Source organism: Pleurodeles waltl, chromosome 7 (assembly GCF_031143425.1).
Source record: "Pleurodeles waltl isolate 20211129_DDA chromosome 7, aPleWal1.hap1.20221129, whole genome shotgun sequence".
Lineage (NCBI taxonomy): Eukaryota > Metazoa > Chordata > Amphibia > Caudata > Salamandridae > Pleurodeles > Pleurodeles waltl.
Window position 1 is genome coordinate 1,435,835,512 of NC_090446.1, and position 288,358 is coordinate 1,436,123,869.

The 288,358-nt window shown below is 44.8% G+C and overlaps 1 protein-coding gene across 2 annotated transcripts; it reads left to right on the forward strand.

The window, feature by feature from the left end:
• The first annotated feature begins 6,370 nt into the window (after window positions 1–6,370).
• Window positions 6,371–238,835, forward strand: LOC138246451 (putative methyltransferase DDB_G0268948). Of its 2 annotated transcripts, none has more exons than XM_069201066.1 (8): window positions 6,371–6,437; window positions 31,332–31,471; window positions 75,650–75,760; window positions 103,699–103,859; window positions 141,313–141,526; window positions 148,791–148,894; window positions 211,703–211,840; window positions 237,064–238,835. In XM_069201066.1, the coding sequence occupies exons 2-8, from the start codon at window positions 31,445–31,447 to the stop codon at window positions 237,152–237,154; spliced, it is 846 nt and encodes a 281-aa protein (XP_069057167.1). In that variant the 5' UTR covers window positions 6,371–6,437; window positions 31,332–31,444; the 3' UTR covers window positions 237,155–238,835. The 2 variants fall into 2 exon arrangements, with proteins under 2 accessions (XP_069057167.1, XP_069057168.1); XM_069201067.1 differs by lacking the exon at window positions 6,371–6,437 and adding an exon at window positions 68,656–68,732 and having other exon boundaries at window positions 31,338–31,471.
• Window positions 238,836–288,358: the final 49,523 nt, after the last annotated feature.

Below are 288,358 nucleotides of genomic sequence, written 5' to 3' on the forward strand. Positions count from 1 at the left end.
GCAGGCCCACTAGTAGCATTTGATTTACAGGCCCTGGCCCCTCTAGTGCACCTTACTAGGGACTTACTAGAAAATCAAATATGCCAATCATGGATAAACCACTTACATACAATTTAAACAGGAGAGCATATGCACTTTAGCACTGGTTAGCAGTGGTAAAGTGCTCAGAGTTGAAAAGCCAACAGCAACAGGTCAGAAAAATATAGGAGGCAGGAGGCAAAAAAGTCTGGGGATGACCCTGCATAAGCAAAAGTCCAACACGACCCCCTACCAGCCTAAAGCCAGGGGAGAACAATCAATACCTTGATGTACTTCCCTGATTGGGGCGATAGAACAGGGACCCAGGCCCACAACAGCAGGGGCATGTTCCAGTTCTACGCCTTCCTGACTCCAGTTGGATCCCTCTGTCCATACTCTCAGGGCCCACTAAGCTAACCCATGGGGAACCCTTCTCCACATCTACAGACACCATCTGTGCAACACCTAACTTTACTTTGCTCACAGATGTATTGCAATGGGCAGATAGTACCACCAGGGCCAACACAGTGGTGTTGCCCACTCCACCCCCGGGGTGTGACTCTCGTCCTCCCCCCCCCAGGGGCAACTCTGTCCACCAGGACAGCAAGCCACAGTGGCCCCAGACAACTGTCAGGGATGAGAGCCCGACCTCAGGCCTCTCTAACCACTGTGACTGTGGAGAGTGGGGGGTGGTAGCCCCAGGTGCCTGGCACCCTTTGACCACTCTCTCTTCCACCAGGTCAGGGATGACAACCTGACCCTGGTCCTCCCCTCTGGGGCTCTGTACCCTCCCTGCAGAAGCGGCACCCCCAGAGTCAAAAACTGTCAGGGTGCTTGTAGAAGCAGTCCTGCACAATTCTTCCATCAGTGCAGGGATGTTAACCTGCAACTGATCCTCCAACCTGGGGTCTGTACCTTCAGGTTGGACCAGGGCCAGGGGTGAGGCTTCCCTCCCCCTGCCCTCTCTTCTGGGGTCCTGAACCACCCAACTAGGAGCGGCCCCCCCAGAAGACAACATGGTAGGGGCACTGTTAGCAGTAGCCCCTTCCTCCAGGTCAGGGGGGACACCCTTAACCTGGCCTCCCAATCCAGGGCCTGTACCCACAGACTGGATCACTGCCTGGCAAACCAGGACTTCTTGGGGGGCATACCTACCCCCTACCAGGTCAGAGTTTACCCTCTGAACCTGGTCATCCAACCTAGGGTCACCACCCTGCGGTTGAACCACTGCCTGGCACACCAGGACTTCCTTGGGAGCACACTTACCCCCCATCAGGTCAGAGTTTACCCCCTGAACCTGATTATTCAACCCAGAGTCACCACCCTGCGGTTGAACCATTGCCTGGCACGCCAGGACTTCCTTGGGAGCACACTTACCCCCCATCAGGTCAGAGTTTACCCCCTGAACCTGATCATTCAACCCAGAGTCACCACCCTGCGGTTGAACCATTGCCTGGCACACCAGGACTTCCAGGGGGGCACACTTACCCCCCTCAAGGGACACACTGTCCCGAAGGGCCACACAAGAGTCTGGCTGGCGCAGGTCTCCTGACCTCTGCCCATCTGACAGAGTCTGGATTCCCCCCAGCCCAGAAATGGTCTCACCAAGGTCATTCATGGGGGGCTCTGCTCTCAGAGCTGACCCCTGACCCTCCAGGTTCTCCACTGGGGTCCGCAACCCCCTCTCAACCCTCTGTCTGGACTTCTGCACCCCCTCACTAGGAGTGGTACTGCCAGACACCAGAACTGGTGGGACGCTGGCTACAGCCGCCCCCCCAAGTTCTCCTGACACTGTGGGGTCTCCCTCAACAGATGGCCCCATGGTACAGGCTAGGCTCCCCTCCTGGTGTTCCCGCAGGGAACCCTCCAGGACCTGGGACCGGATCTCGGGCACCTTGGGCCTCAACCCATCCCCATTCCCTCTCCTCTGAGACTGGACATGGGGTCCCTCACCCATCCCACTACACTGGGACCTACCTGGGACACTACAATCCTTCCCTACCTCACCTGGTTGGGAACTACCTAGACCACTCCTCTCAGGAGCACCCCCAAATGCCTCTTCAGACTCTCTGGTACTCACCCAGAAGTCTGCCTCCATTGTAAGCTCCCTGGGGTCAGAGAACTCACACTCCACCTGGTGTTGGCATAGCTCTGGAAAATAAGGACTAGACATATGCTCTCCAGCAATTACATCACTCAGCCCCTCACATGAATTAACCAAAGTACCCTTCACCCAACCATCCAGTGACTCTGCTTTGAAAAAGCACCCCACATCACCCTCCTGAGACTGGTGAGACAGTACCTGACTGTCCCTGACACTCAACCCACACTCTTCTGGGATGTTTTCACACTCCATAACCAGGACTTCTACCTGGGGGGAACCCCTCTCCCTGTCACTCTCACCTAGAGTCAGTAGAGTGTCCCTCCCACCAGTAGGAATATGACTCCCCATGCCAGTTCCCCAATCCACCTCAGGGACCCTGTGCATCACTGGAGCTACCTCATACCCCTGAACCTCCTGGCGTGTGTTAACTCCCTCCTTCAAGTAGGGCACCACATCTCTGGGCATGTGCACTTCTTCAGCAGTAATGGATACAAGATTTTTGCTGCCACCATCTGAACTGGACTCAGCCCTTCCGGCCTCCAGTTTCAGCTCTTTACCGCTCAGCTCTTGAGCTGCAATCTTTTCTTCTTCCAGGGCTAAAAGTCTTTTTGCCTCAGCCCTCTCAAGCTCTGCATCTAGCTCTTCCAGACTCCGGATTCGAGCTAGGAGCCAATCATCTCTTTCTGTTCCCTCCTCAGGGCCACTGCCCTCCTCTTCGGAGTAGTCCTCCTCCTCAGAGTAGTTATCCTCCTCAGACTCATTTGGTGGTGTTGCCTGACAACGTTTCAATTCATACTGAAACAGGGCTGACTCAAGATCCTCCCTTCTGGATTTCTTGTTCACAGCCAGTCCCCTTTCCATGCAAAATGCTTTAAGCTGCCACTTTTTATACATAAATAGGTGCCAGAACTGGACTTCCATTCTGCAAAAGGCTTCACAACCAAAAAACAAAGTCCAAAAATATTAGCAATACTTCCAGGAGGACATCAGAGAACAAAAAGCAGAATCACAAGACAAGTAGTATGTGGTCACGTAGTGGTCTGAACTCAAAACAGTAGTGTACACTTAATTACTGTATGTCAAGTACAAATACAAGTCCAATCCCGACCGCTGGTCACCAATGTTAGAAATGGGGTCTTTGGTTGACAGTCAGGTTACCCCCTGTTCAAGCAAGGACCCTCACTCTAGTTAGGATAAAAGAGAATCACCCTCAGCTAACCCCTGCTTACCCCCTTGGTAGCTTGGCAGAGCAGTAGGCTTAACCCCAGAGTGCTGGGCGTAAAGTATTTGTACCAACACACACAGTAACTTAATGAAAACACTACAAAATGACACAACACCAGTTTAGAAAAATAGGAAATATTTATCTAGACAAAACAAGACCAAAACGACAAAAATCCAACATACACAAGTCAAGTTATGATTTTTTAAAGGTTTAAAATAAAAAGAGTCTTTAGGTAGTTGTAACACCACACTAGCGCTCCTAGCGTGAAAATGTACCTGGTTTGCGGCAAAAATAACCCCGCACGGGCGGTGTGCGTCGAAAATAACCCTGCACGGGTATATGCGTCGAAAACAGCTCGGCACGGCGAGGCGCGTCGAAAAAGCCAGCCACGCGACGGTCCGAAAGTCCCGCGGCGCTGGTTGCGATCTCTCAGCCTTCGTCAGCGATGCTGCGCGTCGTTTCTCCTGCTCCGGGCGTCGATTCTCCGGTCGCGTTTCCTGCAGCGTCGTTTCTCAGCTGCGGAGCCGGCGTCGCGTCGTTTTCTCAGCCGCGATCGGATTCGCGTCGATCTTTTCTCCGCACGGCGCTCGGTGCGTGTATTTTTGACCTTAGGCTGCCAGCCTCTCCTTTCAGGGTCCCAGGAACTGGAAGGGCACCACAGAGCAGAGTAGGGGTCTCTCCAGAGACTCCAGGTGCTGGCAGGAAGAAGTCTTTGCTATCCCTGAGACTTCAACAACAGGAGGCAAGCTCTACATCAAGCCCTTGGAGATTTCTTCTTCAAGATGGAAGGCACACAAAGTCCAGTCTTTGCCCTCTTACTCAGGCAGAAGCAGCACTGCAGGAAAGCTCCACAAAGCACAGTCACAGGCAGGGCAGCACTTGTTTCTCAGCGATCAGCTCTTCTCCAGGCAGAGGTTCCTCTTGGTTCCAGAAGTGTTTCTAAAGTTTGTAAGTTTGGGTGCCCTTCTTATACCCATTTTAGTCTTTGAAGTCACCTTTCTTCAAAGGGGACTCACACCTTCTTGTGAAATCCTGCCTTGCCCAGGCAAGGCCTCAGACACACACCAGGGGGCTGGAGACAGCATTGTCAGAGGCAGGCACAGTCCTTTCAGATGAGAGTGACCACTCCACCCCTCCCTCCTAGCAGAGATGGCTAATCAGGAAATGCAGATCACACCCCAGCTCCCTTTGTGTCACTGTCTGGTGTGAGGTGAAAAACAACCCAACTGTCAAACTGACCCAGACAGGGAATCCACAAACAAGGCAGAGTCACAGAATGGTTTAAGCAGAAAATGCTCACTTTCTAAAAGTGGCATTTCCAAACGCACAATCTTAAAATCAACTTTACTAAAAGATGTATTTTTAAATTGTGAGTTCAGGGGTCCCAAACTCCACATGTCCATCTACTCTCTAGGGGAATCTACACTTTAATCATATTTAAAGGTAGCCCCCATATTATCCTATGAGAGAGAGACAGACCTTGCAACAGTGAAAACGAAATTGGCAGTATTTCACTGTCAGGACATATAAACCACACTACTATATGTCCTACCTTATCCATACACTGCACCCTGCCCTTGGGGCTACCTAGGGCCTACCTTAGGGGTGCCTTACATGTAAGTAAAGGGAAGGTTTAGGCCTGGCAAGTGGGTACACTTGCCAAGTCGAATTTACAGTGTAAAAATACACATACAGACACTGCAGTGGCAGGTCTGAGACATGATTACAGAGCTACTTATGTGGGTGGCACAACCAGTGCTGCAGGCCCACTAGTAGCATTTGATTTACAGGCCCTGGCACCTCTAGTGCACCTTACTAGGGACTTACTAGAAAATCAAATATGCCAATCATGGATAAACCACTTACATACAATTTAAACAGGAGAGCATATGCACTTTAGCACTGGTTAGCAGTGGTAAAGTGCTCAGAGTTGAAAAGCCAACAGCAACAGGTCAGAAAAATATAGGAGGCAGGAGGCAAAAAAGTCTGGGGATGACCCTGCATAAGCAAAAGTCCAACACATATGTTTGAAAATTGACTGTCCGACATTTCTGTCTGCCCTCTGCCCCGACAGTTGTTGTCAGTCATTTAGCAGAAGTGATGCCAATCGGTTTCGTGCACTGAGCGATACAGGAGACTCGTGTCCAGTAGGCAAAGGATCCCGTTCTATTTGTCTTTCAAGCCTGAGACCACCCGAAGGCGATGATGGCTGTCTCACTTCGTGTCATCAGGGCACTGCTTTCAGTCCCGGGCTTTTAACCTACAATTCATTGTAATGTAACCTACAAAGGGCTTCTACTACGTGTCAGTATGATTAGTTAATTGTTTGCAAACCAGGACATCACCCAGATACATTAGGATGTCAAATAAAAGCGCTGGACTAGTGCTCGGGCTGACATGGAGTGAGGTTTTCACATTATTGAAAGGGGTCTTCAAGATTAAGAAGTTCGGAAGTTGGGCATTTGCCAGCGACACCGCCTAAGAATGGAATGCCACCCCTCTCATCCTCAAAGTAGCGCAGATCATTTGTCCTTCCAAAAATTAAATATGAACATCTCGCTCTTCCAGTCCTAACCCCATCTGATTTACTACTATGACCTGACCTGATGTGTGAGCTGGTAAGTTCGGTTTCGTAATGCCGAGAGGGCTGACACAGTTCTGTGTTAGTTTCTAACATCCTGTTGGATAACTCACTAAACAAGCACTAGCCTGAGTAACAGTATTTCAGCGCCTGTCAGTCATGTATATAAAATACTGCTATCCTCCGGATCCTCACCTCAAAGGACAAGGGCGTGTGTAAAAGGCAAGATGCCATCTTCAGCGTCTACAATGGGGTGTAACAACTAAACAGAGGTTCATGTTCTCATCCATCACTGACACAATTATGAAAAGGATGCCTTTATGGTTGTTATGGAAACTAATGATCTAAACATCTATTGTTCTTATAGAAGATCCTGTCTGTGCCTTGACAGACTCACTGCTTCGTACGCATGGCAGCTCTCTGGGCATTAAGGCGCCTCCTTTCGTCGACTCACTTTCCACCCATCATTTCAGCGTCTGCTGGTCAAGCAGGACACCCCAACTGCAAAAGTAAATTGTACTCTTCTCATTTGTTCCCTGCTACAGAATTACGAATCGCGCAGCTGTATTTTGACTGTGTGGTTTATAGGTTTTTTGTCGATACTGTATTTTATGCGCCCGATAATACAGTTGTGGAATCTGTACTTATCTGTATTTCTTCTTGTGATGTTATGTATTGCTGCATTATTGTTTAACCAGCTTGTAGATCGTTGAAATGCATAAACTAACCTGATTGTTTCATAGCAGAGGATACGATGTCAGGAGGTGCTTTTCGGTCAATGAATAATTGTAGGAAAGTACCATCTTGCCTGGCATGTTACCCCCATATTTCACTGTATATATGTTGTTTTAGTTGTATGTGTCACTGGGACCCTGCCAGCCAGGGCCCCAGTGCTCATAAGTGTGCCCTGTATGTGTTACCTGTGTTATGACTAACTGTCTCACTGAGGCTCTGCTAATCAGAACCTCAGTGGTTATGCTCTCTCATTCCTTTCCAAATTGTCACTAACAGGCTAGTGACCAATTTTACCAATTTACATTGGCATACTGGAACACCCTTATAATTCCCTAGTATATGGTACTGAGGTACCCAGGGTATTGGGGTTCCAGGAGATCCCTATGGGCTGCAGCATTTCTTTTGCCACCCATAGGGAGCTCTGACAATTCTTACACAGGCCTGCCACTGCAGCCTGACTGAAATAACGTCCACGTTATTTCACAGCCATTTTACACTGCACTTAAGTAACTTAAAAGTTGCCTATATGTCTAACCTTTACCTGGTAAAGGTTGGGTGCTAAGTTACTTAGTGTGTGGGCACCCTGGCACTAGCCAAGGTGCCCCCACATTGTTCAGTGCCAATTCCCCGGACTTTGTGAGTGCGGGGACACCATTACACGCGTGCACTACATATAGGTCACTACCTATGTGTAGCTTCACAATGGTATCTCCGAATATGGCCATGTAACATGTCTAAGATCATGGAATTGCCCCACCAATGCCATCCTGGTATTGGGGAGACAATCCCATGATTCCCCGGGTCTCTAGCACAGACCCGGGTTCTGCCAAACTGCCTTTTCAGGGGTTTCACTGCAGCTGCTGCCAACCCCTCAGACAGGCTTCTGCCCTCCTGGGGTCCAGCCAGGCTTGGTTCAGGTTCAGGGACCCCTCAGCCCTGCTCTGGCACGAAACTGGACAAAGGAAAGGGGAGTAACCACTCCCCTGACCTGCACCTTCCCTGGGAGGTGCCCAGAACTCCTCCAGTGTGCTCCAGACCTCTGCCATCTTGGAAACAGAGGTGCTGCTGGCACACTGGACTGCTCTGAGTGGCCAGGGCCAGCAGGTGACGTCAGAGACTTCTTCTGATAGGCTCCTTCAGGTGTTGCTAGCCTATCCTCTCTCCTAAGTAGCCAAACCCTCTTTTCTGGCTATTTAGGGTCTCTGCATTGGGGAATTCCTTAGATAACGAATGCAAGAGCTCATCAGAGTTCCTCTGCATCTCTCACTTCACCTTCTGCCAAGGAATCGACTGCTGACCGCGCTGGAAGCCTGCAAAACTGCAACAAAGTAGCAAAGACGACTACTGCAACCTTGTAACGCTGATCCTGCCGCCTTCTCAACTGTTTTCCTGGTGGTGCATGCTGTGGGGGTAGTCTGCCTCCTCTCTGCACTAGAAGCTCCGAAGAAATCTCCAGTGGGTCGAGGGAATCTTCCCCCTGCAACTGCAGGCACCAAAGAACTGCATCACTGGTCCTCTGGGTCTCCTCTCAGCACGACGAGCGAGGTCCCTTGAACTCAGCAACTCTGTCCAAGTGACTCCCACAGTCCAGTGACTCTTCAGTCCAAGATTGGTGGAGGTAAGTCCTTGCCTCCCCACGCCAGACTGCATTGCTGAGAACCGCGTCTTTTGCAGCTACTCCGGCTCCTGTGCACTCACCGAGGATTTCCTTTGTGCACAGCCAAGCCTGGGTCCCCGGCACTCTAACCTGCATTGCACGACCTCCTGAGTTGTCCTCCGGCGGCGTGGGACTCTCTTGTGCAACTTCGGGTGAGCACCAATTCACTCCACTTTGTAGTGCCTGTTCTGGCACTTCTGCGGGTGCTGCTTGCTTCTGAGTGGGCTCCTTCTCTTGCTGGATGCCTCCTCTGTCTCCTCACGCAGTTGGCGACATCCTGGTCCCTCCTGGGACACAGCAGCATCCAAAAACCCTAACAGCAACCCTTGCAGCTAGCAAGGCTTGTTTGCGGTCTTTCTGCGGGAAAACACTTCTGCACGACTCTTAACGACGTGGGACATCCATCATCCAAAGGGGAAGTTTCTAGCCCTTGTCGTTCGTGCAGAATCCTCAGCTTCTACCATCCATTGGCAGCTTCCTTGCATCCACAGCTGGCATTTTCTGGGCATCTGCCCACTTCCGACTTGATCGTGACTTTTGGACTTGGTCCCCTTGTTCCATAGGTACTCTCGTCTGGAAATCCATCGTTGTTGCATTGCTGGTGTTGGTCTTTCCTGCAGAATTTCCCTATCACGACTTCTGTGCTCTTTGGGGAACTTAGGTGCACTTGGCACCCACTTTTCAGGGTCTTGGGGTGGGCTATTTTTCTAACCCTCACTGTTTTCTTACAGTCCCAGCGACCCTCTACGAGCTCACATAGGTTTGGGGTCCATTCGTGGTTCGCATTCCACTTCTGGAGTATATGGTTTGTGTTGCCCCTATCCCTATGTGCTCCCATTGCATTCTATTGTGACTATACATTGTTTGCACTGTTTTCTATTGCTATTACTGCATATTTTGGTATTGTGTACATATATCTTGTGTATATTTACTATCCTTATACTGAGAGTACTCACTGAGATACTTTTGGCATATTGTCATAAAAATAAAGTACCTTTATTTTTAGTATATCTGTGTATTGTGTTTCCTTATGATATTGTGCATATGACACTAGTGGTACTGTAGGAGCTTCACTCGTCTCCTAGTTCAGCCTAAGTTGCTCTGCTAAGCTACCTTTTCTATCAGCCCATACTGCTAGACACCCCTCTACACTAATAAGGGACACCTGGGCCTGGTGCAAGGTGTAAGTACCCCTTGGTACTCATTACAAGCCAGTCCAGACTCCTACATTGGTTGTGCAGCGGTGGGATAAGTACTTTGCAACTACTTACCACTTTTGTCATTGTACTTTTCATAAGAGAAAAATATACAAAACAAGTTCAGTGTATGTGCACCTAACCAAAAAGTTTTGCTTTTCTTCTCTCACTTCTTTTCTAAGTGCTGAAAAGTACCTCTAAAACTTTCAAAAAGTTCTTAAAAAGTTTAAAAAGTTTTTTTCTGTTCTTTAAAAAGTTCTAAAAACGTTTTCTTTCTTTTTCTATCCCTTAAACACTTTCTATAATGTCTGGCACAGGTCAAACTGTTGATCTGTCCAAGACTGCTTATGGTCACCTTAGCTGGAAGGCAGCAAGGAGTCTCTGTGTAGAAAGAGGTTTAGGGGTAGGGAAGAATCCCTCTAGAGAACTATTAATTAACATGCTAGTTGAACAAGACAAGACTTTTGTTGGTACTTCTGGTGAGAAATTAGCTGATGGTTCCCACCCAGATTCTGGGGCACCCCTAGCAAAAGAGTTGGGAGGGAATCTTTCCAACCTGCCCCTTAGCAAGCCACCTAGCATAGCTGGTACTGATATGAATTCACATCACAGTAAGAGTGTTGTCTCACATCACAGTAACAGTGTTGTTTCTCACCACAGTAGAAGTATCACTTCTGTAGGCCAGAATGTTAGTGTGACATCTGTTAGGGCCAGGTCTCCTTCTGTTCATTCTCACCATTCTTCTGTTTCAAGACATGCCCTACCCACCCACCCTGATGACAGAGTGTTAGAAAGGGAGCTCAATAGATTGAGAGTGGAACAATCCAGGCTGAAGCTCAAGAAGCAACAGCTGGATTTAGATAGGCAGTCCTTAGAGATAGAAAGAGAAAGACAGAAATTGGGTTTAGAAACCCATGGTGGCAGCAGCAGTATTCCAAATAGTCATCCTGCAAAAGAGCATGATTCTAGGAATCTGCATAAGATAGTTCCCCCTTACAAGGAGGGGGATGACATTAACAAGTGGTTTGCTGCTCTTGAGAGGGCCTGTGTTGTACAGGATGTCCCTCAAAGGCAGTGGGCTGCTATCCTATGGCTATCTTTCAGTGGAAAGGGTAGGGATAGGCTCCTTACTGTAAAAGAAAGTGAGGCCAATGATTTCAAAGTTCTTAAGAATGCACTCCTAGATGGTTATGGCTTAACCACTGAACAGTACAGGATGAAGTTCAGAGAAACCAAAAAGGAGTCTTCACAAGACTGGGTAGACTTTGTTGACCATTCAGTGAAGGCCTTGGAGGGGTGGTTACATGGCAGTAAAGTTTCTGATTATGAAAGCCTGTATAACTTAATCCTGAGAGAGCATATACTTAATAATTGTGTGTCTGATTTGTTACACCAGTACCTGATAGACTCTGATCTGACCTCTCCCCAAGAATTGGGAAAGAAGGCAGACAAATGGGTCAGAACAAGGGTGAACAGAAAGGTCATACAGGGGGTGACAAAGATGGCAAGAAGAAGGATGGTAAGTCTTCTGACAAGGGTGGGGACAAATCTAAACATGAGTCTTCATCAGGCCCACAAAAACACTCTGGTGGGGTGGTGGGCCCAAATCCTCTTCAAATCAAAACAAAGAAAATAAACCATGGTGCTATTTATGTAAAATAAAAGGCCATTGGACAACAGATCCCAGTTGTCCAAAGAAAAGCACCAAGCCTCCTACCACTACAACCCCTGCTGCTACACCTAGTGCCCCTAGTAATAGCAGTGGTGGTGGGAGCAAACCTACTAATAGCCAATCCAAGGGAGTAGCTGGGCTCACTTTTGGTAACTTAGTTGGGGTTGGTCTAATTAGGGAGACCACAGAGGCTGTGTTAGTCTTTGAGGGGGCTATTGATTTAGCCACCTTGGTTGCTTGTCCCCTTAACATGGATAAGTACAAGCAACTACCCCTAATAAATGGTGTTGAGGTTCAGGCCTACAGGGACACAGGTGCCAGTGTTACAATGGTAATAGAGAAACTGGTCCACCCTGAACAACACCTACTTGGTCACCAGTAACAAGTAACCGATGCTCATAACAACACTCTTAGCCACCCCATGGCTGTTGTGAATCTCAACTGGGGGGGGGGTTACTGGTCCAAAGAAAGTTGTGGTTGCCTCAGATTTACCTGTAGACTGTCTATTAGGGAATGATTTAGAGACATCAGCTTGGGCAGAAGTGGAGTTGGAGGCTCATGCAGCAATGCTGGGCATTCCAGGGCATATTTTTGCTTTAACCAGGGCTCAGGCCAAAAAGCAAAAAGGACAGGGTGACTTGGATCCTGGAACAATGGACCAAGTGCTCCCTAAAACTAGGGCTAGTAGAAGTAAATCACTACCTACTATCCCTCCCTCTACAGTGGATTCTACTTCTGAGGAAGAAGAATTTCCACCCTGTGCAGAACCTACACCAGAGGAGCTGGAAGCAGACACTGCTGAGCTTTTGGGTGAAGGGGGGCCTGCCAGGGAGGAGCTGAGTATGGCACAGCATACCTGTCCCACACTAGAGGGTCTAAGGCAGCAAGCTGTCAAACAAGCAAATGGGGATGTCAGTGACTCTCACAGAGTTTACTGGGAGGACAACCTCTTGTACACTGAAGCAAGGGATCCAAAACCTGGAGCTGCCAGGAGATTGGTGATTCCTCAGGAGTACAGAAAGTTCCTCCTAACTCTAGCCCACGACATTCCCCTAGCTGGACATTTGGGGCAAATGAAAACTTGGGACAGGCTTGTCCCCTTGTTTCATTGGCCTAGAATGTCAGAGGACACAAAATTATTTTGTAAGTCCTGTGAAACCTGTCAAGCCAGTGGCAAGACAGGTGGCACTCCAAAAGCACCCCTTATTCCACTGCCTGTGGTTGGGGTTCCCTTTGAAAGGGTAGGGGTTGACATAGTTCGCCCCCTTGACCCTCCTACTGCTTCAGGCAATAGGTTTATCTTGATGGTAGTGGGCCATGCCACCAGCTATCCTGAAGCAATTCCTCTAAGGACCACTACAGCTCCTGCAGTGGCAAAGGCCCTCCTGGGAATATTTTCCAGGGTGGGCTTCCCAAAAGAGGTGGTATCAGACAGGGGAAGCAATTTCATGTCTGCTTACTTAAAGGCCATGTGGAAAGAGTGTGGTGTTACATACAAGTTCACCACACCCTATCATCCACAAACAAATGGACTGGTGGAGAGATTTAACCAAACTCTCAAAGGCATGATTATGGGACTCCCTGAAAAACTCCGCAGGAGATGGGATATCCTGTTACCTTGCCTCCTTTTTGCTTACAGGGAGGTACCCCAAAAAGGAGTGGGCTTCAGCCCCTTTGAACTCCTATTTGGACACCCTGTGAGAGGTCCTCTAACACTTGTCAAGGAGGGTTGGGAACAACCTTTAAAAGCTCCAAAGCAAGACATAGTGGACTATATACTTGGCCTCAGATCTAGGATGGCTGAGTACATGAAAAAGGCCAGTAAAAACCTTCAGGCCAGCCAAGAGCTCCAAAAGCAATGGCATGAGCAGAAGGCTGTTTTGGTTCAGTACCAACCAGGGCAGAAAGTGTGGGTCTTGGAGGCTGTGGCCCCAAGAGCACTCCAAGACAAATGGAGTGGACCCCACATAATTGTTGAAAAGAAGGGAGAAGTCACCTACTTAGTTGACTTAGGCACTGCCAGGAGTCCCCTTAGGGTGCTCCATGTCAATCGCCTGAAACCCTACTATGACAGGGCTGATCTCACCCTGCTCATGGCAACAGATGAGGGACAGGAAGAAGAGAGTGACCCTCTCCCTGATCTCTTCTCTTCCACAGAACAAGATGCTCTAGTGGAAGGTGTAGTATTGGCAGATTGTCTTACTGCTGAGCAGAAAGACCACTGCATAAATCTCCTGGGTCAGTTTTCTGAACTCTTATCTACTGTGCCAGGCACCACTTCGTGGTGTCAGCACACTATAGATACTGGAGACAGCTTGCCTGTCAAAAGTAAGATCTATAGGCAGCCTGACCATGTCAGAGACTGCATAAAGCAAGAAGTACAGAAAATGCTTGAACTGGGAGTGGTTGAGCACTCTGAAAGTCCATGGGCCTCTCCTGTGGTACTTGTACCAAAACCTCATTTCAAGGATGGAAAGAAGGAAATGCGGTTTTGTGTAGACTACAGAGGTCTCAACCAGGTAACCAAAACTGATGCTCACTGTAGGAAAGTCCTTTTTTTTGCCTGATCACCTCCACTCTTTCTGGATAGGTACTGGTGGTTACTGACTCTTGGCTGTGCCCTGGGTACTGCTTACCAGTCCCAGGGCCAGTGCTCTGTGTAAAATGGATATGCAAATTTGGCTAATTATAATTGGCTAAGTTAACCTACCTATAAGTCCCTAGTATATGGTAGGGCATGTAGGTTTAGGGACCACAGCATAGGTGGTGCACACCTAGGTGCATTGCTGAGGTGCCCAGTGTCATTTTAAAAGCAAGCCTGCCTTGCTGGCTGCTTTTAAATTAAAGTTATATGCAAATTCGACTTTGGAATTAAAGGTACTTCCAAAGTCTTAAACTACCTTATTTTTACATATAAGTCACCCCTAAGGTGTGCCCTATGTGCCCCTAGGGCTGGGTGCCATGTAACTATAAGCAGGGACTTTATAAAAATAGATTTATAAGCCCTGGTGAGGTAAAAACAGCCAAATTCATTTTTCCCTCATTGAAGTAAATGGCCTTCATAGGCTAGAATGGGCAGACTTTATTTTAAATTTTAAAGTCTCCTTAAATGTTACATACCAAGAATTTGGTATCAAATTGATTGTTATAATAAATCCCACAACTTCCAGTTGTTGGATTTAATATAACTAGTCCAGGTAAAAAGTTTAGACTTTACCTAAAAAGTTGCCAATTTCAGCTCTGCATTGTTTTTGCTGCTGTGCTCTGATTGGCCAGCCTGCAGAAGCTTCTGCCAGGCTACTTTAATGAGGTGTGAAGTGGCCTGGCTTCACACAAAGGAATGTGCTTGGGGGAGAGAATCTCCCCTCAGCAGATGGTGAGGCAGGAAGGGGGAGGGCTGCCAAACTGGTCTTCAAAGACAGAGAAGGACATCTGGAGCACCCAGCAACACCCCCACATCCTGCAACCCCAGACAGCTAGGTGCCCCCTTGATTAGATTAGGAGAGGGCAGGAGAGGGGTGTGTTTATGATTTTTAGCCACACCAGTGGGTGGGCTCAGCCAGATCTCTCCTCCAAAAATCAGATTCATCCATTTTGGATTTTTAGAGACTGTTGCCTTCTGGGATGGATTTTTGCCACACTTCCCAGGAAGTGGTCATCACAGGGGGACGACCCTGTCCCTGATTGGAGAACCAGGGCCCCCCTGCTTTTCACCCAGGAGCAAGGATAAAACTGGCAGACCTGCACCCACGCCTCAGATCCCCACCAAATTTCAAGAAGAAAGAACTTAAGGAGAAGAAGGACTGCCCTGCTGGACCCCTGGCCTGCACCTGGAACCTGCACTCAGAAGGACTGCACCAGCTGCACACTTGGGCTTCACCACAAGAAGGACTTTGCCTGGCTTCAACTGGTTCAAGGAGGGACTCCCTGTTTGCTACAGGTGAAAAATTGCTATCCAGAGTCCCCTGCACCAACTCCTGAAAAAGTGACCAGCTGACCTCTGTCCAGTGGCCAAAAAGGAGTTTGCGCCAGGTGTATTCTGGGAGTTGAAGTCCGCACTTCCCAAGGACCATCACAGAACTTCTGGACCCTTGGGGTGAGCTGTGGACCCCAAAAGAACCTTAAAAGAACATCTGGGTGAAGCCCCAGAAGTTTGGAAAAGATTGGAGAATTTTTGAAAAAAAAGCTCCATAAAGTGACCGACCCGACGCGGAAATTCTAGCCGGCTTGCCTCAACCCGGCCTGACTTCGAGGTTCGTCCCGGTAAAGAAAAACATCCAAAAAAGAGACTAAGTCCGAACGTAAAAAGTTGACCGGGACCTTCCAGCCATCGTATCCGAGAAGGGCTCCACGGACGTCGGATCAAGATCCAGGTTTACCCCGGTCAAAGGATTTTCATCTCGAAAAAACGACTAAGTCCGAAGGTAAAAATCACCACCGAGGAAACCGACTTCGCGTATCCGGACAAGGGCTCCAGGAGGTCGGATCCAACTGGCAGGTTCGTCCCGGGGAAGAAAAACATCAAAAAAGAGACTAAGTCAGAAGGTAACTTTTTAACCGAGGCCTCCCGCGACTTGTAGCCGAGCAGGGCTCCATCGCGGTCGGCCTGAAAGTTTGACTTTGCCCCGGTCCTGGTGCAACCAGATGACCCGATTGGCGCTTTCTGTTTCTAAGCGCTAGAAAATAATAATACTTTAAAAATTCATATCTCCGGTTCCCCTGAACCGATTTTAATCGTTTTTGTGTCATTTTAAAGATAAAAATATAAGCTATTTTTATAAATTGGTTTTGGATTTTTAAACTGTTTCCTGTGTTTTATTTAATTACTGTTTTGTGATATTTGAATGCTTTACACTTTGTCTCCTAAGTTAAGCCTTGACGCTCGATGCCAAGCTACCAAGGGTAGAGCTGGGATTAATTTACTGAGACCTAACTGTACTTATGTGGAGGTTTGTGGCTTGTTGCTAGGTGTAGGTACCTACCTGCCCTACCAATAACCCATTTTCCAACATAATTGGAAGCAGCGACGGGATCCTGTACTTGTGTTCAATATCACGTTACAGTTTTAGATAAAACAAATTAAAAATCCTTTAAATTGTCCTAGTGCAAAAATTGTTTTTAATTTTTAATTTTAATTTTCTTTTTTTAATTAATTTGGATTAATTTCAATTATTGAATTTTTGTAATTTTTCTAAATTCTTGTTTCCAATTTTTGCAAAAAGTTTTTGTTGACACAAAACTAGGGAACCATGGAGCTTGATCTGGCTAGCCTACCTACACTGACAGTAGTCCAGCTTAGGGGGTTGTGTATTGAGAGAGGGTTGCCTGCAACCCCTGATATCAGGAAGCAAATCCTGATTAAATCCCTGACAGCATGGGCTGAGGCCCAAGAGGTAGAGACAGAGGAAGCTCCAGAGGGGGAAGAAAAAGGGGAAGATGCTAACTCTAACCACTCAGGGGAGGGAAGGCATCCGAGCCTAAGTGAGGAAGAGGAAGAACGGTCCTCAGTGGATACAGTCACTAGGGGCAGACCCAAAGCTAGTGGTAGGAAGGGGGTCCTTTCAGGAGGAGAGAACCCATCCATCAGGGAAAGAGAGCTGGAAGCCCAGCTAGCCTACATAGCTTTGGAAGCAGATAAGCTTGAGGGGCTGTACAATTTGATTATGAGGGAGCACCTTCTAACTAATTGTGTCCAAGAGAGGCTCCGCCAGTATCTAGTAGACTCTAGGTTGACCAACCCCAGAGAGCTGGGGGAGGCAGCAGATGACTGGTTAAAAACTAGGGTTAACCAGAGACCCCCAGGGGGTGATCAGTAAAAGGGAGGACATGGTTCTTCTCAGGGGAAGAACCAGGGGAAAGATGACAAAAAACCCAAAGAGTCCTCACAAGAGTCCCCTAAAACTTCTCAGGGAGGGGGAGCCCCGAGCCAATTCACTTTTAAAGGGAAAGGGTATCAGGGAAAGAATTTTGATCCTGCTAAAGCAGGAAAGTTTCAGGAGCTTGCTAAGGCCGGCAAGTGTTTTGACTGTCATCAGCCAGGACATAAAAAAGGAGATGCTATCTGCACCAAAAAGCCCCCACTGGTGGGCAATCCCAGGGGATTGCTAGTGTAGGGTTGGGGGTGGAAGTTGGCCCAGGGGTGGAATCAGGGTACACTGAAGTCACCTTAGTATCCGTGGGTGGGGTGGACATTGCAACTATGGCCATCTTACCTCCCATCATGCAGAGGTATAGGCAGAGGCCTAAAGTCAATGGGACTGAAGTGGAAGCTCTGAGAGATACAGGAGCCAGTGTGACAATGGTTGCAGAAAAGCTGGTTTCTCCAGAGCAGGTCTTACCTGGTGTCTTCCACCAGGTGACTTATGCAGATACCAGAACCAAACTCCATCCCATGGCTATGGTGAGTCTGGAATGGGGAGGTGTGACTGGCCCTAAAAAAGTAGCTGTAGCTCCTGCCCTCCCAGTAGAGTGTCTGCTGGGAAATGATCTTGAAGCATCTGAATGGTCAGAAGTGGAGAGAAGGGTCCATGCACAGATGCTGGACCTCCCTGAATGGGTGTGTGCTGTGACCCGGTCACAGGCGGCACAACAGGGAAATGCTGGACACTTGGACCCTGGAACAATGGGCCAAGCCTCCAAGAAGAAGAGAAAGGGCACTGGGTCTGGCTTACCAGCCCCAACAAGTACAGAGGGTCAGGAAGAATCCAACCCTGAGGGGGAGGATCTGAACTCTGAGGGAGGGACACCTTCCCTGCAAACTCTGCCTGACTTGGCAGAACTGCAAGGGGCAGGTGGGCCCACCAGAGAAGATTTGTGCCAGGGACAAAGAGAGTGTCCCACTCTTGAGGGCCTGAGGCAGACTGCTGCCAGGCAAGAACAAGGGGATACCAGTGGTACCCACAAGGTTTACTGGGAGGATGGAGTTCTCTACACTGAGGCTAGGACCCTTAAAGAAGGGGCTACTAGGAGAGTAGTGGTCCCCCAAAAGTATAGAGAATTCCTCCTTACCTTAAGCCATGATATCCCCTTAGCTGGTCATTTGGGACAGACCAAGACCTGGAGCAGGCTGGTCAACCATTTTTTTTGGCCCGAAATGTCAGAAAAAGTCAGGGAGTTTTGCAGCTCCTGTGTCACCTGTCAAGCCAGTGGCAAGACAGGGGGCAAGCCAAAGGCTCCCTTAATTCCACTGCCAGTGGTTGGGACTCCCTTTGAGAGGGTGGGGATTGACATTGTTGGTCCCCTAGACCCACCAACTGCTTCAGGTAACAGGTACATTGTGGTGGTAGTGGACCATGCCACCAGGTACCCTGAGGCAATACCCCTCCGGACAGTCACTGCTCCCACAGTGGCTAGGGCCCTACTTGGTGTGTTCACCAGAGTGGGATTCCCAAAGGAGGTGGTCTCAGATAGGGGCACAAACTTTATGTCAGCCTATCTGAAAGCCATGTGGGAGGAGTGTGGTGTTACTTATAAGTTCAGCACACCCTACCATCCACAGACCAATGGTCTGGTGGAAAGATTCAATAAGACCCTGAAGGGCATGATCATGGGTTTGTCTGACAAACTCAGGAGGAGATGGGATGTCCTCCTCCCATGCCTGCTGTTTGCCTACAGGGAGGTGCCACAGAAGGGGGTTGGATTCAGCCCCTTTGAGTTACTGTTTGGGCACCCTGTAAGAGGCCCATTGTGCTTGGTGAGAGAGTCTTGGGAAAAGCCTCTCAAGGAATCCAAGGAGAATGTGCTGGATTATGTACTAGGCCTGCGGTCTCGCATGGCTGAGTATATGAAGAAGGCAAGCAGAAACCTGGAGGCCAGTCAGGAGCTCATGAAGCTCTGGCATGATCAAAAGGCTACCATGCCTGAGTATCACCCAGGACAGCTGCTGTAGGTTTTGGAGCCCATGGCTCCTAGGGCACTACAGGCCAAATGGACTGGGCCCTATCCAATCCTAGAGAAAAAAGGTGAGGTCACCTACTTGGTGGACCTTGGCACCCCCAGGAATCCTCACAGGATTCTACATGTAAACAGGATGAAACCCCACCAGGACAGGGCAGACATGACCATGCTGATGGTCACTGATGAAGGGAAGGAGGAGGAGGGTGAACCTCTGCCAGACCTCCTGTCCTCAAAGGAAAAAGATGGGTCAGTGGAGGGAGTGGTACTCTCTCCCAAATTGACAGATCAGCAACAACAAGACTGTAAGCAAGTCTTGGGACAGTTTGCTAGTCTGTTCTCCCTGACCCCTGGACTCACCAATTGGTGTGTCCATGATGTTGACACTGGTGACAGCTTGCCTGTCAAGAACAAGCTGTACAGGCTGTCTGACCAGGTCAAGGCCAACATCAAAGCTGAAGTGGCTAAGATGTTGGACCTGAAGGTAATTGAGCCCTCTGATAGTCCTTGGTCCAGTCCAGTGGTACTGGTGCCCAAAGCTAATCCCCAAGGTGGGAAGAAAGAATTAAGATTCTGTGTGGACTACAGAGGTCTAAATGCAGTCACTAGGACTGATGCTCACCCCATACCTAGAGCTGATAAGCTCATTGACAGGTTGGGGGCTGCCAAATTCCTGAGCACATTTGATCTGACCTCAGGATATTGGCAGATTGCCTTAAGTCCAAGAGCTAAGGAGAGGTCAGCATTTTCCACACCAGAGGGCCACTTTCAGTTCAAGGTGATGCCCTTCGGGATGAAAAATGCTCCTGCCACCTTCCAACGGTTGGTGAATAGAGTCCTGTCTGGGTTGGAATCTTTTAGTGCAGCTTATCTGGATGATATAGCTGTATTTAGTTCCACCTGGAGGTACCACCTGGTCCACCTGAAGGAAGTGCTTCAGGCCCTGCTTCAAGCAGGCCTGACTATCAAGGCAAGCAAGTGCCAGATAGGGCAAAGTTCTGTTGTGTACCTGGGCCACCTTGTTGGTGGAGGCCATGTACAACCTCTCCAGCCCAAGATCCAGACTATCCTGGATTGGGAGGCTCCAAAAACCCAGACTCAGGTCAGAGCCTTTCTTGGCCTGACTGGGTATTACAGGAGGTTTGTTCAAAATTTTGGGACCATAGTGGCCCCTCTAACTGAGCTTACCTCCAAGAAACAGCCCAAGAAGGTCATTTGGATCCCAGAGTGTCAGAAAGCTTTTGACACCCTAAAACAGGCTATGTGTTCAGCACCAGTGTTACTGGCCCCTGACTATAGCAAGGAATTTGTAGTGCAAACAGATGCTTCAGAGGAAGGGATTGGGGCAGTGTTAGCACAAGTTAATGAAGAGGGCCATGATCACCCAGTTGCCTTCATCAGCAGGCGACTACTCCCCAGAGAGAAAAAATGGAGTGCCATTGAGAGGGAGGCCTTTGCTGTGGTTTGGTCCCTGAAGAAGTTGAGGCCTTACTTGTTTGGCACTCACTTCCGTGTACAAACTGACCACAGACCTCTCAGATGGTTGATGCAGATGAGGGGGGAGAACCCAAAACTGTTAAGGTGGTCCATTTCCCTACAGGGGATGGACTTCACAGTGGAGCACAGACCTGGGACTGCTCATGCCAATGCAGATGGCCTTTCCAGGTTTTTCCACTTAGCTGATGAGGACTACCAGGGTGTAGGTTAGTGCCCATCACCTTTCATCTGGGGGGGGGGGCAGTGTAGGAAAGTCCTTTTTTTTGCCTGATCACCCCCACTCTTTCTGGATAGGTACTGGTGGTTACTGACTCTTGGCTGTGCCCTGGGTACTGCTTACCAGTCCCAGGGCCAGTGCTCTGTGTAAAATGGATATGCAAATTAGGCTAATTATAATTGGCTAAGTTAACCTACCTATAAGTCCCTAGCATATGGTAGGGCATGTAGGTTTAGGGACCACAGCATAGGTGGTGCACACCTAGGTGCATTGCTGAGGTGCCCAGTGTCATTTTAAAAGCAAGCCTGCCTTGCTGGCTGCTTTTAAATTAAAGTTATATGCAAATTCGACTTTGGAATTAAAGGTACTTCCAAAGTCTTAAACTACCTTATTTTTACATATAAGTCACCCCTAAGGTGTGCCCTATGCGCCCCTAGGGCTGGGTGCCATGTAACTATAAGCAGGGACTTTATAAAAATAGATTTATAAGCCCTGGTGAGGTAAAAACAGCCAAATTCGTTTTTCCCTCATTGAAGTAAATGGCCTTCATAGGCTAGAATGGGCAGACTTTATTTTAAATTTTAAAGTCTCCTTAAATGTTACATACCAAGAATTTGGTATCAAATTGATTGTTATAATAAATCCCACAACTTCCAGTTGTTGGATTTAATATAACTAGTCCAGGTAAAAAGTTTAGACTTTACCTAAAAAGTTGCCAATTTCAGCTCTGCATTGTTTTTGCTGCTGTGCTCTGATTGGCCAGCCTGCAGCAGCTTCTGCCAGGCTACTTTAATGATGTGTGAAGTGGCCTGGCTTCACACAAAGGAATGTGCTTGGGGGAGAGAATCTCCCCTCAGCAGATGGTGAGGCAGGAAGGGGGAGGGCTGACAAACTGGTCTTCAAAGACAGAGAAGGACATCTGGAGCACCCAGCAACACCCCCACATCCTGCAACCCCAGACAGCTAGGTGCCCCCTTGGTTAGATTAGGAGAGGGCAGGAGAGGGGTGTGTTTATGATTTTTAGCCACACCAGTGGGTGGGCTCAGCCAGATCTCTCCTCCAAAAATCAGATTCATCCATTTTGGATTTTTAGAGACTGTTGCCTTCTGGGATGGATTTTTGCCACACTTCCCAGGAAGTGGTCATCACAGGGGGACGACCCTGTCCCTGATTGGAGAACCAGGGCCCCCCTGTTTTTCACCCAGGAGCAAGGATAAAACTGGCAGACCTGCACCCACGCCTCAGATCCCCACCAAATTTCAAGAAGAAAGAACTTAAGGAGAAGAAGGACTGCCCTGCTGGACCCCTGGCCTGCACCTGGAACCTGCACTCAGAAGGACTGCACCAGCTGCACACTTGGGCTTCACCACAAGAAGGACTTTGCCTGGCTTCAACTGGTTCAATGAGGGACTCCCTGTTTGCTACAGGTGAAAAATTGCTATCCAGAGTCCCCTGCACCAACTCCTGAAGAAGTGACCAGCTGACCACTGTCCAGTGGCCAAAAAGGAGTTTGCGCCAGGTGTATTCTGGGAGTTGAAGTCCGCACTTCCCAAGGACCATCACAGAACTTCTGGACCCTTGGGGTGAGCTGTGGACCCCAAAAGAACCTTAAAAGAACATCTGGGTGAAGCCCCAGAAGTTTGGAAAAGATTGGAGAATTTTTGAAAAAAAAGCTCCATAAAGTGACCGACCCGACGCGGAAATTCTAGCCGGCTTGCCTCAACCGCGACCCGGCCTGACTTCGAGGTTCGTCCTGGTAAAGAAAAACATCCAAAAAAGAGACTAAGTCCGAACGTAAAAAGTTGACCGGGACCTTCCAGCCATCGTATCCGAGAAGGGCTCCACGGACGTCGGATCAAGATCCAGGTTTACCCCGGTCAAAGGATTTTCATGTCGAAAAAACGACTAAGTCCGAAGGTAAAAATCACCACCGAGGAAACCGACTTCGCGTATCCGGACAAGGGCTCCAGGAGGTCGGATCCAACTGGCAGGTTCGTCCCGGGGAAGAAAAACATCAAAAAAGAGACTAAGTCAGAAGGTAACTTTTTAACCGAGGCCTCCCGCGACTTGTAGCCGAGCAGGGCTCCATCGCGGTCGGCCTGAAAGTTTGACTTTGCCCCGGTCCTGGTGCAACCAGATGACCCGATTGGCGCTTTTTGTTTCTAAGCGCTAGAAAATAATAATACTTTAAAAATTCATATCTCCGGTTCCCCTGAACCGATTTTAATCGTTTTTGTGTCATTTTAAAGATAAAAATATAAGCTATTTTTATAAATTGGTTTTGGATTTTTAAACTGTTTCCTGTGTTTTATTTAATTACTGTTTTGTGATATTTGAATGCTTTACACTTTGTCTCCTAAGTTAAGTCTTGACGCTCGATGCCAAGCTACCAAGGGTAGAGCTGGGATTAATTTACTGAGACCTAACTGTACTTATGTGGAGGTTTGTGGCTTGTTGCTAGGTGTAGGTACCTACCTGCCCTACCAATAACCCATTTTCCAACACTCACCCTATACCCAGGGCAGATGAGCTAATAGATACACTGGCATCTGCCAAGTATCTAAGCACCTTTGATTTGACTGCAGGGTATTGGCAGATCAAGTTATCAGAGGATGCAAAAGCAAAAACTGCATTTTCAACCATTGGAGGCCATTACCAATTCACAGTAATGCCTTCTGGATTGAAAAATGCACCTGCCACTTTTCAGAGGTTGGTGAATACAGTCCTGTAAGGGCTGGAAGCTTTTAGTGCAGCATATCTAGATGATATAGCTGTCTTTAGCTCCAGCTGGGATGATCACCTGGTCCACCTATGGAAAGTTTTGGAGGCCCTGCAAAAGGCAGGCCTCACTATCAAGGCTTCAAAGTGCCAGATAGGGCAGGGGAAAGTGGTTTATCTGGGACACCTGGTAGGTGGAGAACAGATTGCACCACTTCAGGGGAAAATCCTAACTATTATAGATTGGGTTCCCCATACAACTCAGACCCAGGTGAGAGCCTTCTTAGGCCTCACTGGGTATTACAGGAGGTTCATAAAGAACTATGGCTCCATTGCAGCCCCTCTTAATGACCTCACATCTAAGAAAATGCCTAAAAATGTATTGTGGACAGCTAGCTGTCAAAAAGCTTTTGAGGAGCTGAAGCAGGCCATGTGCTCTGCACCTGTCCTGAAAAGCCCCTGTTACTCCAAAAACTTCATTGTCCAAACTGATGCATCTGAATTAGGGGTAGGGGCAGTCTTATCACAACTTAATTCTGAGGGCCAGGATCAACCTGTTGCTTTTATCAGCAGGAGGTTGACCCCAAGAGAAAAGCGTTGGTCTGCCATAGAGAGGGAGGCCTTTGCTGTGGTCTGGGCACTGAAGAAGTTGAGGCCATACCTGTTTGGCACTCACTTCATTGTTCAGACAGACCAAAAACCTCTACTTTGGCTAAAACAAATGAAAGGTGAAAACCCTAAATTGTTGAGGTGGTCCATATCCCTATAGGGAATGGATTATACAGTGGAATATAGACCTGGGAGTACCCACTCCAATGCAGATGGACTCTCCAGATATTTCCACTTAGACAATGAAGACTCATCAGGTCACGGCTAGTCTTATTGTCCTTTGTTTGGGGGGGGGGAGGGTTGTGTAGGAAAGTACCATCTTGCCTGGCATGTTACCCCCATATTTCACTGTATATATGTTGTTTTAGTTGTATGTGTCACTGGGACCCTGCCAGCCAGGGCCCCAGTGCTCATAAGTGTGCCCTGTATGTGTTACCTGTGTTATGACTAACTGTCTCACTGAGGCTCTGCTAATCAGAACCTCAGTGGTTATCATTCCTTTCCAAATTGTCACTAACAGGCTAGTGACCAATTTTACCAATTTACATTGGCATACTGGAACACCCTTATAATTCCCTTGTATATGGTACTGAGGTACCCAGGGAATTGGGGTTCCAAGAGATCCCTATGGGCTGCACCATTTCTTTTGCCACTCATAGGGAGCTCTGACAATTCTTACACAGGCCTGCCACTGCAGCCTGAGTGAAATAACGTCCACGTTATTTCACAGCCATTTTACACTGCACTTAAGTAACTTATAAGTCACCTATATGTCTAACCTTTACCTGGTAAAGGTTGGGTGCTAAGTTACTTAGTGTGTGGGCACCCTGGCACTAGCCAAGGTGCCCCCACATTGTTCAGGGCCAATTCCCCAGACTTTGTGAGTGCGGGACACCATTACACGCGTGCACTACATATAGGTCACTACCTATGTGTAGCTTCACAATGGTAACTCCGAATATGGCCATGTAACATGTCTAAGATCATGGAATTGCCCCACCAATGCCATCTGGTATTGGGGAGACAATCCCATGATTCCCCGGGTCTCTAGCACAGACCCGGGTACTGCCAAACTGCCTTTTCAGGGGTTTCACTGCAGCTGCTGCTGCTGCCAACCCCTCAGACAGGCTTCTGCCCTCCTGGGGTCCAGCCAGGCTTGGCCCAGGAAGGCAGAACAAAGGACTTCCTCAGAGAGAGGGTGTTACACCCTCTCCCTTTGGAAAAAGGTGTTAAGGCAGGGGAGGAGTAGCCTCCCCCAGCCTCTGGAAATGCTTTCATGGGCACACATGGTGCCCATTTCTGCATAAGCCAGTCTACACCGGTTCAGGGACCCCTCAGCCCTGCTCTGGCACGAAACTGGACAAAGGAAAATGGAGTGACCACTCCCCTGACTGCACCTCCCCTGGGAGGTACCCAGAGCTCCTCCAGTGTGCTCCAGACCTCTGCCATCTTGGAAACAGAGGTGCTGCTGGCACACTGGACTGCTCTGAGTGGCCAGGGCCAGCAGGTGACGTCAGAGACTTCTTCTGATAGGCTCCTTCATGTGTTGCTAGCCTATCCTCTCTCCTAAGTAGCCAAACCCTCTTTTCTGGCTATTTAGGGTCTCTGCTTTCTGGAATTCCTTAGATAACGAATGCAAGAGCTCATCAGAGTTCCTCTGCATCTTTCTCTTCACCTTCTGCCAAGGAATCGACTGCTGACCGCGCTGGAAGCCTGCAAAACTGCAACAAAGTAGCAAAGACGACTACTGCGACCTTGTAACGCTGATCCTGCCGCCTTCTCGACTGTTTTCCTGGTGGTGCATGCTGTGGGGGTAGTCTTCCTCCTCTCTGCACTAGAAGCTCCGAAGAAATCTCCCGTGGGTCGACGGAATCTTCCCCCTGCAACCGCAGGCACTAAAGAACTGCATCACCGGTCCTCTGGGTCTCCTCTCAGCACGATGAGCAAGGTCCCTTGAACTCAGCAACTCTGTCCAAGTGACTCCCACAGTCCAGTGACTCTTCAGTCCAAGTTTGGTGGAGGTAAGTCCTTGCCTCCCCGCGCCAGACTGCATTGCTGAGAACTGCGTCTTTTGCAGCTACTCCGGCTCCTGTGCACTCACCGAGGATTTCCTTTGGGCACAGCCAAGCCTGGGTCCCCGGCACTCTAACCTGCATTGCACGACCTCCTGAGTTGTCCTCCGGCGGCGTGGGACTCTCTTGTGCAACTTCGGGTGAGCACTGATTCACTCCACTTCGTAGTGCCTGTTCCGGCACTTCTGCGGGTGCTGCTTGCTTCGGAGTGGGCTCCTTCTCTTGATGGGTGCCCCCTCTGTCTCCTCACGCAGTTGGCGACATCCTGTTCCCTCCTGGGCCACAGTAGCATCCAAAAACCCTTACCGCAACCCTTGCAGCTAGCAAGGCTTGTTTGGGGTCTTTCTGCAGGAAATCACTTCTGCACAACTCTTCATGACGTGGGACATCCATCCTCCAAAGGGGAATTTTCTAGCCCTTGTCGTTCATGCAGAATCCTCAGCTTCTACCATCCAGTGGCAGCTTCTTTGCATCCACAGCTGGCATTTCCTGGGCATCTGCCCACCTCCGACTTGATCGTGACTTTTGGACTTGGTCCCCTTGTTCCACAGGTACTCTCGTCTGGAAATCCATCATTGTTGCATTGCTGGTGTTGGTCTTTCCTGCAGAATTCCCCTATCACGCCTTCTGTGCTCTTTGGGGAACTTAGGTGCACTTGGCACCCACTTTTCAGGGTCTTGGGGTAGGCTATTTTTCTAACCCTCACTGTTTTCTTACAGTCCCAGCGACCCTCTACGAGCTCACATAGGTTTGGGGTCCATTCGTGGTTCGCATTCCACTTCTGGAGTATATGGTTTGTGTTGCCCCTATCCCTATGTGCTCCCATTGCATTCTATTGTGACTATACATTGTTTGCACTGTTTTCTATTGCTGTTACTGCATATTTTGGTATTGTGTACATATATCTTGTGTATATTTGCTATCCTCATACTGAGGGTACTCACTGAGATACTTTTGCCATATTGTCATAAAAATAAAGAACCTTTATTTTTATTATATCTGTGTATTGTGTTTCCTTATGATATTGTGCATATGACACTAGTGGTACTGTAGGAGCTTCACTCGTCTCCTAGTTCAGCCTATGCTGCTCTGCTAAGCTACCTTTTCTATCAGCCTAAGCTGCTAGACACCCCTCTACACTAATAAGGGATACCTGGGCCTGGTGCAAGGTGTAAGTACCCCTTGGTACTCACTACAAGCCAGTCCAGCCTCCTACAATAATGTTTTAATGATAAAATTTGTGTTCACAATTGAAAAGCAATGAACATCTAACGGAAATCACTTGCTGTAGGTGGGACATGACAGATTGCAGTAGGCCGCACATTTGGCCTCACCTCTGGTGACTTGATAGTGATGCATGTTATATTTATTTTGTTATTATTAGTTTTATCGAGCTCGCAAGTACCTGAAGTCTCTTGTTGGTAGCAAAGTTATACACTCTACACAGCAACTCGCAAACTCAACGGTGCCGGGCAAAGCCCAGGTAAACAAATGGGTTCTAAGAGCCCTGCGGAATTTTAAGATATTTGGCGCCAAGCGTAACTCTGGGAGCAGTATTCTCCATGCCATTGCTGTAATCACTGAAAAAACCCGTCCTCTTAATCTTTCTCTCCGATATTTAGGTACTGTGATCAAGCAAGTGCAAATAGAGCAAAGCAGTCTGGGAGGAATGAATTATTTACACACATCATACATATGAAGACCATGCTAATGGATAAAGGGCCCTATGAACCATATAAAGTGTCTTGAACCAGCATCTCATGTGAAAAGGGACCCAGTGTAACTGGCAAAATAAAAACAAGACCCCTTCAAACTTACTCCTCCCAAAACACAATCTAGCTCTCACATTCTGTATACGTTTTAACCTCTTTATAAAGTAACCTGGAACTCCAACATAGAGAGCATTACAATAGTCAAGTCTGCTTAAAATCAGGGCTTGCACCAACTGTTGAGGATGTCTAGGAATAAAAGGGGGATCTTCTTCAGTTGTTTCATTAGCAGGAAGCACATAGACATTAACTTATTAATCTGATACTCTGATACTCAAATCCGAGTTTTCTAGTAAATAGCACACCCAGATTGCAGACAGTGAAAGTTTGCTCCAGACACTCTCCCTACAATTGAGGCCACCACACAGCGGACCAGATTGAGGGATTACCAAATATCAAAATGTCAGTTTCATCTGAATTTAGCTGGAGAGAATTAACATTCATCCAGCTAGCTACATGGGTCAAACAGCCTTTGAACTCTCTCCTGGAGTTGAGAAATGTTGCATTCCATGCAGCTGATTATTTGGACATCATCTGCAGAGCCACAGAATCGACAGACAAAAAAAAGCAATCAAATCTGCCTGGGGTGGAACATATATATTAAAAAGAGTAGGACTGAGACAACATCCCTGATGAACACCACATGCAATATCTTTAAAATCAGCGAGAAGTAGCCATTTGGACTGCCTGAGTCCTGTTTTCTAGAAAGGATTGAACCATCTGAGTGCCTTGTCTTTCAGGCCAATAGCAAATAACCTTTTTTTGTAATATAGAATGACAACCCGTATTGAAGGTGGCTGACAAATCATGGAGGATGAGTTCCACCCAACTTCCTCCATCTAAGATCATACGGATGTCATTGGTAGCCAACATAATTACGGTTTCAGTGCTAAGGCAGGATTCTAAACCAAATTAGTGCTTATTAAATACACCTTTTCCTCACATTAAGAAGCTAGTTGTGTATTTCTCCAGCTCTCCAGGATTTCTGCAAACAAACGGAAGAAGAGAAATAGGCTAATAATTAGAGGAAATGCTAGGATCTAGAGTCTCCTTTTTAAGAGGGTAGCAACTAATACTGATTTACAAAAAGCAGGCACCACGCTCCTCTCACCTCTGTTAACCATGGTCGAATAACGTGTGTACCCTTCATTAGTATCTTGAGGTAGGTTGCTCTTGAGGTCTGGCTGTAGACCAAACTACCATTTACGTGGATAGTGCATTGATGGTGATGCTTGCATTACATTGAACAAGATGTGAGGTCTAAAAGGTTAGGCTTTCAGATTCAAGAATGGTGAGTTGATTCTCCTGCCTGCTTTATATGCCTGAAAGCTGTGCATACTCTTGAGTCTTCTCTTGTGATGGATAGAGAAAGAGGGCTTGCCGTAGACCAGATAGGGCAGCCCAAGAATAATGCTTTCATGATGATTTACACTGAGCATTTTGGAAAGCCTTGCATACCTCTGAGTAGAGTGGGTGCTCCTGCAATGTTTTTACAAGCTGAGGTGTAAAGTTTAATAATAGTCGATTAACTGACTTAGCATTGCCAAATCATGTTTACCCCTGATTTGTCCCCTACAATGGGTTAGGCAAAAGGCTCATCTCACACATTTTTATTTGATGGCCCTGATGACAATTTACGGCAACAGGCACATTCATGGTTCTGTTTTTTTTTAGAACGAATAGTGAAGACTTAAACATAGTGGTTTCATAATAATTGCTTGGTACAAGTGTTGAACCTTGTTTAACCTAGGTGGGGTTTTCCACAACCAGTGAGGTAATTCTGGCTGGAAAACTCACAAGAGTAATGGACTGCAGAATCAGCCATGCCTTATTCCATATTTATTTTCTGTGTATTTTCTAGAAAGTCTTGCAATCTCAAATGATTGCTAATCACCTTGCAGACTTCATTTAAATCTCTTTATTCAATGCAATGAGTGATTCAGAACAAGTGTCGATTGTTCATTTACCAAAGAAATAAGCCCTACTTGCCTTTCAGACATGTTTAACATCCAATTTGAGTGGCCACCTCACGTCATACCATCAGGGACACTGTTCCCAGTCCTAGGCGTTTAAATTATAAATGATTGTTAGGAGTTATTGACAAAGTCACACATCAGTGACTTGTATGTTAGTTAGATTAGTTCAATGGAAGCACACCAGTGACCATAATACATAAGTCCCGTGGGGGTGCAAAAGGTGTAGTGCCAGCACTATCTGGAGATGGCATTCCCTCATTTGAATGGAATCTCTTTGCCTTTGCGCCTGTGCCGTATTATGGATGTGAGTGCAAAGAATCTTGTGAAAAGCTCACTGACAGTGGGACTTGAAAATTTGTTGTACTGTCGAGGTGCACCGTGGAGGCAGCCCCCTTGAGGGGCCAAAAGGATCCCATTGACCCCCAGACAACCTTCAGAAAGTTGGTGCAGTTTCTCACTGCACCCGCCAGCAAAGGGATCTCTGTCCCTTCTCTAAAGTGCAGGTGGGTGCCACCTGCACGGTGAAACATGGAGCGACTGATTATAGCAGCTGCTCAATATTTCACTGGCTGCGCGGCCCCAAGGGCAGTCCTGAGCTCATTCATTGTAATCCAACATACTTGTGATGTTTGAGCATGGTGCACTGGTTTAAAGGTGCGCTGTGGTGCAAAAATATTCTGTGCTCCAATACGGCCTCATGATTACAACACCTAGAATGTATTAGGCTGTTGAATAAAATGCAACGACTTAAACTAGTGTCCATGTTAGGTAGGGTGGAATGGTCAATCTACTGAGAGCAAGATTTAAAAGTCCACATTAATAACCTGTGCATTTCCTAGCTACACCACCCAACGTAGGAATGTCTCAAAGCAGTAGAACAACATTTCCCAAAAATGTGAAAATCTCGCTCTTTCAAGATAAAACAACTTCTGGTGTACCACTTTGACCTGAAGAATTTATTCTGTAAGTTTGGTTTCTTGATGGAAAGAGGGCCTCAACCTGCGCTTTGCAGAGAAAGAAAATAACATCAACTCGTAACCTGTTGAAAAACTCACAAAACAAATACTAGCTTGAGGAACACCTACAATTCATCATCTACTCACAGCAATGAAATACCATTTAAGTCACATAGAAATACAATTATATTCTTTTGCAAGGAATGAAGATTTGTCCCTTCAGATTAATACATAAGTCAAAAGCATTTGTATTTAAATTGCCTCAGAAATAAGACACCATGACCATCATTCATCAGCTTGGATGCCAACGCCAAGCATTTGCGCAAGTTCCTGTCTTATGCCCTTATTATTGCGTCTCTGGCTTTAGGGTTGTTCTGCAAATTAATCGTGCAAACATTTCATAATACAAATCCGGTCTCTATCTGTACCCTTCCAGGCACACTGCCTTCCCTCAGTTAGGCTCCAGCGAGCTGCACGCAGGAGATCTCTCTGAGCACTAAGGAGCTGCCTTCATCGACTTTCCACCCACCAGCGCAGCGGCCGCTCATCATGCAGGAAGACGCACCCACTGCAACAGTAAGCTGTACTTTTTATGTGTTTCCTTCTCTAGAACTACGACTGATGCAGCTGTGTTTAAACTGTGGGGCAGTAGACGTGTTTCAGCAGGAAGATTGTCCTCTGTGCACATCAGCAGAGAATATCAATTGGGAACCCTCATGCTTGGATATCAACATTTATAGCACACAGTTTTGCTCCATATCCGAATATAAAATGAACACAATTACTGTATTTCTTAAAATGAATTACACTGGAATATACGATATTTGATGCTGTGGGCTCTCAAAATATAGAGGAAACTATCAAGTTGTATAATAATGCCCAGGGATCCATTTCACCTCCGTCTGCTGTGGGTCATTCTACAGGTGTAGTAAATGAAACACATTAAACGCTGTACTCCATACAATTTCATTATCACTTTGCAAAGCGAAGATTGCACCATTACCCTGCCTTATAGTTGAGATTATCATGTCATAGTCCATTGCACTTCATTCCTTCAAAAGCACTTGCATGTGAATCGGGTCATGTTAGGCCAATGGTCTGCCTCAGAATTAGGGGTTTCAATGCACTATTCCTATGTGTGTCCTTATGTTGCCAAATGCACACTCTGCCCTAAATGAGAGCATTTCAATATTTTAATACAGTGAGGGTAAAATGATCCTAAGGGCATGTGGCTCCAACCCCGTATCTCTATGCGAGGAAAGTTATTTCCAATATTACAACAGTGATAGGCGGTGAGCTCAAATATTCATAACAGTTTACTCCTTTATGAATTTCACTCGGAAATATAAAGTGTTATTAAGGTTGGCGGTGCAGGGGTTACAATATTGTGTTTGAAGTATCAAGCTGCAACATTTTCTGAATCCACAATAATAACTTTCATGCCATTTATTTACAGCGTTATAGTGCTAGTAAAGATTGTGAATGATGTATTGTTGCTGCCTAGAAAGCCATCCTTTTGACCCACATAACCCCCATTTAACTGATACTGGTGGTTACTGACTCTGACTGTGCCCTGGGCTCTGTTACCCTGGCCCAAGGCAAGTTCTATGTTAAAAAGGTATAAGTAACTAGGCAGAATTACAATTGGTTCTGACAACTTGCCTGTAAATCCATAGTATATGGTAATGCATATAGGTTTAGGCACCCCAGAAGGGTTAAGGCACTTGTGGGTGCACTGCTGAGGTGTCCTGTTGTAGTGAATACTATTTGGTTTTATTGGGAATCAGGAGATAGCTTAGCCTTCTGGCTTGCAGGCCTGTGCCCCTGTCACCTAGTGACTATTAACCTACTTAGCCTGTTATATTTAAGAACATTTATTTAATTATTTCTTCCAAAATGGCTGCTATGTTTTTAGTTAGGAAGACGTTATCAGTGCCACTCTGTGAAAGCGTCACTGTCAGGGTAAACAAAAAAAACGAGACAAATAGATATCCACATCATGTACTTTCCCACTTATGTGTGACAGTAAAATAATGTTCCTTTTCAGGGGATTGTTTATATAAGTTTTGCCCTAAGCATGCCTTCTTATCTTTTGTTTGGGAACACACCTGCTTCTGGGGGTCCTACAAGATCTGTATAAATACATCTCACAAAGAAAAGGCTATCAGGGCGATTTCTATCAGATGCCATCAACACTATCTATGCTACGTCGCCTTGATGCAGACCCAGCCTTCGTGTCTTCACAGAGTTTGATCTAGAGACCTCATTCTAAAGTAACTAGGATGGGGGGACTCTTCACCTACTAATGGTACTGGCACATTAGGGTTATCACACCTAGCTCTCTTTAGGTTAAAGAATAGGCTCATCGGGTTAGGGAATTAGGGCCTATTTCACATCTATTTCAAATCTGATGTTATGGCAAGATTTGTATTCATGACTTTCATTTTTACAATTCTGTTTCTTGCATTGTTCATTATCCTAATCATTGAGCCCATGCATTTTACAGTAGATTGTTATCAAAACCTATTGAATACTTTACTGCATCTCCTCCATTGCCTGTGTGTGACTGAGACTTGTGGCTCATTTGACAAAAAGGGTAATCTCCGTTTAACCATGACTCTCCTAAGATGTTGCATTCTTGAGTCCATGCGTAAAGGCTGACACAAATCACCTTGTACTATTTGGGTTTTTGGTGAGTGCTAGAAATGGGGTCTTTGGTTGACAGTCAGGTTACCCCCTGTTCAAGCAAGGACCCTCACTCTAGTCAGGGTAAAAGAGAATCACCCTCAGCTAACCACTGATTACCCCCTTGGTAGCTTGGCAGAGCAGTGGGCTTAACTTCAGAGTGCTAGGTGTAAAGTATTTGTACCAACACACACAGTAACTTAATGAAATACTACAAAATGACACAACAACAGTTTAGACAAATAGGAAGTATTTATCTAAACAAAACAATACCAAAACGACAAAAATCCGACATACACAAGTCAAGTTATGAATTTTTAAAGATTAAACAAAAAAATAGCACTTAGAAACACAAAATGCTTCGATGAGGTGTTAACACAGCATCGTGACGGAGTCGTTCCCAACAAGCTGACACCCGCGGCGCCGGACACAGAGTCGCGTAGACTCCCAAGTACAGTACCTTTGGTGAAGAGTGAAAACAGGTCGATGCGCGAAGGCGGTGATCACGGCTTCTGTGCGAAACGTTGAATACGGGCACTTCAAGCGGCGTCGGTCACAACGTGGTGCGGCGACTTCCACAGAGTGACAGACTACAGCGGGGCTGCAGCTGTGTTGGGCCTGCGAAGGTCGTCGCGTTCCAGCGAAGATCACGGAGTCGGTTGCAGGCGGCATCACCGGATTCAGCAGCGGCGTCGGTCCGAAGTCGTCCGAAGTCGATTTCCTTGGATTTCCACCAGCTTTCAAGGGCACCACTTGTCAGAGCAGGAGTCTCTCCAGAGACTCCAGGTGCTGGCAGAGAGAAGTCTTTGCTGTCCCTGAGACTTCAAACAACAGGAGGCAAGCTCTAAATCAAGCATTTGGAGATTTCTTAACAAGATGGTAGGCATACAAAAGTCCAGTCTTTGCCCTCTTACTCTGGCAGAAGCAGCAACTGCAGGATAGCTCCACAAAGCACAGTCACAGGCAGGGCAGCACTTCTCCTCAGCTCTTCAGCTCTTCCCCAGGAGGAGATTCCTCTTGGTTTCCAGAAGTGTTCTAAAGTGTGTGATTTTGGGTGCCCTTCTTATACCCAATTCCTCCTTTGAAGTAGGCCTACTTCAAAGTAAAGTCTCTTTTGAATGTGAAATCCTGCTTTGCCCAGGCCAGGCCCCAGACACTCACCAGGGGATCGGAGACTGCATTTACAGTTAAAACTTGCACACACAGACACTGCAATGGCAGGTCTGAGTCATGATTACAGAGCTACTTATGTGGGTGGCACAACCAGTGCTTCAGGCCCACTAGTCGCATTTGACTTACAGGCCCTGGCACCTCTAGTGCACTTTACTAGGGACTTACTAGTAAACCAAATATGCCAATCATTGATAAGCCAATTACATACACATTTTATAACGGAGCAGTTGCACTTTAGCACTGGTTAGCAGCGGTAAAGTGCCCAGAGTAACAAAAACAGCAAAATCAGAGTCCATCACACATCAACATCCTGGGGAACAGAGGCAAAAAGTTAAGGGAGACCACGCCAAGGATGAAAAGTCTAACAGTGAGGTACTGCTTGTGAGCCAGTGGGTTGGACCGACAGTTGCGACTTGTTGTAGGATTGAGCTAGTCGTCTATAAACAAAAGTGCTGCCATCCCTAAACCAGCGGTCTTGCCTAGAGCAAGTGTCCAACTACTACATGGTGCCGCCAATGACAGTGTTATGGCACTAATTTACGGATGCCCTGAGTATCACTGTCTCACACACAATAGGTACCCTGAGTACCATTATACAGAGACATCCATAGTCTGTGGGAAGATCCTCCTCAGCTGAACAGGGAGCACCTAACTAGGATGTAGGTTGTTCGAGCTCGAACTCTTAAAAGGACTTTAACTCCATTTGGTGTTCCATCTCTTTATCCATTTCATAATATGTCTAATGCCATAGGCATTCCTGAGAATTTCAGACATGCATTAACACTCCATCTGATAGCTCATGGCTTGCCAGATGAGGGATGGGATTACATTCATTTTAGAAGCTAATAAAGCTTACCAAACAGAAACATTCTATTCCTGGGTTCCCTTTCCTGAGGAGGATAACACTACATTCACATTCCACACGTACAGAGTTGCAAACGTACCACTACGGTACCAAGCATACCAGTATCTTGAAATACGGATTACTTATGAAGAATATCAGAAACGTAAGAATAGATCCTTTAGGTAATGACGGACCACTGTGGCCTTTGTTTACCACATATACACCACACCCCAGTGTACAAAACATGCAGGCAGCTGATCTGCGCAATTTATACCTTGAACTAGTAAAAATATATGGATGACTCATTCAGTTCATAATGTGAACTCTGAAGACCACACCAGGGCGTCCAGCACCGCTGGATATCAATTGGTTACTACTGGGATTAACCCCCAAACAGTACATTCTATTATGAGAAAGTGCCCACGGAACAAGTTGTTCTGGATAGCTCAGAAAACTAATCAGCAGGAAGCTGTGTTTCCCCATATTTGAACACAGGAAAAGCATAAAATTCACACGATGTGTGCATTCAGAATAGTTCCTTCAGTGGATGATTGTGCCACATTGGGTAGATACTACCACACATGGTACCCAGACACTTGCCAATTTAACGGAAATGTTAAAACATTCAGAATGAGCACAGGAGTGTTAGCTGCTCCAGCCCCAGATTTGGGGATGAAATTAATGAGTAACTTCGATGCAGTCTCCTCAAGATAATTAGTAATATTAAAGTGAAAGAAGTAGTGTTGGCTATACGCCAGCGGCTCCGAGAGATTCCACACTTGAACAGGAGAAACAGCTACCAAAAATAATTTCCGATACTTAAACCAGTATAGGATGGGATGGTTTGGGAGCGAACCCGTAAAAGCCTGAAATGCAGAGTACCACCCCCAAGCAAAGTACCAAACAAGCACAGGAGGGTTCTAAAAAGTGCTGGGATAAACAAAAGCAAATTTGAAACAGGAGAAGTCAGAGAGCAGACTCTCCACACCCGGATAATTCCAAAAGGAGATATAGGCCCTCATTTTGACTTCGGCAGACAGAAAGCCTGTCTGCCAAAGGCCCCTATTACTAGTTTATCGCTGGGTCACGGGCGGAAACAGATTTCCTCCCAGTGGCCCAGTGGGAAACACCCCACATTATTGATGCCGGCTCATAATTGAGTTGGCGGCAAGATAGCTGTGCGTCGGGTGCACCAGCCCTGTCACGCTTTTCACTGTCTGCAAAGCAGACAATGTAAAGTGTGACAGGTCTGGTCATGGGGGCCCCTGCACTGCCCATGTCCTTGGGACCCCCTACAGCCTGTCTCTGCCAGCAATTACATGGCAGTGCAACCGCCATGCAAACGCCGACAGAGAGAGGGATTGTAATCCCCAGGGCACTGCTGCTCTGGCAGTTTGAGACTGCCGGCACCTTCAGGCCACCGGCCGGCGGAAACGTGGCGGTGCCAGTGGTCCGACAGTGGTGCGTGCGCCACGGTCTTAATGTGGAGAGTGCCGCCACCCTCATAATTAGGGCTATAATCTCAGGATAAATATACAAGCACTTGACATATACTGATTCACATCCGTCTTGTTCCTTTCAGGAAGCACCGGATAGACGTAGCGAGAGAGTGTGATGGTCAGGGCAACGTCCTGACTACGTGAAACAGAAGAAAGATTCACCACCGTCTTCAGACGAAAAAGAAGACAAGTCCCCACAACAAAAGCCACAGTTTAAAAAGAGAAAAGGTGGTAGCACTATCAATGAAAAATGCCAGTACTCTTGAAAACGTTGCTGAAGAACAAGACACGGGCAGTGACACTGTCAGACAGCGCGGCAGAAGTCACAGTATGTTGCCAGAGTCTGAAACATCATCTTGATGCGACTGCAACTAGCAACTTTATTGCAGTTGAGAATGCAAACATGCGTGTTCTTCCACTGACAGGGGTTTATGATCCAAATATCCAGATTTAGGGAGACATAGAGCGCACCATTAGTGTAATATTCTGGGATGAACATAGTTGTGAATCCTACTGGTCGTAAGGGACTGGCCACCTGAGCAAGTCCGTAAGCTCTCACATGGTGAAGATGTCATTATGCCTTCTTTCTCTGATTTTGTTCCAGAAGCAGTAAAACAAGTCTACGCTGTCAACTAGGCTTTAGCACATGCACCTGCATTATACCTTAACCATGTAGGTTTGGATAAGGATTCTTCTTCCCATATAATACCGATCAGGTCTACACCCCAGCCTCAGCCTCAATATCCTGTTAAACACAAAGCCAAAGCTCAAATGAGGGAGATCCTCACTCAGCTTGAGTACCAGGGTGTTATTGAGCCCTGTGTCTCTGCAATGAATAACCCATTATTCCCCATTGCAAAACCAAACCATTCATATAGAATAGTCTTAGATTATAGACATTTAAACAGTCATATACGCACATACACATTACAAATTTACACAGCACCGCACTAATAAACAACACAATGCGTAAAAAATACGAAACAACCTTGGATATCTCCAATGGTTTCTTCTGCCAGAACTCAGCACATGAAAGTCGGGACCTGAGGGCATTCTCATTAGACTCAAAAAAGTGCTTCTGTTGTTTGCCCCAAGGCTATAAGAACAACCCAGGGCTGTTCTCAGCCCATGTAAGATCAATGTTGCATGATATTGACCCTGAGACGTTGTCCTATGTGGATGATATCTATCTCACAGATGATGACCTCAACATTCATCTTGCCAGGGTCTATCTGATTGTTCTAGAATTCGCAGGCCTTGGCTACAAATTCGTTTTTAGGAATACTAAAATAGCCTTTCTCAGTGGATTGTTTCTGGGATATGAGCTATCAAATGATGGCAAGAGCTTGAACTGCACTCCAATCACCAAACACTATTAGGAAACTACTGTCTTTACTAGGCTTCTTCAACTTTGGCAGAACTCACATTGTTGATTGTGCACAACGCAGGTTTGCTGAGGATTCTGGGTAAGAAAACACTGGGGAAGCCACACAACTCACACATCCCTGGAAACCCTCAGGTGTCTAGTTTTCAGAAATGTCTGGGTTTGGTAGGTGTCCGCAGATAGCTGCTAAGCCCAGGACCAAAATTGCAGGTGCCGCCCTTGATAAAACAGAAAGTTTTGTAATAGATAATTTTGATGTGTCCATGTTGTGTTTTGGACCCTTCCCTGTTGCGGGCAGTATGTCTACCCACACAACTGAGGTACCATTTTTATCAGGAGTTGTGGGGGAATGCTGGGTGGAATGGAGTTTGTGGCTGTCCTCATATTCCAGAACTTTGCAGCATCGAAATATGAGGAAAAAGTGTTGTTGGCCACATTTTGAAGTTTGCTAAGCATTCTGGGTAAGAGAAACCAGTGAGAACCCCACAAGTCACCCCATCCTCGATTCCCCTATGCGTCTAGTTTTAAAAAAATTGACAGGTTTGCTAGGTTTCCCTAGGTGCCGGATGAGCTAGAAGCTAAAATCCACAGCTAGGCACATTGCAAAAAACAGGTCAGTTTTCATTAGAACAATTTGATGTGTCCATGTTGTGTTTAGGGGCATTTCCTGTTGCGGGCACTAGGCCTACCAACACAAGTGGGGTACCATTTTTATCGGGAGACTTGGGGGATGCTGGGTGGAAGGATATTTCTTGCTCCTCTCAGATTCCAGAATTTTCCATCACTGAAATGTGAGGAAAAAGTGTTTTTTTGCCAAATTTTGAGTTTTGCAAATGATTCTGGGTAATAGAACCTGGTGAGATCGCCACAAGTTACCCCATCCTGTGTTCCCCATCGGTGTTTAGTTAAAAAAAATGCACAGGTTTGGTAGGTATTCTTAGGTGCCGGCTGAGATAGAGGACAAAATCCACAGCTAGGCACTTACCAAAAAAACATCAGTTTTCAATGTAAAAATGTTATGTGTCCATGTTGCGTTTTGGGGTGTTTCCTATCACGGGCACTAGGCCTACCAACACAAGTGAGGTACAATGTTTATCAGGAGACGTGGGGGAATGCTGGGTTGAAGGAAGTTTGTGCTCCTCTCAGATTCCAGAATCTTTCCAGAAAAATTCCAGGGCCATTTCCACGGACTTTGTCAGTGCGGGGACACCATTACACGTGTGCACTACATATAGGTCAATACCTATATGTAGCTTCACAATGGTAACTCCGAATATGGCCATGTAACATGTCTAAGATCATGGAATTGTATTCCCATTCCAAATATGTTACTGGGGTGCCAATTCCATGCATCCCTGGGGCTCCGCTATGGACCCCGGGTACTGCCAAACCAGATCTCTGGGGTTTTCTCTGCAGCTACCACTGCTGCCACCCCATAGACAGGGTTCTGCCCTCCTGGGGTCTGGGCAGCCCAGTCCCAGGAAGGCAGAACAAAGAATTTCCTCTGAGAGAGGGTGTTACCCCTCTCCCTTTGGAAATAGGTGTTAAAGGCTGGGGAGGGGTAGCCTCTACCAGCCTCTGGAAATGCTTTGAAGGGCACAGATGCATAAACCAGTCTACACTGGTTCAGGTAACCCCCAGTACCTGCTCTGGTACAAAACTGGACAAAGGAAAGGGGAGTGACCACTTCTCTGTCCATCACCACCCCAGGGGTGGTGCCCAGAGCTCCTCCAGTGTGTCCCAGACCTCTGCCATCCTGGATCCAGAGGTGTGAGGGCACGCTGGAGGCCTCTGAGTGGCTAGTGCCAGCAGGTGATGTCAGAGACCCCCCCTGATAGGTGCTTACTTGACTAGGTGGCCAATCCTACTCTGAGGGCTATTTAGGGTCTCTCCCGTGGGCTTTCCCTCTGATAACGACTTGCAAGAATTCACCAGAGTTCCTCTGCACCTCTCTCTTTGACTTCTGCCAAGGATCAAACTGCAACAAAGTAGCAAGAAGACTACCAGCAACATTGTATCGCCTAATCCTTCCGGCTTTCTCAACTGTTTCCTGGTGATGCATGCTTTGGGGGCTGCCTGCCTTCATCCTGCACTGGAAGCCACAAAGAAATCTCCCGTTGGGTTGACGGAATCTTCCCCCTGCTTCAGCAGGCACCAAACTTCAGCATCACTGGTACTTTGGGACCCCTCTCATCCTGACGAGCATGGCCCCTGGAACACAGGTGGTGGACCCAAGTGACTCAGACTCACTTGTTGCAGGATCTTCAGCTTCTTCCATCCAAAGGCAGCCATTGCACACCTTCATCCGGGGTATAGTGGGCTCCTGCCCCCCTGAACACTTTCACGACTCTTGGACTTGGTCCCCTTCCTTTGCAGGTCCTCAGGTCCAGAAATCCATCTTCAGTGCTTTGCATTCTGTTGTGGTCTTTGCAAACTCCTCTATCACGACTTTAGTGTGTTTCTGGTGAAATAGTAGTACTTTACTCTTACTTTCCAGAGTCTTGGGGTGGGGTAACTTGGACACCCTTAGTGTTTTCTTACACTCCCAGCAACCCTCTACACACTACACTAGCCTAGGGGTCCATTCGTGGTTCGCATTCCACTTTCTTAGTATATGGTTTGTGTTGCCCCTAGGCCTATTGCATCCTATTGTATTCTACAGTGTTTGCACTACCTTCTGACTGTTTTAATTACCTGATTTTGGGTTGTGTGTATATTTTGTGTATTTTACTTACCTCCTAAGGGAGTATATCCTCTGAGATATTTTTGGCACATTGTCAATAAAATAAAGTACCTTTATTTTTAGTAACTCTGAGTATTGTCTTTCTTATGCTATAGTACCTATATGATATACATGCTCTGCTACAGCTACCTCTAGCAGCCTAAGCTGCTAGAACACTACTAATCTACTAATAAGGGATAACTGGACCTGGCAAGGTGTAAGTATCATCAGTTACCCACTATAAGCAAGGCCAGCCTCCTACACTCCCAGACAGTATGAGGGGTATGATGTGTCTCAATGGGCCATCAACTGGCAGGATGGGGGGCAGAATTGAGCATAGCGCCTCTTGCACATGCAGTGTGTCCTGTCTCCTCACAATAGACCTAACAACCCTGTATTTTCACTGCAGCCAGCTTGGAGTCACGGCTGGGGAATCAAGCAATTCAGAGAACTTCAAAGAACTTTTCCAGAAACTTCTATCACCATCCAGGAGAAGGGCACCATGTTATAAAATAGGACCTTCAGACCCATTGTTCAATTCACTAATGGACCTGTGGAAGGACTCTCAGAGGACTGCCTGCAGCTGTGATCTGCTGTGCACTTGCCAACTGCTGCTGTACCTGGAAGGACTGCTTTGCTTCCTGGAGGCTCCTTTAAACCCTCAGAGTCTGACTCTGCTGTTGAGCCCTGCAACTACACCTACACCCAGGTCTATAAGAAATGACTCCAAGGGCTAGTGTGCTGGCATCCTGTTAAGAGCCACAGGGAAATATCAGGCTCTCACCATCTTGCTCCCACAACTAGACCGGGTCTGAGTGAGTCCTGAACCTCCAAGAGATCTCCATCCACTTGTGGACCCTAGGATGTGGTGCTAACAGTGCCAAGATGGCCATTTTCCAACACTGAGGAAATTTGGTCAAAAACGCTCTGAGAACCAGGAGAGGACTGGGACCAACCTGTTCGCCTATACACCTGGAATGCAGCACCACTTGGATTCACTTTGTGGCTTCTCCCACTACATTCTTCTCCACAGCAGCAAATTGGTTAAATAGTCTTTCACCAAGGAGGTATCTGACCTTGTGGAAATGGTTTCAGCTACAGCCCACTGCTTTATCCAACAAGAGATTTTCGATTTCCATTTCGATTACTAAGTCCGAAGATTAAAATCACGATGGTTTTGCTCCACAGCCATCGAAGATGAGCATCCTTCCTCAGCCATTCCTGCAGCCTTGCCTCACTGAACTTCTGCCTTCTCAGACATTTTTCTTTCAAAATGTTTCTAGTCCTGAAGGTATGCGCTGGTCGGGCCCTAATCACTTCTTATATCCAAAAAGTGCTCCCTCGCAGTCGGTCTTAACTTTCAACGTTGACCCAGTCTTGCATGAGCAAGAAGTTGTGGCTCTTATCGTTTAGGTGCTATTTTGAACCTTAAGCTTTAAAAATTCATAACTCTGGTTCTACAAATTGGATTTTTGTTGTTTTGGTGTCAAACAATTTATTAAAATGTACTCTATTTTTCTAAATTGGTTTGGGATTTTTCTTGTGCCATATTTTCACTTAATTACTGTTTGTATGCTGCAAATATATTTCACACATTACATTTAAGTTAAGCCTGACTGCTTTTTGTGCAAAGCTGCCCAGGGTTAAGCTCAAGTTAATTTAGTGATGTTTTGTGGTTCGCCCTGCAGGGAATTGTGGCTGTTGCTTGACTTGGTATCACACCCCAGTCAACCAACAATCCAATTCCTCACACCTAGGAACTGATCTATGCCAAAGAATTCAGTGAGCTTGCTTTACTACAAATTTTGCGGAAAGGTTGTCCGCACCAAAGATGCCACACACTAGCTTCTCTATACAGTACCTGAGTTGTTTCATTGCTTTTAACTCAGGAATCTTGGCCATAGAAAGTCTCCTTCTTCTAGGGCACACTTTGAGATCTTCAGTTTATGCTGAACATTTGCCTTCTCCACTTCCCGATCTTTTTGCAGATTTGCTTGCATTTTAGTCACATCTTCCACATCTGATATCCTCTATTCAGATAGGTCCAGTTGCATCTGCTGTTACTCCAGGTCATCATAACATCAAGTTGCATTGTGTCTATTGTAGGTAGGCAGCCTTTGATTTCTAGCAGAAATGTCCTTACAGTAGCTCTGAGGAGGTGGTTCTGACCATCTAATTTGTCCAGTTTTTTTTTTCTTTTTGATTACCTGGTTTTAGACCTTTTACTGTGGTACAGACCCATAACCGGTGACTCACCCATAATAAACTCTTGGTATATGGATTGCACATGTTTACTGCCAGGGTCCACCTTTTAAGATAAGGCTGCTGTGACGCACCGAAGGATAAGAGGCACGTGGCTGGTGACATGTGAACATGTGTGCACGTGTACACGGGTGTGAAAGCTATACGTGGGAGACTCCTGTCGTGCACAGCCTGAGAACTGTTTGCAGGTAGCCTGGCACAGAAGGGACTATGCAGGGTTGAGTGTAGACCTGGGATAGATCTTATAATGTGGGCCTACACAGAGAAAGTCAGTGTGGTTTACTATCCTATCTGAGTGACACTCCATTATACACTTATGGGAAGGCTGCCATAGGGTGCAGCTCCACTCACCTTTGGACTACATACTCCAAAGTTGTAGTGATATACATTGTAACTTTTGTGAAAAGAACAATTCTGTAAAGTCCAAAGACATATCTGTACCACGTGTGGGTCATCCAGGAATGCCATATTTCTCTGGCTCAGCTCAGGATCCGAGCCCAGGCCTTTTGTGACCCTGCTTGGCTGGATTAGTTACTATTCTTTCTAGCGGAGGGAACATAGGCTCCCCCCTTCCACAAAAGGAGCAACTAAGAGTGCTTAATCCAGCTCCTGAGAAGGAAAGAGGTGGGCAGACTGCTCTATATCAATCTACCAGCTGTCATCCTGTGCCAGGAAAGAGGGCCTGCCAAACATCACTAAACAAAAATGGAGCCCATACCTCTGGCCCCAAACCAGGAGGGCCACTCTTTTGAAGATTTGCTGGATAACGCCCTGGCAGTGATGTCAGGGAGGGGTAGAGCTGAGACCCCCAGAGCACATGTAACAAGAGACTTGTGGTTGAGGGCATTTTGAGCTATCCCAGAAGATTGTGCAGGGAGGTTGGGACAGGGGCAGAGAGATGATCTGGCACATCCAGATAGGCCAGAGGTGCATTACTGCTAGACACTCCTGTACCCACTTGAAAGGTCCTGCACAATCAAGAGAGCTCACTTCTGGTTGTGTGTTTCTGCTGGAGACTGGGACTGGAGGCTGGCGCCATAGATAGTTGGAAAAAGAACCTCCTGACTGCCATCTGGGTTAGGGACTATGAATCTGATTGATCCCAGGACCAGTGGGACACTACCCAGGATCAGAGAAGCTAGTCCCCTTATGCCCCCTGAGGACCAGTTGAGGACTTCTGCGCAAGGAGGAGAGACCCAGTTGTAGTTTGGACTCTTGCTCTGGGCAAGACTGCTGGTTTAAGGAATGACAGTACTTTTGTTTGTAGGCGACTATGCCTATCCAACAACAAATTTGCAACTGTTGTCCCAACCTTACCGGCTCACTAGCAGCACCTCACCAGAAACACAAGAGTAAAAGGTGATTTGTGGCAGCCTTTATGCATGGACTCGAGAATAAGGCATCTCAGGCAGTGTCATGTTAAATGGAGATTACCCCTTTCTCACAGATATATCATGTCTCATACAAACGCAGGCAATGACAAAGATGCAGTAAAGTTTCAATTGTTTTTATTTAACACAACTTCAATTTGCGATTTGTTGCATGGGCTGCAATGATTAGGATAATGAATAGTGCAAGAAAGACAAGAGTCATTATTACAAAGACCCCCACCATCTTGCAATGCATGTAAAAGACATAAGAGGTGTAATATGCCCCAATACCCTAATATGATAGGCCTAACCTCCTACCTAAAGGAGATCTGGGTTTGTTAAACCTAATCTGCCAATTCCATGTCCATGAGAGGAGCCCCCAACCCTCATTACCTTGGAATGAGGTCTCTATCTCAAACTCCGCAGGGACACGAAGACTGGGTCAGCATAAAGACGACGTGCTGCATCGATATCAGCGATGGTGGCGATGCCCTCTAGTGGGAATCCCTATGATTATCTGCGATGTATTTATACAGATCTACCAGGAACCCTGATGTAGGTGTGTCCCCAAACAATATATAATAGACATGCTTTGGACGGCAATTATTATAAACAAATCCCCCGAAAGTATAGAGAGGGAAAATCCCTAAGTGTGAACACCTACTGTTTGTTTTTCTTTGTCGCTTGGTCTTGACGCCTTAGCGCGGCGGCACTGATAATGCAAAGCATAACAAGTGGCCTAACTATAAACAAGGCAGCCATCTTAGATGAATTAAATGATTAAGGCCCTGATTCTGATTCTGGCGGGCGGCGGAGGCCGCCCGCCAGAATTCAGCCCTCCATAATACTGCTCCGCAGTCAAAAGACCGCGGAGGGTATTATGAGTTTTTCCCTGGGCTGGCGGGCGGTCTCCAAAAGACCGCCCGCCAGCCCAGGGAAAAACTCCCTTCCCACGGGGATGCCGGCTCGTAATCGAGCCGGCGGAGTGGGAAGGTGCGACGGGTGCTGTTGCACCCGTCGCGTATTTCAGTGTCTGCTAGGCAGACACTGAAATACTTTGTGGGGCCCTCTTGGGCACAATGGCATGGGCACAGCAGGGGCCCCCAGGGGCCCCGCGGCACCCCCTACCGCCATCCTGTTCCTGGCGGGCGAAACGCCAGGAACAGGATGGCGGTAGGGGGTGTCAGAATCCCCCATGGCGGCGCAGCAAGCTGCGCCGCCATGGGGGATTCTAAGGGCAGCGGTAAACCGGCGGGAGACCGCCGGTTTACCCTTTCTGACCGCGGCCAAACTGCCGCGGTCAGAATGCCCTGCGGGGCACCGCCGGTCTGTCGGCGGTGCTCCCGCCGACCCTGGCCCCGGCGGTCTGAGACCGCCGGGGTTAGAATGAGGGCCTAAATGGGCTAAGACAGAGCAAGCTATGTAGGTTAAAGGTCACTAGGTGACGGGGGCACCAGTCTGCAAGCTAAAGGCTAAGCTAACTCCTGTAATCCCATTAACACAAACTAGGATTCACTGCAACCCAGAGGAAAACAAAATGAAAGGCTGGTGCAGGAAGTCAGTGAAACCATCACCCTGCAAAGTTTGTTATTTGTGAGGCCAGGAGGCCTGAAGAAAGTGCTTCGGGTGGCTAGGGCCAGCCACCAGGAGTGAAACAAGACCAAGATTGTCTAAATCAGCCCAACAGGGCCCGAATTATAACTGTTTAAATTTATGGTGATCTTTGACCCCTCACTGGCCAGCGTGAGTTAGCGGAGCTCCGCTGCCAGGTGATTGTTTACCCTCCAAGAGGGTAGCCAGGTCCCTGGAGGTTGCCCCCCAGAAGACAACAAGGCAGGGATGTGCTGTTGCACATTCCTCCTTGAAGTAGGAAGGAGCCCAAGACCCCATCCCTGTGCCTCATGAAGATCTTTGTTGTGAGGGAGTGTCATCATGGTTCCCATGTTTGAGGTGAGGAGAGGCTCAGGACCCTATCCCTGGGCCCGAGAAGAAAGATTGCAAGGGAGCACCGTCGCACTCCCCACGAGTATGGGAAAGGGTCTCCAGACCCCATCCTTGGGCGCCATATCCAAATGAAGAGGGGGGACTGCCTCTGCACATTCCCCAGACATGGCCAATGTTACCTGCTCCACCTCACCTGTGACTAGGGGGAGCAGGAAGGCCCACACCAGTGCGTGTATGCCCACAGGAGTAGACAACAGTCAGGAATGATGCCGCTGGCTCCCACAACAGCAGCCAGAGTGCTGGTACGTGGGGGAGCCGGCTCGGGCTACCCGGTGTGGGCTCTTGAGGCTGTCCCTCAACAGTGGTTGCGCAGGCGGTGCCCGGGTGGGACCAGGAGCCGCAAGAAGAAGACGTGTGGCACAAGGCCACTAACATCAATCCCAAGAGCGTGCTGCAAGCCTACCTTTCAAAAATAACAGGAAATTAAGACAGTGGTTCTCCCCTGGCACAGTGGGAGACTGGCTCATTACTTGTTCACTGCTATCTGAGGAGCACCTAATAATGCCTGCAGAGCTTGCAAAGGTTTATCTGTTTTTTGCCACATTTTCACTTTGTGGTGGCCCCATGAGAACGGGGTCACCACCAAAAGGATCTACAAGTGCAGGGGGAGCTTCAGGAGGAGTGCAGCCTTCCCTCAGGGCAAGTAAGTTACACACTAAAAATAACCTGTGCTTACTACCTGGTAGCTTGGCACAGAGGAGTCAAGCTTATCCCTAGAGGCAATGTGTAAAGCGTTAGTGCAGCGCACTCACACCACTGTTGCAATAAATACACCACAAAAGAGACTCCACACAGGGTGTATGAAAATGTGTTTCCTATATTATAAATACATCACAAGGCCAGAATGATATGAATAATGATTACTTTGCATACTATGCAATTCCTAATATAATAATATGCATTATTCTGACAAAGTAAAGCAAAACAACCTATGTCATACTATCAGAGCATTAAGTAGTACAACACTCATTATCCTGACAGTGTACCAGGAAAAAGAAGTCAAAAGTCCCCTTCCTAATTTGGTGGGACTCAAATAGGAAAAACCTCCAAGGATTTTGAGGGGTTTTTGAGTGCTTCTCATGCTGATGCTTTTGTTCTACAGATGGGAGCACTGCACCCTCAGGGTCAAATACTGTGGCTACAGTCCTTGTGGCCTGAACTGGTTTAATATGAGTTTTAATGTTGACAAATGCTTCTATGGGTGAAAGATGGTAATCACACACTTCTGTAACTATAAAAGTCATGACTTATAGGGATTTTGATTAAATGCCAGTATTTTTCTGGAAGGTAATTAGAAGTGCATACTGCTAGCACCCTCTAGGGGGTGAGAGAAAATGATTGCATAGTGTTGTAATTATAAATGTGATGCCTTTTAGGGTCTGTGGTTACAGTTGTTTTATTCACAGTAAAAGTAATGCTGAGTACCGAAATCATCGTAACATGTATTGATAGTGCCACTGGTGAATGCTTTAATGAAATAATAACGCTGATAACGATTCATGTTCAACAGTATCAATGCTTTTTTGACCATATCAAGAGTGTTCATTTAAAGTTATATTCAGCTACTGCATTTTATATATTTTGACATGTGATTTGTTGATCTGGACTTCCACTTGGAAGGAGTAAGAGGGATTATGCAATGTCACCAAGAAACATTTCCATCGCTTATGTATATTTGTAAATTGCTGCATACTGTTAATTATAAATGCACTATTTCTATTTTTAAAAGAAAAAACACAGACTGAACAATTATTTATTGAGTGTTATCACTACATATCTGTGAATGGGCATTGCTAGCCAATACCACCCCCCTTGAGTAGGCCTTAGACCTCTCTGTTTGTGAGAGTCAAGTACAACAGTGGGGTGTTTGGTGGCCAATGGAGGACAAATGTGGACACATTACCTGTGCAGGCCACAAAACTAATGACCCATTTTCCTGCCCTAAGTGTCCCAATGCCCAGCAGCTAATCAAGCCCTGCTCAGGAGCTGCCAGGTGAACAGGTTAATGCTATCCTTCTCCATGATTCACTCCCCTAGTACACAGGAAATCGCTTTTCAAAAGTACAAAGTTTACTGGCTCTCTGGACTTCCACTGCACATCATGTCACTAGTCTCCAATTCTGATGGAAATTATGAAAATATTTGGGTGCAGTATTGGGCTGATTAGTTCTCCAGCCACTGGAGACTGAGTAAGCCTTGGCTATCTTGTTTGGTGCCCTCTATGCCCCCAGCATCTTTTAAAATCTGCGTCCAAGTTGAATTTGGTTGCTGTTTCTGCGTCTGTCAAATTCCCTCTTTCCCTCCTTCCACTCAAGCAAGCTAGAGGTGCTCCTCTTTAAGCTTAATTCTCAGTCTTTGCTAATTTTAGATCAATTTCCATTTTGTTTCTTTAGGATATAATATTTAAGCAAGATGTTAACAGTCTAATATCCAACTTTTTAAAGTCTTCTTCTGCTCTGGAATGCACTGAGCATTTGCCTCCTTCCCGCTTGCAGTGCCAAAACTATCTACATGATGATGCATCAGGAACATTCTACAACCTTGATTCCATGATTGCTCTCTGCGCCTTTCAGAGCAGTTTATCCCAGTACTTTCTTCAACAGACTGACAGAGAAGAGTATCTTGATATTTACTAACTTCCAGTTAGCAAGAGAATTATCTTCATATCTGTTGGTCTAGACCATTAGCATTTTTCAGATTCAGGTCCTTCCTAGCAGTATTCCGGATTCTGATCCAAAATCCATGTCTGCTTTATTGCGTCTGAACATCCCTAAAGCTAACTTTTTTGAGTGGAGGGATGGTCCTTCTTCCACTGAGCCCTAGCCCTAGGGAAATCAATTCTTTGTTGTTAGACCTGGCATCCTTGGCTTGGTCCCCCCTGTCTTTTTGCCTCCGCTTCCTGTGTTTTTGACTGTGTGCTGGAATTTGTTTTTGTTGGTTTTGGTACTCTGGGCACTTTACCACTGCTGACCAATGCTAAAGTGCAAATGCTCTTTTTGTAATCTGTATGTGTTATTGGCTTTTCCGTGATTGGCATATTTGATTTACTAGTAAGTCCCTAGTAAAGTGCACTAGAGATGCCCAGAGCCTATTAAGCAAAAGCTACTAGTAGGTCAACCCACATGAGTAGCCCTGTCAACATGGCTCAGACCTGCCACTGCTGTTTCTGTGAGTGCAGTTTTATACTGCCTATTCAACCTGGCACGTGTACCCACTCGCCAGGCCCAAACCTTCCCTTTTTGTACATGTAAGGTATAACTAAGGTAGGCCCTAGGTAGCCCCATGGGCAGGGTACACTGTATGTTAATGGTAGGACATGTGCTTATGTGTTTTACAAACTGCCTTTCCGGGGTTTCCACTGCAGCTGCTGCTGCTGCCAACCCCTCAGACAGGATTCTGCCCTCCTGAGGTCCAGGCAGCCCTGTCCCAGGAAGGCAGAACAAAGGATTTCCTCTGAGAGAGGGTGTTACACCCTCTCCCTTTGGAAATAGGTGCGAAGACCCGTTGAGGAGTAACCCTCCCAGCCTCTGGAAATGCTTTGATGGGCACAGATGGTGCCCATCTCTGCATAAGCCAGTCTACACTGGTTCAGGGATCCCCCAGCCCTGCTCTGGTGGGAAAGTGGACAAAGGAAAGGGGAGTGACCCCTCCCTTGACCATTACCTCCCAGAGGAGGTGCCCAGAGCTCATCCAGTGTGTCCCAGACCTCTGCCACCTTGGAAACAGAGGTGTTGATGGCGCACTGGACTGCTCTGAGTGGCCAGTGCCAGCAGGTGACATCAGAGACTGATTACTGAATGTACTCACTGAGATACTTATGGCATATTGTCATAAAAATAAAGTAACTTTATTTTTAGTAACTCTGTGTATTGTGTTTTCTTATGATATTGTGCATATGATATAAGTGCTATAGTAGGAGCTTTGCATGTCTCCTAGTTCAGCCTAATCTGTTTTGCCATAGCTACCTTCTATCAGCCTAAACTGCTAGAAAGACCTCTATTTTGCTAATAAGGGATAACTGGACCTGGCACAGGATATAAGTACAACAGGGTACCCACTAAAGGGCCAGGCCAGCCTCCACAAATACTACCAAATTTGGTTTTCACTGTTGCAAGGCCTATCTGTCTCATAGGTTAACATGGGGGCTGCCTTTACATATATTTTAAGTACAATTTCCCTTTGGGAGCAGATAGAAGAATGGAGTTTGGAAACTCTGAACTCACAATTAAAAAAAAAAACATGTTTTGGTAAAGTTGGTTTTTGGATTGTCAATTTGAAAATGGCACTTTTAGAAAGTGCGCATTTTATTGCTTGACCATCCTGTGCCTTTGCCTGCTTGTGTATTCTATGTCTGGGTCAGATTGACAGATGCGCTGTTTGCGAATCTCCACTAGAGAGTGACACAAAGGGAGCTGGGGTGTAGCCTGCTTATCCTGATGAGTCTCCTGGGCTACAGTGAAGAAGGAGCAGCTGACACTTACACCTGAAAGGCTGTGCCTGCCTTCACACAATGCAGCCTCCATTCCCCTGGTGTGTCTCTGGATCCAGGCCTGGGAAAGGCAGGATCTTGTCAAAAACAGAGACTTTTGTTTGAAGTCTGCCAGCTTCAAAGGCAGAAACGGGTATAACTAGTGGACCCAAAAAAACATATTTTTATAACACTTCTCGATCAAGAGGAACCTCTGTCAAGAAGAAGAGCTGGAGAAGGAGTACTGCCCCTTTGCTGTGTGTGCTTTGCTGGATTGGCCTGCGGTTGCTGCTTTTGCCTTAGAAAGAAACAAGACTGCACTTTTCTGTGTTTCCTGCTGAAGGGCTTGGACTGAGCTTACCTCCTGTTAAGAAGTCTCAGGGATAGCAAAGACTTCACCTACCAGCTTCTGAGTTCACTTTCTGTGGAGTCTAACTTCCCAGGTGGTGCCTATTCCAGTTCTTGGGACCCTGAAAGTTAAAGCTGGTAAAAAAGTACAGTGATATCAAATGACTTTGGACTACATTGTACAGACGCTGCTTCCTGAACCCACGACTGAAGCCATGGTCCTTACTGTGGTGTGACAACACCACCATCATCGCAGGCCCAATGTCACAGCAGCTTCTAATGTCCCATGAGATCGGAGTGTCGTATCACTGACATTTGTGACACCCAACTTCACCATGGCGCTTGCAGCCCTGTGGCATAATCGCAACCCCTGTGAGTTCACACCACAGCGTCTTGACCCACTGGACATCGAACTCACCGGAAGTGTAAGGGACGGACATCTTGCACCCATCTCATCTCCGCCACTCCACAGCAAGGACCCAATGCTTCACACCAACGCCTCTGCTCTTCAGCTCCGCAGTATCGGAACCAATGCCATCTCAGATCCAGTGACACCTCGCTCCTCGACACCATGCACCAGCTTCTTTCCTCACTTTTCACAAGGTACTATACCTGGGGTCTGGGTGACTCCGTGACCAGCGCCATTGGTGTTACATTGTCACATTGTTAGGAATGACTCTGTCATGACGCCATGATAACACCGAATTGTAGTATTGGTGTTTCTAAGCATTACATTCAAGTTTAATCCTTGAAAATTCATAACTTTGCTCGTGTATGTTGTATTTTTGTCATTTTGGTCTTGTTTTCTTCAGATAAATATAAATATTGGCTATCTTTCAACTGGGGTTGTGTCCTTTTGTGGTGTTTTCACTGTATTACCTTGTGTGATTGTGCAAGTACTTTACACATTGCCTCTGAGATAAGCCTGACTGCTTGTGCCAAGGTACCAAGGGGGTGAGCAGGTGTTATTCTAGGTGTGCATCTCCATTACCCGGGCTAGAGTGCAGGTCCCTGCTTGGACAGAGTGCAAACTGACTGCCAACCAGAGACCCCATTTTTAACACTTGTCAGCTTCTATCTATCCTCAAATCCTTGAAAACTAAAAAAATATTGCTGCTATGGTTGCCAACATATGAAGTACCAGGAAATTGTAGGGCAGATATGATAATGAATCAATCAGTGATCAATCAGTGATGTTTGTTTTCATCTATTATTAGGAATGGTCAGCTGACTAAGTACAGTCTTATAAATAATTAGTTTTGAATGAAGACACAGTTAGAAATTGAGTTTCTGGTTGGTTAGAGTATGCACCTAAGCAAGGCAGGACTCACCAATCTAGTCAGGGCAAGTAAGTTACACATCAAATATGAAATGTGCTCACCCCCTGGTAGTTTGACACAGAACATTCAGGATTATCCTTGGAAGCAATGTGTAAATTGTTTGTGCAACACACAAGTAAATAAACCACAAAAGACTCCACAAGAGTGTATGAAAATATGTTTCTTACATTATAAATACATCACAAGACCGGAATGACATAAATCATGATTACTATGCATATTATGTAAATCCTAACATAATGCTGCTTAACCGCTAGAAGAATAAGGAGACACATTCCTCCCTAGTAGAAACATTACGGTAGTGCTGTGAGGATACTAGCATGTGGCTATCGGGTACAGAAACACCTGAGTGTCTTCCAGGAAGTGTACAGTTATTTGGTATCCAAACAGAAAAAAAGAAATCTGTCCCAAACAGTTGCTCCATGCTACTTTTGGGGCCCTCCTGGGAGGCTTCCCATACTAGGGAGCGTGGGAACATTACTAGCTCCATACTGCAGGTCCTTGTGGGAAGAAATGCACAAACACTGACGATCCCAGCGGTCCTCCGCAACGTGCTGAATCAATCGCGGCAGCTGCCTGCGCAGATACATAGCTGCTACTAGGGGTGGACAATGTACCTTCTAGCGGTTGGTGAGGTAACCCTGACCTGGCGACAGCCGTTGGTGCAAGTGTTGTTACACAGTCTGGTTTTGGTTGCTGGACAACGCATCACAGAGGTGGATGCACTGAGAGGTGCTGTGGCCATGACGAGAGCTGTGGCTCTGTTAGGTCTTGAGCATTATGACTCCAATGCCCAGTCTGGTCAGTGCAAGTCACTTGTGGAGACTGGAAGGCTCAACTTCATTCTTTCAGAAATCTTCCAGGGGCATGATGGCTCTGGCGGGAGTCACCCTTCAGCACAAGGCACACACAGGTGTAGAAGGATGAAGAGTGAACTCTCAACCTGTTCTGTACATCAGGACTACACTCCCCACACGCAGATCATGAAGGGGTGCTGAATGAAGCGCTGTCATACACAAATTCCTGGAAGCTGGAGTGGCCAAGCTCAAAGCGCCAATTCTGGGCAGTCTGTTGTCCCAGAAAAATACTTGGGGGGACACAAAGTTGGCAAGCAGGCCAGCTCATTAATGGCAATAAACAAGTGGTGGTCCCTCCTGCAGCCCAGCAGTAAACAGGCAAGAAGCCCCCACAGCTTAGCAGTTGATAGTAATGGCATAATAAAGTTTCTCTTGGCAGCTCATCAGTGTCCAGTGGGATCAAAGTCAAGGAGCAGCTGGCAGTAAATCAACACTAAAAAACAATCCATTGAGTACTTTATGCCACCCAACAAGTAGCAGGCAGCATAGCACAGCAGAAAAGCAGTCCAGATTAGTCATTTGTGCAGTGCAGCAGTCATTCTGACAAAGGTTCGGTCCCAGTGTCAAAAGTGCTCTGAAAACATGGGGTCAGGGCCCCTGTACATATACTGAAAAAGGTCTTTGATGTAAGGGGTGACTTTAAAGGAACCCTTTCAAGTGTAACACAGAACCCATTCAACCAAGCCCTGACTCTAGACATCAGTAAGGGGTAAATCAGCCCTTTGTGTGAGAGCAGGACACAATGAATTGATATGTAAGGTATGAACAACCTCTCCCTCTCCCATCCCTGGAGGACTGTCAGTGTGCACATGAATGCAGCTGTATCTCCTGTCACACAAAACCCTTCCTGTGTTGTTACTGTCTGGAAAGTATGCACTAAGTGTAACTGTCACTCTGCGCTTAACATGAATTGGAGTCAGGCTGCGAAGCACAGAGAGTTACAATCACAGAGAAATGCTCATTTCTAAAATAGTAATGTAAAATAAAACTACAACAGTAAGCAGGATTTCTCACTACCATTCTAAACATTCTAAACTTCACAATGCTACTCCCTTCCGGTCAGAAATTACTACTTAAAAATATAAGGGAATTTCCAATGCTAATGCTAACCTATGTAAGGAGCAGCCCTCACATTAGTGAAAAATAAAATAGGCTGTTTGACACTACTAGGACATATAAAACATAACAGTACATGTTTTTCCTTTTACATACACAGTATCCTACCCATAGGGTTAACTAGGGTCTACCTTATTAGAGAAGTAGGTGTAGTAAAACGGGATTGTAGGACTTGACAAGTAGTTTGTAATGCCAAGTCAATGTGTCAGTAAAAAGGCACACACAGGCCCTGAGGTTTGAAAGGCTACTTCTGTGGGTGACACAATCAGCGCTGCGGGCTCACTGGTAGCTTTTACAGGAACTGGGTATATGGTTTACCATTTTGCAAGGGACTTACAGGTATATTAAAGATGCCAAACAGTTGTAAGGCAGTCGCTCCAGGTTTTAGGGGATAGAACGTATGCACTTTAGCAAAGATTAGCAGCGGTAAAGTGCATAGAATCCTAAAGCCAACAGAAAGTGGGTCAGAAAAATAAGAGGAGAAAGGCACACATTTTGGACTAACCCTGCAAATAAAGCCATTTCTAACAGAGACTTACAGCTAACCAAAGTAGATTTGGTTTCTGTTCATTAAAGTTCAATCACTGTTGCAAAGCATATAGGCAGGTGCCTAAGTGGTGCTCACTAAGTTTTTCAAATTTAAAGGATGGCTAGACATTTTACTTTTAATTTAGTTTTTTATTCAGAAACGAATGCAGTCCATCTCTATTCAGCAAAGATTTTCTGCAAAGTACCTAATTCTCTCGCATTTATCACTGAAGAATCTTTCATGGCAGCATTATTGACCTAAGCCCAACTAGCAATTTTAACAGTTAACATTCATCATCCATGCACAGCAAAACATGTCATTTGAACCGTACACAGTACACAGTAATACAATAAATCATATCAGTTTTTAGAAGAAATTAAGATGTGTTGCTAGAGATCAATAGATAAACTGAATGCATTTTCATTTAAACTGACATCTGTCCTTTAGGCATTAATTAGGATGCCAAGGCCATGTTCATGAGCACCTGGCAGTCTTGTGCATAAACTGCTGACATCCCGAGTAGTCTTAGCTACTGAAAAAAAGGGGAGGTGCTTGCATAACAGCCAACAATGTCATCTCCACCTTTATGTAGAAATAGGACAGAACAACTAAACACCTGAAGGGGATTTGTGTTTTATTCATTATTAACACAAAAGTACACAAGCACGATTAATATATTGTTGCGCCTCTACCTTTAGGGTTGTTATGAAACCTGATGACATATACATCTATTGCCACCAATTCTGTCTGTACTGTCCCAACTCATTGCTTTCATTCAGACCATCTAAATAGTTTGCCACAGAGAGTAGCTGAGCATTAACCCATTTAGTGTGGGTGTCGGCCAGGACGCCCACACTACCTCCCTGGTGCGGGTCCCGACCAGTTGACGACACCAGGGAGGGGGTTAAAAATCCTCAGGTACGTTTCATCCGAGGATTTTTTCTTTTTTTTTTTAAACCCGGGAGACACAGAAGATCTTCATGGAAGATAGATATATCTATCTACATAGATAGATATATAGATATAGATCTCTCTCTCTCTCTCTCTATATATATATATATATATAGATCACTTTTGTCAATGAATGTGTAGTTTCCCTAGGGGCTGCAATCGGCCCCCAGGAAAACCAGAGCCACGTATAAAAGTGATCTACATATATATATATACATATATATATATATATATATATATATATTTGCCACCAGTTGTCTTGCAGTTGCACCTTGCGTCTTCAAAGCAAAGCACATACTTCAACTGACACGTTTCAACTGTAGCTTTTAGGCAGCAATAAAAATTCTTGTGATTATGTTTCTGCTACAAAAGGATTGGTCTTTTGTCTAGTGGCAGTTTTGGTGCCATAAAGAAGTGCAGAAGGTTTATACGCCTACTGCAAAGAGCAAATCAGTATTTTAGGTAAATAGCTGAGTACATTAGTAAAGTCAGCCATTACCTGTGCTACAATACAAATGAAATGTATGTGCGGGCGGCTATGGAGAGATGAAGGGCACTTTTGCTATGTGGTATTGAGGGAATCCAAGGAGTAGGACATGGGAGTTGGAGCACCAATAATGATTGTTGGACTGGGTGATAGAGGTGCTAAACACTGTGACGATTGGTGTGTGACAAGGTGTTTTTTGAGTGTCTTGAAAGAACGTGCTGATTGAGGGAAGAAGCGCAGGTAAGGTTACCTCTACTGTTGCATGTATCACACAAACACCAGCGATTTTGTGACTGTCTATGTAGGCTAGTGTTTTAGAGCAACAGTTTAGCCAGTCGCAGCAAGGATGGCATCTTGTTGGATGTCTGCTGCTCAGGCCCTCACTCGGGTTATAGAGGACGGCTCTGACATAGGAAAAGAGACTGAGACAGCAGATACTGAGACAGAATCTGAGGGATAGGACAATGGCGCAGACTCTGGTAGTGATTTTTCAGTTGGAGGAATCTCATTCGATAAATCCTTTTCCAGTAATTATGAGGGAGGTGATGAGGATAGTCCTGCTGTCCCTTCGCAAGCACAGTCTGTGCTACCTGTCAATAGTGGGTTAGCCCAACCCAGAGAGCAGGTGAATGCGGCAGCAAGCACACAGAGAGAGTACTCTCTTGGGAGCTCCTCAATTTGGTTCAGCGCCAAATTCCACCGCCCAAATCGTATTGTGGAGATATCAAAATTATATATCACAAAACAAACTGGTTTTGTAAGGCAGGCATCTGTGTTTTTGGTCCTGGGTTCGGCGGCCATATAGGGAAACATACTAAACCCAGAAACTTCTGGAAACTAGACATCCGGGGGAGTCCACAGAGGTGTGACGTGTGTGGATTCCCCAAAGTATTCCTATCCAGATACCCTGCAAAGTTGAAATGTTGAATAAAAACTCTATTTTTTCATGCATTTCTGTCACACAAACTACAGTAATATGCTGGGATCCATAAAATTCCTACCACCCAGTGATTCCTCACCTGTCCTGATAGAAACACTACTCCACTTGAGTGCCTGCATCAGGAATGGATCACCCCAGGGTCAACAGTTGCCTCATGTAAGGACCAGCATTCACTGTTGTGTGATCTATTCCTGTCTAAATTTAAAAAATGCACAGGTTTGGTAGGTTTCCGGAGGTGCCGGCTGAGCTAGAGGCCAAAATCCAACAGCTAGGCACTTTGAAAAAACAGGTCTGTTTTCTTTAGGAAAATGTGATGTGTCCACATTGTGTTTTGGGGCTTTCCTGTCACGGGCGCTAGGCCTACCCACACAAGTGAGGTACCATTTTTATAAGGAGACTTAGGGAAATGCTGGGTGGAAGGAAATTTGTGGCTCCTCTCTGATTCCAGAACTTTCTGTCACCGAAATGTGAGGAGAAAGTGTTTTTTTAGCAAAATTTTGAGGTTTGCAAAGGATTCTGGGTAACAGAACCTGGTGAGATCCTCACAAGTCACAGCATCTTGGATTTCCCTAGGTGTCTAGTTTTTAAAAATGCATAGGTTTGGTAGGTTTCCCTAGGTGCCAACTGAGCTAGCGGCCAAAATCCACAGCTAGGCATTTTGCAAAAAATATCTCTGTGTTCTTTCTGAGAATGTGATGTGTCCACGTTGTGTTTTGGGGCATTTCCTGTTGCGGGCGCAAGGCCTACCCACAAAAGTGAGGTACCATTTTTATCAGGAGACTTAGGGGAACGCTGTGTGGAAGGAAATTTGTGGCTCATCTCAGATTCCAGAACTTTCTGTCACCGAAATGTGAGAAAAAAGTGTTTTTTTGGCCAAATTTTGAGATTTGCAATGGATTCCGGGTAACTGAACTTGGTGAGAGCCCCAACTTGTATTCCCCTAGGTGTCTAGTTTTCAGAAATGCACAAGTTTGGTAGTTTTCCTGAGGTGCCGGCTGAGCTAGATGACAAAATCCACAGCTAGGCACTTTCCAAAAAACAGCTCTGTTTTCTTTGGGAAAATGTGATGTGGCCACGTTGTGTTTTTTGGCATTTTCTGTTGCAGGCGCCAGGCCTACCCACACAAGTTAGGTACCATTTTTAGCGGGAAACTTGGGGGAACGTTGGATGGAAGGACATTTGTGGCTCCTCTCAGATTCCAGAACTTTCTGTCACCGAAATATGAGGAAAAAGTGTGTGTCAAATATTTAGGTTTGCAAAGGATTCTGGTTAACAGAACCTGGTGAGATCCCCACAAGTCACTCCATCTTGGGTTACCCTTGGTGTCTAGTTTTAAAAAATGTGCAGGTTTGGTAGGTTTCCCTAGGTACCGGCTGAGCTAGATGCCAAAATCTACAGCTAGGCACTTTGCAAAAACAGGTCAGATTTCAATGTAAAAATGTGATGTGTCCATGTTGGCTTTCTTATCGCGAGCATTAAGACGACCCATGCAAGTGAGGTACCATTTTTATCAAGAGGCTTGGGGGAACACAGAATAGTAAAACAAGTGTTCCTTCCAAATGTAAAACAATGTGTATAAGAGACTTCTATTTGAGAAATGCCCCGTAATTCACATGCTAGTATGGGCACCCCGGAATTCAGAGATATGCAAATAACCACTGCTTCTCAACACCTTATCTTATGCCCATTTCGGAAATACAAAGGTTTTCTTGATAACTATTTTTCACTCTTTATATTTCAGTAAATGAATTGCTGTATACCCAGTATACCCAGTATACCCAGTATAGAATGAAAACCCATTGGAAGGTGCAACCGCTGGGTACTTAGGGATCTTGATGAACCTACAAGCCCTATATATCCTTGCAGCCAGAAGAGTCCAGCAGACGTAACAGTATATTGCTTTCAAAAATCTGACATTACAGGAAAAAGCTACAGAGAAAAACGTGGCGAAAAATGGCTGTTTTTTTCAGCTCCATTTCAATTTTTTTTTTATTTCAGCTGGTATTTTCTGTAGAAAAACCTTGTAGGATCTACACAAATGACCACTTGCTGAATTCCGATTTTTGTCTACTTTTCAGAAATGTTTAGCGTTCCGGGATCCATCCTTGGTTTCACACCCATTCCTGTCACAAACCAGAAGGAAGCTGAAACCACAAAAAATAGTTAAAATGGGGTACGTCCCAGTAAAATGTTGAAATTGTGCTGAAAAATGTGTTTTTCTGATTCAAGTCTGCCTGTTCCTAAAAGCTGGGAAGATGGTGATTTTAGCACTGTAAACCCTTTGTTGATGCCATTTTCAGGGAAAAAAATACAAGCCTTCTTCGGCAGCCCTTTTTTCCCATTTGTTTTGAAAAAACATTTTTGATCTATTTTGGCTAATTTCTTGGTCTCCTCCAGGGGAACCTACAAACTCTGGGCACCTTTCGAATCCCTAGGATGTTGGAAAAAAGGGACGCTAGCTTGGTGTGGATAGCTTATGTGGACAAAAGGTTATGAAGGCCTAAGCGCAAACTACCCCAAATAGCCAAAAAAGGGCTCAGCACGGGGTGGAGAGAAAGGCCCAGCAGCTCAGATGTTAAGGAGCTGACTTTCATTGACTCACTTTCCATACTCACATACCCATTGCAACCATAAATTATACATTTCTCCGCTGTTTCATTCTTCAGAATTACCAAGGGTGCAGCTCTGTTTAAAGGTTGAGGGCAGTGGACATGAGGTTCAGCAGAGAGGATTCCCTACTGTACACATCAGCACAGAACGTCCATTGAGAAAACTCATACTTATATTTAATGCCTCAAAGAAATATCATTTGAGAAAACATCATTTGATCTCATGCACTTTCAAAATACGAAGCAGGGTTTAATAAACCATATACATTTAATAATATGTTTTTCAGTATATAGAACTGGTACATTTACCTTGGAAGTATTGAGCAGGAGAATGTCCACATGAGACATAGAAAGGAGAGATAATGTTGTCTTGCAGAGATGAGTTAAGGTTAATATAGTGCCCCCAGACCTTCCTTTACACTTAGGCATTAATGAGACCAAGACATGTAATGTTTTTCTTTTTTTATTTTACTAGTCTCCATTTTATTCAGTACAAATATGAGGACTGTTGATTCAGATGTAAAGTTTTAAGAACATTTCTCAGTTCTCAGATTATGAATATACCCTATAATCTGCAAACTCTAAATGAGACCCTAAGATTTTTTTTTTAAATGTTTTTGATAGTTTGGGCAAAGGAGAATGAAGAGGGTCATCTACCACGGTTTCAATCATAAACCAGAACTTAAAGCAGATGTTTTTGTTTTAGTACTTCACGAACCCATGTTATGTGAGAGAATACTGTTGCATAGTTCTACATTCTTAGAGTATTGGCTATGCAAACATCTAAATGTGTTTTTAAGAAAACATGTACTTTTCATATTAACTTGTTGTGCCCACTACATCAATGTTCTTATATTTAACTTTTACAATAAGTAGTAAAATGTTTTTACAGTCAAACTTTATTTGCTTCTGAGCAGTATAAAAAGCCTAAGGCCCCACTAAACAAATAAAGACAAATAACAGCCTACACCATTTTCCCTAGCGCACTACATAATGAAATCCACTCTATTTCAATTTTAAATGACTTAGATCATGATGATGTCTACTTTATTTGCAAAATCTATTGTCAAAATTAAAGCAATTCTTTACTGAATCAAATCACTCCCTTTTAGAGTCCTGAAATGTGTTTTCTTGCAGTAAACACTTAATGAAGAGAAAATGTGTGAATTAAACAAAAGGGTGCTGATCTTCATTTAACAAATATTTTCACACAATGAGATATGCCTAGATCCCAGCAGAAACCATGCTGCAAGAGTGTCTGCATTGCTTTACTGCGAGTAGTAAATCTGGGAATGTGCCAAAATCCATAGATGGATGCCTGGAAACCTCTACAGCCCGCACATGGAATGCCTTCCCAGGGCAGAGTAGCACGAGGCAGTTCTGTGGCTCTATGTGGCATAGAAAACTCACTTAAGGCTTGAGTTGCTATTGCAGCACCCTGCGTGTCACACGGGCAACAACAATTCTTTCATAAATCTGGCCCCAAGTGAGTATTTTTGGTGGAATTCCTCTGGGCAGAGTTTCGGAATCCACTAATCCTCCAGATCAATCGTTGTTAGATCGGAGGTTGACCACATAATATCACTAAAGAAGGCTTCAGACCTTGCAAAAGATGTAGGAGACAGATCTGAGCTATTTAACCTTAGCCACCATGCCTTTGGTGCTTGATCTCTTTCGAGTTGCACGATAAGATGTGTGAGAAAACAGGGCTGATTGCAGAGGCCCCATAACTTTTTGCCCCCATTTTCCTCTTTTTGCTGGTGTTTTCCTGACTTTGATGGTGCCCTGGGTACTGCTAACCAGTCCCAGGGCCTGTGCTCTGTGTAAAATCAATATGCAAATTAGGCTAATTATAATTGGCTAAGTTAACCTACCTATAAGTCCCTAGTATATGGTAGGGCATGTAGGTTTAGGGACCACAGCATAGGTGGTGCACACCTAGGTGCACTGCTGAGGTGCCCAGTGTCATTTTAAAGGCAGGCCTGCTTTGCTGGCTGCTTTTAAATTAAAGCTATATGCAAATTCGACTTTGGAATTAAAGGTACTTCCAAAGTCTTAAACTACCTTATTTTTACATATAAGTCACCCCTAAGGTGTGCCCTATGTGCCCCTAGGGCTGGGTGCCATGTAACTATAAGCAGAGACTTTATAAAAATAGATTTATAAGCCCTGGTGAGGTAAAAACAGCCAAATTCGTTTTTCCCTCATTGAAGTAAATGGCCTTCATAGGCTAGAATGGGCAGACTTTATTTTAAATTTTAAAGTCTCCTTAAATGTTACATACCAAGAATTTGGTATCAAATTAATTGTTGTAATAAATCCCACAACTTCCAGTTGTTGGATTTAATATAACTTGTCCAGGTAAAAAGTTTAGACTTTACCTAAAAAGTTGCCAATTTCAGCTCTGCATTGTTTTTGCTGCTGTGCTCTGATTGGCCAGCCTGCAGCAGCTTCTGCCAGGCTGCCTTGATGAGGTGTGAAGTGGCCAGGCTTCACACAAAGGAATGTGCTTGGGGGAGAGAATCTCCCCTCAGCAGATGGTGAGGCAGGAAGGGGGAGGGCTGCCAAACTGGTCTTCAAAGGCAGAGAAGGACATTTGCAGCACCCAGCAACACCCCCACATCCTGCAACCCCAGACAATTAGGTGCCCCCTTGATTAGATTAGGAGAGGGCAGGAGAGGGGTGTGTTTATGATTTTTAGCCACAACAGTGGGTGGGCTCAGCCAGATGTAACCTCCAAAAATCAGATTCATCCATGTTGGATTTTTAGAGACTGTTGCCTTCTGGGATGGATTTTTGCCACACTTCCCAGGAAGTGGTCATCACAGGGGGACGACCCTGTCCCTGATTGGAGAACCAGGGCCCCCCTGCTTTTCACCCAGGAGCAAGAATAAAACTGGCAGACCTGCCCCCACACCTCAGATCCCCTCCAGAATTCAACAAGAAAGGAACTAAAGAAGAAGAAGGACTGCCCTGCTGGACCCCTGGCCTGCACCTGGACCCTGCACTCAGAAGGACTGCACCAGCTGCACACTTGGGCTTCACCACAAGAAGGACTTTGCCTGGCTTCAACTGGTTCAAGGAGGGACTCCCTGTTTGCTACAGGTGAAAAATTGCTAACCAGAGTCCCCTGCACCAACTCCTGAAAGAAGCGACCAGCTGACCACTGCCCAGTGGCCAAAAAGGAGTTTGCGCCAGGTGCATTCTGGGAGTTGAAGTCCGCACCCCCAAGGACCATCACAGAACTTCTGGACCCTTGGGGTGAGCTGTGGACCCCAAAAGAACCTTGAAAGAACATCTGGGTGAAGCCCCAGAAGTTTGGAAAAGATTGGAGAATTTTTGAAAAAAAGCTCCATAAAGTGACCGACCCGAGGCGGGAATTCTAGCCGGCTTGCCTCAACCGCGACCCGGCCTGACTTCGTGGTTCGTCCCGGTAAAGAAAAACATCCAAAAAAGAGACTAAGTCCGAACGTAAAAAGTTGACCGGGACCTCCCAGCCATCGTATCCGAGAAGGGCTCCATGGACGTCGGATCAAGATCCAGGTTTACCCCGGTCGAAGGATTTTCATCTCGAAAAAACGACTAAGTCCGAAGGTAAAAATCACCACCGAGGAAACCGACTTCGCGTATCCGGGCAAGGGCTCCAGGAGGTCGGATTCAACTGGCAGGTTCGTCCCGGGGAAGAAAAACATCAAAAAAGAGACTAAGTCAGAAGGTAACTTTTTAACCGAGGCCTCCCGCGACTTGTAGCCGAGCAGGGCTCCATCGCGGTCGGCCTGAAAGTTTGACTTTGCCCCGGTCCTGGTGCAACCAGATGACCCGATTGGCGCTTTTTGTTTCTAAGCGCTAGAAAATAATAATACTTTAAAAATTCATATCTCCGGTTCCCCTGAACCGATTTTAATCGTTTTTGTGTCATTTTAAAGATAAAAATATAAGCTATTGTTATAAATTGGTTTTGGATTTTTAAACTGTTTCCTGTGTTTCATTTAATCACTGTTTTGTGATATTTGAATGCTTTACACTTTGTCTCCTAAGTTAAGCCTTGACGCTCAATGCCAAGCTACCAAGGGTAGAGCTGGGATTAATTTACTGAGACCTAACTGTACCTATGTGGAGGTTAGTGGCTTGTTGCTAGGTGTAGGTACCTACCTGCCCTACCAATAACCCATTTTCCAACAAGATGCATGCTAGGCATTTTGAAAGAGGCAATTTAAGTTGATGCTGGCTCCTCTAAAGGGCACTCGTCGTTCGACTTCCAGGATGTGGTGCATTCTGTGCTTAGCTCCAAAGTAATGTCATTCTTCACATCCATCCTCCAAACAGAGGTGCATATTTGAAACAAATCATGAGTGGTGCATACGCTATACTCAGGGCTAGATTTACAAATATTTTGTATCAAACTGAAAAGTGACGCAAACCAGCACAAAATGTTCATTTTTTTTTATTTACTTTCCACATCAAAACTTGTTGTGCATTAGAAATACCTACAAGTAATGCAAAACAGCTTACAGTGCTGCTTTGTGTTACTTAGCGTCAAGGGTGCATTACATGGGTGGTACATGTGCACTCCTATGGAACCATCCATGCTTTTTGATGAAAAGTCCTAACTTCTAAACAGTTGAGACAAGGTCTTTGTGTCAAAAATGAACACCACTTGAAAGCAGGGGTTAAAATAAGATATGTTTTCATTTCTCCTTTCTTCTCCTTCTTTACATGTGTGCTGCACTGTTCAGCACACATACACAGTAGGACAAGTTTTAAAAGATGTCTAGGCATTCTATGTTATACTTGAAGGAACTATTACAGGACAAAACCTATGCTAGACTCAAGCATACACCCTTGCAGTGGGGTGCAAAGGTGCATGCATGGCAATTGGCAGCACAAGTCTGCACAGGTGAAAGGGAGAAAGGAGGAGAGAGCCAAATCTCTATAGAGATGATACTTCTCCTGCTCTTTCCTTCTCTCACAAACAGCATAGCATTTTGGCTTCTGTGCTGCATTGCATGAGTATTTAGTAACTCTAGCTTGAAAGATGTGAGAGTGCTGCTCAAGATAGGCCTTTGATGAAAATATGTTTTTCATACGTGGTGGCTTTGAAGGATTTGAGGAATTTGTGATGGTCTGAAAGTGATAGGGATTTGAAGGGTGACCAATGTGGGATGCAGTGCTATGGTGTGGGTATAAGAGGTGAAGAAGGCTTGGTGTTGTAGATGTTCTGTTGAACTTCTTTATATTTCACAGAAGAGACTAATGGCATTCTACCTGTCCGTGCAGTGCGAAATAAGAGGGTCAAGAAGGAGATTGATGAAGTACTTGGTTATTTGCAAGAGTGTTTTGCTTTTTTTAACAGCTTCATTCATAATGTGGGCATAGTAATTGGCTTCAGCTGATCTGATGAGTTGCCTGTACGTAACACTTAGAGACTTCAGTTGCATTAGGTCATCAAGTGTTCTGATTCTATTCCACTTTCCTCCTGTATGTGGGTGTAGCATTTGATGAGATTAGATTTTACTTGATAGGAGCTTGTGTGGTTGCCAGTGAGCAGGGGCTCTGTCCCATGGATCTTAATGGCACTAAAATGCCCAAACAGGGTACTCCATTGCCCTACCCATTTCTCATCAACCCACGGTACAGTACATTAATGGCAAACCTTTCAGCCCTATGCTCAGGGCATTGCCACACAGCAGTCATGCAGTCCAGTATTATGGTAACACGTGTGCTGACTAGTTGTAGCCAACCCTTCAGATCCCCAGCACATCCAATTCGGTCCCTATTTGGGCACCCAAAAGAAATAACAGTATATTCCATCTGAGTGGCAGGTTACAGCAGGAATCAAGAAGATACCCCAAGATACGAAGATGCAGAAATTCGAAGATCTACCACAATCTTCAAGGATCCTATGTTTGAGAATCTAGACCTACCCGGAGAGTGGTCATGTGTTTGGATTTCATCCTTGTTGATGAGGAAGCATCTGCTTGCCCTCTTATCTTCACGTGTGTTCCTCTGCTTCAGTCGTGCTCTTTACCTGTGTTCCTCACTGTCAGCCTGAGACAGAGCTCCTTTCTGCTTAAGGGTCATATTGGAACTTCTTCTGCACAATCACTTCAAAGAATACCTTATACCTTCAGCGCTGTCTTCAATGGCCTCAGATTATGGATTATGTAGGGAGAGTTCTGTTTAGTTGGTTGGATTGTGAAACATCTGTTGAATTCTTGAACTGTCCATTGCAAATCCATGCTGGAACTCTAATGCACCTTTGTCTCTGTCCACTACCTCAAGTTGTAACGAATTAACAGCTGTTTACAGGATATGGAAATAGGAATAGTTCTTACTGACTGCCTTGGCTCTAGCAAGATAAAGTTTAAAATAGCAGAACACCTGCAAGGGCCTCCATTTGTCGAGACAAACTGTGTGATTACAACCCGATGATATCTCTTGCATGTCATCTAATATATTCCCATCCCTCTCTGTTCATCTTTGTTGTTGGTATCACCCACTGTCTTGGATGTGTTCAGCACTGCCAAGAGGAAAGGAGTGTGGTAGATTTCCACATCATTGGCACATCAACACTTGGATCTGCAGGTGAGATGGGACTTGAGTCTGGAAGCCAGGGATGTCTAGGTCGTAGAACAACCTGAGCAGTTGATTGAAGTAGAAAAGAGGCTTAAAAGTGATGTGGCTTTCTATAGAGTTGGGAAATGCAAGTGATGAAGCAGAAAATGAAGGTTTTGATTTATTAACGCATAAACGTAGTGTGAAATAATCATGTGTGACATTAACCGAACTAATAAAGATTGTACGGGGACAAAATGTGCCCTCAGAGTAGTTTGCCAACATTTATACGCGTGCTTTATGTAACGTGGTGTATTAGAATTGCACTAATCCGACATAATCATAAACGTGTGCTACGATTTGCTTGTTTGAAATGCGTTAGCTTAGCATTATTTTAGAGGAGGCTTTGGCCTAGGGGCCTGGTCTCACGGTTTAGATGCTCGTATTTTTCCAATGTGCTATTAAACGTGTATTTCTGCTTGAAGCTGTACTTTTCCACAGAAACTGTTCACATGCTTATCTTAAAGTTTCGTGCCAGCCTGGCATATTTTCCCTTTACTTCAAGGTCGACTTGCAGGTGCGGACAATGGAGGCTCTGAAAGTGAGCTAATTGGTAGACAATGTTGCAACTTGCGTACCCATCTCCAAGGATAATGTATGCTTAAGTAAAAGCTTGAGAACTGTCGTTTTTGATTGGACAATTTGAAGCTAACCTATGAACCCTCCAATGGAGACCCTACTGGATTTGAACTGTTGTCTATAAAAACCAGGTGCACGAGAAGAAAGTAGCCATTACCAGCTCGATACCCGCCATTTTGCAGACTTCGTAGCTATTATGGCACACTTTGCTGCAACGCCATTTGGAGAGACTTTGATGCTTTCTCTAATCGAGAGAAAGAGACTTTGATGATTCTTGCCCTAGAGACTTTAACTTTGATCCCTTTGCATGAAGTAGTAGTTTTACCTTGCCGCCGTGAGGCAATTGCCCGTCCACCCTGCCCCTTTGTCCCGTCCCATGCTGATCGAAGAACGGTACCTGTGAGACGAAGACTTCCTTGTATGCTGATCGTAATTGGTAAATATGAAAGGAAATTGTAAAATTGCATTGTGTTTCTTTTAGGTAACCAACTGCTGATTTTGATAAGAGCCCTAGCTAGGAGTTTTTCTAAATTTATGTTGCTAAATTGTTTTTGCATGAAGTCCCACATGCCGATGCTAATTTGAAGTTAGATGAGGATTCCACATGTTGCACGATGCAATCTGAGATCTTGTTATGCTGACTAAATGTACGCAATTAGTTCATTACAGATTATCGTATTAGTGCTTTGCATTGCTATTATTGAATGCCTTGTGATTCAAATGCTACATAGATTACACTTGTTTCGACGTTATGGACAGCTATTAATGTTCATTTATGTTTATCATTTGGTGTTGAGACACATCTATATCGTGCTAGCTTTGTTAATATAGGGAAATAAATTCACTAACTTTGCAATAAACTGGTGTGGTTATTCCTGACCGAAAGGTCAGGGTTCGCCGAAATGTATTCTGGATTAATCGTTAAGTGTTATGTTGATCAAGGTATTGCTTATGTTCGTTATTGATTATTGATTTCAGGAAATTGATCGATTAAGAGTACAGAGAGTTCCCACTTAGTCAAAAGATTCATCGGCCTAAAGAGCGTCCGAACACAGGTAAATTGTTACTACGGTTCGCTCTATCACAAGTGAAACCCTTTTCTGTGGTGATGGATGCTGTTAAATGAAGCCCATATGTGTGGCTTCTACTTTTAAAGATGGTTTTTGTGAGAAACCAGTTATAACACATTTTGTAGTGATTAATGCTGTGAAACACAGTGATATCACTTTCTTTGAATGTGGCTGCTGAAGAATGAGGTCCTGATGCTTGGCTTCTTCATAGGGTGAGTTTAGGAGGAGGTGAGTGGTGTCACTTCATGCAAGGAGATGTAGTAGTGTTGTTGCCTATAAAGATATAGGTCTGATAAAAAATAGTGTTGGCTGGAAAATAGCTATACAGTGATATCGCTACCTTTGGTAATCCGTTGGCTCATCATCACCGCTATGGAAACCGTCCTCACCATGCACTCTATACACTTAGGAGCCTGATCGGTCCCCGGTCCACATTTCATCTTAATCAAAGGACTTGACACCATTTGCACAAGACTCACCCTAATAGTCAAAGGACTCACTCAATTCTGGCACTTGCTCGGACACCTGGAAAACACTACCATACTTCTCCATACTCCCCATGCTCTCCTGACACTGTACTCAGTGACTGTCCGGTTCACATGTACACAGCCCTTGCATTTCCTTAAAGAGCAGATGATATTGTTTTCCGGTCTCCTCCTTCTAGAAGGACGCTGAATAAAAACAACCTTTGCTTTTTTACTTTCTAGCCCATGCTGTGCAAGACAGCATGTTACTCAGCTGCGGTTACCCACCGCTTTCCCTTTTCCTCAAAGGGTGGTGGGATCAGTAGGCTCCATTGCCCACACCCTACCCTATGACGTGGAGGGAAAGGGCGGGTTACCAGGCATGGAACAAAGCAGCACAGACGTCATTCTGAGATGCCTGGCAGAATTTACAGTGCATGTGACGCTATGCAGCATCCATTCATCCACTGAAGCGTGTGAAAGGACCAGCCAGAGTTTTGTCACTGTAGACTCAATCGAGGCAAATGTGGTGCCTGGCATGGCCTCAGCTATCAGCAAGCCTGAAGGACAGATACCATGACCGAAGCTGGGCTGAAAAATTCACACAAATAAGGTGCAGCCCGGGCAGCTCATTTATAGAAAAAAAGTGAAAAGTCGATTCTCTTTCGGGTTCGCTCACCCTCTTGGATACTTTGTAAGTGCTGATCTCTCTTTTCTCCAGCAGCTCTGGGTTCAGTGCTAAATCTGATGTTATGATGATTAATAATGATGGTTTTATTTCTACATGCTCCACTGCACATTAACTTAATGTGATCTGCAGGTGAAATAAAACAAGCATTAACAAATCCAATTAATATAGCTTTCCTTAGTCAAACACTTTGAAACTCAGTGGGGTATATTTTCTGTATTTGTGTGTTAATGCGTCAGTGAATGATCTTGAGTGGTCTTGAGGGTTGACTGAGTGGGTGTGTAAGTGACTTGAGTAATGACATGGGGAAACAATCTGGATGGATGAATATGAGTATGTAGGTGAATGGAGGAAGTTGAGTTAAAGTGAGTGAATTGTTGAATGCAGGTGGGTGAATGTCGCTAGGTAGGTGAATGCCAGTAAGTGCTTAGGCGAGTATGAGTAGATGGGTGGGTGTATGTGGGCATGTCAAAGTGGGCTGGCAAAAGTGAGGTTAAGCAACATGAAGTGACTGAAATGCAGCACACAACCCATCAATGAAGTATCTTAATTAAGAGAAATGCAACAGTTGGGGGGGTGAATGTGCTTCAAGAGAATGTGTAGGAGGGCGGGGGAATGAGAGTGTGTAGTTGGGTGTGTGAGTAGACCTAAAAGTGATAATGTTGAATTTATAATGTGAATATGGTGAGTCAAATCCTAGTCCCTATTAGCAGGGTCTCTGAATGCTCACTGGACCAATGCATCCTCCCCAGAGATTTGTGATTCAATCAATGGTTACGGGTTTGAATCCTGGCAGCCTTAGTCATCCTTTTATGCTGCAATGGTCAATAAAATAACAACTGTTGACCTTGTTGTAAGAATTAATATATGTTACTCTGATCCAACTTTTCCAAGGATAAACTTGTTTTCCACACACACATATTTTGGGTCGAACAAACCCTCAATCTTTCTGATGCTAGCTTTCTTCTCTCATTGGGACCATGACTACAACTTCTGCTACTGGTAAATAATAAAGATGCTTGATCTTCAATTTAAAATTAATTGAAGAAGGCATTCTCATCGCAGAGCACTGTTGTGCCTCTGCAATTATAACATACATTGTCACAACACAGACATATGGAGTCACAGCCATTCACAGACAGATATACATAGGAGTAGGCAAGCAAACAAACATTTACACCTAAATAGACTTACACAAATGTGTGCACATTCACACATCAACATAGACAGGGAGGCGCACATAGAGAAAAAAAAACAGGCACAGACATATGTACATGAAAACACCCAAGAGAATTGGCAAGGCATTTGACTTATTTCATTCTCAGACGATAATTAAGTGCATGAAAAAATGCCTGACATTGTGCCTGAGTCATGACTGGGAAAGGCGTATCAGTGCTCCAAGATAGCTAAATCGCTGATCATGTAATGTTGCATATGCAGATACCACATGCCAGCAATGATCACTTCCTTCACTGATGTGTAAAGAGTGAAACTGGTTGAAGGTCAGTTTGCAGTGAGGCCTGTCTGCTTCTGAAAAGTGGACATTTAAGAGTGGAATGACTTATGATCTTGCAGGCCCTCTTGTCTGGTGCACACACCCTTAATGGTGGTCCTGTTCGCTTGGCCAACCAGGAATTCATTAAAATGATTAATGCAGTTTCCTTCAGAAATGCTTATTAAAAGTAAGTCATTTTGATTAATTTCTTAGTTTAGTACTGCAGGAAAATGCCCAATTTTACCCAAATTTTAAAAAAAGGAATCTCAGGCCAGACCCTCCCCAAACCCTTCTTAGGACTATCATTTTTGCTCGTTATACTCACTCACACAATGCAATTCCATGCATAGACTTATGCCCCACCACTTTTTTAAATCACCAGCCGCCACAGTTCAGTGTTACGAAACCCTATCCTACTAACATCCTCAAACAACTCATCAATAAATGACTGGCAGCTCACTTCAGTGACAACCACATACTGGACCTAAATGAGCCCACAGGTCCCCTAACGCCTGCCCTGACCCAGGCATTATTTAGCGCCATTGTTTATGCCCGCCTACCTCCTGTGCCCCATTTTTGTACGGGAGAATAAATCAGGCGCTAAGGCCATAGAGTCATTTTTTGCTCAGGAACGCCTACCTTGCATATCATTGACACCAGGTAGGTTTTCACAGTAAAAAAATGACTTTAACTCTATAACTTTGGCACCAGACGTGTCTAGCTCCAAGGTATAAATATGGAGTTAAGTTTGCGCTGAATTAGCGTAAAAACAATGACGCTAATTCAGCGCAGAGTATAAATATGTCCCTAAATGTCTGCAGCTCAACTCAGACAAGACAGAGGTGGGAAGTTTCCAGAAAATACGTCTTGCTGTGGATGTGTCCTGGTCGCCACAACTGGGACAGACACAAAACCAATCAGTAAGTAAATGGAGTATGACTTGAGACTGTAATTAGTTAATTAATTCATCATTCTTTTGCAGGTCAGGAAGATTTATATCCTATATAAACTCTTAAATCAGGCCATAATCTCCTGCCAGTAAATCCTGTGATAACTCCATCATGGAGATAAGGATTTCCTGACTGGCTGGCCCACACCTAAAAGTATGCAGGCAGATAAGAATTGAGGCCTTTTCAGCCGATGAAGCATGCCAGAGACCAGTGAGAGTAAAATAGCACTGATGGTTGATGCTCAGCTATTTAAAAATCCATGCCCATATTTGTGGGTTTTTCACACAGGGCAGCACAGCAAGCCATCTTGATACACTGCCCTGCATGAAAGGGAAGGAGTAGGCATGTGCAGTATCTATTGCATGCAGAGCTTTCCTGTTCTTTTCTACTGCACTAGCACCATTTTAGCAGTCTAGCACCAACACAGGCACCCTTGCACCGTGCTGCAAGGGTGTCTGCATTGTAGGCAGGATTGTTTTATGCAGGAAGGGACACCTTCCTGCACAAAAACAATCCTGGGAGGCTTGTTCCCCTTTCTATTTGTGCTGCAGAACGCAGCACAAATAGAAAGAGGAAACATCAAGGAAAAATAAAGATATTTCTTCTTGTTGAGCCTTCTTTGGGGAGGTGTACGACTTAGCTGTATCTTCAGGTTCATCCCCAGGTTGACGCAACTGTGGCACAAAGGGCTCATAAATATGCCCTTCAGTAAGCAGGAACCGGTTACTGGATGGTCTGGTCTATAACACATTTTACAGTGCACTAGAGTGCAGCGAAATATGGGGTTTATAAAGCAAGTTAGAACAAGACTAGCAATCTAATAAACATAGAAGTTGCGATATCATACAGACAACAGGACAATAAACCAGTTAGTATTAACTCCCGGGTTCCAAAGTATGTCATAGGCGAAAAAACATTAAGTAAATCAATGAGTTTGTTACTATTCTACTGGTGAAGCAAAATTAAATGTTCTAAGAAAGCATTCAACATAAAAATAAACTAAAAACATGTATTGATATAATCTGTAATCAATGCAATGAATAAGGAAGTACTCCTGTCGTAATACATTTTAGGGGTCATTCCAAGCTTGGCGGGCGGCGGGAGCCGCCCGCCAAGCGGGAACCGCCAGAAGACCGTACCGCGGTCAAAAGACCGCAGCGGTCATTCTGGGTTTCCCGCTGGGCTGGCAGGTGACCGCCCGCCAGCCCAGTGGGAAACACCCTTCCACGAGGAAGCCGGCTCCGAATGGAGCCGGCGGAGTGGAAGGGGTGTGACGGGTGCAGTAGCACCCGTTGCAAATTTCAGTGTCTGCTAAGCAGACACTGAAATTCTAAGTGGGGCCCTCTTACCGGGGCCCCTGCAATGCCCATGCCATTGGCATGGGCACTGCAGGGGCCCCCAGGGGCCCCATGACACCCCATACCGCCATCCTGTTCCTGGCGGCCGAAACCGCCAGGAACAGGATGGCGGTATGGGGGTCGGAATCCCCATGGCGGCGCAGCAAGCTGCGCCGCCATGGAGGATTCCCCTGGGCAGCGGAAAGTCGGCGGTACACCGCCGGCTTTCCGTTTCTGCCCGCGGCTGTACCGCCGCGGTCAGAATACTAAAGGAGCACCGACAGCCTGTTGGCGGTGCTCCCGCGGACCCCGGCCCTGGCGGTAAACGGAATGACCGCCTTTGTTTCCTAAGGAAGTAAACTCTAGTTCTTGGAACTATAGGATAGGTGTTTTTTTAGATGGGCAACAATCTTTGTAAGGTCAAGGCAAAGCTCACACAGTGATGATTGTGAGAAGGAGTACTAGGACTCGCAGTAATGAAGATTACCAGTAAGTAACCAGGTCATCAGGTAGTCACTACTGGAGACATAAATTGCTGCAGACAAACTCAAGGCATTTAGATGTATAAGGGTTTCATCCATCAATGTATTAAAACAGAATGAAGTCTGGTTGTTCACTTGAAACCTCTGCCACCTGGGAGTAAATGGTAGTATGTGCAATAGTTTTTATGAGCAAAGTTCAAATGCTTTAATCTTGCCATACTATGAGTGAACATATGTAAAGAACATCCTAGTTTTAAAAGACATGCAATGGCGCTTATTGGTGGATTTAGCGAAGATAATAGACTCTGGAGAGATGAATTCTAACAAGGGAAGTGTTCTCCAGAGTTAGTAAATAGTATTATAGAAGTGAAACTTTTTTTCTTCTGTATTTAATGAGGGATGTATTTATTGATAATTTATGATAGAAAGTGACTGAACTATTGTTATTGGGACCCTAGACCAAATCCATCATCTGCCACATAATCTGCAGATTTTAACAAAAACAAATGTTTCTACCTCAAACGCTTCGAAAGTTACTAAAAGTGCAGCAACACATTTTGTCTCATAGTGGAGGGCCCTTTGCAAATCAGGACCCATCACCTTTTTGTTGCTCATCGCTGCGTTTGGGTATTAAAATGGTACTAACAAGGTGCAACCAACGCCCATACAGTTTTATGAAGTTTAAGAATGTTGAGATAATTAAGTAATATTACTTCAAAATGTGCCATATTATGCTGCATAATTTGCTGTTTCCCACCACATAATTTACTAAATGCTGCCGCATAACTTGACCCTCTCAAGGTGCATAATTCCTATGGCCCTGCTAATATCTGTGACATGGCATACACCTCTTCACTTTGAACATATCCCACTTTGTCTAACAAGCTAAGACGAGCAATGTATACTTCTCAGCTTCTGAGCCAAGTTCTCTGCGGCAGACTGTGCAAAGTAAAAGTAGTGGATTCAGATATCTAACCCAGCTCCTGTGAAGACGGGAGTAGCAAGCCTTAGCCTTTATTACATACCCTCAACTCACTAAGCAGTGTCATAACAAAGGCCTCGAAGCCCCTGCAGTGCGGGTCCCCCTTCCGAGCTCTAGGGGGCCCCCTCAGCACAGAACTCTGTGCACTGGCAGCAGGTCTCTGACTGCATCCCTAGGGGAGGGGGCCCCCGCCTGCTCCTTTGCAGGGGGGCCCTCAAGTTTCGTTACGCCACTGCTACTAATAGGTGTGCATTGACAAATCCCTCCAGTTTTTTTCTGACACAGCACAGTGCTGCTAGGCAGCGCAAGTGCATGGCTAAGCTATGACCTGGAAGTCCTGAAATCAATGTAGCCCTACACCGTGGAGTAAGGGCTAAACATATCACCGATCCACACTACAGTACCATCATATAAGCAGAGAGCTCTGCCAAAACTCTTTCTTGCATGTACCCAAAAGGGCTAGAACTATTGGCTTAAATATTGCCTTTTTTCTTTGCACTGCAGATGCCTCGTCGATTCTTTGAAACAAAGGAGCACGCGTCACTCTATCAGAAATGCATGATTCGGGCGCCCAAGGAGCTAATCAGTCTCATCCTCTCCTACCTGGAGACGAAGGTAAGAAGAACATTTAGAAACCCTAATTTAGTCTAGAGGTTGACGCTCACATTGGCTGTGGCCGTAAATAGTCACGAAAAAGTGATTTTCATCTGGATTATGCTGCCTAAGAATTCTGAAATCAAAAAGCAAATGCTTGTACAAATTAAAAAACTTTGATATCTGATACTACAATAGATGCTTTAGAACTCAGGGACAGTAATGTCCCATGAATGGTGTGCAGCCATATTCCCTTTTCGGTGTGCGCATCTGATAGTATCTGGTATCCTGGTTTTTGTTTTTTAGCCCAAGCCTCATGCTACTCTAGCGTGTGTGTAAACGCCTAGACCTGTTTATTGATGTGACTGTGGCCCTGGATCCGTCCTGGACCTAGAGCACGTGTACTCGCAAAAATGTTCCTAGGGGCCACAAAGTTTGGTCTGTGATGTGACCGAGGGCCGATTGCTGGCAGCAGTGGAGTTGGGCGAGTTTTTTTGCCAGAAAGGTGGGTGCAGAGGAAATAAAGCATATACATCTTGTGGCAGAATTGAACAATGAAAAACCAGAAAACCTAGGATTAATCCGGGCTTCCTCACTTTACCAAATTGTGTGGCCTTAGGCGATTGTTTATTTTGCTTTCCCTCCTTTTTTAATAAAATTATCATATATAAAAGGACCTCAAAATACATGACTGCAGGATGGATGCTGTACGAATCTTTTCCTGTGTTTGCTTTAACAAAGTATAATGTTGTTCATGTATAAAAAGAATCCAGGCCATCCAAAGAGTGCACATCACAGCTAACATGCCTTTTATTGCACTCTTGGCATTGTTGTCTGGGTGGGGAGAAACATTTATGTTTCTAAAATCATGCTCAAAAGCTATCACTTTTAATTAGTACTTCTACATGCAATCATATGATATAATGAACTAAGGTGAAATGATTCTCCTTGCTAATGAAATACACTTTTTGAATTCTATAGACATTTTTAAACTTTACCTGCAAGATAGCTTGAGAAATGAAGGTGTTCCTTAAGTAAAGCTGTAAAGCGGTGCACAACTCTCTGGTCACTTTCTCTATTTTTACCATTAGCTAGTGTTTAACTAAAAGCATGTAGGTTTATTTAACAATCTTTTTAACATTTAGTGCTGAGTCAAATATAGAGCAGTCCTGCTCTGTTGTTGACTAAGGTGCCAGATATTAGGGTCAGGAGGCCACACGTACGTCCAGGCCGTACTTTCAGTATCAATGAGCTAGAGGGTGCACCAAGTGTGCTTTATTTAATGACAGTGGACTACCATTCTTGTTAAGGATACTAACATATAAAGTGATGGTTGCAGGATACTGTGTTTCAGTGGAGATACAGTCATAGCCAGACATGTTCCTCTGCTACAAGCTAGACCCGATCCCCTTTCACTAACATCACAGTGCATGTGCTAGTATGTATGTGGATAGTTAATGTGGTAAACGCAAAATGTGTGTCTGAATGAACCAGAGTGAAGAAGGCCTGTGAGTTCTCTTTTGCAAACCCTTGACTTGTTCATGTGCACACGATGGAGGTGATGTTACTTTCCCAGACATTGGAAGTGTATTCCAGACTGGAAAGAGGGAGCATAAACATTGAATTGGGAAAGAAGAGACAGTCTTTCTCTTGGTAATTCAATGAGATATTGATTAGTCTTTCTACATACAGCAATTCTGTGTAGAGAACAGCAGCAGCTCCAGTATAATTTCCTGAAAGTGTCAAGAGTCCTTTCCTTTTCTATTGCCTCCTGCTCACTCTCAGTGAGGATCTAAATTACCAGATAAAAAAGGCTTCCATCTCTTTTTGCTTCTGTTGTGGGTTAACCAACCTGGAAACAACACCCTATGGAAATCAGCCTGAGAAGAACATATGAAAGGATAAATGATCCAAATCAATTTTAAAAGTGAAGATGGAGGAAACACATCTGTGGTCCGTGTATATGTATAAAAGTGGAAGCTGTTGACGCACATTTTGCTCTAGCCTTCCTTAACCGAACAGATGGTATCCCAGAGTTCTACTGTTCAACTTGGGCTGGTTTTTGCCAGACAGCCAGCTTCTCAGAGGTGGGGGGACATCACCTGGAGTGTGATCTAAAGGAAGAACTGCCTTGCCTCCCTGCTGTGGAACACTTGGAGATTACATGCCTAAGGGAAGAAGAAAAGATCAACTAAGTATTCAGTATTTGCTAACTATAAGCATGTAGAAGAGTGGTTGCTGAGGGTCTGACCACTAGAATCTCGCAAGAACGTGACTGACATGCTTAAATCTCAGAACCTGTCAACCCAGTTGTAGGTGTGCAGAAGGGATCACCCTGGCAAAACATGCCTGATTCAGTTCTATGGCACTAACCCAAAGTGTGCACTATTGTACACCAATTGACATAGCCCATTCCATTTACACAAGGGTACCCTAGCAACGTATGCAGCTGAAGAATTAACTATCACCAAGGCCCTGGACCTTGTCCAGGTGTATCAGAATGGACTTAGAGTGGTTAGCCAATGGCACTTGCCTAGAGTGAGACCGAGCAAAAAATGTCAATGTATTTGAAGCTGCTACATCGAAGAATGTTTCTAATATGTGCCTGACGGATCATGCAGCTGCCTGAGATGTGGCTGTTTGAAAATTATTGCTGCAGCTGAACTGTTAAGCAGCTGAAAGAGGCCTCAAATGTTGCAACCCAGTACCTGGACCAAAAGGAAATTGCATTGCCATCTAGACCCACTGGAGGTCTTCCTAACAAACTGTTGAATTCACCAATGTCTCACCAATGACTCACCAATGTTTAGCCAACTCACAATGTGAAGAGACTTGGAGGAGGACTTCTTATCCAAAGACTGGGAGGTGTCTGACGAGTTGAGGGATACTCTAAAAGTGCAGAGGCAGACTTCAGATACCTTGGAATCAAGGTTACAGCCACCAGCAAGACATTCCAGAGACAGACCCTAAATAGGTTGCTAGAGGCACTGCGGGCCATATGGGTAGATGGCGTACTCTGACACTCAAGCTTCTGGGCAGGGCTGTCCTATATAAAATGACAGCTCTTCCAAATGTTTTATATGTACTGCAAAATATCCCACTGGAGGTGCTGGAGGCGTACATAGGCAACATAGATGAGGAGTTCCCATGATTGCTGTGGAACAGTGAAACCACTAGGATAGCCCTATAGTCACTCTATAAATTGTTGGACAATGTTATCATTGCCCTCCTAGACCTTAGATTGTACTGTAGGACAACTCAACTTTAATTTATTAATGAGTGGGGATTTGCCCCACACAGCATGCTCGCTAACTGATTAGAGAGAGCCAGGATGACACCATTTTTATGGTGTAAGAAAGTCATTTTTTTGGCCTTGATCACCCACAAATATTTTGATTGATATTGGTGGTTGCTGACTCAGGCTCTGCACTGGGCACTGCTAACCAGTCCCAGGGCGCAAAAGGTATATGCAAATCAGGCATAATTATATTTGCCTTTGACAACCTACCTATAAATTACTAATATATGGTAGGGCATGGAGTTAGGGCACTCACGTGTGCATTGCTGTGGTGTCTCAAATTAACCCCAAATACGGCTTTGGAATTAAAAATACTTCCAAAGTCTTAAACTACCTTATTTTTGCATATAATTCACCCCTAAAGGTCTACCCTAGGATCCCCTAAGGATTGGATGCAGTGTAAATATAAGCAGGGACATTTTAAAAGATGTTTTATAAGCCTTGGTGAGGGAAAAATAGCAAAATTCATTTTTCTCCATGGTAGTACATTATCTCCATAGGGTAACATTGGGAGGCTTTTCTGCTAGAAATTAGCTAAATATTTCATGTTTGGTATCAAATTACTCGCTAGATTAAATCCAATAACTTGGCAATGTTTGATCTTCTATAAATAGTAAAGGGAAGGCGTTTTAGAACTCTTTCTGAAATATACCAAAATCAGCCATGTAGTGCACTTTCCTGATTGGTCAGCCGCTGAGGTGTGAAGTGGCATGGGCTGAAATAAAGGAAGCATCTTGTGGGAGGAGAACCGCTGTAGCAGATGCCAGGGTAGGAAAGGGTATGGTGGACAAATTGATTTTCAAAGGAGGAAAAGCCCTCCGGGACAGAAACCAGACTACTCCTCTAGCCAGATGGTAGCCCCAGTAATTAGATTAGGAGAGGGGCTGAAGGCGGTGTGTTAGGAAAACTTAGCCACACCAGTGGGTGGGCTCAGCCAGATGTAACTTCCAAAAAGAGATTTTTGAAGAGTGTTGCTTCCTGGGATTGATTTATACCACACTTCGTTTGAAGCGGTTACCCTAGAGTCACCCCAGAGGGTGACACCCTCCATTGTACTCGTCAGGAGTACCCCCCTGCTTGCTAATCCAGTAGAAAGGATACATATGGAGGAGCTGCCCAACAACTCAGATCCCTGCCTGTAAGAAGAAGAAGGACTGCTGTTGGACTGCACAAGAGATGACTGCACTTATAAGGACTGCACCTGCAGCACCCCCAAGGCTTCACAACAAAAGGACTTTGCCTGTCTTAAAGGATAAGGTGTGGATTCCCTAATAAGCAACAGGTAGAAAAGTGCCAGAGGGGCAACCTGCAACATCAATAACAAGGTCAACTCCAGCTGACAAGCTTTGCTTGGATTTTACTTGCATTGACTAGATGCATTGTGGGAGTTCTAGTCCCAGACTCCAAAGGGTAAACCAGAACTTCTGAACCTTGGGGTGGGGTCGTGGACCACTTTCCTGCTTCAAGAAACACTTCTGGTGGTAAGTGTAAAAGTGTTACATTGCTGGCTGCTGGAACTCTTAACTTTGTCCCAGTCCAGCTTTAATGTTACTTTTACTCTTGAAAAAATCATATCCCTGGTTCCCTACATTGGATGTTTGTCAATTTGGTGTCATTTTAAAGATTAAAATGGTTCCTATCTTTATAAATTAGGGTTGGATTTTTATTGTGTGTTGTGTTTTACTTATTCACTGTTATGTTGATATAAGATGCTTTACACGCCTGTCTCCTAAGTTAAGCCTAACTGCTCGCGGGCCAAGCTACCCAGGGTTGAGCAGGGATCAATTTATTGAGACCTTGCCTGGACCTAATGTGAGATTGTGACCTATTACTAAGTGTAGGTACCTACCTGCCCTTACTAATAATCCACCTTCCAACATATGGGCGATCAGCCAGGAGGTTCTTCCCATTCTTCTAGGGCCACGCTGAAAGGGTGGGATGACACCACCAAAGCAATGGGATGGAGAGGGAAGATAACTCTAGTGACACCCGTATGGAAGGGTGAAGGACTCAAAGAGGTCAACAGATTGCCTGTGTTTGCCTAATGGGAACTTGGAGGTATAGAAACATTAGATGGGGTGGAAATAAGTGTTCAAAGTCCTCTAGGAAGAATCCAACCTGGCACACACCCAACAATATTAATATTTACAATTGACCCATGCACTGCAAGCTGAATCTGAAAAACAGCCCCCAGAAGCATTAGGTTCTGAGGGGCGAGATCACCTGGTCTCACAACATTATCGAACCATCATTAACAATACACCAGAGAACCTGCCGGCACTGAGGGCTAGATGGGAGAGAGTGGTAGGCACTCTGGAAAATATAAAGTGGGAGGCAGCCCTTATGCATCAAAGCGAAGTGGCAATTAAAGCAAAGTTGAGGCTGAGCATCTGAAAATACTTAATCAAATCTACCATAACAGATTTGAACTTTATAAAATGGGATGGGCTGAGAACCCCAATACCAAATGCTGCATCACAGGGAAGGGCGCATTCCTAGATACTATCTGAGGATGCCCCAAACTTGCAGGTTGTTCGAGGAGGACATAGAGATCCATGGAACACACCAACTGGTGATATTGCGAATGCTCAACAAAGCTGACTTGCTTAGGGCAACACTGAGCTTTTGCATGTTGGGCTTCATAATTGCAAAGACAGACATAATACAAATGTGGGGAAAGCTGCAGGTTCCTACATTATACAAATGGAATGTAGGATTGAATATGTTCATGGAACTATGGCATGGGTAAGGGGTCTGTCGATCCAGAGAAAGCAAAGACTCTTGAGTGACATTGGTTGGGAAGTTGGGAAGAAGACGATGTCTGGCAGAGACAAGAGGGGTAGAGTGTTCAGAAATGACAGGTCAGGAGCCGGTGAGAGATGATTGTATATAATGTATCTAAGGGAATTGTATGAACTGTTATGTGCAATTTAAAATTAAGAAAAATATGTTAAAAAAACTAAACACCAAAAAGTGTTAAGCACCAACTGCAGTTATCCATTTGTGCTTGACCAATACCTTTGTGCAAGATAAGGCTGACCGCAATGGAGTACAGGTCAGATAAAGAAACCAAGTTCAACCCAGTCAGACCTTTCAGCTTTAGACCTAGTCTATGGAATCGCAGTCTAAAATCCTCAGCAAGGCGAAGTATAAGGCTGTGACCAAAGAGGGTTCCACTCAACAGATAACAGTTGGATGAGGTCTCAGTGAAGCTGAGCTGAAATTTGACAGGGAACCTCAGGGCAGGAGACATTTTTATATTCTCCACCTGCAGGGGTTCCTATTTGCGCTTTTGCCTGGTGTATAGGTCTACCTTTGGACTTGGTCACTTTTTTGGAGCTCAGATTATTCTAGTGGTGCAAGACTGCAACTTGTAGATGAAGAGGGCTCCAAAGGAAGGTGATACCATGTCCACAAGGTGCCACAGAATCAGATTTGCTGCTGCAGTGAAGATAATCTTACAGTTACATGGACCTCTGGCCGAAAGGTAATGCATCCTCACGGTGTCAGCTAGGCAGGTTAATCCCTGTCCCCTAATGGTTATCAGAAGAAAAAGTTGGTGAAATATTTCTAAGTCCCAAGCTTCATAATTCATAAGGACATGTACACTTTCATACCAGCCAAGAGTAATTGACCTTGCGGAAAGTAGATGGGGTTCAAGACTCAATCCAGCAGAGGCCAACAGCAGGGTCAAAGGTAGGTCCAGTTGTAACTGGTCAGCTGGGCATGCAGGAAGAAGACCTCCGGAAACCTTTTTGTTTCCCTGTAACTAAATCAGGTCAGCCTTATGACCCATTGAGTCACTTCTTTTTCCTGGATTTAAAAGGTAGAGCATCTTTAGTCATCAGGGTTCTTCTCAGGTCACAGACAGCAGGCACAGTGGTCTTCTTTTCTTCCACCAATCCAGAAAGTGTTCTGAGGATGGTACCGACTATTCAACATTGATGCCCAGTGTCAGTCTGCAGGTGGGGAAACTCCTGGCCACTCTCTAACCAGTAGGATAAAGGTTCCCAAGGATGCTTCTACACAGGTTTGCAGCACTTCCTTTGGGGTTTACTGCAAACAATCCCAGTGCCACTCTCTGCCTAAAACCATTATGACAAAAGCTTATTTTCCCTATGAAAAGCTTATCTGCCCGCCAGGGAAATGAGCAATACATCCCCTATGGTCAATCTAAACTAGTTCTGAGGCAGCTCTTCACCCACTAAGCCTGGTGCCGGATTAGCTAGAGCCACAAAGAAAAGGGTTAGGCCCATGTGTTACCTACATCGGTTTGTGAGAGGGTAGGCCTCCTTGAAGTGAATTAACTTCCTCTGTACAGATGGTCGTCTTACCAAAGGATCAGGACACTTCCCCACAAACTACAAATAGCAGGCCTGCAGCCATGTTTGCATTGTCACTGCAGTGGATGATACAATGAGTGTTGCAGCCCACTGGTAACATTTACAAGCACTGGGTTTGCTTTGGGCACCATTACTAGGGATTCAACTATCGAACTATCCACATTAAATGCAGTTCGGAAATGCAATAATTTTGTCTGCAAATTCAACTATGCACATTCATTGTCTTGTTCACAGCTCAGGTACACCATTAAAGTTGTTTGCTTGAGGATGTATGTAAGCTTGAGGCCATGTGAATGGCTTGGCTTGTTTGCACCTCATAGTGAAACTGAGCATTGCATTCTTAGGCAATGGACAGGAAGTACAAAAGCTCATCTGCAGAGCTTCACATTGATGTACTGGCCTGACTTCATGACTGTGTAGTACTTACTGGCAGGTACCTGCTAATAGTAGGTCATGAGATACATGTTGAAGACACACTCTTAGTATGTGAACTTAATAGATGAGTATTTTAAAGATAGTTAATGCAGTTAGTGACAACATAAAAAAAGTCATATTTGACAACAATATGGGGAGTGTGATCATGCTTATAACAGAGTCAGTAGGTGCTCTTGATTTCTCCCTTGTTTTATTTTTATACACTCTCACTTTACCCTGTGTCTCTGCTTATCCTGTTCATAAATGCCTCTGAGGTATCAGAAGCTAAGGCAATGCAACTGTGGCCATCAGTGAATCTTCTGAATGATGTGGATCAGCCAGTTCTACTTTCTGGATGCAATTCACAAAGGAGAAGCAAAAAAACACATTACAGTATGACACTGGTCTACTGTTGTTCTACTTGTAGGAGGCTGGCCTGGTTTGTAGTGGGTACCTTGGGTACTTATATCTTACATCAAGTCCAGTTATCCCTTGTTAGTGAATGTAGTAGTGTTCTAGCTGCTTAGGCTGATAGAGGTATCTATAGCAGAGCAGCTTAGGCTGAACGAGGAGACATGCAAAGCTCATACAATACTACTTTTAGTTACACAGTACTTACGCACAAGTAAAGACAATACTCTGTGTTAACAAAAATAAAGGTATTTATTTGGGTGACAGAGTACCAAAAATATCTTAGAGACAATACTCCTTCTGGAGGTAAGTATTATACACAATATAGACACTAGACAATACAATTTAACAAGTAAATAGTCATAGAACAATGCAAAAAGTAGGAAAATAGGTCTAGGGGTAACACAAACCATATACTAAAAAAGTGGAATGTGAATCACAAATTCCACCCTAGACAACTGTAGTTTGTGCAGATTCGCTGGGAGAGTAAGAATACAGTAAAGGTAAGTAAATTACCCCACACCAGAGCCCAGAAAAGCAGGAGTAGAGTACTGCAAGTTTCCTTAGGACACACTACAACTCGTTTGTTGGATTTTGCAGCAGCCAACCAAGTCTGCAAAGAACAACTGCTGGATTATTGGACCTGAAGACCTGCAAAGGAAGGGAACCAAGTCCAGTAGTCGAAAGAAGTTCCAAGAAGGACAGGAGCCCCTGCCAACCCAGAAGAAGGTGCAAAAGAAGAGTCCCTGGTTAGTAGAATACTGTAGAAATGCACCCCAGGAAGATGCCAAAGGGTTCCTACATGATGCAAAAGATGTCCCACGGCTAGAAGATCATTGCAGATGAGACTTCGTGTTGGAGGGCGCCAACAAGCCTTGGCTACAGCAAAAATGCATTTTTCATCAAAATGGTGCTGGATGGATCCAGGAAGGACCTGCGGGTGTCAACTCTGTGCGAGGAGGAAGAGGGGGCTCTCAGCACTTTAAAGAGCCCTCAGAATGCCAGCCAGCACCCCAAGAAGCCACAGAATCTGGGTTCAAAGGAGGTGCAAAATGCAGTTGATGCACCACAACAAAAGAAGGGCCGACGCCTCCGGAGAACAACTCAGTGAGTTGAGCGTCACAGTGTGGATTGCTGGGGACCTGGGCCAGGCTGGGCATGAAGGAATTTTGCAAAGAGTGCACAGAGGCCTCAAGAGGCGAAAAAGACACAAAACACAGGAGAGCCATCGTTCTCAGGGAAGGCAAGGTCCTACTTCCTCCAAATTGCGTCAGAAGGACCTCAGGATAGTCTACGTTGATGATGTCCATCCTCTGTGTCCTTAGGAGCATGCTCGTTGCCGCAAGAGGAGTCCCAGGGTACAAGTCATCACCTTGGAAGGTGACTGCTTGGAGCAGGGGAGTGACTCCATCACTCCACAGGAGATTTCTTTGGTCCATCTGGTGCAGGATGAAGACAGGAAGTCCTCAGAGCATGCACACCATGGAAACTGTTGCAGTTGCAGACTTGGAGCTGAGGTTGCTGAAGAAAAGTGTGTCTTGTAGACACTTTGTTGCATTTACAGCGTTTCTTGGAGCAGGCTGCTGTTGATCTGAGGTCAGAGGATGCTGAAGTTGTTGCAGAGGATTCCTGAAGGAAACTTGTAAGCAGAATCTGAAGAGAACCCACAGGAGAGACCCTAAGTAGCTTTGAGAGGGGGCCCAGAGCTCTCCAGCGTGCCCCCACACCTTGCAAAGCAAGATGGCTGAAGTCTGGGACACACTAGAGGAGCTATGGGCACCACTCCTGTGGTGGTGATGGACAGGGGAATGGTCACTCCCCTTTCCTTTGTCCAGTTTCCCTCCAGAGCAGGGGAGAAGGGGTACCTGAACCGGTGTAGACTGGTTTATACCAGGAGGGCACCATCTGTGCCCTTCAAAGCATTTCCAGAGGATGGTGAGGCTACCCCTCACCAGCAGGTAATACCTATTTCCAAAGGGAGAGGGTGTAACACCCTGCTCTTAGGGGAAATGCTTTGTTCTGCCTTCCTGGGACTGGGCTGCCCAGACCGCAGGAGGGCAGGACCCTGTCTGTAAGGTGGCAGCAGCTGTAGCTGCAGTGCAAGCCTCAGAGAGCTGGTTTGGAAGTACTGGGGGTCCATGGTGGAGCCCCCAGGATGCATGGAATTGGCTCCCCAATACCATATTTGGAATGGGGGGACAATTCCATGACCTTTGACATGTAACATGGCCATATTCGGAGTTACCATTGTGAAGCTACATATAGATATTGAACTATATGTAGTGCATGCGTGTAATGGTGTCCCCGCACTCACAAAGTTTGGGGAAATGGTCCTGAACTATGTGGGGGCCCCTTTGCTAGTGCAAGGGTGCCCTCACACTTAATAACTTTGCTCCTAACCTTCAGCAAGTGAAGGTTAGACATATAGGTGACTTACAAGTTACTTAAGCAGTGAAAATGGCTGTGAAATAGTGTGTGCACTATTTCACGCAGGCTGCAGCGACAGTCCTGTGTAAGGGTTTGTTTGAGCTCCCTATGGGTGGCAAAAGAGATGCTGCAGCCCATATGGATCTCCTGGAACCCCAATACCCTGGGTACCTAGGTACCATATACTAGGGACTTATAAGGGGGGTCCAGTGTGCCAATTGAAATTGGTATATGTAGTCACTGGCCTACAGTGACAAATTTAAAAGCAGAGAGAGCATAAGCACTGAGGTTCTGATTAGCAGAGCCTCAGTGACACAGTTAGGCACTACACAGGCATACACATTAGGCCACAACTATGAGCACTGGGGTCCTGACCATCAGGATCCCAGTGAGACAGGCAAAACACACTGGCATATATGTTTTTATCTATGAGCACCGGGGTCCTGGTTAGCAGGATCCCAGTGACACAGTAAAAACACACTGACACACACTCACAAACAGGCCAAAAGTGGGGGTAACCATGCTAGAAAGAGGCTACTTTCTCACACTCCTTTCAGGGCATACTCATTCAAGTTCGACCTGTATTCTAAATAAAGGGGGCTCAGTTTCTTTAACCCTGGTTGGTCCTTCTGAACTCTGGGGATCCCTGTATCAAAACATTTGCTTTTAGTATTCACCTTTCTTTATGAATCCACATTCCACAGTAATCTGCTTCTCTCTAATTCCCATTTCTATGCAAAGCAGTATTGTTAAAATATTTAATATCTGGTGTCATCCATGTACTGTTTTGTTCACATTCAGTAAAATCTGAGCTTTAGTTAGTTTGAGCATCTAATGTGTGATATAATATGAAAAATGTTAGTTTAAAAAAAATGTTGTTTGTAGCTCAAATGAATAAACATATAACTGCCAAAGAATATGCATCATAATTTGCTTTTTTCCTACATACTTCAGATAACTTTGTGGCATAATTTGGTCCTTCATGCCACATAGTTGTGGTAGTCATGACAGTGTGAAAACTGCACATTGGTTTGGGACTATTTTTATGATGAGAAAATTCATATTTCAGAAAGATCAGTGAAATCAGTTACCCATCCAAAAATGGACTTTGTATCACTTCATTCTGTGCAGTAATATCATTGCAATGTCCATTGAACATCAGCCCCACCCCTATCAGCATCTATGAAGAAGAAGGAAAGCCCAAACCAGTTCAATACAGATAGATATTTATACAAGCGCAGGGAAATTAATCAATGGTGCAGAAGCCTTAGAGATTTTGGCCCGTGAAATGTACCTTGATCATTATTGTGAGGTCCTTTTAAGTTATGATTGACCTCAACAGTAGCAGTCCTGAAAATTAACAACAAAAACTTTGGCCTGAACACATTCTTTTCATTGTTATTTTATTGTTGATACACTAGGTGATGCAAGTTATATGCCCTAGGTACAATGGGTACCATATACTAGGGACTTATGGGCAAGTTAAATGTGTCAGTTCAAATTTGTAACCAATCTGGCAAGTTTGTAGGGGTTAGAACCCATACACTGAAGCCTGGTTAACAGGGTCCCAGAGTCCAAAGACCTACAGCATCTGTTAGAAAAATGGGGTGAATCATGCGAAAAAGAGACATTATCTTATATGTCTCCCCCAGATGAAAGGTGAGGAGCAACTAACCTTTCCCCTGGTAGTTCTCATCTTTGAACAACCTGGAAAGGCCACCTGCTTTGCATGATGAGCCCGAGGTCGATGTTTCACTTTAAAGTCTATTCCCTGTAGCAAAATGGACCAGTTTAACAGTTTTTGGGTTTCATCAGCATTAAACTTTTGAGAGACCTGTGGTTGGTTTGAACATTGAAATGAGTTCCAGAATGGTAGGATCTCAATTTCTTGAGGGACCAAAGCACAGAAAAGTTTTTTCTTTCATTGATACTCCAACATTGTTCTCTAAGGAGGAGTTGCTTACTAATACAGACAAATGGTTTATCCTGGCCCTCATCAATCAACTGTGATAACACTGCCTTCCCCAATCCTATGCCCCAAAGCATCTGTTTGGACCACAAACCTTCTGCTATATGCAGGTGATTTGATTAAAGGTGTTGTACACAGGGCCTCTTTCACCTTGTCAAACACATTCTGACACTCTTCAGTCCAAATAACTTTCTTGGGCTGTTTCTTTGTGGTGAGTTCTCTCAGGGTCAGCAATAGTTCCATGCCCTTTAACAAATGTCCTGTAGGAGATTCCCAAGCCATTATATTTTGGCTCTTTGGTTGTCCATGCTGGATATATCATACACCAACAAGGTTGCTAGGTGCACCACAGAGTCTTGCCCTATCTGGGCCTTCCTGAGCTTGGCAGTCAGGCCTGCCTGTAGCAGGGTCAAAATCACTTTCCTGAGGTGTGTCAAGTGGTCCTACAAGGTGGAACTAAAGACAGCTGTAGCATAAAGATATCCTTCACCAAAGGCCACCAATCCAGACAGCAGCCTTTGAAATGTGGCAGGGGCATAATATTAAAATGAAAGTGGCCCTCAGGTGTGGAGAATGCTGACTTCACATTTGCTCCCTTAACGGCAATTTGCAAGTGAGATTAAGTGCACTAAGATATTGGCAGCCTCTACTTCTTCTAAAAACTAATCAGGTCTGGGAACACGGTAAGCATCAGCCTTGGTGTCAGCAGTGAGTCCCCTAAACTCTAAACAGAATCTCAGTTCTGGGCTCTCTTTCAGGTTGGCCTTAGGCACCAGCTCAACAGGATAGGCTCATGGTCTACTAGAGGGCTCAATCACTCCCAGGACCAATATCTTATCAACTTCTTTCTTAATGCTGGTGTAACCTTATCTGACAACCTGCAGATCTCACTTTTCACAGGCAAACTGTCACTAGTGTCTATGTCATGAACACACCACTGTTTTTTTCCAGATGTCAGAGAGAACAGCTCAGCAAACTGTTTCAGTAATTGGCAACACTCCTTTTGTTGCTGTTCAGTCAGTGTGGGAGGACAACTCCCTACATTGACCCTTCCTTGGCATTACTGGACAAGAGGTCTGAGAAAGGTTCACTCTCATCCTCCTCCTCATCAGTCACCATGAGCAAGATCTTGTCTGCCCTGTCCTAGTGTGGTTTAATTAGTTTACATGGATCATCATCTAGGGGTGTCTGGGAATGCCCAGGACAACTAGGCAGGTGTCCACTTCCAACTTCTCCAACACTGTTCAGCTCCGAGTCCACTTGTACTGTAGTGCCTTGGGAACCACATGCTCCAGCACCCACACTTTTATGCCCTGGCTTATACCCCACCAAGGAAGCTTTTTCACATACCAGTGCTTAACAAACTTCCAATTGTCCTCTAGGGTTTTAACCACTTCGCTGCCAGGCCTTTTCCCCCTCCTGTGCCAGGCCTTTTTTTGGCTATTTGGGGCAGTTCACGCTTAGGCCCTCATAACTTTTTGTCCACATAAGATAGCAATGCCAAATTTGCGTCCTTTTTTTCCAACATCATAGGGATTCTAGAGGTACCCAGACTTTGTGGGTTCCCCTGAAGGAGGCCAAGAAATTAACCAAAATACAGTGAAAATCTTTTTTTTTTTTTTTTTTTAAATGGGAAAAAGGGGTTGCAGAATAAGGCTTGTGGTTTTTTCCCTGAAAATGGCATCAACAAAGGGTTTGCGGTGCTAAAATCACCAGCGTCCCAGCTTTCAGGAACAGGCAGACTTGAATCAGAAAACCCATTTTTTCAACACAATTTTGGCATTTTACTGGGACATACCCCATTTTTAAGTTTTTTGTGCTTTCAGCCTCCTTCCAGTCAGTGACAGAAATGGGCATGAAACCAATGCTGGATCCCAGAAACCTAAACATTTCTGAAAAGTAGACAAAAGTCTGAATTCAGTAAAGGGTAATTTGTGTAGATCCTACAAGGGTTTCCTACAGAAAATAACAACTGGAAAAAAAATTTGAAATTGAGGTGAAAAAACAGCAATTTTTCTCTACGTTTTACTCTGTAACTTTTTCTTGCAATGTCAGATTTTTGAAAGCAATATACCGTTACATCTGCTGGACTCTTCTGGTTGCTGGGATATATAGTGTTTGTTGGTTCATCCAGAACCCTAGGTACCCAGAGCCAAAGAATGAGCTGCACCCTGCAGTGGGTTTTCATTCTATACCGGGTATACAGCAATTCATTTGCTGAAATATAAAGAGTGAAAAATAGCTATCAAGAAAACCTTTGTATTTCCAAAATGGGCACAAGATAAGGTGTTGAGGGGCAGTGGTTATTTGCACATCTCTGAATTCCGGGGTGCCCATACTAGCATGTGAATTACAGGGCATTTCTCAAATTGACATCTTTTTTACACACTCTCTTATATTTGGAAGGAAAAAATGTAGAGAAAGACAAGGGACAATAACACTTGTTTTGCTATTCTATGTTTCCCCAAGTCTCCCGATAAAAATGATACCTCACTTGTGTGGGTAGGCCTAGCGCCCGTGACAGGAAAGGCCCCAAAACACAACGTGGACCCATCACATTCTCACAAAGAAAACAGAGCTGTTTTTTGCAAAATGCCTAGCTGTGGAGTTTGGCCGCTAGCTCAGTTGGCACCTAGGGAAACCTATCAAACCTGTGCATTTTTAAAAACTAGACACCAAGGGAAATCCAAGATGCAGTGACTTATGAGGCTCTCACCAGGTTCTGTTACCCAGAATCCTTTGCAAACCTCAAACTTTGGTTAAAAAAACACATTTTCCGCACATTTCAGTAACAGAAAGTTCTGGAATATGAGAGGAGCCACAAATTTCCTTCCACCCAGTGTTCCCCCAAGTCTCCCGATAAAAATGATACCTCACTTGTGTGGGTAGGCCTAGCACCCGCGACAGGAAATGCCCCAAAACACAACGTGGACACATCACTTTTTTTGACAGAAAACAAAGGTGTTTTTTGCAAAGTGCCTACCTGTAGATTTTGGCCTCTAGCTCATTCGGCACCTAGGGAAACGTACCAAACCTGTGCAATTTTGAAAACTAGAGACCTAGGGGAATTTAAGATGGGGTGACTTGTGGGGCTCTGACCAGGTTCTGTTACCCAGAATCCTTTGTAAACCTCAAACTTTGGCTAAAAAAAACACATTTTCCTCACATTTCGGTCACAGAAAGTTCTGGAATCTGATAGGAGCCACAAATTTCCTTCCAACTAGCGTTCCCACAAGTCTCCCGATAAAAATGATACCTCACTTGTGTGGGTAGGCCTAGCGCCCGCAACAGGAAATGCCCCAAAACACAACATGGACACATCCCATATTTTGACAGAAAACAGAGGTGTTTTTTGCAAAGTGCCTACCTGTAGATTTTGGCCTCTAGCTCAGCCGGCCCCAGGGGGGGCAGAATTGGCCTAAAACAAATATGCCCCCCAGCCTCCCTGGGGAGCGACCCTTGCCTACGGGGTCGCTCCCCCTGCGTGACATTGGCGCAAAAAAAAAGATCCCCGGTGCCCAGTTGTTTCTGCCCCATTGACCTAAAATCGGCCAATTTGCCCCCAAGGGGGGCATAAATGGTCTAAATACAATTTGCCCCCCAGGGGAGCGACCCTTGCCTAATGGGTTGCTCCCCATCTCTAAAAAAACGAACAAACAAAAGAAAACACACAAAAAAAATTAGCCCTGGCACCTAGAGGTTTCTGCCCCCCATGGGGGCAGATCGGCCTAATAACAATAGGCCGATCTGCCTCCACGGGGGCCGAAACGGCCTAAAATAAATTTGCCCCCCAAGCCCCTCCGGGAGCGACTCTAGCCTACGGGGTCGCTCCCCTTGTGTGACATTGGCGCAAAAAACAAATCCCCGGTGCCTAGTTGTTTCTGCCCCCTTGGGGGCAGATTGACCTAAAATCAGCCGATCTGCCCCTAAGGGGGGCAGAAATGGTCTAAATACAGTTTGCCCCCCAGGGGAGCGACCCTTGCCTAATGGGTCGCTCCCCATCTGTAAAACAAAAACAAAAAAATCCCTGGTGCCTGGTTTCTGCCTCCCTTGGGGGCAGATCGACTTAATTAAAATAGGCTGATCTGCCCCCCAGGGGGGCAGAAATGGCATAAAATAAATATGCCCCCCAGGGGAACGACCCTTGCCTAAGGGGTCGCTCCCCTTGCGTGAAATTTACGAAGAAAAAAAAACCTCCCTGGTGTCTAGTGGTTTCTGTCCCCCTTGGAGGCATATCAGCCTCATAAAAATAGGCCAATCTGCCCCCAAGGGGGGCAGAAATGGCCTAAATGTAATTTGCCCCCTAGGGGAGTGACCCTTGCCTAAGGGGTCGCTCCCCACCTCTAAAAAAATGATCCCTGGTGCCGAGAGGTTTCTGCCCCCCCCGGGGTCAGATCGGCCTAATAATAGGCCGATCTTCCCCCAGGGGGGGCAGAAAAGGCCTTAAGAAAAAATGCCCCCCCCCCGGAGCGACCCTTGCCCAAGGGGTCGCTCCCTTATGCCAATTTCCAAATAAAATAAAACTCACTGGTGTCTAGTGGTTTCTGTCCCCCTTGGGGGCAGATTGGCCTCATAAAAATAGGCCAATCTGCCCCCGGGGGGGCAGAAAAGGCCTTAAAAAAAAAAATGCCCCCCTGGGAGCGACCCTTACCCAAGGGGTGGCTCCCTTATGCCAACTTCCACAAAAAAAAAAATCCCTGGTGTCTAGTGGGCGTTTCAAAAGCCGGATTGCTTTACAATCCGGCTTTTGAAACGCTGAGAGAGACTTTAAAGGGAAGGAAATATATTTCCTTCCCTTTGAAGCCACTCCAGGCCTCCTCCACGTGATCGGAAGAGAAATGCTTTGTTTCCAGCGCGAAGGAGGAGGCCTCTGTGACAATCAGCGCGCGATGCGCGCTGTCACTCGGGTCGGGGGTGGAAGGGGAAGGGATTCCTCTTCCATCCACGACCAGGGGGTGTGGGTGGGGGGCCCATGGAGGGAGCTCTAGCACTCCTCCCGGTTCCCGGGTGCAGGATGAGGTGATCTCGTCCAAGGCACCCGGGAACCAGTGCCTTGGAGGAGATCACCTCGTCCAAGGCACCATAGAGGTTAATTAGTCTTCTTAATGCACTCTGCCATGTGGGTATGCTGGCCTAGTATGTTGGACTTGGCCCTTTCTGCAGGGTCATCCCCAAACCTTTTGCCCTGCTTGGTTTCTGAACCCATTTGGTTAGCTTTTGGGCTTCTGTGCACTTTACCACTGCTACTAGTGCTAAAATGGTTTTGCTTTCTCCTTAAAACATGGTAGAACCTATTTATACCTAATTGGCAAATGTAATGCCCTTGTAAGTCCCTAGTAAAGTGGAACTACATATGCTCAAGGTCTGTAAGTCAAATGCTACTAGTCGATTTGCAGCACTGCTAATGCCACCCACTTAAGTGGCCCGTTCAAACATGTCTCAGGCCTACCATAGCAGTCTGCATGTGCAGTTGTAAACTGACAATTTCACCTCTCCAATCCTTCCTTTTTATTACATAAACATCACCTGTAGGTAAGACCCTGGACAGCCCAGTGGGCAGGATGCAATTCCATTTTCACTAGTGCAAGGCCTGCCTCTCCCATAGAATAGCATTAGAGTTACCTTATTACATTTAATAAGCTGTAACTTCCATCTGGGACCAGGTAGACAGGTTGACAAGGGGTTTAAATAACTGTAATTAAAAGCCCTCTTTAATGGTAAAGTTGGATTTTTTATTGGGGTGAACAATATAGTCTGCGCCGCCTGTGGAGGTGGTTGAGATTTGGGCACTCCTTTTTACCACTGTAACATAGAGTACTGGCCAAATTCTGCTAATTGCTATGTGGCAGAGTTGTTTTAAATGTACAGCTCGTTTACAGTAAGTCAGTGAGTGCAAGGGAGATTTGGCATTCCCTATTTTCAGTTGCTAAGAGGGCACTCGCTGAAATTTCTCTAATGTGGGTGGTCGCAGGAGGTTGCGACTGTTCAGGGTCAGAAAGATGACAATCGAGTAGAAAAGCTACCTGAGTGGCAGTAAAATCAACTTGAGAAGTTGCACCCTCTGACGCTCTATGTTAATGCCATTCATGCTTATTTTGCAGTGTAAAGAGCTAATTGTGCTAAATCACAGTGCGAGTAGATCAACATGCCTATTTCTGCCTGTTCACAGAATTCTACGGTACTCCGCGGAAACTTGCAAACTTCTTTTGTAACTCCATGGAATTTCTTAGAGTTAAACTCCACAAGTTCCACCCAGACCTATTTCTTAATTAAAATTCTTAAAATATCACTTTGAGAAAGTTGGCATTTTCCTTTCCTAGCCATTTGGTGCCTGCAGCCTGATCCTTGGTCACATGACCAAGTGCAGCTGGTGGCTGATCTTTGTGTATTGCCATCAGACATTAAGACATAAGGAAGATAGGTGTTGGCAGGATGGGCCAATCTGAGTTAACAAGAGGGAGGAGCTATCACATACCACACTTGCAAATCACAAAAGCTATGTAGGAGCACTCTAGCAAAGCTGGTGCTAGAACAGGGAGGGAGGGGATCCCTATCATCACAGAGGGGTGGGAACGTCCAGAAGCTTCTCCACCTTCAAAGTTGGCACTGGGCATATATATTGGACCTCATACACCAACTCTGCAGTACATGTTTGAGCCTGTGGGTACTCCGCCAGGAAGAAAGACTGCTGCACTGCTAAAAGGAATGCCACTCTGCTGGATTGCTGATATGGAGGAACTGCTGCCCTGCTGCCCGCTTGCCTGGGTGAGAAAAGCACATAATCCTCAAGGACATAGAAGGCTTGCAACAACCCTACTTCTATACCTGGCTCTGTCATCTGTAAGTCTACCCTGTCAAGTGGTGCCACCCCAGATCTGGATCTTTGGAAGTGGGCCTAAGGAGCATGCCGGGCTCTGTGGATCCAGCAGAAATGATGCATCCAATCTATTGCAAGGCACAACCCTGAGCAGAACCGATGCATTGCTGATACTAAGTGGATTGAACCAATCGCAAATACCTGCATCACCTCTGGAACCTCTTCAGAACCACCGCTGCACAATGTATCCTTGGTGCAGGCCCTCGCATTCCTCATGTATGGCTGTGTCAACTCATCATCTGCTCTGGATTTTCTTTTGCAAGCTCTGCCCAACAGAAGCATCTATGATGGTGCACAACCTTGCATTGTGGCATTGCTGTACCATGAAACTGACTTATTGCCTTGGCTGCGTGTCACATCTTCGACATGGATCTTCAACTGCACCACAAACCAGCCTGATCATGTGACTTTGACCCAGTCCAGTGAGACCAGATGTCCACAGTTGGCACTTTGTGCTTTTCTGCACTATTTTCCCTGAAATTGTTAAAATTGCAGATATCCGGTTCTACTGTTTGGATTTTTGTTTTTTTGTCTTACTTTATTTATAAAAGTTCAATGGGCTGAGTCCTGCTCTCTTTTGGGGTGCCTCCCTGTAGGCAATTAAAGGTATGGGAGTAGAGCATTCCACTTCCTATGGAGTTTCTCAGATCCCATAACCAGGCCTTTTAATGTCTTGCAATACAATTTGTTTGGGGATCAAAATGGGTGGTGAACTTTTAGGTCACCCCATACTCATCCCACATAGCATTGAAATATGTAGACATGCTGTTTGTGCCTCTGTTGAATAGTTCCTCTTTGGCCCTGGCAACTGAAGATGCAGTCATTTTCATCTGAGGTTTTCCTTCATGATATCTGTGGGAAGGTAGCCTCTTTCTAGCATTATTATCCCCACTTTTGGCCTGTTTGTGAGTATATGTCAGGGTGTTTTTACTGTCTCACTGGGATCCTGCTAGCCAGGAACCCAGTGCTCATAGTGAAAACCTTGTTTTTCAGTATGTTTTATATGTCTCACTGGGACCCTGCTAGCCAGGACCCCAGTGCTAATAGTTTGTGGCCTGTATGTGTATTCCTGTGTAGTGCCTAACTGTGTCACTGAGGCTCTGCTAATCACAACCTCAGTGCTTATGCTCTCTCTGCCTTTAAAATGGTCACTGTAGTCTAGTGACAACTTTTACCAACTTCTATTGGCACACTGGAACACCCTTATAATTCCCTAGGGTATTGGGGTTCCAGGAGATCCCTATGGGCTGCAGCATTTCTTTTGCCACCCATAGGGAGCCCAGACAAATCTTTACACAGACTGCCACTGCAACCTGAGTGAAATAATGCACACGTCATGTCACAGCCATTTTACACTGCACTTAACTAACTTTAAAGTCACCTATATGTCTAACCCTCACTTAGTGAAGGTTAGGTGCAAAGTTACTAAGTGTGAGGGCACCCTGGCACTAGCCAAGGTGCCCCCACATAGTTCAGGACAATTTCCCCGGACATTGTGAGTGTGGGGACACCATTACACCCGTGCACTACTTATAGGCCAATACTTATAAGTAGCTTCACAATGTTAACTCCGAATATGGGCATGTAACATGTCTAAGATCATGGAATTGTCCCCCCATGCCAACTCTGGTATTGGGTGCCAATTCCATGCATCCCTGGGGCTCCACTATGGACCCGGGTACTGCCAAACAGCTCTCTGGGGTTTTCTCTGCAGCTACCGCTGCTGCCAACCCACAGACAGAGTTCTGCCCTCCTGGGGCCTGGGCAGCCCAGTCCCAGGGAGACCGAACAAAGAATTTCCTCTGAGAGAGGGTGTTACACCCTCTCCCTTTGGAAATAGGTGTTAAGGAATGGGGAGGAGTAGCCTCCCTCAGCCTCTGGAAATGCTTTGAAGGGCACAGATGGTGCCCTCCTTGCATAAGCCAGTCTACACTGGTTCAGGGATCCCCCAGCCCCAGCTCTGGCGCGAAACTGGACAAAGGAATGGGGAGTGACCAATCCCCTGTCCATCACCACCTCAGGGGTGGTGCCCAGAGCTCCTCCAGTGTGTCCCAGACCTCTGCCATCTTGAATCCAGAGGTCTGAGGGCACATTGGAGGACTCTGAGTGGCCAGTGCCAGCAGGTGACATCAGCAACCCCTCCTGATAGGTGCTTACCTCTCTAGGTGGCCAATCCTCCTCTGAGGGCTATTTAGGGTCTCTCCTGTGGGCTATTCCTCAGATAACGACCTGCAAGAATTCACCAGAGTTCCTCTGCATCTCCCTCTTTGACTTCTGCCAAGGATCGACCGTTGACTGCTCCAGGACACCTGCAAAACTGCAACAAAGTAGCAAGAAGACTACCAGCAACATTTTAGCACCTAATCCTGCCCGTCTTACTTGACTGTTTCCTGGTGGTGCATGCTCTGGGGGCTGCCTGCCTTCACCCTGCACTGGAAGCCCCAACGAAATCTCCTGTGGGTTGACGGAGTCTTCCCCCTGCTACCACATGCACCAAACTTCTGCTTCACCGGTCCTCTGGGTCCCCTCTCATCGTGACAAGTGTGGTCCCAGGAACACAGGTTGTGGATCCAAGTGACCCGACAGTCCAGTGGTCCATCTGTCCAAATCTGGAGGAGGTAAGTCCTTGCCTCCCCTACCCAGACAGTAGTTCTGTTTACTGCGTGAACTCCAGCTGTTGGGGCTTCTGTGCACTTTTGCAAGGAATCCTTCATGCACAGCCTAGCCCCGGTCCCCAGCACTCCACCCTGCATTGCTCAACTCACTGAGTTGACCACCGGCTTCGTGGGACCCTCTTTTGTAGTGTTGAGATGACCACCAGGCTCAGTTTTCTTGAACCCGTGTTCAAGTATTTCTGCAGGAGTTGCCTTCTTGTGCGTGGGCTCTCTGTATTGCTGAGGGCCCCCTCTGTCTCCTCTTCAAAGTGGCGACATCCTGGCCCTTCCTGGGCCCGGGCAGCACCCTTTATCTTCAACTGCGAGCTTTGCAGCTAGCAAGGTTTTTTTGCGGTCTTTCTCCAAAGAAACAATGCTGCGTCCTCCAGCACTCCGTGGGACATCTTCTGCACAAAGGAGAAGTTCCTGGCACTTTTCGTTGTTGCCGAATCTTCAGCTTCTTCCTCCCAGAGGCAGCCATTTTGCACCTTCGTCCGGGGTTTAGTGGGCTCCTGCCCCCCGGGCACTTTCGTGACTCCTGGAGTTGATCTCCTTCCTTTGCAGGTCCTCAGGTCCAGGAATCCATCTTGCAGTCTGTTGTGGTCTTTGCAGAATCTCCTATCATGAATTTAGTGTGTTTCTGGGGAAGTAGTATCTCATTACTCCTACTTTTCAGGGTCTTGGGGTGGGGTATCTTGGACACCCTTAGTGTTTTCTTACACTCCCAGCGGCCCTCTACACACTACACTAGGTCAGGGTTCCTTAAGTGGTTGGCATTCCACTTTCTTAGTATATGGGTTGTGTTGCCCCTAGGCCTATTGCATCCTATTGTATTCTACAGTGTTTGCACTACTTTTCTAACTGCTTACTTACCTGATTTTGGTTTGTGTTTATATTTTGTGTATTTTACTTACCTCCTAAGGGAGTATATCCTCTGTGATATTTTTGGCACATCGTCATTAAAATAAAGTACCTTTATTTTTAGTAAATATGAGGATTGTGATCTTATGATGTAGTGCTATATGATATAAGTGGTATGGTAGGAGCTTTGCATGTCTCCTAGTTCAGCCTAAGCTGCTCTGCTATAGCTACCTCTATCAGCCTAAGCTGCTAGAACACTACTAATCTACTAATAAGGGATAACTGGTCCTGGCACAAGGTGTAAGTACCATCAGGTACCCACTATAAGCCAGGCCAGCCTCCTACAATATCTTTTGGCATGGTCCCCCAGCACTAAAACGTACTTATTTTCTTATCCAGTTGGAAGGTCCAGGGGATCAACAATGTCAATCACCACCTTCTCCAAGGCATCACAACGACAGGCAGTGGTATTAACAGAGCCTTAGGTTGCCCTTCAGGATTGCCACTGGCTTGACAGGTGGTGAAAGAGTCACAGAACTCCATTAACATCTCAGACATCTGGAGCCTTTAAAATAGTTGACAGCCCGTCCCAGGTTGTGGCATGCCCAAATTTCCAGCCATGGGGATATAATAGGCTATATTCAGAATGGAGGGCCTATGCTTTTGGTGAAGTACCAATATCCTTGATGCTCCAGATTTTGGGTCCCTAGTATTAATGTATTTGACACTGTCCTCCCAGTATATCCTGTGGGTTCCACTAGTATGCCCCTGTGCATGTGCTTTACCTTGGCATTGAAGGCCTTTAGGAGCAGAACTTTTTTTCTTTTTCTTTGCAGAAGTTTTTCCTAGAAGCAGTACAGCAAGCTCTGTCTCGTCTCTTAGGAGGGGCCTCTTCTACCTTAGGGTCTTGATCCAGTCACTAAGGGTCAGGTTCCTTCTGGGTTGTGGGAACATTTGAGGATTTTCTCTCACATCTCTTGCCCTACTTTTGGGTATGGGAGCCAAGGCCACTGTTCCAAACTCCATGCTACCCCCATTACCCTGAGATGCTGTCTGGGCCCTTGCTGTCTAGGCCCTTGTGTTTCCAAGGTCATTTTCCGAAAGATACTCCACTGGGATGGCAGGGCTCACAGTTACTTTCTTCAGGCCAGTCAGTAACCCCTTGCTCATTCTGCAGGCTCTCTCAAAGTAGGCAAACCATTTAACTAAATCATTCACCAACACAACCCTAGGCGCAATGCCCTTAGGCAGACGAGGGTTGTGTGACTCCCCTAAAGACGTCTCTTCTTTGCTGCCACCAATGTCAGTGGGCCTCGAGCCAAATCTCTCCTTCTTCTCCTCCAATTCCAGTTTATTTTCTCCCATCGTGAGTAACTGCTCTTTAGATCTGTGACATCAGCATTTAGTGAGCGTCAGAAAGCTTGGTAAGACAGCTGATGAGTGGGTGCGCATATTTTTATCCAAAAAGTCCCTTGGTGGTGATCCTAAGAAAGTGGGTCAGGCCTCCTAACAGGGGAAAAAGAGGAAAACCTGGCTTCTGACAGGAGCCAGTGGATAGATTTTTAGTTATGATTCAGCTGAAAATACCATGATTGACACACAAAGCCCTGCAACATGTTGAACCCAGGTCCCTGGCAGAGCTCACAATTGCAGAAGACAGCTGCTCCCTCCAAGCCCCAGCATCCTTCAGTTGGAATCTCAAAGAATAAAAAAAGAAAACCTATGCCTGGACATTCACTTAATCTGCTTAAGGATATTGAACTCCCTCCTTATCAAGGTTTGGTCAAATCCATCAAGCTCCATTTTCAAGAATGAAATCAAATTCCATGAAACAGGTTCCTAACTTAAGGATCTGGTCTAGAGAACACTTCCATATGGTTTGGCACCTGTGGCCCTTTTCACTGTGAAGTAACTGTCGCTAGTGTCATACATTGGCCAGCCAGGATAATAACCAATGAAAAAAAACTATTGTTTTACACGTCTATTGTTAAATAATGTTAGACCTGACAGCCTTAGGGTGGTCATCCCCCAACTTGTATCCTGCCTCCCTCCAGTTTTCTGATCCTGTTTTTGCTGGTTTTAGGACTCTGTGCACTTTAGCACTGCCGACCAGTGCTAAAGTGCATGTGCTTACTCCCCTAAACATGGTAACACTAGCTCGTACCCAATTGGTATTTAATTTACCTGTAAGTCCCTAGTATAGTGCAATAGAGGTGACCAGGGCCTGTAAATGAAATGCTACAAGTGGGCCTGCAGCACTGATTGTGCCACCCATGTTAGTAGCCCCGTAAAAATGTCTCAGGCCTGCCATTGCAAGGGCTGTGTGTGCAGTTTCACTGTCATTTCAACTTGGCATTTAAAACTACTTGCCAAGGTTTATACTCCCTTTTTCCCATTGCTAGCCACCCCTAAGGTTTCTCTCTACTGGGAGTCCTGCTCCTTTCATAGGGCTAGCATTAAAACTGCCCATATATACTTTTAAGTGGTCGATTTTGATCTAAAAGGAATAGCCCTGTCATACTTAGTCTAGCCAGAATGGTAATAGAACATACTGCTTTTTGGTGAAGTTGACTTTAATATTAGAAATGCCACTTTTAGAAAGTGGGCATTGCTCTGCACTTACTGCCATGTGTGCCTTACAGCCTGTCTCCAATCCACGTCTGGTCTATGCTGGTTTACAGCTCCCCTTATGCATTCCACACAGACAGCCATAAACACAGGACACTCAGTCACATCTGCATTCATCTGCATACTGAATGGATGTAGGGGCTCTCGCTTACACTTCTAAGGCCAGTAGCTTGCCTTCACACAAATGACTGATAACCTCCCCACAGGGTTCCTGGCAGACAGGACTGGGTTGAAAGGGAAACATGTGCACTTCAAAACCACTCTTTGATGTTTTCTCCACTTCAAAGGCATTTTGGGGTATATATGCTGGGTCAGTGACCCTCCAAAATTATACACTTCTGGATCTACACCTGGACTCTGTCAGAGGAACTGCCTGACTGCCCAAAGGACTCATCTGGACTGATTTGCTGAAAAGGACTGCTGGTTGTCATGCTGCCTGCTGACCCCTATCTCTGCTGGAAGGGCTCTGCTTCCCCACAAGTGCTCTCTAAGGGCTTTGGAGTGACAGAGGGCCACAAAGACTTCACCAAAGAGAAGAAAATCCCTGTGCATTGGAAAATCAATGCAACACCTGCAAAAATCGACACAGTGCCTGCCTCGCAGCTGAAAAAACACCACACTGAGGAACCAAGGCTACGCTCCAGGAAAGTGATGCATCGCCTTGTAGCATGGAAAGAAATGACACATTGTCTGTGCCGTGCCGGAAAATCCAACACAGCTCCTTAGTTTTCAATTAATCTCCTCAGAACCAAGGCTGCGCTGCTGTAAACTGAAGTATCACCTTGCAGCATGGAAAGAAACAACGCATCATCTGTGCCGTACCAGAAAATCTGATGCACTGCCTTCTTTTTTGACGCATCTCCTCCTATGTGACTCCATGTATTTTTGGCACATCCTAGGTACTGTGTGTTACAAGGATACAACCACTGATTCTTAAGGATTGAGACTCATTTAAACCTTTAAAAAGTGCTATCTTGACTTGTACATAAAGGATTTTTGTCATTTTGGTCTTATTTTATTTAGATACATATTATCTATTTACCTAAACTGGTGTGGAGTAATTGTTGTGGTGTTTTCACTGTGTTACAGTATGAGTTATTGCACGCATACCTTAAACATTGCGTTTTAAGTTACGCCTGCCTGGTCTCTGCAAAGTTACCAGAGGGAGAGCACAGGATACTTTATGTTGTGTAGTGACTTACCCTGACTAGGATTGTGGTCCCTGCTTTGACATGCGTGTATTCCTTTGCCAACTAGTGACGCAATTTCTAACAAATATGTTATGGATATTTTGACTGGATATGGCTTTTCTATGTACAGCTTCTGATAGAGGTTGGGTCATTTTTGTTCTATATAAAACTCTCCAAATAAAAAAAATGCAACTTATATCAGTGGATCTTCAATTATTTAGTAATATTTTCATTTATGTACATCCATTTCAGTCCTTTACCCTTACTTTGGATCTTAAATGTATATGACTAAGATCCACTCATCCGTATATTCTGGCTCATGTCTTGAGAATGCAGAAACATTTTAAGCTCTTAAATAAACGTATTGGTTCTTGAGAAATGTGAATGTGGACTTGTGACAAAATCATTAACTTGAGGAGTACATTAGGTTTCTGCTAAACTCTAAAGATATTGTAAGGTCTATGAAACTTTCTATCGTAAATACATGTTAACACTTTACGTTTTCATATGTAAGAAGTAAAAGCTATACATAATAATCTTGTATACATGCAGTTAATTCATGTTATTAGTGCATCACAAGCAAGGCAAGCTGTCATTTTTGATCACAGCCTTCAACAGTGGCTTGCAGATGTTCCGTGCTCTCCAATACAAAAGTGAAAATACAAAGAAAATAAAATATCCCCAGAATTGGGCAACATGCCTTGAAATCATAGAGAAGCTGTCTGGAATTTGCTCGCATTTCATTGTAGGAGGTTGAGAGAGATTACATTGAAACTAAAATATGAATCTTGACATAAACCTACTGAAATGTGACCCCGCTGTATATGCATTCTGCATAGAATGAACCTGCCTCACATAATGTTCTTTAATCTATCATTGTTTAACAGAAAGGGAAGCCGTTTGAGCTGGCAGTGGATGTTGGCTGTGGCACTGGATCGAGCACTCGTGTATTGGCCTCACATTTCCAAAAGGTGGTTGGGATGGACATCAGTGAGGCTCAGATCCAAGAAGCTCAACATGTTGGCTTTCCCCCCAATGTGTCATATGTGTAAGTTGAATATAAACATAACTAGATAGTAACTTTTTTCAGATTAACAAAATGCCAAAATGAACTATTCTCACAGAAATTATATGTGAAGAAAGCTATTGTTTTTACAAACAGAACAGTTTCATTTCAGACATTAAACATAGACTTCATTAGCATTTCAAAAACAGTTTGAGGGCTTTGTTAAAATCATTTATGTACACTGGAAATAGTACTGCATGGGCATTCCTTTAACTACTCTTCCATCTCTTACATACCTTTGTTAATCAGTCCTGAAATGTCCAACTCCCTACTAGTAAAAGTGCAAGAGGCAACAGTATTTTCTGTCTGTGAAAATTGTATATGTTAAAGTCCCATTTTAGATGCTCTGGGGACACACCACAGAGGGATGTAGGAGTGTGTAGAACACTACAAGATTACGACTTTCCAAACTAAAAAATGCATTTTTGTAGGTTTAGATGAAAAGGCCATATTTAGCAACTGTAGTAATGGATTGTGACACAGAATAATTATGCATTCCTATAGTGATGTAAACTGGGATGAGTACAGGATCATGAGAGGTGCACAGGGAGCATAAAGATAACCATCTATTATTGAAAATCTTTATGGCCCTTATATCCCTCATGAAATAATATGCACTATAGGAAATCGTAAATTGAAGCTAATAATGCATCTCAATGTGTTTTCTTCAATAGAATGTATGAATAAGCATTCCGTAGAAGTACTGGCAATTTGCACACTGACCTACTGAATGCATTAATATTTTGCACACTGACCTGTACACTAATATGTCGGCTCTTAAAATATAGAATAGTAGTGGGTCGCAATTCAAACTACCTCATTAGTATTCATTGGCTTCATTTATAAGCATAGTAGCCTGCTGGGGTCAGCAGACCACTTTGTCTAGGATGGCTTTTAAATAATATATATGTTTTAAAAAATGCAGCCCATGTACTCTTAAAAAAACGTCTCACCCACCAATGTATAACGATATCCCCACCTGGCTGACCGGCAGGAACATCGTATAATGACATTCCTGCAAGTCAGCATGGCGGGAACACTGCTTAAGGGAGCCAAGGCCAATTTGGGAATAACTTACCACCCCATCCATTTGGGAATAACTTACCACCATCTTTGAGGAGGTGGTAAATTATTAACATGATTTTTGCTTCAGAAATCTACTGCATACTACAAGGAGTGTATGCCCATACTACATACCTCAAGGAATGAACACTTAACACACCCCTTTCAAATACCACTATGGTATGTATTCCCTAACCCAAATTGTGATTCAGTGACCTGTTACTGAATTGCAATTTGAGTTATGTAAATACAAGAATGCCTTTTGTGGGTGGCTGCAAAGGCTCTAATTTTATGAATCAGAACCTTTCCAACCATAAAATTGCTTTGTGCATAAGGTCCTAAATGCTTGTAAGGTGAGTGAGTTTGCATGTTATTGTTGATCCTCTGTATTAGATGCCTGCAAACAGTTTGGATACTACTGGAACTCAATATATACTTCATTGCAAGTCTTGTTTTCAATGCAGGACTCGGATGAAGGAAATTACAACCATTTGCATTTTTACAGAATTCTCAATGATGTCAGTTGTGCCAGTGACTTGAGACATAACCTTTGCAGTCAAGATGTGCTATGTATTATGTTATCTGTGATTCACATTTTATCCGGAGGAGTGGGCCAAGAACTAGATTGTAATGTTTGTCTCAGCACCACAAACCATATTCATATGTGCAATTTTATAAAGTTAAACTGCACAGTTTCACATTTTAATGCCCTAGTCTCAAGATATCACCTGCTTCCACTCACATCCTGGTTACTACAGTATGGTCTCAACTATCCCATTCACAGTAGACTGTTCCATGTTGAAGCACCTGACATTTGAGATGATACTGCTGATGTACTGATTTCTGAAAATGAAAGCACAGCATTGAAAGGAAAGGAAGGTCTGCACTACATCAAATGCCAAAGCAATGTGCGATGTCAGGAGCAATGCAGTGGCATAATTAGGGTTGCATAGCTTATCACTACTTGGAAATTCTTGTACAGAGCCATTATTTACCTTAAGACTTGATGTATGTATATGCAGAGGCAGCAATATGGTCTTTGTAGCTTTAATTAAGGTGGCAATATCATGTTTTGCTAAGTAATAGTATAATGTTCATTTTATATTTTGCACTAATTGTGCAAAGAGGGCAAAAGTATTTAGGAGCGTAGGTCGAATTCCAAAAGACACATTTTCTTAAGTAAGCAAACCAGGATGACAGAATTACATCAAACATTGCCCAAAAATAGAGACATTTAATTTAAGCTCAGGGATCATTTGGGCTAACGTTCTGCATCACTTCTCGTAGATAGGTGCAATATGGAATGAATCTATAAATAGCCAGATCTTAAGAGTCCTGTGGTGAACTCACCGTTTTATGGGACGTTTTTGTTTTAGAAAGACCTTTGATGATTTTTCTAAGCTGTACAATTTAGTTTTAGATCTGGGGCAATCACCCTATGTGGAAAGAACTTTGCTTTCAAACATCAATTTACATAAAGCACATACATTATGGGAAATTATTGTTCTCCTAAACCACTATTTTTAATTTTTCTGAATTGTTGAGCTTTTCTACCAGGAATGATCTTTGAAGCCAACTTACCAGAATCATCTTCATTGAACCTATAGTAATTCAATGAATTCACCCAAATATTTTAAGAGTTCATTGTTCACACCACATTATATACATTCACCATGATTGTCACAGGAATCCCTAGCATGACTTTGGAAGTCATTGAGGAACTAAGGGTCTCATTAAGAGTTTGGCGGTCAGACGAGCTGACTGCCAAACTCAAGGGGGTGAGGCAGCTGTCAACCTGGCTGCCTCACCCACCGATGTATAACGATATCCCCACCTGGCTGACCGACAGGAACATCGTATAATGACATTCCTGCAAGTCAGCATGGCGGGAACACTGCTTAAGGGAGCCAAGGCCAATACCGTATCACACCAGCACCCTCGGAATATGCACTGTCTGCAAAGCACTGTTCCAGAGATGCTGGGCAGGGGGGCCAGAGGGGTCAGGGGGTTTAGGGGGCCAAGGGCGTGGGCCGTGCAAGGGCCCCCCTGTGGCTTCCAGCACTGTGTTTCAGCCAGCCTTTTCATGACGGGTTCCAGCCAGGAAAAGTCTGGTGGAAACTGGACTTGTGATCAGAGCGGTGGCGCTGAACTCAGCCACACTCTGACCGCCGACCACCAACTCCGACCACTGTCAGTCCGTCAGTAACCATGTTCCTGGCGGGGATGGTGGTCACCCGGCAGTCCAACAACCAGGATGATAATGTGGTGGTCGGACTGCCAGAAGTGCAGCGGTCCCACCGCCACTGCAGCATTGGCGGTCCTAGGACTGCAAATGTTGTGATAAGGCTCTAAGGGCCAGATGTAGGTAGCTGTTTGCTTGTCGCAAACTGCGGAAAATGCAGTTTGCGCCATGCAAACAGCCTAACACGATGCACATCCCCAAATTGCGAGTCGGTACAGACTCGCAATTTGGGGATGCGACTCGCAAATAGGAAGGGGTGTTCCCTTCCTATTTGCGACCGCATCGCCATGCTGAGCTGCTTTGTGACCGCGAATGCGGTCGCAAACCAACTCGCAGTTACCACCCACTTGAAGTCGGTGGTAACTCATTCGCAAAAGGGAAGGGGTCCCCATGGGACCCCTTCCTGTCTGTGAATGCCGAAAAAAAATAAATTTCAGAGCAGGCAGTGACCACTGCCTACTCTGAAAAAACCAAAACCAAATGGTTTCGGAAGTTTTTCTTTTTGCAACTCGTTTTCCTTTAAGGAAAACGGGCTGCAAAAAGAAAAAAAAAACTGCTTTATTAAAAAAGCAGTCACAGACATGGAGGTCTGCTGTCTCCAGCAGGCCACCATCCCCGTGAGTGCATGGACTCGCTAGGGGGTCTCAAAATGCGTCCCACCTCATTAATATTCATGAGGTGGGTCTTTGCGACCCCATAGCGAGTCGCAGAAGGTGTCTGAGACACCTTTCTGCATAAAATTTAGCGAGTTACAAATTGCGAGTTGGTATGACTCGCAATTTCCAACTCGCAAAATTTTACTTTGCTACATCTGGCCCTAAATCATTAATAGACGCCAAAATAAAATAGAAAAATACACGCACGCACTAGCTAACCAAATCTCTCAAATCCGTAACAGAAGGCTTCCTGCAATCTAGCACAGAGAGGCACTCACTATTCTGAACTATATATTTTGCCATATGAATCACTCATCTTTAATTACCACAGGGACTATACAACACACATACAATGAACAGTTTTTGTTGCAGAAACCAAACTATGATCAAGTATTTGGCTCTTAGCAACTCAGTAAACAAACCCAACATTCCCTTCAAGCTGAGCAAGCCAAACTATGCAAGGCACTCAAGAATGAAAATGTCAGTTAATTTCTAGAACCAGTTATAAACAGTACATTAATTCATGTTGTTTTAACAAATGTGCGTCCAAATTATGCTTGAAACACTTCTTTGGACAGCACATTTAGTAAAAAGTGTAATTTACTAGTTTCTGTAATATTTTAGTGGCACAAGAGGGCCCAAAATTACCTTGAACAGTCCTCCCCATAAAAATATGAAGGGGCATATTTATAATGCCTTAATGCCACCTTGCGCCACATTAACGTCATTATTGTTTATGTCAATGCGCCCCAACGATGCCGAAATCCCTGTGCTGTAATGCATGCATTGCGCCACTCTGTAACCCTTTTGTGCTACATTATGCCTGCGGGAGGCATAATGTATGCAAAGGGGGCGTTCCCCCATTAGGGGAGCCAGAAAAATGGCATAAGAAGATCTCTGAGATTTCCTTGTGCCATTTTTTACGGCACTTTTAACGCATACTCAAGAGCAGCCATTAAAAGGGGGCTTCCATTTTTTAGAATGGGGCCCTATGTACTCTGCAGGAGTAGCGCCAATATTTTGACACTACTGCAGAGTACATCAATAGCGTCATTAGAAATTACACTATTGCCCCTACCCTGCGCCATGGCACATACATGGTGGCGGAAGGGAGTTGAGTCTACCCACTGTGTAACACTTTTACACTTACTTTCAAAAGAGGTTCTTGATTTAGGAACGTGGTCCACAGCACCAGTCAAGGGTTCAGAGGCTCTGGTTTGCCTCTTGGGATCTGGGACTACAGCTCCCACATTTCACTCTTCAATTTATGGAGCTTCTTACAACAGTTGCTCCAAACGCCTACATTTTCTTCAAGAGGTCTTTTTTGGGGCCTTGAAGCATCCACAAACTTAATCCAATGTACCAGAACCTCTGATTTGCTCTATGGATTTGTGACTACAGTTCCCAGCGGACACTGGTCAGCTCCTTTGTACCTGAAGCTTACAGAGACTCCACTTCTGGAGTTGCAGAAGAAAGGCAAAGTCCTTTTCTTGGTGAAGCCCAAAGTGTGCAGCTGATGCAGTCCTTGTGGTTACAGTCCTTCAGGTGCAGACCAGGGGTTCAGCAGGACAGTCCTTCTTCTTCTTTATCTTTTTCCAGCAAGGATGTTAGGGGTGACATATGTAAAAATAAGGTTGTTTAGGTCTTTGGAAGTAGTTTTAGTTCTAAAGTCGAATTGGCTGAAGTTGAGGGAGCATGAGGCATCCTTTTGTTGGAGTATCCTGGCTGGGAGCTATCAGGAGCCTTACACGTAATTGCAATGGAGGTAAAACAAAGGCACACAGCTTATGTCTTCACAGGCACTTAAGAAAGGCATGCCTTTGGCTTTGTTGAATCCATGTATTAAGACATATGCATGCGCTGTAAGAATGTCAGATGTGTTGGTCTTTACCAGTATTTACATAAATACCAATATAGCTACCACTATTTTGTTCTTTTATAGCTCTGTAGCCCTATTTATCCAATTGCAGGATATCAGAGCAGTTTACATCACATATACATATTATAGACTGACAATAAATTATATGTTTATCAGTCAATGTACAGGATGTGTTCAATAACACAGTGAGGGTTAGAAGATGTAGGAGTCACATGTCCTTCATAGCTCAATGTGCTATAATAGAAGGATTACATTTTATCATGCCAAGTAAAAAAAAAAATGATCTTTGTGTTAAAAGCAGTAACCCACTAACCCATTTACATAAAATAAAAAATATGTTATTTGTGTGTTACATAACATGCTTTGCACGATAAATGTAAACCCTGTAGAGTACTGTGGTTCAAAAAGTGGGACTAGACAAAACACAGATCTCTCAGGAAATTCCTTAACCTCCAGAATTGTCTTACCGTTTTTATTTTTACCTGAGATTTAATTGCCACACAAAGATCTCTGGAACAGGTACCTTAACCCATAAGATATTTTAAAATGCAGACTTTGCAACCAATACAGCATAACAGATTTACTGCCACATTTCTCCTTATTACCAGTTTCTTTTTGGCAGAGTTCTAAAAATTTAATGTAAAAGTTGAGGCCCAAATTGTGCATCAGGGTTGAGTAATGATTTTGTCACAACCCCAATGCAAAATCTCATTTGATACATTTTGCAATGTGCTCAAATGTACTCATGATAGGTTTGCTAAACATATGTGTGAGGTCTTAATATCTGATGTCACTTCTTGAATGTCAGTTCCTGTGAGGTCATGGTTTGTGATGGCACTTTCTGTGATTCCACGTGCAATGTCACACGCTGTGATATCATGCACCACAATGTCACTTGCATACTGTCTAACATGGATAGTCCCTAATTCTTTTTTAGGACTTGTGCCCTGCAAATAATACAAGTCTAAATAAATGTATGGTTTATTTACTGTCATAATCTGAAAATAAACTGGAAGGCCCCAGGTAAAGTTCCACATAAGGGTCCCTACTGGGAATGGATAAACATGTTGTTTTTATATTATGCTGGTTAAAATTGTAAAATTACTTTTTTTTTACCTTTTTTACCTTTTGTTCTTTAACATACATAATAGCTTTGCTGTTGGACCTCAGCTTTGGGACTTTGAGCCCGGTAAAATTCCTTGCAAAATCTTTGGTCCCAAACAAGCACTCCCCCCCATCCCGGCCGAAGACTCAGCAGCCCAGCATTCCATTAGTCCAGTAGCTTCAGGCGTGGAGCAGGCCTAGTGCTCACGTGGGGCATACAGCAGGGGGCATCGGAGGAGCAGAGCATGCATTGCAGTAAGGGTTCAGGCACTCTGGGTTTTCCACCATGAATGGGAGCAGCCAGCAGTAAGTTGGCGCAGCTTGTTTGCTCAGAGGCAGCTGCCCACCTACTAGTTTTTTCCCTCCCTACATGGCATCCCCACTGTCCATCATCCCATCCCCTGCTCAACTATTTGTCTGCTGCCCACCCCAGTACTGAGTTTATTTTGCCAGCACTCCTTTCTCTAATCTTGCAACAGACTCAGCGCTTCATTATTCAATCGTCTCGGGGGGACTCCGGGAAGAATTAACAAGTGGAACTAGCCACCTACTAAGAAAACATCTTAGCACTTAGTGAGGAGGAAAATACTCTTCGACAAGGTGTTGTGCCCCCTGCATCTATCGGATCTTACAAAAACTTAATTTGGCCCCATAATGCATACCAAGCTAGCAGCTGACTACTACAGTGAGGCGGCATTCGCAACACCACACAATACCCGAATTAACAAGCAATAGATCTTGCATTTTCTTGAGTTAGACCTCCTGGCATTCTTAATTCATAACTGGACTTTTCTATTCACATAAATTGTGACTGCCTCATCATTTTGTCTTTTTCTTTCATATAATTCCAGAGACCCATCATTTAACTAAAGCACTTCCATTTATCTTCTTCCTCTATCTTAAAACATATGCAATTATCATATAAACCTTTATCAGAAAAAAGTTTATGACATTAGAGTGTAATGCTCAAAACACCATACCAAAAATATAATTTGAGACGGATTGGAGGGTGAAAGGAAAGAGGGAGTCGGGAGTAAAGATGGAGAGGACAAGTGGTGTAGTAACAGTGTCATGGGCCCTGGAGTAAGAAAGTAAAATGGTTGACTGGAATCTTGGTTGGAAAATACAGCAGTAATTAGAGATGAATGAGGCCCATAGGTCTCCGTGTCCTACTGACACTGCACCTGTTGCTCCATTGATAACTAGAGCCCAGGAGAGAAAGTGGATGGGGCAGAAAAAGAGAAGCAAAAGGAATGCAACAGACAAAAGGAAAAAAGGGAAGAGGTTGCAAAGAAATATAAGAAGGAAGGGAAAGAAAGAACGAGAAAATTAAAACACAACTAAGTGAAGCAATAGAGTAAACGTGTGAGACAAAAGAAAAAAGGGAAGCAAACAAAAGATAAAGAGGAAGCTAATGAAAGAAGTGTAAAACAAGAGAAAAATGAACATTAGAGAAAAAAGAGAGATAATGAAAGAAATAAGCAGTGAAAGAAATAGGGCATGTATGTACTGACACATTTCCTACAGACACAGAATGGAAAAACCACTTTGACACTTCGGGTCCCAACAAGTAACTTGTGGCTTCCACATATACATGGGAAAAAGAGGGATTTATAGTCAAATATGAATTGGCCGATAAAGATAAGAAAAACACCAGAGAAAGGAAGGAAGAAGGATCTAAAAAACATGAAATGACACATATCGAGTCAATGGAAAGAACAAATCAAAAATACAAAGAAGCGAAGAGAAAAAATAGTGAAAGAATGACCACCTGATGAAGAAAAAAGAGAGGAAAGAAACACGAAAAGAAATAACTAAGTTTTTGCAAGTTTGAAAGAAGAGGTACCAAGAGGAAGTGGAAAATAAAAAAGGGGAGGAGTAAAAATAAACAGTTGAAAGAAAGAGCAAAGCTGTTAATCTGTGGAATTTAAGAGCTGGAAAGAGAAAAGTGGGGGAGAAAGAAAACATTGAGAGTAAACACAGTAAAGTAAAGAACGGAGTGAGATAGGTGAAACGGACCTTCCCAACTAAAGATGGAAGCTAAGAATAGATTTAATTGGCTCACCCACATCCTCAAACAGAAGTCAGATTGTGAAACAGCAGAGAGCACTGCAGAATAGCAGGAGGTGCATTAGCAGAGTTTTATGTGAACCCCAATACAGAAATATTGGGGCACTTCAGATCAGGATTGGGGGGTATAGACAGAGCTGTGTCCAGGACCATTGCTGGAATACCAGAATGGCAGCGGGTGAGGAATGACAAACGGAGCCCTGTGTAATTCCTGGTACTGGAATAATTGGGTGCTGCAGGTTAGGGTTGAGGTGCACAGACAGAGGTGTATGTGGGCTTCAGTAGTGGAATAGTAACAGATACACAAAGTCAGAAGTGAAGTATGTTAATGGAGCTATGTGTGGACCTAGTATTGGAGGTGCCCTGGTACAGATGCAAGAGGAGCCCAGCATGGGAGTGGCATTGCCTCTGAACCCCAGAAATGAGGAGTCCTGAAGGGCATGTGTGTGAGCCTTAGTACTGAGAAGAAATGTGCACTGAATGTTAGAAGTGATGGATTCGGGTAGAGCTGTGGTGGTTCCCATCAACAGTGGTGTTGAATGTTAGACTTGAGACACTGGCTGAGCTGTGTTTTGATCTTTTGGGTCCAGTATTGGCTTGGCAGAGGGACTGAATATTAGAATTGAGCTGCTGTAATAGAACTGTATGTGAGTGGGGTCCCGTTATAGGAAAGAAAGTGACCTTGCTGGGGTAGAACTGAGGTGCAATGATGTACCTGCGTCCAAGGTCCCAGTACTGGAATAGAAGAGTGTACTGACTGTAAGAACTGAGGTACTCTGGCAGACAACATGTGTGGGGTTCCAGCATGGGCATGGCCGAGGGCTTAGAGTGTGTGCACTGAGGTGCACTAATGGAGCTGCACCTGAGATCCCAGTACTGGAACAGCAGAGTGTACTGACTGTGAGAATTGAGGTCCTCTGGCAGATGGTGTGTATGGGGTTCTGGCACAGCTGAGGGCTTTGAGTGTGTGAACTGAGGTGCACTGATGGAGCTGTGCGTGAGGTCCCACTACTGGAACAGAAGAGTGTACTGACTGTAAGAACTGAGGTGTTCTGGCAGCAGCATGTGGGGTTCTGGCACTGGCACAGAAGAGGGCTTAGAGTATGAGAAGTGAGGTGCAAAGTGTACTGACTGTAAGAACTGAGGTGTTCTGGCAGACAGCATGTGAGGTTCTAGCACTGGCACAGCTGAGGGTTTGGAGTGTGTGAATTGAGGTGCACTTTTGGAGCTGTGCGTGAGGTCCCAGTACTGGAAAAGCAGTGTGTACTGACTGTAAGAATTGAGGTGCTCCGGCAGACAGTGTGTGGGGTTCTGGCACTGGCAGAGCTGTGGGCTTGGAGTGTGTGTATGGAGGTGGACTGCTGGAGCTGTAACTGGGACCTCAGTATGGAACAGAAGTGGGCACTATTTCTAAGGATTGGGGAGCCCTGGTAGAGCTGGGTGAGGAGTCCCGGCGCTGGAGCAGCAGTGGCCACTCAGTGCTTGGAAGAAGGTGCTGTGGCTGAGCTGCATGTGGGTATCAGAGCTGAAAGAGCAGAGAGGCCATACAAAGGTTTTCAGGAGACAGCAGGTTACATCTGTGGGTGGGGCCTCTGGATGGAGTAAAGTGCCTTTATGCTTGTTGGGTCAAAAGTGGAGGTAGCAGGTTAATTTACAATATCACTGAATTCCTTATTTAGTAAAGGTCAGGCACATCTGACTAAGAAAGCAGGACATGTCAAGCAGTTACAGTTAATTCCAAAGTTCATGAAAAAAAATTGTGGTCTGCAGATAACACTGCAAATTTTGTTGCAGACCCTCATTTAAGAAGCCCTGGGCAGCAAGGCTATAAGCAATTACAAGCAATTCTCCCTTGCTCCCAGCACCAGGGACCACAGGCAGGCAGACCGAATGTGTCCAAGATAACAGCCTGATTTATAGCATTGTTTACAGCTAATCTCAGAAGCTGAGGTGCACTAGCAGGCAGAGTGTGTGGGATCCTGACAAAAGGTGTGTGAACTAAGGTGCACTGATGGAGCTTTGCCCAAGATCCCGGTACTAGAGCAGCAGAATGTACTGACTGCAAGAACTGAGCTGCTCTGGCACACAATATTGGTGGGATTCCTGGCAATGGCACGGCTGGGGGCTTAGAGTGTGTGAACTAGGTGCACTGATGGAACTGTGCCAGAGGTCCCGGTACTGGAGCAGCAGAGTTTACTGACTGCAAGAACAGATGTGCTCTGGCAGACAGCATGTGTGGGGTTCCAGGCACTGGCATGGCTGAGGGCTTGGAGTGTGTGAATTGTGGTGCACTGATGGAGCTCTGCCTGAGGTCCCAGTACTGGAGCAGCAGAGTACACTCACTGCAAGAACTGAGGTGCTCTGGCAGATGTGTGCACTGAGGTGAACTTATGGAGCTGCGCCCGAGGTCCCATTACTGGAGCAGCAGAGTGTACTGACTGCAAGAACTGAGGTGCTCTGGCAGACTGCATGTGTGGGGTTCCTGGCACAGGCACGGCTGAGGACTTGGATTGTGTGAACTGAGGTACACTGATGGAGCTGTGCCTGAGATCCGAGTACAGGAGCATTAGAGTGAACTGAGGTGCAGTGGCAGACAACATGTGTGGGGTTCATGGCACTGGCACAGCTGAGGGTTTAGAGTGTGTGAAATGAGGTGCACTGATGGAGCTGTGCCTGAGGTCCCGGTACTGGAGCAGCAGAGTGTACTGACTGCAAGAAATGAGGTGCTCTGGCAGACAGTGTGTGTGGGGTTCCTGGTATGGCTGAAGGCTTGGAGTGTGTGAACTGAGGTGCACTGATGGAGCTGCGCCTGAGGTCCTGGTAGTGGAGTAGCAGAGGGTACTGAATGCAAGAACTGAGGTGCTCTGACAGACAGCATGTGTGGGGTTCCAGGCAAGCTGAGGGCTTGAAGTGTGTGAACTGAGGTGCACTGATGGAGCTGCACCCAAAGTCCCAGGAATGGAGCAGCAGAGTATTCTCACTTCAAGAACCGAGGTGCTCTGGCAGACAGGGTATGGCACGGCTGAGGGCTTGGAGTGTGTGCACTGAGGTGCACTGATGAAGCTGCACCCGAGGTCCCAGTACTGGAGCAGCAGAGTGTACTGACTGCAAGAACTGAGGTGCTCTGGCAAACACTATGTGTGGGGTTCTTGGCACCGGCAAGGCTGAGGGCTTGCAGTGTGTGAATTTAGGTGCACTGATGGAGCTGTGCCCGAGGTCCCAGTCCTGGCGCAGCAGAGTGTACTGACTGCAATAACTGAGGTGCCCTGGCAGACAGCGTGTGTTGGGTTCTGGCATGGCTGAGCACTTAGAGTATGTGAACTGAGGTACGCTGAGTTCCTAGTACTGGAGAAACAGAATGTATTGACTGGAAGAACTGAGGTGCTCTTGCAGAATGCATGTGTGGGGTTCCTGGCACAGGCACGGCTGAGGACTTGGATTGTGTGAACTGAGGTACACTGATGGAGCTGTGCCTGAGATCCGAGTACAGGAGCAGCAGAGTGTACTGACTGCAAGAACTGACGTGCAGTGGCAGACAACATGTGTGGGGTTCCTGGCACTGGCACAGCTGAGGGCTTCGAGTGTGTGAACTGAGGTGCACTGATGGAGCTGTGCGTGAGGTCCCACTACTGGAACAGAAGAGTGTACTGACTGTAAGAACTGAGGTGTGCTGGCAGCAGCATGTGGGGTTCTGGCACTGGCACAGAAGAGGGCTTGGAGTGTGAGAAGTGAGGTGCAAAGTGTACTGACTGTATGAACTGAGGTGTTCTGGCAGACAGCATGTGGGGTTCTAGCACTGGCACAGCTGAGGGTTTGGAGTGTGTGAATTGAGGTGCACTTTTGGAGCTGTGCGTGAGGTCCCAGTACTGGAAAAGCAGTGTGTACTGACTGTAAGAATTGAGGTGCTCCGGCAGACAGTGTGTGGGGTTCTGGCACTGGCAGAGCTGTGGGCTTGGAGTGTGTGTATGGAGGTGGACTGCTGGAGCTGTAACTGGGACCTCAGTATGGAACAGAAGTGGGCACTATTTCTAAGGATTGGGGAGCCCTGGTAGAGCTGGGTGAGGAGTCCCAGCGCTGGAGCAGCAGTGGCCACTCAGTGCTTGGAAGAAGGTGCTGTGGCTGAGCTGCATGTGGGTATCAGAGCTGAAAGAGCAGAGAGGCCATACAAAGGTTTTCAGGAGACAGCAGGTTACATCTGTGGGTGGGGCCTCTGGATGGAGTAAAGTGCCTTTATGCTTGTTGGGTCAAAAGTGGAGGTAGCAGGTTAATTTACAATATCACTGAATTCCTTATTTAGTAAAGGTCAGGCACATCTGACTAAGAAAGCAGGACATGTCAAGCAGTCACAGTTAATTCCAAAGTTCATGAAAAAAAATTGTGGTCTGCAGATAACACTGCAAACTTTGTTGCAGACCCTCATTTAAGAAGCCCTGGGCAGCAAGGCTATAAGCAATTACAAGCAATTCTCCCTTGCTCCCAGCACCAGGGACCACAGGCAGGCAGACCGAATGTGTCCAAGATAACAGCCTGATTTATAGCATTGTTTACAGCTAAGCTCAGAAGCTGAGGTGCACTAGCAGGCAGAGTGTGTAGGGTACTGACAAAAGGTGTGTGAACTAAGGTGCACTGATGGAGCTTTGCCCAAGATCCCGGTACTAGAGCAGCAGAATGTACTGACTGCAAGAACTGAGCTGCTCTGGCACACAATATTGGTGGGAGTCCTGGCAATGGCACGGCTGGGGGCTTAGAGTGTGTGAACTAGGTGCACTGATGGAACTGTGCCCGAGGTCCCGCTACTGGAGCAGCAGAGTTTACTGACTGCAAGAACAGATGTGCTCTGGCAGACAGCATGTGTGGGGTTCCAGGCACTGGCATGGCTGAGGGCTTGGAGTGTGTGAATTGTGGTGCACTGATGGAGCTCTGCCTGAGGTCCCAGTATTGGAGCAGCAGAGTACACTCACTGCAAGAACTGAGGTGCTCTGGCAGATGTGTGCACTGAGGTGAACTTATGGAGCTGCGCCCGAGGTCCCTTTACTGGAGCAGCAGAGTGTACTGACTGCAAGAACTGAGGTGCTCTGGCAGACTGCATGTTTGGGGTTCCTGGCACAGGCACGGCTGAGGACTTGGATTGTGTGAACTGAGGTACACTGATGGAGCTGTGCCTGAGATCCGAGTACAGGAACATTAGAGTGAACTGAGGTGCAGTGGCAGACAGCATGTGTGGGGTTCATGGCACTGGCACAGCTGAGGGTTTTGAGTGTGTGAAATGAGGTGCACTGATGGAGCTGTGCCTGAGGTCCCGGTACTGGAGCAGCAGAGTGTACTGACTGCAAGAAATGAGGTGCTCTGGCAGACAGTGTGTGTGGGGTTCCTGGTATGGCTGAAGGCTTGGAGTGTGTGAACTGAGGTGCACTGATGGAGCTGCACCTGAGGTCCTGGTAGTGGAGTAGCAGAGGGTACTGAATGCAAGAACTGAGGTGCTCTGACAGACAGCATGTGTGGGGTTCCAGGCAAGCTGAGGGCTTGAAGTGTGTGAACTGAGGTGCACTGATGGAGCTGCACCCAAAGTCCCAGGAATGGAGCAGCAGAGTATTCTCACTTCAAGAACCGAGGTGCTCTGGCAGACAGGGTATGGCACGGCTGAGGGCTTGGAGTGTGTGCACTGAGGTGCACTGATGAAGCTGCACCCGACGTCCCAGTACTGGAGCAGCAGAGTGTACTGACTGCAAGAACTGAGGTGCTCTGGCAAAGACTATGTGTGGGGTTCTTGGCACCGGCAAGGCTGAGGGCTTGCAGTGTGTGAATTTAGGTGCACTGATGGAGCTGTGCCCGAGGTCTCAGTCCTGTCGCAGCAGAGTGTACTGACTGCAATAACAGAGGTGCCCTGGCAGACAGCGTGTGTTGGGTTCTGGCATGGCTGAGCACTTAGAGTATGTGAACTGAGGTACGCTGAGTTCCTAGTACTGGAGAAACAGAATGTATTGACTGGAAGAACTGAGGTGCTCTTGCAGAATGCATGTGTGGGGTTCCTGGCACAGGCACGGCTGAGGACTTGGATTGTGTGAACTGAGGTACACTGATGGAGCTGTGCCTGAGATCCGAGTACAGGAGCAGCAGAGTGTACTGACTGCAAGAACTGAGGTGCAGTGGCAGACAACATGTGTGGGGTTCCTGGCACTGGCACAGCTGAGGGCTTCGAGTGTGTGAACTGAGGTGCACTGATGGAGCTGTGCGTGAGGTCCCACTACTGGAACAGAAGAGTGTACTGACTGTAAGAACTGAGGTGTGCTGGCAGCAGCATGTGGGGTTCTGGCACCGGCACAGAAGAGGGCTTGGAGTGTGAGAAGTGAGGTGCAAAGTGTATTGACTGTATGAACTGAGGTGTTCTGGCAGACAGCATGTGGGGTTCTAGCACTGGCACAGCTGAGGGTTTGGAGTGTGTGAATTGAGGTGCACTTTTGCAGCTGTGCGTGAGGTCCCAGTACTGGAAAAGCAGTGTGCACTGACTGTAAGAATTGAGGTGCTCCGGCAGACAGTGTGTGGGGTTCTGGCACTGGCACAGCTGTGTGCTTGGAGTGTGTGTCTGGAGGTGGACTGCTGGAGCTGTAACTGGGACCTCAGTATGGAACAGAAGTGGGCACTATTTCTAAGGATTGGGGAGCCCTGGTAGAGCTGGGTGAGGAGTCACGGCGCTGGAGCAGCAGTGGCCACTCAGTGCTTGGAAGAAGGTGCTGTGGCTGAGCTGCATGTGGGTATCAGAGCTGAAAGAGCAGGGACGCCATACAAAAGTTTTCAGGAGACAGCAGGTTACATCTGTGGGTGGGGCCTCTGGATGGGGTAAAGTGCCTTTATGCTTGTTGAGTCAAAAGTGGAGGTAGCAGGTTAATTTACAATATCACTGAAATCCTTATTTAGTAAAGGTCAGGCACATCTGACTAAGAAAGCAGGACATGTCAATCAGTCACAGTTAATTCCAAAGTTCATGAAAAAAGGTTGTGGTCTGCAGATAACACTGCAAATTTTGTGGTAGACCCTCATTTAAGAAGCCCTGGGCAGCAAGGCTATAAGCAATTACAAGCAATCCTCCCTTTCTCCCAGCACCAGGGACCACAGGCAGGCAGACCGAATGTGTCCAAGATAACAGGCTGATTTAAAGCATTGTTTACAGCTAAGCTCAGAAGATGAGGTGCGCTGGCAGGCAGAGTGTGTGGGGTCCTGACACAAGGTGTGTGAACTAAGGTGCACTGATGGAGCTGTGCCCAAGATCCCGGTACTAGAGCAGCAGAATGTACTGACTGCACGAACTGAGCTGCTCTGGCAGACAGTGTGGGTGGGATTCCTGGCAATGGCACGGCTGGGGGCTTAGAGTGTGTGAACTAGGTGCACTGATGAAACTGTGCGTGAGGTCCCGGTACTGGAGCAGCAGAGTTTACTGACTGCAAGAACAGATGTCCTCTGTCAGACAGCATGTGAGGGGTTCCAGGCACTGGCATGGCTGAGGGCTTGGAGTGTGTGAATTGTGGTGCACTGATGGAGCTCTGCCCGAGGCCCCAGTACTGGAGCAGCAGGGTACACTGACTGTAAGAACTGAGGTGCTCTAGCAGATGTGTGCAATGAGGTGAACTTATGGAGCTGCGCCCGAAGTCCCATTAATGGAGCAGCAGAGTGTACTGACTGCAAGAACTGAGGTGCTCCGGCAGACAGCTTGTGTGGGGTTCCTGACACTGGCACAGCTGAGGGCTTGCAGTGTGTGAATTTAGGTGCACTGATGGAGCTGCGCCCGAGGTCCCAGTCCTGGCGCAGCAGAGTGTACTGACTACAATAACTGAGGTGCCCTGGCAGACAGTGTGTGTTGGGTTCTGGCATGGCTGAGGACTTGGAGTATGTGAACTGAGGTGCGCTGAGTTCCTAGTACTGGAGAAACAGAATGTATTGACTGGAAGAACTGAGGTGCTCTTGCAGACTGAATGTGTGGGGTTCCTGGCACAGGCACGGCTGAGGACTTGGATTGTGTGAACTGAGGTACCCTGATGGAGATGTACCTGAGATCTGAGTACAGGAGCAGCAGAGTGTACTGACTGCAAGAACTGAGGTGCAGTGGCAGACAACATGTGTGGGGTTCCTGGCACAGCTGAGGGTTTGGAGTGTGTGAACTGAGGTGCACTGATGGAGCTGTGCCTGAGGTCCCAGTACTGGAGCAGCAGAGTGTACTGACTGCAAGAACTGAGGTGCTCTGGCAGACAGTGTGTGTGGGGTTCCTGGTATGGCTGAAGGCTTGGAGTGTGTGAACTGATGTGCACTGATGGAGCTGCACCAGAGGTCCTGGTACTGGAGCAGCAGAGGTTACTGAATGCAAGAACTGAGGTGCTCTGACAGACAGCATGTGTGGGGTTCCAGGTACACTGAGGGCTTGAAGTGTGTGAACTGAGGTGCACTGATGGAGCTGCACCTGAGGTCCCAGTACTGGAGCAGCAGAGTGTACTGACTGCAAGAACTGAGGTGCTCTGGCAAACGCTATGTGTGGGGTTCTTGGCACCGGCAAGGCTGAGGGCTTGCAGTGTGTGAATTTAGGTGCACTGATGGAGCTGTGCCCGAGGTCCCAGTCCTGGCGCAGCAGAGTGTACTGACTGCAATAACTGAGGTGCCCTGGCAGACAGCGTGTGGTGGGTTCTGGCATGGCTGAGCACTTAGAGTATGTGAACTGAGGTACGCTGAGTTCCTAGTACTGGAGAAACAGAATGTATTGACTGGAAGAACTGAGGTGCTCTTGCAGAATGCATGTGTGGGGTTCCTGGCACAGGCACAGCTGAGGACTTGGATTGTGTGAACTGAGGTACACTGATGGAGCTGTGCCTGAGATCCGAGTACAGGATGAGCAGAGTGTACTGACTGCAAGAACTGAGGTGCAGTGGCAGACAACATGTGTGGGGTTCCTGGCACTGGCACAGCTGAGGGCTTTGAGTGTGTGAACTGAGGTGCACTGATGGAGCTGTGCGTGAGGTCCCACTACTGGAACAGAAGAGTGTACTGACTGTAAGAACTGAGGTGTGCTGGCAGCAGCATGTGGGGTTCTGGCACTGGCACAGAAGAGGGCTTGGAGTGTGAGAAGTGAGGTGCAAAGTGTACTGACTGTATGAACTGAGGTGTTCTGGCAGACAGCATGTGGGGTTCTAGCACTGGCACAGCTGAGGGTTTGGAGTGTGTGAATTGAGGTGCACTTTTGAAGCTGTGCGTGAGGTCCCAGTACTGGAAAAAGCAGTGTGTACTGACTGTAAGAATTGAGGTGCTCCGGCAGACAGTGTGTGGGGTTCTGGCACTGGCACAGCTGTGTGCTTGGAGTGTGTGTCTGGAGGTGGACTCCTGGAGCTGTAACTGGGACCTCAGTATGGAACAGAAGTGGGCACTATTTCTAAGGATTGGGGAGCCCTGGTAGAGCTGGGTGAGGAGTCCCGGCGCTGGAGCAGCAGTGGCCACTCAGTGCTTGGAAGAAGGTGCTGTGGCTGAGCTGCATGTGGGTATCAGAGCTGAAAGAGCAGGGACGCCATACAAAAGTTTTCAGGAGACAGCAGGTTACATCTGTGGGTCGGGCCTCTGGATGGGGTAAAGTGCCTTTATACTTGTTGGGTCAAAAGTGGAGGTAGCAGGTTAATTTACAATATCACTGAAATCCTTATTTAGTAAAGGTCAGGCACATCTGACTAAGAAAGCAGGACATGTCAATCAGTCACAGTTAATTCCAAAGTTCATGAAAAAAGGTTGTGGTCTGCAGATAACACTGCAAATTTTGTGGCAGACCCTCATTTAAGAAGCCCTGGGCAGCAAGGCTATAAGCAATTACAAGCAATCCTCCCTTACTCCCAGCACCAGGGACCACAGGCAGGCAGACCGAATGTGTCCAAGTTAACAGCCTGATTTAAAGCATTGTTTACAGCTAAGCTCAGAAGCTGAGGTGCGCTGGCAGGCAGAGTGTGTGGGGTCCTGACACAAGGTGTGTGAACTAAGGTGCACTGATGGAGCTGTGCCCAAGATCCCGGTACTAGAGCAGCAGAATGTACTGACTGCAAGAACTGAGCTGCTCTGGCAGACAGTGTGGGTGGGAATCCTGGCAATGGCACGGCTGGGGGCTTAGAGTGTGTGAACTAGGTGCACTGATGAAACTGTGCGTGAGGTCCCGGTACTGGAGCAGCAGAGTTTACTGACTGCAAGAACAGATGTCCTCTGTCAGACAGCATGTGAGGGGTTCCAGGCACTGGCATGGCTGAGGGCTTGGAGTGTGTGAATTGTGGTGCACTGATGGAGCTCTGCCCGAGGTCCCAGTACTGGAGCAGCAAGGTACACTGACTGTAAGAACTGAGGTGCTCTAGCAGATGTGTGCACTGAGGTGAACTTATGGAGCTGCGTCCGAGGTCCCATTAATGGAGCAGCAGAGCGTACTGACTGCAAGAACTGAGGTGCTCCGGCAGACAGCTTGTGTGGGGTTCCTGACACTGGCACAGCTGAGGGCTTGCAGTGTGTGAATTTAGGGGCACTGATGGAGCTGCGCCCGAGGTCCCAGTCCTGGCGCAGCAGAGTGTACTGACTACAATAACTGAGGTGCCCTGGCAGACAGTGTGTGTTGGGTTCTGGCATGGCTGAGGACTTGGAGTATGTGAACTGAGGTGCGCTGAGTTCCTAGTACTGGAGAAACAGAATGTATTGACTGGAAGAACTGAGGTGCTATTGCAGACTGAATGTGTGGGGTTCCTGGCACAGGCATGGCTGAGGACTTGGATTGTGTGAACTGAGGTACCCTGATGGAGATGTACCTGAGATCCGAGTACAGGAGCAGCAGAGTGTACTGACTGCAAGAACTGAGGTGCAGTGGCAGACAACATGTGTGGGGTTCCTGGCACTGGCACGGCTGAGGGTTTGGAGTGTGTGAACTGAGGTGCACTGATGGAGCTGTGTCTGAGGTCCCAGTACTGGAGCAGCAGAGTTTACTGACTGCAAGAACTGAGGTGCTCTGGCAGACAGTGTGTGTGGGGTTCCTGGTATGGCTGAAAGGCTTGGAGTGTGTGAACTGAGGTGCACTGATGGAGCTGCACCCGAGGTCCTGGTACTGGAGAAGCAGAGGTTACTGAATGCAAGAACTGAGGTGCTCTGACAGACAGAATGTGTGGGGTTCCAGGTACACTGAGGGCTTGAAGTGTGTGAACTGAGGTGCACTGATGGAGCTGCACCCAATGTCCCGGGAATAGAGCAGCAGAGTATTCTCACTTCAAGAACTGAGGTGCTCTGGCAGACAGGGTATGGCACGGCTGAGGGCTTGGAGTGTGTGCACTGAGTTGCACTGATGAAGCTACACCCGAGGTCCCAGTACTCAAGCAGCAGAGTGTACTGACTGCAAGAACTGAGGTGCTCTGGCAAACAGCATGTGTGGGATTCTTGGCACCAGCACGGCTGAGGACTGGCAGTGTGTGAATTGATGTGCACTGATGGAGCTGCGCCCGAGGTCCCAGTACTGGAGCAGCAGAGTGTACTGACTGCAAGAACTTAGGTGCTCTGGCAGGCAGTGTGTGTGGGGTTCCTCGCACTGGCATGGCTATGGGCTTGGAGTGTTTGAACTAAGGTGTACTGATGGAACTGCACTAGAGGTTCCAGCTCAGGATCAGCAGTGTGCACTGACTGCAAGAACTGAGGTGCCCTGCTGACAGGATGCTCTGCAAAGGAAAAGGGAAGCTTCCCTGGACAGGAGCAGGAAACAAAGTGAAATAGTCCCCTACTGACCAGATAAACAGGACAACACGTAATTATACAGTAGTTGGTCCCTGCTCCCACATAGAAGAAAGAGGGACAAAGAGGCATGACTGACCACTAACAAGCAAGGATTTTTAATGACACTGAAACTAACAAATGAAATATCTGGAAGCCCACAGAAGAAGTATACAAGAGGTTGTGCGCTTATGCTCCACCTAAAAACAAACAAAAAAAAAAAACAGTTGACACCCTGCACTACTCTCCCACTCCAGGTTGTGGTGCCAATGACTACTTGATATACATAAGGAGAAGTGACTGTTTCAAAGGTTTTTTTTGGCGTGCTCTGGAGCCCTTTTTCAAAACTGGAAGTCTGCATAGACAACCTTTATCATTTGTTGCAAGCAATCTGGGCTGACCGAGAGATTTCGAACTCCCAAAACCATTTCAGCCGTATTGGTCAAATAATCTCAGCTAAAACCATTATTGAAAATTAGTCACAAAAGCTACTGGAAAACGAAATTGCTTGAGGAAGCAACAAAAATACAGAAGCCAAAAGTATATCCACCTCGATTGAACAATATTTTTTGAAATACACATGGATCCTCAGCGAAACCAGGGCGAGACCACCTAAAAACAAAAAAAAGGAAAAACAGTTGACAACCTGCACTACCCTCCCACTCCAGGTTGTGGTGCCAATTACTACTTTTTATACATGAGGAGAAGTGACTGTTCCAAAGTTTTTTTTTTGGTGTGCTCTGGAGCCCTTTTTCAAAACTGGAAGTCTGCATTGACAACCTTTAACATTTGTTGCAAGCAATCTGGGCTGACCGAGAGATTTCGAACTCCCAAAACCATTTCAGCCGTATTGGTCAAATAATCTCAGCTAAAACCATTATTGAAAATTAGTCACAAAAGCTACTGGAAAACGAAATTGCTTGAGGAAGCAACAAAAATACAGAAGCCAAAAGTATATCCACCTCGATTGAACAATATTTTTTGAAATACACATGGATCCTCAGCGAAACCAGGGCGAGACCACCTAAAAACAAAAAAAAGGAAAAACAGTTGACAACCTGCAATACCCTCCCACTCCAGGTTGTGGTGCCAATGACTACTTTTTATACATGAGGAGAAGTGACTGTTCCAAAGTTTTTTTTTTGGTGTGCTCTGGAGCCCTTTTTCAAAACTGGAAGTCTGCATTGACAACCTTTAACATTTGTTGCAAACAATCTGGGCTGACCGAGAGATTTCAAACTCCCAAAACCATTTCAATTGGTCAAATAATCTCAGCTAAAACCATTATTGAAAATTAGTCACAAAAGCTACTGGAAAACCAAATTGCTTGAGGAAGCAACAAAAATACAGAAGCCAAAAGTATATCCACCTCAATTGAACAATATTTTTTGAAATACAAATGGATCCTCAGCGAAACCAGGGCGAGACGAGGTGCCTTGTGTGCCTTTGGAACTTCTCACAGTTAATATCCCACAAGAAGTATTGATAGGGTATCTTCAGGTCTTGCGATAATAACCTGTATGACTCAGAGGGGGTGCAAGCCAGGGGTGCAGCTTGGTCAGTAAGAATGGAGGGGATTTAATGATAAAATATGTTATACTATAAGGAGGGTGCTCGAGAGGGGCTTAAGAGACAGTGGAAAGGGATAGGAATGCACAATGGTATGGGAATTAACTAGGAGAAAACACAATCTTCGACAAAGCCTTTCCTAATTTTTGTAATCCTCAAAAAAGGGAGGAAGACTCATTCCTACACACCTCAAGAAATTAATGTGCAAGCCTGAGAGAAATAGCCACTTAGACCGTACCAAATTAGTGGCACCCCAATCACTTTAGAACATCTATGAAACAGATGCCTGAAACAATCGAACCAAGCGCTGAGCAAGATGCACAAAGCGCAATCAAAAGAGAGAAACGGGAGCCTGGTAAATTGTTTTCTGCCACAATGCCAACAGTTATCACTATCAACATCCAGGTGCAGAACAGCTCTCAGAAAGAACATAAACATCAGCCCCCTCAATACATTAGCAAATCATCAGGAAAGCCAGCTCTATAACCAGGTCATGGCCAAAAGGTCACCAACAGAAAGAACCAGGGACATTTGTTCAAGCACTCCCTAAGAAAAATTAAGAGGACAGAAAAGAACAGTAATCCAAGTTTACATTTTATGCAGGCCAGCTGAAGAGAAAAGAGGAAGACTGGAGCTAGTTAAAAGCCACGTTGGTGGGTACATCCAAGATATACCGTTAGCACTGCTGAAAAAACAAAGACCCATGCACTATAACAATTATGAAAGATGGGGCAGCAGACATGACATGCTGCAAGGAGACATGTAATTGCAGAGACAAACCCTCAGTGCCAAATGTTAAGGAGTTGAGAAGGATGAGATTAATCTCTACCATCACTACACAGGTTAATGAGAGGACACAGCCCCTCATAGAAGACCTTGCACTAGTATCATGGAATGTTGTAGGCAGTACTTAATTTGTGCTTGTTGTTTCCGATGCTGAGCACCGGCACTTATTTTTGAGGGCCGGGGCTTATTCTTCTGGCTCAAGCATTTGCTGCGAGCAAGAGACACAAATGAGAAAGACAGAGGAAGGGCAAAACAAAAAAGCGTCCCAAAGAAGAAAGTAGTAAACTGCTGGAGTGAGATGAAAGGGCAGGGAGTGGCTTTAAATGGATTGAAGGGTCCGGAGATGGCTTCAGGATTATGCCGCCTGAGAATTCCGTGTTCACACAGCTGCGTGTTTAAGAGGAGGGCATTGGGCACCAGCAACTTTTTATTTACAAATTAAGCACTGGTTGTAGGCCTCTGGCATACATCGACTCTACCCGACACACATGAGCAGGAGGAGGCGGGTACTTATCTGCTGGCAGACTGGAACCGGAGCACCCCTCTTCTTCATAGGCGCCTATGTGTTTTGGGCTCCTTTTTGACCTCTGCACCTGACCAGCCCTGTGCTGCTGATGTGGTAACTTTGGGGTTGCCTTGAACCCTTAACGGAGGGCTGTCTATGCCCAGGAACTTAGACTTGTAAGTGCCTAACTTACCTGACAAACTAACCATTACTTACCTCCCCCAGGAACTGTTGATTTTTGGGGTGTCCACTTTTTCAATAGCTTTTTGCCATCTTATCTAAAACTGTGCATGTTACTGCTCTAATCCAAAGTTCCTTACTTACCTGTGTAGAGTACCTTGCATTTTATGTATTTACTTCAAATCTTGAACTTGTGGTTCTAAAAATAAATTAAGAAAATATATTTTTCTATATAAAACCTATTGGCCTGGAGTTAAGTCTTTGAGTGTGTGTTCCTCATTATTGCCTGTGTGTGTACAACAAATGCTTAAAACTACCCTGTGATAAGCCTACTGCTCGTCTACACTACCACAAAATAGAGCATTAGAATTATATAATTTTGCCACTATCTTACCTCTAAGGGGAACCCTTGAACTCTGTGCACACTATCTCTCACTTTGAGATAGTATATACAGAGCCAACATCCTACACGTACCTTTGAAATAGTGAAAATCAGCAGAGTATTAAGATATGCCATGAGAGGCTACAACAAAAATAGATATAACAAAGCACTGCAGCAATGTTGTCAGACATTAGGAAAACTACATTGCAAGCTGCTATGGTCCACCAAACCTAAATATCTTGAAACCAAAAGGGTTTATATTCCCTCCCTTCTAGGTCAAAGCAATCAGGCAAAATTCTGGCAGTTCATAATGAAAATAGACAACAAGGCCTGCAAAAGGGGGAATAGCTATCATGGAGAAATTAATCAACTATGTTGAAGCCTTATAAAATAATCAAGTAGAAGTGAGTAAGTTGGTGGAAAACCAAAAAATTAAAGGAAAACAATCAACACCCCTATATGTTGCATCATATTACGCGCCTAGTGAACACCTCAGGGTGCTCTTAAATGATTCAGTAAATACTGGTAACCTAGATGTTACACAAACTATTGCCTTAACCACAGTGAGACCATGTTCTGCGGTGCGGCTATTGGCAAGGCACTAATCATCATCAGAGAGAATGGAGCACCCGGTGCCTGAATCTGTATTTAAGGTAGATATGGAGCTCTGGGAAACTATAGAAAGCCTGCTTTATTGTCACTGCTTTCAATCACGCCAAATACCACACTCTTGGTGAGGTTCCATACTACATCCAATTCATTAAAATCTTCCCAGTCAGACCCATGAAACTACTGACTGATTGCAATGATAGACGTGGAGGCAAAAGCATACACCAAAATGCTATTCTAGGAATTCAAGCCATGGTCTACTGAACAAAATGTAATTCCTTACTATCAAACCAGGTTTGAACCAAAATCATCAACAAAAGACAACACACTGGTATTTGGCTCATTGTACCACGCTGCCTCTCAGCCCCTCCTTCACTTACTTCATAGTCTATTCAGCCACAATTGTCCATGTGGACAGCAATATATTGGCTCACTGAAATATTCCCTTTACTTTTTGAATGCAATTATCTCCTTGTACTCTAACACATGTATAAGCATAAAGATTGGTAGCAGGAACATGGCTGCACCAGAAATTCTGACAAATCATGGCCTGAAACACGGCTGTGGCTCACACCAAGTTATATCTAAAGCCAAAACTATACCTCCATGAATCCCCACCCACAGCCTCCCAGTACTCCAATGTGCGGATGACTAGATTATCCTGTACCATACAATAATTGGAATGCAGCAAGCACTTGATCAGCTGAGCCGGTATAATGCCAGTAATAAGCCTACAGGAAACTTTGCACTTGTATAGCGCACTACTCACCTGTTAGGGTCTCAAGGCGCTGTACACATACCACTGTGGAACCCCTCCTGGCTTTTCCCTGTGAGGCCCCCACTCCTCAGAACTCCCAGGGTGAAGCCAGGCATCCAAGCACCATGAGGGCCATTGTGGAGATTAAGCAAGCTATTGCCCAGAGTTGGACCCATTAATTAGATTAGGCACTGAGGCAAGAATTATCTGGTCCAAGGGAATTGAGCCAAAGACCTGCTGCGGCGGGAATTGAACCCTGGTCCAAAGCCAGATCTCTGAAGCAGGGTCTGCCACTCTAACCATTGTGCCACATTTATCCACATGCCCAGGGGACCCTTGTCCCCTGTGCTGACCACTGGGGTGGTGGGCATGACTCCTGCCTTTCAAAAGACAGGAACCATGTGGTATGGATAGTTTTGCGTCAAGAAATGATGCTAGGCTGGTTAGAGTCATATTTGTTTTCCTCTAACCAGCCTAACGTAAAGGAAAAAGGTTATGATATTTGGTAAATACAAACATAAACCCAAACAGACCTGGAGACAAGGTAAACTGAAGATTGATAACACCTCAAAATATAACTACCTAGGTGTCTTGTTCACAGTGAACCTTACCGTCAACACACATCTGCAGTACCATATAAAAAATTGTCCACAGTCATATTCGGGCTGTGCAATTTAAACACACATTTACACTGTGCATTGGCCAAAGGAATCAGAAAAGTAGTCAGAGTAAAACTATTACCTATTTTTTCTTATGGGCACTTTTTTTATGTTAATTCAGCACAAACTTAACTCCATGTCTATATGTTGACGCTAGACCAGTCTAACGTCAAAATATTGGAGTTAGAGTCATTTTTGGGATGCGTGAACCCACCTTGCGTGAGTGAGATGCAGAGTGGGAGTTCCCATCCAAATAATGACTCTAAGGCCCTTGCGCATTATTTATCCTCCCGTCCAAAAATGGTGCACGGGAGGGAGAGGGGCCTAAATAATGGCGCTAAATCTGCTTAGTGCCATTATTTAACACCTGAGTCAGGGCATGGCGTTAGGGGACCTGTGGACCCATTTCGATGGTCAAGCACCATGGTAAGAGCCCACAGGTGCCCTCCCCAAGCCCCAGGAACACCCCACCCACACCAGAGGGTCACCACAGGATGGGGGACCACATCCCAGGTAAGTATAGGTAAGTATTTTTATATTTTTTTCAAAGTGCCATTGGGGGGCCCTGAAACTGGCACTGGGTGCAATGACCATGCCCAGGGGACCCTTGTCCCCTGTGCTGACCACTGGGGTGATGGGCATGACTCCTGTCTTTCAAAAGACAGGAGTCATGTGGTATGGATAGTTTTGCGTCAAGAAATGATGCTAGGCTGGTTAGAGTCATATTTGTTTTACTCTAACCAGCCTAACGTAAAGGAAAAAGGTTATGATATTTGGTAAATACAAACATAAACCCAAACAGACCTGGAGACAAGGTAAACTGAAGATTGATAACATCTCAAAATATAACTACCTAGGTGTCTTGTTCACAGTGAACCTTACTGTCAACACACATCTGCAGTACCATATAAAAAATTGTCCACAGTCATATTTGGGTTGTGCAATTTAAACACACATTTACACTGTGCATTGGCCAAAGGAATCAGAAAAGTAGTCAGAGTAAAACTATTACCTATTTTTTCTTATGGGCACTTTTTTTATGTTAATTCAGCACAAACTTAACTCCATGTCCATATGTTGACGCTAGACCAGTCTAACGTCAAAATATTGGAGTTAGAGTCATTTTTGGGATGCGTGAACCCACCTTGCGTCAGTGAGATGCAGAGTGGGAGTTCCCATCCAAATAATGACTCTAAGGCCCTTGCGCATTATTTATCCTCCCGTCCAAAAATGGTGCACGGGAGGGAGAGGGGCCTAAATAATGGCACTAAATCTGCTTAGTGCCATTATTTAACACCTGAGTCAGGGCATGGCGTTAGGGGACCTGTGGACCCATTTCGATGGTCATGCACATGGTAAGAGCCCACAGGTGCCCTCCCCAAGCCCCAGGAACACCCCACCCATACCAGAGGGTCACCACAGGATGGGGGACCCCATCCCAGGTAAGTATAGGTAAGTATTTTTATATTTTTTTCAAAGTACCATTGGGGGGCCCTGAAACTGGCACTGGGTGCAATGACCATGCCCAGGGGACCCTTGTCCCCTGTGCTGACCACTGTGGTGATGGGCATGACTCCTGTCTTTCAAAAGACAGGAGTCATGTGGTATGGATAGTTTTGCGTCAAGAAATGATGCTAGGCTGGTTAGAGTCATATTTGTTTTACTCTAACCAGCCTAACGTAAAGGAAAAAGGTTATGATATTTGGTAAATACAAACATAAACCCAAACAGACCTGGAGACAAGGTAAACTGAAGATTGATAACACCTCAAAATATAACTACCTAGGTGTCTTGTTCACAGTGAACCTTACCGTCAACACACATCTGCAGTACCATATAAAAAATTGTCCACAGTCATATTCGGGCTGTGCAATTTAAACACACATTTACACTGTGCATTGGCCAAAGGAATCAGAAAAGTAGTCAGAGTAAAACTATTACCTATTTTTTCTTATGGGCACTTTTTTTATGTTAATTCAGCACAAACTTAACTCCATGTCCATATGTTGACGCTAGACCAGTCTAACGTCAAAATATTGGAGTTAGAGTCATTTTTGGGATGCGTGAACCCACCTTGCGTGAGTGAGATGCAGAGTGGGAGTTCCCATCCAAATAATGACTCTAAAGCCCTTGCGCATTATTTATCCTCCCGTCCAAAAATGGTGCACGGGAGGGAGAGGGGCCTAAATAATGGTGCTAAATCTGCTTAGTGCCATTATTTAACACCTGAGTCAGGGCATGGCGTTAGGGGACCTGTGGACCCTTTTCGATGGTCAAGCACCATGGTAAGAGCCCACAGGTGCCCTCCCCAAGCCCCAGGGTCACCACTGGATGGGGGACCCCATCCCAGGTAAGTAAAGGTAAGTATTTTTATATTTTTTTCAAAGTACCACTGGGGGGCCCTGAAACTGGCACTGGGTGCAATGACCACCATGCCCAGGGGACCCTTGTCCCCTGTGCTGACCACTGGGGTGGTGGGCATGATCCTGTCTTTCATAAGACAGGAGTTATGTGGTATGGATGGTTTGGCATCAAGAAATGATGCTAGGCTGGTTAGAGTCATATTTGTTTCACTCTAACCAGCCTAACGTGATTTTTTGGTGCAAAGCCATCTTCTCCCATACCGCCACCCCCTCCCGGCTAGCATCGTTTTCTTTGACGCTATCCCACCCTTTGCACCGGCTTGCGGGATTCCATAAATATGGAGCCCGGCTGAGGCCCTGGAATCATGCAAGCCGGCGCTATACTTTTTGATGAAAAACTGCATTTGCACAGTTTTGCGTCAAAAAGTATAAATCTGGGCCTAAGTTTACCCAGGGAAGCTGTCAACTTCATTACACAAGGAATAGTGCAGTGTCTATAGGTGAATCTTCAACTTACCAAATTAAACAAAGCAGTCACTCTTATGCCTGGGGTTTGCACTGACTAGGCAAGGCCTTCAAAATGGAATACAAGACGTCACATATCAAAAATCATTCACTAGTCATCGCTGACTCAGTTTCCTTAAAACAGGTATAATTGGAGATCTTTAATGCCCCAAATAACTACTGGGGAGCATATTGATCCGACGCAACCAATGACCTAACGTTCATCCAAGAGTCCATGACACCTTCAGCATTAAAGTCCATTTTGAAAAAACAGGTGTAGACCATTTCTGTAAAAACACGCATGGAGACCATTCAGGACACACCGAATCCACACTCTCATGGAACCTCTTTTGAAACAATCAAGATGTAGCCTCATCTAAAAGAGGCCCTAAGCAGTACATCAGACATTGTGTATTATGTGCCAGATTAATGACCTTGCTGATATAGGAAACCAGGCTCGATTGGGCAAACCTGGAATGCAGGACGAGTTGCAGGTTTTGTGACTTTAGGTGAGAATCCTTGCTTCATTTATTATGCTGTTGTCCAATATTTTTAACCATGTGTCACACTCTAATGAGATCAGCATTTTTAGCACAGGGTACCTCTACATGTAAAGAAGCTTAGACCTACTGTCTAAGGACTGATAGTCTGAGAAATCTTGCATGGATTCTCGCCAGTTCAAATACATCTTGTGTACCGCCATAAAAAATAAATATATTTAAAAAAAAAGTTTATCCTAGTGCAACAGTGGCCCACACAGATACTTTGTTTTATTAGATTAAAAATATTACTGTTTAATTTGTACTCCTTTATCAGTACGAGTTTTTAAAAGTGTTTGTATATCATTAATGTGTGTAATTTCATATGGTATTACTGTAGATTGTATATTGTGCTACAATAAGTAATTGTTAAAATTTCTCATGCATGAAAAACATTTTTTATTTTGAAAGTACACAAATATATGTGGACATTTCGATATGTATAACCTATATGAAGTTATGTGCATATTTTTGCTAAAATACGCATGAAAATAATCAATTGACATCAATCATATGAGGTATTACAAGGACTGTAAGCAAAATATGAAACGCTGATATTCAACTGAACATATATGTGTGGAACACTGACCAATTTAATCCTAGCAAGTATTGTTCAATCAAGTGCAAGCACCTTAAAAAAAATCCAGGCTCACATATTGAACACCATGCCAGAACTCTTGTCCTCATGTATAGTGCCAATAGTACTTCTGCACTATCTAAGATAGGTTGCAACAGCTTTAAATTTTCTGAACAAGCATGATCAGTGATCAGGGAGATGTAGATCTGCTACATTTTGGCGGATAGGTTAGTCACAGCAGTGACTGATATTCGGTCCTCTGAAATCTAAATCAAGTCAAGTCAAGTCAAAGAAGTCTTTATTCGATATTTCATCATAAAAGACATGCTACACTTCATAATACTTATAAAACTTATAAAATTGTCAGTGCTAATGATTATAACAATAAATACAATATTTCATAAAAGCTACTAAGAACGTATTAAATCTATATAATGCGTCATTTGTTAAATATTTTAACATAATAATAAAAAGGAGTACATTACTTTAAAAAAGGCTCAGTTCTAAGATTCAGGATAATTTACTTATCTAAAACATGTAGCTGTTTTAGTGATTCAAAACGAATTATCCATGCCCACCCCAGGAATTTGGCCACCCCTATTGCTATAGTAGGTGAAGGATCAGTTTTAAGGATCCTACAAGCAGTCTCGGCCGATTGTGTGCCCAGACTTTTGCATAGGGGTACCAACCACTTCTTCCTTGGGGCAGCATATAATGGACAAACAAAAAACAAATGGCTCACATTTCCCCGCATTTCAGTACACAATGGGCATTTATCTGGGCCACCAGTACCCCAGGTGGAGGTTAAACACCTTAATGGTAATGAGCCCACTCTAACTTGGTGATATAATTTACGGTCCATGGGTTTTGTTATAACATCCCAGTACTTTTCAATTGCAGAGGCATCTTTCACGTGTAAAAATGTTGTTGTAAGGGAACTACCTATAAGGGATGAGTGTCTTGTGCCTACCACCCATTCCCAATATAGCTGTTTCAGCACTTTTTTTGAGGGAAAGGTAGCTGAGTCAGGGTTGTGCCAAAGGGCACCTAGACCCATGGCACAAAGAGTGGTTCTAACACCCTTAAACCAGCCAATCTTATCAGATCCTAGGGTGTCCCTTACCTCGAGACATGCTTTCGAATATAATAACAGCTCTGGGGTAGACCACAACCTCCGCCAGAAGGCCAAGGGCCGAAATCTGGCTTGGTCTTCCACCGGTTGGAGCCCAAGGTCATAAAGGAGCGGAATACGTGGGGATGACCTCGGAAGACCAACCGCTCCTCTTATAAATCTGTTTTGGGCCAGCATCAGTCGGTCCAGATTGCTATAACCCCAAAGCTCTGCCCCATACAAGACTGAGGGAAGAATTTTTGACCCATAGATTTCCATAAGTGGGGACATCGGGCGGGTAAATGATCTTTTATATTCCTTAAGAAGGGCTCCGCCTAGTTGAGCATGTTTAAGTGCTTGGATATCAATCTGGGGTTTCCAACTAAAATTGTCACTAAAATGCACACCCAGATATGTAAATTCATTAGTTTGCTCAAGAATAGCACCAAACATTTTGACCCTTGCCACAGTTTGTGTTCGACCTCCTAGTACCATAAATTTTGTTTTAGAAACATTTACTTCTAGCTTGTTCACGTCACAAAATAACTCAAATCTGAGTAGGGCCTGTTGGAGCCCTTGCCTAGTCTTTGATAATAACAAGGTATCATCCGCGAACATGAGCAATGGTACTTTCATTCCCGCTATCTGGGGAGCATCCGTGGGATGTGTTGCAAAATATTTGGTAACCCCGTTGATAAACAGGGAAAACAAAGTGGGAGCCAGGACACATCCTTGTCTAACACCTTTCAAAACATGGAACCTGTCCGTAACCTCGCCAGGCTTACCCCAGCGGACTTGGCCATAGGTGTGTGCATGAAGATTCACTAGGAGTCGCACTAGAGCCCTGGGCATTCCCTGTTCCAGTATGCAATCCCATAATTTAGGCCTAGGAACCAAGTCGAATGCAGATCTTAGATCCACAAAAGCTGCATATAACTTGCCCTTACCCAAAAAAACTGTTTTCCAATATAAGAGGGCAAAACGAAAGGCTTGATCAAGGGTGCTTACATAGGATCTGAAGCCCGCCTGCAACGGAGTCAAAATATCTGAGTCTGTTATCCATTCCTGTATCCTCCCTAGGACGAGGCGCGCTATAATATTTTGGATCGCATCAATAAGGCTGATAGGCCGGTAGTTTGAGGGTACTGAGCGATCGCCTTTCTTGTATATAGGAAGGATTTCTGCCCCATACCTTGAATCAGGAATTTTAGCGCCTGCAGCAACTGCATTCGCCAGGTGGAGTATATAAGGTACCCATAGGTCCTGGTCTTCCAAAAAAATGTCCGCTGGAATACCATCTGGGCCAGGGGCCCTCCCTTTGGGAATATTTTGCAGGCAATTGATAACTTCAGTAGCTGAGAATGTTAACAGCTCGGCGGGCTCAAGACGGTAGGGTATAGTCACTTCTACTGTATAATACTTAAACTGATCCTCAAAGAATTTTACCCACTGATGATTAGAGACAGATGCTGGGCTATAGTGGGCGTCCTGCGAGATACCCCATCTCATGAGATACCAAAACTGTTGCATGTTGCGTTTACCACAGGCTTCTGACAGCATAAGCCAGCGTTCCTCGTCCCACTTTTGTTTTGCTTTGCGTTTTGCCTCATTATAGAGTTTTCTACAAGATCTAATCTGGCTATGATTTTTGTTTTTAATAGCCTCAAAGAGAACTCTTTTTGTCAAACTACACTCTTTATCAAACCAAGTAGGGGATGAGTATTTCTTGGGCCTAGGTTGTTTAGGGATATGTTTGATGAACAACTTTTTAAGTTCCTGAAACAAGTCAGAGTGGGTGCGTATAAGTTTGCTGTTAATCTCGTCCTGTGAGCCACAATTGTTTAAAAGATCCACAGAGCTGGACACTAAGGTTCTTATCGCCCTACGGGCCCCAGCGCCAACGGCTATTTTGGGCCAACGTACCCTGCGCATGTCATTGCTCACAATGACCTCTCGTGCTGTTATATTAGGACCACTGCCCTCTGACCTCTGAAAGCTGGAATCCCTTAAGGTCAAAACCAGCGGGTCATGATCACTCTCTGGGCGTTCCGTAACTAGCATATCAACAACTGCAAACCACTGCCTCACATCGACCAAAATATAGTCGATATGACTACTGTGTCTGCCGTTGTTGAACGTATGCCTGCCCTTCCTATCTGACTTGACCCTTCCATTAACAGCTCTTAGACCCATATCCAGGCATAGCCCCTTGATATAGGTGGCTGAGCTCGACCACTTAGCAATCGAGGGTATCTCAAGTTGGGGAATACCCCAGGATAGATCCTCCTCCTCGGTGAGCGGGCCGTCCTCTATACCCAAAGGCTCAAAACAAGTGTTAAAATCCCCCATCACAATCTTGTGGCCATCGGTCTTTGAACCTGATAAAATGTCATCCAACAGGAGGAGGGTCGGAGAAACCCTTCCTCCCTGGAGGCCCCTGACATAAATATTAACCAACAGGATATTTGTACCTTGGTTGGACTTTATCTTTAAGGCAATTATGTCTGGACTATCAATTGACACTTCTTCAACTCTTACACCCGCACTTTGGCGGACCCAAATTGTAAGACCTCCAACCGGACGCCCTTTCTGGCCTCTAATTGCTGGCTTGCTAAAGTTCAGATACCCCACCCGAAATATCGGTGTGATAGCCCATGTTTCCTGGAATGCAATTATATCGCCCTGATCTATGAAGTCCCTCCAATCAGGAATACACTGGCTGGACTCCAGACCGGCTATATTCCAGGATATATACCATGATAGCATATCAACAGGCTCAGCTAAAGCAGAGGGTGAGTCCGTACTAAAATTGGGTAATGCTGACAAAGTACCAACAGGGATGATGTCAGGATTATTACTTTGATCTGTGGCAATAGCCTTCCAACTTATATCTTCAATGTGGGGGGATTTCGATAAAGTTAATTTAACTATTTCTTCTCTACCAATGAGTCAATCATTCTCATCTAGGCAGGATAACGGCCCATATCTCCCGGCAGTAATCAAGGGTTCAATACTTTCTGGTGCGAACCAACCCCTGGGAGGGTTAATAACATTTTTGTTAGACTGGGAGGGCACCTTCACCTCGGGATACACCGTAGGATAAAAATCTGGGAGTTCCCACGTAACTATTGGTCCATCAGCAAGGTGCGGGCACCAGCCTCTCAAAAATGGGACCACATTTGTACTTCTAAAATTAACTATAACCAAATCACCTGGAATATCTTTAATCATGTGGCCAAGCCAACCCACCCTTCTCACATTTAAGATTTTACCATCAATGGTAGGGGGGAGGGGTCTATTTTTAGTAAGCCAGAAGGCTACTTTATTTTTTAAGTCATTGTAACCTTCATTTTTACCTGAACTAAGTTCTGGGACTCCTGACAATATGCATACAAATGGAGCGTCCTCCGGAGGGAGATCAATCCTAACATTATAATTATTGTTGTACTCTCTTGCTTCCTTATGGACTCGAGTTGGTTGAGGCCTACCCTCTAGTGACCCTCGAATCACTTCGGGTTCCCTAGGTATAGTGGGCTCCGCCTCCAAACTTGTTTCGTTACATGGGGCTTTATGTCTTAAACTGCTATCCGCTAGTATTGCCTGCTCAACACAATTTCCAGATGGTAAATCTAGAGGTACCGTTAATACATCTGCTGGTGTCGATGTTGCTTGTACCCTCAGACTATGAACCTCTTGGGTAAGTACTTCAATTTTCGACAATAATGTGCTAAAAATTTCAGCCATTTTTGTCGCTAACTTATCCTCTACTGTTGCCAGTATATTTTCTATATACTGCCTGTTATGACAGCAACCCACTGGCTTATCAGATCCCCCGTCTAATCCCTTTGTTTTAATAGTATGGGTTTTTGCTTCGAGGGACTTCCGAGAATTGCTGACCTTCCCCACTCCTCTTTTGCCCAATGATTTTCTACAAGCCCTAACTGCTCTTGCTGGTTGGGGGGGAGTCTCTGCCATAACCACGGGGCTAGATGGGCTCTCGGCAATTATACCCATTGAGTCTAAGGGATTAGAATATATCTGTGCCTCAGTTAGTATCATGTCCATATCCTTATCAGTGTTGGCGCCCAGATCCTCAAAGGTAGACACTATATATGGGGAGGAACTAGAGTGTGTCTGAACGGGGGAACCTCCTTTCCCTAGGGAGACTCTGCGATCGCTATTAATCTTTTTAACCACCTTAACCAGGTAGTTATCAAGCGTAGTAGCCCCTAGATTTTTGGCGGAGTTATTACAGTTAGCCATCATAGGTTGGTAGCAGTAAGTACCACCAGCTATAGTTCAGCAATACAAAACACAAAACCGCATAAAACTGCGTAATCAAGATGTAATACAACTAACAGTTATGCAGAGTCCCGTGCCCAGTCCAGTCCAGTCTCTACAGGCCTCTGAGGGTCACAGAGGGGCGCCCCTTACCCCGTTGCAATTAAGGGGCCCGGGGGGCGTAACAGCACTTTCGCGCCACTTGGCGCACAGGAAACCCAGAGAATTCTGGGTGTTGTAGTCCTCCCAGCGTGTCTTCGCAGGCAGCCTACAACAGCAGTGGCGGTGGTGGTGGTGGTGGCGGTCCGAACCGGCAGCCCTGTGACCTGGGGGGGTGCACGGCTGGTTGTTTCCGATGCCCGAGGTCTGCCTCTTGTGTGGGTCCTGTCTCAGGTGCTCAGGGTCAGTCTCTGGTACCCGATCTCTCTCTCTCTGGTCCCGGGGTCAGTCGCTGTGGTCTCTGTGGTCTCTCTCTGGTACCCGAGGTCAGGTTGTAGTGCCTGGAGTTCCTGGAGTTCAGTCTCTGATCTCTGGTGGCCGGGGTCGGTCTCTCTGGGCCTCTCTCAGGTGCCCTGGTGCCCTGGTGCCCTGTGCCCGAGGTCGGTCGGTCTCTGGCCCCCCTGGGTCAGACTGTGGTGAGGGGTCAGTCGCCAGGACCTCTCTCAGGTGCCACAGTCAGTCTCCGGTGCTCGGGGCGCTGGCTCCTATGGTCCCTTTAGATGAAAGAGTATGCGATGGGGTCTGATATGGCACCCTTGGGGTCCGTGGAGATCTCGATGGAGGGCGCAGGTCACCGGCAGGTCACCGGCTGCCCCCTGCACACAGCGGGCCTGCCGGTCAGCTGGTCAGCGGTCTCTCCGGGGGCGCTCTCGGCTCTTGGCTCTCCTCCAAGGGTCTCAGTCCGCCCGGGTGTCAGAGGGGCCTACCGGGGGGTCGGGTCACCTCTCGAGAGTCCCCCCAAGCTCTCTGCGTCGTCCTCAGCCTGACACCGGATCCTGAGGGACCTCTATAATCGCAGTTGGATTGGGAAGGGGCTGTGGGTCCAAATGCAATCAGTCCCAAACCGACCCCTTCCTGCAACACAGGGTGAGCGTGTGGATTGTTCCTCTTTGCCTCACACCAGCTTCGTTTCCCACTTCCAACAGAAGTTCTTAAAAATCTAATAGCCTTCGGGTCCTCTGGATTCCAACCAACTTCAATAGGTGAAGACGAGAGGGAATAATAGATAAGCTAGTTTTATATGAATTGACGGACTACTAGAAGGTAGAGGGAGGTTCATGCTGACTGTACTTTCCTTAAAATCACACAATTGGTTGCAAAACTACCCGCCCCTGTAATTATGACCAACCCACTCCGGAACAAACCGCCCCACTGTTACTGTAACTCCGGTTACTGGAAATCTAAATCCCAAAGGACATAATGAGACTTAAGGGCAAATATATGAGACCCTAGCCTCATCTTGTGCCACATAAGCATCATTACTTTTTTACGCTAATGTGGCCCAACGAGGCCAAAATCCCCACACTATATTTGCAGAGTTGCATGCATTGCACCACTTTGTAACTCTTTGCGCTACATTATGCCTGCGCCAGGACTAATGTATGCAAGGGGGGCGTTCCCCCGTTAGGGGGCTGAAAAAATGGTGCAAGGAAATCTAGGAGATTTGCTTGTGTCCTTTTTACGGCACTTTTAAGGCCTGCTCAGATTTTTTATTTTATTTGTTATTGATAGCAGTGATAGCGAGGTCAGGCTTTGCAGATCTTCCAGGTTTGTGTCTTTGAAAGTCCAAGGATAATGTGACTGTTAAGATTATGGTCTTATATATTCATATTTCTGGTATTATTTTTAGAGTTGCCCCTGCAGAGAAGATTCCATTTGAAGATGGCTCTGTGGACCTGATAACTGCTTCTGTTGCAGCTCACTGGTTTGAAGTTGACGAGTTTTTAAGGGAAGTAAATCGTGTCCTTAAACCCAATGGATGCCTTGCATTGTATTGCCTGTGTCTCCACTATGATCTTCATTACAAAGATTGCTCTAAATCTTTGACTGATACATTTATGGAGGTAAGGGCAGGTGTGGACATCACTTTGTAATTATTTGGGATATGTTTTGCACGGACTGCAACCCAATAGGAACCATTAAAATGTTAAGCTTTGCACACAGCAAAGATGTGTTTTGTTGATGGTATCTATGTATTAGAGATAAAAGTAATCCATGCTCAATCTTCTCTAAGACTTCATGAACAGTGTATGTGAGACATGAGAAAGTCCACTTTAACATATTATGCAGAAATCTGTACATATGACAGTTAATCTTAAATGATATTTTCTTTGAGGCAGGCAGACAATGATAGAAAACCAGATGTCCTTGCTGTGTCTTTCAGGCCACACATTACATGCAATTCATGGCTGTAAGCAACTTGGAGTGCAATTATAAAATGTACAGTCATAGGTTTGGCAGGCATAGCTGCATTGATAGAAGTATCATAGTGTGTGTGGCCCCGAGATGGCATCTTTTGTTACAACTGTCATTCTGCCTCCTTGGTCTGGAAACAATATGGTATGTTTTTAGGGGACAGAGTTGAAAAGTGTGACACCACAAGCACAAGTATATTTTATATAATACGGGGCTAAAGATGCTTCCTGGAATGTTTATTGTGGATGAGGTAGAGAATGGGTTTCTGGGGAGTGGTGGCTATCCGAGGTTTGCCCTGGAAACAAAAAAGTATAAAAGAACATGTCATTGGTGTTAAACTTGAGTGAAATTGCTTGAAATAGCTTCCATTGGCTTTTGTGTGGTGTGGCCATGGGGCTAGAAAGAGACTTCAAATGCGAATGTTAGATTTGGCATAACAGTATACAAATGCAAAAGTTGTTTTACCAAGCAAGAAGGAGGCTAATTTAGAGTGATGCTATATGCTCTTTCTCCCATGTTTGTGAATTCTTATATGATCAAAAACTAGATGGAGGAAACTGACATATTACTAGTATGTCTGTTTTGGCCAAAGAGACAGTGGTTTTCATTGTTGAGAAAGATGATGGTACTGAAAGTGTGGACCCTTCCAGGACTACAATGTCCAAGTCTGACCCTTCCATGTCTAATACTATCTGTAGAAATGTCCTCTTTTTACATTGACAAATACCAATTTTTGAACTGATGCTTCTGTTTATATAACTCTGCCTACTGTGGCACTGCTGCCCAGTCCTTTGTATATATTCTTTGACCCCTGAAACAGGTGAAAATAGGTTAACTCCTAACTGGGTTTTTTAACTTCAAAGTAAGGTCACAGTAAATAGTGTTGCAAATATGTAGGTGACATGAGAAAGTTGAATGTGACATGTGGACTACAACACATGGTGTGCCATCTATTAGGCTGACAAAGGGAAAATGGCTATAGGCTTACAGTTATAGCCTGACTCCTCGAGCTTTTTAAACTGCTGGTGAAACTATCAATATATCCTTTTTTGACAAGTGGTACCTTACTTTTACATATGCAGTAAGTCATCACTAAGTAGGCCTTGTACTGTATGAGGTAGGATGCCTGGTATATAATAGTGGTGCATGCAAGAGTTTTATGTTGGTATGAACCTATAAACACTAATCGCCAAAAGCTATTTTCACTATAAAGAGCTGTAGCTATCATGTGAGAGAAACTGGAGTACAGAATCATATCATAAACCTGCTATCTCTAGTTAGTCATAAGCTACAAGTTTCATTCAAAGGTTATTTTTAATATTTACTAAAATCTGATTTTTAATACATATGTAGGAAGCCTACCAGATTGAACCTCCAGGGGGCCAATTAGCTTTAAGCTTCTGGCCGATGGCCCTGCCAGCCTCTCCTTATAATGAGGCATGAAAAATGCTCCCAGAGCAGCAACAATGATTGAAGGTGAGGTAAGTGACTGATTTGAGCTCAGGAAGGAAGGCTGGGTAGGGTCTAGTAATTTCATTATATTGAAAGGGACCAGAGTGGGGTCTGTTTATTTGTAGTGTAGAGTTAGACCTGGGCAAAATAAAGCCATTTGATCCATAGTTGCTCAGTAGTCCAGTGCGAGGGGGAGCCGGCACCAAAAACAGATTGGTGTATCTCAAGAGGAGAGGGACTGCTCATTTCCATAAACACACCTGCCTAGCATACAAGCTCTATTCAGGGACAGAAAGATTCTGCCATGTTGGATTTAACTCAAAAGGATTTAATTGTGGAATAGTTTACAGTAGATCAAAGAGGATGTACTGGAAACATTGGAATGATTATCCTTAGGAACCTTTTGTTTGGTAGGGAGGGACGAGGGATCACCCTACCCACAAACTACAAAGCTGACACCTCACTCACAGCTCAGACTACTCTCTGTACCAGTAGAAAAAAATTAATGTGAATTTTCTGTTTAAGATCTATGTGGAAACCTGAATGGATGAACCTCCCACAAGAGGCCTTTTTCCTAATGCTCCCAGCTGGCAGATAGCAACTGGAACTTTATTGGACCCTCCTTGTGACCTTTGCTGGAGTGAGTCCAAGCCCCTAATGCAGTCACTGTGGTCCTGGGTGCCACAGAATTGACCAAGAGGAGCTTCAGTAGAAAATCTCAAAAGATGGGACTTAGGCACTTTTTGATCTTTTAAGACCTCCAGATCATCAGAGGGAGCTTGTGGCAAAGCTGTCAATTGTGATGTATCTTCATTGGTTGCAGATTCCGTCTTTCCCTGCATGAGGATTTAGAGCGCCCTAAAAAGACTAAGCATGAAGTTAGAAGTGTTGACTTGGTAAAGGCACAATAAGTATCCATCTGACGAAAGGGCGTCACCAGCTGCAAAATTTGCAGTTGTTCTGCTCATAGCTTTTTTGCCAAAATTAATGGCTTCAGTGAGATCTCATCCAGCAGCTATCCAGCTTTGAGAGAATGTTAGTGAAGGCAGACTGCAACCTTGATGTTGGAAATGGTCCTTTTGGCAGGTGATCCCGTCTAATTCCTGTCTATTCCTTGTGCACATATATTCAGTGGAGCAGAGAGGAAGCTGTTATAGCAAATCAATGCTGGCGAAGCATGGTATAGCCAGCGAGACATGCCAGAACACTCAGACCAATGCCCAATTTATCCATTCTCCTATGCAGTGTTGTATGCAAATAGCCCGCTGTGTACTAGAAAACGTATTGTTTTAGCCTACTTGCCAGATATTTGTCTAGAACCATCATGTCTGAAATAATAAAAGAGATGTGGCTGTAGTTCTCACAGTACAGATGGTCTCTCCCTGACTTTGGAATTAAAGAGATCATAACCTGGGTAAATTCCAGTAGCAGAAACCCCTGAGAGATAGCAGCACAGAACAGTTGCTTCAGGAGTGGGATGGAGCATTTAACAGTGATCTTAAAAAATCCAATCGGGAGTCCATCATCTCCCAGCATCCTGCCAAAATCAATGCTTTTTATTGCTTCTGCCATTTCTCTGTCCTCAATGCCTCTCTCAAGATACTTTTGGCTATCCAATGTGAGGAATGGTATAGGAAGATTCCTGAAGAATTGAACTTCTTGGGCCATATCATCTAGGGGCAACGTGTAGAGAGTAGAGTAGTAAGCAGCACATTCCTCAAGGTTAACTCCTGGGCACATAAGAAGTCGTCCCGATCCTCCTTCTCATAACTCAGGAATGAACAATTCCACTGACTGTTGCGATAGTTGGAAAGCAAGTAGTTTGCCAGTGTTTAAAAATAACTCACATCAAGCAGCCTATTTAAAATATGTTAACCCTTGTTAAACTGCTGTTTTAATTCAGCAAAAGGAACTTTGAAATTCTTATATGGTGTATGCTATACACCACCAACAACACATAGTAGACACCTACATCTCTGCAATAAAAATCACTCAATAAGCACTGTAGAACACATAGGCATACAACATGGCACCTCTGCAGAGGATGATCAGCAATTACTATTCTTCTTCGTAAACCTGTTAATTTGCATAATGATTTTATATCCCAACAACACAAGAATGTAAATCCACATTGCTGATGCAAGAGTTTAGTTACTCCTGTTAAGTGTGCCTTATTCTAAATACTTTTCGAATGCCTAAAACTCTAGTATTAGATTTTGGTATAGTTAATTGTAGTGCACTTGTAAATTAAGAGTGAACAATGACGTATACTCCCTTCTTGGCCACACAATGCTTAACTGTATGTTAAATTAATATTATATTAGTAATATTGTCTGTCACAAACAGCATACATATATGAAACTGTGTTGTGTTTTACCTGTACCTAGGAAACGTTTTATGCAGAATAAAAAGTTGTATGGATCGTGATAAATACAGAACAACTCTTCCTTGCACACAGTTATTCTTGAATGCAAACATTTTTAACATGTTCAATATATCTACACAGCTATGGTACATTAGGAGCACGCGATTTGTAAACACTTAAACCCATTAGCTGAACACAGGCTGTACAAAATTAGGTAGAAAAGTATTATAGTAGTTACCCTCTATCATGTATGAAACTGCTGTATTTATGTGTTTTGTTTAGTTCCAAATTTTAAAGTTGTCACAGGGAAATTCACCTTACTGTAAAGTTACTTAAATCTTTGTTTCAGTGAATTTCTAAGGTTGTTTTTAAACCAAAAAAGATATTTCATTACACTTTGAACTATAATGCTACTTTAACCTTTGATTTCTTTCAGTGAATCTGTACATGTGTGTGTGTTTGTGTGTATGTTTGTGTGTGTATTTGTTTATATGTACACAACACACTACATCCCAAACCGCTAATTGGACTTATACCAAATTTATCAGAAAGCTAGATCTTGGTCCAGAAAGATCTATTTTTGTTTTCTGGTGTAAATCTGTTGAGTAGCTTTGTAGTTATTAAAGAAATGATATCTAGGAATGCAAATCCTTTGCAGATCCACGGGTATCTGCAGGGGATCTGTGGGTCCCCATGGGTACCTGCAGATCTGGACAAAAAGCAAGGCCCTGATTGGCTGGCTTCAACCTGAATGGAAAGCTGCAGCTCCATTCTGTTTCTTGACAGGGCACCCAAGGAGAATACATAAACACACACATAAGGGTTGAGGATAGAGGTACCCTGAACCCATAGGACACAGTGAGGTGTCTCTGAGAGACTTCTTTTTTCTACTGGCTGATCCACTGATCCATGGATCCACTGCAGTGCACAGTGCAATCCCCAGTGTAAATCTGCGATGGATCTATGGAACTGAAGCCACACAGAACAATAAAATCCCACCCACTCACACACAAATACCCTAGCCGCACATGGCTGCAGGCCGCGCTAAGAGTAGGGTTATGTGCATGTGGGGGGTTGGCTGCAGAGCTTGGCTGCAGGCCAGACCCTGCAGCCAACTGCGGCAGCTCAGGGTCCTGTATTAACATACGGTAATTATATATTATTTTCCTTTAAGAAACAAATTCACTGAAAGAGCAAAGGGTACAGGAACGTTATAGTTGGGTTCTAATTTTACCCACATAAAACCCTAGAAATTCATCAGTTAAAGGTATACTTATAGTTATACTTATCTTAGGAAACTATAACTTGTGCCGTTAAGTCACTTTAGGCCACAAGTTTTAATTTCTTAACATAAATACAACTAAAACTGTTGAATTTCTATGGTTTTGTGTGGGTAAGACGTGAATCTAACTATAAAACCCCTGTAGCCTTTGTTTTTTTCAGTGAATATATAAATGTGTATGTACAATATACATTACAAACAATTATACAAAGAGCGGCCACCTCCACCTATCAGTAATGGGGCTTGGCATCAGCTACAGTCCCATCAAGTATAGAAAACACAAAATCCACAAAGGTAACGAAGCTAGCACTCGAGGAAACACTGGGACAGATTTAAAAGCCCCTTGCGCCATAATATTGCCACATTAGCGTTGTTTTTTTTTACGTAAAATGCCGCACCAAATTTACAAAGTGGCGCAATGCATGCATTACTGCACATCATGTCCACTTATCCAGATGCTCCAGGGTTTAACGACCTTTGTTGTTTATTTTCTGATTGTTTTGGAAACTGATGCTGCATTACAAGTGGCGAGAATAATTAGATAAGAAACATTGTTCACTCTGAATTGGAAAGGTTGTTGTGTATCTAATCTTCAGCAGACCATCCTCTAATGAGCCACTGGAGAAGTGTTTTGGCGATGGAGTTAGTGCAGCCTGTCCTGTTGAAATAGCTTTCATCCACCCTGCAGATTTAGGGGACTCACCAACTTAGGCACCTTCTGCCACAGTAAAATGTTGTCTGAGTTGTAGTCAGGGCAGTGTTTGTGTAGTAAAATGTTTCTTCTTGAACAAAAACTATTTTTGAGGCAATTTCATCTTTGTATGTGTGCTGCAGAATACAACATATAATTAACTCATATGTCCCTATACATATTTAACTTATATTTCCCTAAACAAACACTAATACTATACTCATATTTCCCTAAACTAATCCACCACTGATCTGGAGTAGCGTGGTACTCACCAAAGGCATTTTGATGACTCGTTAGGGGCAGTAAGCACTATATAAATACAATTGCAATAACATTAACACACATGCAAAAAGGAAATAACAAGGAGAAACAAAGATGCTCTTTTTTATTATGCCAGCCTCAGGCAGGTTCAGCATTTTTATATACAAATCCATGTCTTTGTAGTATGGGTGTGCATCAACATCTGAGTGGATGCACAGGAATGCTCATGAACTACCCAGGGATCACCTACCTGATGCAAAGTAACATAAGGTAGTGCAATACACTTCTTTCCTTGTTTTATTTTTTACGAAGTTATGCACATAACCATAGTGTTGCTTTGTAAATACCGCACATGATTTTATTGTTGGTTCTATGCCAAAAAGGCGACCCAATGCAAATTCTTTGTAAATCGGTTCCTTAGTGCTTTTTATCCAGAACATCTTAGGAGCACTAGAGAATATAACATTTATTCGAGTATTTGAGAATTACCCATTGTTAAATAAACTCATTATTCATTTATTGAGTGGAGACTGAGAGTAAAAGATAATTTTTAGGCTGGAACTTGGAGACGTTTCAAGCAAGAAACATTTTGTTAAGGTTTTTCATTTTTCATGCCCTTAGAATAGTTAGCTAAGAGTGAGATCACTGCTCCTAGGGTACATATAGTACTGTACCACTTGAGAAGTAGTAGACCCTGGGGATATAATGGCAAGGATGTTATCACTGGGACCCTACATTATCCTGTAACATGGATTGGGTAAAATTAAACATCTGTAAATATGCTCCAAGATATCTGTGCATGCTATTTTAGACACAGAATAGGCAGGTCCATGCATTCACTCACTGCTTGTATCTTTGCAGGCATATGACTTTCTCTTACGCGAACACAGCGATGAAAAGGTCGAACTAATGAAATCTGAATACAAAGAAATATTTGATGCAGTGCCTTTTGCTGAGAAAACAAGGTAAGTCAAAAATAAGCGTGCTGTTACTGTGTGCGGAAGGTTGCAATGTTTTCAAGCAAGGCTCTAAATTAATATTGACCGAATTAAATAGGAAATCCTTCAACCTGAAATATAGCAGTGGTAATTATCTACGAGAAAGAGGTGTATTCATGGTCATTGTTTGCAGTGATCAAGATGACTGAAGAGTTTTAGTGTGGAAGAAAACAATATACTATGGGACTCATTTACAAGAAATTGATGCATCATCATCGATGCATCAGATTTCTTGCACCTGCCGCACATCCCCTAACAATACCATGGATACGCTGTATTAATAATGCAGAGCTCCATGGCGCACATTTTCACAGATATATCATTAATTCTGACGCATCTGCTGGCGCTAAAGTGATGCATTGCTGAAGCTGCATTGTTAAACTGATGCAACTCCAGCAATGCAAGGGGAGTCCCATTGGAAAAAGCCATGTCTCAAGTTTGCGCCTTGTCTGAGCAGGTGGTAGCATTTTGACCCAGTGAAGTCTTAGAGTGATGCAGTGAAAAGTTGTAAATTGCACAGCGTTATTTCTAAGTGGCTTTTTCTGTGAAAATGCCTACCCTGCATACATTATACCTGCACAGTTTTAATGTGACACAGGACTTTACAAACTGATGTTTTGGGCCCAATGTCTCAGTTTCTATATATGGAGCAGTGTAGCACCCTGCTAGTGCGCCACTGTGTCAAATAAAAATGATCCAGCAGTGGCGCAAGGGGCTTGTAAATGAAGCCCAATGTGTTTTCCCTTCTATTTTGTACAAAGTATTGTTTTAATTTCATTTATATGATAAAGCAAATGTATAGGCAAATAAAATCAGTGAACAGAATCGTGAGTTTAATATATGTATGTGAGCCCACACAAGCATATACATGTATATGAAATGGGCAAGATATGTATGTTATGCAAAGGGATATATAAGGTATATGCATTCATTGTAACAAAACAGGGGTAATGAATTCTCTGAGGTATATCAACCCATCAGAGGTAAAGGTTGTGTTAGTAGAATTGTGGGTCTGAAGTGTTTGTAGAAATTACATGGATGGGTCCAAATAAGGAGTTTTAGAAAGCAGCAGTATTATTAACACTTTATTGGTTTCTTGTTAGTGTGATACAAGTCCTCTCTACTAAGACAGTATACACAGTTAAATTTGAACTTACCTAACTAATTTTTCAAATCTCAATCAATCAATCAGTCATGGATTTGTAAAGGTGCGGCTACTCTCCCATGAAGGTCTCAAGGCGCTGGGGGAGGTAGAGGGTGCTGAGAATCAGTCGAGGAGCTAGATCTTGAGGTCCTTCCTGAACTGCGACAGGGTGGGGGACTACCTGTGGAAGGGGGGGTGTTCCAGGTCTTGGCGGCGATGTGGGAGAAGGATCTTCATCCGGATGCAGGTGATGTTGGCGAGGGCCTGGTCGGCAGAGGGGAGTTGTCTGGCAGGTTTGTAGAAGGAGAGTCTGTGGTTGAGGTAGGCTGGTCCGGCATCGTGTAGGGCCTTGTAGGCATGGGTCAGGAGCTTGAAGGTGATTCTCTTGTCGGTAAACAGCCAGTGTAGGTCTCTCAGAAGGGCGGAGGTGTAGCTGTGTAATGGGAGTTCTGGATGAGACGGGCAGAGGCCTTCTGGATGCGTTGTAGTCTTTTCTGGGTCTTGGTGGTGGTTCCGGTGTAGAGTGCATTTTCGTAGTCAAGGCGGCTGCTGACGAGAGCCTGGGTGACTGTCCTTCTGACTTCGGTAGGGATCCACTTGTAGATTTTTCGAAGCATGCACAGGGTGTGGAAGCAGCCCGATGAGACGGCGCTCACCTGTTGGTCCATTTAGAGCGATGAGTCTAAGATGATACCAAGGTTGCGTGCTTGGTCGGTGGGGGTGGGGGCGTTTTCGAGGGCAGGGAGCCACCAGGAAGAAGGTGTGGAGCCGAGGATGTGGACTTCTATTTTGTCCGAGTTCAGTTTGAGACAACTGGCTTTCATCCAGGCGGCGAATGCTTTCATTCCTTCGTGGAAATTGTTCTTGGCAGTGGTCGGATTGTTGGTGAGGGTGTCGTCGGCATAGGAGATGATGTTGAGTGTGTGGCTTCTGACAATGGTGTCCAGTGGAGTCATGTAGAGGTTGAAGAGGATGGGACTCAGCGAGGATCCTTGGGGGATGCTGCAGCTGATCTTGGATGCTTCCAAGAGAAAGGGGGGGAATCGGACCTTTTGTGTTCTCCCTGCGAGGAACTAGGAGAACCATTGCAGTGCTGAGTCTCAGATGCCGGTGTCGTTGAGACGGGTGCTTAGCATGTCATGGTAGACTGTTTCGAAGGTGGCAGAAAGATCCAGGAGGATGAGTGTGACTGTCTCGCCTCGGTCGAGGAGGGTGCAGATGTCATCTATGGCGGCGAGGAGGCGGTCTCAGTGCTATGGTTGCTTCTGAATCCTGACTGCGAGGGGTCCAGGATGTTGTTGGCTTCCAAGCAAGTGGTGAGTTGTTTGTTGACTGCCTTCTCAATGACTTTGCCCGGAAAGGTGAGCAGGGAGAAGGGTTGAATGTTCTTGAGGTCTGTTGAGTTAGCGGTGGGTTTCTTCAGTAAAGGGTTGATCTCGGTGTGTTTCCAACTCTCTGGGAAGGTGGCAGTTTCGAAGGAGTGGTTGATGGTATGCTGGAGTTTGGGTGCAATGATGTTGCTGGCGTTTTTGAAGATGTGGCGAGGGCAAAGGTCAGAGGGTGCTCCAGAGTGGATGGTTGCCATGATGCTGCGGGTCTCATTGTCGGTGATGTTGTTCCAGCAGAGGAGGGCGGGGGCATGATGATGCTTCGGTCAACAGGCTGGTGGTGAGAGTAGTGGGGGGACCCTGGGTGTTGAAGCTGTCGTAAATGTCTGCGATCTTGCGGTGGAAGCAGTTGTTTAGGTTTTTGCAGAGTTCTTGCGACGGGGGATGTCGGTGGAGTTGGAGTTGGGGTTGGTGAACTCTTTGATGACGGTGAAAAGTTCCTTGCTATTCTCTGCCTTTTTATTGATGCGTTGTTGCAGGGCGAGTTTTTTGGTGGTCCTAATGAGCTGGTGGTGATGTTTGATGGCATTTTTGAAGGTTTTGTGATTTGCAGGGGTCTTGTCGGTGCACCATTTCCTCTCTAGACATCTGCAGGCCTGCTTCGATTCTTTGTGTGTGAGGGTGAACCAGTTTGCTTTTTTGACTGTGCCTCCATAGTGGGGTGTCTTGAGGGGGGGGAGAGTGTTGGCACAGTTGGTGATCCATTTGTTGGGGTTGTGTGCTGCAGTGTTGACGCCGTCGTCTGGTTGTAGGGGTGTTGCGTTGAGGCTGGCAGTGAGCTGGGCTTCAGTGGCCTTGTTACAATTTCTGCAGAGAAGTTGGGGAGTGTGGTGGTGACTGATGGGTTTGTTGAAGGTGAAGTGAATGCAGCAGTGGTCAGTACATTGGAGTTTGGTGGTGTGGCTGATGGAGACGTGGTTGCTGGCAGAGAAGATGGGGTCCAGTGTGGGACCGGCCGAGTGAGTGGGTGCGGTGACGAGTTGCTTGAGTCCGAGGTTGGTGGTGGAGCTGTTTTCATTGTCATCATGAATGGGTCTAAAATTCTGTCAAGTTGAAGGAAGTCTGATGTAGGTGTAGGGTGGACAAAGCCATGAGATGACGTTAAACATGCAAATAATGGGCCTTATTTACAAGGCCTTTGCACCACCATTGCAACATTTTTTTTGATGCAGCAGTGGTGCTAGGTAGTGTTTTTCACTGCTCCAGATGTACAAACTGACGCATTGGCCCCAAAGCATCGATTTGTAAAGCCTTATGTAACATTATGCCTGTGCCAGATATAATGTATGTAAGGTAGGTGTTCCTGGCCAAAAAGCCACGCAGAACTGACACAGTAAAAATTTACAACATTTCACTGCTTCATTCTGTGACTTCACTGCATCAAAACTTTAATGCCTGCTCAGAGCAGGAGCTAAATGACTCGGGATTTTATCTATGGGCACCTTCCTTGCATTGCTGGAGTAGTGTTTTTTTTACGCTAGTCCAGCAATGAGTCAGTTTAGTGCCAGAGATGCATCAGAATTTCTTACGCAATTGTAAAAATGTGTGCACTAGAGGACTGTGTTATAAATACAGTGCATCCATGACGTTGTCAGGGAATCATTGGGCAGTGCAAGACATTTGACACATCAAGGTCTATGTGTCATATTCTTGTAACTGAGGCCCAATTTACCTTATTTACAGAAGTCACAAGATTTATATCTGCTGTGAGAGAGGAAACTTGATTCAAAGAAGGTGTCATCTATGAACTGTTTTAGAGATGCCAGGGAATACATAATGTAGAAGTAATGTCCGACTTCAAGCACTCTGGTCAATAGGATCGGATGGACCTCTCAAGTAAAACTGGAGACAGGTGCGTTGTTAGTCCAGGTGAAATTTCATTTACTCTGACATAATTTTCAATATCTGGCTTTATGATTATTATCATAAGATATCTAGAAATATAGCATTATGCCACATTGTGTAATTGAGATTAATAAATTATATTAGGGGAGCATCGGAACAACACAAATGTACTGAACCTGAGCATTTGTTTCCTGCATGATTTTGTGTTATGTTTTTAGCATGAATGTGTTCCCCACATTCAGAATTGATGTGAGGAAGCATTTTCAATTAAAAAACTGTGAGATTCCAGATCAGCATTTCACGGAATGATGCATCATCTTGCAAAATATGTTTGTGCATTTTGCGTAATTTCTGCAGAGCAAATTATGCACATTTCTCCCAGGCTAAGTTCTGAGTCTTTATTGTGGATTTGATACTCTACTTATAGACTGAGAGCTCATGATGTAATCACAGTGGGGACTCATGACAGGGAATGCCTTTTCCTCGCTAGTAATCAAAAAACAAGTTGCATGTTTTTGTTGTGGAGTCTGGAAAAGAAATGATTGGTTAGTCGTAATGTAATGCACGCCAGATGAGCATGTAGTTTTCATGCTAGAAATGTCTTCAGGATCATGCCCTGCCAAACACCACGCATAAGGGGTTAGGCTAACTCATTTTAGTGCTGGTGTCTGCATCACTGTACTCTGGGCTGGCTTTAGCGCTGGTGGTGCCCTGTGTGACAGACTTTTTTGGCACCCCTCCCACCCCATGACCACCTCCTTGGATTCCCACATTACCACCCCGCAAATGTGCCCCTCATCTCTCCATAATCCCCCCTTTCACATACATTCATTTTAAGGCGCTTCCAATGGCTGGATTTAGTAATCCACTCAGCTATCCCCATAAAATATAGGGGGTGATTCTGATTCTGGCGGGCGGCGGAGGCCGCCCGCCAGAATTCCGCCCTCCATTATACCGCTCCGCGGTCAGAAGACCGCGGAGGGTATTATGAGTTTTTCCCTGGGCTGGCGGGCAGTCTCCAAAAGACCGCCCGCCAGCCCAGGGAAAAACTCCCTTCCCACGAGGATGCCGGCTCGTAATCGAGCCGGCGGAGTGGGAAGGTGCGACGGGTGCAGTGGCACCCGTTGCGTATTTCAGTGTCTGCAAGGCAGACACTGAAATACTTTGCGGGGCCCTCTTACGGGGGCCCCTGCCGTGCCAATGCCATTGGCATGGGCACGGCAGGGGCCCCCAGGGGCCCGCTACCCCCCCTACCGCCATCCTGTTCATGGCGGCTTTCCCGCCATGAACAGGATGGCGGTAGGGGGGGTCAGAATCCCCTTGGCGGCGCAGCGAGCTGCGCCGCCTTGGAGGATTCTTAGGGGCAGCGGAAAACCGGCGGGAGACCGCCGGTTTTCCTGCACTGACCGCGGCCAAAGCGCCGCGGTCAGAATGCCCTGCGGGGCACCGCCGGCCTGTCGGCGGTGCTCCCGCCGACCCTGGCCCCGGCGATCACCCCCATAGTTCTGTTCTTTGCAGCAGGCACTTGAACCCTCTGCACTACTTTATCGCGAGTCAAAACTGCACTGGACAAAACTCCAATCTCTCTCTCTCGTAGGACATTAATCACAAAAGGGATCTTAACATTTTAATTGCTCCCTAAAGGCTGGACGCACAAGAAACTATACAGCAGGTGCTTTAAAATTGCAAGTTTCGTAAGTTATTGGTAAACACTGTGCCCCCCTGAGGCCAGAGCTCCCATTCCAGGCCAGAACCTGGTGTGGCCACACCTCTCTCACCGCCCTTAAGCCGGCCCTGACTATACTAAATGCAACATTCACACATTTACAGAGCCCCTGGACGGCCACGATGCGTGATGAACAAGGCTGCAGTCCAATGTGGTACATTTATGCAGGCAGCCTGCACTCCCACTAGTGTATCTGCTGCCCAGAGCAGAGACTGCTGTGGTCTCTCAGCACTTGGTGATAAAAGATAATTGCATTTGGACTATTCGGGCATTGCCCACACACAAACTTTCATCCCTGTATGGAAAGATAAGAATATTTACATTCATAGATGTCGCTTCAATTCTAAAAAAAAAAAAAAAAAAACCATGCACACACATGTATTCCTTGTGCCCCAGAGGAAGTAATGTATGTGAATGTTGTGTATGTTCTCAAAGCTGCAAAACTGCAGCTTTTTACTTTTTCCTTAAATCCACTTCAGTGTGTTCTATCGCCCTGAAACAATAATTTTCTCTAGAGATTAATCTGAAGGAATGATAATATCCTTAAACCATTGAGAGAAAACTTTGTAAACCTTTGATGATGCAACGCTTCAAGAGGCAACATGTGCTGCCCAAACACAACTGTGGACATACACTTTGGAAATGAGCGGAGGTTGCTGCCCTGCAGTCATATCTTTGCATTCATGATGCAGCACTGACAGACAGGTGTTCCCTATTTATCACACATATCTTTTTCCTAGGATGCTTTTATGCACAAACAGTGTCACTTACCCAGTAAGATCAAGCATATCATTTGCACATTAACGGTGCCAGGGGTCGGCAGGTAAGCAAGTGAACTGAGCATCACTCACCCTCTGGGTGTGGTAGGCACCTTATTCCCCTGGGCCCAGTGCTTTGCACCTAATACTCCATTCTTAGCCCCATCCCTGAGCAGGGCCCCCTAAATAGAACAATAACGTTTTCTTTCCCTCGTACTTGTGAAGCTGACAATTCTTTTGGCAACTTTTGTGTGCAATTTCAAAGATTTCAGTGTATCTTTATGTGACATGTCAATGGAAAATGTGTGACACCCTGAGTAGCAATTTTTACCTATGGAACAGAGCAGTAACTTATGAAATTACTTGTCTGTGAAATGTAATAAACTAAGATGGGCTTAAACAGTTTCACAATGCCCTAAGTGTTTAGGCAATGCCACTGCCTTGCTTCTTTGAATGCAAAATGGTGTTGGTTAGTTTTTTTTTAAAGAAAGCTAGATTTGGGCCACTTGACAAAAAGGGTTAGGAGTTACCACTTCCGCAGTTCCCATACTCACTTAGCACACATGCAAATGTACTCACTGAGGGGCAGTGATATTTGTGTTACATTGTAAATTATTTTATAAGCTTTTATTTAATTTGATTTAATTTTAATATATTTTATTTTTATTTATTTTATTTGTCAGAGGAAATTTAAAATGGTAAATAAATATTGTATTTAATTAAATTATTTTTGAGGTAAACATTAGGTGCTGCAATAAAATCTTGATTGCTCCTATAAAATGTATTTTCTCATCGTGGCATGTGAGATCCAGAGACTACTTGGACATGCACTCCAGGGCTAAATGTGCACAAGCCAGCAAACTGCCTGAATGACTGTTAAGAGGCCATATTATGTGTCACACGTTGAGCTAGGACTGGTGTTTTTGCACATAGAAGTATTACATTATGGGACTTGTAGTTTAGGTTGTTTAATTGTTTAGAATGTGAAATGGTGGGAAGAGTACCTAAAAAGCTAATTGAATTATTTGTGAGAAAAACAATTAAGAAGGTTTATTTTGAATGCACAAGACTGGTGACTGTAAATGTTTAACAATGTAGCAGACATTTTACACAGTTGACACCCACGGTGCCTTCGGTCATAACCTTGTATGCCCCCTGGTCTTCCTTCTTGCCATTGTAGCCCAACCGCATGTCAAGGACGGCAGCACCGTACGCCTGAGCTGCACAGTTGGTTATAAGTGGCTTCAGTGGCTGATGACAATGCCCACTGCCCTATGTCTTTCTCCCACCTGATTGTAAAGAGCCCTCCTGTGGCTAGCCCACTAAGTCTAAGAATCCATCACAGGGAACTCCTGCCACTCAGTCTTTCTTGCTTCAAATGCTGGTTAGTAGAGCCACATAACACTAACGCTGTTATTTTAACAGTGTGCAAAGCACAGGGCCTGCCCATCCCAGTTTCCTAGGCAACAGTGCATGTTAATAGGGCATGAGAGCTTCATGACTGCACTTTTACAAAATACTTTGCTCGCTTGTCTTCTGTAAGCCTGTTGTGTCTGGTGAGAAAATGAGTTTAATATCCTCTGCTAATTTTAACACCACAGCCCCGCCAGTTTCTATAACTTTTTCAGACAATATTCAATCCATGCATCAAAAAAGACAAAAACACAACATAATAAAAAAATCACACTCCAATTTCGAATAATGGACAATAATATAACGAACAAAATGATACAAAAATGACAAAAACATTTCTAGTAAAAAATAGCACCAAATAACTCCAAGCTCAAATTTTAATCAACAATCACAGTAGGTTGAGACCTGTGGGCAATTTGGAACCAACAACAATATTGCCCAAGTTTGGCTTGGAAAGAGGTTTTACCTCTTAGCTTAGTGGTTTAGTCTTTTTTGCACATTGAGGCAAGACAGGCTGTATCTGAGGAGGTCCTCAAAAGGATAGACATTGGATGAGGTATCATGAAGCTTTTGGGCTTGGTGGAAAATAATCTATGATGTGGTAGGAATCTAAATTTCCAGCCTGAGGAAGTACTTTCGCCGTCAGATACTTCTGGCACCCTCGTCCTGTCAAGATGTCTACTTTCTAACTTAATTTCTTTATTGGAACTTTGATACACCCATAGGGCAAAGCAGTGGGCTGGGTTCGACTGGGGCTAACAACGCCAGATGTCCCGTTGAAATGGTTTGGCTGTTGCAGAAAAGGTCTTATTGAGGGAAACCAGTTTCTTCAGTCCACTAAGGTTGCAACTTGAGCAGATCAGGTTTGGTAGGTTGTACTGGTCATCTAGAGATTTTGAAGTAATTTTTGTTGTTAAGTTTCAGGTTCTCAGGGATGTTAACTTAAGCACAACCAATTGTCCTAGAACCTCAGGAGCGGCACTTGGGTGGGCCAAGTTTCACTCTGCAAGAAGCCAACGAACAAGGTCAAGGTGATGGCCAGTTGGAATCGGTCAGCTGGGAGTTGCAGGAAAAGTCCTTGTGTAGCCTTGTGTGTCTTTGTAGCACAACAAGAGGTCAACTAACTGAACCTTGGAGTCCACGTCTTTGTGTTGGGTAGAAGAAGGAGCAGGTCCCATCCTTCAGGGCCCTTTCAGGTCAGAGGTAGCGAGTCAAGTCCTCTTCTCTTTTTCCTCAGGTCCAGCAGTATTCTAAAGCAGGTATTTTAAGGGGCCAGTTTTATGCCGGCCACTAGCTTGTGGTGACGGTGTCTCCTAACCCCTGCCAAACAAAATTGTGTAAACATTTCCAGGGGTAACCATACCTAATTTTGCGCAGGTTCCTGTGCACCCTATAGCAAATGATCCCACCGTGCCCTCTACATCTACACTACATATAAGATGGTCACACTCATCCCTTCATATGTAGAACCTGTGTGCTCATCCAGAGATGTGGCCAGGGTAATGAGCAGCCCCTTCTCTGGGGGCACTGCAAACCAGTTCTAGGGACAGCTCTCACCCTACTGTGTTTGGTGCCTTGCTTGACTGGAATATATATGTGGTCACTGGGTAGTTATAGTAAGGACCACGTTTCCATAGGAGAATAATTTTTTGGTTTGCTTGTAACTTTATTGCCAAACTTTCTGAAAAAGTCTCATCCACCTCGTCTCCTTTCTGGAAACTGTCAGGGTGATCCATCAAGAAGGGGTTGAGAAAGGGGAGTGTCAAAACTCCTTTTCTCTATTCATTTTTCCAAAGTTAATCAGACACAGCTACAGCCAAAATAGCTGATTGGAATTACATTTTAGGTTCATAAAGCATGCTTTTTGTGATCTGGTGTAATTGGTGTTTGAGAAACTGAGGATAAAAAAAATGAGATATTTCATGCCGTTCAGGATCCACGGAGTTAACAGATCATGAGAAAAGATCTGATTAGCTGCCAAAGTCATCAGCAAAGATGCAGTCACTGCCAGTTTAGGACTTGGGGACTGAGTCACCTGTCCTAGAAATAAATCTAAATAAGATATAAGGGAATGGTAAGGATACCATGCTCCCCTAGGCTTGTTGAGTGGGTCTCAGAGGGACCCTCGCTGGGGTAAACAATAACAGTATTTTTTTATCCGCAGATCCACACAGGGTAAAAAGAAATAATGGTCTCCTGATTTCTAAACCCATTCCCTAGGTTGAGCTGTGGTGCGAGAGCGGTACCCACCTCCCCGAGCCTATGTGAGACTGCAGAGACCTCATCCACTGAGCTGTAACATTATAATTAGGGGAGGGGTGTGCTGCCCCTCTCTGAACCTTCAACAGGCCCTGGAGAACCCACTGATCAATAATCAGTGGAAGGGGGCACGCAGCCCTCTCCACCAACCTTGAACAGGTCTTTGGTACCCCATCCATTGGGGCTCATAATTCACAAAGAGTTAGGGGGGGTTGTGTGGCTCCCTACCCCTGATGATGGGCCCCAGAGAACCCATTCTATGGTTGCAATGTCTGGTGTATCATATCTCCTTGGGCACTGCTTTTCTTCTGGCTGGAGAGTACGGGCACAACCTGACTCCACTTTCTGGGGCAGGAAACAGAAGATTGCTTCAGCCTGGTGGGAGCACCAAAAATGCTGCTCTCATCCGGGTGGGAGCAAACATAGTGAGCAGCTCCTGCCAGTATTCTGTATGATGCTGGCCAGGGCACTAGCTGGGGCAGAAGGGGACGTGGGACTCCCCCTGCAGCCTTCAATGAACCCAGCCACCCGATCCCCCTCTAAAAATTTAAAGCTACCCGGCTTTAGCCAGGGGAGGCAGCAGGGCTTGTTGAGACTCTGGGGCTCCACAGCTATCTCAAAACAAAAATTAAAGATGTGGGAGTTCCGGGTTGGCACCTGGGTATCCACAAATTTATTATAAAAAAGAATAAAAGAACAATAAATTACTAACAGAAGAAGCTAATTTATTATCAACTGCTCCAGCAAGGAATGCTCCATTATGCCCTGGAACATTTATAAATTATTCTTGCTGGTGGCTTCCTTAGAATAGTCAAGCACCCCACAAAATATGTGTTTAATTTTGTAGGGACTGCATGGAGTACAGAAGTTGCCAAACATTAAATAAACAGCAGGCCTTTTGGGTCATTGAATTGATGACCTCAGGAGAGCTTCCCAAATAATTATTAAAGCACTAATTACCTCACATATTACATTAATAATGACACATTTCTTAACCACATTGATGATATCACTACAACCTCAGAAATGACAACACTGTGTATAGTTGCGGTTCCCTACAGTGTCTTGTCCAATACTCCTGCTAGCCAATGGACCCTTCATTGCCTCGCACCATTCCTTTGCCAGAATATTGCGTAGTCTAAAGTACCAAAGCATCAATTGTGCCTTGCCTTTTTTTATTCCAATAGACTGCTAAGGTAATATTAGCTCTGCAAAGATATTTCCATTATTAGACATTCTAATTGTGTTTGATACTTTAATTTGGGAATGTGCAAGGCGAATAGAGCAAAGGTTGGGGTAGACGCTGTGGGGTACCGTGGTGTTGTTTTCATTTTGGCCAAAAATTCACTCCAGTAGAGCTTTATCTGAGGGCGATTTTACCAAATGTGTTTGAAATCTTTAAGTACCCCAAATCCCCTCAAGCATAATGTGCTTGTGCATGGCTAAAATTTGTCAAGCATGGAGGATAAAAAGTAACAACGTATAGCCTTATAATGTGTGCTCCTGTCTGCTATGCTTTAATTATCTTGCCATAGGTGGTATCATTAATTCTTTCTTACTTCAAATCAAAACAAGTTATTCCAGTGTGACTTATGGCAATGCGTCTAGTAGGAGATCATACATGGAGGTTTTAAAACATTTAGGGGGTCATTACAACCCCAGCGATAAAATCCGCCTTCTGCCATGGCGACGGCTGCCAAAAGACCGTTGCCGTGGCTACCAGCCATCCACCCTATTAAGCCGGCAGATTGCAGTAAGACTGCTAGTAGACCGCAGCAGACCGTATAATGACCCATGATACGGCATGCCGTTGTACTGCTGGTGGACCCTGCTGCTGGCAGCAGAGCCCCGTCCCGTCTCCTGCCGGAGGACCCCCTGAAATCAGGTAAGTCGGGTGCTCTGATAGGGGAGGGGGTGGGGGTGTTGTGTGTCTGCGTGTGTGATGCATGTTGTATGTGTGTGCATGTATGGATGTTTGACTGTGTGTATGTTGTGTTGTGTGAATGCATGTGTGTTTGTATGTATGTCAGTGTGTATGGATGTGTGTGTGAATGGATGTATGCATGCATGGATGAATGTGGGTATGAGTGTGTGTATGCATGTGTTTGTGTGTGCATGAAGGTGCTTGTATGTAGTGGGAGTGGTCTGGGGAGAAGGGTAGGTGGGAGGGAAACCAGGGGAGGGGGGCAGGGAAGACTGCTATCAGTGACAGGGAAGGGATTCCCTGTCACTGATAGTGCCTACCGCCATGGTTTTCGTGGTGGTGTGGTTGCCACGAAAACCATAGCAGTAGGTGGGGTAATAATCCAGCAGGCGGGCAAGTGGCGGCCGCTGGACTGGAGACTGGCGGTCAGTGAGGCACATTGGCGGTATCGCCAGCCTGTTAGCAGTACTTTCCTCCATATTAACGCCATCCACCGGGGTCATTATGACCCCCTTAGTGTCACCAGGATTCATTCCATATTGTGTGATTGGAAGAAGTTCTCTGGTTGCATCTTTCTTGATTTGTAGTGCTTGACTAAGTGTCCTATTTGCATATCGTTCAGGTTCCTCAAGTGGGGACCATTGTCTACAAGCCTGAACTGAGAGAAATCCTTGTTCATGAAACATATCTGAAATAGTAAAGCAGTAATCTAATAGTAGCCTAATTTCAATTTATCAAACCGTGCTGGCCCTAGTCTTTGTAAGAAGGCTATGTTATAGTAAATGTGTTCTGTGAGGAAGGAAGGGTTGTCAAATTAATGTTTCTACTGCATCCCAAACTTTTAGTGTTGTTTTGTGGATATGTCTTATAGTAGTATTACATGGTCTGCCTGTTTTTGGTTTCCATATTGAATCTGAAATGGTGCAGCCTGTCACTGTTCAGTCCATAAGTAACCATTGTTTGTCCATTTCTCTGAGTAATCAGTTGGAGATAATTTAACATTGTGAGACACTGCAGAAGGTTGCAAAGCCTTTTTTTTGTATTTCATGACTCTCGTCAGATACATGCATCTATTTAGATACTCATTGTAATGGACAAAGGGTGCTTAAAGATGCTCAGTTGTTGTAGAACAGTGCTGTTGGAGTATTACCAATGGAAAATGTAATCTGAGCTTGAGAGTCAGTGTTCACCATCTCCTCTACTAGACTGTCAGACCTTTACCTCTTTCAAGACAAAATCCAAAAAGGTGACACTACATATAGTTGTTTTGTTTTCTTCACCAAATCAGCAAAACACCTTATTGGCATGCAATATCATCAGTTGGTCCTTGGTTTTCAGTTTCAGCACGGTCCATAAATGGGGCATGTAGGTTTACCACCCACTCTGTTTGATTTAAAAACCCTAACATGCACAGTAATGTCGGCTAAAAGGTAGCAATTGGCTGAAGGAGTCACATAGGTTCAGCAGCTATGGCTAATCTGCTTCTCTGTTGCACCTCCCTGTTTGAAGGCGTGTGCTGGTGGTCCAGTGGGAGGGACCTACATTACAATACTGCAGGTTGGACCTTTGGTGAGGACCCCAACCTCTAAAAGATACACCTTGACATGTTCCTAGGATAAGCCTATGGACACTGATGGACTAGTGCTGGAGCTTGGTGATGCTGAGCAATGGTGTTAGTGGGAACTGTGGCAGTCTTGTTTGCAGTCTTTGTAGCTCAAGGCGGGCCAGCTACTCGCCTTGCCTGTATAGTATATCTTTGTATGATATATTGCCTGCTGCTGACTACTATCTGTGTGGCGTGACTAAGTTCTAATTTTAGAATGAGAGTGTGAATCACTCACTGGGCTGCACAAAAAATGGATTCTTGAGATATGTGCCCTCTGTGTGCAACTTCATATTGTGCCCATCAGAAAGCTGAGGTGAATTACTGCTTATCAATAAACCATATACAAAGCACTCACCAAAAGCTGCACTGGCTAGTGACTAATTTTACCAATTTTCATTGGCACACTGGAACACCCATATAATTCCCTTGTATATGGTACCTAGGTACCCAGGGTATTGGGGTTCCAGGAGATCCCTATAGGCTGCAGCATTTCTTTTGCCACCCATAGGGAGCTCAGACAATTCTTACACAGGACTGCCACTGCAGCCTGAGTGAAATAACGTCCATGTTATTTCACAGCCATTTTTCACTGCACATAAGTAACTTATAAGTCACCTATATGTCTAGCCCTCACTTGGTGAAGGTTAGGTGCAAAGTTACTTAATGTGTAGGCACCCTTGCACTAACCAAGGACACCATTACACGCAGGCACTACACATAGGTCATTACCTATGTTTAGCGTCACAGTGGTAACTCCGAAGATGCCCATATAACATGTCTAAGATCATGGAATTGTCACCCCAATACCATTCTGGTATTGGGGGAACAATTCCATGATCCCCCGGGTCTCTAGCACAGAACTCGGGTACTGCCAAACTGCCTTTCCGGGGTTTCCACTGCAGCTGCCGCCAACCCCTCAGACAAGTTTCTACCCCCCTGGGGCCTGGGCAGCCCAGTCCCAGGAAGGCAGAACAAATGATTTCCTCTGAGAGAGGGTGTTACACCCTCTCCCTTTGGAAATAGGTTTGAAGGGCTGGGGAGGAGTAGCCTCCCCCAACCTGTGGAAATACTTTGATGGACACAGATGGTGCCCATCTCTGCATTAGCCAGTCTACACCGGTTCAGGGATTCCCCAGCCCTGCTCTGGTGCGAAACTGGACAAAGGAAAGGGGCGTGACCACTCCCCTGACCAGTACCTCCCAGGGGAGGTGCCCAGAGCTCCTCTAGTGTGTCCCAGACCTCTGCCATCTTGGATTCAGAGGTGTTGGGGCACAATGGACTGCAGAGAGTGGCCAGTGCTAGCAGGTGACGTCAGAGACCCCTCCTGATAGGTGCTTACCTCTTTCAGTAGCCAAGCCTCCTTTCTTAGCAGCCAAACCTCCTTTTCTGGCTATTTAGGGTCTCTTCTCTGGGCTATTCCTCAGATATCGAATGCAAGAGCTCACCAGAGTTCCTCTGCACTTCCCTTTCCAACTTCTGCCAAGGATCGACTGCTGACTGCTCCAGGACGCCTGCAAAACCGCAACAAAGTAGCAAGATGACTACCAGCAACATTGTAGCGCCTCATCCTGCCGGCTTTCTCGACTGTTTCCTGGTGGTGCATGCTCTGAGGGCTGTCTGCCTTCACCCTGCACTGGAAGCCAAGAAGAGATCTCCTGTGGGTCAACAGAATCTTCCCCCTGCCAATGCAGGTACCAAACTTCTGCATCACCCGTCCTCTGGGTCCCCTCTCATCCTGAAGAGCGTGGTCCCTGGAACACAGGAACTGGGTCCAAGTGTCTCCCACTGTCCAGTGGCCCTTCTGTCCAAATTTGGTGGAGGTAAGTCCTTGCCTCACCACGCCAAACAGCAAATATGTTTACTGCGTGATTTGCAGCTGCTCTGGCTTCTGTGCACTTCTCCAAGGATTCCTTTGTGCACAGCCTAGCCTGGGTCCCCAGCACTCCATCCTGCAGTGCTCAACCCGCTGAGTTGGACCCGGACGTCGTGGGACCCTCCTTTTGTGACTCTGAGTCCACAGATCTTCTAAGTGTCTGCTCCAGTACTTCTGTGGGTGGTGCCTGCTTCTGCGGGGGCTCTCTGAGTTGCTGAGCGCCCCCTCTGTCGCCTCCTCCAAGGGGCGATATCCTGGTCCTTCCTGGTTCTCAGCAGCACCCAAAATCCTCAACGGCGACTCTTGCAATTAGCAAGGCTTGTTTGCGGTATTTCTGCATGGGAACACTTCTGCAACATCTTCCATCCAAAGGAGAAGTTCCTACCCCTTTTCATTGCTGCAGAATCTTTGGCTTCTTCCACCCGGAGGCAGCCCTTTTGCACCTTCATCCGGGGTTTAGTGGGCATCTGCCCCCCTGGACACTTTCGTGAGTCTTGGACTTGGTCCTCTTCCTTTACAGGTCCTCAGGTCCCGAGATCTGTCTTCAGTGTTTTGCTGGTGCTTCTGGTTCTTGCAGAATCCCCTATCACGACTATTGTGTCTTTTTGGGGTAGTAGGGTAACTATACTCCTACTTTTCAGGGTCTTGGGCTGGGGTATTTTGGACACCCTTACTGTTTTCTCACAGTCCCAGCGACCCGCTACAATCTCCCATAGGTCTGGGGTCCATTCGTGATTCGCATTCCATTTTTGGAGTATATGGTTTGTGTTGCCCCTAGACCTATGTCTACCTATTGCATCCTATTGTGATTCTACATTGTTTGCACTACTTTTCTTACTGTTACTTACCTGTTTTGGGTTTGTGTACATATAACTTGTGTATATTACTTACCTCCTAAGTGAGGGTATTCTCTGAGATACTTTTGGCATATTGTCACTAAAATAAAGTACCTTTATGTTTAGTAACTCTGAGTATTGTGGTTTCTTATGATATTGTGCTATATGATATAAGTGGTATAGTAGGAGCTTTGCATGTCTCCTAGTTCAGCCTAAGCTGCTTTGCCATAGCTACTTTCTATCGATCTAAGCTGCTAGAAACACCTCTATTCTACTAATAAGGGATAACTGGACCTGGCACAGAGTGTAAGTACCACAAGGTATCCACCATAAGCCAGGCCAGACTCCTATATTGGTGGTGCAGCGGTGGGATAAGTACTTGTAACTGTTTTACCACTTTGTCATTTGGTGCTTTTTATGAGAAAATCTTATACCAAATAGTTCAGTATATGTAAACTTAACCAAAACAGTTTACATTTCTACTCTAAAACTTTCAAAAAAAGTTTCTGAAAAGTTTTGAGAACTTCTAAAAGTTTTCCAAAAGTTTGAAAAGGTTTTTTCTCTGTGCTTTCTAAAGTTCTAAAACGTTTTCTCTCACTATCCTTAAACCTTTCCAATCATGTCTACAGTAGAGGCTACTTCCAAAGTTGTTCAGGCAACTTATGAGAGTTTAAACTACAAAAGTTTGAGGGGTCTCTGCCTGGATAGAGGTTTAAGCATAAGTAGAAATCCAACAAAAGAGTTTCTCTTTACCCTGCTCTTACAGGATGACCAGAACCAGTCTGGCCCATCTCAGGAAAGGGTAGAAAAAGGGGAGGCTTCCCTGTCAGACTCAGAGGGGTTCCCTGAAGATGCTGGGGAGGGTTCTTACAGAGTCCTGCCCCCTAGCAGGCCACCTAGTGACACTGGTAGTGTTAGAGGGTCACACATTAGTAGGACATATTTCACTCCTAGAAGCCAGGTTACTAGGGTCCAGACAGTTAGGGACAGGTCTCTCTTTGCAAATTCCCAAATCTCCTCTGTGTCGAAACATTCTCAAGCCTCCCACCCTGAGGACAACTTAATGGAAAGGGAACTCAGAAAGCTGAGGATGGAAGAGACCAGACTGAAGCTTAAACAGCAGCAGCTGGCCTTAGACAGGGGATCCCTAGACATAGAGAGGGAAAGACAGAGATTGGGGTTAGTTCCCCTTGGTGGCAGCAGCAGTATTTCTGATAGCAATCCTCTTAGAGAACAAGATTCCAGGAATCTGCATAAGATAGTCCCCCCTTACAAGGAGGGGGATGACATTAATAAGTAGTTTGCTGCACTTGAGAGGGCCTACATGGTACAGTTGGTCCCTCAAAGGCAGTGGGCTGCTATATTGTGGCTATATTTAACTTGAAAGGGTAGGGATAGGCTCCTTACTGTCAGAGAAAGTGATGCCAATAATTACAAAGTTTTGAAGGATGCACTCTTGGATGGATTTGGCTTAACCACTGAACAATACAGGATTAAGTTCAGAGACACCAGAAAAGAGTCCCCTCAAGACTGGACAGATTTTGTGGACTGTTCAGTGAAGGCCTTGGAAGGTTGGTTGCATGGCAGTGGAGTTTCTGACTATGAAAGCCTGTATAATCTTATTCTGAGAGAGCATATTCTTAACAATTGTGTGTCTGACTTGTTGCACCAATATCTAGTAGACTCTGATCTGACCTCTCCCCGAGAATTGGAAAATAAGGCAGACAAAAGGGTCAGAACAAGGGTGAACAGAAAAGTTCATACAGTGGGTGACAAGGATGGCAAGAAAGATGGTAAGTCTTCTGAAAAGGGTGGGGACAAAAGTAAACATTCTGAGTCTTCATCAGGCCCACCAAAAGCTAGCAAGGCTTGTTTGTGGTATTTCTGCCTGGAAACACTTCTGCAACATCCAGCACGCCGTGGGACATCTTCCATCCAAAGGGGAAGTTCCTAGCCCTTTTCGTTGTTACAGAATCTTCGGCTTCTTCCACCCGGAGGCAGCCCTTTTGCACCTTCATCCGCGGTTTAGTGGGCATCAGCCCCCCCTAGACACTTTCGTGACTCTTGGACTTGGTCCCCTTCCTTTACAGGTCCTCAGGTCCAGGAATCCATCTTCAGTGTTTTGCTGGTGCTTGTGGTTCTTGCAGAATCTCCTATCACGACTATTGTGTCTTTCTGGGGTAGTAGGGTAACTTTACTCCTACTTTTCTGGGTCTTGGGGTGGGGTATTTTGGACACCCTTACTGTTTTCTCAAAGTCCCAGTGACCCTCTACAATCTCACATAGGTCTGGGGTCCATTCGTGATTCGCATTCCACTTTTGGAGTATATGGTTTATGTTGCCCCTAGACCTATGTCTACCTATTGCATCCTATTGTGATTCTACATTGTTTGCACTACTTTTCTTACTGTTACTTACCTGCTTTGGGTTTCTGTACATATAACTTGTGTATATTACTTACCTCCGAAGTGAGTGTATTCTCTGAGATACTTTTGGCATATTGTCACTAAAATAAAGTACCTTTATATTTAGTAACTCTGAGTATTGTGTTTTCTTATGATATTGTGCTATATGATATAAGTGGTATAGTAGGAGCTTTGCATGTCTCCTAGTTCAGCCTAAGCTGCTTTGCCATAGCTACCTTCTATCGGCCTAAGCTGCTAGAAACACCTCTATTCTACTAATAAGGGATAACTGGACCTGGCACAGGGTGTAAGTACCACAAGGTACCCACTATAAGCCAGGCCAGCCTCCTACACTACCACCTTACAGGACATTTTTAAAAATGGTGCATCGTGGTGCAAATTCAAGCACTACTTCTTCACTAAATAGACCCAAAATGCAGTTTTTTAAAATATTTATGAAGGAAAACTCATAAATATTTCATTTAATTTCTGGTTTGCCCAAAAAGTGTGACCTCTAGTAGCAGAGGAGACAGCAATGTGTATTTTTGCATACATATGTTTGAGTATGGCTGTGATGCAGCAAGTGCATGTGCAAGTGTTTGAAACAATATGTGGGTTTTTTGTTATTATGTTCGTGTGCAAGTATTTATGCACAAACAAGTCCATCTACATATGAGCAGATTTCTGTCTTTGTTTATGTAAGTGTGTGCACATTTCTGATGTACAGATCTAAGCGCCTGTTACTGTGCATGAACAAATGCTTCCATTTCTGCAACTGTGGCACATGCTGAGCTTACGCAAGAATGTGTTTGCCTCAAAGTTTGTGTGTGCATGTTTGTTTTTAGTGCATATTCATGAATATGTGCTTCATTGACAGACATTTTGTAATTCAAGATGTCCAAGGATTACCAAGTAGCCTTCAGTTGGAAAATCAATTCATAAGAACTAAAGAGGAAGGTTAATGGTATAAAATGAATTTATACATATGCCTAGTGAGTTGTTTTCCATCGGTTTGCGAAGGATTATGGCCACAAAACTGCTACCTTTTCTTGAATGTTATAGCAACTCATTAACATAACATGATATGTATTTGGAAAGTAGTGGAAGAAATGTAGAAAACATAAAAAGCAAAGCAAGAGTGGGGTGGCAGCGGGTGATAATGAAGAAAGTCACAAAGAGAAGTGTGGTACGTGAGAAAGAAACAGGTCTATGAACAAAATGTGAGCCAATGGAAACCAAAAGAGAGTTCAAAACAGACCCAGGGAATACAAAACTGGAGTATGAATGGATTGGGAAAAAGCGAGTGTAATAGAGTAAAGAGTAGATGAAAGAAAGTAATAGTTGAAGAAAAGGAGAGAGAGAAGAAAGATAATGCAACTTGTGGAAGAGGGGAAGCCCTTGGGGTGATTCCATCCCCTCTATCATAAGTTGCATTATTGTTGCTTTCTCGCCATCCTCGGTTACCTAAACAATTTTGAAGGAGCTTGGCCCCGATATTCGGTCCTGAATCTCCCATTGATGAGGGTTTGTGTTGCTGCCACAGACAGGAGGAGCACATCAGTCCCATTTGATTCCTTACTCCACAGAAATGAAAGTGAAGCTTTCTGCATTGAATGCTAGAAGCAGATACAAAGCAGAAGCAGTGTGTTATAAATTGTGTTGGTGGTTGACTTGGGTGTATGTTCTGGTTAAGCAGCAACCACAAATCTAGTCAGGGTAAGGCACAAGCAAACACTATATTAACCTGGGCTTTCCCCATGGTAGCTTGTTTCTGAGCTGTCGGGCTTAACTATGTAAAGTAGTAGTGCAACACTTCAAACAATAAAACAGTGAAAACACCAAGCACAACATTTCCATGCCAGGTTAGAAAAATAGATCTGAATGATATAAAATAAAACAAGAACAAAACAACAAAAATCCAATCAGTATGCAATTTTAAAGATTTAGGTGAAAATATTGCATAAAATCGCAAAGCTCCAACTGAGTTTATCTGATCACTCTGGACCAGAACAAAGTCACAAGTTCAGGCCAACTGCAGTGGCTATAAGGACCCACTTGGGACTGCAGAACACAGTACTTTAAATCCTGGTGTGCAATCTGTGCAGCATTGCTTTGCGAGGCTTCACTTCATCCGATGTGGGTTCTGAGAAGCCATGCTGTCAGGTTTTGAGGGGCATTTGTGCTGCTTCACATTGGCTCTGATAAGGACCACACAAGGAAGAGCACCTTTGGCCCACTTCTAATGGTCTGTGACTGAGGTGGCACCACTTGTCAGGGCAAACTCACAGATGGCAGATCTAGGTACAGAAGTCTATTATATCCCTTAAACATCAGATCAGCCAAATAGTCTTTGGAGTCACTGGGTTCTGTGTTCATCAGAGATACAGGTCCCATCCTTCCTGCCCAGGGAAGAAGTTAGGAAGCAGCAGATCAGCACATGAAAGCAGGAGTCCAGCAATGTGCAGTCCAGCAAAATGGCAGAACTTCAGTGCACAGAAGTCATTCTTCCTGGCAGAGTATATCAATAAGTCAAGATGGTAACTGAAGTGGTGGTGTCTGAGGTCCTTTTCTTCTACTCATTGGTGTCTTTGAAGTAGAGAAGCTCTGCCATTCCTGCCCTGGCTCCAGACTCACTAATGGAGGTTATTTAGTCATTTGTGTGGGGACAGGACACAGAGGGGGTTATTACAACTTTGGAGGAGGTGTTAACGCGTCCCAAAAGTGACGGTAAAGTGACGGATATACCATCAGCCGTATTACGAGTTCCATAGGATATAATGGACTCGTAATATGGCTAGTGGTATATCCGTCACTTTACCGTCACTTTTGGGACGGATTAACACCTCCTCCAAAGTTGTAATAACCCCCAGAATGTTCAGGTGTAATTGAGGGTGAGTCTAGCTTGTCCCTCTCATCTTGCCAGGATGGCTCATCAACTAACACCTAAGCATCCATTGTGCATGATTGTTTAGGAGGAATACACTAAGCCCCGTTGTCACCCACTGCAGACGCATGATCAGAGACAGGCACCAACTGGCTAAAGTAAGAGAATGCCAACTTTCTAAAAGTGGCATTTTTAGAGTTATATTTTAAAATCTGACTTTACCATGAATTTGGATTTTATGAAGTGATTCTAGAGAGACCAAATTTGAAAGGTCAATCTCTTCACATGTGGGAATTACACTTCTAAAACGTAAAAAGCTAATCCCACTGTTATACAATAGGAGAGACAGGCCGTGCAGTAGTGAAAAACCAACTTTGCCACTGTTTCACTACCGGTACAGGAAAAACGTACATGCCCTGCATTTTAAAAACATAGCTGATGAAGTTGCTCAAATTGTGAACATATCTACAGCATAAATAAGATAAGACACCATACAACACCAATGGTTGTATCCATTATTTCTAACATTTCACTTCCAGAGTAATGTGAAACAGTACAAAATCCATTAATGTCAAATATATAAGAGAACCAAGTGGAGGGCTTTGTTGACATTTCAACCTTGTGTGGGTATTAGGGTCTTATTAAGAAGCAGTCACCTGACTACCACAATGGCATATGAAGGAGGAAGAACAGGAAAAGTCCTCAGTCCTTGTGCTTACTGCTGACAAGTCTCCTATAATTACCAATGAGTGCAATACCATCTTGATTGGGAATGCAATAGTAATGCAGGAGTTCATCTCTGCACCTTCAAATCATTTTGATGAAAACAAAAGTTGCTAGTTTAGCATTACTCTCTGCAGTGAATACTCAACCCTCACCGATTCCAAAAGTGCTGGCCAATGCCAGCTGAATCCACCTTCAAATACCATGCAAATCACTGTGCAATTAATCTGCTATGTGTGAAAAGTTAATTAACTAACACAAACATTCTCCAAAATCCTTCCAAAAGTGAGCAAACATTAACTGGTTAGTAACTGAATCGTGAGTTGTGTTGACTTATCATCCATTTATGTATTTAACTAGCTGGTGAATGTAAGCATGTGCCATGACAACTGCTAACTTCAAACCACCTTCTAAAATGTTCTTCAAAATCCACTATTCAATCAATGTCCATACACAGGAGATACTTACTTGCTTTACTTTTAAAGTAGCTCCTCATGTCAAGAAAGCTCACACTATATTAGGGCTCAATATCGTAATGACGCAATCTGTCACAGTCTCAAGTAGGCAGTCCAATAAGAATTAATTTATATCCATGTCTAAATATTTACTCATCACAAGCAAGTAGAAGTATCTACTACTCGCTATGCTGCTATCATCATTTTTTAAGTTGGAGAGAAGATTCAGCTTATGCTGCTGACTTATCTCAGCTTCTATCCAAAGACACTAGACTGCTAACATGTGTTTGGACATTTGGAAGAGGGCTAATTTCCACAACAGTTCTCCACATTCAGTATCTCTTTCTGTAAATAGCTACTAGACTGCAAACCATAAGTGAGTGTGGGCCATTCTATGATATTACCACACTTTCGAACAAAGTTCTATTCTTAAATAATAAATAAATATAATAAATCTTAAATAGATCTACAGCGATAACTCAATGTAGGCCAAAATCTGAATTGCGTGACCAGGGTTAGAATCAAAAACATGTGTTGTGTAGCTTAACCGAATCTAAATATACAACTGCAAATCATGTGCAATTCCAGTCATAAGTCTATATGATTTGTATATATAATAAAATTTCAATTGGCAGGGACAGGTGTGCCTAATATTGTACCCCAACAACCAGGTGTGGTTTCTCCCTTAGGGTGGAAGAGCGTCACCCCCCTGGCCGCCACCAGCAATAGCAGCTGTTAACCTTTACCAGATAACAATAATAAGATGAGGCCCATATTTATACTTTTTTAGCGCCGCATTTCCACCGTTTTTTGATGCAAAAATGGCGTAAACTTACAAAATACAATTCTTATTGTTTTCTGGTAAAGTGGTGGGTCCACGGGGTGATGAGTAGTGAGGGGCAGTGTTCAGCACTCCCCCTCACAGCAAATGTATGTCTGGCTGGCTGTCTCGCGTCGGCCAAACATACATGCACAATAGGGCAACACAGTTGCTGGGCCAGAGAAAACCTGTACAGGCGCCCAGTCTGCCTCGGAGTGCCTTGGCTGCGCACACATCACATAGGCCAAGGCCCCATCTTACTCCTGCATAAACACGGGGGCATCAGGTCGAAAATACACAGGCACCTTAGGGGGACGGGGACTGGGGGGCAGCCAGAAGATGGTACAACATCACTTGTCCTGGAGGGGGCAACATGCACTATATGATGTTCTGGGGACTGCACGACCACAGTCTCTTAAGTAGGTGGATTGCCTACTCCTTGGTCCTGGGGAGTGCAAGGCCACAGTCTCTCAAGTGGGTGGTTTACCCACTGCTTGGTCCTGGGGAGTGCAAGGCCGTGGACTGGGTGGCTGAGGTGTTCTGCCCACCCTGGCCAGACGTGAAGGACGGGAGGGGTAAGGAAGAGGTCAACCGCGGAGAGGAAAAGCTTCTTGGGGACACTGTGGTGGGAAGAGGGTGAAGGTTTGAGAGTGGAAGAAGAAGGAGTGATTGTAGGAGGTGTCTGTCTGCTGTGGGTGGGTGCAGGTGCATGAGCTGAATGCTGTTGTGAGGTGGATGCACTGTTGGGTGTCTGGTTGCTTGCGTTTGTGTTCTTTGGGAGGAGGGGGCACAGACACAGTGGGAGAGGACACTGGGGATGTTGGCATGGATGTGGGGTGGTGACTGACAGTGAGGGGCGTGTAGTGATAGGCGTGATGGTGATGGAGGCAGTGGGTGTGGATGTAGTGCATGGAGGTTTGAGTGGAGACGCTACTGGGAGGGAGGTGGACGACAAGGAGTAGATGAACACAGTGGAGGCAGTGGATGTTGTTATGTCAGCATCTGGATGTTTTTTGTATGAGTGCCTGTGGGATGATGTGTGGTCTTGTGTTTGCCTGAGCCACTCCTGTGTGTTGTCTTGGGTGCATGCTGGTCTGAATGTGTGCTTGGGATTGGTTGGGTTTCAGGTGCATGGGACTGGACAGAGGAAGTTGGAGGGGGGAGGGTGGAGACAGGAATAATGGATGCCATCAGGGAGGAGGCCAGAGCCTTGAATGATCTCTGTTGGGCTGCCATGCCAGAGTGAATGCCCTCCAGGAATGCATTTGTATGTTGCAAATGTCCTGCCAGGCCCTGAATGGCATTCACTATGGTTGACTGCCCAACAGAGATGGATCGCAGGAGGTCAATATCCTCCTCACTCAGGGCAGCAGGACTAACTGGGACAGGGCTTGAGGTGAAAGGGGCGAAGGAGATGCCCACCCTCCTGGGTGAGCAGGCACGCGAAACTCACTGAGGGGCTGCTGAGAGGGCGGTGCAGGTACGGGGGTGTTGGCTGTACCTGGAGTTGGGGTGGGTACAGAGCTGTCCGCCACCATTAGGGAGCTTCCATCGGAGGGGGTATCACTTTCAGAACATTTGCCTCCTGTCTCGGCTGTGGTGCTCCCCTTGCCCTCCGTCCCACTGGTGCCCTCACCATTAGTGGATTTGGCCTCCTGGGCCCTGTGGGATGCAGCTCCCTCCGTCGCCGGTGCCTCTGCTCCTCTGCCAGATGTTGCTAAGGCACAGAAGGACAGGGTGACAAAACAAAAAAGGGGGGAAGAGACAGAGGATACACTTGGTCAGTTGCAGCAACAACATCACCGTTGGTGTACACAACACACAGGGAACAGCCCTATGCACTAGGCAATGCACTACCAGCCACAATGCTAGTCACCAGGCCATGGGCAGTAATACCGAACGCCAGTTGCAGCATACCTGAGACCCACAGAGCCCTGCCCAGTAGTGGATGACCACTACATGCCCAACATGTAACCTACCCTGTAATGTCCGGCCTTGCCTAGGGGCACCTAAAGGCCCACATCCCCCACCCAGAGACCACCCCACCATGCACAAGTAGTATCTTTGGAACTGTACTCATCCCCTTGTGGCTGCTGTGATGCCCTCAAGTACCCATCCAGCTCCGGATAGGCCACCACCATTATGCTGAACATCAGGGGGGTCAGGGTTCGACGGGCACCCCTTCCTCGTTGAGAGGCCATCCCTAGCTGGGTCTCCGCCGTCTTCCGTGCCCAGCATCTCAGGTCCTCCCACCGTTTGCGACAGTGGGTGCTCCGCCTGCCGTAGACCCCCAGGGTCCGCACGTCCTTGGCGATGGCACTCCATATATCCTTTTTCTAATGGGCGCGGACCTGCAGAGAAATAAACATAGAAAGAGGTATCAGTCATACCGTCCGGCCTGTTACACTCATGGCCCACCATATCCCTCCCATCTCCTTAAGCACATACATTGCCCACCATACATGCAGCACGCTGCCCAGGACAGCTCAACCCCCCCTTACACGAGGCCCTCAAACACAGCACTCCATGCATTCATGCCCCATGCATCATGACGGTATGCATCATGCTCACAGTGTACTCACTTGTTGGTCTGGAGGCCCACACAGCATTTGGTACTGGAGTAGGACCCCATTCACTAGTCTCTCCAACTCCGCAGCGGGGAAGGCAGGGGCCCTTTCCCCAGTGACACGAGCCATGGTCGGTTCCAGACACAGGTCACAGCAGCACTTGCAGTGTAGGTCCTCTCCTGCTGAAGGTCAGGTAACAAGTGAGTGAACAGATAGAAAATGTTGGTCACGTCCGTGGCGGTGCATACCGTCACCACCGGCGTACATCACCATTGGCTACTGTAACCCATAGGGCCCAATGTTAACCAATGAGGAGTTGCACGGCCGTACTCGACCGCCTCCAGCAATGGCGCACAACGTCAGCGGCATTACCTCATTTCTACCTGTCCATCCACACAGGACAGACGGCCACTATTTCGGGGGGGGGGGCAGGCCATGGCACCTAACTGCATCACAGCACACATAGGCACATTTTGGGGCTAAACATCAACATACTGTCTCTGTTACAACATGCAATGCACTGTACATTTAGGAAATTATGAAAAATGACCAGCTGCTCATCGTTTTGGCTCCTAGAGTACAACCGCTGAGGATGAATAGGAGATGGAGATATCCCCCCAGTACAGGTCCCTGGTGGACTTGGCAAAAATGGAGTACAGGCACATTATCCTCACCTACAGACTTGATAGGGCCACAATCCAAGAGCTGTGTGCCCAATTGGAGCCAGACCTGATCTCAGCTATTCGTCACCCCACTGGGATCCCACCTCTTGTACAAGCCCTATTTGTGCTCCATTTCTTGGCAACTGGCTCCTTCCAAGTGACAGTGGGCTTGGCAGCAGGAATGTCACAGCCAATGTTCTCAAACATGCTGACCACAGTGTTGTCTGCCCTGATGAAACACATGCTCAGCTACATCGTTTTACCCCAAGTGGAGGATTTGGCCTCAGTGAAAGCTGACTTCCATGCAATGGGACATATCCCCAACATTATTGGGGCAATAGATGGTACACATATTGCCTTTGCCCCCCGGAGAAATGAACAGGTGTTCAGAAATCGAAAGAGCTTTCGCTCTATGACTGTGCAGATAGTGTGCCTGGCGGCCCAGTACATCTCCCATGTGAATGCAAAGTATCCTGGGTCTGTGCATGATGCCTTTATCCTGAGGAATAGCAGCATCCCATATGTGATGGCTCAACTCCAGAGGCAATGGTTGTGGCTAATAAGTGAGCCCATGGTCCCCACCCAGTGGATGTTGGTGTATGGGTGTGGGGTTGGCCCTAAGGGTTAGTGTCTGGCTAACTGGTATCCCTCAGTATTTGCAGGTGACTCTGGTTACCCCAATCTCTCATGGCTACTGACCCCAGTGAGGAATCCCAGGACAAGGGCAGAGGAACATTACAATGAGGTACATGGGCGAACAAGATGAATTATAGAGCGAACCTTTGGCCTCCTGGAGGCCAGATTTCGGTGACTCCATCTAACAGGGGGTTCCCTGTGCTACTCACCCAAGAAAGTGTGCCAGATCATTGTGGCATTTTGCATGTTGCACAACCTTGCCTTACGTGGCCAGGTGCCTTTTCTGCAGGAGAATGAGGCTGGTGATGGGAGTGTGACAGCAGTGGAGCCTGTGGACAGTGATGAAGATGAGGCAGAGGATGAGGATGTGGACAACAGAACAGCAATCATTCAACAGTACTTCCAGTGACACACAGGTAAGACATTGTAAATTCACCTACCATTGCAGTTTTGTGTTGTAAATTTTGACTGGCAGGCTGATGTTCCCACTACTATGGCCACTTATGTACCCTTTGACATGTCTATTCACAGATATCTGTACCCCACTCTGGCTCCTGGTGTATTGACTGCAGCAAACTGCAGGTCATACCTGAGTATACATGACTGTACAGTTGAATTGCAATGTCTACAGATTGTGAAACAAATACATAGTTCAATCACTTGCCAGACTCCATACTTGTATTTTTTACAATGATGTTTATTCATGTGCTAATAAGTGGATGGGGTATTGCTATAGGCTGGGGGTGGTGGAGGAGAGTCCAGGATAGAGTCCAGTCTATTTGTATCACTGGTGCATTGTCCAAGAGGGCATAGAAAGTGGAGCAATGGCAGTTGAAGGTGGACAGGGTGACAGAGTGGGGCACATAGTGACAATCAGGAGAGTCTTATTTCCTGGCAGGGTCTTGGCAATGTTCTCTGGCTTCTGCCTGGATCGCAAGGACCGTTTGCGGGGTGGTTCTTCTTCTGCAGGGGGTAGGGTGCTGGGGGCCTGTTGTTCCTGTGGCAGGGCCCCCTGTCCACTAGTGTCAGTGAAGGTGGAGGGCTGTTCATCAGTGTGGCTAGTGTCAGGGGCCTGTTGGTGTGCCACTGACTCCCTCATGGTGCTGGCCATGCCTGCCAGCACCCCTGCAATGGTGACCAGGGTGGTGTGGATGTCCCTCAGGTCCTCCCCAGGTATTGTCCAGAGTCAGTTTCCTGGGCCTGTCCTCCCCTGGTCGCACAGCAGTCCTCCCAGTTTCACTGGTGTCCTGTGCCTCTGTTCCCTGAACCGTGTGCCCACTGCCACTAACACAAGGTCCCTTATTGTCCTGTGTTTGTGTGGTGTCCTGGGAACTCTGTTGTGGTAAACACACTGCTGATTGACTTGTCCTGGGGACAGAGGTATGGGCCCACTGGGTGGGTTCTGTGGTGGTGTTTCCTGGATGGCGAGGCTCTGTAGTGGTATGGCACTGTGCCTGGGTTACCGACTGTCCGGAGGTCCCTGATGGGCCAGATTGGTCATCCTGATCCAGGCGAGCAGAGCTGCTGTCATCATTGTGGGCCTCTTCTGGGGGGGGGACTGGATGTTGCTGGCACCTCCCTCCGGTGACGTTGGGTGGCGGACCTGTGGGGATGTAAATGCAGTGTTATTGTTTCTGTGTGTGACATCTTGTGCATGGGTGTGTTGGCCTCCATAGTTGTGAGTGCCCTGTCAGCTTTGCCTTATGTGAGTATTTATTTTGTGGGCTAGGTGATTCTCTCTAGTGTGCATGCTGTGGTGATGGGTGTCCATGCAGGGCTGTGAGTGGTGTCCATGCATTGTTGTTGCATGCAGTGCTGGTAACTGGGATTGGTGGGTTGTGATGGTGTGGTGTATGTGAGGTTGTGGAGTGATGGGGATGAGGGTAGGGGTGGGGGTATGTGATGGCATGCAGGTGGAGGGGGGGAAAGTAATAGAGATTTGACATACCAGAGTCCAGTCCTCCTGCTACTCCTGTCAGGCGATCAGGATGCAGTATTGCCAAGACTTGCTCCACCCATGTTGTTAGTTGTGGGGGAGGAGGTGGGGGACCACCTCCATTCCTCTGTACTGCTAACTGGTGTCTTGCTACCACAGAATGCACCTTCCCCCATAGGTCTTTCCACCTCTTCCTGATGTCATCCCTTGTTCTTGGATGCTGTCCCACAGTGTTGATCCTGTCCACGATCCTCCGCCATAGCTCCATCTTCCTAGCGATGGATGTCTGCTGCACATATGATCCGAATAGCTGTGGCTCTACCCGGATGATTTCCTCCACTGTGACCCTTAGCTCCTCCTCTGACAACCTGGGGTGTCTTTGTGGTTCCATGGGTGTAGTGTGTGTGGTGTGTGTGAGGGTGTGTGGGGTGATGTTTTGGGGTGTGTGCTGCGAGGTGCGTGGATGGTGTATTGGTGGTGGCGTTCTGTGGCTCTGGTTTTGTGAGTGCTCTTGCTGTATCTCCCTCTAGTGGCAATTTTTGTTAGTCGTAAATGGATGCGGGTAATGTGCTGGTGTGTTTTATAGTGTTGTGGGTGTGTGGGTGTGGTGTGTGTATGGGTGTCAGGTGTGTGTAGTTTGAATTGTCCAATGCAGTGTTGTTTTGTTAGGTTGTGTGTATTTTGAGCACAGCGGTATGTACTGCCAATGGTTTACCGCTGTTGAATGTCCGCCGCTGTGATTCGTGGGTCATAATGCTGTGGGTGTAGTTCTGTTGGCGTAACGGTGTTGGTTTTGCTACCGCCAGTTTATCACTGAACTTTGGGCTGGCGGACTTGTGTGTGTGTGTGTGTCTGTATAGTGATGGATTGCTATACAGTATGTGGGTCATAATATGGGTGGTGGTATACAGCCACGGTCGCGGTATGTTGGTGGCAGTCAGAAATAGAGGTAAGCGAGACTTACCGCCAATGACATAATGAGGGCCATAGTGTTATCCTTGTTATAGATAATCAAATCCATTCTAGGCAAACTGAAAATTGAGATATCCATATGTTGATAATATTGTGCTTTTCCTAGGCAACAACATACCAGACAAATTAACAGTGAGAGTGAAAGGCCAATAAATGTTACTGCATATTTTCACAGGGCACTTCTATGAAGCTAAGATTTCATCTATCTTTGCAAACCAAATTAAAGAACCAAATTGAAGAAGTGGAACATCAAATACATGCTGCAATGCTAGCCACCTTGGACAGACCTGAAGTTCTGGAGAAATTCTTGGACTTGTAGGATTTTTTGGAATCGCATGGAATGGACATTTCAAACTTGGGCAAAAGTGGTATTTAGGTTCTCACTATCCCAATGAGGCTGCTGGATTTGTGCAGCAGAATCGCATGTGACTCCTGTCGGCCTAATCTGGGTTTTCGGGCTAACTAACAGTGCCTCATCTCTGCCAAAGAGCAGGGATGATTGTGGCAACCGGGCACATGACAAGCAATGCTTCTCAGGGGAATCATGGTCGCTCAGATCTCACAGCCTGCCCAGTGCTGAGAAAATCACCCCATCGCTAAACTAGAATGACGCAGCCTGGCTCCCCGGGTGGAGATTGATGCAGCACCAGCATTGCGACTGGAACTTCGATGCACAGACCCCCGGATCAATACATCGCCAAGCAGGAATGATGCAGCATAACTTCCTGCAAGAGGAATCAACACAGCGCCAGCCTTGTGACAGAAACTCTGCTACATTGGCCACCGGATCGACACAGCACCTGTGACTTAGTCCAGAATGCCCAGGATTTCCCTGCATCGTCCCTGGGCATCAAAAGACCCGGCATCACAAAGAGGATTCAAGCTTGTGTGCCGGAATTCGACACAAAGCCCTTGCCGCTTGGAAAAGAACCAAAACATCACCTGGAAATCTGATACTCACCTACCTTTTTCCACGCATCTCCTCCTCTGCGGTCTTTGTGCATGTAATTTTGATGCAAACCATGTACCTTGCGCTTGGTAGAGACAATTGTTGCTTTAAATAACTAATTACTCTTCTAATCATTACAAAAGTGATATTTCAACTTGTGATGATCAAATCTTGATCTTTTTTAACCTTAATTTACCCAGATAAATATCTTATATTTTTCTAAAACAGTGTGGTGTCTTTCTGTGATGTTCTCACTGTGGTATTGCATGATCTATTGCACAAATACTATACACATTGCCTTCTAAGTTAAGCCTGATTGCTCAGTGCCAAGCTACCAGATGGCAGGAACAGGATAATTTGAATTGTGTGTGACTTACCCTGACTAGGATTGTGATCCCTATTTGGATAAGGGTGTATACCTCTGCCAACTAGAGACCCCATTTCTAACAACTGCCTTTCCTCCATCTTGAAGAGAAGACAGTTGTACTTGGGTTCTGCTTTCCACCTGTGTTATAGTGCTTGGTCTATGCACTTCACCTTTGTTACCTGCTCTCTAGTCCAGATTACCTTTAAGCCAGCAATTGAGAATATCTTCCCAGAACTTTTCTGTTTGTGGCTCTATTTGAGATTCTTTCTGCGGCGTCACTTCAAAGACTTTAATTACATCCTTGAAAGTATTCAAACTCTCCCAGAGTTGCCTTCAAAAATGTCAGGTTAGTGTTAGTTAGGGAGAATTAGATACCCTATACTGTACTGTGCATCTTCAAAGTGAGAATCTGTCACACCCTCAAAGTTTTGCTGAAACTACTGCCACAGTGTTTTACGCAGATTCTTTGTGAGCCTTTGTTTCTGATCACTGTCTCAAATGATGGAGCATTGAAAAATGCTATGTTTCCCTTCCTGGGAAAATTCTATGCCAGATTCAGGCACATGCATTTGCGGTGCGGGTCTAGGTGTATGTAAGGTGCAAGGCAGCCATATAATGTGCCAGATGTGGCTAGCTGCGGAACATGTCAGTCGTACCTTGAGCAAGCTCACCACCTTTATCATCCTAAACCACGGCAGGCCTGGATTTCCCCATACAGGGAGTGCTGCGGGTTGTCCTATAATTGTAATTTAAATTACTGACACTGTTGTAATAATCTTTGTGAGAAAACCTGGCTATTTGCAGAGGTCCATTCAATGTATTCCCTCATTTGTTACTGATACTGGTGTTGTCTGATTCTGATTGTGCCTGGGCTCTGCTAACCAGGGCTAGGACCAGTGCTCTTTTCAAAAGGTATGTGATAATTAGGTATAATTGCAATTGGTACTGAAAACCTACCTGTAAGTCACTAGTACATGGTAGGGCATTTGGGTTTAGAGGCACAGTAGATTTAATGCCCTTCAAAGTATGCACCGATGTGGTGTCTGCTCTCATTTTAAAAGTCATCCCTGTCTTACAGGCTGCTGTTCAAATAAAAATATGTCAAAATTTGACTTTGGAATTAAAAGTACTTTTCAAAAATGTTTATTTTTACATATAAGGCACCCCTAAGGTCCACCCTAGGTGCTCCAAGGGCAGGGTGGATTGTAATAATAAGCAGGGATTTTATAATAGGTGTTTTATATGCCCTAATGAGTGAAAAAAATGCCCATTCCTTTTTCCCCCCACAATAGTGCTGTCAGCTCCACAGGTCAACATGGGATGACTTTATTAAACTTTTTTTTTTTTAATAGGAGTGAGGTAGAACTATTTCAAAGAGTCAAAGTAATATTTATTGCCATTGTTAGATTTAGATATCTAGATAGATAGATAGATAGATAGATAGATAGATAGATAGATAGAAAGATAGATATGTAGATAGATAGATAGATAGATAGATAGATAGATAGATAGATAGATAGATAGATAGATAGATAGATAGATAGATAGATAGATAGATAGATAGATAGATAGATAGATAGATAAGGGTTGTGAGGAATGAGGCATGAGAACGTTGTCCTTCCCCATGTTTGTGCAGGGTTCTCATTGGAGAGGCGTAGAGATGTGCCCCACTTGCCACAGCATGGTACCACAAGCAGTCAAACAGCCACTTCCCAGTTTATGACCAAGGAAAAATAGCAACTAGATCATGCCCGGCAGTTGTAGCCAGCCCCAGGGGTGGCCATTTACAAGGTAAGTAGGGGGACAATTAGGACCTCTGTAGGAGCTGTAGAACAGTAGCCTTGGGCCCTCCACTAGAACCCATGAGCTGCGGGCCCTTGTTGCGTTCACGTAGGCCAACAGGTTCGGTCTCCTTGATGGGGGTTGGGAGGAAGAGCAGAGGAGTCCCAGTGCTCCTCCCAGTAAAAAGGTGTCTGTGTCAGGGCCCTGATACAATGCCACATTGATCTGGTACTTGGCTTCTTATTAGGGCATGTAAGAGTCTATTGAGCTGCCATTTCCAGTCTGGGAGGAGATGCAGACCACATTTAATACTCAGCATGAGCGCGGATAGAATCGTCCACCTTCCCTGATGCCACCACTAACCACTCACTTCTGTGCCCAGGGGGGCACCGTGTCATGTCTGCGTGTCGTGAAGGCAGTGGGGAGGTCACTCCCTATCAGGACCATGTGCTGGCAGTGCTTGTAGGCAGGCCACAATCAGATGGGCGTGGAAGCACCATCTCAAGCCTCTCAGTGCACCGATGCTGCACCAGGTGCACCTGCTCCTTCCCAGAGGTTACTCAGCAGGATCTTGGCTCTAGAACCAAAACTAGTAGCATGGCGGCCTTTCACTGTCCACCAGGCCCACAGCTCACGGCCACGCCCAGTTGCATAGGACTTCACTCCTGAATCTTGTGGTCAGGCAAAACAAACTTGCGGGTGGTTTCTAGGCATCAGAAAGGAGATATGATGTAGCCGTGGTAGCAGCGGTGGCAATAGGAGATCACAGCACTGGGAGTCCTGGTGGAAAATGGTGAATGGCAGCATATGACAGAGGGGTCTAGAACACTCTTAGAGTGAGATCACCATCCTGATTTCTCAAGCCGTGCCCCTTAACTCCAAGATCACTTTACCATTTTGAAAGATTTGGGGTTCTTTTCTCCATCTTACTGATAGTGGGACTAATAAAACATGTTTAGGATTTATGCCCCATTGATTATAACTATATAATAGCATACAGACAGATGGAGACTTGAAAAAAAGACTGTCCACTAATATCTCAACATCCTTAAGAGTAGACATGATATTGAATAATGACTATTCACTACACTTAATAAATGCATAATGATTAACATAGATACATGCAGTTTGTATGCAGATAGAGAATCCTTTTGAAAAGCTTTGGATTTTGATTGTTATTACCTTCAGACTGTCTATTTACTTACCTTGGTTTCACCACTTTTTTCTTTATTTTAGACTATACATGTAAAATCACAGTGTTGCACCAATGTAAAAAAAATTAAAAAATCTAAGTGCCATAGGCTATAATGGGATTTAGATTTTGGTGGACGGCAAATCCATCATTGTTGTGATGGAATAACCTGTCCACAAGTTCTAAATCAGGCCCTTAATGTACTATTTACATTATAATTATCTTAAATGTGGTGTACAATAAAGAGTTACTTATTACGAAATGTGATACCTTGTACCTCATGAAGATATGCCACTTTATTTTGCTTCATACATTGTGAAATAATAAAGAAATGTATTACCAAACAAATGGTGTGTTAACACTTGGGAAAAGAGAATCAGCACCATATTTTAGTAGATATGGTGCTGTTCTTCTATCTCCCTTTCATGCAACATGGTGCATTACAGCAATTTTGCTTCCTGCTTTGCATGAAGCAATAGGATATTTGTCCCAATGTGGCTGATCTTTAAGTTTAGAAGTCCAAAGTGCTTATGTACACCAGTCATTTAGCCCCACAATCATGGAAGAAAGCAGCAAGCCCATGACCATGTATTATAAGAAGTAATATCGTAGGGTAAAATAATCTTGCAAGTTACCTCACTGTTCAGTAACCTTGTAATGTTTTGCAATTAGTAAAAAAAAGTAGTGCTTATTGATATCATTCATACCCAAATTAGGTAGCTCTGACCATCACTGTCTGATGGATACAGGCCAGCAGATAGTGGGCGTCAGCGTTACAGCACTTCACAATCTTGCCTGAAGCAATTATTCCTTGATTAACTGATTAATTGGTGTTGATGTATTTTGGGGTCACATATTGGAGCCTGTCCCTTCCTGGTTAAATTATGCCAGTGAAAGGGGTTGACACATTGGAGATTAACCTCACACTAAGGGTTTGTAATTTACACCCCAGAGTAAGTATATTTGTTCTTTCTTAATTACCACTGGTGGCCACATCCACTGTGGTGCTGCATCTTTACCTTTGGAGCAGTGTACATATCACAAATAGTTATCTAGCCACCACAGATGCCCCAATATCAACAATGTCCTTATGTGACCACCATATATTGGTGAGGCTTGAAAGATCATAGATAACTGAATCACAAAACGTTGCTCGCTGTAAACACACACATATTCACACCACTGTCACTATTTGTCTTTACTGCTTCTTGGTTGTGTTTTTTTCTTTTCTGCTTTGGTGACATATTTCACACACTTTTCGTATGATAAATGGACAGTGTTCTTTGGTGAAGATTCTATGATAAAAAAGTATCCTTATATAATATCAAGAATCGGTCTTCTGTTCAGCTATGAATGTTAGCAATAATTGCATATATTTCATTAATTATTGTAATTTGGTTATGAATGATATCAATAAGAACTAGTGGGCATATTTAACAAAGTTTTACATTACCACTGTCCACACAAGATAGTGCAAGGGTGAAACAAAACTTAGATGACATTTATCAAGGCAATCCCGACCACCACGAGTGGCGCTGTAGTGCTTGCCAAATCTGGAGTGACACAAGGCAGCGCTATTCAGACTCAGGAAGGAATTCCATAGGTGGAGCATGGGTGTTCTCACACATCCACCCATGAATTTTGGAGCATTCACAGATTTATCATTAGTGGCAGACCTGGGAATGCTACGCCTTCCTAGGGCATGCGTAGTAAGGAGAAATATCTTTATTTGTACTTGTTTTTTCCTTTCTCAAAGGATTTTTTTGTGCAGAAGGGTATCTGTAGGAGGCTGGCCTGGTATGTGGTGTGTACATATGGTACTTACACCTTATACAAGGTCAATGTATCCCTTATTAGTGTAGTGTAGTCAGTGCCTAGAAGCCAGGCTCTCTAGAGGTAGCTGTGGATGAGCAGCCAAGGCATATCTAGGAGACATGCAAAGCTCATGAAATACTACTGTAGTCACACAGTACTTACAAACATGAAAGAAAACACTCAGTGTTACAAAAATAAAAAGTACTATATTTTGGTGACACAAATACCAAAAATACCGTAGAGACTATACTCCCTTAGGAGGTAAGTAATACACCCATTATATATGCTAGTGTGCAGAAATAGGCATAAAAACAGCTAGAAAACACTGCAATTAGTGAAAATCACAACAGATAGAAATGGTTCTAGGGGGAGCACAAACCATAGACTAAGAAAGTGGAATGCGAAAGTCGGTCCCCCACCTAGGTAAGTGTAGTGTGTAGAGGGGAGCTGGGACTACTAGGAAAGCCCAAAGGTAAGTACCACAACCCACCACAGCAACAATTAAAGCAGGAGTAAATCAATGAAAATTCCCCAGATCACTCACAGAGTAGAGAAGAAGAATTATGCAAAGCCCAGAAGAGACACCAACAGTGGATTCCCGGACAAGAGGAACTGTGGAAGAAGGGGACCAAGTCCAAGAAGCACAGCAGAGTCCAGGACGGGAAGAGGCCCCTACCCACCAGGCTGAATGTGCAAGAGGTGAGCCACCGGTGAAGAAGAAGAGTCAGCTCTGCTCCCAAGAAGATGAAGTCGGGTTCCTGGAGGATGCAGGTGATGTTCCATGCCAGAAGGAGTATTGTAGTTGGGTTTGGTCTTTGGGTTTCCGCCAACAACCCGTAAAACTCATGGTTAGCTAAAGGTAAAGCTGCTGGGACCAGGAAGGACCAGGTGGACTCTGTACACAGGAAGGGGAGTCACAGGGGGCCCTCAACAACACAGAGAGCCCACAGATGTCCAGGCAGCACCCACAGGAGTCGCACAGGATGGGGACAGGAAATTCACAGAAGAGGCCAATGCAGCAGTACGAAAAAGACTCCCATGCCACTGGAGAACCAGTCAGGGAGCTGTGCATTGCAGGAAAGGGTTCTGGGGGCTCGAGTTTCAAGATGCCTGAAGATCTTGTGAAAGGATATCAACAAGCCTTGGCAGCTGCATAGGACGCAGGTCACGGTGGTACTGTCCTGCGTGGGCAGGCAAAGGCTTACCTCCTCCCAAGTTGGACAGCTGGAAGAAAGGACCATCAGGACCACTTCAGTTCACCACCTGTGATGCAGGATCCATGCTGCTCAGCAGGAGAGAGGATCCACACAGCCGGTCATTGTTGCAGTTGGTGCCTGCAGAAGCAGGGAAGTGACTCCTTCACCCCATGGGAAATTCCTTCTTCCTTCTGATGAATACTGATGATGGGCTGTCCTCCTCAGATGCACTACTGGGGAAGTGTTGCAGTTGCTGGAAGAAGCAGGAGATACAATGTTGCAGGAGGCGTCTTGCTTCTTTGTTGCAGCTTGTAGGGTCCTGAAGAGTCCAGATGCAGTTTCTTCAGTCAGAAGTCAAAGTGGAGATTAGAGAGGATTAATGCTGGAGTCTTGCAATCCGAATCTGAGGAAGCACCCAAGAGAGCAACTCTAAATAGCCCAGAAAGGGGGATTGGTCACCTAGCTGGGTGACCACCTATCAGGAGGGGGCTCTGATGTCACCTGCTGGCACTGGCACTCAGATGCTCCCGGAGTTACCTGCAACCTTGAATCCAAGATGACAAAACCCAGGGACTCTCTGGTAGAGCTCTGAGCACCCATGGGGTGGTGATGGACAGGGGAGTGGTCACTCCCCTTTCCTTTGACAGTTTCATGACAGAGCAGTGACTGAGGTTCCCTGACCCTGTGTAAACTGGTTTATGCAAGGAGGGCACCAAATGTGCCCTTCAAAGCATTGTCAGTGGCTTCGGGAGTTTACCCCTCCCAAGCCTGTTACTCCCCTTTCCAATGGGAGGGGGTGTAACACCCCTCTCCTAAAGGAAATCCTCTGTTATGCCTTCTTGGGCTCAAGCTTCTCAAGCAACAAGAGGACAGAAACCTGTCTAGAAGTTAGCAGCATCTTGGGCTGCCTGGAAACACTCGGAAGACTGTAATGGCAATACTGGGGCCCTCTAAGGAGCCCCTGAGTGCATGGATTCATACAACCAATACTTGCAAAAGCATTGAGGTATTCTTCCAACATGTTTGATAAAAAAACAATTATATTTGGAGTTACCATTATGTAGCTGGACATTAGTGTTGACCTATGTCCAGTACATGTGTAAAATGGCGTCCCCGCGCTCACGAAGTCTGGAAAAATGGGCCTGGAGTTCATGGAGGGAACTTTGCTAGTGCAGGGGTGCCCTCACACACAGGTACTTTACACCCTGCCCTCTGGCTAGAAAGCCTGCCATAGGGGTGACATATAAGTGACCTGGTGTAGTGGAAAATGGCAGTGAAAGGGTGCTTGCACCTTTTCACGCAGGCTGCAATGGCAGTCCTGCTGAACCCTTTGCATGGACTCCCTATGGGTGGCAGAATAACTGCTGCAGCCCATAGGGATTCCCTGGAACCCCATTGCTCTGGGTACCTAGGTACCATATACTAGGGGCTTACATGGGGGCCCCAGTATGCCAATTGTGCAATGAAATACAGTGATAACAGTTACCAGCAAGTATATTTAAGGGAGAGAGCATAACTACTGGGGTCCTTGTTAGCAGGATCCCAGTAGACACAGTCAAATACACTGACAAACAGGCCAAAAGTGGAGGTAAACAAGCTAGAAAGAGGCTACTTTCCTACAGTGTCCCTCTCTGCAAAAAAACAATCAAGACAGGCACTCTTGCACTATGGAGCAGCAGTGGCTGCGTTGCTGCTAGGAAGCCAAAAGTGCACCACTGCAAGGAGAGAGCGTGAATGTGCATTGTTAGAAAATGGGATCTGTGTTCGGCAGTCAGGTTACCCCCCATCCAAGCAAGGACCCTCACAGAAGTCAGGATAAAGGAGAATCACCCTCAGTTAACCCCCGCTCACCCCATAGGTCGCTTGAGATGAGCAGGCAGGCACAATTTGTAAAGTATTTTTACCAACACACACAGTAATACAGTGAAAAAACAACAAAATGGACACCACACCAGCTTAGAAAAATAGGTAAGATTTATCAAAATCAAACAAAACCAAAACAGCAAAAATCCAACATACACAAGTCAAGATATGAATTTTTGAAAGAATAAGAGTCTTAGGGCCAGATGCTTCAAAGGATTTTACTTATCGTGACCCTCTACCGGAACCCACCCATCAACATCACCGACACTGTTGCGTCTGCCTGCAACTTTAGGCAATGGGTCGACACCTGTGCCAATACTCTCACCCCAATCAAAAATCCCTCCAACAGATACACTGACAGAAAGGCATTCCGGTTTACCTCCGACCTCCACGAATCTAAGCAAACCTGCTGAAGACTCGAAAGAAAGTGCTGCAAGATCAGACTCTGTACAACCACACAGCCTTCAAAAAACGCCATCCGCAAACACCACCAACTCATCTGAGCTGCCAAGAGAACCGCCTTCTAAGAACAGAATCAACAGCAATGCACGCAGCCACAAGGAGCTCTTCAACATCGTGAAGGAACTCTCCAACCCCAGCTCTAACACCAACGACATCCCGCCACCCCAAGACCTCCGCGACTCCCTAGCCTCCTACTTCCACCGAAAGATTTCAGACATTCACAACAGCTTCAGCACCCAGACCCCACCAGCAACCATCAACACCACAGATTCACCTCCGACCAACATCCTGCTCTCCTGGACCTCCGTCAACAACACCATCAAATCATGAACACCATCCACTCCGGCACTCCATCTGACCCCTGCCCTCACCACATCCTGAACAAAGCAAGCTCCATCATCGCACCCCAACTACAGAAGATCATCAACAGCTCCTTCGATTCTGCCGCCTTCCCATAGAGCTGGAAACATGCCCAGATCAACACCCTCCTCAAAAAACCCAAAGTGGACCCAAAGTACCTCCAGAACTTCCGTCCTATCACCCTACTCCTGTTCCTGGCAAAAGTCATTGAAAAGGCTGTCAAAGGACAATTAACCCACTTCCTCGAGGAGAACTGCACCCTGGACCCTTCACAATCCAGATTCCGTAGCAACCACAGTACCGAAACCACCCTCATTGCCGCCACTGATGACATCAGAACCATACTGATAATTAATACTCCAAGCACTCGTGTTCAATATAATAATCAAAATCACAAATGAGTCCCAAATTGAATCCAGATATTCTTCTTTATTGCTTCTTCTCCATTCCACTCCAGCCAAGCCACCTCATGTTTCATAAGGGTTATATCAACCCTCGACTTCCTCTGGGCTTCCTGTGGCTGTCAATAAGATATATTATATATATATATTTTTCAGTCTACTCACCAAAATATATCTATATGTGCCAACCATAAAACTTGTGCATTAAAGTTTCTTAAATATTGGTCAATTGGTGGGATCCATTCTACTTTAATATGTGTTTTAACTTTAATCCATAAACTTATAATTTTACATTTTAAATACCCCTTATACGTTCCAAAATTATTTATCTATGTTCTTAGTATTGTGTCACAACTCATTTGTGCCTCAAACATGCACACACAAATGAAATTTCCAATCCCAAAATTGTGTATTCATTTTGTCTATCTGTGTGAAATCCATATATCATATAAGCCATAGTATCTGTTTCGTTATTCTTATATCTCCAAGTGTTTCCTTTTTTCTATATGTTGAATTCCTCCCAAATTTCCGTTCAAATTGCACCAGTCTAATTTCTGTACGTCTGTTGGAAAATGGGTTATTGATAGGGCAGGTAGGTACCTACACCTAGCAACAAGCCACAAACCTCCACAAAAGTACAGTTAGGTCTCAGTAAATTAATCCCAGCTCTACCCTTGGTAGCTTGGCATCGAGCGTCAAGGCTTAACTTAGGAGACAAAGTGTAAAGCATTCAAATATCACAAAACAGTAATTAAATAAAACACAGGAAACAGTTTAAAAATCCAAAACCAATTTATAAAAATAGCTTATATTTTTATCTTTAAAATGACACAAAAACGATTAAAATAGGTTCAGGGGAACCGGAGATATGAATTTTTAAAGTATTATTATTTTCTAGCGCATAGAAACAAAAAGCGCCAATCGGGTCATCTGGTTGCACCAGGACCGGGACAAAGTCAAACTTTCAGGCAGACCGCGATGGAGCCCTGCTCGGCTACAGGTCGCGGGAGGCCTCGGTTAAAAAGTTACCTTCTGACTTAGTCTTTATTTTGAAGTTTTTCTTCACCGGGACGAACCTGCCAGTTGGATCCGACCTCCTGGAGCCCTTGTCCGGATACGCGAAGTCGGTTTCCTCGGTGGTGATTTCTACCTTCGGACTTAGTCGTTTTTTCGAGATGAAAATCCTTCGACCGGGGTAAACCTGGATCTTGATCCGACGTCCGTGGAGCCCTTCTCGGATACGATGGCTGGAAGGTCCCGGTCAACTTTTTACGTTCGGACTTAGTCTCTTTTTCGGATGTTTTTCTTGACCGGGACGAACCACGAAGTCAGGCCGGGTCGCGGTTGAGGCAAGCCGGCTAGAATTTCCGCGTCGAGTCGGTCACTTTATGGAGCTTTTTTCTAAAATTTCTCCAATCTTTTCCAAACTTCTGGGGCTTCACCCAGATGTTCTTTTAAGGTTCTTTTGGGGTCCACAGCTCACCCCAAGGGTCCAGAAGTTCTGTGATGGTCCTTGGGAAGTGCGGACTTCAACTCCCAGAGTGCACCTGGCGCAAACTCCTTTTTGGCCACTGGGCAGTGGTCAGCTGGTCACTTTTTCAGGAGTTGGTGCAGAGGACTCTGGTTAGCAATTTTTCACCTGTAGCAAACAGGGAGTCCCTCCTTGAACCAGTGGAAGTCAGGCAAAGTCCTTCTTGTGGTGAAGCCCAAGTGTGCAGCTGGTGCAGTCTTTCTGAGTGCAGGGTCCAGGTGCAGGCCAGGGGTCCAGCAGGGCAGTCCTTCTTCTCCTTGTAGTTCTTTCTTCTTGAAATTTGGTGGGGATCTGAGGCGTGGGTGCAGGTCTGCCAGTTTTATCCTTGCTCCTGGGTGAAAAGCAGGGGGGCCCTGGTCCTCCAATCAGGGACAGGGTCGTCCCCCTGTGATGACCACTTCCTGGGAAGTGTGGCAAAAATCCATCCCAGAAGGCAATAGTCTCTAAAAAATCCAAAATGGATGAATCTGATTTTTGGAGGAGAGATCTGGCTGAGCCCACCCACTGGTGTGGCTAAAAATCATAAACACACCCCTCTCCTGCCCTCTCCTAATCTAATCAAGGGGGCACCTAGCTGTCTGGGGTTGCAGGATGTGGGGGTGTTGCTGGGTGCTCCAGATGTCCTTCTCTGCCTTTGAAGACCAGTTTGGCAGCCCTCCCCCTTCCTGCTTCCCCATCTGCTGAGGGGAGATTCTCTCCCCCAAGCACATTCCTTTGTGTAAAGCCAGGCCACTTCACACCTCATTAAAGTGGCCTGGCAGAAGCTGCTGCAGGCTGGCCAATCAGAGCACAGCAGCAAAAACAATGCAGAGCTGAAATTGGCAACTTTTTAGGTAAAGTCTAAACTTTTTACCTGCACTAGTTATATTAAATCCAACAACTGGAAGTTGTGGGATTTATTATAACAATCAATTTGATACCAAATTCTTGGTATGTAACATTTAAGGAGACTTTAAAATTTAAAATAAAGTCTGCCCATTCTAGCCTATGAAGGCCATTTACTTCAATGAGGGAAAAACGAATTTGGCTGTTTTTACCTCACCAGGGCTTATAAATCTATTTTTATAAAGTCCCTGCTTATAGTTACATGGCACCCAGCCCTAGGGGCACATAGGGCACACCTTAGGGGTGACTTATATGTAAAAATAAGGTAGTTTAAAACTTTGGAAGTACCTTTAATTCCAAAGTCGAATTTGCATATAACTTTAATTTAAAAGCAGCCAGCAAGGCAGGCTTGCTTTTAAAATGACACTGGGCACCTCAGCAATGCACCTAGGTGTGCACCACCTATGCTGTGGTCCCTAAACCTACATGCCCTACCATATACTAGGGACTTATAGGTAGGTTAACTTAGCCAATTATAATTAGCCTAATTTGCATATCCATTTTACACAGAGCACTGGCCCTGGGACTGGTAAGCAGTACCCAGGGCACAGCCAAGAGTCAGTAACCACCAGTACCTATCCAGAAAGAGTGGGGGTGATCAGGCAAAAAAAAAGGACTTTCCTACACTGCCCCCCCCCCAGATGAAAGGTGATGGGTACTAACCTACACCCTGGTAGTCCTCATCAGCTAAGTGGAAAAACCTGGAAAGGCCATCTGCATTGGCATGAGCAGTCCCAGGTCTGTGCTCCACTGTGAAGTCCATCCCCTGTAGGGAAATGGACCACCTTAACAGTTTTGGGTTCTCCCCCCTCATCTGCATCAACCATCTGAGAGGTCTGTGGTCAGTTTGTACACGGAAGTGAGTGCCAAACAAGTAAGGCCTCAACTTCTTCAGGGACCAAACCACAGCAAAGGCCTCCCTCTCAATGGCACTCCATTTTTTCTCTCTGGGGAGTAGTCGCCTGCTGATGAAGGCAACTGGGTGATCATGGCCCTCTTCATTAACTTGTGCTAACACTGCCCCAATCCCTTCCTCTGAAGCATCTGTTTGCACTACAAATTCCTTGCTATAGTCAGGGGCCAGTAACACTGGTGCTGAACACATAGCCTGTTTTAGGGTGTCAAAAGCTTTCTGACACTCTGGGGTCCAAATGACCTTCTTGGGTTGTTTCTTGGAGGTAAGCTCAGTCAGAGGGGCCACTATGGTCCCAAAATTCTGAACAAACCTCCTGTAATACCCAGTCAGGCCAAGAAAGGCCCTGACCTGAGTCTGGGTTTTTGGAGCCTCCCAATCCAGGATAGTCTGGATCTTGGGCTGGAGAGGTTGTACATGGCCTCCACCAACAAGGTGGCCCAGGTACACAACAGAACTTTGCCCTATCTGGCACTTGCTTGCCTTGATAGTCAGGCCTGCTTGAAGCAGGGCCTGAAGCACTTCCTTCAGGTGGACCAGGTGGTCCCTCCAGGTGGAACTAAATACAGCTATATCATCCAGATAAGCTGCACTAAAAGATTCCAACCCAGATAGGACTCTATTCACCAACCGTTGGAAGGTGGCAGGAGCATTTTTCATCCCAAAGGGCATCACCTTGAACTGAAAGTGGCCCTCTGGTGTGGAAAATGCTGACCTCTCCTTAGCTCTTGGACTTAAGGCAATCTGCCAATATCCTGAGGTCAGATCAAATGTGCTCAGGAATTTGGCAGCCCCCAACCTGTCAATGAGCTCATCAGCTCTAGGTATGGGGTGAGCATCAGTCCTAGTGACTGCATTTAGACCTCTGTAGTCCACACAGAATCTTAATTCTTTCTTCCCACCTTGGGGATTAGCTTTGGGTACCAGTACCACTGGACTGGACCAAGGACTATCAGAGGGCTCAATTACCTTCAGGTCCAACATCTTAGCCACTTCAGCTTTGATGTTGGCCTTGACCTGGTCAGACAGCCTGTACAGCTTGTTCTTGACAGGCAAGCTGTCACCAGTGTCAACATCATGGACACACCAATTGGTGAGTCCAGGGGTCAGGGAGAACAGACTAGCAAACTGTCCCAAGACTTGCTTACAGTCTTGTTGTTGCTGATCTGTCAGTTTGGGAGAGAGTACCACTCCCTCCACTGACCCATCTTTTTCCTTTGAGGACAGGAGGTCTGGCAGAGGTTCACCCTCCTCCTCCTTCCCTTCATCAGTGACCATCAGCATGGTCATGTCTGCCCTGTCCTGGTGGGGTTTCATCCTATTAACATGCAGGATCCTGTGAGGATTCCTGGGGGTGCCAAGGTCCACCAAGTAGGTGACCTCACCTTTTTTCTCTAGGATTGGATAGGGCCCAGTCCATTTGGCCTGTAGTGCCCTAGGAGCCATGGGCTCCAAAACCCACACCAGCTGTCCTGGGTGATACTCAGGCATGGTAGCCTTTTGATCATGCCAGAGCTTCATGAGCTCCTGACTGGCCTCCAGGTTCCTGCTTGCCTTCTTCATATACTCAGCCATGCGAGACCGCAGGCCTAGTACATAATCCAGCACATTCTCCTTGGCTTCCTTGAGAGGCTTTTCCCAAGACTCTCTCACCAAGCACAATGGGCCTCTTACAGGGTGCCCAAACAGTAACTCAAAGGGGCTGAATCCAACCCCCTTCTGTGGCACCTCCCTGTAGGCAAACAGCAGGCATGGGAGGAGGACATCCCATCTCCTCCTGAGTTTGTCAGACAAACCCATGATCATGCCCTTCAGGGTCTTATTGAATCTTTCCACCAGACCATTGGTCTGTGGATGGTAGGGTGTGCTGAACTTATAAGTAACACCACACTCCTCCCACATGGCTTTTAGATAGGCTGACATAAAGTTTGTGCCCCTATCTGAGACCACCTCCTTTGGGAATCCCAATCTGGTGAACACACCAAGTAGGGCCCTAGCCACTGTGGGTGCAGTGATTGTCCGGAGGGGTATTGCCTCAGGGTACCTGGTGGCATGGTCCACTACCACCACAATGTACCTGTTACCTGAAGCAGTTGGTGGGTCTAGGGGACCAACAATGTCAATCCCCACCCTCTCAAAGGGAGTCCCAACCACTGGCAGTGGAATTAAGGGAGCCTTTGGCTTGCCCCCTGTCTTGCCACTGGCTTGACAGGTGACACAGGAGCTGCAAAACTCCCTGACTTTTTCTGACATTTCAGGCCAAAAAAAATGGTTGACCAGCCTGTTCCAGGTCTTGGTCTGTCCCAAATGACCAGCTAAGGTGATATCATGGCTTAAGGTAAGGAGGAATTCTCTATACTTTTGGGGGACCACTACTCTCCTAGTAGCCCCTTCTTTGAGGGTCCTAGCCTCAGTGTAGAGAACTCCATCCTCCCAGTAAACCTTGTGGGTACCACTGGTATCCCCTTGTTCTTGCCTGGCATCAGTCTGTCTCAGGCCCTCAAGAGTGGGACACTCTCTTTGTCCCTGGCACAAATCTTCTCTGGTGGGCCCACCTGCCCCTTGCAGTTCTGCCAAGTCAGGCAGAGTTTGCAGGGAAGGTGTCCCTCCCTCAGAGTTCAGATCCTCCCCCTCAGGGTTGGATTCTTCCTGACCCTCTGTACTTGTTGGGGCTGGTAAGCCAGACCCAGTGCCCTTTCTCTTCTTCTTGCAGGCTTGGCCCATTGTTCCAGGGTCCAAGTGTCCAGCATTTCCCTGTTGTGCTGCCTGTGACCTGGTCACAGCACACACCCATTCAGGGAGATCCAGCATCTTTGCATGGACCCTTCTCTCCACTTCTGACCATTCAGATGCTTCAAGATCATTTCCCAGCAGACACTCTACTGGGAGGGCAGGAGCTACAGCTACTTTTTTAGGGCCAGTCACACCTCCCCATTCCAGACTCACCATAGCCATGGGATGGAGTTTGGTTCTGGTATCTGCATAAGTCACCTGGTGGAAGACACCAGGTAAGACCTGCTCTGGAGAAACCAGCTTTTCTGCAACCATTGTCACACTGGCTCCTGTATCTCTCAGAGCTTCCACTTCAGTCCCATTGACTTTAGGCCTCTGCCTATACCTCTGCATGATGGGAGGTAAGGTGGCCATAGTTGCAATGTCCACCCCACCCACGGATACTAAGGTGGCTTCAGTGTACCCTGATTCCACCCCTGGGCCAACTTCCACCCCCAACCCTACACTAGCAATCCCCTGGGATTGCCCACCAGTGGGGGGCTTCTTGGTGCAGATAGCATCTCCTCTTTTATGTCCTGGCTGATAACAGTCAAAACACTTGCCGGCCTTAGCAAGCTCCTGAAACTTTCCTGCTTTAGCAGGATCAAAATTCTTTCCCTGATACCCTTTCCCTTTAAAAGTGAATTGGCTCGGGGTTCCCCCTCCCTGAGAAGTTTTTGGGGACTCTTGTGAGGACTCTTTGGGTTTTTTGTCATCTTTCCCCTGGTTCTTCCCCTGAGAAGAACCATGTCCTCCCTTTTTCTGATCACCCCCTGGGGGTCTCTGGTTAACTCTAGTTCTTAACCAGTCATCTGCTGCCTCCCCCAGCTCTCTGGGGTTGGTTAACCTAGAGTCTACTAGATACTGGCGGAGCCTCTCTTGGACACAATTAGTTAGAAGGTGCTCCCTCATAATCAAATTGTACAGCCCCTCAAAGGTACTTACCCTGTTGCCCTGTATCCAGCCCTCCAGTGCTTTTACTGAAATGTCCACAAAGTCCACCCAGGACTGGGTGCTTGTCTTTTGAGTGTCCCTAAACTTAAGCCTATACTGCTCTGGGGTTAGACCAAACTTTTTAGTCAAGCAACTCTTCATACTGGGGTATGAGTCTGCATCCTCTCCACTCATGGTTAGGAGCCTATCCCTCCCAGAGTTGGGAACTAACTCCCAAAGGAGTGAACCCCAGTACTGAGGCTTGACTTTCCTCATCTGGAGGGCCCTCTCAAAGGCCCCCAGCCACTTATCTATGTCATCCCCCTCCACATAGGCAGGAACCACCCCTTTGAGTAATCTGGGGGCAAAACCCCCACCCAGGGACACCTCAGTTTCTTTCTCGCTGCTTCCATCTTTTTTTCTTTGCTTGCCCATTTTTTCTTTTCTAGGGCAAGCTTCTCTGCCTCCAAAGCTATGTAGGCTAGCTGGGCTTCCAGCTCTCTTTCCCTGATGGATGGGTTCTCTCCTCCTGAAAGGACCCTCTTCCTACCACTAGCTTTGGGTCTGCCCCTAGTGACTGTGTCCAGTGAGGACCGTTCCTCCTCTTCCTCACTTGGGGTCTGATGCCTTTCCTCCCCTGAGTGGTTAGAGTTAGCATCATCCTCTTTTGGTTCCTCCTCTGGAGCTTCCTCTGTCTCTACCTCTTGGGCCTCAGCCCATGCTGTCAGGGATTTAATCAGGATTTCCTTCCTGAGATTAGTGGTTGCAGGCAACCCCCTCTCAATACACAACCCCCTAAGCTGGACTACTGTCAGTGTGAGTAGGCTAGCCAGATCAAGCTCCATGGTTCCCTAGTTTTGTGTCAACAAAAACTTTTTGCAAAAATTGGAAACAAGAATTTAGAAAAATTACAAAAATTCAATAATTGAAATTAATCCAAATTAATTACAAAAAAAAAAAAAAAAAATTAAAAATTAAAAACAATTTTTGCACTAGGACAATTTAAAGGATTTTTAATTTGTTTTATCTAAAACTGTAACGTGATATTGAACACAAGTACAGGATCCCGTCGCTGCTTCCAATTATGTTGGAAAATGGGTTATTGATAGGGCAGGTAGGTACCTACACCTAGCAACAAGCCACAAACCTCCACAAAAGTACAGTTAGGTCTCAGTAAATTAATCCCAGCTCTACCCTTGGTAGCTTGGCATCGAGCGTCAAGGCTTAACTTAGGAGACAAAGTGTAAAGCATTCAAATATCACAAAACAGTAATTAAATAAAACACAGGAAACAGTTTAAAAATCCAAAACCAATTTATAAAAATAGCTTATATTTTTATCTGTAAAATGACACAAAAACGATTAAAATCGGTTCAGGGGAACCGGAGATATGAATTTTTAAAGTATTATTATTTTCTAGCGCATAGAAACAAAAAGCGCCAATCGGGTCATCTGGTTGCACCAGGACCGGGACAAAGTCAAACTTTCAGGCCGACCGCGATGGAGCCCTGCTCGGCTACAGGTCGCGGGAGGCCTTGGTTAAAAAGTTACCTTCTGACTTAGTCTTTATTTTGAAGTTTTTCTTCACCGGGACGAACCTGCCAGTTGGATCCGACCTCCTGGAGCCCTTGTCCGGATACGCGAAGTCGGTTTCCTCGGTGGTGATTTCTACCTTCGGACTTAGTCGTTTTTTCGAGATGAAAATCCTTCGACCGGGGTAAACCTGGATCTTGATCCGACGTCCGTGGAGCCCTTCTCGGATACGATGGCTGGAAGGTCCCGGTCAACTTTTTACGTTCGGACTTAGTCTCTTTTTCTGATGTTTTTCTTGACCGGGACGAACCACGAAGTCAGGCCGGGTCGCGGTTGAGGCAAGCCGGCTAGAATTTCCGCGTCGAGTCGGTCACTTTATGGAGCTTTTTTCTAAAATTTCTCCAATCTTTTCCAAACTTCTGGGGCTTCACCCAGATGTTCTTTTAAGGTTCTTTTGGGGTCCACAGCTCACCCCAAGGGTCCAGAAGTTCTGTGATGGTCCTTGGGAAGTGCGGACTTCAACTCCCAGAGTGCACCTGGCGCAAACTCCTTTTTGGCCACTGGGCAGTGGTCAGCTGGTCACTTTTTCAGGAGTTGGTGCAGGGGACTCTGGTTAGCAATTTTTCACCTGTAGCAAACAGGGAGTCCCTCCTTGAACCAGTGGAAGTCAGGCAAAGTCCTTCTTGTGGTGAAGCCCAAGTGTGCAGCTGGTGCAGTCTTTCTGAGTCCAGGGTCCAGGTGCAGGCCAGGGGTCCAGCAGGGCAGTCCTTCTTCTCCTTGTAGTTCTTTCTTCTTGAAATTTGGTGGGGATCTGAGGCGTGGGTGCAGGTCTGCCAGTTTTATCCTTGCTCCTGGGTGAAAAGCAGGGGGGCCCTGGTCCTCCAATCAGGGACAGGGTCGTCCCCCTGTGATGACCACTTCCTGGGAAGTGTGGCAAAAATCCATCCCAGAAGGCAATAGTCTCTAAAAAATCCAAAATGGATGAATCTGATTTTTGGAGGAGAGATCTGGCTGAGCCCACCCACTGGTCTGGCTAAAAATCATAAACACACCCCTCTCCTGCCCTCTCCTAATCTAATCAAGGGGGCACCTAGCTGTCTGGGGTTGCAGGATGTGGGGGTGTTGCTGGGTGCTCCAGATGTCCTTCTCTGCCTTTGAAGACCAGTTTGGCAGCCCTCCCCCTTCCTGCTTCCCCATCTGCTGAGGGGAGATTCTCTCCCCCAAGCACATTCCTTTGTGTAAAGCCAGGCCACTTCACACCTCATTAAAGTGGCCTGGCAGAAGCTGCTGCAGGCTGGCCAATCAGAGCACAGCAGCAAAAACAATGCAGAGCTGAAATTGGCAACTTTTTAGGTAAAGTCTAAACTTTTTACCTGCACTAGTTATATTAAATCCAACAACTGGAAGTTGTGGGATTTATTATAACAATCAATTTGATACCAAATTCTTGGTATGTAACATTTAAGGAGACTTTAAAATTCAAAATAAAGTCTGCCCATTCTAGCCTATGAAGGCCATTTACTTCAATGAGGGAAAAACGAATTTGGCTGTTTTTACCTCACCAGGGCTTATAAATCTATTTTTATAAAGTCCCTGCTTATAGTTACATGGCACCCAGCCCTAGGGGCACATAGGGCACACCTTAGGGGTGACTTATATGTAAAAATAAGGTAGTTTAAAACTTTGGAAGTACCTTTAATTCCAAAGTCGAATTTGCATATAACTTTAATTTAAAAGCAGCCAGCAAGGCAGGCTTGCTTTTAAAATGACACTGGGCACCTCAGCAATGCACCTAGGTGTGCACCACCTATGCTGTGGTCCCTAAACCTACATGCCCTACCATATACTAGGGACTTATAGGTAGGTTAACTTAGCCAATTATAATTAGCCTAATTTGCATATCCATTTTACACAGAGCACTGGCCCTGGGACTGGTAAGCAGTACCCAGGGCACAGCCAAGAGTCAGTAACCACCAGTACCTATCCAGAAAGAGTGAGGGTGATCAGGCAAAAAAAAAGGACTTTCCTACAACGTCAATAAAGCCATATTGAATAGTTGTTAACTTTCCCTTCACTTATCTCTATAATTAATAACACATTATATAAAAACCTCTCCTCCATTCGCTTACCTCCTTTTCACTTACTTGTTAAATTATCTCCCTTATTAAGGATGCTTCCTAAACAATGTTCGAAGCGTATCTTAAAAATAAATAGTACATGCCTCAATGAAAATACGAGCCCCGTCAATAACTTCACCTTCCTTCCTCATGAACACCATTACACTCACATCTATCCTCTAACGAGTTTACTTCTGCACCACAAGTACGTTAGTGGATAATCAAACAGAGTCCATTTACTTCCTGATTGTTTAAATAACCGCTCCTACTTGAAATAGAAAGCGGACTTCAGTGTAACCGTGACTACTTTAATAGACTCCCAACAGAGTCTGTCTTCTTCCTTCTCAAATAACTACTCGCTCCTGCCGAAAATAGAAAGAGGATTACCTATCTTGTGTGATTAAATATATAAAGCTCCACACTGTACCTTTTCTTTATCATTCTTATTGTAAATACTTGTCTCATATAAAATCTTCCTCCACAACCACTATTAAGTAAATCTTTACCTATTACGATTTATCTCAAATAGATACCCGCTCCTGCTTATAGTAAAGGGAGGGCTATCTATATCATATGGCTGAATATATTATATTCCACACTGTACCTTTTCTTATAATTAATGCCATAAATGCTTGTCTATTCAAATCATTGTCAATTACGATTATTATGATGAATAATTCAATATTATACACTAGATCAGTGGTTCCCAAACTGTGCGCCACGGCGCCCAGGTGCGCCATCAAAACAAGACAGGGGCGCCATGAGCTGCATCATTACCGATAGCAGTGACCTAATTCTGCAGCTGCATATTAGAACTTAGATAATCCCCTTCATTAAAAAAAAGTCAGAAGCCGTTTTCCTTGTTTAGAGTTCACAGCTCGTGATTGTGGAATTTCTAGTGAGAAATTGAAATACAGCAAGGAAGGGCCTTAATGTTTACATCCTCAAACACCATCTAGTGGAAGTAATTATAGTACACACTAGTTCTATTCACAAAAACCTGCATAATGAATTTGTACTAGGTCTTCGGCTAGAAAATTAGACAACTAAGCATTTTCCAATGCCAAGGCCATAAATGAATATAGGAAGAATGTGGTGAGCAGTTTAATTGATTTAATTTCTTATACTCCTTGTAAAAGCAAGGATGTATATTTGGAATGCCAGAGTACCCCCATCCTCGGCTGAGTTATTCTGTTCAAGACAGCAGGTAGGTATTGGTACACCCAATCGAGACCAAAGGCTTTTTAGTTTAACCATGGAGATCCTGCTTTGCCACAGAGTCCTGGTAGCCTTCTCCGCCAGTCCATATTTCTCTTCTGTTCTGCAGTTCCTGCAGACATCTGTGACCTATATGGCAAATGACGTACATGGCGTGCATTTCAAGTTATTTTATTCATGATTACCACCACTTTCGGACTGTATTTTATGTTTGAGCGACTAGTTGAGACGGATTTGCTGCCACCGGCAACAGTGATTACCACAAACTTAACGCAGTGCTAACTTGTCAGAGCAGTAATTAAAACAGCAGTACTTGATCCCCAATTTTAACAAAAATTAACTCTTCTCTAAAGACCAGTAAATTACTATTCGTAGTATTTTACCACTAATATAAGAAGTGCTATTCCTTCTGTTACTTTTATTTAAAAATCTGTTATCTTGGTGGACAAGTGAAAGACTAATATAGTAAAATGCTGACAGAAGGAAACCTACAGCAATAAAAATATTCAGTTGGCAGAAAAAAGACAGGTCAGCATGATTTCATGGGTAATGTATACTACTGTAATCCCCCAAAGGAAGCAAACCTAGGTATACCATATTTTTTATGCTCAGCTCCTCAACACAATAAAGATATGAGAATGAAATAAGAGAACATGAATTGATGGTAAAGTCATCCTGAAAAAAAGACCATTACACACTATTTATAGTACTCAAAGGGAAATTGACATACAGGCTCAAGTTTACTAAGATTTCACACAATGCGATGAAACTTCAAATTTTGCTGTGCATTGTTGCATTAAAGAGAAAACAGAGTGCAGCACCATATATGCAAAACTCTGCATGCTGCTGGTGTCACTCCCAGATCTAGCACACAAATAGGCTGCTTTGTGCGACGCACAATCAAACACCAGAGTGCACAGGAGAGCATATGCTGTCTAGCATAGGATTAGTACTGGAGACATTCCCCTCAGCACAGATTTCTAAGCATAGTTTATATTGTTTCTGACTTAACCAGTTATATATTTTTTTAATTAAACAACTGTTATATTTGTATGTTGTTACATCTATTATTATAATACCTTCATTGGCTTTATCCCAATTATTTTCAGCGTGAAAAATTTAAGTACTCCTGAGGCCCGGCTCACATCCCCCCCACACGCCCCCCAAAAAATTGCTTAATGGAGAGCCGCGGCCAATAGCCAATAGGTCAAGGGAGCCGCGGGCCAAAAAAGTTTGGGAACCACTGTTCTAGTATGTGGAGACAAAGGCAGTGAATGAGGGGCAAATACATTACAACCACTACAAGCAATACACTTGACTCGGCTTGAACCATGCTGAAAGTGATGGTTTTCTCCCAGGTGCTGTGTTGTGTATGCCTGCCAATTTGGGCTGATGCCTTGGAGTATGGACTGATACAGGGTTACAAATCTGGCCTCCAGTGGGATTCTGCTGAGGCAGACGTACTGATGAAAGTATCAGGAGAGACCAACAGTATCTTATTGACTGAGTGCAACAGTGTAAGGCGAGTTTGCTGATGGGGCAGCTTCTGTGTATAGTGTGTATTATCTCTAATGCAATAGGATTAATCAAGGCTAGAAATGTGTTTGTGTTGGTGTGTGGGTGTGTGCGTGTGTGTGAACGGCTGCTGTGTTACGCGTATGCTATGAGGACTGAACAGGGACTGATAAAGATGGCGAAGTCTGACTGAACTAGAAGTGTGTGTGTTTGTGTTTCTGATATAAACATGTAAACAGATAACCAGGGCTGCCCACAGATATATCGCTCTTCACAACTAAAAACAACATTTTAGGCTCATAACCTGCTTTTAAGAGACCAGAATGTTTCTGCTCAGCCTTTAAAGAACCAGGTTTATGTTTCTTAGATATTTTTGTATAGTTAGAATCATTTGATATTGACAAGAACTTATATCAAATGATACCCAGTAAGAGCAGACATTAACAATATATCTTTGCACCTGGTATACTGCTGCAAATGCTTAAATATATTCCTTATAGCAGTGGTTCCCAAACGGTGCGCCACAGCGCCCAGGTGCGCCATCAAAACAAGACAGGGGCACCATGAGCTGCATCATTACCGATAGCAGTGACCTAATTCTGCCGCTACATATTAGAACTTAGATAATCCCCTCCATTAAAAAAAAGTCAGAAGCCGTTTTTACTTGTTTAGAGTGCACAGCCCGTGATTGTGGAATTTCTAGTGAGAATTTGAAATACATCAAGGAAGGGCCTTGAAGTTTAATCCTCAAACACCATCTAGTGGAAGTAATTTTAGTACACACTAGTTCTATTCACAAAAACCTGCATAATGAATGTGTACTAGGTCTTCGGCTAGAAAATTAGTCAACCAATCATTTTCCAATGCCAAGGCCATAAATGAATATAGGAAGAATGTGGTGAGCGGTTTAATTGATTTAATTTCTTATACTCCTTGTAAAAGCAAGGATGTATATTTGGAATGCCAGAGTACCCCCATCCTCGGCTGAGTTATTCTGTTCAAGACAGCAGGTAGGTATTGGTACACCCAATCGAGACCAAAAGCTTTTTAGTTTAAACATGGAGATCCCGCTTTGCCACAGAGTCCTGGTAGCCCGCTCCGCCAGTCCATATTTCTCTTCTCTTCTGCAGTTCCTGCAGACATCTGTAACCTATATGGCAAATGACGTACATGGCGTACATTTCAAGTTATTTTATTCATGATTACCACCACTTTCGGACTGTATTTTATGTTTGAGCGACTAGTTGAGACGGATTTGCTGCCACCGGTAACAGTGATTACCACAAACTTAACGCAGTGCTAACTTGTCAGAGCAGTAATTAAAACAGCAGTACTTGATCCCCAATTTTAACAGAAATTAACTCTTCTCTAAAGACCAGTAAATTACTACTCGTAGTATTTTACCACTAACATAAGAAGTGCTATTCCTTCTGTTACTTTTATTTAAAAAACTGTTATCTTGGTGGGCAAGTGAAAGACTAATATAGTAAAATGCTGACAGAAGGAAACCTACAGCAATAAAAATATTCAGTTGGCAGAAAAAAGACAGGTCAGCATTATTTCATTGGTAATGTATACTACTGTAATCCCCCAAAGGTAGCAAACCTAGATAGACCATATTTTTAATGCTCAGCTCCTCAACACAATAAAGATATGAGAATGAAATAAGAGAACATGAATTGATGGTAAAGTCATCCTGAAAAAAAGACCATTACACACTATTTATAGTACTCAAAGGGAAATTGACATACAGGCTCAAGTTTACTAAGATTTCACACAATGCGATGAAACTTCAACTTTTGCTGTGCATTGTTGCATTAAAGAGAAAAGAGAGTGCAGCACCATATATACAAAACTTTGCATGCTGCTGGTGTCACTCCCAGATCTAGCACACAAATAGGCTGCTTTGTGAGACGCACAATCAAACACCAGAGTACAGAGGAGAGCATATGCTGTCTAGCATAGGATTAGTACTGGAGACATTCCCTTCAGCACAGATTTCTAAGCCTAGTTTATATTGTTTCTGACTTAACCGGTTATATAATTTTTAAATGAAACAACTGTTATATTTTTATGTTGTTACATCTATGATTATAATACCTTAATTGGCTTTATCCCAATTATTTTCAGCGTGAAAAATGTAAGTACTCCTGAGGCCCGGCTCACATATCCCCCACCAACCCCCCAAAAAATTGCATAATGGTGAGCCGCGGCCAATATCCAATAGGTCAAGGGAGCCGCAGGCCAAAAAAGTTTAGGAACCACTGCACTAGATGCTCAGTTCAAATGTCTACTATTTATATTTTATTCAACTTCTAAAGGTAATTTATCATCTGTCCTTCTAAACTAACCCTTCCTATAAGAGTTATCTTAGTGTTATAAAAGGATGATCTATATGAGTTAATAGCTTAATCTCAACATTAATATCTCATATAAAGGTAAACTACACTCTCTTCACTATATCAGACTGTTGATAATCTCATCAACAATTGTTTATAAAGCTACATATTGTCTACCAACCTATAATAATTCCATAGTTGAATACTCTCCACATTCGCTTATTATTCTCTTCTTCCATAATTATTTTTCTTAACAATGATCCATTATATTTATAATTCAACTTGTGTGTACATTGCTTGTTACAAAAATTACTTACAAATCCAACCCCAATCCAACCTATTATCTTTCTCCTAAAAAATAAAGAATAAAGTTCATAATCTGTGTTCAATCCACATTCTACTGCTCTTAATCACATAATCCATAAGGACTCTTTCCTCCTTAATTCTAATTCTCTGTTTCCTCCTCGGGATTTGTCCCTATATATTCAAAACCAAAAAAAACAAAAAAATCCTTTATGCACCTTTTGTGCAGAAAAACACTCATATGCATTGCAATAGGATATCGTTCATCATCTTGTCTAATTTCCCTACAATGTTCTGCAATTCTAACCCTGAGACGGCGAATTGTACTACCTATATACATTTGTTCATATTTGTAGACCAGCATGTATATTACATGAGTCGTGTACAATGTATGTATGTTTGAATAATATACCTCTTAATTCCATAACCATGAAAATCCTTTTTTGCTTGCCAAACCCATTTACATACCCCGCAACTTCCACATTTGAAGAAACCTTTATTTTGTGTATCCAACCAATTTGTCCCCATTCTTTTATTTGGATAGCTGGGGTAAAGAAAATTACCCAATGTTTTCCCTTTATGATATGTAGCTATTGGTTTCCTCATTATATATTTTTTCAATATCTGATCTTGCATTAGAATATCCCAATGTTTTCTCATGCTTTTCAACAATATAGCTGAGTTTTCTGTAAAATTCAAAATTATTCTTATTTTCTTTTCTCTGTCTATCAAATTCATGTTTGTTTTTAATCCTAAAGTTTGTTCCTGGTAAATCCGAGTTGCTTTTCCCAAAGAGTTCTTCACAATCTCTTCTTTATATCCTCTAACTAAAAAGCATTTTCCCATATCCTGTATACATTTGTAAAATTCTTTATCTATACTGCAATTCCTTCTCGCTCTTATCATTTCTCCATATGGTATTGCTTCTATCTGGCACAACAAATGTGCACTTGTGGCATACAATATTGATTTACACGATGTCGGTTTCCTATGTAGTTTACTTTCTATCTTATTATTCTCCACGTACAACTCTACATCTAACAATTCTATACAGGTTAAACTATATTGATATTTAAATTTCATATTCACCCTAATGTTATTTAGATAATCACAAAACTCCTTTAATTTCTCTAAAAAACTAGTCCATATCATTAAGCAATCATCTGTATATCTTGCCCAATAAAGGATATATGTATGCCATTCTGCAGCTACACGTCCCCATATCCAGGTCTCCACGAACCAGCGCATGAATAAATTTGCATACGAGGGAGAAAATCCTTGTTTTTGCCTAAACCATTCATCATTAAAGAGGAAATAGTTATGATTAAGAATAAATTCCATCATTTCTATCAACATATCTGTATGTTCCATTAAACTTGCTGATCTCTTATTCATCATGAATTTGATCAGAACCATACTGGACAATGGAGAAACCACGGCCCTCATCCTCCTGGATCTCTCAGCTGCATTCGACACCATCTGCCACCAAACCCACGCTCGCACCTCAGCAATGCAGGAATCCGGGACAGAGGCCTCGACTGGGTCACCTCCTTTCTCACTGGCAGAACTCAGAGAGTCTTCCTCCCCCCATTCCGCTCAGAGGGCACCAAAATCATCTGCGATGTATCCCAGGGTTCGTCCCTCAACCCGACCCTCTTCAATGTCTACATGGCCCCGCTCGCTAACATTGCCCGATCCCACAACCTCAACATCATCTAATACGCAAATGACACCCAGCTTATCCTCTCCCTTACCAAGGACTCCGCCAAGACCAACCTCCACAAAGGAATGAAGGCCATCGCCAAATGGATGAAGAGCAGCCGTCTCAAACTCAATTCTGACAAGACGGAAGTCCTCATCTTCAGCTCCACCCCCTCCGCATGGGATGACTTCCGGTGGCCTGCCACTCTCTGAGCCGGTCTGGCTCCCACCAACCACGACCGCAACCTAGCATTCATCTTGGACTCCTCATTATCCATGACCGAGCAAGTCAACGCCATCTCCTCCTCCTGCTTCTACACCGTCTGCATGCTCCGAAAGATCTACAAATGGATACCCACCCAAACCAGAAGAACAGTTACCCAAGCCCTCGTAAGCAGCAAACTGGACTACGGCAATGCCCTCTACGCAGAAACCGCCAAACTCCAGTAGAGGCTGCAATGCATCCAGAATGCCTCTGCACGCCTCATCCTGGACATCCTCTGCCACTTCCACATCACAGACCACCTGAGAAAACTGCACTGGCTCCCAGTCAACAAGAGAATCACTTTGAAACTCCTCACCCACGCTCACAGAGCACTGCGGAACACCAGACCAGAATATCTCAACAGACGGTTCTCCTTCTACAACCCACCCCGGCATTTATGCTCTGCCAACCTCGCCCTTGCAACCATCCCATGCGTCCGCAGAACTACAACCGGCGGTAGATCATTCTTGCACCTCACCGCCAAAACGTGGAACACTCTTCCCACGCACCTGCACCAGACCAAAGACCTCCTTACCTTCAGGAAACTTCTCAAAACCTGGCTGTTTAAGCAGTAGCAGCACCTCCCCCCGTTCCCTTCTCAGCACCTTGAGACCCTCACGGTTGAGTAGTGCGCTTTACAAATACGAATCAGTAAATTCCACCATTTGGGAATGCAAAATCGCCTCTCATGATTTATAAAAGGAATTTGCAGTGCAATTTTAAGGCATCACAAAATAGTGATTCCTTAAAATTGCGACTCCATTTAGGGAATCACAAATTGAGATTCGCTAAATAGGAAATCGCAAATAGGGAATTCCTACTTGCGATTTCCAAAGTACACGTATCATGCATTTCCTAAATGCGAATTGGGCATTTAGGAAATGCAATTACCACCAAATCCAATTTGGTGGTAGCCATGTGCAATTTAAAAAATGCATTGAAAATTAATTTTTAAAAATTACATGTAGTGCACACATGCCCCTATGGCATCTGTGTGCTTCACATGTCCACTGTTATTTTTGGGGGGTGCATCAAAGGCCCCCAGCACCCTCAGATTTGTATTACCTAATTTGCAAGTTCCTAACAGGAATTCGCAAATTCGAAAATGTAAAACCATTCACACCTATGGGCCTACAGGCCGATATGGATGAATGGAGTTCCATTCCCTAATTGCGATTCGGTAGTAGCGATTGTGACATTTAAGACATAGTTATTACCGAATCACAATTTTCATACATCCCATTTTACATTTCTGAAATAATGATTTCTTAAAATTAGCTATTTAAGAAATGCAAACCGGGAGCTTGATACGTCTGGCCCTTAATCCTTAGAAAACAGTACGAATGCTGTTGTTACACAAAGCACCTGGTTAGTGTAAAAAATAAAGCTGCACGGGCGAGTGTGCATCTGGAAAGGGTAGTGATCCATCAACTCCTTTTGAGCAAGTGAGGCCGTGTATCGTTTCCTTCTCCGGTTGGAGATGCATCGTTTTTCTCCACTGCAAGAGAGCAATGGATTGATTTGCAGATGGGGTGCCTCAGGTCCGCACAGAGTCGGGTTGACTTTGACGCCCAGGTACGATGCATAGAAAATCCTGGTGCACGGTGTTAGAAAACCATGCTGCACGGGGTTTGCGTGGTTATCAGGAGCCGCAAGCAGGTGTTGCGTGTCGTTTCTCCAGCTGCGATGAGTTGATCTCCCAGTGGTGATGCAGGTGGAGCGTTGATTTTAGCCCCGAAGCTGGCAGCACCTCGTTTATCAGCAGCATTACAGATGGTGCATTGAAAATTTCCCTGCAGGACGTTCTGTGCATGGATTTTCAGCTCTTGTTCTGCCAACTTCACCTTTCAAGGACCCAGGGACTGGATAGGGCACCACTTGGCAGGGCAGGAGTCTCAGAAGAGCGTCTAGGTGCTGGCAAAGGTAGTCTTTGATGACCCTGAAACTTCAAAACAGGATGCAAACTCAGTTCAAGCCCTTGGAGATTCTTCACAAGCAGGAATATACCACAAAGTCCAGTCTTAACCCCCTTTCACAGGCAGAAGCAGCAAATGCAGTATAGTCCAACAAATCACAGCCACAGGCAGTGGCAGCACTTCTTCTCAGCTCTTCTCCTTGGCAGAGGTTCCTCTTGGTTCCAGAAGTGATCTAATTTTCAGGGGTTTTAGGTCCACTACATATGCCCCTTTCTGCCTTTGAAGTAGGCAAACTTCAAAGGAAGGTCTCTCTTACTTGTAAGATCCTGTCTTGCCCAGGCCAGGCCTCAGACACACTCCAGGGGGTTGGAGACTGCATTGTGTGAGGGCAGGCATAGCCCATTAAGGTGTAAGTGACCACTTCCTCCCCCCCTCAGCACAGATGGCCCATCAGGATATGAAGGCTACACCCTGGCTCCCTTTGTGTCACTGTCTAGAGGAGAGGTGCAAACAGCCCAACTGTAAAACTGACCCAGACAGGGAATCCACAAACAGGCAGAGTCACAGAATAGTTTCAGCAAGAAACTTTCTAAAGGTGGCATTTTCAAACACACAATCTAAATGCAAACTTTACTAAAAATATGTATTTTTTAAATTGAGAGTTCAGAGACCCTAAACTCTTTATTTCCATCTGCTCCCAAAGGGAATCTGCACTTTAACAATATTTAAAGGCACCCCCATGTTAACCTCTGAGAGAGAGATTGGCCTTGCACAGTGAAAACCACATTTGGCAGTATTTCACTGTTAAGACGTGTAAAACACATTAGTAAATGCACCCTAGGGGCTACAGCAGGGGTGCATTACATGTAAGAAAAGGGAAGGTTTAATTCTGGCAAATGGGTACACTTGCCAAGTTGAATTGGCAGTTTAATATTGCACACACAGACACTGCAGTGGGAGGTCTGAGTCATGTTTACAGGGCTACGCACGTGGGTGGCAAAACCAGTGCTGCTGGCCCACTAGTAGCATTTGATTTACAGGCCCTGGGCACCTCTAGTCCACTGTATTAGGGACTTACTAGTATATCAGATATGTCAATCATGGAAAGCCAGTTACACATACATTTTACATAGGAGCACTCACACTTTAGCACTGGATACCAGTGGTAAAGTGCCCAGAGTACCAAAAACAGCAAAAACATTCCAGCACACATCATCAACCTGGGAAACAGAGGCAAAAAGTTAGAAGACGCCCAGGATGCCAAGGCTAACATGCATATCTTGATAGATATGGTGCATTCCTGTCCTTTCTCACAGCGCAGTGCAGCAAGTACCTTGCTGCACTGTATGTGAAAAAATGATATATATGGCCCTCAGTTTTTTTGTTAATAATTGCTAATCATCCTGGACGAATGGGTATAAGGACTGCTCTTGTTGCATGAATATCTTATAATGTTTTTCGGCCTCTTAGCTCTGTATTTTCAAGGGTAATATCTTATGTTTAATATGATGCATGTGAAAATGTGTAGCAGCTGCACTTTGGATTCTTCTTAAATTCTTGTATTTACTTAATGCTAAGTGACGTTCCTTGTCATATTGCAATATTTTTTTTACAGAGTTACAAATATCTTGCTGAAGTGTTCCATGTCTCTTACTGCATTCCTGGGGTTCCTTGAATCACTTTTCATGTTCCAGATCTTCTCAAAGAGGGATCCAGAAAAAGCAAACGCGTTCCTTAAAAAATTACAAGAAAGGTAAAGAAATCAAAATTTTGTTAGATCACAGTATGAAAAAATTTTCAAAATATTTTAGGTGAATCTGTAAGCATGACTTGTTCAAATGAATCACATACCAAAACTATTACTTTGAAAGAAGGAAGGTGCATCCCTTATGTAAGCACCAGCGTTCTTCAAGATAGCTTTTATTATTCTGAATTGATTTTTTCACAATACTAGACTGCCTCTCTGCATCATGATTCCACAATAATCCTTCTCCAAATCCTATCCTATCTCTGGGCCTCAATACCAGCCCCAAAAGTCATTGTTACCAGTTCGAATGGTAACTCCCTCCAGTGAGTCGGAAAATTGCACCATTATGAAGACGACCCTGAGAAACAACTGAGAAATGAATATTAACTGCGTGAACTGCAGTAATTTGGCCTTATTGTTCCCCATTCCCAGCAACATTTTAGAGATATTAGCTCCTTTTAGTAGACATGGCCTCAGAGGAAACTGTCTGGGCTTGCAAGTTGACCTTTGTTTTAGTGATCACATGTCCACACTGGAGTTACTGGGATCATCAGAGAACTCACGATAATTCATAATCGGACTCTCTTTCTGCATTTGTAATAATCTGTCACATGTCAGATATTTCTAGAGCTATGCACACCTTTACTATACAAGTTTAATCACTAACATATTTTCAAGATCAACATTTTTATCTATTATGTGCAATTCTCTTTTTACTTGGCATCATCACTCGTACTTGACTTTCATGTAAGGGGCGATAATCAGACAACTTAAAAAATATTCCAGTTCTCTTCTTTTTTTGCAAATAGGTAAATACTTAGAGCAGGACTCACAAAGCCAATGTATATACTTACACCTGCACATGTACTCCTACCTAAGAGCGTAGAGTCTCCATTTCACCAGTAGTACACTTGGAAAAAGTCAACAGCTGCAGCTTTTCAGAAGTGCTGCACGAAATGACGAACAATTGGATGGCCCAGTAGTGTCAGCGCACTCCGATCCAAATTGTTACAAACTGGACCAACAATAAATAATGGCCATGATTGAGAGCTAAGCAAAGGAGGCAGCAGCCACCGAAACGTTTCCCAAATAGAGGAAATTAAAATCCCTAAAATTACAACTGCATTCTTGAGCAGTCCCAAATGTATCACCGGTGAGTCATCATAGTCCATCAGAACAACTCTTCTTTTATTCTGAAGATTTTCTGGCAGGGCATGTTCCAGGCTACCAATGTGTTTCGCCACCTGGTAATCACACAACTGAATGACAGCCAGGGATAGAGAAAATATTATCAAATGTGAAATAATTCCTGTAAGGATGAATACTATCGATAATCTTAATTACTTTCATTAAGGAAAGCAAGTGTGTGTCCACACAACTATAAACCACAGCTTTGGAAAGAACCTAGAAAACACAGTAGGTGTGTGGGATACAGTGAAGTGAGCTAAGCTAAATACAGAAATAGTACTTGTTGGTCCAGTTGTCCATCTCCTATGTATATTACAGTCTCATAAATCAACAGAACATCATGAACTACAGGAAGGATCTAAAATATCATAAATAATAAAACAGATCTAACCGCTCAATTGAGGCGAAAATCATCCATCAATCTAATTTGTAGAGCGACCGCATTGTGAGGCAGAACATATTCCTACATCAGATCGAAAGAGAGTGTTTGGGGGAGGGGTAGTGGATATTGGAAGAGGAAAGAGAAAAAGGTGTCCCAGATGCTCAGGGGAGATTGGTATGCGACAATTGCTATGATAACCTTGAATAAACTAAGTGTTCAAAAATGTACAGAATATAAATGAGAAGCTCCTCCAATCCCGATTATGCTAGACAATCTGAAAGTATAGAGGATGAATAGTATGAACTACTGCACAGAGGTATACTAGTGTCCTGGAGATTAAACAGCCTTAAAAAAAAACATTGTCTCTACAAACTCTTGGTGTAAGGGGCAAGAACATGTAACCAAAAGTCTATGTGATCAGTGAGGTAAAAAATACTTGGGGGATTTATATCTTTGCCCAAAATATTCTAGGACTGTAGTTAGAATTGTAAATACACCTTCTGAATATTACCCACTATTCTGGGACTGGAGTTAGAATAATACATTTGATGTACCAATGTCCACCACGCCTACTGCTGACATAGGGGAGCAGTTCAGGACAAGAAATAAAATAAGAAATATGCTGGCTGTTTTAAGAACACATGCTATAGTAAAAGAAAGAGGACTGGTTGTACCTAAGAAAAGGAGGCACCCTTTTGGAAAGAAGAGAATGGAAAAAACTTGTTACTTAAAATTGTCTGTAGAGCTCTCTGTTCTGACAGGAAAATATGTATTTAATGAGAGGGCGGAACAAGCAATTATCAAAAATTGAGGGAAGACATCATACAAATATTAGAGTTAAAAATGTAAAAATGTGGCAGTCAGGTAAATCTAAAGAAAATGAGTCATGCATGCATCAATCAATCAATCAAGCAGTGCTTGTAAAGGGCAGCTACTCACCCGTTAGGGTCTCAAGGTGCTTGGGGGTGGATAGTAGCATATATCGGTGAGGTGGTTTAAAAAAGTCATGTCTTCAGTTCCTTCGTGAAGCTGAGGAGGGAGGTGGTTTGTCTGATGTGGATAGGTAGGGCGTTTCAGGCGGTGGCTACAAGGTGAGAGATGGAGCATCCTCCTGTTCTGGTTTTCCTGATGGGGGGTACTTCTGTGATAGAGAGCTGGGCTGAGTGTAGAGCCATGTGGGGTACGTGGAAGTTGAGTCAGTGGTCCAGGTAGGCTGGTCTAGTGTTGTGGAGGGCTTTGTGTGCCTGGGTGAGGATCTTGAAAGTGATTCTTTTCTCTATGGGGAGACAGTGCAGTGTACGTAGGTGTTGCGAGATGTGGCAGTGTCCAGGTAGGTCGAGGACCAGTCTGGCGGCAGCGTTCTGGATGTTTTACAATTTGTAGGTGAGTTTTTTGTTCATTCCGGTGTAGAGTGCGTTGCCATAGTCCAGTCTGCTGGTGATGAGGGAGTTTGTGATGGTCTTTCTATGTTGGAGGGGGATCCACTTGAAGGACTTGCGTAGGAGGCGGAGGGTGCGGAAGCAGGTGGAGATGCCTGAGTTGATTTGATGGTTCATGATGAGGTGATTCCGAGGTTGCGGGCTTGGTTGGCGGGTGGTGGGTGGGATTCCAAGGGTGGGTGGCCACCAGGACTCGTTCCATGCATTGGGTTGAGGGCCCATGATGAGTACTTCTATCTTGTTGGTGTTGAGTTGAAGGCAGCTGTTTCTCATCCAGTTGGCGACTGCTTCTATGCCTTTGTGGAAGTTGTGTCTGGCCTTGTTGGGTTCGTTGGAGAGGGAGAGGATGAGTTGGGTGTCATTGGCATAGGAGATGATGTTTATTCCGTAGCCTCTGGCGAGGATAGTTAGCAGGGCCATGTAGACGTTGAACAGCGTGGGGATGAGGGAGGATCCCTGGGACACTCCGCAGGTGTGGGATTTGCAAGGAAGGGAGCGAGTCTCACTCATTGCGTTCTGCCAGAGAAGAAGGATTGGATCCAGTCGAGGGCCTTGTCTCTGATGCTGGCTTCATGGAGTCTTCTTATCAGGGTGTTATGAGAGACTCTGTCGAAAGCCAACGAGAGGTCTAGTAGGATGAGTGCCGCTGTCTCTCCCTTGTCCAGTAGGGAGCGGATGTCATCTGTTGCATCCAGGAGGGCTGTTTTGGTGCTGTGGTTTGACCTGAATCCTGATTGGGACATGTTGAGGATTTTGTGGTCTTCTATAAACATGGCGAGTTGACTGTTGACTGCTTTTTCAATTACTTTTGCAGGTAATGGAAGTAGGGAGATGGGCCTGAAGTTTTTAAGGTCGGTGGGGTCTGCCGAGGGTTTTTTGAGGAGGGGGTTGATCTCGGCGTGCTTCCAGTCATTGGCAAGGTGGCGGCAGGCCAGTGAGCGGTTGATGGAGAGGCGGATCTTGGAGGCGATGGTGTCTGTAGCTCTGTTGAAGATGTGATGGAGGAATGGGTCCTTGGGGGCCTCGGAGTGTGTGGAGTTCATTGTTTTCAGCATATCTTTGGTGGTGAGGGGTGTCCAGGTAGAGATTGGTGGTTTGTTGGTATAAGGGTTTGGTAGAGGGAATTCTGCGCATAGGTTGTCCTTGCTGAAACTGTCATAGATTATCTTGATTTTGAGGTGGAAGTAGGTGTTGAGTCTGTCACATAGGTCCTGTGAGGGTGGGATGTCAGTTGTTTCACTGTTGTGTTGGTCAGTGAACTGCTCTGCCACCTCATAGCTCCACTGAATGGAGTTGTTGGGAAGATTTAAACTTTCAGATGTATTTATTTTGTTGAGTCAAAAACCTTCACTCGGACAACACTGCAGGTTTTAGCAGATGAGGGTGCCATGAGGCATGATTCATTAACCTAGAGGTACCGCTAAACAGGATCTGGTGCTGCAGAGAAGAACGTAGCAGGAACAACAGTGAAGACAGACCGACCAGTGATGGACCTTGGGGGTTCAGGCTGGCAAGTAGGTCTTCTGTCTGTTGTCAGGGAACATTTTGATGATAAACTTTCTAAGTCCCATCTTTTAGGCTTAGGCATGAGCAGCACCTCTATCACCAATTCCAACGATCCTGGACCTGGGAGGTACAACTTGGGGGGGGGGAGTTAGGACTCACACCAGCAAAGTCCATGTGCACAATGCAACATCTCTGGAGCTCTTTATGTTGCTCTAGCTCACACAGGGGCCAGTCAACTAGCTCTTGGTGTCACTTCTGGTGGGCCTGGGTTCAAGGAGATGGTCTAGTTCTTCTCAAGCAGCAAGGCAGTCCTCTGAGGTACAGTGCTTGTGAAGTCTTCCAAAGGTCCACAAGTGTACTTAAGAATGGTTCAGGAGGTCCAATATCTATACCTGATGTAGGCCTTTGAAGTGGGGGAAATTTTTAGGCGAGCCTCACATCTGTTTCTTGAAAGTATTTCCCTTTCCCTGCCAAGGCTCCAAGAAGTCAGTAGTGAACAAAAAAGTGTTGGGTTCCTTTGTGTGTGCTGGAGGCAAACACTTGGAAGTGTACGTGGGGCAGGGAATAGCTACGTCCCCATCAATCCTGACAAGACTGCTCATACCACAATAATTAGTCCCTCTCTGTCAGAGGAATACACAAAACTCAATAGCAGAGCCATTCAAAGTTATGTGACTCAGAATGCAGACAGCAGACACCAAATGGTAAAGACAACACATTTTTCAGGAGGAGCATTTTCAGAGTTCTGAATTAAAATCCAACTTTGCTGTAAAAAATGTGGTTGCTGGTAGACTGGGGTGTGAACATTGGTCAAGCAGCAACCACACCCAAATTAACCTGTGCTCAACCCCTTGTAGCCTGGCACAGAACAGTTGGGCAATGTGTAAAGTATTTGTTCAACACTTCAAACAGTAAAAGAATCAAAACACACCACAAAAAGGAGCCCACAACAAAGCTAGGAAAATAGAATATATTTTAATAAACTAAACAAGACCAAAATGACATAAATCCAATTAGTAGAACAGAAGATATTGAATTTTAAAGCACTAAGGCCCTCATTATGACCCTGGCGGTCGGCGGTAATATGGTGGAAAGTACTGCCAACAGGCTGCCGGTACTTTCCACCATATTACGAAATTGATGGTTTGGCTGAAGCCAAACCACCAATGTACCACGCCCACTGCGGTAACAGCCGGCGGGCTGGAGACACTGTACCGCTGGTGGAATTATGACCCCGCCTACCGCCATGGTTTTCGTGGCTTTCTTACCAATGTGGAATCTATGGTTTTGCGTCAGAAAATGACACAAGCCTGGGTTAATTGTGAAAAGAACTATGAAAACAATGATTTATAATATCATGTTAAAAAATTCTAAATTTAAAACTGCGAGTGCCAGAATGCATAGTGATGTTGAATAAAAAGCTATAACCAGCTGGGGGTTTCTCAAATGATAGTGGATGAGCGTAGATGTATGCGCAAATGTGCACACCACTTGTTCAAATGTACCATGATGTAACTCTAAATGTGATAAAGTATAGAATTTCAAAGTGCTGCCAGGTGCATTTGAATAATGTTAATGTACTTAAGATGAATATTTTTAATCTGATAGTCATGATTTGAGAGTTATATAGGTTGCTGAGAAACCTGCAGTATCAAAAATGCTTTTAGAAGACCAAGTATTTTTATTTTACCAACTTATGCAATGCACATTGTGCCTGGGATCCCTTTCACTAAAATTGAAGTCGTGTCGCTATATGTTTATTCACCTGTCTAGGAGGATTCATAGACATCGGAAGTCAGTCCAGGGACTCTACACCATGGAAAACAAGATGTGAATGGGTCACTGGCCAAATTTCTCACTTTCTGAGTCTGAGGCAGACAACACAAGCACCCAGGGCCAGTTTTAGCATTGGTGGCACCTCCACCATTCCTCACTACCATTCTCCATTGGTGCCCCCCATCTGTCCATAGCCCCCTCTCATATTTCATTTCTTTCATAGCACTACTCATCCCTTTGTGAGAATGCTTTAAATCACACACACACATACTACACATGTGGGTAGTGCCGTGGTGGCAATCATTGTGGACGCACCCACCCCATCACTGCCATCAAGGATTCCCTCACTATTACCCTCAATTTCTGCCCTTTATCTCTCCATAACCCCTCTTTCATAACTACTCTTCCCAATGTAGGGCGTGGGAGTGTGTTACAACCCACACACAGATTAGGCAGCGACATGAATCATACAAGTGTGTAATGCAATGCATAGGAGGGCTATGAGTCACACGTCACACATAATGATAATCATTACATATTAAAAGTTCTTGGTCTTGAGAAACACAAACTCAGAATTCAAAGACATTGGCAGGGATAGTCCTTACTAACAAAATGATCTCTGTGTCAAGAGCAGTAACCCAATGAGGTATCTACATAAAAATACAAGTCTGTGAACTGCTAGTTGTTTGAGGCTGGTTATTAGTAGAGGCAAGTATGCACTTACCACTAACAGCAATGCCCCCAGATAGTGTTAGGTGCAGTCAAGGTCTCAAAACATTAGCCCCTGGCTCAGCCACCAGTAGTTTGTCAATGAGCGGGCAGATATAATGTAGGAGACAGGCATGTGAAGCATTTAAATACACCAATACAGTAGATAATTAAGACACAACACACAATAAAAATACCACACCGATTTATAACAATAGTAAACGAGTTTCCCTCTACAATTACACTAAAACAACAAAAATCCAATATCGGGAACCAGAGATATACATTTTTAGAGATTTAAAAAAAGTGCTTTCTAGTGCTTAGTATTCAATAGCCCCAAGTGGGGACATCTGGTTATGCTTGACTGGGACAAAGTCAAACTTCGGGGTAACCGCAATGGAGTCAGGCTCGGACACAGTGAGTGGGAGACCTTGGTCAAAATTTTACATTTTGCACTTAGAAATGTTTCTGGAGCTTTTCTCTCTCGATGTTGTGCAGTCCTCCAGAGTAAGGTGGTTTCAAAGTGAAGTTCTCGCACTGCTTTTGTTTGTGACTAGCAAATTGCGAGTCAGAGTGACTCATAGTTTGCGAGTTGCAAAACCGTGTGTAGTATAGTGTCAATGCCACTATTTGCAACTCGCAAGGGGGTCGCAAATGCCCACCTCATGATTATTCATGAGGTAGGTAGCAATTTGCGCCCCTCTTGGGAATGGCGGCCGTCACAAGGATGGTGGCCTGCTGGAGACAGCGGACCACTATGTCTGTGACTGCTTTTAAATAAAGCAGTTTTTTTGTAATGCAGCCTGTTTTCCTTAAAGAAAAATTAGATGCATTAAAAAAAAAAAACATGAAACGTTTTTGTTTCATTTTTTCAGAGCATGCAGTGGTCCTATGGACCACTGCTTGCTCTGAAAAAATGTTTTCAGTGACATTCACAAAGGAGAAGGCGTCCCATGGGGATCCCTTCCCGTTTGCAAATGTGTTAGCACCATTGTGACACTGGTGCTAACTCGGATTGTTTTGCGACCACATTCGCGGTCACCAAAAAATCATACATGGGACAGCGAGTCGCAATTAGGAAGGGAACACCCCTTCCTAATTGCGAGTCGCAATCCTGTTTTGCGATTCGATAAAAAGTTTACTGAATCACAAAACTGGGTTTGTGCATCGGGAAGTGCATTTTGCACGTCGCAAACAGCCAGATTCGCTGTTTGCGATGTGCAAAATCGTTAGTACATGTGGCACTAAGTACCTAAAATGCAGAAAAAGTGCAGCTTTTCCATCACTCTGGCATATAAAACATATTTTATAATGTCCCTACTTAAAGTTGCATAGCATCCCACCTCTGTAGCATTAGGGGAGACCTTGGGGATGATTTATATGTAACAATAAGGTAGATTATAACTTTGGAGGTACCTTACATTCAAAGTCAAATTTGCACACATTTTACTTTTTAAAGGCAGTTTGCAAGGCAGTGATGCCTTAAAAATTACAGCACACTCCAGTGCAAGAAATATACTGGGCCTCTAAACCTCCCTGCCCTATTATATACTATGGACTTATAGGGAGAATCCTCCTTTCCCTATTATCTACTAGGGAGTTACAGGGGTCTGTCGTTGCCAATTGTAATTGTGCTATTTTACCATATAACTTTTATTCAGACCACTGGCCCTGGGCCTGTTTAGCAGAGCCCAGGGCACTGTCAAGGCCAGTAACCACTAGTATCAGTCATAAACAGTGGGGTGAAAATGCTTAAATGCTGGAGGTGGATTAATAATCCCTCGCCTCAAAGCCTCAGGTGATAGGTGGCAACATTGTTCATTCTGACTGGGAATTATGTCTGAAGACTATATAGGGAACAGGCAGAAGTCACCATCACAAATGGAAATTTTAGCGCTAATCATGGCAGGACCTTGCATCTACCTTCAAAATCATTAAGTTCTGCGGTTGGTGAATTGGCAACAATCAGGCCGGCGTAAGTAACAAAGGCCATTAAAGCAATGCATCCAAAGGGTGCCCCTAGTTTAAGTGGCATCCCCACTGCAGTATATAAATGGGATCCTAAGAGAAGGTCCTCAGTTGTGGCCCCCCTTTTCCAACAGTACCTGCTTGGATCAGTCATCCGTGAGTCATGGAGGGGCTCGCTACTTGTACCAATACACAGAAAGGGACCCAGGTTATTCCCAGCGAATGAAAGGCTAATTGTACTCCTTGACACCCTTGGGCTGAGGGCATCAATGTAATCCTGTTTAGCCAAACAGGCTTTCAAAGTTGAAGCCATATTGAGGGCAATCTCTTCTGTCTGGCCCATCTGAGTGAATCAACTTTGGCCACAAAGGCAAAGGCTCTATTTGCAGGATTTATAGTTTTCCAAACTGCTTTGACAGTGTTTCAAGATCAAGACTCTGAGAAAAAAATTGCAGGCCTGAGAAATTCCAACTAATGTATTAAATGCCATCATTGCACTTTATACAGACACATGGGTAAAAATAAAGGTCAGCACCAGATGGACTACCACAGTAAAATCAGGAATGAAAAGGACCTAAAACAAGGAAGCATAATGGCACTGTTGGTGGACCTGCCAATCCATCTAGAAAGGATGAAGGCATCCCCCCCAAAAAGTGGGCATCAGAATACAATTGTAACAATACATAGATGATACTGTACTCCTGGATCAGACATCTATTGGGCTGCAGCGTCTCTTTAATACACTTGCGGTCTATTTCCAGAAAAACAGCCTAAAAAAAAATCACAAAAACAAGTCTTCATAATCTCAGCAAAACTGAAGAATTGCAGGGCCTGATTTATTGAGGGGAGCCTCGTGGAAGTAGTGGAAGCCTACAAATATTTGGAGGTTTGGTTGGACCACAGGGGCTGTACTTCAGCCCATATCCAGGCAAGCAACTGAAAACTCATTGGAGTGGGCCTTCATTAAATTAAGGAAATAATTGGTGAACTCTGACTTAAGTCCACTGCTAAAGGTAACGGGCTGTAAACTACTTCCAACTACAACTCACAGCACAATCATATATAGACAGAAAATTGCTAATTGGCTTGACAAGACACAATCAATCTGCTACCACAAAGTATTCTCTCTACCAAATTGCACAGTGCACGTCCAAATCCATCAGGAGTTCTGTCTGATTTCACAGCACTGCGCTCTTAAAGGCAAATTTTTAATATACTGTGCAAAAGCCAAAAAGACAAAAGAAGGCAGATTAAAAAGCATAATTTGGAAAACAATAAATAACCATCAGACCAATTGGCATAAGTATTTTAGTCAAGCACTGGATACCCTTGAGGCCAGGGAGATCTAGGTAAGTGGCCCCCTAGTGCCAACAGTCTGTAGATTACGGAAAAGGTAATCTCCACAGAGTAGGACTGCAAGGCAATCATTAAACTTGCTCTCATGGTAGGTGGGCGGCCCCTCTTTACAATCTACGGTCTTTGCCGATTTATCTTTTCTTGCCGTTCAACGTGGCTCTCAAGCAGGTGTCAATGAGACAGTGTTTGGGGCTAATTCCACTAAAAATATATGGGTATGGCTGGTTATATATTTGAAGCTCAGGATAGGTATTGTAGATACTATGCTAGGCATGTGGAATCATTAGACCATAATTTTATGTTTATGCAAGAAGATGCTTCAACTCTCGCCCAATATAGCGCGCTCTACATACTTGTACTTGCAGCGCAGCAGTGGAAGCATGCCTAAAAAGTGAGTGAAGGTCATGAAAACTGGACAACCAGCAAGAAGAAAGTGAAGCTATTTATTAAGCACTGTGCACAGCTCCCGTGTGGGACCCTACAAGGCCTATGTTCACCCCACCTCGAAGAGGCTCTCCCATTCAAATGTGAGACACTTTTAGTGTTATTTTTTTTAATTATTTAAATTATTTGAAACTGATCTGAAAAATTCTGTGTGGCCTCCTCTGACATGTACGGTGTGCCCCACACTACGGGAATGGCGAAGGCCTCAATTACACCCCTGCTCTGCCTTGTGTGTATTTAACAGTTGAGCTGTGTGAACAATGTGAGTGCAGTATCTCAGCCATTGCATACAGTGTGCATGTGCTCTGTTTCTGCTATGTATGTAAGGCTGCATAACCCTGGTAACCTCTAGCTTCATCTTTCACTGCTGACCAGCTCTATGGTGAAGGCTAATTTCTGCCAGATGGAATGACTATCCAATCTCCTATTACCGAGACCAACCAGCCTCAGGGCAAGTACCAAGGCTCACCATGGGCTAGGTTCGGACTGGGCTCTCAAAGGCTGGAGCATGAAGAATGGGATTCGGTGATGAAGGCAGTCACATCTAGTCTTCTGTGCTTCGGCCTCCTAGGTAAATGACTGGCGACCTCTATTCTCAATCCAGCACTGTTTCTGAGTGCACTTGAGATTCTCCTGTCTGCACAGGAGGGGAGGTGCATGCAGAAGGGTGACAGAAAAAACTGAAACCCACAAACAAGGTGGATGGCGGGTCCATTAACTCTGGCTGAACAAGCATTTGGCAGTCCACTGAGCTCATGATGTCTGTATGTCTCATGTATCATATCTGTTAAAAGGCCATGAAATGTACTCCACTATTTGCTGCACACATCAAAAACTGTGCACACTCACAAGAGGACTGGGCTATGATGTTATTGGTTATGTGATATGTGGTGTAATCACTAACTTTGCAAATATTGTAATTTTTAATATCATCTATTATGTTCTGTGTGAGGTCATGAAAATCTTTTTAGAGGGATGGGTAGCTGCGTATCCTGTTAAATTTAAATGGTTTAGGTTTTATCTCATTGCTGCTGCATCAGGATAAATTGGGTTAAATGTTTCCAGCGCAATCATAACTCAAACTTTGCTCATTGTTTGTTTACTTATTTACAAGCTTTTCTTTTTTGGTTGATAACATTTGAAAAGTTTTTATTTTTTTGCATATTATGTTTTTTTCTTGATTTCTTAAAAAATACATTTGACTAATTTAAGGGCTCAAGTTACATCATTTTCATGCCATTTGCTGCAGATCTCATCAAATTAACATACAAACAGCACAGCCAATCCAAGAATATTTTTATTGTTCACATTCCTTAGATTAATTCGGGCATTATAGCTTAATTTGTGTCCCACATAACAGAAACAATCACACCCTCATTGAACCAAATTTAAAAGGTAAGATGACACGTTTTTCTCATTTGCATCTGGAGGTGTTAATAAAGACAAGGGTCCTCATTTACAATGTTTTGATGCAGGGCAACACAGGCACGCTTGTATCATGGTGCAAAGGTGCCTGCATTGCGGGGATGATTGTTTTTGTGCAAGATGGGCCACCTTGCTGCACAAAAACAATCATAGGAGGCGTTTTCCTACAAAATGAAGCCCACAGGAAAAACCTGGGAGTGCCCTAGGTGCCCCCAGGGTTGGGTGCAGTGCAAGTATAAACTGGGACCGGATAAATTATGTTTTATAAGCTCTGGGTATGCAAATAGCTAAATTTGTTTTTCCCTCGTTGTAGTAAATTAGCTACATAGGTTAAAATGGGGAGGCTTCATTATAATTAATAAAGTCTCCAAAGGAGCTAGATATCGCAAGTTTGGTCTCAAACGGATTGTTATAATAAATGCAACAACTTGCCATTGTTGGATTCAATACAGTTCTGTAGTGCCCTTCCCTGATTGGCCAACCCCTGGTAGCCTGACCAGGTTGCCTTGATGAGGTGTGAAGTGGCCTGGGCTGAACACAAAGGAAGTGCCTGGGGGAAGAGATCTGCCTCAGCAGATGATGAAACAGGATGGGGCAGAACAGTCAAACAAATCTTCAAAGGAGAGAAGGACATTTAGAGCTGCTCAGGACCTCCCCAATTACTGCATACCCTGACAACCGGGTGCCCTCTTGATTAGAATAGGAGAGGGCAGAAGAGGGGTATGTTAAGGATTTTTAGCCACACCCGTGAGTGGTCACAGCCAGACCTAACCTCCATATTTCAGTTTCTGCTATTTTGGATTTTTCAGGAATGTTGCTCTCTGGGATTGATTTTACCACACTTCCCAGGAAGTGATCATCCAAGAGGGTAGTGGCCTGCCTGTTATAGTTGACCCTCCTGCTTTTCACCCCAGGAGCAAGTATAAATTTGGCAGAGCTGCACCCACACCTCAGATCCCTACAAGGAAAAACATCAGAAGAAGAAGGACTGCCCTGCTGGACCCCAGCCTGCACATTGGCACTGCATTCTGAAGGAATGCACCAGCTGCTCACTTGGGCTTCACCAGTAAACTTTGCCTGTCTTCAATGGATTCAGAAGGGACTCCCTGCTTGCTAAAGGTGAAAAATAGCTAACAAACCCGAAGGAACTGACCAGCTGACCAGTGGGTATTGGTCATTTTTGGATTTGAACCAGATGCATTTTTGGAGTTGGAGTCCTAACCCTCAAGGAGCAACTCAGAGCTTCTGGAAACTTGGGATGAGCTGTGGACCCCAAAGGGACCTTCAAAGACCTTCTGGAAGAAGATCCAGAAGTTTGGAGAACTTTTGGAAAAAAGCTCCATAAAGGGACTGACCCGTCGTGGTGAGTCAAGCTGGCTTACCTCAACCGCATCCCAGCCTGACTTGCAGGTTCGTCCTGCTAAAACGCTCCAGTGCCCCAGACTTCCAGGATTTCATTGGGGCTCTTGGAAAGGTAATCCCACGACATTGCATCGAAATCAGCTTGCTGAGGAAGGTCGATCCACTTCAGAAGGAAAAAGCTCCAAAAAAGTGACAAAGTCCGAATGTATAAAGTTGACCAGGACTTCTCACACAGCGTATCCGAGGACGGCTCAAGGGATGTTGGATCAAGATTCAGCTCTGGCGAGACGAAGATTTCCATCCTGAAAAAGTCATCTAAGTCCAAAGGTAGAATTCTTCACCTAGGTTTCCTGCTACGCCTATCTGAAGAGGGCTCCAGGGAGGTCAGATCGGATTGGTGACTTTGTCCTGCTGAAAAAAATCTTCAAGAAAAATACTAAATCGGAAAGTAAGCTTTTGACCAAGGACTCCCGCTTGCTGTAGCTGATCAGGTCGGCCTCAAACTTTGAGTCTGCCCCAGTCTAGTGTGACCAGATTGGCGCTTTTAGTTTCTATGCCCTAGAAAACATTAATTCTTTAAACATTCATGTCTACGGTTTCCCTTATCCGATATAACTATATAATCATGTCGTATTTTTATTGTGTTTTGTGTTTTACTTATTTACAGTTTTGTCATTTTTAAATGCTTTACACACAAGTCTCCTAAGTTAAGCCTTGACACTCGTTGCCAAGCTACCAAGGGTTGACATGAGTTTTAATTTATTGAGCCCTAACTGGACCTAAGTGCCTATACCTAAGTGTAGGTACTTTCCTACCCTTACCAGTAATCCACATTCCAACAGTAGGCTTTTGACACATTCCCAGGTTTAAAAAACCTTATAAATCTGGGAAAGCATCAAAATCCATGGATGTTGCTTGGGAATACCCACGCAACACCCATGGAAATGCCTCCCCGAAACAAAGTAAGGAAACACAGCACTAGTCGCTCCATAGTTACAAGTCCATGAAAAGCCACACAAAATGGCTTTGCATGGCCCTTTCGATATGGATCAGAAGCCTGCTCTGCCGGTGCAACACAGAAAGTGAAGGGACGCTTGTAAAAGAACCATGAGATGTGCAAAGGTGAATTTTTGTATCTCAAACCAGATATTTCTTGCAAAATATAAAAAACTGCAAAAATAGTGTTGTCCCATGCGAGTTTGAGTTTCACAATAAAATTATGACTTCTGCCATTATTTTGTATGCAAGTGTGCTTTGTTTTAAGTCACTCACAAGGAATAAATAGGCAAGATACACACTCACATGCAAAATATTTGACAGTCACAAGCACAATAGAATGCTTATGAGATAAAAGTAGACAAATTTGTGGAGAAGTGAAAAACTGTGAATTCTGGAAACTGCAATAATCGGAAACACCATGAAAGTGGGCTTGCACAACTAACACATTACACCCAAAATCCTGTACCACAGCAGATTCAGTCATTGAGTTAGGGAAGGGATTCTTATATGCTTTAATGTGTGTTTATTAAAACCCATCTCTCTCCCACTCTCCTATACACTACCCCCTGACCAACTCCTGACTCATCAATTACAGCCTAATCTGATCTGCAAATCTTATTATAACAGCAACTGGGAAGTGAGCCATTGCCGGAGACTTAACAAAGAGGGAGACAGTGCACCATCAGTGTCTACATTGAAAGATAGCTAACAGCATGACGTTCTTGTCAGACAGGACACAATGTTGGTGTGAAATATAGATGGGACAAGTGCAGTGCACCAATTTTTGCAAATATAACTTTTGCAGATTCCATTAAATACAATACTCCATAGAAGCTGGTCTGGTGTGTGGTGGGTACCAATGGTACTGTTACGGCATCTGACCTTAATAAGTAAACATATAAGGGGACACAAATAGGTCGAATAACCTTTTGACTTGCAATTAAGATGTTCTTACCATAGTTCCAGTACATGCAGATCAATAATGAATAAACAATACCAATAATCAGCAACAATCAATAACATCATTGATCAATGGAGTCAGTAATTATCACGCACCATGACCTTCCAATCATGAATAATCACACCTTTTAGTAAAAGTTAGAATATTTATTTCCCTATATTAACCATGCTAAGGTTATGTAGATTAATCTAAAAATCAAATAAAACACATACAGAAACAATACTGGTTGTCCAAAGCGGTGGAAGAAACGTAATCTAATCAAAGCTTGTACTACAACACATTCTAAGGTTATGGTACAGATTAATAGCAAAGTTAGAGAAATTCATCAAGCATTTTCCTTAATTGCACAATTTCATTAGTAAGGATCCTTAACTAACATCATATTAGCATCAGCATGTTGGGCTCCATGCAAAATAATTTAGTGACACAAATTTGGAACTATGGCTCTATCGAAACAGTGCAGTTGGTACCTGGAAAGGAAAAGCAAATATGCATAATAATCAACAGTTTAATTCATAATACCTATCGTCAGTGAGGATCAGCAAGGAGAGTCAGTCTTCGTCCTCAGGACATCAGTCGAACAGCAAGGCAATCAGGATTCAGCATCAAAGTTCAGAAAATGCAAAGTCTATAAGCAGTAAAGTTAAGCATGTCTCTTGTCGGGACGCACAAGAAAAGATTGGCCATTCGGTCCACAAGAAAATGAGCAATGAACCCCTCTTTTTTCAGTGCAGTGTTATTAAATCAAAACTAGTAAAACTACTTCCCAAATCCCTATTGGTCAGTTAATCGCATGTTCACATTTTGTCCAATAAAACTAAAACTCCAAATCTATGAATTCTATCATTATTTCGTTCACATTTCATTAATTGGATGTCCTCAATGTCCTCATCATCTGGCTTGTCAGGTAACAATATTGTTGCAGCTTCTACTCCAGTCAGTATCTCCATTGTTCTCCTCCTGAGAAAGTCAGTCTCACATGCATTACACACAAAATGTTACATTAGCAAGAACAGCATCTTCTAGCAGTCGGTTCTCATGAGAACCTTCTGTTGTGAGCACATTTAAACAATAAAAAAGAGGAAAATCACAGTTTAACTCTCTGGGACAGTCATTTATTAAACGTTAAGTAATACAGCTTTGACATGAGGCCTGGACACTAGGCCAAGAAAGCTAGAGCATAACGCATGACCCCTAATATAAAATATTACTACATCAGTCAAACATATATTCAACATTTCACAATATTAATCTACTAGTCAGTACACTTCGTGAACATTGGCGGCCACTCTTCGTAATCTCATTTTCAAATGCATGCATTATTTTTCTACATTATTATTTCTTCTACACAAACCCTTTATTCAGAATACATGAACACTCATTAATAATTCTACTAAAACACCTGCGCTAGCAGTACCTACAGCTTATACCAGGTATCCGCCCCTCATAGTGAAGTGTAGGCAGTGTCTAGAAGCCATGCTCTCTAGAGATAGCTATGGATGAGCACCCAGGGCTTATGTAGGAGCCATGCAAAGCTCATGCAATACCATTGTAGTCACACAGCACTTACACACATGAAAGAAAACACTCAGTTGTAAAAAAGTAAAGGTACTTTATTTTTGGGACAAATCCGACCACAAAATACTAGACATGTAACCCACCCTTAGGAGGTAAGTAATACACTAAATATATACACTAGCAATCAGAAACAGGCATAGAAAATGTTAGAGAACAGTGCAATTAGCAATAACCAATAGTAACCCTAGGGGGAGCACAAATCATATACTAAAAAAAGGGAATGCAAACAAGGTACCCCCACATAGGGTAGTAAAATGTGTAGAGGGGAGTTCGGGGTATCAGAAAACCACAAAGGTAAGTAACACAGTACCCCCCAGCGACCAGGAACGCAGGAGGAAAAGAAGAAAAAGACACCCAGAGAAGACTGCAAGAAAACCAGTGGTGGATTCCTGAAGAATGAAGACCTGTGAAGAGAGGGAACCAAGTCCAAGAGTCACAGTGGAGTCCAGGAGGAGTAGGAGCTACTACCTACCCAGCTGTGGATGCAGAAGGTGATTGACGGTGATGAAGAACAGGTCAGCACTGCAGCCATGGAGCTGGAGAAGAGTTCCTGATGGATGCAGATGAAGCCCTGTGCTGGAAGGAAGATTGCAGATGGGTGTCAGTGCAGGAATTCCACCAACAAGCCTTGGCAAAGGCAAACTCACTGTTACTGGAAAAGAGGTGCTGCTGGGGACCAGCAAGGCCCATGAGGACTCAACCCAGGAGGGAGAGTCACAGGGGACCCTCAGTGTTAAGAGAGTCCACAGGAGCAGAGGCAGCACCAACAGGAGTCCCACAGGATGGGGACACAGGAGTCATAGAAGGAGCCCGTGCACCACTACAAAAGAGGATCCACGACACAGGAGAACCACACAGGAGGCTGTGCTTTGCAGGATAGAGTGCTGGGGGCTGGAGCTACATGTCACCTGAAGATCCTTTGGAGGAGATGCAAACAAGCCTTGACAGCTGCAAGAGACATGGTGCACATGGGTACTGTCCTGCGTGGGAAGGCAAGGACTTACCTCCACCAAAGTTAGACAGCTGGCAGAGAGGACCAAGGGGACTATCTTGGGCTACCACCCAGGATGCAGGATCCATGCAGGTCAGCCGGAGAGGGGATCCACTCAGCAGGTCATTGCTTGTTGTAGGTGCATGTGGTTGCAGGGAAGTGACTCCTTCACTCCAAGGGAGATTCCTTCTTCTTCTTGTACAGGTTGAAGAGTTTCAGTCTTCTGAAAATGAACAGTGAGGGAAATCTTGCAAGGCTGGCAGTAGCCCTGGAAACAATGTTGCTGAAGAGTCATTTCTTCTTGGAAGCAGCTTGTCGGGTCCTGTAGGTTCCAGTCTCAGTTCCGGAGGCCAGACGTTGAAGCAGAGGTTGCAGAGTAGTCCTGCTGGAATCCTGAATCTGAGGACCCACCCAAGAAAGAGACCCTAAATAGCCCTGAAAGGGGGATCGGTTACCTGACCAGGAGAGCACCTATCAGGAGGGGGCTCTGACGTCACCTGCCTGGCCTGACCACTCAGATGCTCCCAGAGTTTCCTGCCAACTTTGGAAACAAGATGGCAGAACCCAGGGACCCTCTGGAGGAGCTCTGACCCCCACCCATAGGGTGGTGATGGACAAGGGAATGGTCACTCCCCTTTCCATTGTCAAGTTTCACACCAGAGTGCGGACTGGGAGTCCCTGAACCGGTGTGGACTGATTTATGCATGTAGTGCACCAAATGTGCCCTTCAAAGCAAACCAGTGGCTTGGGGAGGCTACCCCTCCCAGGCCAGTAACACCTATTTCCAAAGGGAGAGGGTGTTTCTTCCCTCTCCCAAAGGACATCCTTTCTTAGGATTTCCTGGGCTTGATCAAATCAAGCAGCAGGAGGGCAGAAATCTGTCTGAGGGGTGGTAGCTGTTAGGACTCGCACACACACACACACGCTTCTTGCTGCAACCTCACAAAATAAATCAGCATTTATGAAGAATGATGAAACATGTCATATTTTTATAGCACATCACTTCCCTGTAACTTGTGAGGAAAACTACATTGCATGTTTGTTTATATTGATAAAGTAAGTGTTGTTCCATTTGTGAACTGTGTGCCAAGTGGTTTATGGAGACACTGAATTCCTTCATATGAATCATCAGAAGTGATTGATGACTCATCACCAGTATTTGTCTGATGACGCATCACCAGTCTAAAAATAGAACTGCCAAGGTGTTTCCTCTGCTGGGCTTCGAGTATTCCTTCACTTGCAGGTGTTCCCGGTTCAGATGGAGTTTCCATGATTCTTTCTGAAGTCGTCATTTCAGTGTGAGGCTTCTTCCAAGCTTCCCCCTCGGGAGCAGATTACTTTCGCAGTGGCTGGAGAATTTTCGAACAGTATTCCATCTCCCTCAAATAATCGAAAACATTCCAGGAGAAGTCGGTTCAGGAGTAATCCCTCTCTAGTTCCCCTGTTTTCAACCTTCTCGAGGTTAGTGATCTTTTGGTGCGTTATGAAAAACATTTGTCGATCCTGAGAAAACCGTGATAGAAGACTGTTTTCCAAAGACAGCTTGAGAAGTATTTTTAAAGACAGCATTCAAGTGAAGTGTTGTGAACTCCTGAAAGCATCGCTCGATATCGATTAGACATTTATTCTAATTATTTGTGGAGCGAGTCTATTGTGTGAAAACGACTAACAAATGACAAATTCATAAGTTTGATTTTATAACGATTTTGTTGTGAGTTACAAAAGCGTGTTCAATAGTCAAGCATTCAAGCGCTAATAATTATTGTGATTTTGCTGAAAGGTTCATTGATTGCTCAATCGAATGATATAATTATTGTTATTTTGCTATAAAACTCTATGATATTTTTAGTTCTTTTGTGTTTGATTTGTTTTTAGTCTTAGAAATTCCTGCACCAAACCCTGAGGCAACTTTCTTAGAACAGCAGTGATGCTCCTTTGTGAACCAGTATTTTTGTTTCTCTTCCCTTCCCACATCCCTGTTCCCTATCCCTTTTCCCCAGAGACTACTCGCTCGTTTCCTGTTCAGTTCAGATACTAGAGAATAGTGTTTAGGGGTGAGGGTTTTATTCTCTTCACTCCCGTTGAACCTGGAATTCAGATGAGTGGACATGGTCTTGTCAGCAGCAGCTGGGCTGCCCAGAAAACTCATAAGACTGGTTGTAGCAATAATTGGGGTCCTCTAAGGAGCCCCCAGAGTACATGTAATCATACTTCCAATACTTGCAACAGTATTGGGGTATGATTCCAACATGTTTGATACCAGGTTTGGTGTTACCATTACATTGCTGGACATAGGTAGTGACCTATGTCTAGTACATGAGTAAAATGGTGTCCCCGCACTTACAAAGTCCAGGAAAATGAATCTGGAGTTTGTGGGGGCACCTCTGCTAGTGCAGGGGTGCCCTCACACACAGGTATCTGCACCCAGCCCTCTGAGATGAGAAGGCCTACCAGAGGGTGACTTATAGTGACTTAGGGCCAGATGTATGAAAAAATAGGCTTGCGAATCGCAAAAAGCGATTTTTAAGAAATCGCTATTTCTGAGTCCCAATTGGCCATGTAACAAAATTGCGATTCGGTAATAGCGATTTCTTAAAAATCGCTATTTGTGGTTTGCGAGGCCCATTCACTGAATCGCGATTTGCATTTTCTCAAATTGCAATTTTTTTGCGATTCGGTAAAAAAATCGCTAATTGCGAGAAATTTCTAGAAAGCACACCTGGAGGACCCTGATGACATCACCAGCAGGAAATGAGTCATCCCAGGCAGTTTCAGGGGCCACACCCAAACCAGAATCCTGATAGAGAGCAGCCCAGCCACATAGAGCAGCAATCAGAAGGAGCCAGCACATCTGAGCAAGGATGGGCACCCCAGGCCAAGCACAGGAGAAGGGAGAAAGAAAGCACAAGCTAAAATTCAGCAAGCAGGGGCTTGAGGTGCTGACTGAGGAGGTGGTCAGGAGCCATGACTGCCTTTTTGGAAAAAGCTCATTTCAGGTGCCTGAGAGTGAGAACAGGAGACTATGGGCGGATATACAGTCAAAAATCTGCGCAAATGGAGTGGCACAGCACTCCATTGAAGAGATCAAAAAGAGGTGGTATGACCTGCGGTCCCGTGAGAAGGAGAGGGTGGCAAGGAGACTTGCGGAGGCCAGGGGCACAGGAGGCAGTCCACCCACAGAGGCACCATCCACACCATTGGAGGACATAGTCGAGTTCACACTCCTCCCTGAAGCTGTGACTGGGGTCACAGAGATCAACACCTCCGGCACACCAAGTACCAGCCAAGGTAAGTGCAATATTGATTTGTAACCCCATATGTGTATGCACAAAAGACCCTTAGGAATTAGCAAGTAATGTTAAACAGTGTGAGAAGTAGTCCAGTCCACATCTTAGAAGCAGCACAACAATGCATTATGTGAGTGGCAGTCCACAACCCAGAGCTGAAAGTAGCACATACAATGTATTTAAGTAGAGTGACACCCATAGAAACACAACACACACAACACAGTGTAGAGAAGTACCTGTACCTTTATTAGCATTGTCTGACCGTAAATGTAACATACATAACTGACATGCTGCATATTGTTGTTGCAGGTGGGCCAGGCCCAGCAGCCACAGCATCAGCACGGGTAGGCGGGACTGACACCCATCTGGCCTCCGATTCAAACACCAGTGTGTCCCTCAACATTGCGACTGTCTGACGCAGGCTCTGGGCACTGCCACTGCCAGAGCTCAGCAACGACTCAGATGAGCAGCAGGAAGGGCCAATTACCCCATCAGCAACAGGCAGGCGCAGCCAGATGCAGGAGGTCAGGTGTCATCAGACCACAGCACCACGCAGGATGGCGATAGATTCCGGGGCACAGCAGCATGAGGCAGGTGAGGGTTCCTCCTTCTTTGGTGGGCTGGAAGCTGCTATGTTGCAGCAGCAGTGCGTACAAAATAAGAGGATCCTCGGATTAGAAAAGAACTTGCGCAAACATAACCGCAACATGGTGGGCCTGCATCGCCAACTTGACTCCCTCAATAACAACATTGTACAGCTGCGTGAGGGACAGGTGCAGGCATCACAGGACACCAGGGACCTCACAAGTGCTGTCCGTGAACTCTGCCAGGAGCTGCGCCATGAGAGGGTGAGCCAGCGCAGACAGTAGCGCAGATTTCGGAACATGTTTGGCAGCTTCTGTTGTTCGTCTAACAGGGTGGCAAATTCAAGAACACTGATTGCCCGTCGTGCAGTGGCTGCACAGGTGGAGGCAGCACACAGCAGCAGGGATGTTGTGAATGGACTTGTGCAGGTCACCAATGTGATCGAACACATTATGGGACCAAGTTCAGCCACTCCGAGTGAGGTTGCACTGGGGGACACTGAGGACAGTTTCAGCCTCGGCAGTGTAGCTGTACCAGCATCGGACACCAGACGGCGCAGTGCCAGGCAAGGAACTGCCACTGAGGGTGACAATAGAGGTGCCAGTGATGTAACTGGGCACCCGAGTGGTGTGCGTGGGTGCAAAAAATGACTCTAGCTGCCAGTGGACTTCTGTTTTCACTATGAAGTAATAGTGCATTACTCAGGTCCTTCATTGTTTTGAGTTTCTCACATAATCTTTTTTTGTTATTACTCACACAAATACTACCTGACTTAAGGTAATACATTTATTTCACTACAGGTACAGTTGTCAGAGGATTTGTGTCATTTATACTCATGTCTGAAATGGTTGTGTGTGATGTCGTCACGCCTTTGCCTTCCCATTGCTACACTGGTCCTGTCTGCTGGATGTGGGGGTGGTATGGGATCACCATCCTCATCAGATTCAGTATCACATATTTCTACAGGTATGCTCCTGGTGGTAGCTATATTGTGCAAGATAGCACAAGTAGCCACTATTCTACATGTGGTCTCTGGACTGTACTGTATTGCCCCTCCACTTTTGTGGAGGCACCGGAAGCGACTCTTCAGCAGTCCAAATGTGCACTCCACCACATTGCGGGTTGCCCTGTGTGTTGCATTGTATCTCCGTTCAGCTGGTGTGTCAGGATTGAGGTAGGGCGTCATCATATAGGTATGCACTGCGTAAGCACTGTCTCCTGGAAGGGACAGAGGGTATATTGAGTAACTGAGCCATCTGACATCAGAACGCCATCAATGCGCCAATGTACAGACGGACAATACCTAGTAGATATCCTTCACCAAACTCCCCAGCTAGCAGTCGTGTGTGAATCCCGCTGTGGCGAAAGATGTATGAATCATGGGTTTCCCTGGGTACCTAGCCACAAGATCAGTAATGATGTAGGAGGCATTGCATATCACCTGTATATTCATTCAATGTTGGTATTTTCTGTTGCGGTACACATACTCTGTGGCGGATGGTGGACATATTGCCACATGTGTCCCATCTATGGCACCTAGGACGTGGGGGAACTGTGCTATCTGATAAAGTTCAATTTTAGTCTGCTGTATTTCCTGTGGGGTGTGGGGGAATCTGATGTACTGGTGTAGTTTGCTCAGCATGGCGTAGATAAATGCTTTGAAAAATCTCGAGAGTGTACTCTGTGAGACCCCTCCAGCTGCTGCTATGACCCCTTGATAGCTCCCTGAGGCGAGTAGGTGGAGGGAGCATAATACCTGCACATGGATGGTTATGCTGTGAGTCCTTAGTGTTCTGCGCTGCAGTATGGGTTGTAGCTCAGCTATCAGATCAAGTATCATGGCTGCGTTCAACCTATACCTCTCATATATTTCCTCCTCTGTCAGGTTAAAAAGTGTAATGCGCACTCTGAAAATGCGCTCCTGTCTCCTCCTCCCTGTCCTCAAACCTGCTAAGATCCTCATCCTCCTCGCCATGACGTAGAGTGCAGCCATTGTTGAAAAGAGTCTGAGGCATTCTGGGCCTCTTTATTTAGGTTGCACCTGGTTACCACCTGGTTTCACTTAGTGGTATTTTGCATGTGCAAAATGCCATTCTGTGAAAAATCGCAATTTGCGATTTTTTGATGCATCTCTTTGTGACTTGGATTTTGCGACTCGCAATTTGCGACTCGCAATTTCCTACTGGAAATACCGAATCGCAAAATGCGACTCGCAAAACCAGGTCGCAACGCAAAAAATCGCAATTTTTGCGATTTCTTATTTTTGGTCTGCGAATACCTTTCATGCATCGCAGGCCATTTTTTTGCACTCGCAAACGGTCGATTTTTGCGATTCGCACCATTTGCGAGTGCAAAAAAGTTTCATACATCTGGCCCTTGGTGTAGTAAACGGGTGCATGCACCCGTTTGACGCAGGCTGCAATGTCATGCCTGCAGAACCCTTTGCATGGGCTCCCTATGGGTGGCAGAATAACTGCTGCAGCCCAGAGGGATCCCTGGAAACCCAATGTCCTGGGTACCTAGGTACCATATACAAGGGACTTACATGTGGGGGACCAGTATGACAATTGTGGGAAGAAAAAGGTACAATTTAGAGGAGAGAGCAAAACTACTGGGGTCCTGGTTAGCAGGAGCCCAGTGTCACAGTCAAACATACTGACAACAGGCAGAAAATGGGGGTAACCATGCCAAGAAAGAGAGTACTTTCCAACACTATCCTTGCTCAAGACTGGATGATTTGTGTGTCAGTCTCACTTTCCTTGCTATTATTTCTGGCTTTCCTCGCTTGCTGTGTTAGACTTATACAGAGGAGCATTTTGGTTTCACCATTAGTAGATTCTTCATTCTTCCTGCTCCATATGCAGCACTTCACCTGTGAAAACACAGCCACACTTAAACAACAACATTTGTATTGCAACCTAGTGGCCACTAGAAAATAACTTCAGCATAAATGTGGAGGATGAAACTTAGATCTCAACAAATACTGAAGATTACAATAAACAAATATTCGTAATGCCAAGCAGTATCACTTGTATGGAAAGGTAAAAGACCGATTGGCATTCCCAGTGGTTGTTATGCTTCAACAGAACTGAGGCAAGAGATGTCCAAGGTAGTTATAGTTAGGTTGTGTTGTGTTTATATAGATACCTAGATAGAAATGGAGATGAAAAAAAAGAGCAGAGACTGGAGATATACATGGTTATTCACTTTGATATAGGTACTAACTGAGATATGCTCTACACTTCATCTTTTTTCTGTCTCTTTCATACTACAGGCTCCTACAGATCATGGGAGTGTCTTCTCCAGACACTGAATTGGAGATCCACAACAAATATATCTGTGTGTTGGCCTGCAAGTCAAACTGATACCTGAGAAGACTTGGAAAACGTTGTAAGAGTGTGCTTAATCTAAAGAAACGTGAGACAGTTACTCACACAATTTCAACATAATCTATCTTCATTAGTTATACTCATTAATAATGGTGAATGTACATCCAGATACAAGTATATGTAAACTACTGCAGCATGGAATTAATTAGTTATTGTGAGAAAGATGGTCTTTTAACAGGACAGAGGCCTGGAAGAGTAGGTCTGATGTAAAAAGACTTTCTTGCACCTGGAACGAATACTGCTTGTATCTGTATTATCATACTTATCTTGAAAGTAAAAAAAGAAACCATTGCACAAGAAATGGCATCATGAAACAATTTGGGCCTCATTATGAGTTTGGTGGACCAACGACCGCCACACTCAAGGTGACAGTTGGACAGCGGCACTCCTGGGGGTCCCACCACCAGATTACAACCCTGGCAGTTGGATACCAGCGGGTTGGCGGTAGTCGGAGTTGTGGTGAGCCACAGCAGCACTGAATTCAGAGTCGCCGTGCTTATCATGAGTCCTGTTTCTGCCAGCCTTTTCATTGCGGGGTCCCTTCCATGAAAAGATTGGTGGAAAGCCAAAGCTGGAGGACACATGTGACCCCCTGCACTGCCTATGCCAAGGCAGTGCAGGCCCCCCTCTGCCAGCACCCTCGAAATGCACACTGTCTGCTCTTCAGACAGTGCACTTTCTGAGGCTGCTTTTGTGCCATGACATTGGCCTCGGCTCCCTTAAGGGAGCTGCGGCCAATGCCATGGCACTGCTATTGCCAGTCTGACTGGCAGAAATGTTGTAATGCAATGTTTCCACCGGTCAGCACAGTGGAAACATCGTAATATCACTGGGGAGGGGGCACTGGTATGAGGACAGCCTCCTCCCCACGGCTTTGGTATTTGGGTCATTCCGACTGCCAAAATCGTAATAACGCCCTCAGTGCCTGACCTAAAGAAAAATGCTTCTTTGAAGCTATTTTTTCTACCTTGGAGAAATCCACTTTCCTGCTGGCAAAATACTCGTTTGGCCATTTTATGAACTATTTCTTTAATTATTATATGGTTCACATTCTTGCTCTACCTAATGTTTTAATTTGTTATCCTACTGCCTGAACTCATATTTTTCACGGATTTCCATTGAATTGTTTTAGGGAAAATAGTTTTAGAGAAATTTACTTTTCATACAGATAAGAAAAATAAGTCCAAAAAGATATCCTAAATGTTCCTGCTTTTCAAGTTTGTTTGGCGATTTTAATTTTCTAATCTCAAATTTGTTGGTGATGTGTGCTAGCATTACTAATTTAAGGTGATGGCAATGTTGACTATGAAAGCAATAAAAATATTAAAAAAGCACCTGTATCAAGTGGCTGAACAATGTTACCTGATGTATAAGCCTGAGAATGGATTTGTAAATTGAGAATGTTAGGCCACTAATTTTATACATGCCACAGTCACCTGCAGGATAACTTCATAAAAAGTCAGTAAATATTGGAATACCCATATACTTTTCTTGAGAATACTGACTATTTTGTTGCCTCTGAGCTCTGGGGTCTCTTGCTAATTTGTTCCATTTTTACTTTGTCTTGTGTTTGTCTATTAAATCACCAATTTGTCTTGTGAGATTCATGCTAATATGTCTCATGGTGAATCTACATAAAGGTAATTTGTTCATCAAATTGAGTGCCTTAATTATTACTGGACTTATTCTGTGCAATGTTTTCTCTCCTTTTCCAGATTAGTACAGATTTATTATTTTCCTTTGTTGATGACCAGGGTTTTTTTTCAATGTACATTTAATGATTTATGTTCAAATTCAGAAATCGAGTGACCTGTAGTTTTACTTGTACATGCATGGTTTAATTACCGACTGACGTGTCAATTAATAATGATGTTCAGCATTGTCCCTCGTGGAGCCTACACTATTATGTTCTATCTAATTCTATTTTTGCATAGATCCCCCACTCTCTCACTGTAGACAATCATTGTCCACTTCTGCTCATTCTGTATAGAACTCCAATATATCGTGCTCATATCTGAAGTTCAGTTCTGAAGTTCACATACATCAACAATATGTTAGCATGTACTCTAGCAATAAAAACAGTCACTCATATTTATTTCTAACCATTCCTCTTTGTTGAAGGTTTGAAGAAAAAAAACATGGATGTTTGTTTTGGATACAATAGACAAGAGTGCTGGATTGAATAATGTTGAATCTCCCAACATCATTTTGCCAAGATTTAGATGCTATTATGGACACAGAGGTGAAGATTATAACATAGCTTCTTCATAAAGAAAAACACCACTCACCCAACATGGGTACTAAAAAAGCAAATAGGTAAACATTCAGACATTTAGGCCCTCATTCTGACCTTGGCGGGCGGCGGAGGCCGCCCGCCAAAGTCCCGCCGTCAGGTTACCGTTCCGCGGTCGAAAGACCGCGGCGGTAATTCTTACTTTCCCGCTGGGCTGGCGGGCGGTCGCCTTCAGACCGCCAGCCAGCCCAGCGGGAAAGAGGCTTCCACGATGAAGCCGGCTCGGAATCGAGCCGGCGGAGTGGAAGCTGTGCGACGGGTGCAGTTGCACCCGTCGCGTATTTCACTGTCTGCGCAGCAGACAGTGAAATACATGTAGGGGCCCTCTTATGGGGGCCCCTGCAATGCCCATGCCAGTGGCATGGGCACTGCAGGGGCCCCCAGGGGCCCCGCGACCCCCCCTACCGCCATCCGGATCTCGGCGGTCCGACCGCCGGGATCTGGATGGCGGTAGGGGGGGGTCGGAATCCCCGCGGCGGTGCAGCAAGCTGCGCCGCCGCGGAGGATTCAATGGGGCCGCGGTACACTGGCGGGACCCCGCCAGTGGTGCCGGTCCGACCGCGGCTTTACCGCCGCGGTCGGAATCCCCATTGGAGCACCGCCGGCCTGTCGGCGGTGCTCCCGCGGTCCTCCGCCCTGGCGGTCAAAGACCGCCAGGGTCAGAATGACCCCCTTAGTCTAGTATTTTGACCCCTTATTTCACCCCTTCTGATATCATCCATTACACCACTGCACATACAGGCTTCCCTACAAATAGGTTTAGAAGTTCTTACAATGAAGCCTCTCAAGGAAAGCAGTCTGATTACTTGATTATGCAATGAGGCAGGCAAAAGTCTTAACTCCCTTTAAAAAGAAGAAATCACCTTCATCCTGGTCTTAGAAGGATTTAGAGCAGTCCAGCATCTGCACAATGAAACTGAAGAAGAAAACAGGACAGGTTGGGATGGATAATCATTTCCTCGGCCTTCTTAATGGAGCCTAAACATTGTAGCATGATAGTGTGGGAGGTGTTACCGTAGGTACACGGAAACCCTAAAAGCTTACACCCTTAATATTATGTTACCAGTACTCCCATTGGTGGGTTAATTTAGTGATGGTGTCAAATCTCAATTTCATGAAGAAATATGTCCCAGGGTAAGGTACAAAACAGCACATCAATAGTACAGTCAATTAATTAAAGACTGACTCAGTAAGTGAGTTCTAGGACAGAATTAGAAAATTCTGAAAATGTTACTACAAAAATGCAAATTAAATTGTAAGTGCATGTGCATAAAGTCATTGACATAAAGGCAAATCAGCAATGAGGCAGTACAGAAATAAAGGCAAAAAGAAGATTATTCTAAGTCCCAAATGAGCACTAGCCTTATTCACATTGGAACGTCATCTGGCTCAGCCCCAAATTTGAGGGTTTGTATAGCAATTATTCTCATAGGATGTAATAAAAACTGCAGATTCATCATGGTGTGGGCAAAATAATGTAATTTCAGCACAGCAGAGAACAGACGTAATAAGCAGCATACAACCTTACCACCTAAACACTATCCCACTGTATGAATATTGATTCAGCCATAGCTGGCTGAAATCATCCGCAGGTGGCAAAACAAACTATTTACAAAACAACAGTGCCATAGTATTGAGTATCTAGGTTTAGGAGGAACCTTAATGTGAATAGACTGAAAAGCTCTATGATCCAAGAAATGCTTTCCTAATGTCTCACCCTTCACCAAAACATGGCACACTGAGATGGACAATCTATAGGCACTAGCAATCCTATAAGTCGTCACACAAAAAAAAAAAATAGAAAGATTACCACTATTATGGGAGAGGCACAAATGGGATAAATGTGGTGTTCCAAGCACCAACCTATACAGGTTGATCAGACATACATGTAGTTCACCTAAATACATGAAACTCAGGTGTCCCTAATGACTGGCAGTGCCTCTTGAAAATAGCCTAGAACATTCCAATATTCCCTAACATTCTAGGAGCCATCAATTGAAGACTGCCCTGTAATCCTAAAGTGTGCTGGAGTCTCATTGGATTCAGAGGAAGATGCAGAACACGAGGTACCAAACTGCCAGAATGGGGTTATCAGAACTAAAAATACCTTCCCTCTCCTGACATAAAGCTGAGTTCTGACTAATACTGAAAAAGAAGGGAAAGCATATCGGAATGGACCTGTATGACTGAAAAAAGTCATCAATGCCTCTTGTTCTAGATTCAGCCTCCAACTGAATAAACCTTTCTGACTGAGAGGGGAGGAAAACACATCAATTTGAAATGGACCCTAAAGAAACTACACCTGGAACTGACCACAGTTTCCCTGATTCAAAAGATTGATTTTGTTTTAAAGGAATCTCGACCATCCGTCAATTTTGGAATATGCTTTGGAATATGCTGTTTGGACAAAAGTGCCAAAAGTTAAAAGCAAGATTTGCCAGACATTTCGAGCAAGCTCCCCAAGCTTGTTGATATACCTGACTGTACTGACATTCTCTATCCATGGGAGAAGACAGTGATATGACCTACCTTGAACAAGGAACCAGAGATCAGGTCCAAGGGGTTTATATTATCCTGGCTTCCATCTGATGACCCTCTTTTGATAAACAACCTCACGACATGTGCTGGAATGTGATTCAAACATGGTATCTGTAGACTGGCTATCACTAGATCTTGCATTACATGCTTCCATATGGAAAAGGTTTCACTTCAAATCCTCTCATGCATCTAGAGAGAGGGAATCTAATGTTGAGTAAGGGAGATCCCTTTGCAAATGAAAAGCCTTCAGCCACTGAAGAGGAGTTGCCAAAATTTCCTGAATGGATGCAGTCAGTACAGCTAAAATCCTGGCTAGCCTGCAAATGGAGAATCTATCTATCTTTACCATTGTCTGAATTTGCTTCTTTGGAATTTTAGAAAAAATAAAGATACCCTCACTGAATATATTATGAAACCAAGAAGCTGCATCTTCTGAGAGAGAATGGTTATTGGCCTGTTCTGATTGATAAATAACACCAGGTTATACAAATCTGTTAATGCCATTTGAGGGTGATGCTCTAGTGCTGTCTGGTACTGAGATAGCAACATGCCCAGGAACACAGTCAGTTTTACTAGTTTCAACCACAGATGAGTGGCTACTAACATTAGGGGCTTGTAAACCACTAAGGGGAAAAAGACAGACTGGTGGACTTGGTCCTCTCTGCAGGATTACTTCCAAACTTTTTGCCTTCACCCCTCCTATTTTCTGAACTTAATTTTTGTTGGTCTTAGGACTCGAGGGACTTTACCATTGATAACCAGTGTTAAAGTGTTTGTGCTCTCTCCTTAAAATATGTGAAAACTGGCTTACACCTAACTGTCATATTTAATATACTTGGAAGACCCTACTAAAGTGATACTGCATGAACCCAGGGCCTGTAAATTAAATGCTACTAGTAGGCCTGCATCACATTTTATCTCACACACTCAAGCAGCCCTGTATACCATATATCAGGTCTGCCATTGCTGCCTGTTGGCAGTATTAAACTGCCAGTTTTGCCTGGCAAATAAATTCATTGACAGGCCTAAAACACCCTTTTTTATACATATCATTCTTAGTTTAGGTCCATAGAGTAGGGTGAAGTATATTTAACAAGTTGGACGTGTAATGTTATGGTTTACATGTTATGGTAGTGAAAGAAATCCTAGATTTGTTTTTTTATTACTAGAAGATCAACCTCTACCATATGGGCAATCTAAATACATTGAGCAAGTTACGCCTTTTGTTTTTTGCCAGGTAGAAATGTCATGTTTGGTGTCTAGAGAGTTGTAATTAAAAGCCCTCTTTAATGGTAAAGTCAGATTTGTAATTGCTAATCTGAAAATGGGATGTTGGCATTTTCTTGTCCTAACCATTTGGTGCCTGCAACCCCTAAAGAGGAGTTGCAAACATTACCTGAATGGATGCAGACAGTACAACCACAATCCTGGCCAGCCTTTGAATGGAGAACTTATCCACTGGCCTATTGTGACCCAGGAAAACCTGTGCCAGGACAGGGAAGATGAGGATGCCTGACACCTTAGAGGGGTGGAAACCTTTAGAAGCTTCCTCCACTTAAAAGTGGGCACCAGATATAAATATTGGACCTTGGACCTCCACATCTTCAGTATACTTCTGGGCATGTGGACTGTGCAAGGAAGAACGACTGCTGTGTTGCTCAAAGGACTGCCAAAAGGACTGCTTTGTTGCTTAAAAGACTGCCACTTGGCTGGTCTGCTGTTCTGAATGACTCCTGCCCGGCCCTGCTGACGTGCTGCCCTGCTACCCCCGTGCCTGGGTGAGAAGAAATGGACCTGCAACTCTAACCCCAGGACCCCAGAGTGACTCAAAGGGCTAGTTGGCTGGCCTCCTGAACATGGATATAACAGTCTTCCAACAACCTGGAACTCAGCACCTGAACTCGCCATCTGTGAATCCTACCCTGCCAAGTAGTGCCACACGAGTCCTGGACCCATAGAAGTGGGAGTGAATGTGCTCTGTGATTCTAGCAGAACTGATACTTCTCCTCTACTGCCTGGTGCAACCCCAAGCAGAACCGATGCATCTCTTCTACTGAGTGGACTTTCCTGGTGCAAAGACTGCATCATCCTCATAGTATGCAGTCTCCTCAGAGGCACCACTGTGCGATGCATCATCAACATAGGCCCTCACACCTCATGCCTTTCATTGATGTCAGCTTCAACAGCTACCGACGAGTCCACATTGTAAGCCCTGTAGCTTCTTTGGAACCCACCAGTGCGCAGCATATCCTCAACACAGGACTTCGTAGAACGAGCCTCCTCATCAACAGCTTCCTTGACGACAAAGCAGGACCTCACACCACAGCTTCACAGCTCCTCAGAACTGACACAGAGTGATACATCTCTGACCCAGACCTTGTATTGCCTCAGCTGGATGATGCATCATCAATGGAGAACTGTGCAGCTCTTCACAAGCAGGATTTCACGTACAACTGGCCTGGCTGGGTCCCTGTAGGTGGGCCCCATCCAATACATATGGTCTGAACTTGTGACTTTGTTCTGGTCTAGTGTGACTAGATATCCACAGGTGGTACTTTGTGGTTTTTGGTGCTAGTTTCACTTAAAACTTTAAACTTGCATATCTCTGGTTCTACTGATTGGATTTTTGTCATTTGCTCTTCTTTTATTCATTAAAACTTACCCTGTCTTCCTAAATTGGTGTGTATTTTTCTTATGTTGTGTTTTTACTGTAATACTGTTTTAAGTGTTGTAAAATACTTTACAGGTTGTGTTTTAGGTAAGCCTGACTGCTCTGTGCCAAGCTACCAGTGGACTGAACATAGGTTAATTTGGGGTTTTCTTGTGCTTTCCCCTGACAAGGATTGTGGTTGCTGCTTGAGAAGGTTTTTACCTCCATCAACCAGTACCTCAATTTCTTACAGTTTCCTTCTATATCATAATTTAATCTAACAGAGACTCAAATGTTCACTCTACAATCACAAAATATATCTCAGGATGAAACATCTGGGAACTAGGAGATGTTTCTAGACAATTACCTTTGATGTGTGTGAAGTCCCCTGCTTCCCCTTCCCTGTCTCCAAGCTGCATGAACAATGCAGTAGTGACATTTCCTTTGAGGTAATGAATGGCACGGCCTATTCAGTTGCAAGTGATTCTGTGTCTACCTCACCCCCCATCCTGCCAGTGATGGCATTTCCAGTCATACCTAATCCCTCTATTGTTGGGATGTCTGGGAGGAAGCAAACCTATGCCCAAGAGAGTGACAAGGACCTTGCAGAGGCAGAACAGTTCTAGACGTGGAACAGTTTAAAGAACAAAAATACTTGAGAAATAAGTATGATGCCTTTGTTGATCAAAGCGTACCGTTTCTTTAGTAGATTGTCGTTCCATATAGGACTGTTGAGGATTTGGTTGGTAAGTGGTGGCTTCAAAATACTAAAGGCATGAGAAACAGTTCCAGGTAACTAAAATTTTGGGCGGTGGGACATAAAAAGCATATGTTGATGACAAAAGCGTGAAAGAAGACCACATTCCAGATAGAGCCATAACTTTTGAGGTACATTATTGGTTTAGACATGTAGGGCTGTATTTGATTGATACCAAATGCCTTATGGGAATTAAGAAAGTCTGGTAAATGTGCACCACCTAGGGAATTAGGAAGTTTTAATTTAGAGAGATTCAAGAAGATTTACCTTGCCATAGAAATTTGGACAGAATTGTCATCATGAGCAAGAAGTTGATAATGAGAAGAAGCACAATTTTTATTATATCAAAATCCCCTACCACAAGGTACAATGGAGATCATTTCAGGGACAAAGTTCAGAGCGTGTCAGATAAAAAATCGGAGTTACCCTTAAGTGTGTCATTGAAGGCACCAATGTGCCATATACTTAAACATTTAATTTTGAAAGAGCTCCAGGAGAGGCCTGCATCAACAAAAACAGATCTGGAACAGTGCATGTTAAGAGATAAAGCTTTAGTTTTAGTGGCATTAAGTTTATAGCCTGAAACATCAGACTATGTATGAAGTTCATGAAATGAGGCAGGAAGCGGATGATCTGGGTGTGAAATAAATAAAACAATATCGTTCGCATATGGTGTAAATTTGGTGTGTGCATCATTAATTTGAAAACCACTAAAGTCCTCTGAAAGTCCATAATTCATGAAGAAAGAGTTCAAAAGCCATAATGAAAAGTATTGGTTAATAGTGGGCATCCCTGGTGAGTACCTCTATTAAGAGGAAAGAAAGGGGATCAAATACTATTTGTAATAAATGAAGAGTATGGTGAGGAATGTAGTAATGATATAAGGTGTTGAAAATTAGGGCCAAAGCCTTACCATTCCAAGCTTTTGATAAGAAACACCAGTTAACTTTAAGGCCTCTTCTGCATCTCATGATAAACCACCAAAGGGATCTTAGTGTTAAAGGCCTTATTAATGGTATTAAGGAAAGCACAGGAATTATCTGCAACATTCCTATTAGGAATAAATCTAGACCGGTGTACATCTACTAGATCAGATATATAGGGAAGCAAGCGAAGGGCTAAGATTTTGCCATTGATTTTACAGTATGTGTTAATTAAAGATATGGGTCTGAAGTTTGTTGTATTAAGTCAAGTCCTGATCTTTTTTAGGAATTAAACATATCATGGCTTATGTGAAAGATACAGAAGCAGAGTTTGAAATTATGAAGTGAGTAAGTAATGTGAACAGTTTGGGGAAGGGGATTTTGGCATATTTGATATAGAATTTGAACGTGAAGTCATCTGGACCTGGTGCCTTAACCATAGGGAGTGATGATGTAATGAGTCCTGCAAGCTTAAGTGGTTAGTGTAATGACGAGAGATCAATTGTTGGCAATATTCTAGGTCTGAGGTGGGAAACATAATTATTGAGGGATTCTTCTAATGGAATATGTTTTGGAGTATATAAATCCTTATAATAAGAAGCAAAACATGTTGCAATAGCTTTATCCTAGAAGTGTTGTCTGTGATAGATTTTATGGTTGTTTTTCTCTTCAATGTTTTAAATACTGAGCTAAGAGGGATACAGCCCTATTGTTACCTCCATAATATCTGGCATTAACTTTAAGAAGGATGCCACATGCTTGCTCAGTGGTATATTTCTTAAATTCTAATTTGGCTTTAACCAAGGCCTCAAGGTGTATTTTACAATATTTCTGAGCATAGTAATCATGCTCAAGGGATTTTATACGTGCAAGGATGTGAGCAGACTTTTGTTGTGCAGACATATTTTTGCAATGCACATAGCCTATAATAAACCCTCTTGATACTCTCCTGAAGGCATCCAACGCTGTGTGAAATGGTAATTGGTTACTATAATTAATTTAAAAGTACTCCTCAATAAAAACAGTAGAAGAGGCGATTCATTTTTACATTTCCGGGATGGACATTTCTGTGCACCTGCAAAGATATCCAAGTCTGTTATTACTGGTGAATGATCTGATGTCAGTATAGAACCAATTTCAGAATGAACCCTTTTCTGCAGCAGATCTTTATTAAGAAATATGTAATCTATTCTAGATTGAGAGTGGTGAGTGGGAGAATAAAAGGAGTATTCCAAGCAATCAGGGTTGAAAATTGTCCAAGAATCTGACAGAGAAATCAAGTTTTTAAATGTTTTATGAGAGGCATGAGGAGCAAAGTGTGAGGTGGAATGTCCGTCCAAAAAGGGATCAAATATTTGAGTACAATCTCCTGGTACAATTATATTATCCGAAGCATGCTCAGAAATGGTGAGTGAAAGGTTCAGTCAGAAATATGGGTCTGGATGAGAAGGGCCATATATATTTAGGATGGAAAGAACAATATTGTCAATTGAAAATGTAGCAAGAGCCCAGTGACATTCCTTATCTTGGAGTTATGAGAGTGTGGTGAGATTGACAAATATATGGCATAATATAACAACCTCATTTTTATTTGTACTAGAGGGAGAAGAGAAGATTTTGCCTACCCAACTTCTGCAGCTGTAAGGTGTGTCTCTTGCAGTGATGCTCTATGGCATTTCAATATAGCTAAGTGAGATAAAACACGCTGATCTTGGAAGGCTTGGATGAACAAAGGCATCTTACTTATTTTTCAATTATACCATTCAGGCTCCTTCATCTCTTTTTCTGATCTTTCATCAATATATATTCTCCCAACTCGTAGGCTACTCCAATATCGTGTTCTTTGATTCAACATGCTCATAAACAGCTTTTCTATTCCGATGCTTCTCATCAAAGCTACTCACCTCATTTGTTTTTTACCTGCATCCACCCCAAAACTGCATCTATATATAAACTTTTGAGAACGTCTTGTTCAGCTAGGGTCAAAACACATATTGAGACAATGTGGGAATTAGATTATGTATAGTATTGCCAATCACAGTATGGGATAAACTCAGGTATAAACTCTGGGATAAACTCAAAGGTAAAGTCCTTCCACTGCTCCTACAGCTAGCCTCACTCAACCATATTTTTCTTTTATAACAGACTTTTATATACCCCTGCTTATCTTTTTAAACTTAAACCTCTGCCTCATGAAACTTGCTGGTGATGCCATACCCAAAAAGAATAAGTGATGGACGGAATGCTGAACAATGTCAAACACTCACCCCCAGTACAGAGATATGGGCCTAAATCCATTTTGTTTTTTTTGCCACCCATGCCTTTCTAGTTTGGACCCAGCCATTTGCAAATCAGCCTTGACCCTGTTCCCCATGGGAGCAGTCCAGCCCGAACTGCCAAGGCAGGTAATCCCTAGACTGGAAACAAGCATCCTAGGACCGGTTTCAGGGTATCACCCTTCATCAGCCAGGCTAGCTTGACTCCAGTGACATGGGGAGCAAGGGACCCACGTCTGGGCATACCCTTCCCACTTGGGGAAGCAAATGCAAAAAGAACAAGTGATGGATGGAATGCTAAACAATGTCAAACATTCACCCTCAGTACAGAGATCTTGGCCTAAATCCATTGTTTGTTTTGCCACCCATGCCTTTCCAGTTTGGACCCATCCATATGCAAATCAGTCTTGACCATGTTCCCCATTGGAACAGTCCAGCTGGAACTGCCAAGACAGGCCCTCCCTGGACTGGAAATAAGTATCCTAGGACCGGTTTCAGGGTATCACCCTTCATCGGCCAGGCTAACTTGATTCCAGTGGCATGGGGCCACTGGCTGTGGCCATGCTGGCGGTATGACCCATTAATACGGCCTGGCAGTGTTCTGCTGGCGGACGCTGCTGGTGGCAGCAGCAGCCAGTCTCCTGGCGGAGGACCCCCTAAACACAGGTAAGTGGGTGCTCCGACAGGGAAGTGGAGTGGGGGGTGTTGTGTGTGTGTGTGGGGGTGAATGTTTGTGCAAGCGTGTATGCTGGTGTGTGTTCCATGTTGAATGTGTGTGCATATATGGAGGTGTGAGTGCATGTATGTTTTGTTCTGTGAATGCGTGTCTGCGTGTATGTATGTAAGAGTGTCCATATGTGTGTGTGAATGGATGTATACATTCGTAGATGAATGTGGGACTGGGTGTGTGTATGCGGGTGTGCGTGTGTGAAGATGGGGCGTGAATGTAGGGGGTATTGTAGAGGAAGGAGCGTGGGGGGAATCTGGGGAGGGGCTGGGTGTGGGGAAGACCTCTATCAGTGACAGGGAAGAGATTCCCTGTCACTGATAGTGCCTACCGCCAGGGTTTTTGTGGCGGTAAGGGAGCCACAGAAACCATGACGGTAGGCGGGGTCATGATCCCACACGCAGTCTCTTCTTCCTTGGAGCGCAGCAATCCCCACTGAGTTCCAGCAGCTGCACTTTGCTAGAAAAACTGCTGCAGCAGTTTAGGGTCACTGGTGCTCTTGGTTGTCTCATCCACTAATACTCGCTGGGTAGAGCATAGCATAGTCCAATTTCAGTTTTTGCAACTTGTACTTGCCTGGAAAGAACTGCCTGTGCACCTCTTGGACCTGCTACATGAACTATGGTTAAAGAGGTAGCTCAGTGGCCTCATGGCTAAGCACAGGAAGTTCCCGGTACCAGCAGGGTGCAATGTAACAGTACCTGTAGTTCAACAGTCTTGCAATAATTGAGCGAGACTTCACCCTCAGCACCCCAGCACCAGACACCATGCAAGGGAACAATGGGCATGCTCCAAAACAAAATTATCAGAGAGTGTACCATAAGATCATTGAGCAATTGTTTCACGCACCTCTCTATGTTGCCTATGTTGGTGGATTCAGCAAGTCCTATGATACAAAGGTTGTTTAAGTGAGATTCAGCTTCTAAATCCTCCGTCTTGGCCTGCAGGGACAAGAGTATGTTCTCTATCTGATACTGAGATGCCAAGCCAATAACCTGCTCATGCCTCTGAAATGCACCTCTCGAACATGTCCAAGCATTCTGCATGTTTATCCAAGCACTCCGACATCCGGTCCACTGGAAAGGTCTGGTAGTTAATCTTGTTGAGTTGCATGGCAGTCAATATTTGGCGCAGTTCTCCACCCAACTCTGGCCCTGAAACTTCCTGACCAGTCTCCAGAGCAGTTGTGCCCTCATCACGAGATCTAGGGTTATTCCACAACTCAAATTGTAGTTTGGGTTGTGTCTTGGTCATTTTGCAATGATGAATGGGTTAAATAACCCCTTATGAACCTCTCAGTGCAGTCTGTTAACACCAGCACAAACCAGGCCAGGTGGTAAAGAAAATAGCCAGTAACAGCAAAACGTGGTTCACCAATATCACAGGGGTCCCACTAAAGTCCAGTTCAGGCCACCTCGAGCTAATCAGTATAGCCTGTGACTCCGGCATCACAACTGAAATGGGCAGGCTGCCCAAACAAAATCTGCGGCAATAGGTGAATTGATTCCTTCACACCTGCCCACCAGCCAAGTGCGCTAGTGCATTCGAGCCCCATAAAGCATATCACATCTTGGCCCTGAAATACAAAGATACACAACAGGAAAGTTAAATGAGGAAGTAACTCAGAGGTTAGACATAAAAACAATCAGAATAAATAGTAGTCAGGTTTTAGCAGTGGCACCAGTTTTCATGTCCACATGCTGATGTTGACGAAGGAAATTCTATAGCTGAGCCGAGTTATCAAAAGTATAAGAGTCCTCTGTACGTAACTTTGTAAAAGCACAAATGGACTGGACTGTATAAAAATTTGAAGATTTTAGTTGTGGATGAAATTCAATAAAGCCTTTTCCGCCTAGAAGCTGTAGCATTGGAGACGTCCTGCAAAAAGTATACTTTGTGACCAGACCATTTCAAGGATCCCACTTGTTTGGCTGCAGAGAGAACTTGCATCAAGTCGGTAAACTGCAAAAAGAGAATAATTATTCTCTTTGGTCACATGTGAGATGCTGATGCAGATGGTGTGGTTTTTTTTGGATTCTGAGAGGGTTCTGACCTTGTAAATGTGAAATTGAGGGGAAGACCCTTTACAGAAAGGAAATCATGTTGGGTCCCCCTGTATATTGTGGAATACTACTATCATGAGGACTCCTGCAAAGTAACGAGACAGCAACTGTCAGCCCAACCCTCTCAGCTCACTAGCAGTATCTCACCAAATCCCAACCGGTAAGAGTGATTTGTGGCAGCCTTGCATGAACTCTGAAAACCACTCAGGGAAATCGTGGTGGAAACAAGTCTTCCCCTTTTCTCTCCACATACACGTCTCTTACACACACACAAAGGCACAAAAAGATGCAGGACAGTTTTCAATACATTTATTGAAAGGACAGCAATCTATGATAAAATGCATGAACTGCAATAATTAGGATAATGAGGAGTAACAACATTAGGGGGCATATTTATACTCCGTTTGTGCCGAAATTGCGTCGTTTTTTTCGATGCAAATTCGACGCAAAACTAACGCCATATTTATACTTTGGCGTTAGACGCGTCTAGCGCCAAAGTTCATGGAGTTAGCGTCATTTTTTAGCGTGAACAACTTCCTTGCGTTAATGAGATGCAAGGTAGGCGTTCCCGTCTTAAAAAATGACTCCCAGGCATGTGCATGGTATTTATACTCCCGGGCAAAAATCACGCCCGGGAGTGGGCGGGGCAAAAAAACCCGCATTTGCGCCTGAATTTAACGCCTGGGTCAGGGCAGGCGTTAAGGGACCTGTGGGCTCAGAATGAGCCCAGAGGTGCCCTCCCCTGCCCCCAGGGACACCCCCTGCCACCCTTGCCCACCCCAGGAGGACACCCAAGGATGGAGGGACCCATCCCAGGGAAGAAAAGGTAAGTTGTGGTAAGTATTATTATTTTTTTTTTGTGGCATAGGGGGGCCTGATTTGTGCCCCCCTACATGCCACTATGCCCAATGACCATGCCCAGGGGACATAAGTCCCCTGGGCATGGCCATTGGGCAAAGGGGCATGACTCCTGTCTTTGCTAAGACAGGAGTCATGTTAATGGGGGATGGGCGTCGTAAAAAAATGGCGCAAATCAGGTTAAGGTGATTTTTATGACTCAACCTGACTTGCCCCATTTTGAGACGCCCATACGCCATTTTACCCAACGCCGGCGCTGCCTGGTGTACGTGTTTTTTTTCCACGCACACCAGGCAGCGCCGGTCGGCTAACGCCGGCTAACGCCATTCTATAAATACGCCGCTTCAGAATGGCGTTAGACGGCGCTAATTTTTTTGACGCTAAACTGCGTTAGCGCAGTTTAGCGTCAAAAAGTATAAATATGGCCCTAGGAATGTGAAAATCAGAGATATAAATGTAAACAACCCCAACAAATTTGTAATAACAAGAATATACAATTCTTACCTAAAAGGCTAATCTCTAACCCCTACAAGGGAGCATGACAATCTAAGCCAAATCTGCCCATACAGTGTCCATGAGAAGTACAGCCCATCTACGTTACCTTGGTACAAGGTCAGGCTGCCAGTCTCCAGATCAGGATCAATGGAGACCCAAACTCTGAGGTCAGCCGTAAATCAGTATGCAGCATGGATGGAAATTCTGGCTGGAACCCACTCTAATGCCCTTTGTCCTACAAGATGTTTTTATAGGGTAAATGGTTATGTTCATGCACAGAAGCCCGACGTGGGTATGTACCTAAGCGCTGGACTGTTTATGCAGTCTTGCGGCCTGCAATACAAAATATTTTTCTGTGCGCCTCACATTCTGTTCTTGTAATTCTGAGGAAAGAACATGTTGCAAAGTATGTCATCCATATCACTGATAATGATGCTTTTGAAGAATGGCAGTTGATAATGGAATTAAATCAATGCCAGTAAATAAGCAATAATAAAATTAATAAAATTGAATACAGAAATACAGAGCATGAATACTGGTTAAAAGGGGACAGGCCGAAAGCCTAAGCTAAGCTATCACTGAGCACAAACCACCAACTAAAGTGGTCCCACGACGCAATACAACAAAAAATGAATCCTCTGATTCCTGTTTTCCAAATCTTCAGTAACCTTTTTGAGTTGTTCAATTTCCTTTGTCAGCTGGGTTACATCAGGAATAGAGTCCTCCACATCACAAATCTGTCATTCGACAGCTGTGATACATTGATCATGAGTTGACAATTTCTCCTCAATGTGTTGAAGGGATTTATTGGTTTCCACAACAAAATATTTTAAGGCTCTTATTTCTTCCACAATGTCCTCTAAAGAAGAAGGCGATGGTAATTTGCAAGAAGAGTCCAAGTCTTTCTTAGGTCCTTAGATTGAACTAGAAGGTTTTTTTTAGAAACAGAAACAGAACCAGAATCTGAGAGAGCATCCCAAAGGCACTGGTGCCTTCCATGAGGATTGAGATGGTCTCAGAGTTAGGTCCTGTTGGATGCTTTTATGTCATATGAGTTTGTTGGAGGATGGAAGGTGTATGGACTTCTCCCTCTGCTTCAGAGATCTGCCCATGAAGGAAGTTGGGGTTGGCAGGTTAGTCCTATAGCATGTGAATAGAAGGACTATAATTGTATGTTATGATGAACGCAGAAACAGGAAAAAGCAATGAGGCCAATAGAGCTTTTGCAAGGTTTAGAAGCAGAATATACATGTTGTATCCAAGCAACCTGATGCTAAGGATATCTTAGCAACCAATGCCTCTTCACAGGATTCCAGATTGTGGATTCCTGGGACAGAGAGCAGACAGTTGCTGAGCGAGGAGGACTAGCATGGGTTGTTGTCCTACACTTAATTAAATACTTAAACATTGAGGTAAGGAGTCCTTCGTTCTTAAAAATGGAGACGAGGGTGGGGTTGAGGCCAGTGGTACAATTAACTTTTGAAGAATATAATTAAAGAGGACAACGTGAAAGAATAAAGAAGAGCAACCCCATGGTCCCTGTGAAGGAAAATGTATGATACGTCGGGCTGTTGGCTTAGCAGATATAGACTAGTACGCTTATGAAGGTGGAGAAACTGGAGTTGTGTTATTGTAAAGTCAACGTGTTACACCATACTGTGAGTGGAACCTACATGTCACAGCACCATCACAGTATCATCCCCAGGTAAAAGTGCATACGAGTAAATAAAATTTTGAGCAGCAGAACAAAGAGCGTTATAGTGTACAATTGGCTTTGTACTTTTTAGAGCACAAGAATCAAGCCTCAGTAACGCACGGTAACAATATAGGACAGGAGTGCTGTAGTGACATTGTCTACATTTAAATATTGCTGCATCACTTACCGGAGGCAGGAATCGATGCACAGAGCAACTGTACCCCACAGGTGCCTCATCCGGGATGTTCGGACTGCACCGATTCTTCATTGTTAATGTTTAAGTTATGGTGGCTTCTTTTGAGGTGACGTGGACCGTACGATCTGACGTATAGTAATATACGGTGGAGTTCAGTATGCACTCCGCAACAACGTAAACAGGAAGTGAAATACTTATGAGCTACAAGTAAAGCAAAATAACAAGGTGTTTCGCAACAGCACACTTAAATGAAAAATATTTATTGGAAATGCAAACAAAATAACAAAAATATTTATCTAAGCAAGTAAATCAATCCTGCTCAGAGGTGACAAGAAGGCAAGGCGGCCATTGAGTTAACTGTTATAAACATGATTTAGAGTGACCATTGTGGAACATTTGTCTTTATAACATAAAGTGAAAGTGCAGACAGGGGTGACCACATCATTTATTTTAGTTAATTGTTTTGTGGGGGAAGTGTTTCCTTTACATGACTTTTCAAGCACTGTAAAATAATAATTTAGTTAGATATATAGTTATAAGATAGTGAATTTCATTTAAAAATGGATGTTTATTGCCCCTCCTAAATTTTTACAGAATCCTCCTCCTAATATGGTATGGGAAGATTGGTGTTAATCTTTTGAAACTTACTTGGAAGTGATAGGAGGGGGAGCATTTGAAATTTCATGTAAATTAGCATTGTTGAAGCACAATTTGGGGGTAGAGGGACAAAAAGTTTTAAAAACTTTACCTAAAACTGCCCAAGCAACATCTAATAACAAAGAAGGTGAAGGAGACGAGGAGTCAGAGTCAGAAAATGTAATAGCAGCTGAACATACTGAATTGATGAAGGCATTAGATGACAATTATGGGAGGAAGATTAGTGTAGTAGTCGAAAGGCATAAAATCTTCTCCGAAACCAGTTACCTGGTGAAACTGTAAAACATTACGTACCGGAACTGAGAACGTTAGCTGGCTCCTGCAAATTCAAGGAATTGCAAGAGGAAATAATAAGAGATCAAATCCTTAACAGGCTAAGTAATGCCAAAATACAGGACAGACAATTAGAATTAAAGGACCCACCTTTGCAAAAAAAAACATAAACATAGCGAGACATATATAGAATTTATCAAAGTATTTGATGGAGCTGAGTATAGACCAGGGCCAGAACGGCAATGAGCATAACAAGGTAAATGTAGTTAAGAAATCAAAAAAATTAATCAATAGTACTGGAAAGGTGCAATTAAGTAAAGATAAACGCATGTGTTACAGGTGTGGAAGTATCAACCATACTACAGATGCTGTGAGATGCACTGCAGTATCTGTGAAATGTTTTAATTCTAAAAAGGTAGGGTAGTTTCACACATGTGTAAATCAGAGGGACAACAAGGAAGATAGCAATCAGTGAAGGTAGTTAGAGAGCATGTTGAGTAATATTTTGATGATGATAAAGATGAAGAAGACAGGATTGAAGTCTTGGCTCTATATGGCAATGATGAAGTAGGAGAAATCACAGAAGGATATTGTTCTCCAAGATGCATAATGAAAGTCAATGACAAAGAGGTAACAGTTTGGGCGGATTCATGTTCACCATACACTGTAATTATTGAACAAATGTGGAGTGAAGTAGGGAAATATAAATTGTCTATACCTAGCATAGAACCTGAAGGATATTTTGGAGTTAAGCTACTTTTAATTGGATAATTTAATTGCAAACTAGGTTACAAAAAAAAGCGTGCTGAATCACGTGTATATGTATTGAAGCAAGGGAGAGCTCTACTGGGGTGGACAGAACAAAAAGCATTAGGAATTATTTTGGATCTTAATCACCCAAATCAGGTATTATTAATGAGTGAATGTGAAAGAGATAAATGGAGCACAAGATTTCCCAAGTTGTTTGCAAACAATATGGGATGTTTAAGGAAATTTGAACATTGCATAATTTTGAGAACAGGGAGCATACAGAAAGTATATATGGTAAGAAATGTGCTGTTTGCATTGATAGCACAATTAGAACAAGTATTAGACAGGTTATTTGGACCCAAAGTTATTGAGCCTATAGAGTCACCAGAGTGGCTCAGTCCCATTATTTTGGCATGCAAATCTAATGGCAAATCGCGCATGTGCATCGATTTGAGAGATCTCAATAAGAGCATTTGGGTAGATCGATATCCCTTAGCACATATAAATGAACTAATATCCAGTGTAAAAAATGCAAATTATTTTTCTTCTATAAACTTATCCAATGCCTATCACCAGATTCTATTACATCCTGAATCAAGACACCTCACATCTTTTATCACACCCGAGGTGCATTTCAATTTAAACGAATGCCATTAGGATTAGCATCTGCATCAGCAGTATTCCAAGCTGAAATTTTGGTTTGGGGAGCAGATATGGCAGGTCATGATGATGTATTGAACAAAGTACTGCAAAAACTGCAAGATGCAGGACTTAGTGTAAGTGCTGTAAAATGAAGGTTTGGGGTGAAATAAATTGAGTATTTGGGACACATGTTGTCAGGGGTAGGAGTGAAACCTAAGAAAAACTTATTGGAAGCCATCAAACTATCTCCAATACCATCTGACAAAGAGCAGTTGCGTTCTTTTCTCGGTCTTGCAGAATATTATTCAAAGTGTTTAACAATTTGCAGAGAAAGTTCACGTGTTGAGAAATCTGACGAAGGCCAGAGTAAAATTTGACATTCAACTTTATAAAAAAGGAAATTGTGAATGCAGTTTCATTAAAGCCATCCAATACCCAAGATCAGGTAATCATTGTGGTTGATGATAGTGCATATGGTTTGGGGGCAATGCTAATACAAAAAGAAATAGTCAGGAGCTGGTGGTAGTGTTTGCCTCGTGGATGCTTAAAGGAGTGGAACCTACATTATCTATAGTTGAAAAAGAGGCTTTAGCATCCTGGTGGGGTGTCAATCATTTTAAAACATATGTATGGAGAAATACATTTGAATTGAGGACAGATCATAAACCATTGACAGATGTGTGTTGTATCTTAGCAACTGAATGATTTCTCTACTGGATTCTTGACTGTGGAATCTCAGGAGCAGAGAGCAGGCAGTTGCTGAGAAGGAACGACATGTCAGGGGTTTTTGCTCTTGGCTAGTAAAAGTATCATGACTTAAGTAAATTGGATTCCGGGTCTTAAAAATGGCGAAGAGGATGGGATCCTGATGCCTAAGAGGAAGTCATGACCTGCGGATTATCATCATTAAGTCACTAAGGGTTCATGGAAGAGTTGGTCTACGAACAACCCTTATTCCTCAATAAGTGATTGTGAGGCAGCTTGAAAGTGTCTGCCTTGACGTGTGAGTTTCAGCTTTGGAGAGTTATGCCAGAGGAATTGGAGGAAAGCGTGCATGTAATGGTGTGGAACAGTATGGAGGACATTGGGTGTGATTCCGTTAGTTGTCCTGAACACGCTTGTATACTGACGTGCAGCCCTGACAACTGACATGAGAAGAATCCTGGCCATCTGTGATCGGCTTTGTGTGTCCACGTCATAACGCACACCTGCGAGAGATGTTAGCGTGTTATTGGACGTAGGCGACGTAGTGACGGCAGTGAAACCAGGAACTACAAAACACATAACCTAGAAACTCGGCAAGCAAAGTCTGTGCAATGGCAACTTTTTGTGAGAACTCATTCCAGGCAACACCGGCAGTGCAGAGGATTTGTGCTTGATCAAAACGGAACAGTTACCAGGAAAGGCAGGATTGCTAAATGAATATACCAGTTACAGGAATATAATTTTAAACTAGAATATGTACCAGGCAACAGGAACAAACATACTGATTGCTTATCTTGGTTACTATTACAATTAAACAAAAAAGAAGGGGATGAAGACAATGAAGATGTGGCGAGTGTGAATGAGTCATGTAAGGGGGCTGTAATGGAAGAAGAATGGAAACAGGCAATTGAGCAAGATGAGGTACTGTGGCAATTGATGTCGGATCTGCCCAAGGGTACATATCAGTCTAGAAGTGAGATGAAGGAATATGGAGACTACAAAATGATATTGTTGGAACTGTCCTCAGTGGATAGCATACTAAGGAGGAATGGAAGATTGATAGTGCCCATGGGTTTAAGAACAAGGATGTTAAGTTTATTTCATGAAGGACATTGTGGCATGTCGGGTATGAAAAGGAGGGCCTGTGTGGAATTTCGGTGGACGGGAATGGACATGGAAATAGAAAGATTTGTGCAGAATTGTGAAGCATGTATGTGCAGTGATAAGTCTCACAAATCTCACCCACCAAATTACCAGAGAAGCCATGGCATAAAGTGGCCATAAACATATGTTGACTTTCAACAGCAAATAGAAGGGAAATATGCCTAGTTTTTGGTGGATTATTTTTCCAAATGGCCTGAAGTGGCTTTTGTGAAGGACATAAAGTCATCTAGTGTTGAGTATTTCTGTGAAGAGGTATTCAGAAGAGAGGACTATGCCCAAACACATTGTAACAGATTATGGGCCACAATTTGCGGCGAAGGAATTTCAGAAGTATTTTAAAAAAGTGGGGATATCACACTTTAGAACCGCTGTATATCATCCAAGGGAAAATGGTCTTGTTGAGAGATTTAATTGTGTCATAAAAGAGTATGTACAGTTGAATGCTGAGCGTGGTGATGACTGCAGATTGGCCGTCAAGGATATGTTGTGGAATTATCGTAATACGGCACATTCAGCCATGGAAGAAACTCCTTTTTGTTTGCTTAAAGGAAGACATGCTAGTACCAACGTGACTCCTGCATGGAGAAATAGGTTAGTCAGCAAGAAACCCAACTTAGAGAATTTAGAACAAAGAATAAAAGTTTATCAAGAGAAATATTCACACAGGCATAACGATAAGTTGAAACATAAGATTAACAAATTCAAGGTGGGAGATTGGGTGAGAACATCTTTTATTTGTGGACAAAAGTCTGGAGGTCAAAGTGGTCTAAACCAAAAAAAAGTGAAGATGGTGATTGGAAATAGCGTATGGTTGGACGACAACAAAAGAAGGAACATTAGGAAAATCATGATGTGTAATGAGCTACAGTGTAAGAAAAACAAGGGTTATGATGAGGATAAAATTGTACCTGACGGAAATGTTAAGCTGAAGTCCAAAGCTGTGCAAAATACAAAAAGTCGAATCAAAAGGAATGACTATGTATGTACATGAAGAGGTCATTCTAAAAATAGTAGAAAAAAATACTTTTTTTGTTGTTGTTTCATTGAGTTCAATATTTTATGTTGTAATGTAATTTAGTTGTTTTGTTGTAAAGAAGGGAGATGTGTTGTATCTTAGTAACTGGATGCTTTCTCTACTGGATTCTAGACTGTGGAATCTCAGGAGCAGAGAACAGGCAGTTGTTGAGAATGAAGGACATGTCAGTGGTTGTTGCTCTTGGCTAATAAAAGTATTGTAACTTAAGTAAATTGGATTCCGGTTCATAAACAAATGTTCACCACTAAAGGCACTAGGAAAGCTACTCCGAGGATAGTCAAGTGCTTGTACCAGTTACAAGAATATGATTTTGAGCTAAAATATGTTCAAGGTAACAAAAACAGAACTGCAGACTGTTTATCTTGGCTTCCTTTACAAAAGTCAGATGATGATGACATGCAGGATGGTGAAGAGTGGTTAGTAGCCACTATAAATGAATCGTGTGGATGTGCCATTGATGTAGATGATGGAGGCAAGCCATGAGGGAAAATGACATAATGAGAGAAGTATGTGGATGTTTGTCTAACACAAACATTAGGACAGATAATGTAAAAAGGGAGCTTAGTGATTACAAAATTATATGGCCTGAGTTGTCATGAACAGATGGAATATTAAGAAGAGGAGTAAGGTTAGTAGTCAATGTAAGTTTTAAGAGCAGATTGCTGGAGTTGCTACATAAGGGGTCACAGTGGCATGTCTGTATGTAAAGAAGGGCCAAAATAGATTTTTGGTGGCCTCAGATGAAAAAAGAGATAGAGAGATGTGTCCGTAATTGTATGGCATGCGTGTACAGTGAGAAATCACTTAAGTCAGAAGAATCCCCCACATCATCTACAAGATTGCCAGAAAAACCTTGGTAGAGAGTAGCAATAGACATTTGTGGACCATTTGCTGTCAGTGGGAATGACAATAAATATGCAATTGTATTAATGGATTATTGTTCTGAATGGCCAGAGGTAGCTTTTATGACTTAAATAAAAGCAGGTAACATACATTTTTGTGAAGAGGCTTTTGGGAGGGAAGACTATTAAGAATGTATAGGTACAAATAATGGGCCACAGTTTATTGTTGAGGAGTTCAAAAGGTACTTAAAAGAGACAGGAGTGGAACAGCAGACCATTGCAGTATATAATTCAAGAGATAATGGTCTTGTTGAGACGTTCAATCATGTGTTGAAGGAGTGTTTGCAATTAGCTGAGGAGCTGGGGAGTGAATGCAAGAAAGCTGTCAAGGAAATTGTCTGGAGTTATCATAATACACCCCTGTTGGCAATGGCCTTTCTGCAGGGTCACCCCAAAACTTTTTGCCTTCCTCCTTCTCTTTTTCTGACCTCATTTTTGCTGCTTTTAGGACTTTTCGCACTTTACTACTGCTAATCAGTGCTAAAGTGCATAAGCACTCTCCTTAAAACATGGTGACATTGGTTCATATCCAATTGGATTATTTAACTTACTTATAAGTACCGAGTAAAGTGCACTATATGTGCCCAGGGTCTGTGGATTAAATGCTACTAGTGGGCCTGCAGCACTGATTGTGCCACCCACTTAAGTAGCTCCTTAACCATGTCCCAGGCCTGCCATTACAAGGCTTGTGTGTGCAGTTTCACTGCCAATTCAACTTGGCATTTAAGGGTACTTGCCAAGCCTAAAACTCACCTTTTCCTACATATATGTTACCCCTAAGGTAGGCCCTCGGTAACCCATAGGGCAGGGTGCTGTGTAGGCAAAAGGCATGACATGTACCTGTGTAGTTTACATGTCCTGGTAGTGTAAAACTCCTAAATTCGTTTTTGCACTGCTGTGAAGCCTGCTCCGTTCATAGGCTAGCATTAGGGCTAACCTCATATACTGTTTGAGTGGTAGATCCTGATCTGAAAGGAGTAGCCAGGTCATATTTGGTATGGCCAGAATGGTGATACAAAATCCTGCTTAATGTTGAAGTTGGATTTTACATTTCTATTTTAGAAATGCTACTTTTAGAAAGTGAGCATTTCTCTACACTTAAATCCTTCTGTGCCTTCCAATACACATCTGGCTAGGTTTAGTTGACAGCTCCCTTTTGCATTCACTCGGACAACCACAAACACAGGATACAAACCTCACTTGCATGCATCTGCATTTTGAATGGGTCTTCCTGGGCTGGGAGGATGGAGGGCTCAACACTTATGAGAGAGCGTAGCTTATAGAATCTATATTAACATGCAATGTTTATGAATTAATGTGTGATAATGCTGCATAGAAACAGATGTAGTGAATTTTTGCTTAAACGTGCACTTGAAATGTGACCACGAGGAGTGGCCATCAATGTATACGTGGACTAATAATGGTGACTAAAATGATTATAAAATATTGTACTAAATGAGTTTTATACTAACTATTAATAATTGCGTTATTGAATTTGTGCTGAAATCTTTGTAGGCCTTAAGTTAGCATGAGTCGAAGCTTAGCTGCTTGGCTCTCATAATAAATGTATTTTTCATATCTTGCAGTGTGCTGACTCGCAAAAGGACATGACCTCTTGTTTTTCTTCAAACTAGAAGCTGAAATGTAACCATACTAGACCCTTTCCCATGAATTCCGCATTGCTGGTAGAAAATATTAAAACTAAATGAAACAGTGTAGATTAATGTAATGTACAAGGTCATTCAAACCGGTGAAGATAATGAAGTTACTGACCAAAAGATGTGCAAAGAATTACAGAAGGATGAAATCATACCGGACGTGCCACCTGAAGACGTCAATTATGAGGACCAATAAAATGTCTGTAAAATAATATGGGGTGAAAGATTAATGACATAATTTGTTTTCCCATTGGATAAAGATAGTGGGGTATAACCAATGACCAATGAAATTTTGGGGGGATGTACAACGAAAAATGGGATAAAAACCCATGACACGGGGAGCCATTTAGGTGGGTTAGGGAATGCTATTGATTTTATCCAGAAACTTTGTCACTCTGTTTGGTGACTTATTAGTTTGCTTAAAACCATCCTCGTCTTTAGATTTGCCCATTTTACACTTTACCTCCTTATGAGAGAAGTGCCCATTTTGCCCCGGAGCTGAGTTCTGACTGATGGCGGTTTGACTGATGTCCTGAAGACGAAGACTGAGTCTGTGCGCTGATCTAAACCTTGGAGGGTAATTATGACAATGCATTTGTTATTTGTCTGTTTGCTTTTCCTTTCTAGGTACAAACTGCTTACTTTTGACAGAGACCATAGATAGATGTTTTCCAAATTGGTGTTCTAAATTGTTTTGCATGAAGCCCAACATGCCAATGCCAATCAGTGGTTAGGACAGGTGTCCACTAAACTGACGCAAATAGACAAACGACTGAAACTATGCTTTGTTGAACTGACGTATTATTGTCACTCTGGTAAACTGATCTATGTTCACGCCGTGTTATGTTTTGATGTTTGTGATTCTTGCCTTAGTGAAATCTTATCAAAGTTGCCATATTGTGACTATGCTATTATGTTTCTTGGTTTTGAGATTAACGCATCTACTTTTAGAATTGTAACCAATAGGGAATAAAACTCATAAAAATTCTACTAAACTGGTGTGGTTATTCATGACTGCAGGTCATGGTAGTGTTTTGAATTGATTAATGACTTTGACTAAAGTGAAATGTATTGTTGTGATAAATATTGATGACATTATTGACTTATTGATTGACATATTGATTAGCCATCTCGTCCTACGGTGTCTCTCAACTGGGTCAAAAGATTCATTGGCCTAAAACGAGTCCTGATGTGTAATAAATTATAAAGGGACGCGTTACCACTTACATGCCAAAGAACAGTAGCCTGCCCTCACACAAAGGACTGACACACCCCCTACTGGGACCCTAGCAGACAGGATGGAACTGAAAGGGGACCTTGTGCACTTCTAAGCCACTCTTTGAAGTCTCCCCCACTTCGAAGGCACATTTGGGTATTTAGGTAGGGTCTCTGACCCTACCAATTTAGACACTTCTGAGGTAGACACTCTACCTGAGAAGACACTTCCTGGAGAAGAGAACCTGAACCAGAACCTGTATTGTCCCAAGAAGAACTGCCTGGCTGCCCAAAGGGCTCACCTGACTGCTTTCTGTGAAGGACTGCTGCCTTGCTAATGCCCTGCTGCCTTGATGCTCTCTGGCTGTGGTGAGAAGTGCTCTCCAAGGGCTTGGATAGAGCTTGCCTCGGCGCACGGCCCACTGGATTGACGCACAGCCGAACCGGAACGACGCAACCCGACTTCCAGAGAGGAATCAACGCAGCGCCTGCCGTGCTGTAGAAATTTCCACGCAACGCCCACCGGATCGACACAGCCCCTGTGACTTCATCCTGTCAGCGCCAGAAATCCACGCATTGTCCCCGGGGCATCCGAAAACCCCACAACCCGAAGAGGATCCACGATCGAGCGCCGGAAAACAAAGCACAGCCATGCCTGCGTCAAAACTAAATGACGCATCGCCTTGTGCGGCCCAAGAAATCAGCACACACCTCCCTGTTTTCCATACATCTCCTCCTCTGCAGCTCTTTGCGGAGATTTTGAATGCAAACCAGGTACTTTGTGCTTGAAAGAGACATATATTGCTTTTAAAAGACTAAAGACAATTTATATCACTTTTACAGTGATATCTCAACATATACTTATTGTATCTTAATCGTTTTGACCTGCATTTTATCAGATAAATATTACATATTTTTCTAAACACTGTGTGGTGTATTTTTGTAGTGTTCTACTGTGTTATTGCATGCGTTATTGCATAAATACTTTATACATTGCCTTCTAAGTTAAGCCTGACTGCTCAGTGCCAAGCTACCAGAGGGTGGGCACAGGATAATTTGGATTGTGTGTGACTTACTCTGACTGGAGTGATGGTCCTTGTTTGGACATGGGGGTGACCTGACTGCCAACCAAAGACCCCATTTCTAACAACCCCACTCAGTTACCAAAGAAACTCCTTTTTGTTTGCTAGAGGGTAGATTAGCAAGCACCATGTTGACCCCTGCATGGATGAACAAATCATATATAAAAAAAAAAGGGAAGATATTCAGCTGAGAGTAGAAGATATCAAGATAAATATGTGAACAGTCATAATGACAGACTAAGGAACAAAGCACACAGGTTCAAATGTGGTGATTGGGTAAGACCTTTTCCATTGCATAGTCAAAGATGTAGTTTATCAAAATGGCCCAAGCCAAAACTAATCAAGAAAATAGTCAGTATTAATGTATGGCTTGACAATGGTAAGAAATGGAATGTTCGTAAGATAACATTGTGTAATGATATGGAGTATAAGAAGGGTATTGAAGAAAGATCCAATAATCCAATATCCAAGTAAAAAATACAAACAGAATGGAACAGATCAAGACTAAACCTATGTGTCAGAACGATTACATTTGCAATTGAAACATATATATATATATGTATATATATATATATATATACATAAATAAATATTGTATGAACATGACGTAATATTATTATTAAATTTATTCCATGTTATTTTAGTTATAAGCATAATTGTTCTACAAAAAGAGGAGATGTGTTGTATCTACGGAAACTGAGGCCAAGGATATTTTAGCAACCGATTCCTCTTCACAGGATTCCAAATTGTGGATTCCTGTGACAGAAAGCAGATAGTTGCTGAGCAGGGAGGACTAGCAGGGAGTGTTGTCCTACACTTAAATAAATACTCAAACATAGAGGTAAGGAGTCATTCGTTCCTAAAAATACCCAACAGGGAATGCGTCTCCTGCCGTGAAATTTAATAAACCAAGAGGGTGAAAGAAGGAGTCGTGTAGTAGTAGAAAAAAATAAGTCAGTCAGAGCATAATGTTAATTAAGTGAAGGAAGCACTACTGTGAAAGATTAAACTGCTACAGGAAATATCCAATGAGAAAGGATTTAACTATAAGGAAAGCAAAAAGGCCCATTTTTCCTACGAAATCACTGCAACATCAAGTCACCGTACTGTCTTGTTACCCTCTGTGGCGCAGCATTGTGTTTCCCTCAGAAGGGCAGGAAGGTCCAAATGGCAGCTTCTTCTGACGTGAGCAGCATAGCATAAGGAAAAATAAGCTGACCCTGCAAGCAAAAGAGATACAACAAATCTTGAAATGTGATGCACTCCTTCCGGTCACTCATGGCAGGTAAGGGGAGAGCAGCCAGTGTCTTGAAAAGCCGTGCTGCAGAGGTTTCATCGGGGCCATATGGGAGTGTTATGAAGCTGTGGCCATCTTGTGCGGCGTTTGCATTGCACCCCATCTTTAATAATATTAGAAATAGATAGTTATATAGCACTTGTATATACCGAACATCTCTATGTATGAATAACCTTTGGAAAAAAGAGCATTTCACGTGCCTGTTTAGTTCCAGGGCTCTCCAGAACCAAGACCACATTTTACTTTAAATGTCCATTCTTTCCTTGGCCTCTCTGAAGAGGAGTACATAAAATAGATATTGGTTCTGTCAGCGTTAACTCAAAATACATTTCTTGCATTGTAAGATATTCTGATGACCCAAAATATATATTTGATAAATACAATTGTTTGTCAAGCACACAAAAAGAATTCCAAAATAAAGTTACTCTTTCAGATGCCTTTTTTTTTGTGGTAGTTTAATTCACTACGTACTCAAAAACATAAAAACTGAAGGTGCTCACAGTGTGAAAAGCGTTAATGCATAAATTGAATGCAGGCAGAAACCATGAGAACATAATATTCTGAGAGTAGATGTTTATTTCTTAATTGTATGCAGGTAATTAAAATCATTACAACTATTCAATACACAATACAACCTTTTAAATCATAATACTAAACACACACAGGTTAAAACCTTGTGCTAATGAAAAGTGCTAATGTAGAAATCAAGGCCAGATTTACAAAAAAGTTGCGCAGCGCTGCACCAAAATTGGCAGTGTCGCGCTGCATCACTTTGGAAACGCAGGGATGCGCCGTATTTATTAGTATACGGTGAAGCCCTGCATTTTACACTGCGCTGGCGCTATATTTAGCTGCCAACGCAGGCATCCTTGCACCATCGTGCAAGAATGTCTGTGTTGAGGGGTTTGATTGTTTATGTGCGGGAATATGTCCCTTCCTGCACATAAACAATCACTAAAAGCAATTTAGCACTTCTGTGTGTGCTGCAGACTGCAGCACACACAGATGTGCCAAAGCATCATTTTGAAAGATTGTTTATGTGCAGGAAGGAACACCTTCCCTCACATAAACAATAATTTCTGGCAATTTGCTCTTTCTGTGCGTGCTTCAGAATGTGGCAAACATAGAAAAAGCAAAAATCAGGAGGAATAAAAGTAGATAGAGAGATGTGTTTGGGTGGCATTAGAATTTGGTGCTGCCTCAGGTTTATGAAAATTCATAAATCTGGGGCAGTGTCAAAATGCAATGGGTGTTGCTGTGGCATGCCCACAGCAACACCCATTGCACGCCCCTTACATGCAAAGTGCTAAGTCTGAAGGGGCCATATTTGCAAGGTGGCGTCAAGCCACAAAAAGTGGCTTAACACCACCTTGTGAATATGGCACAGGGCATAGCGCCACCGAGCGCCAAATAAAGTGACACTCCGGTGGCACTAAGGGCTCATAAAGATGCACACAAATTAGCAGGATTATCTCCATCAAACAGCAGCGTCAAAAGATTACAAAAGGGTGCCTCGGTCATCTGCAAAGTGCTAGTGCAAAACCAGGTAGCAGCGGTGGATGGCTAGACTCATCTGAATATGGTTTGACCCTCATCTAACAGGGCTGGACAGAGGCAAACAACGTGTTTAAGTGATTCCTCGCTCTTGCCACGGCCGCTGCAGGTTGTTCCTTCTGTGAGGTGTTTTGGGAACAGCCACTCTTTGAGCCTGAGAGTGATAAAGGCTGCCTTCAGATGGCTAGAGTATGTGCAGGCAAGGCAAGCTGAAGGAGATGCTGGCTGGTGAGCAACCAGTCAAGCTTACACTTAGCTAAGGTAGACCCATCAGAGTGATAGGACTAAAAGGAGACACATTTTGTAATGCTCAATTTAAAGGCCGATTGGCTCAAGTCGGTAACCCAAAGATCATTCACTTCCAAGAGTCACTAGCAGTGCTTAAGGAACTGATGATGAGATTGCCTGGGCCGTTGGTGTTGATTTCAGCCCTTAATAGAGCCTCTAGCCTGTCACCCCTGGCAGTCCTTAATTTATGACACAGGTTGAGAAAAGTGCCAGCACTAACTGTTTGCTGGTCCGGGAGGCTTAGTTCCAGCCTGATCTGGGAGGCAGAAAAAGACCTTGGCAAACAGAGGACATATTTGTATAGCCTGATAAACAGTTTATTCAGCATGCTGATTTCTTTGCCCAGTAATATGTTGCTGCCATAGGACCATGATGGCAACATTTTTGCTCTCAAGTCACCTGCAGGGCCAAGGCCTTTGTTTCAACTTCCTTCCTTTGTCTTATAAAAGACCTTCTTGAATCGATATGGACCCCAGACACTTATATGATTGGTCTTTTGTGAACCTGTTGCCATTATAAAACCAGCTACCCACTGGTACAATTTACTTCCAATTGTTACTACTTTAGTCTTTTTCAGGTTAACTTTCAGGTGTATGTGAAGGTGTGCAGCTGATTTAACAAGCTCTGTAGCCTTACTCTTGTAAAACTAAATAAAGCAAAGTCCTCAACGTATAACAGGTTACTCATTCATTCACTCCCAATCTTGAGGGGGTGACTATTAATGTCAATGAGGGATTGTGACACATTGGCAATGAACAGGTTAAAGAGAAAGGGGGGTAGCATGCAGCCCTGATTTACATCCTGCATGGTTAAAACGTCTCTGGAAACACAAGCACCATCACCTAATTTGATATTGATCCATGTACTGATGTGCAGCTCAATTATGGGCTCTAAGATCTTTGGGAGGATACCCATTTTGTTAGTTTGAACCAGAGTGCCCCACTTGGTACATGATCCAACTCTGCATTAAAGCCAACAAAACGCAGCATAGCAGGGAGTGCACGTAGGTTGCTTTGTCTGCTAGGATTGACATTGCTAACAGGTTGGATAATGTACCAGTTTTGCCATGAAGCCTGTTGGGTTCTTTGGAATGAGCCCCTTTGCCTCCACCCACAGCTGTAGGTCCTTCAGGAGTAAGCTGGCATAGAGTTTGGCTTCATTATCAAGAAGGGCACTTTATCTATAGTTGCTTGAGTCTGATCTAGAGGCCTCTTTATAGATAGGATGTAGTGTTACCCCATGAGTCAGGAATTGTCAAGCTCCTCGGGCAACAGTGAGGCAATAGTCAAAGAGTAAGGATAGCCTTCCAGCCCAAATGGAAACGTCCTGGTTGAAGAAGGGCCTGGGGAAGGCCATTGGCCTAGGGGCCCTGTTCATCCTGGCCTTCAACATTACATGTTCCTGTCAGCTCGTCAGTGGAGGCGAATCAGATGTGTTGGAGAGAAAACTGTCATGATCTTTTTGCGTGTCTAGGATGTCGATTGCACAAGGGCTAGGAGGGCTCCCGTCTGATGTAGAGTCTGCATCCCCACTTGCCATGAATTGCCTGGAGAGAAAATATGCCAATTCCAGTTTGTGAAACCAAGTCTACTGAGTTTATTTCTCTAATCACTAATGACCAAACAGCAGCTTCAAAAGATGACAAAAGGTCGCAGCAGACACCGGACCACCTGTTTAGGATGAACACGAGGTGTGCACTGTCTGCTTTCTTCGTCCTTAGGTGAGATGGGCCTTGCTCTTTTACTTACGGCAATGGGAATAGGTTGCGAGCAGAGGAGAGGTTGCGGTTGCTATTTGTCTTGTTTTGTTACTTCTGGAGTCACTTTCTTTTCCTCTTGCTAAGTGGATGGGGTGGCTGAGTTCCATCTGAAGCAGTATTTCAAGGGTCTGGCTGTATTGCTGTGGTGGAAGTTACTGCTGTGGGAGGCAGAAATAATGTGCCTGTCTGCTCAGCACTTAAACTTGTTGGCTGGGTGTGCACATCAGTTGGGTGGCAGTCGAGGCCTTTGCAAGCCCAGATGTGGTTATGTTAGTTGTCAGCCGAGAGCTTAGAAGTTCAGGGCTAGAGCCAATGGACATAATGTGCACATCTTGGGATTGGATGTTATTAACCTCCAGAACTTGTAGAGGATTTACACTTTCAGTTAGTTTACGCTGTCTGGGACCTACTGTGAACCCCATGTTTTCTGATAATAAATTGTTGAGAAAGGTTGGAAGTGAGGACAAGCTGGCTATGATGTGTGAAGCAAGAACAAACTCACTGAACAAGGTTGGCGGTGGATTGCACCCTAAGAATCAGTTTATTTAAGTTGTCAAGCTTGCTGTAGAACCCAGATGTAAAGACAGTGAGCAAAGGGTTAGAGAGCCCTGTCAAGAGAAGATGAAAAATGTGGTACTTTGGAAAAAGGCTTGAGGGTAAGAGCTGTCGTCAGGCTCCTGACTGCTGTTTACAGAAGGCTGCCAAGTGTTACATTGCCGCTATGGGGGAGCCACTGCAAGGTTATAAGGTAAAAGCCTGTGAGGGAGCAGGTTGGCACCAGCAACATCACTGCATGCAAGCTGCTCTGGCCTAACGCCGGCTGCTATTCCGCACAGTGGGTGGTTATGCCTGTGTCCTATCACTTGAGGTACCTACCTCAAGTTAGGACAACTTAGGGCAATGGTTGTTATAAACTGGAAAAGGACATCACCCACCACACCCAGATGCCTGCTTCTAGTCCGGTCGTGTAGCCAACACATGAAGTCGACACGTGGAATGTAAGGCTGTGTAGACAATGTGGTTAGACCGTTACTTCACCCTCTGTGGGGGATCGCCACGCTAAGTAGGCCTTGCAGCAGTGACAGGGGTGAACTGCAGACCTCAGCCGTGACTGAGGCGATGGGCCCTGAGGGCAAACATATAAGCGGCAGCAAAGAGCCACATGTCACGCTCCTCACCACTTTGACCAAAGTCGATACGGAGTCAGAGCTCAGAGTCAAGGGATCTCAGGAGGCCATTACCCTATCTCGGGCCAGGAGCTAAGAAGCTGGGGAACTGGGGAGTTGAAGCCAGGAACCATGACCTCCTCATCCTCCTCCAGCAACAATAGGAACTGTGCATGACAACAGCACATATCCAGCGCCAACCACTAGGTGGGAGAGCTATAGGCAGCCTGTGGAAAAAAAAATCAATCTGTTAATTTTTTCAATAGTCATTCCACTGATAAGTGTAATCTCATTGGTGCTGGATTGATTTCAAGAGTTTGCTATTCCATTCAAATGATTGAAGCAATACCAACTCAACATTTTGGCCCCCAGAATTCAGTGTGCTTCAAATGGGCCTTCCTTAGGACATGGAGACACCCTAGTCCCTTGAGAATATTTGCAAAGCAGACATGTGGCAAAGACTTTAAACTGACCAAGTGAGGGTAGAAAATAAAATATTAGGAGCTTCCTGAATCCCACTCCAAAGATGGATCTCTGCAACTTGCATCTCTGTCTGCAAAACTAGGATGGATACTGGATAGAAACCATGATCAGTATGCCAGGATTCTTATTGACTAGATGTAGGACAGACACAACAGTGCTAGTGAGAAATACTTGAGCTCCATAGCTAGGATCCATGATTGCTGGCTTCCATCCCAGGTAGGGACATCCTAGACAAGACCCATGCAATACTAGCTGTAGACTGTCTGGAGAAAAGGGAACCATCTACTGGAGAAAGAAAGTAACTGATAGGGCCTGTCTTGTGGAATAATTATTCCAAGTTAAGTAGCTCGGCAAATGACTTGTGTCCTAACCCTGCTAGAGGGGCTTCATCTGCTTTGAGGAAAGGGACCTACATTATGTGAGACGGTTAATACAAATGTGCCACTGCAGGAGGATGTTGTCTAGAAAAGGATACTATAGCTATGCAAAAAGGTCAAAGAACTATCTATCTGGAGTCACCTCTAAAGGGCTGCTCTGCTGAGTGAAGTACTACTTCCTGCATAAAAATCAAGGAATACTTGTGGATAAACATGCATTTCAAGTTTTTGTTTTTGTTCAGGTTTACTACATATGCCTGGGGGGCTGGGAGCACCATAGGAAAAATAAAAACGTAACCATTAGTAGAGCTTCCAGAAAATTCTACGTATTTATGCATTTTTACCCCAATTTAGATGTGTGTGAAATAAAGCTGTGTACTCTGCCAGTGCAAGAGACTAGAATTAACTATTTTATGTAGTAGGGCCTCTCTAGCATAGCCCTCTGCATGAGAAACAGGTGCAGACAGGTGGCAGTGCACTCCAGAATGCCCCAACAACGGAATGTACTGGCCGCATCGTGGTTCAGGATGATGGCACCATTGACTCTGCTGAACTGGGGTTCCAGTGAGTGGCACGGTGGAACAAGTGATGCTCCCTCTCCAATCAGTGACTTTGTTCATGACACTGTGTTGCCTTGAAGTATCTATGTGCTCTCCAGGGTAGTGGTGGGGCACTCCAGTTTTCTGTGTAGAGAGTGCGGTATTTGACAGTGGCTGCTCCTGGTTGCTGATCCTGAGTGGGCCACGAGTACAATTGGACTATCTGACAAGTCCTATGTGTTAATGTTGTTTATTTTCAACTGCGTAGCTCATCCTTGGGTTGGGAACCAAGTGATAAATAGACGAGTCTGACGACAGGGGGTGGCTGTGTTCTGCATAGAACGTTGTTTAATATTCGGTGTATTGCTTGTGGGTATCTTGGGCAGCAACTTTGCTACTACAGCGGGGAGGGGGAGGGGGCTTATGGGTTGGGTTGTTTTTTTGAGGTTGGAGTGTAGATGCGGAGAACCCTGAGGCATCGATCTGTGTGACCTTGTATTCACTTATGGTTTGTTATTACTTGTCCAGGGTGGCATGTCGGTTATTGCTTTTGTTCCATATTTCAATGGTTCTACTCCCATCTTCTCATAGAGAGGCTGGTGGGACATGCCCAGTGAGTGTTGTACTATCATGAATATGATAGAATCTTTTAAGTATCTTACAGGGAATGTCAGGGGTCATATCACTTGATGTTCTCTGAAGGGTTGATTATCTGGATTACCCCTCGAGTCCCCTGCATACTTTCCTATATGATGGCAGATGTTGAGTTTTGTTATTCAGGGCAGAGTAGGTAGAGGGGAGGTGGTCTTGGCCAATAGGTATGGGCCCTGTATGGACAACCAGGCCTTCTACCTGAAGGTGCAAGACATTATCTCACAAGCAGTAGAATTCCTGATTCTATCAGTAGGGGCATAAAGAATGGTACCTAGACAGACACCTCCCACATGAGAACACTCAGCCTAGAATTACTTTTGCACTTTGGGAAGTTACTGCTTTTTTAGGACTTTGTGGCATTTAGAGAGCTCTCCACCCCTTGCCAAAAGAAAATACCTGCTATTCACCGACGCATGTTTCCCATTGCAGACTTGACCATATTTTGTTTACCGCACTTTTGGGATCCAGCATTCTAACTGTGTCACATCTCTCCTGCTATATGTCTGATTATGCCCCTGTTTACTCTGAGATCGAGTTGGGGGTGGGGGCTTCACAGTCACCAATGGCCTGGAGGCTATCTCTGCAAATCCTACTGGATCCAGAGGGCATGGAGTTTTGGATGGGGGTGAGGGCCAGAAGAAGGAATTATTAGCACAGTGATTGGTTTCTGAAGTGAGGTATAGACTTGAGAAGTACATGCTAAAATTGTACCGCCAGCTTCTGCATAGGGAGGGAGACAGTTCTGGATGGCTTTGGCAGGAGATGCTTCTCTCTCCTGTTCTTCACCTTTGGTCACCTCGGTACTGGGTGGTTTACATGCAGGGGACCATAGAAGCCATCTTAAAATCACATCTGGAGCAGGTGTATCGGAACAGATACCTACCCACGCAGGAGAGCATTGATGTCTATCTGATCTCCATGCCTCTCCCTTGGCTGGAAGCAGTAGGTATGCTGTATTGGATGCTGACCTTACCCTGGAGCATCCCTGGGTGGGTCCCTGGTGTCAAGACTCCGGAAGCAATGGCTTTCCTTTCAAGCTTTACTAGACTTTCATGCCTATTCTTGCCTAATGCTTTATGTGGGTGTACTTGGAGGCCAGGGAATCTGGGATCTGCCCCCCAACTATGCAGGAGTACTGCATCTCTATGATGATAAAGCCTGACACAGATTTTTCAAATCCATCAGCGTATAGCCCACCTATGATTAACAATATGGACGCTAAAGTAGTCTGCAAAACACTTGCCCTTTGACCAGTAATTACACAATGATTAATGACAACCAATGTGGTTTCATACCTGGTCGTAGTACCTCTATGAACCTGTGACGCTTTAGCCATGTACTACATGAGGTAGAGGGTTGGGAGGAGGAATTAGCTGTAGGCTCTTTAGAAATAGTCAAGGGTTTCATTGTTAAATGGTACCACCTCATGCACATGTTGGAGGCCGTCTGGTTCTGAATGCAATTTTGATTCAAGGCATGTCTTTTGTACACAGGACCTACAGCTAAGCTTTGATTCCTGGGAAGTGGGCAAGTGCACACACCCGAGCTGTCCACTGTCTCCCTTCCTCTTTGCAGTCACACTGGCGCCCCTACCTGTCCAGATCTAACATAACATAGCTGAGTGGGGGATTAAGTTGGGGATTGCTTCACACTTGTTATCCGTGTACGCTGATGACACGACCTTCTGTCTTTCAACCGCCCGGCTCACTTCCCTTCCTGTTGACACAGTTCCATATTCAGGAGCTACTGGGCCTTCTATTCCACCACAGGAAATTATTACTGCTGCCGTCTGGATCCCAGGCCACTTGTGAACTGCCCATCCTCTGACCTATTCCCATTCATTGGGAGACAGATACATTCAAGTATCTGGGCATGAGGTGGCCCACACACTGCAGAATAGTATGCAATATATTATAGGAGGAAATCACAGATGACCATCATGTATCTGTCTAGTTTTGGAATTCTCTCTGTCACTCATGGATCTGTTGGTCGTCTCCAAGATTGTTATTTTACCACAGTGCTTGCATGTTCTCCAGCACTCATTTAATACTCTACCACATGTGTTGGAATTTTAAAGATTGCGTTACCTTCTAACCGGTTTGAAATCAGCCAGGGAAGGACTAGTGTAGCCAGCACTCACATGTTTCTATCATTGGAGGAGGGAGGTCAGGTAGTATCTAATTTAGAACAGTATTACTTAGCTTCTAAAATCTCAAATCGCACCCCTGCCATGCACAGTTTTTTCCTAAAACATTTTAATGCAAAAATTACATTGATATTACCATGGATGTTATCAAAGATGTCATGGATGCTGTCATTTATGTGGTAATTAGCAGTGTATAATGAGGGCATGAGTTATAGTTACTTTAGGTAACTCTAACTATAACTGCTGAATTTCTATGGTTTTGTATGTTTGAAATGTAAGCCTCAATTTATCCTCCCTAACCTTTTTTTTTTGTGAATTTCTATGGCTTTTTTAAAAATCTATTTCCTAACTGTAACGTCCCTTTAAACTTTTATTTTTTCAATTAACTTCTATGGTTTTTTGACGTATAGTAATTTTCATTACTATACATTAATCCAACCACCACCATGCACCGTGCGCAGGGGCGGTTGCCCGCAAGACTTGGCCTGCAGCCAGACACGGCAGCCAACTACCCCTAACCACTCAACCCCATGCTGTACAGAACCCTTTGGCCTCTCTGATTTGAGAATAGATGTGAGAGGGTGTATCTGATGGTGGCTGTCAGATTGTCCTTGCTGGTGTGAGAGTGAATACATAAGCGTTTTAGCGGTTGCATCAGTGTGTGTGCTGGTCTGTTAGTTTGTGCATGAGGGTGTGAGTGAGTCTGTGAGTAGGTGCATGTGTGTCTGAGCGAGTGTGAGTGGGTGCGTAAGAGTTTGATTGGGAGAAATTGATTGAAGGAGAGAAAGAGAGAAAGGAAGTGAAAGGGAAAGAAAGAGAGTTTTTTTTAGGCATCGATATGTCATATAGTTAAAATTAGATATTTGTGTTCAATTTAAAATAAAAAAAATGCATTTATTATTTTAAATAAACTATTTTTTTATTTAAAAGAAAAAAGTCCTGCTGGACTTGGACCCTCAAAGCTCAATGTAAAGGTCTGCAACCTTCATACTGAGCTATGGGGATTGGATTGCTAAAAAAAAGTTATAAAATTAAGACCTTTATGAGGTTTCTGGGACTGTGAAGGAGACCTCAGGGGCTCCCCCGCAGTCCCTACATATTTTTTTTAATTATAATAAAATGCCCATATGGGAAATTATAATAAAATGCCCATATGGCTTGCTGAGGCATTTAATCTCAGTCCCCTACAGACGTGTGGCAGAGAGATGAAACTTCAGATTTTCACAGCAGGACATGCTTTAAAGGTCCAGCTGTGAAAACCCAAAGTGTTTTCTGTGGCTTAAACAGCTATGTCCCGGGACTGGGCACTACCAGGACATAGCAGGAGCTGGCCATGGGGAGTGGCAGTCCCCAGGACCGTCTGTTTCTCCAAGAGGGGAATCACGTGCCCCCCACCACCAACATGAAGATTGTCTCGGGGGAGGCGGTCCACAGGACTGATGAGGGTCCAAAACAGACTCCCTTTTCATTGTTTTCTATTTGCCCAGGGGTGTGGTGGTTTCCAGGAGGTGGGGGTCCACAGGCCCACTGCATATATCTGTATAGAAGCCTTAAGAGGTGGTGGTTCCTAGGGCATAGGGACCCCTATTCTTGGACTGCTGGGCTGACATTTGGAGATGCTCGCGGCTTCCAGTATTTCACCCGGGGCTCCTTGAAAGGCAATCCCATGTCGACTTGAAATTGGCTTGCTATGGAAGGTTGTCCTCCATCTGAGAAAAAGCTCCAAAAAAGTGACAAAGTCCGAGCGTAAGAACTTGACCAGAACTTCCCGCGCAGCGCATCTAAGGAGGGCCACAAGGATGTCAGATTCAAATTCAAATTTGTTCCAAATTAAGATTTCCATCCTGTAAAATAATCTACGTCTGAAGGTAAAATTCTTCACTGAGGTCTCTTGCGTCGGGTATCCAAAGAGAGCTCCAGGGGGGTCAGATTGTATTGGTGACTTCATCCAGGTGAGAAAATTCTTCAAGAAAAAGACCAGAGGTAAACATTTGACTGAGACCTCCCGCTTGGTGTAGCCGAGCAGGGCTCCATTGCGGTCAGACTCAAATTTTGACATTGCCCCGGTAGAGGTGCGACCAGATTTCCTGAGTGGCGATTTTAGTTTCTATGCGCTAAAAAGCACCTGGACCTACTGGGGGTTAGTGGCCTATTGCTAAGTGTAGGTACACTACCTGTAACTGTGATATATTGGCAATTTTTGTACACACACAACATACATTTGGGAAGGGGGTGCTAGGGCGACACTCACAAGTAAGTGCACACTGACACATACACTCATAGACAGCCACACACACACTCGCATATACACAACAAACATGGCACAGCCAACACACTCACACACACAAATGTCACAAACACACACAGGTACGCATGGAAACACTGCACAGGTCCACACTCACACACTACCACACAAAACCACAGCATGTCCCAAAAACAACACAACCACACAATCTCTAGTCACTTGGCAGGGAATCACAGGGGAGACTACTTAGGAACACATCACACAAACTTCACAATGTAACACCAACAGCCAAAACACACATACAAATACACAATCATACTACCTACAATTGACCTACAAAGAACTCCGTGTCCAACATCTCCTGCTCACACAATCAATGCACACAAAGCCACAAAATATACCAACAAACATATCACAACACCAATAACACACAATACCAATCCCTTCAAAACACAAATGCCCATCACATAACACATACCCAACCACTGGACACAACCTCACTTACTGCCTAAACAACACACTTAGCCCAAGCAGAACACACACACACACATACAGACACACAACTAATGTCGGCCAGGAACCACTACATACTAGTGAAAGAAATGCCTGACAAAGATGTAACAAGGAAACGTTATATGTACGTTATTATTGAAACCATGATCATTGATAAACAAAGGCCATATTTTAAAAATTGGGTCTTTGGTTGGCAGTCATGTTGCCCCCTGTCCAAACAAGGACCCTCACTCTAGTCAGGGTAAGTCATACACAATCCAAATTATCCTGTGACCACCCTCTGGTAGCTTGGCACTGAGCAGTCAGACTTAACTTAGAAGGCAATGTGTAAAGTATTTGTGCAAACAATCATGCAATTACACAGTGCAAACACCGCAAAAATACACCACACAGGTTTAGAAAAATATAGAAAATGTATTTGAGTAGATTAAGGTCAAGATGATCAAGATCTGATAAACACAAGTTCAATATCACATTTGTAATAATAAATGGAGTATTTACTCCTTAAAAACAACTGTGGTCTCTTGTGAGCACAAAGTACCTGGTTTGCATCTAAATTATCCACAAGGGACCGCAGAGGAGGAGATGCATGGAAAACGGGGAGGTGTGCGTCAGTTTCTCCGGGCACACACAGACCATAAGTTGATACTTTTCCACACAGCAAGGGCTTTGCGACGATTTCCGGCAAGCAGGCTTGGATCCTCTTCGGATTGTGTGGTATTTGGATGCCCCGGGGATGATGCACAGAAATCGTGGGAGTGCAGGATGAAGTCACAGGATCTGCTTCGATCCAGTGGGCGATGCAGGGAAATTTCTGTTGCACAACAGGCACTGCGTCGATTCCTCTTGCAGGAAGTCGGGCTTCGTCGTTCCAGCTCACAATGCATCGATCCGGTGGGCCGTGCGTCGAAGTTCCAGTCGCAATGCTAGCTGTGCATCAATCTCCACTCAGAGAGCCAGGCTACGTCGTTCTAGTTTGGCAATGCATTGATTTTCTCACTGCAGGGCAGGCTGTGTGTCGATTCCGGCAGGCTATGCTTTGATTTTCGCTGCACAAGGAGTTCTTTGCAGAGATAAAGTCTTTTTGGCCCTGAGACTTCAGGAAACAGGAGGCAAGCTCAATCCAAGCCCTTGGAGAGCACTTCTCAGCAGAGCCAGAGGGTAGAAAGGCACCAGGGCAACAGCAAGGCAGCAGGCCTTTACAGCAAAGCAGTCAGGTGAGTCCTTTGGGCAGCCAGACAGCTTCTCTTAGCAGGTTGCAGGTTCTGGTTCAGAGTTTCTTTCCCAGGACGTACCTTGTCAAGAAGTGTCTGAATTGGTAGGGTCAGGGACCCAGTTTATATACCCAAATGTGCCTTTGAAGTGGGGGAGACTTCAAAGATTGGCTTAGAAGTAAACAAGGTCCCCTTTCAGTTCCATCCTGTCTGCCAGGGTCCCAGTAGGGGGTTTGGCAGTCCATTGTGTGAGAGCGGGCCACTGTCCTTTCAAATGTAAGTGTCAGGCCCGCCACCCTCCCAGTCCAGGAAGACCTATTCAGTATGCAGATGAGTGCAGGTGTCACTGAGCATGATGTGTTTGGAGTTGTCTGAGTGAAATGCACAAAGGAGCTGTCAAGTAACCCAGCCAGACGTGGATTGTAAGCTCAGAAGGATTTAAGCGCAGAGAAATGCTCACTTTCTGAAAGTGGCATTTCTAAAATAGAAATATTAAATCCAACTTCGCCAGACAGCAGGATTTTGTATTACCATTCTGACCATACTAAATATGACCCTGTTACTCCTTTCAGATCGAAACATGTAAACTACACAGGTATATGTCCTGCCTTTTACCTACATAGCACCCTGCCACATGAGTTACCTAGGGCCTATGTGCAGATAAAGGGGAGTTTAAGGCTTGGCAATTACTTTGAAATGCAAAGTCGAAATGGCAGTGAAACTGCACACACAGGCCTTGCAATGGCAAGCCTGAGGCTTGGTTAAAGGGCTACTTATGTGGGTAGCACAATCAGTCCTGCAGGACCACTAGTAGCATTTAATCTACAGGCCATGTAGTGCACCTTACTTTTGGACTTACAAGTAAATTAAATAAACAAATTGGGTAGGAGCCAATGTCACCATGTTTTTTAAGGGAGAGAGTATATGCACTTTAGCACTGGTTAGCAGTGGTAAAGTGTGCAGAGTCCTAAAACCAGAAAAAAACTGTGCCAAACGTGGAGGGAGGCAGGCAAAAAGTTAGAGGTGTCTACCCTAAGGCTGTCAGGTCTAACACAATTGGCCAGTCCTTCTAGAAAAATTCACAATGCACACATGCACATACGTGTGCCCCGAACTTGACTCCTGTAACCTCCACAGGTAGGGGTATCTTTGGGGCAGGCAGGCACCTTAGGGATTATCTGGAGGGGCATAGAGTTGGTTGGGGTTGGTTTTTGGAGGTGGGCCTTTGGAATCTGGCTTTAAAGGGGGGCGTTGGGCTTGGACCTTGGTTTAGTGGAGGGATGGCTTTTAGGTGGAGGGGTAGACTTCTTGGCAGGGGGAAAAGCATAGGAACTTGTGGTGGGAACGGGAGGTCTTGCAGGTGAAAGGGCTGGACTTAGGGTGGGACACAGCACATTTAGGGGTACCACGTGATGGGAGAGGAGTAGGGAAAAGGGTAAACTCTGAAAGGAAATCTTTCTTAGACACACTGGGATGGTCCTAGCAAAAGGGTTTGGGAACAGAGGGAGAGAGAGGGAGTGGTTGTCAGAGGTGTTGGTGTGGATGTCTTGGGTGCATGTTTGTGCGAAGAAGGCTTGTGGGTTGTGGGTGTCTGTTGGCTGGGTGAGTGCAGGAGTTTATGCGTCTTGGGAGGTGGGGTGGGTTTTCTGGGGGATGTGGTGGGTAGATGAGTGTCTGTTGGGGTAGTGACTACAGATATGGTGGATATGCTGCATGTAGGAGCGTCTGTGGTTGTGATGTCTGCGGATGTGGTGACTGGGGTGGATGTCTGAGGGTCTGCTCTGGTGCTGTATGTGGGTAAAATAATTATAGTGGCTGGATATGTAAATGTTGGGGTGGTGCCTGCAGGTGTTGTGTCTGTGATGCTGGGGGGATGGGGTGTCAGGCCATGTTGTGACTATTGATGTGTGTGCAGTTGTATGTTGCTTGTGTGTATGCTGGTGGTGTGTCTTGTGGTGCTTGTGTCTGTCTGAGCTACCGTTGGATGTTGAGGTGGATTCATGCTTGTCTGTCTGTGTGCTTTGGCTGGGCTCGGGAAGAGGGGTTTGGGATTGAGATTAGAAAGGTGGAGGGGTAACCGAAGACAGTGGCTGCCGTCAGTGTGGAGGCCAGAGCCTGAAAGGATCTCTGTAGGACAGCCAGTGCACCGTGAATGCTCACCTGGAACACATTGCTCTGTTGTTTCTGAATTGCCAGCCCCTGGATGGCATTCACGATGGTTGACTGACTCACAGAGATCAACCTCAGGAGGTCAATAGCCTCCTCACTGAGGGTAGCAGGGCTGACGGGCAGACAGAGGTTCCTGCAGCAAAGGAGACACCCACCCTCTTAGGTGAGCATACATGGCCAACTGGGTGGGGAGCTACAAGGAGTCCAACACCACTAGGTCCACTGGAGGAGGATTCCAATGATGATGAGGTGGATCTGTCGCATAGGTTATCATTATCCTAATGAGACTACTGGATTTGGGTGGCAGAATCACCTGTAGTGCCGGAGATTGGGTTTGAACTCACTCCTCAGGGAAATTGTGGTCCCTGAGTTACATTAGTATCACATATGCAAGGGCAATCAGAGACAGAGTATAGTTCAATAAAGTTTTATTGAAGTAAATGCATCTTAGATAATAAAGCATGTATTGCAATGACTAGGGCGATGAAGCACAACAAGATTACAATTGTGACAAGGAGAGTAAAATACAAAAATAACGCTACCATTGTGTCACTAGGATTGTGAAGGATAGTTCCTATCTAGGCTATGTTAGAGCAAACCATATTAGGCTCTGAATCTGCCCTTCACGTTCCCCCTGGGAAGACATCATCCCTCATACCTGAGCAAGAATCCTATAATCTACATAAGCAGCTGCAGCGAAGCACTCAGCAATCACCATGCAGTCGTGGTCATCTGGCTGGAATCTCCCTCTCACGTACATGGATCGAAGTAGTGTTTTTATAATAAACCAGCTGATGATCCAAGAAAGGATCCCCACGTAAGAGTCTTTATGTTTCTGGGAACACTGGAGACAAAGCGTACCACTTTTGCCAGCAACCTATCTTACTGCAGCCTTGAGAAAAGCACAGAGTGAAAGAAATGTCTTGTTTAATGATGCAGTGCTGACTTAGGCAAAGAACAGCTAGATAGAGAAAATGAAACAAGACCGCAAATGTACCATTTAGAGCCTACATCATATCACAACTACATACTCCCAACATTCCTATATGAGGACAGTGTCACCCACAACTTAAGCCAGCCATCTGACTACTACATCACCATTCCATCAATTCAGTTGTAACTCACAAATATCATGCACAAGATGAATTGGCTACATCTAAAGTCCCTCTCCATACAGATCATCACTGTGTGTCAACAAATCATGTTTAGGAAATGCATTTTACTGACAACACAATGTCATGCCTCACCCTACTCCACACTTGCCCAGTTCATCACCAGTACTCATGTTCAATAAAAGTAACCTCATCTCACTTCAAATACAACACAGCATGTTGCTTTGCAAACACACACCTAACTTGGAAATCTGTCCATATCTTTCACAGTGTTAAACACCTCAGATGAAGACACAACCTATTGCATATGCAGTGTGTCTGACAAAATGACATAGTATGTCACTGAAACATCATCCAATATACAATACAAAAATTATCAAGATTATCTGGACCCACTTATCTGACTCATTTACACATAGACAAAAATGCTATGTCCTGTAATAGGGCCCTACTTAGCAGGATACAACCACAGACAACCATAGGGAGCATTCCAACAACTCCAAAACAATGGACACCAAACAATGTGCATGAAGGAGCAGACACTTTGAGACTGACTACTGTTACCACTACTATTGCTATTTTGAGGGGCACTAAAAGTAGAGGTGGTATTAGTAGTGGTAGAGGGGCTTTGTGTCTTTCTTAGGATACGTGCAGTCTCTTGCACTTTGGCCTTAATGCTTATACATGTAGCACCAATGTTTTTTAAAGGATGAGGAAGAGGATTTAGTCCCACCCCCAGAACAGTTGTGTGGGCCTGATGACGGCTCTTTTGTTTTATCTTTATCCCAACCTTTTTCCTGATGCTTACCTGCTCCTTCTTTTTCTGGTTACCCCTTGTGTTGAACTACTCTCCCCGGTGTGGACCCTTTTGTCTGCCTTCTTTCCCAATTCTTCGGGAGACATCAGATCAGAGTCCACCAAGTATTGACGCAGCTGATCAAAAATACAGTTATTAAAAATGTGCTCTGTTGTAAAATTGTGTAAGCCCTGGTAGTTACTCACTTTGCTCCCATGCAACCAGCCTTCCAGAGCATTAGCAGAGCAGTCAACGAAATCTGTCCAGTCCTGGAAGGACCACCTTTTTGGTCCCCTTGAACTTGATTCTACATTGTTCAGGGGTTAGGTCAAAACCATGTAAGAGTGCATTTTTTAGGGCTGTATAATCATCTGCATCTTCTTCTCTGACAGTGAGGAGTTTGTCTCTCCTTTGTAAGAGTAGCAGAGCCACAAGATTTCTGCCCACTGTCTTTGAGGGACTTTCTGTACTTTGCAGGCCGTGTACAAAGCAGTGAACCGTTAATGAATGTTATCTCCCACATTGGAAGGTGGAACTACCTTGCTCAGGTTCCTAGAATCGTAGGAGTCGTCCATTACCCTGGTGTTCCTAAAGCTAAGATTGCCGCAACCATAGGGATCTAACTCCAAATCCTGTCTCTCCCTTTCCACTGCTAATGCCTCCCTATCCAGGGCTAGCTGCTACTGCCTCAGCTTGGCCTCTTCCAATCTTAGTTTCCTAAGTTCCCTATCTGAGGAACCTTCCCCTGAGTTGGAGCAGTGGGTCCCCTCAGATACTGAGGAGACATGGGTATTGACAGAGGAGGACCTATCCCTCCTTCTGGGAACTCTCCAAACCAATCCTCAAGGAGTAAAGGTGGGCCTACTGGTATGATCCCCCCTTTTCAATACCTGAAGTGCTCCTGACATGGCTGTGTGGTTCTCCAGATTCTTCCTGACCCCCCTCAGTGTATCCTAAATCTACCAGCCTAAGATGGGAGGGTCAGTTTTTACTTCCTCCTCTTCCTGGCTACCTGCATTGTCCTGGTTAGCCAGGAGCAGTAACTGGAGGAACTAGGAATCCCAAGATATGAGTACCGGAGTGACCCCCAGCGACCAGGAGAGGAGAGGAAGTACCTGGTTTTCTCCAAAACTAGCAGGAGGCCTTTGGAAAAGGATTATACAAGACCCAAACAAGACTGGAGGAACCCAAAGGTAGATCTTGGCAGAAGAGGACCTGCAAAGGAAGGAAACCAAGTCCAGTTTGTGATGGAGTGTCAGGTCGTGGCAGGAGCCACTACCCACCCTTCTGTGGATTCAGGACCAGGTTGACGAGGGAGGAAGAAGACCAGCAGTGCAGCACAGGAGATGAAGAAGAGTCCCTGGAGTGATGCAGATGGTGTCCCACGTCGTTTGTTGGGTTGCAGTTGATTATTGATGTTGGAGAACCACCAACAAGCCTTAGCAAATGCAACAGAGGAAGAAGATGAGTTGCAAGGCTGAAGAGGACCAGCAAGGCCCAGGGGTCTCGACCTATTAAGGGGAGTCTCGGGTGACCGTCAGCCGTTGGGAGAGTCACAATAAGAGGAGGCAGCACGCACAATCAACCCACTGGCAGCAGGCACAGCAGTCGCAGTGAGGCCCACCCAGCACACCTGGAGAGGATTCCCACGTCGCTGGAGCAGCAGGCCGAAGACAGTGCTTTGCAGGAAGAAGTGCTAGGGGCCAGAGCTACACGGATCCTGAAGATTCCTTGGAGGAGGGCAAACAAGCCTTGTTAGTTGCAAGAGTCACAGTGCACAGTGGTACTGTCCTGCATGGAAAGGCAAGGGGTTACCATCTCCCAAGTTGGCAGCTGATAGAGAGGACCAAGGGTACCACTACAGACCACCACCAGTGACGCAGGATCCATGCAGTTTTGGAGGAGAGCAGATCCACACAGCTGGTCATTGTTGCAGTTGGTGCCTGCAGATGCAGGGAAGTGACTCCTTCACTGTAAGGGTGATTCCTTCTTAAATCTTGAACAAGCTGAAGACTCCCTGCCTTCAGAGGATGCACAGTTGGGAAAATGTTATAGAGCGGAGTTGTCACTGAAGTTGCAGATTGTCGGTTCCTGGAGGTTCCAGTTGCAGTCCCAGTGGCCACAAGGTGAAGTAAATGATGCAGAGTTTTCCTGGTGGAATCTTGCATATCTAATCTGAGGACCCACCCAAGAGGAAGACCCTAAATAGCCCAGGAAGGGGGATTGGTCACCTAGCAGGATGATCACCTATCAGGATTGGGCTGTGACATCGCCTACCTGATCTGGCCACCCAGATGCTCCCAGGAGCCTCTGTACATCTTGGATTCAAGATGGCAGAAGCAAGTGGCCACCTAGAAGAGCTTTGGCCACCACCCCTGGGGTGGTGATGGTCAGGGGAGTGGTCACTCCCCTTTCCTTTGTCCAGTTTCATGCCAGAGCAGGGACCACGGATCCCTGGACTGCTACAAACCGGTTTATGCAAGGTTCGCACCCAATGTGCCCTTCAAAACATACCAGTGGCTTGGCGAGGCTATCCCTCCTAAGCCATGTAAAACCTATTTCCAAGGGGAGAGGGTATTGCCGCCCTCTCCCTCAGGAAATCCTTTGTTCTGCCTTTCCCTGAGCTGGTCAAGCAGCAGGAGGGCAGAAACCTGTCTGTGGGGCGGCAGCAGCACAGGCTGCCCAGAAAACCCCAGAAGACTGGTAGGAGTAATACTGGGGGTCCTCTTAGGAGCTCCCAGAGTGCATGGGATCATACACCCAATAATGGCAACAGAACTAGAGTATGATTCCGACATGTTTCATACCAAACATGACCAGGTTTGGAGTTACCATTATGTAGCTGGACTCAGATCTGTGTCCAGTATACTGGTAAAATGGCTTCCCCGCACTTATGAAGTCCAGTGCAATGGAGCTGGAGCGAGTAGGGGCACCTCTGCTCATGCAAGGGTGCCCTCACACACAGATACCTGCACCCTGCCCTCTGGGCTAGGAGGGCCTACAATAGGGGTGACTTACAGTGACCAGGTGCAGTGACCTGTAGTGAAAGGGTGCATGCAGCTTTTCACGCAGGCTGTAATGGCAGGCCTGCAAACACAATATGCATGGGCTCCCATGGGTGTCACAATACATGCTGCAGCCCAAGGGGAACCCCTGGTGCCCCAATGACCTGGGTATCTAAGTACCATATACTAGGGACTTAAATGGGGGCACCAGTATGCCAATTGTGGGGTTGTAAAGTCCTAGGTAACCAAATTTAAAGGGAGAAAGCACAATCACTGGGGTCCTGGTTAGCAGGATCCCAGTGAAAACAGTCAAAACATACTGACAGCAGGCAAAAAGTGGGGGTAACCATGCCAAAAAGTGGGTACGTTCCTACAGTCATGCATTTTTCAGCATCACTTCAGCAAACACTTCACATGTCTAACTCCGTCCCTGCACTGATATATCAAATGCATTTCTTATACATGGAGCTCGTCGGGCGAGGTGAGGTCAGCTGAGGCCTGCCTCCAGTTTTAATACACATATTTTATGTTGATAATATGGTACTACATTGAAATTTACCGCAAATTTTCCATTTTCTAAAAGACAACGCCCCAATGCCATTCTCTTTGTAGCCACATTTCCCATATCATGCTTATGAAAAGATCAGAGAGGGGACAGTTTGTGGCTCTTAAACCGAGTTTTAAAAACATGCCAATTAAGTACACATTTAATTAGCTGTACCATTTACATGAATATGCCTGTCTCCCTGGCCCTGCACCATATACTCTAGCAATTTTAATGCACAAGCACTGACTGTTAGCATACATCTAGGCCTATATTCTACATAACAATAAAAAAACACACATATATAATCTTTGCAACACTTTTGTAGAGCATAACGTAGTCATGGGTTTATACCCCAATCCTTTACCAAGTAGGAAAGTGAACTACACAGTAGTTGATTCTGCAGCGACTGGTGTCTAACTCAGCAGAAAGTCATCATGGCTCATGAGGAAAGTCCACAGCAATTCAGAGGAAAAAAACTCAAACAACCTTCATTCTCTCCTGCACCGAGAAGTAGCGCATTAGAATTACAAGCACTTCATTTTGAGTCGGCATTGTCACCCAGACTTAAAGGTGTTCACTGTCTAGACGCTACATTTGGGGGCATATTTATACTCCGTTTGCACCGAATTTGCGTCGTTTTTTTCGACGCAAATTCGACGCAAAACTAACTCCATATTTATACTTTGGCGTTAGACGCGTCTAGCGCCAAAGTTCATGGAGTTAGCGTCATTTTTTTGCGTGAACACCTTCCTTGCATTAATGAGATGCAAGGTAGGCGTTCCCGTCTTAAAAAATGACTCCCAGGCATGTGCGTGGTATTTATACTCCCGGGCAAAAATGACGCCCGGGAGTGGGCGGGGCAAAAAACCCCGCATTTGCGCCTCTTTTTAACGCCTGGGTCAGGGCAGGCGTTAAGGGACCTGTGGGCTCAGAATGAGCCCAGAGGTGCCCTCCCCTGCCGCCAGGGACACCCCCTGCCACCCTTGCTCACCCCAGGAGGACACCCAAGGATGGAGGGACCCATCCCAGGGAAGAAAAGGTAAGTTGTGGTAAGTATTTTATTTTTATTTTTTTCGTGGCATAGGGGGGCCTGATTTGTGCCCCCCTACATGCCACTATGCCCAATGACCATGCCCAGGGGACAGAAGTCCCCTGGGCATGGCCATTGGGCAAGGGGGCATGACTCCTGTCTTTGCTAAGACAGGAGTCATGTTAATGGCGTCTGGGCGCCCCCAAAAAAATGGCGCAAATCGGGTTAAGACGATTTTTTTGTCTCAGCCTGACTTGCCCCATTTTTGGACGCCCAAACGCCATTTTTCCCTACGCCGGCGCTGCCTGGTGTACGTGTTTTTTTTTCACGCACACCAGGCAGCGCCGGTCGGCTAACGCCGGCTAACGCCATTCAATAAATACGGCGCCCGCATGGCGCTTCAGAATGGCGTTAGCCGGCGCTAATTTTTTGGGCGCAAAACTGCGTTAGCGCAGTTTTGCGTCAAAAAGTATAAATTTGGCCCTTTGTACTCTCGGGATAAGTGTGTTTCCATATTTACACAACTGGGTGCTTTGCTGGTTACTGATGGCCTCTGGCTTCCCAATCAATAAATAATAGTTCGATATTCAGCGTACTCAAGACCTAATTCATTGGGCATCAGATTTACATAGATATAGAGAGATATTTTTGCCTGTTTAACCAGTGGCATCAATCACTTCTGCTGTGGAGGTTTTAGTTCAAGTAGCGGAAACGTTATGATTTAAAAGTT

Bases quoted from the DNA above. Each gene is read 5' to 3' on its own strand.
- LOC138246451 (XM_069201066.1), top strand. From the start codon at position 31,445: ATGCAGGAAGACGCACCCACTGCAACA. The intron at 75,761-103,698 runs GTAAGAAGAACA...ATTGTTTAACAG, and splicing joins TCTCCTACCTGGAGACGAAG to AAAGGGAAGCCGTTTGAGCT. The intron at 103,860-141,312 runs GTAAGTTGAATA...TATTATTTTTAG, and splicing joins CCCCCCAATGTGTCATATGT to AGTTGCCCCTGCAGAGAAGA.